This window comes from Ciconia boyciana, chromosome 7, assembly GCF_034638445.1.
Source record: "Ciconia boyciana chromosome 7, ASM3463844v1, whole genome shotgun sequence".
Lineage (NCBI taxonomy): Eukaryota > Metazoa > Chordata > Aves > Ciconiiformes > Ciconiidae > Ciconia > Ciconia boyciana.
This window is the reverse complement of record NC_132940.1, coordinates 1,510,362-1,798,719: the sequence shown is the minus strand read 5'-3', so window position 1 is coordinate 1,798,719 and position 288,358 is coordinate 1,510,362. Positions and strand designations below refer to the sequence as shown.

The window sequence follows — 288,358 nt, the reverse complement described above, 5'->3', positions numbered from 1 at the left end:
GCCTGTCTCCAGCCCCACAAAGAATAAACTCTTTAATCATACGCTTTAGCAAAACCTAACCCTTCCAGCCTACTTGACCTTACCTCTGGTGACCTGACCAGTGGGGACTTGGCACAATGGCACAGCCAGGTGATCTCCTGTGGGCAGAGCCCCACCACAGCCTCCATGCGCTCTGCCCACCTTTGTCCTGCAGCCGGCCAGAGGTTTCCTCTTCTGTAGCTCATGCACGTGTTGAAGGAAAGCACACTCCTCCTGCAGCAGTCCTGGTTTCTTATCGTGCATGTATGGAGGAAACTTACAGGACCAAATTATATTTCTCTTAAATCTGAGCTCCTTGGACTTTAGATTCCAAACTGTAACCCTGAGACAGGAGCAAAACTTACACAAACTCTGTTCTGAGTGCAGCTCTCACATCTTCTGAATAAGAAGGGATGGGTATGTGGCTTTGTGGTTTCAATGGGAATCACCCCTACCTAATCTACTGCTTTAAATTTCTTGTTTGAAAAGCCCAGAAACTGAGAAAACAAACTGATGCTTGAGTTCCCACGGTTTTACTGGCAGAATGTCAACGTTGTATTTTAAGCAGTGTACATGCTGCTAAGGTACTGAGATAAGCAAAAACACTGCGATTTCCCTGCCTAGCAGCTCTCTGATGCTCTTGATTTTGTAAATCTCTTTATTCTATAATATGTGATTGGAAAAGCCCACCTCGCTGATGAGAAGCCACAGCAGGAAACAACAATAATGTGTGCCTACTATCCAGCTTTATCTAAAGCTCTTTTGTGCTTGGATTTAAAAAAAGCTGCTTTTATTATTTTTGTGAGTTTTATCTCTTCAGCTGGCCTGGAGACAGTATATTAGATGTGTGGGTAGTGAATTAGCCATGATGTCAAACTCTGTGTTGTTAATTAGAAATACATGCTTTTGACATACTAAGCATCCATTAAAAACACCATCCTTTGTCTGGAGAGGCACTGTGCATTGCACTTTAGAAATGGGATGAGCTGACAAGACATGAGGGCTAGCTTGCAGAGAGCAAAACTGGGTAGATTAAATGTAAAGAATGGAACTGTTGCTTTGGATTATGTGTTTGCTTTTGCTTATCTCCGAAGGAATAGATCTCGAGGGCTTAGCTGGCTGGCTGGGTGCGAACTAGCAGGTGAGGTACTGCCATTTTTTCACTCACTGGTGAAATTGTTTTTCTGATTTGATCAGCATAGTGCAGCACGGTGTCTGTTGGTTAGCATATCCTTATAGCTGGTGGGTTTTCAGGGAGATGAGAAATTGTATTTTTTAAACTTCATGTGACACCCTGCTAAAATGAGCAATATTTATTTTCCCACAGGCTATATTTTCAGAGATGCATTTGAATGGAGACTTGCAGTGCTGTAGTATTTCCTTAGAACTGAAGGTTAGGTTTCATTTATTTAAGAAGCAGGTATTAAGCATACCTTAATTCCTGCAAAATATGTCAAGCTGTTATTCCTTAACACCAAAAGAGAAGTGGTAACAACGTCCTTGGCCTCGGTTTAGGACCACAGTGTGCATCTGAAAGCCTGGCTCAGGTGCAATGGGTGGCTGGTGCCTGAACTGGAGGAATCCGTGTCCTGGGAAGGGCATCTCTCTGCTTTCTATGTGGCTTTCGAAACGTTTAGCTGCTTTTCTTGCTGGAAGTGCCGCAGTCATGGTTCAGGGTCCCCAGCAGTGGGGGTTTGGGTGCTGGGCCCCCACCCCCTGCACCCTCCCTAGCAGGGGGCATGTCCCCAGGCTGTGCTCATGGAGGCTGGATTAACCAGGGCATCTGGGCTGGGCACAGTCTATAATGGAGGTGTGTTTTTATTTACTTATTTTTTCAGAGAAAAATCATGAAGTAAAAGGAAGTCTTAAAAAAAAAAAAGAAACACTGAATTGTAATTATCCAGGAAAAGGGTTATCTTGTTCCCCATCAATCAAACTCAAGCACAAATGAAAGGGGCTTCTCCATTCCAAGCAGTTATACCAAAGAAAATGGTAGAACTGTGAAAGCAAGAGTGCTGCTGACAGGCTGGGGCTCTGCTATACAGCTGGCTTTTACTGGGAGGATTATGGGCAAGCATAGATTTCTTTAGTTTTGAAATAGAATAGAAAATAGGCAAAAATTGTTATTATATGGGTAAATTTGAGTTGGCTGTGACATTTCCTTTAAAACTGGTTTTAGTTTCAATGGGAAGTTGCTGAGTCTTTTTTTCAGCCCGTGAGGTAGTGCACATAGAGCTTTACATTGGTATGCGGGAAGGAGCTGCAGGTCTGCATTTGTGACAGTCTATTTAAAACCCACAAGAGAAGGAGCCTCCCGAAACAAGGTTATGCTCTTCATTTGCCATTTAAGTATTGAGAAATTGTATCTGCTGCCTCCAAAAAGGAAATGGAAACCCAACCATGTTTTGAGTTTGCTCATAATGATTCTGAACAAAACTTGTTGTTGAATTTTGATACTGCATTTAAATTGATGTGTTAATAAAATATGAAGACTTAATATGTGTAACATTTAATTCAAAATGAACTATGATTATCCACTAAGACTATGCCATGTTGTATAGATATGGCCATTGTGTTTTATAGTTAATACTTAATGTACCTGGGGTGAATTTTGGAAAGAGATGCTTTTTGAGTTGCAAAACTTTATATTACTTGAATGGACATACATTTATGTGGGAGCTCTGAAAATTTACTTGCATCTCATTAAATATATTAGAATGAGAAGATATTTTTTGTAGTTTTAAAGATAATACTAGCACTGTTCAGGGTCAGTAATATTGGTAGTAGTAGGTTGAACATGGTGGCATGCTGGATGTGGGGTTGCCTGATGTTTCATGTCATAGTCCCAGATTTTAGAAAGAGTTCTCAAAAATAGCATTAAAGTAGGGCAGCTCGTTGCCATCTCCTTCCCTGCTCTGTCCTGCTCTTCCTAGCTTTGCTTCACTCTTGTACAAGCGGGTGCTGCTGTAAATGTGATACCGTTGTGATGTGAGAAGCAGCCTCATACCCGACCGGGCTTTGCGAGAGATTTTGGGCAGTTTGTATGTGCTCGTCGGGGAATGGCCACAGCAATCCTTGCTTTGGAGAGCAAGGGCAGCCCTGGGCTCCACAGAGAGATTCTCTAACAGTCCAGGAGGCCGAGAGCAGGTATAGCAAAGTCCTGCTGTCTTCTCACTGCCTGTAACCAGATCAGGAAATCTTTCTTGTTTCTAAAGAGCTTTCTATAACTTTCAGTAATATCCACGGCATTCACTGACATCTCTTGCCTGAGGAATGCCTAGAGTCACGGTCTTTGTTAAAATGTCCTGTGCAGGGAATGTTTTCTTGCTGGTCACGGAGGAACATGAGGCTGTCCTGTAGCGTTTCAGATTTCTCTGCATTTTTAAAGGCGCGGGTTCCTTGCAGCTCAGAGTCATTTACTTAAGTATCTCGCTGGAAAGATTGGTGTGGTTGGAGCCTGAAGACTTGGATCTCAAGTGTTTTCACCTGGTTCTCAGTGTCTTGAAGCTCACCACAAAGGCTGAAGCCCGAGATGCTGTCCCCTTCCCTGTCCTGTGCTGCGGTGAAATATTTCCTGTAGCGTTTGCAGAAAGGCTGCACAGGGACATCCCGCATGGTTGCCTGTCCCATGCTTCACCCTGCATTTTGCATGATCAAGTCCACTATGAGACTTCTGTAAATGTGTAAACCTGTGGACGGTGTGAACCAAAGAGGTCTCTGAAGTCTGTGTAAAGGGCCAGGTGTGAAAGCCTGGTCGTACAAATACCACGACTCCTGAAGGGAACAGGTACTGGGTGCCAGAATGATGTGACACTTTTATTAGACAGAATTTAAGAAAGGAAGTGGGAACAATATTAAACTTATCAATGCACTAGAAGAATAAGAGCCCAAGGAAAAAAAGATGACATTTGGCTGTGGTGTTGGACAGCAGTGAGTGTGAGCAATGCCTGATAAGGCGGACAGCTCTGAAGTGCAATTCCGGTCTGAAAAATTGCCTTGTGATAGCGATGGAGTGAGGTTTGAGGTGGCATGTATCAGTGGTTTTCAGCATAAATGTTTTTCTAACTACCATCCCTGGAAATGCAGGCTGAACTCTCAGAGCAAGCTCTAGCTCAAGCCATTAACAAAACCTGTGACACTTCTTAATTTCAGTAGCAGTGGCTTAGTGGTGACCTCTGGGTAGAGCAGACCTCCTTTCAGTCTCAGCTGTGTGAAAACCCCAGAGTTTGTGGAAATAAAACTTAGTAGAAACTTATTTTTGTCACTGATGTCAGCAGATAGCCCTTTGAATGCATGCAGGGAGCAGACCTGCTGAGTCAGGTAGAGCCTTTTTACAAAATCGCTTTTCAGAGGAAAAAGTGCGTTTTGAGAAGATGTAAGAATTCTGTGAAGATCCAAACTTCAGTGTGTGATTCAACCAGAAGAAAATATGCAGTAAAAAGAAGATAGATAGATATGAAATGTAATGGGACTCACAGCATGACTAGAGGCAAAAAAAACAAGAGCCAGAATGATCTTGGAAGCTTGTTTCTGCACGCAGGGGAGACCTGTTACCGTACAAACTGCTACACTCATTGGGAAAAGCCCCTCTTGTATGTGATGCGAGGAGGTGCATGCTACTAAAACTGTTAGTGTTATCCATTTTTCTATAGTTGATTTTAGAGTGTAATGAGTGAGGAGTGAGACACCGATAAGGAAATGTGAAATGTTGGAAGCCGCAGCCATAAGCCACCTCAGACACTTGCACCAGCATGGTAAAATGAAGCTGTAAAGCGTTTGAGTGAGTGGGCTACGGGGTCATATGGACTGAAATGGGCTGGTTACAAGTTCAGTAACAAAAGAGAATGTCAGAACAGGTTCAGATAAAAGAAGGTGAAGGGGAGCAGCATCAAAGGGCTCCCCGAATCCAATATGTTAATAGTACTGCAGTAACATTTAAGCTCTCTGGAAGGAGCACAGAGCAGTTGATGGAGTCAACAGAGCAGTTGATGGAGTCCTGCAGCCCTAATGGGCAAAGGAGTCCAGGAAGGCTGGACACTCTTTAAGGAGGAAGTCCTAAAGGCACAAGAGCGGGCTGTTCCCAGGTGCTGAAAGACAAGCTGGCGGGGAAGAAGACCGGCCTGGCTGACTAGAGAGCTCTGGCTCGAACTCAGGAAAGAGAGGAGAGTCTATGACCTCTGGAAGAAGGGGCAGGCAACTCAGGAGGACTACAAAGGTGTGGTGAGGCTGTGCAGGGAGAAAATTAGAAGGGCCAAAGGTGAGCTAGAGCTCAATCTGGCTGCTGCTGTAAAAGACAACAAAAAATACTTCTTCAAATACATTAGCAGCAAAAGGAGAGCTAAGGAGAATCTCCAGCCCCTAGTAGATGGGGGAGGGAACACAGTGACCAAGGATGAGGCAAAGGCTGAGGTACTTAATGCCTTCTTTGCCTCAGTCTTTAATAGCAGGGCCAATTGTTCTCTGGGTACCCAGCCCCTGGAATTGGAAGATAGGGACGGGGACCAGAATGGAGCCCCCATAATCCAGGGGGAAATGGTTAGTGACCTGCTGCACCACTTAGACACTCACAAGTCTGTGGGGCCTGATGAGATCCACCCAAGAGTACTGAAAGAACTGGCAGATGTGCTCACCAAGCCCCTTTCCATCATTTACCAGCAGTCCTGGCTAACTGGGGAGGTCCCTGCAGACTGGAGATTAGCTAATGTGACGCCCATCTTCAAGAAGGGCCGGAAAGAGGACCCGGGGAACTGCAGGCCTGTCAGCCTGACCTTGGTTCCGGGGAAGCTGATGGAGCAGATCATCCTGAGTGCCATCACACGGCATGTAGAGGATAACCAAGGGATCAAGCCCAGCCAGCATGCGTTCAGGAAAGGCAGGTCCTGCTTGACCAACCTGATCTCCTTCTATGACAAGGTGACCTGCCTAGTAGATGAGGGAAAGGCTGTGGATGTTGTCTACTAGACTTCAGTAAAGCCTTTGACATGGTTTCCCACCCATTCTCCTGGAGAAACTGGCTGCTCGTGGCTTGGATGGGTGTACTCTTTGCTGGGTAAAGAACTGGCTGGATGGCCTGACCCAAAGAGTGGTGGTGGATGGAGTTAAATCCAGTTGGTGGCCGGTCACCAGTGGTGTTCCCCAAGGCTCTGTGTTGGGGCCAATCCTGTTTAATGTCTTTATCAATGATCTGGATGAGGGGATCGAGTGCACCCTCAGTCAGCTTGCAGATGACACCAAGTTGTGTGGGAGTGTTGGTCTGCTGGAGGGCAGGAAGGCTCTGCAGAGGGACCTGGACAGGCTGGATCCATGGGCCGAGGTCAATTGTATGGGGTTCAACAAGGCCAAGTGCAAGGTCCTGCACTTGAGCCCCAGCAACCCCACGCAATGCTGCAGGCTTGGGGAAGAGTGGCTGGAAAGCTGCCTGGCAGAGAAGGACCTGGGGGTGCTGGTTGACAGCTGGCTGAACATGAGCCAGCAGTGTGCCCAGGTGGCCAAGAAAGCCAATGGCATCCTGGCTTGTATCAGCAATAGCGTGGCCAGCAGGACGAGGGCAGTGATTGTGCCCCTGTACTGGGCACTGGTGAGGCCGCACCTCGAATGCTGTGTTCAGTGTTGGGCCCCTCACTCCAAGAGAGACCTTGAGGGGCTGGAGCGTGTCCAGAGAAGGGCAACGGAGCTGGGGAAGGGTCTGGAGCACAAGGCTGATGGGGAGCGGCTGAGGGACCTGGGGTTGTTCAGCCTGGAGAAAAGGAGGCTGAGGAGAGACCTCATCGCTCTCTACAACTGCCTGAGAGGAGGGTGTAGAGAGGTGGGGTCGGTCTCTTCTCCCAGGTAACAAGCCATAGGACAAGAGGAAATGGCCTCAAGTTGTGCCAGGGGAGGTTTAGACTGGATATTAGGAAATTTTACTTCACTGAAAGGTTATCAAGCACTGGACCAGGCTGCCCAGGGAAAGGGTTGAGTCCCCATCCCTGGAGGTATTTAAAAGATGTTTGGATGAGGTGCTTAGGGACATGGTGTAGTGGTGGTCTTGGTAGTGTTAGGTTAACGGTTGGACTGGATGATCTTAAAGGTCTTTTCCAACCTATACGATTCTGTGATTCTGAGTCTGGCTGGTGTTTGATATGGCAGGTAACTGCTGTGCCTCGTACTTGGGAATTTCATTGAGCCCGGGGCTGTGTGCTGCAGACTACTTGGCAGTCCTGGCTTGGGGCACTCCTGGCCCTTCCCTGCTTGTTCCTGTGCTCCTCCAGCCTCAAACCGGCCAGCACAACCGCTCGTACAGCTGTGCTGTGGGGCAGCAGATGGATTCAGCTTAAAGAACAAACAACCCCCACACCCCCTGAAGAAACCAAAACCCAAAAATGCTAGGCGGAGGCCAGCTCCAGGGGGTCCCCCGAGAGAAGCTCCCTGGCAAGCTGGTGGGTCAGGAGGTGGTAGCAGGAGAAGCTGTGGAGGTCCACTGCAGTGAGAAGAAAAATGGGGAGCTTGAGATGCAGGAGTGAAACTGCAGCATCCCAAGGAGGCAGCACGGGGAATGGAGAAGGAAAGTAGGTGCCAGTGCTTACAGCGTCAGCGTGGCTGTGCCGTGAGGCAGGGTTGCTTAGCAATGAGATTAGGCCTGTGTAGAGCAGCAGAATAAATAACGTTCTCATAGTGACAACCTTAAAAACTTCCCTTCTTTCATATGCTTTTGCTTCATCTGAAGTTAGCACGTTGCTCTTGAAATGTGAGGGCCATCCTGAGCTCAGCCAGTGCAACCCTCTGGCAGAGCGTCCGGGGGGGACCCTGCCTGCAGCACCTTCCCAAACGCCCCTGCGCTGGCCCCCCCCAAGCCCGGGGGCTCGCACCCCTCATAGGGCTGCTTTCTGGAGGGAGCTTCTCTTAAACGGAGCAGCTCTTGAGGTGCCGGTGGGCATCCGAGCTCCCCTGCAAGTGCCCGTTTCTGTCTCTTTCAGGTTTTTGGTGTTTCTGCTTCTCTGGTGGCTGCAGCTTGATTTCTGCTTTTTTTCACTGAATACATCTCGGACAACAGCAGTGCCCGTTTCAAGTGTCCTTAAATATTTGTGTGTTGAAAAGCCGTTGCCTGGATGCTCATACACTGTGGCATTTCCGTGGAGCTTTGAAGCGTCTGAAATTGGGGCAATTTAGGAATACCAATATCCTTTCTGCCTTAACAGCCCGTTTATCCAATGTATCACGACAGAGGCTGTATGAATTGTGTTTAGGTAAATTGCTGTTTTGTAAGCCACTCTGTTTGTCTTATTCAGATGTTGTAAGTGTGGAACTGCAAGCTTTGTTTTCTCGCATCGTAGCGGAGATCGTAATGGTCCCCCAGCGTCCTCTGAGCTGTAGAAAAATCTAATTAAAAGAAAAATACTTTGCCGTGCATGTACAAGACTCACAACAGAACTGCTTAATGTCTTTGGTGTTTGGCTTTTTCTTTCCTGATGCTTGGCAGAGTCTGTGCTCCCCGGGGAGACCCTTCACCCCCCTGTCCCAGGGGCAGGGCAGGGCTGCTGCCTCCCCTGTGCAGGCTGGTCTGCAAGGCAGAGAGCCTCCAAGCAAAGAGCCACTGCTCTTTCCATCCCTAATCCCAATTAACTTCCTTGGGAGGGTTTCTTTGTTATGTGTGCTGAGGCGTAATATTTAGAAAGATGTAATTAAAAAAACATCTCAACTGATAACGTACTTAAATCAAAGCATATTATCCACAGTGCCGCCTTCTCCCAGAGATGATCAGGGCGATAGGGTGTTATCTGCGGCTGCCCTGGGCTTGAAGAGGGGGATCACCCATGTGATGGTTTAGTCGCTTGGCCTCAGCTACTAATAGCCTTCACCCCAATGCTGTCCTGTAGGAAAACCAGCTAATGGCAAAATAGCTGGGGGCAGGAGCATTTTGTTGGTAATTACATTGTAAGTCTGTGTAGATCTGGAAAAGGAGAAAGAATAATAATCACGTAAACCCCTCAAACCTAGAGGTTATGAAAAAGTAAAAAGGAAAGCCCAGAGGTGGTGGAGCAGGGGCTGAGAACAAGTTTTTGGCTGAATGTGGGCTGAGCCTGTGGGTAATAATGTGTTCAGGGGAAAAAAGTTGTGACTCGAAAACATTCTCAAAGCTGCCTCTGCCCAGTGACCCTCCCTGGCTGCAGCAGCACCCCGCTGGCTCATGGCAAGGAGCAAATGTGAGACAAGCAGGTTTTGGTGTATAAATCTGTCCTGAGTATGTTGTTCAGATATAATCAGTGTCTCTACAGAATATATTGAGTACATACCAGACACATGCACTGTACGCTGTGTGTATTGTCACCTTGGCTGTAGGCTGTGCAGCGTGCCCAGAACTACTTCCTCTCAGGTCTCCAGCAGAAGGACCAAGTCTTTTCCTGCAGGGACAGGGGCACCTGTGCAAGGCCTGTGGCTTTCATTTCCCAGTAAAACAGCTAGCTAGTCTTAGGAAGAGGTCTGGTAGAGGTGATGTCCAAGAAACAGTACCTTATGTCGGTGGGAAGAGGTGGGTCAGGACAACTAAATGTTTTCCGCTCCTGATGAGAAAGGCTTAGATGTGGGTGGTAGCCGTCAGGTGCCCCTCTTGATGGCGTAGCGGTGTCATTGCTTTCACTGCAATAATGTGCCTCTTCCACGCCACTGTCAGGGCCTTCCTAGCCCAAATCTACCTGTTTATGTTGGGCTGGCTGGAGCATGGCATTTGCTGGCCACTGCTGAGACATAAGTAGTGAAGACCTGCTGGCCATGCAGGTGCTGTTATTCACCGATGGAGGAAAAGTGCTCATCCCTGCAGCTGTGGCTGCTGTTAACTGCCAGCACCCTTTGTGATGTGTGATTTAATGCAGCCTTGCAGTAGGTTTTGTTGGGATTATCTTGTCCTGTACCGATTAACAGTAACAAAAATCTTTGCTACCGTGAAAATGCCTGCGAAGCAGAACCAGCGCCAGCTTTGCTGGAGGTTTCTGGACTGCCCTTCCACCTCTCCCCTCATGAGATTGCTGTCATCCAGAATCGGCAGCAAACCCTGCAACGTGCGTCCCTCCCGATGCAAGGCAGGGACTGGATTCCTGAGCAGGGTAGAATAGGTGGAGCAATTGCTTCTGTAGTCTATTTTTAATAGAATTATTTTTATTTAAATTTAAGTCCTTAAAACATGGAAACTTAATAAGGCAGAAACATAAAGACATAGAAGATATGTTTGCATTTACAGATATGGTATTTTGAAGGTGTTTTTAAACTATTGTTTATTAGTACATATTGGTCTGAACCTATCTTTGATGTTTAAATAATTAAAAATTCAGAGTGGTGGAATTTGAATTTAATATTTTACTTGCTCAGCATGTGTGAGGGCTCTTGGATCTCTTATGATGGCGGTCAGGAGTGTCTCTGAAGTCTGGGGCTTGCAGAGTGGAGTAGTGCCGCCATCTGGGGCTAACTTGGATTTGTTTGACATGAGTCCATGCCCAAATAAATCTTTGCTGGGAGAGCACCTTCTGCACCTTCAGAAGTGGCATATCAGCTGTTGGGGTGTTTGTAGTTCTGCTGCTTTATTTTGTGCATATATTCTGCCTGGTGGAGATTTCCTGGGGTCAGGCAATTTTCTGTTCTTGAGTTCTGTAAACAGCTTGCTGTGCAATTTACCTTTTTTTTTTCTCTTCTGTTTTTTGGAAGAATGATTGCTATGCCTGGATATTTCTTTGTTGTAGCTGTTTTCTCATCACTAACATTCATTTGCTGTGTGCAGGGATTCATTTTCTGTGTTTCCTTTAACTGATGTACCACAAATGAACTTTGTCCTTTATTGACAAAAATCTGTGAAACCGTTTTAGGTGAAACAATGGAAAGAATATGTTCACATGGATGCAGAGCACCAGCAAGTGCAATGTTTTGGCCTGTCTCTTTAGCACATCTGTATCTGTTGGCACTCAGGGAGGAGGTAGAAGGATGGACGCCTAATTGAAAAATTAAATGGCTTGTACAGACTTCATTGTGTAGACTGATCTGTATTCACTGAAAATCGGATGCTGTTTTGTTTTACTAGCTGGATGAGGTGTTAAATCCTGATCTTTTTTGCATGAAAATGTCCCCAGAATTTTCCCTTCATTCAGGTAGTTTAAAAAAAAAAAGAAGTTGAATTTATTAAGTTTGAACTTGTGGTTTAAACTGCAAGAACTGGATTTCATAGCTAATTAGGATTATTATTATTGATAAATGAAGAGCGTAGAAGCATAACCATGGATTGAGTAAGAGGAGTAATATGTTTGTTTGTGTAAATGAGGCTGATACTGCAATGTGCTTAATAACTACAGCTCAGCCGAGCTGATTTAATAGCTGATCATTAAAGTCCGTGGTGCCACAGAGCAACCCCATGGGACTGCAGTATTTTCTCATACCGTGACCTGATTCAGCCACAAAATGTTCAGAAGAATTTAAGTCATGGCGAATGCTTGTCTTTAAACTGTGGCTTGTTGTGAGGTGCCTACAGAGAGAACTTGAGATGCCTTGTTGGGAAGCCCGTTGGTACCTACCTGTCTCGATGGCTGTTGCAGATGTGAGAACTGTAGATTATGGCTTGGGACATCTCTTGATCTCTAGAGACATACCTATCTGTATCTATATCAGTAGAACCAGCGATGTATAGCTCGAAGAGTTCATCTCTCATTTTAGAATGCTTTGCTGCATGCCTCCCACCAGGCAGCCGTTTGGGAGAGCTCGCATTCTGCCACCCTGTCCCCTGGGGCTGGGGACACGGCCACGCTCTCCCCAGCATCAGCCCAAGCGTTTCGGACTCGCTTTGGGTCTCAGTGTGAGTAAAACATGTGCGATGGGTAATTACAAGGAAACAAAGAGCTGGAGTGAGGTTGACTCTGGGAAGAGCTCTGCCACACACGGGGTTTTAAAATGAGCTAAATTTAAGAATGAAGTGTGAAGCTAAACTTCTGCTCGTGTGGTGCTTTGAAGATATGTTAAGCCCTGACTAGTACTATGTCTCCGGAAAATGGATGTGGATATTTCCTTTCTGTAAGTAGAATGCTCTCTGCAATTCAGTTTTCTGCTGTATACTATATATCATCCCTAATTCCTTTCCTTACAAGATGGCACTATTTTTAAATGAGGCTTTTCTTTTCCTAATTAACCATGTAATCATTGCTTTTCTGTTTCTCAGTTTTGTTGATACATTTGAAGGCATCTCATTCAAGTTTTGTTTCTGCTCTGGCTTTCCTACAGCTTCTAGAATTACAGCCAACGTTTCACAGCCAATATAAAGTTTCACTGCTGAAGACTTCTCCTTGAAAATAAGTCAGTTAAAATTTACCTGTGCAGCATATGTATGGAAGGTAGTTGGCATGTCTCATAGCTTCAGAGCAGCTCCTGGTCTGGTTGATCAGCAGGATTATTATCCTTGGAATAAAATGAGTTTTCTTAAATTCTCCTCCTCTCTTCCTGCTGGTCTGGAAGCCACCCAGAGACCTTTCCATGTTAGCTATGGGTTTGCTGCAGACAAGAAGCGGCTCATCTCTTGACTTTCTCTTTTCATTTACTCAGGAGTTATCCCAGCCACATGGTGATCCAGGCAAAATCTTCTCAACACCAGTATCACTTACCCACGAGTCCATCCTAATTAGCCCATGCCTTTTAATACTAAACACTACTTACAACAAGTAACCCTCAACTCTTCACTGATTTTTAAAAAAATATTTCTTTTGTTTGTTCAGGAAAAGGACCTCAGCCCATGGGTTTGGTGCTGCTGTGTATTTTCACTCATTTCCAGCTGTGCACGATATTGTGGATAACTCATAGCAGGCAGTGCCCAGAAGCGGTGAAGCTGCTCGGCAGAACAATGGGGTCAGAATGGAAAAAGGAGATCCCTAAACAAGAGAAGACATAGCAATATCCTTAAAGCCTCAGAAGTGTTGTGTAGGTGCATGGACTTCAGGTGGTTAAAAGGAAGGTAAAGATGTTGGAGCAGAAGGATGCTGGAACAGCAGAGGTTAGGAACAGCACGAGGAAGTTGATTGCAAGCCGGAGTGCCTTGGACCATTGATGGAGAGACCTTGTATGGGTGTTTGGAGGGTGCTGTGAGGAAAAGGAGATTTTGCATGTTAAGAAATTTGCTACAGGGAGAACTGATCTTCCTTTGGGAAAATTTAAGGAGGCTATTAATAGATCTCTCTTTTTTTGTACTGGGGTTTGGTATTGACTTCTAACAACTGTAGAGTGCTTTGCAAAAATTATTTTCAAAAATTTGACTGCCTTCTTGACCTATCCTTTCTGCTGCTTTATCGTGTTGCTATATGTGAATAACGTATGTGACAAAAGCTGTTAAAATAAGAATGAAGTTTATTCATAAACTTCATAACTTTGCTGTGAGCAATATTTTTCTTCCTAACTGAAATTATCACTTGTCTGAGCATCCCTGATTTCATGTTTGTAGTAATATCACTATCTGCTGAGTTATTTAATGCAGTGCTCCAGAGCTTAGTCCAGAGCTCTGGCTCGGGCGCTGGCTTTGGGAAGGCTGCCAACAGAGAGATGCACCTTGCTGAGAAACGTCTTGGGAATCAATCAAACCATAGAAGAATCTCCTCCTTAACAAAAAGAAGTATAAAGGCATGAAATGGGTTGGTTTTCCCTCCCTGCTTTTAATGGTGTTCTCCTGCCTATTGTACCTATCTCCCCTGCCATCAGGAAGACTGTTTTCCCCCAGTCCACCTGGTTCGTTGGCAATGAACCTCCCTTTCTCTGAGCACTCAGTAGCTGTTAAGATGTCCTGCTCCAGGCGTGCTCGGGCAAGCAGGCTCGTGTCTGTTTGGGTACGTTTTGTTTCATGTCTTCTTTCGTGCCCTGGGGAGCACTGCGCTCTCCGGTCCTCCATCAACCCAGCCACCAGCATTGCCTTGAGAAAAAGCCAACTGGCTAATGGAAAGGCCAGTTAGGTAGCAATTGTTAAGAGACGCTTACTCCACCTATACTTGCAAGGTAACTATTTGTCTTCAGGAATCAGATGTGCCCCGTATGTGTGTTCTACCCAGAAATGATTGGAAGTGTCTGGTGCCTTCCCAGGAGAAAGGTGTGTTTGGTGAAACAGAACCCAAAATCTTGGCATGCGGGAACTGCTGCAGGTCATGCACAGCATCTCCCAGAGGATACAGAACGCGATCTGTTTCTTCAGACAGATATATATATATATTATTTTTTTTTCCTTTGAAAAATATCTAAATTATAATGGCTGTTTCTGCTGTGGAAATTCAGAGTGAGCTGGGCTGACGCTCTATGGGATAACCTGCAGCTGTTTGGGGAAGGTTTTCCTTGCCCCGTTAGTGCATTGGGTGGAGTCAGAGCAATGACACCATATGTGCTTCAGTATGATGTGCATGTACCTTGGAGAGACAGAGAAAATGCTCTAAAAAGTAGGTATTAGGAGAAGTCTTGGTTGCCTTATGTTCATAAAGTCATTAGTCTAACTGGTAACATTTCAATAAAAAGAGCAGAATTGGGATAGGATTTTTAAGGTTGGATGTTGGAAGAATGGACCGGGAAGGGTGGTGGTGAGGCTCCTTGCCAGCAGTACCAGGTGAAATTAGCTGTGGGCAGCTTCTTCCCACCTTGGCTTGCTGGAGGGGCACTTGGTGCTGTCCTCCCCTCTGGATCTGGTTCCTTCAGAAGTGACATCCAAGCAGCAGGGTGACACAATGCTGCCCTGTTACATCTGGTGGGCTGGTCTGCCTAACGGCGTAAAGGGGCCATTTTCTGTCTCCTTGCTGACAGATCCTTGGCATTTTATTTGACAAGAAATTGGGTTTTTACTCTCCCTTAGGCACGAACGGATGTATAGCTGGAGGAGAAGTCTATGAAACCCTCTGTATTTTAACTTTCAAATACCAAACACAACAAACCACTTGCAGACACTGCGATGCTGCTGTTCAGACATGGTGAAATCGGGCCCCGCACGAGGGCTGGTGAGGATGCGGGGTGGAGCAAAATTGTGCAAACCGTCGTCTGCAGGACAGCATCGCTCCTTGGGTCCTTGGCAAACGCACACAGACAACACAGGCATGTGAGAACTGCTCTGTGTGCTGTGACAACATGGAAATTAAAACCGGTGACACTTGTTGAACAAGGTGTTCACTAGGATCTGGTCCTCAGCACAGTTCGTCACTGCTGCTTGGCAGCGCGTCGAGGAGGAGCTTGGAGTACCAAAAATAGTGTGAATTCATAAAGACGTGTTTTAAAAATACAGAGCAGCTAGGCAACAAAAAGTACACAGTCCATACTAGGCTTCAGCTGTTTGTTTGATGCTTCAGCCAAAAACGGCTTCGTTAGGCAAAATGAAATACTGTAGGCGGTTAATCCTAAACCCACCAGGGATCCTGAGCAAAATGGCAGCACGAGGCAGACACAGCAGTGTGGGAGCATCTGTTGCCATGCCAACCTCTTAATTTAAAGCTATCGCAGAGCAGATGCTATCGCATCATAAATATAGGTTTACCTTGTAGTAACGATGCTGTTCTAGACATTAAGTTTGCTCGTGTGTAGGAATGCTTGGGACCTGAAGTACACAGAATAAATCAAAGTACTGTGATTAGCTGCATTTATCTTTCATGAAATAAGAATAAGGCTTCCTTGGCCTTACTGCTTTGCATGAAACATAGTGAGTTTCAGTTGTTTTCTAGAACACACCTTTGGACATTGCTCACCTGGGTGCACCCCATCCCCACAGCAGCATGCTCTGTGCCACCCATCTCTGCTGCCCGTTACTCTGGCACTCAGCTCCTTGGTAGCATCAATTGCATTTTTTTTTTGTTGTTGTTTGAAAGATTTTTCTGTAAGTCAAGCTGACAGCCTGCGTATGATGTATATTTGCGAGTTAGAGCTGCAAATAGACAACCTGACGGTGTGAGAGGTAGAGCGTGGGAAAAGGCTCAGAGCTCCTGCTGGCAGGGGTTTGGATAGCTCCAGACACATTCTGGGAAACCGGTGCTGTTTATTCTGGCTTCAATTTTATTGTTTCTCATCCTGAGATGGTATTTTGGATGTGAAAAGACACGAGCACATTTTAGATTTAAAAAAATAAATAAATACAAATCTCTGTCTTGAGAGGAGTGGCAGTGACTGGAAGGCCTGTGAAGGACAGCTGAAATAGTTTTCCAGCTCCTTCTAGGAAGTATATAGTGGTATGGATTTATACCATGTCCTTGCTACTGCGGTTCAATTTACCTAATGCCACAGAAACTGGTTATGTTTTCCAGTTTTACATCGGTATCCTCAGATAATAATGATTTTTTTCCTGTTGTATGTCCAAAAACTTTGAATGCTATGTGAGTACTTGTGGCAATGAGTGCCTTGCCTTTTCTGCTAATGTGCTTTTTCATTCTTGCAGTGAAGTGAGCAGCTGAGCAGCTCACACCTCTCAGGTAGAGGGATTTCCATTGCAGGCAGCTGTGTCCATCAGGAATGGAGGTGTTCTTACCAGGGATCATGTGGCAACCTCTTTGTAGAAGCTGTGTTAAACTTAGCGAGAAGAGTTCAACTGCAGCATTTGTTTTTCTGAGGACACAAAGCAGAGATGCACAGAAACTTCATGCCCCAGAGGCAGGCTGGTGCTTTTAATTTCTGGAGTATCAGTAGAGGGTTGCTGAGTGCGTCAGGTCTAACCGGTATGAGTCGTAACTGGAAGTGGTATAGAAAATTGCAGTATGTGTGTATTTGGGGGAAGTGTATATACAGAAGATGCTCTGGAGTGAATATATGCTTGCAGTGTCTGAAACAATCTGAAGGATGGATGTATCCTGCTCGAAGCACTGTTTTCACCGGTATCCCAAATATAACTAGGAAAACATTTTTCAGCTTCTGTGTGCTTGTGGTAGAACAAGTGCTCCAGCAATGAGTTGTCTGAAGTGAGAAACGAATAGAGGTTTCATCCTAAAATTGAGGCTGTATCGCAAATGCTGGTGTCTTGCCCAGGTTTCTTCCCCAACAGCAGTGCCACGGCCGCTGAGAGCAAATCCTGCTGCACTTGCCTCCGTACCATGGTGCCAGTGGGTCGCTGTCAGTGTTTAATATTATATGGACACTTTGCATAGGGCATGTGAAAAGCATTGAAGACACTAATTGCAGGACCATAAATAACTTCCTAAACATGATTCTCACAGGGATACTTGGGGGGAAAAAAAAAGGCCAAATCCTTTTGCAGGAACAATGCAATAAACCCTGTTTTGGTGAATTTTTCTGCCAGTGAATTCAACAGCAAGACTGTCCATGGAAAGTGAACAAGTTTAACTGAATTAATGAGTACTGTAAAGCATTTTAATTTTTTTCCTGTTTATTTTGCTTTTGTGCTTGTGTGACAAGTGTATGAGTATCAACGACTCCAGTTAGCTGAAAATTAGTTCCTAAATTCCCTTTTCTGATATTAGTTTGAGTCAATACCCCGCCTGTTCTCATTTATGCCAGTCTGGTTGGTCCGTATGCTTGTTAACAAGCTGTTGTTATGCCCCCATATAAATATGGTACTCTTCTTTGAGTTGCTTTTGCAGTCCACAGATGGAGTCATGCATAAAAATATTGTGGAAAAATGTTGCCCAACTGCAACAATGATACTTGGACGAGGTCTAAAAGGTCTTATTTAGGAAAAGCTAATGAAAGTGTCAATTTTTACCATACGTAGTGCGTGAGCAGTAGTACAGCTTCTGAGACAGGGCATGTGGCGTGGCTCTGCTCTGGGAATGCTCTGTCACAATCCAGCACTTCTTCAGAAGTTCTCTATTAGTAATTAATCATTCATTAATAACCTGCAAATGATAGATGCCCTGGAAACCCAGAACCCTTCCCACGGACCCTGTCTCACTGGCGAGTGTTGGAAATCAGCCATTTTAGCTAGAAATGTGCTGTTTTGTCAGGAAGTTTGTCCCTCACTGCGAGATGTTCCAGATTTTTACGACTGCTGGTATTTAAAAGCTGTATTTTAAAAAATTGTATGGAATATTGAAGTGCCAAAAGGTATTCTTTAAGAAACAGCAAGTTTGTTTTTTAAAAATGCTGGGTTGGATATGGAGAGCATCTCCTCTGCCAGCCGTAGGCACTCATTCATTTGATGAATCATTATGGTTTGCCCTGAATTAGCCACTTAGCAGAAAATTGCTGCCGTCTTTACAAGCCTCAGAGCCTGGTATATGTGTTTAAAGAGAGGGACAAAAGGCATTCATTTTTCAAAAAACCATGTTGCTCAGAAGTGCATGAGTCCGTGTGCCAAAGCAGCTCAGTACTTTTGGCAGCTGAAATGGGTAGAAACACAAATCAACAGAACCCAAAGTGGAAAAAATCCGTGCACGTACAAAAAGGTAAAGAGGAAGATGCAATGAAAGAAGCACTCCTCGTTTTGGCAAGACCCAGCTCTGGGCTACCTACCTTGGCTTGCTTATATGACCAGGTACATGTAACTGTATTTTATTTGCTTTTTAATCTGCATCTGGTTTATGCCTATCTGTACTATACCCATGAAGTTATCCTCATAGTCTGTGGCGGGACCTCATACTCTGTTAGGAAGGCAAATAACGCTCTCTGAATTTTAGCATCATTTACATTCCTGCCATGCCAAGGAGGTGCAGCGTGGGCACAGACATAGAGGCAGCACGTTGAAGACAGAGCCAAGAGGGGCCACCTGCATCTCTGTTGCAAATGCCTGCTTGCAAATTTATCATGCTCCGCTGTAGATGTGTTTGTGCTCTTTTGCCCCGCTACTCTTTCCAGGGACCGTCCCAGAGTTTCCCCTTGGGTGGCTGGGGAAGGGGGGAGAACACAGGGCATGTGTGTTTGGGAGTCCAGCTCATGCTGGTGGGCTACGGGTTAGGAGGAGACACTAAGCAAAAGTAGTTTTCTTTGGGACATGTAATTTCCAGTCTTTTACCTAAATGCTCGATGCTTTGTCTAACTCATTCTGTTTTACTACAAAACTTGTTTGGTGTTTTGTAGGGGAAAGAGGGAAAGTGTGGTTTTGTAAGCCCTGTGGATGCTTATGGTGTTGTCTCTGGGTTGTGCATGTGGACACAACAGTGGGCACCTCTGACGGCTGTACCCCAGCCCGTGCTGGGGTGCAAAGGATGCAAATACTTCTGGCCAGTCTGGGGAAGGTCAGTATGGGGCTGGCCGGGGGTCATGGCGCACAGCCTCAGCAGGCGCAGCATGCAGAGGCACGCTGAGCTGTGTGGGTGCCTCTCTCCGGGCTCCCAGTCCTTTTGGTGGGGATGTTTTCTGCGTTATCCACAAGGAATAGGTGACCTCTTCAGGGTCCCGCCACTGCTTGGGACGCTGCAGCTGTGCAAGGGCTCTCGGGCCAGTGTCGGCAGCGTGGCCGGGTGAGCCCTGCTCCCTGGTGCTTGGGTGTGCGCTGCCCCGCAGAGCTGGGGCGTGTGCTGGAGGGCTCCAGGACGTGGCTGTCGAAGGGAGCTCCCCATCTGCAGGGCTGCTCCCCGGGGCAAACAGGACCTGCCTGCTCGGTCCGCTGCGTCACCACACGGAAAGGCTTCCTTTAGCAAAGGCATTGTGAGTCTTTGGTACCACTTGTTAAATGGTCATCGTGCTACAGCTGTCGTGCAGCACTTAGGGGGCAAGAGCTTCATCTGAAAGCAGCCAAGGGAGGAAGCATAGAAGCAAGTGGGGAGGAAGGGGATCTGCCCATTTGCCATCCTGGCAGTGCCCTGGCAGAAAAAGAAGCACCGAAGCAGTTTGGTATTTCCCTCATCATGTCTAAATTTGTCCTGTAGCAAGGTTGACCTGTAACATATACACTTTAAAAAAAAAAAAAAAAAATTGCTTAAGTTTGTTTCCCAGATTTGAAGTAGCATCCATTCCAAGGGCTCTAACGCGCTGTGAAGTGTCTTACCAGAGCACCATGCTCCCATTTCTGAACCTTTACTTTCACCTTCCTTTAGCTTCAGTCTGGCTGATGTCTGTTTTCACAGCTGCTTTCCCATTTTCATCCCCCACAGTTTCCTTTTACTACCTTATTTTAGCCATTTAAAGTGATTTGTTTCCTAAGACTCCTCTAAGTAGGAGGAAATAATTAATTTGCAAATAGTATATACTGTATCAAGGTAAGCCCACTGTGATTTACCTGTTTGACTCAATGGACATCCACATAAGAGCATCTGTCAGCAGGTGTTGCTCCAAGATGAAATATAATGCTAAAATAGGAAGGGAAAGAGCAGGAAGAACACAGTAACCCCTTACGAGATGGATTTTTCCTTTTTCTTTCATGGATAGGGTAAGGTTTGCACAAGGGATATTTTTTCCCTTTTTAGGGGGATCACTGTGCTAACCTTTTAATAGCTGACCCCCTTGCTATTATCTGCTGGAGCACATTTCCTCGGTGGCTGACATCCCCGCACAGGGGGTGACGCTGCTGGAGGAGCTCTGGAAGGCAGCAGCTCCTCACGCTGCCCCGGGTGTTTTCTGGCAGCTGAATTTTTATGGAGGCCTGGTGGGGCAGCGGCTGCGGAGCGAGAGATGTGCAGCGGCTCAGCAGGCACCAGGCAGGACCTCGCTGCTTGAGTTGCTTCCAGCAGACTGTGTCTTTTTCCAGCACCTCTGTCTCCATGTTCCCCACAAACTCCACGTGCGGAAGAGGTGGGAACTCGGGGCGTGTTTGACCGTGGCTGGGCTCATCAAGAGCATCTTCTTATTTCCCTTGTACTTCTGCAGGTCTGGGTGTTTTTGCATTCAGGAGCAAAGCAGAGTGCTGCTTGCCACCCATGCGATGCACCCGTGTGGGACATCCAGACCTGCCCAGGAAAGGGGGCCTTGTCACTGCTCGCCCAGCAGACTGGCTGGGAGCTGTGCCTGTCCCACCAAAAGCCCTGGTGGGACTCTGCCTTGCTGGGCTGCAGCCCCTGTTACAGCCTCTGCTGACCAGGAATTAAAATCTGCCTCTGCTGTGCTATCATACAGTCTACTTTGGAGTTGTGTTGAGGCACCAGCTCATTTCAAGCAGCAGATACAACCACTCCTATTCACCCAGAAACATACTGAACATCTTTTGTTTCTCATACTATTGCAAATGTATATATTTATCATGCTGTCATATTTCATTTTGCCAGCTGTTTTAAAAAATGCACAATTTAAAAATCCTCGCAGCCAGCATAGGTAGGTGAGGAGGGAGTGTTTAAAAATTCAGCTCATTTAGAGTAATTTTTAATCTCTCTCACTAATTATTTAATCACTGAAATAGCACTGAGGACGTGTCATAAATAATGCTACGTTTCTATCTGTTTCCCCCAGCTAGCTGCTTTCTTCTCAGCTGAGGCACAATACAGCGAGGCAGAGCTCCGTCATCTTTTATTCTGATTGATCTGAATTCATATTACCCAGTAACACTAAAGCAATCTGGAAAGGAAACCAAAGGTAACTTTGAATTTTCACTTGCTTTAACAAACAATATTTTATTAAAAGTCATGTACACGTGGGCATTCACCTTGCATGTGTACACACGCTCACACATGCACTCTTGGTGCCTTTGGTGGTGGCACTGCTCACCTCAATACAGGTTGTTCTCTGCAGCACTCCTGTTATAAATTAAGAAAAGAATCTGTCAGTAGAATAAAATGAAGCAGAATTACACCAGGGTGTAACGTATGAGATGGAAATGTGCTGTTTGTTTAGCAGACGCACAGGTGCATGCATGCAAGACGCTTGCGTCCTACAGCACTTTCTGTCTGCAAAGGGCTTTCAATGCCTTCTTGATTCCTCCCAGCGCCCTCGTGAGAGGGACGAGCCCTTGTGTCTGCCCCTTCCGTGTCTAGCAAAATGTGGTTAGAAAGGGAATGGAAAATATGGTCAGTTCTGGAGCATGAACTGAAGTTAGTCATTCTCCAACTCTGATCTGGATCACTACTTGTGATGCAGAACCGTGTCCACATCCCTGGAGATACTGAAAACCCTCCTGAAGTGGTCCCTGGGTGAGCTGGTGGGATGTCGCAGGATTCCCCACCCACAGCAGGGAGCCCACGCATGCTGCTGGGGCCGTCTGATCCCCATTGCATCTCAGGTGGATTTTGTGCATTGCAGTGCTCCTCTGGCCGGGGCTGAGCCTGGACCCCATGCTTGGTGTAGGCGGTCTTGAACATGCCAAGAGCTGGGCCCGAGGCTGGGGTTTGCTCAGGGCTTGGAGAACAAAAAGGAAAAAAGTTTTCCCTGCACAGTGTTTTGAAAATGTGCCCTTGAAAGTGCTGAGGGATAATAATTACATGCTTTTAAGATTGCTTCCGATTTGCTTTATGGAAATGGGTTTTCCCCATTCCCTGCTTGCCTGCGTCTGGCTCTGTGCTTGTGCTTTGCTGCTCCGACCCAGCACCTACCAGGATCCCAGCTGCCGGCCACGGGGAAGGGCTGTGGCACAGCGGCTGCCCCTCATCTCACAGGGCACAGGCAGGGATTACAGCTCCAAATCACCGCAATGCCTAGGGAGCACTGGGAAAAGCCAACCAAGGCACATGGAAGCCGTCGGGATCCTCCTGCGCGTGTTCCCGCAGGGACCAAGACCGCATGTGGGAGCTGTGCCATTCGCAGTGCCCCTTTGCTGCGGGTGACTCTTGCCTGCTGTGGCTCTTACCCCAGGGCCGCTTCTGCTGCTGACTGGTCACTGGGGCAGAATAGTTTGCATCTGCCTGCATTGAACCCAGACAGGCATGATGAGAAAAACTTCAAGTTACGCCCGAGGTGCTTTGGGTACAGAAAAGCTCAATTCTTTCACTCGTAAACTTTTTGCAATGCATGTTTGTGATGCTTGGCACAAGACAAACATGGTTACAGCTGGGATCTCTGGGCAAAGATGAAGCAATAGCGCATGCAATTACACTGACATAAATTAATTTTTCTTAGAAATTTTAATGAATGCTTTAAATTTTGTATTAAATGCTCAGGCATCAGTGGACTCTTCACAAATTTTCTTTGTATTTCTGTGTAAGGTGTACATGGACTGGATTCTTAAATGCAGATTAAAATTTTGTCTCAAATGTCATAACCTCTAGTAAAAAAAAGCTGCCACATAAAAAACTGGGGATATGGGGAGTGCCATCCAGCATCTGAGTGCAGGATCAAGGGAATGAGCTACAAAATACTGGTATTTTGAAATATTTCCTCCTTATGTGTAACAGAGGTGGCTGGAGAGGGCAGCCGCCAGGATGCTGTGCTCAGATGCCCCCATGGCCACCTCCCAGTGCAGGCATGGCACAGCCAGGCCAGGCGGTGTTGCACACTCACACACTTGTGTGCACACACGAATAACCATCAGATGAAGAAAATGGCTCTTCCACCAAATGTGGCGGAGGTGCAGCGTGGCTCCGGCAGCAGGGCTGCTGCACAGGCAAGGTATTACCAAATAGCCTATAGAGAAAAAGCGATGAGAAGATGAACGTGTAGATATATCCCCCTATACCGGACTGCCTGTCTCCAAGCTCCTAGCAAGGAACCAGAGAGCAATCATTTTCTCTCTCCTGGCTCTCTCGGAGGTGCTTTGACACCCAGGTATCTGCTTTCCAGGAATGCAATTTCATCTGCAGAAAGGCAAGTGTGTCAGATTAATGGGAAGAGCGCGTGGCACGGATCCAATCTTTTTTATATGAGCCATAATTCCCTTATAAAATGCAGTGGCCATCCTGAGTTAAGGTTGCACATCCATTTTGTCACCTCAGGCTGTGGTGTACTTTGACGTGTGTATAGGGGGCATTTATGCCGTATCTCGGCTCTCTCTCTGGAGACCATGCTGTCTCAGAGGAAAAGGCAAATGCTGCTGTGGGGAACTGCCCTGCCAAAGAGGGAGACTCTGTTTTTCTTTATTAATCATTTCTTTCTGAAAATTAATTAGCTGGCAGAGGCACCTAGCAAGTCTCTTGGTAGCTATGGAGACAGACTGAGGAGCCGGGGGAGAAAAGTACAGTTTATTCATGAAAAGTCCAAATTTTGTGTTCTAGTATTTTTAACCTCTTAGAATTATCAACTATTTTAATTAGAAATGTTTATTGCCAGCTGTAAAACAGTGCTGGCTGCTGTCTGGACAGCAAAAGCTGTACATGCCTTTCCTCAGCTCCCCCAGACCTGTTCGGTGTCCGCCCCGGCAGGTTTCAGCAGCCGGTCCCCTGGCAGGCCGGTGAGGGGGGAGTGTTGTGCCTGGTCTTGCTCTGAGCCCAGTCTCCAGTGTTGAAACCAGCCAGGTTGAGCAGAGACCCCAAGACAAAACACGCGTATAAAAAGACGAAGCCTGAAGTGGCTTTGTGGGGCATCCCTGGGATTCATGCAGGTACTCATCCTCCTGCTTTGGTGCTGCTTTTTGGTGCAAAACAGGCTGGGATTTATGTATGAAATGTGCCAAGTACTTTCCTATTAAAATAATAATTTTGCACTGGAAGCCAAATGAGAAAAGCTGATGATTTAAGAATGGAGTATGATAATTAGTGCACAGGCTGGTGGTGTGTTTCACGAGGACTCCTTGCAGCCCCCGAGTCTCACTCCAGCACCTGTAACCCACTGTGCTGGGGCTGATGTGCAGGTTTTGCAAGGCAGCACTGCCTTTACTTCAGGTTCACTGATTCTTCCCATTTTCCAGCTGTTAGGCTGGGATGTAAGAGACGACACCATGCCGATGCCCCAGCCCCGGGGTGAGACGGGGATGGTTTATTCAGGTTGTCTTTAAGAAAACTGGAAGTAGTGTTCCCCAGCGTGATGCTGCATCACTTTTGGAGTGGAGGAGAATGTTATACCCCACGTACACCCCTGGTGTGGGCACATGCTTTGCAATATTGCGGGGCTGCCCAAACCTGCTTCTTGAGGTGGGGCATTGGAGGGGTTCCTCGGGGAAAGAGTGTTTTTGCTTCTGGCAGCAGCGCTGCAGCCCTGGCACTGAAGGGTCTGTGTCTGCTCCATCTCGGCGACTGTCCCACAGACATCCAGGCCAGAGGAGATCATGCCTCCTTTGGCCAGGGGTTGTGATCTGAGCATCTCAAATTTTTTCTGGCACTTTCCAAAAGGAAATTGATCTAATATCTGAGACAATGTTTTGTTTTGAACATGGCAAAAATCTTTGCAAAATCTTCCATGCAAAAGAAATTTGAAAGAAAGCTGCTTTGCTTTGAAAACTCCCCTGTAAAGAACTTCAAAATTTTGCTTTTAAAGGTCTGTATTTTATTCTCTGATGCATTGACTGTAATGCATGGCATGGCAATAGGGCCTTGGTCCTTTGGGCCGTCCGTCTGCAGCACAACTGTGAACCTCATCCTCGCATCCACGGGAAGGTTCGCAGGGCAGAGGCTGTGTATGGGGTGCTGGGGAGAAGCCCAGGAGGGGAGGGGTGGCGGCCGGCCCTCACCCAGGGGATAAGGTGTAATTTCTTGGAACGTGTCGCTGACAAAAGGTGCGTCTGGGTTGCACTTTGAAAGGACCTTGGAATGAGCGATGGTGGAGCTGGCTGCTCTAAGGGGTGCTTGGATCGCTTGGTCTGCTGTGTGGAGGAGGCTGTGGCTGCTGGCTTGTAAATCAACATGGAGAGGACCTGGGGGACATGCTGGACCCGTAGATCTGTTAGCACGTCCCTGCGGCTCAAAGCCTGAGCTGCAGCAGGTAGGAAACCAGCAGTAGGTCCAGGAGATCTGAAGGTGCTTGAACTCTCCCAACTGCCCCATGCACACCAGCGGCTCCAGCAACCCAGCACCCGCCGTGCTGTGGGAGGGATGAAGCAGAGACGTGATCCCCCCAGGGTCCTGGACCCCTGGGACTGCTGCTGTGCGGGTGGGAGGGCACACGGAGCAGATGGAGCTCCTGCCTCTGAGTAGCAAATATAAAAAATCCAGTTCAAATCCATAAATACCATGAAAATCAAACTGCTGCCTGACTGAAGCTGTAGCAAAGAAGTGATGGTAAAGGTGACATCTCAGGGTCCTGTAATTATTCAGCCGGTAGTTTCCACATCCAATCTGACTGCTTTGCAAGGCAAAGCATATTTTTCTAGCAGTTCGCTTTCTGCATTTTAACCTGGCCATGAAAAATCAAGATATCTTATTCACACTTACACCTCTTCACCAGTCAGATACGTGGTAGGAGCCAGCATAAGTGACAATTTTGTTGTGAATGCAAGAAAGCCCCAGCATGGAGTTCATTTTACAGATACAGGTCCTGAATCTGTTCCCAGTCACATAGCAGTGTCAATCAGGAATAACAGCCTCAGTCAGTGTAACGCAGCCCCCAGAGATTTTTTTCAGCAGTGAGCAAGGTCAAAACTTAAAGCCTTATTTGTCTCTGTGGAACTAAAAGTGGCAGATTTTTCCTTGTGAAAAGAAGCGATCCAGATCCCTGGGAAGCAGTTTTATGTGCATGTCCAAGAGGATAGCCAGAGACCTATTTTCTAGCAGGTAATCGCCCAGATTTACTCCTGAAGACCTCCTTAAAAATTTAAATCTTAACTAGTATGTGCTGCAATGCATTGCCATAGGGGAGACCTCATTTTAATCAGGATAAAATAAAAAAGGGGGAAAGATGTTCAGCCCCCCCAGGCTTGCAGTGTGCCCCTGCCACGGATGCTGGAGGGGCTCTGCTCAGGCTTTGGGCTGCTCAGAGGAAAACCTTTTGGATTGCTCGGCTCCAGAAATATCAGTGAGGTCCCCTGGGTAACAGTGTACACAGTGTTTGAAGAAAATTCTTCTTATAATTTTGTTTCCTTTTTTCCCAGTTTTGTACAGCCTCCTTTGCTATTTCTGTAGTGACTGATGCCAAAGGAGGCCAGCGCACGCCCTTCTCCCGCCGAGGCGGTGCGATGCTTTGCAGGCTCTGGGCTCGCCTCGCATTGTCTCTCAATCCACTGCCGGTTTCAGCCTCCTCTGGTGCGCAGTGTCCTTGTGCCCTTAGTCCTGCTCCCGCCTGCGCCGGGCTGCTCCAGCTCTGCTGCCGGTGTCCCAGGGGGGAGAGTAAAAATACTTGTGGATGTCTGGGGGAGGACAAGTTGCCGCAGAGTGACAAACCTATGACATTTTGTATAAAATCTGCAATTTCATCCTTTTTTTTTTTAAGCCATTAATGAGTACATTCATGTGAAATCCTGTGCCGTTTCCTGGTTAACCCGTTGTTATTTCTCCTCTGTCATTCCCAGCACGTTGTTTTCTGTGTCTGCTTCTGCCCCATCTGCTGTCTGCACGATGCTTCGTCCTGCGACATGGAGCCGTGTTTGGGTGTGGGTCTGGGGAGACCTCTCCGTGTTGGAGATGATTAATGCTTTTTGGGCAGAGCCTTTGCCTGAACGTCAGCGCAAATGCAAGTTATACAGCGAGAGCAAGAGTGGTGGGGTAGCAAGGGCTGTGGCCAAAAATGAGCAGAACTTAATGCCCCTGTGTCAGCTTTGATTTCAAGGCCAGTGATGAAAGAAAACCACCGTCCCCTTCCTGCCTTGTTCTGCTGATTGCTTTTGGCAAGAACTGAAGATAGGGGAGACCTCATCGCTCTCTACAACTGCCTGAAAGGAGGTTGTGGCGAGGTGGGGTCGGTCTCTTCTCCCAAGTAACAAGTGATAGGACAAGAGGAAATGGCCTCAAGTTGCACCAGGAGAGGTTTAGACTGGATATTAGGAAAAATCTCTTCACCGAAAGGGTTGTCCAGCACTGGAACAGGCTGCCCAAGGAAGGGGTCGAGTCCTCATCCCTGGAGGTATTGCAAAGCCGTGTAGATGTGGTGCTGAGGGACATGGTGCAGTGGTGGACTTGGCCATGCTGGGTTAACGGTTGGACTGGATGATCTTAAAGGTCTTTTCCAACCTAAATTATTCTGTGATTCTATGATTAAAAAAATTTGGTTCAGCTGAGGTGTGAGGTGTCCCACTGCCTGTGCGCTGCATGGCATCCCACCCGTGCCAGCAGCCACTGCAGAAAACCTTTTTTAGTTTCAGGATGTGCGCTTCAGATGTTAAAAGGCTGAAGTGGTAATTGGCAGCTTGTGGGAGGGACGATACTCTTGCACTAGAAATGCTCGGAAAGACACTTGTGCCCCGATCTGGACTGCCAGTGAGATCAGAAGCTCGAACCCAGATTTTGATTCTCAAGCCGGGAGCGGTGGGGTCTGAGACCTGCTGGGTGTTACACCACATGTCCTGCAGACCAGCTTCCCCATGAAATAGTTTTGTTCTGAAGGCCTCAGTTTTGTCCCTGTCCTGCTGTTGGTTCTCTGAGCCTACCCTAAGTATCCCAAGTCCTGGCCTTCCTCTGCTGAGCTCTTGGGTTGATGTTTTTTGCCTCCCTCCTATCTTCCATGTTTTTAATGTCTCTGTTCAAATACTTTCTGTCTACACTGTGCCTTTATATATGGTTGGGAATATTAGAAACCTTTGTTGTTAATGTGTTAGGGACCAGACAGTGGCTTCCCAGGAGGAGGTCTGGTGCCTTACAAACTTTGCTTTATGCTGCCAAGTCATTTTTTTGTTTGCTGCACCTGAACACACCTTGTATTATACATTGCACAGATAGTGGGTGGCAATGGCCCCAGAGCCGTGCGTGCCAGTGACATGTGCAAACTCTCGCCTGGTCCTGGGATGGAAGAAATATCCGTATCCTCTACTGCGAAGGAGCACACTCACTGCGTCAGAGGCGTTCAGCAGAAATGTCAACGAGCCAAATTTAGATGTGCTGCCAGAGGGCAAGAAGAGGAGACAAACTCCTCCTGTTTACACTGGGTGCCCATTTGGCCTCCTGCTTCTGGCATTTATTTTTTGTGTGTGAGACCTGGGAGCGGGGCTCGGCAGGGACGTGCTCCGAGTGCCAGGGTAACACCGGCACCGAGTTACTGCTGTGGCTGTGCAAAGCGCCCTCGCCAAGGAGCAAACGTGCTGCACCAAACCCCACGAGTGACTGCTCTGTGGTCTCTGCTTGTTGCGTATGGTTACCAAGTGGTGTAAGATCCTGTGGCTGCGGACGTTGGTAGCACTTTGGGGCTGCTCAGCCCCCGGGAAAGCCCGGGTACAACCAGGAGCAGGACAGCCTATGGACGAACCCCAGGGAGACCTGAGTTCATTTAGAGCAGCATCTGCTCAAGGCTGTCAAGGAGCTGTTAATCTTAACTCCCTTGGTGTCATAGGAGATAGGGAAAAGCTCCACTTTCCTAGCAAAAAAGGAAAATGCATAATTCTCTGTCCTAACTTGAATATTTTTGCTGCAACTCAGTATTTGTGCCCATTGCAGCAGTGCTTTGCCCTGGTGCCCTCCCAGCCGTGGTGCTCCCTACCTCTCCCTAGCTGAAATCTGGATGCTGCAGCCATTGTGTGCAAGGTGGGAAGAGCTTTACTGAGCTTGGAATTGCAAAATCAAAGGAGTGAATAATTCTGTGTAAATAAACAGAAAATATTTATGATGGTTTTGCATTTGGAAGGTAAGGTGGTGATTTGGATTAGCACTCTTGGCTGTCTCACAGTGCTGGTGGCCAGAAATAGTCCTATATTATGGGCAAAAGAAAGAACATGTAAAACAGCTTAGTACAATTTTGGAGAGAATCCTTTAAAAATTAATTGCGTGTGTCCCAGAGAAGATGCCCGTTAGAAAGAGTTGCTCTGGAGCATCTTGTGCTCTTTCTTTTCCTTGCCATTAGCGATCTATTTAAATATTCTTGCAGCATTTGGGGCATTGTGGATGGGGCAGGTACAGCTATTGCACGCTAACCGTATTTTGGTATACTCCTATATAATCCACCTGCGGGCCCCGCAGGTGAGGGGTCCCTCCCTCCCTGCAGCCCCTGGGAGGATAAACACGGCAATTTGAGTGATCCCAGGGCATTGTTCCCCGGGCCAGGGGAGAGGGGAGCTGTGCTCAGCTGCTTTGTGACGCCAGGGTGGCCTTAAAAAATGAAATGAAATCTGGACTTTGGGAGTTGCTTTTAAAATAAGTGGACATCCCAGGCACACGTGCAATTTCAAGCCGTGTCTACTGCGTTTAGGTTTTTGTGCATCCAGGTGGCTAGTCGTGTTTGTTTATTGGGATGGCTGTAAAAGCGAGCACAAGCTTGATGGTAAGTTGGACAGAAAAATGAAGGCAGGGATTGCTGCCCTTGTCACTGTTGGACAATTCGTTTTGACTGTAATCCCAATATTCACTTTTTGCTCCCTGGCTGCTGGCATCTCCCTGCCTGCGTGGGAGGCAGGAGGGGCTGGCTGAGCCTGGCGTGCTCCATCCAGCACAGGGCAAAATGGTTTCCCCTGCTGTGCGATTCCCACGGGGAAGGCAGTGTTGGAGCGATGGGGCTCCATCCGTGCTCCAGGATGCAGGCACTGCAAGTTTGGTTTGCGGTTTGCTGTGCTGAGGCCCAGTCTGAGCCCTGCTCCAACCTCATGCAGAGGCACCGGTAGCACTTTCCATGGAGGGCTGAGTTTGCTGGAAGTCCTTTTGATGGATTTGTCCCGCTGTGGATAGTCTCCCCCCCACAGAGGTGTCTTATCCCAGCAGAGGTGATTTTGATTCTGGAAATGAGCCTGGCTGGGTGGCAGCGAGCACCCTGCTCTGGGGCACGGGGATGCCAAAGCTGCGCATCCTCTTCTTCATGAGCCAGCTGGAGCTGCTGCCTGGGGAGCAGAGACCTGGTACAGCTGGACTTTACATGACGTCCTGTTGCTGAGGGGCATGGGTTTTCAATTTCTCTAAGGGGCTCAGCTTGCAGATACTCCAAAAATATTCCCTTGAGTAATATTATTTAGCACCGTATGTCTAAAACTGTGTTCTGAGTTTCCACTTGCTCTCCGGTCTGTTGGGCTGCAGGTAAGAAAACAAATAATCTTGAAGGCAGGCTAAGGGAAAAAAGCGTATATGGCAGCTTTTGCTCACAAGGTATTACCGGCCTCTGCTCTGCTTCCTGCGCAGGGCCGTGTCGCTGTGCCTCGGCAGTGCCCGTGCCCTGGGCAGCAGCATTTGCTCCCTGCCAGCCATTGGAGAGGGGCTGTGCTCTGGCCCATCGCCCCTCTCTTCCTCCTCATTTCTCCAGAGACCTCGAGAAGAAAACTAATATAGTTTCCTCTATCTATAGTAGCTTATTGCTTAAGGGTAATGTTTACCCTTCAGTGCTGTCATGGGGGAAAAGGATATAAATAAGACTATCTGAAGCAAAGAAATACCGAAGAGGAATATCAGGTTCCTAGGCAAGTCTTTATAGTTGATATTTTTAACCTAAAATATGATATAGATTGGAATTTTCTGAACAACCCCATCTGAATAATTGGCTCTACCAAAATGTTACCCTAAATACTCCACCTCCACCCCTCCCTTGGCTTTCCTTTATGGGGGTTCAGAGCATTTTGACTCGTCTCTGTGCAGCTGCAGGTGGGGCTTTCAGGCAGAGTGTATGAACATCCCTGCAGTGAAACCATTCCAGTGATGGGAAGAATAAAATGCTTTGGAAACCCTTTGCAGGGAGCTGAGGCCTTGGAGGGGAGCGCAGCAGGAGCGCAGCCCTGGGGGCTCCGAGGGTTTGGTTGAATTTGGGCAGTGAGGACAGGAGGATCCCCTGCAATGAGGTCCACGGGTGTGTGAGCTTTTTGCAGAGGGTTGGGCAGGCACAGATACTATGCATTTTGTTCAACCTTCTGCAGAGAGGAGAAATTCAATTATTTCAATTAATCAAGCAGACATCACCCTGCTTCTTCAGCGCACTAGATGGTAGTGTTATAAATTAATGAATACTACTTTAGCATGAGCAGCTCAAAAAGTTCTTCCTCTGTAGCAGTCCAGAGCCTGGGTAGATAATAACATAACGACGATGCTGAAGTTATCCCCACTCGCATGAGAGGACATCCTTTCTCCTTTGAGAAACAAGAGGGAAATGACCCTGGAAATTAGTTTGCAATCGAAGCTGTCGGCAAGTGAGCAAACCTTGCCAGTGAGCGGTGCTGGTGCCGTCCAGGGAACCCAGCCATCTGATGCCTTTCAACTCTCAGCTGGGTGCGCTGCGGGTGGACATAAGCCGGTCCCACCAGCATCATATCAGCCTGGTTATCTGCTCGAACGCTGGAAGTGATGCTGTGTGAAATACGGAGATGCAACTGCACTCAGCTTGGCTCTGCCCAGGCTTCGCTCTAGGGGCGAATTGCAGCAAAATCGTCTCTTCCTCACGTATTTCCTTTATTAGTGGGAACTTTGGCAGTCACTGATAGGAATTAGGAAACCTCCACTGGTGAGGAGGATTTTTTTAGGCTGGCTGTGTCATCTTTGTTAAGCAGCCGCATCCAGGAGCCCCAGCTTCGCAAAGCGAACCTGTGCCGTCTTGGGTAGCATGGCACAGATTTTAGTTCTGCTTAAAATAATACAGAAAGCTGTTACCATGCGTCTTCGTCAGGTGCATCATCACACCTGGCAATTTGGGTGTTTATTATATTCGATTACTTTTTGTTTGCTCCTGTGGTAAATGAGAGAGGTTTATTTTGCAGCTGCAAACAAACCCAAACCAGCTGCTTCTCTGGTGACATCGAGGAAGCCTGAGGGATGGCTGCTCCCTGTAGGGTCTGCAGCACATTCCCACTGTAGAAGAATGTTACTTCTCTATAATCTATGTTTAAAGTACACAACTTATAAAAGCTTTCAACAGCATCATGCAATGCAGTGCTGCTCGGCTGGGCATGGAAAACCACGGGCCTCGGGAGCAGACTGGGGTCCCAGGTAGGAGAGCCCTCCTTGCGCTCACTGCATGCTCGGCTCCTCACGCTCCAGGCACAGCCTCGGCAGCTGCTTCCGTCTCAGAGGGTGAATTGCCCCACCAGCTCTTCTCTTTCATGTCATTCAGTTGAGTATTTTCAGGATGCTGAGGATGTTTTGGTTCCTCTCCCCCATACCTCACAAGCCAGAGAAGAGAAGGTAATAGACAGCTTTAAGCAAAGCTCTTCTTCCAGAAGCTTTTAAATATAACCTGGTCATGGCACGAGGCTGCTCAATACAGTGCTCGGTATTACTGCATGCAAGTGCAATATATTCCACTATATTTTCCTTATTTCCACCTGTGTTTTCTCTAGGTGACTAACTTATAAAATGTGCCCAGTAACAAACCGGACAGTTTTAAGTATTTACAGAATCAAATACACACATTTGAATTCAGTGCTTGGTATATTTTGAGACAGCAGAAGAGGTGCCCTGGCGATGCTGGTGGGCTGGCCTGGCATCGCCCGCTGCCTGCGCAGGGCAGGTGGAGATGCCAGCAGCCTCTCCTCACCACCTTCTGCCAGGGGTTTGTGTCCAGAAGTTGGGAGAGCCCCTCGGGGCGGTGGGTCCCCTTCTACTCGTGCACAGCGTGTGACGGGCAGGAGATGGTTCATCTGGCATGAAACACAACCCTGCTCTGCTTGAAGAGTGCTCAGTGCTATAATAAAGTGCAGTTCTTACTACTTCTTAACAACTGGTGGGGTATCGGTTGCAGTGGGGTATCAGCTGCAGGGGTACTGGGTTACAATACTGTAAAACTGGGCTACACGGGGACACTGTAATTGGAGTTTCAATTCAATAAAAATATCTCTAGGAAGAAGTAATCTTGTTTAGCTCAACAGTAGCAAACCGATGTCTAATTAAAATTAGACATTCTCGATTACTTTCTAAATGGATCTGATGATTTTTTTTAATCTGAGGCAACGAGGCAACTCTATCTTTGTCAGCATATTAAATATTACACGCCATGCTCTGGATGCCATGCAAAAGGGTGAATGGTGGCTGCTGCTCCAAGTCCACATGCCGTGGGACGTGACTGGGGCCCTGTGCCCCTTGCTGTGGTCCACCTTCCCCAAAATATTTTGAGTGGAGGTTGTTTGGACAGTCATCTCTCCTCGCATGTCCACCTGCAGAGAGCAGGTGCCTAGGAAATCCTGGAGAAGAAAAGCATCGTGGGTGATTAAGTGCCTTTTCATATAGGATTAGCTTCTGGAAGCTGGAAAAAAGAGCCACTACCTCTTGATCCATCATCCCACAGCTATCGGTCGCCTTCAGACCCATCTCCAGCCAGCTGCTCTTTCATCATGTGGTATTTAACTACCAGTCCCAGCATTTTGGTGCCTCAGAGACTTATCTGAGCATGAAGAGTGGGACCAGAATCCACGGCAGAAGACACCCCCAGCTCATCACGGAGCCCTGTGGCACGGTAATAGTCCTCATTTTGCCTGGGCTTGCTGAAAAATGTGTTTAAGGACTTCATGCAAAGGCAGTCAGGGATTTAGAATACACTTATTCCCTTTAAAAACAGCCTTTGAGTCCTGGAAAAATATAGAGGAGGAAAGAGCATCCATGGACAGTGACTTTGGGCACGTCTCTGAGGCAGGGACCTGTCTGACCCACCGCTGGGTTGGTAAGCTCATCTCCTAAAAACCTCCCTAAAAATCCTGCCCCTCTTTCACAGTCCTGTGAATAAAAACCCTGTGAATAAACTGCAGTGGGATAATAGCAGCCTTGAGAAGGGAGAAAGAAAAGAAAAAAACCTTCTCAGGTGTAATTACTCTGTGCTAAAAGCAATTAAATGCTGAATTTGTCCCAGAAACTGAATCCTTGTGGGATAGATGCTTCACGCTTCAGTCTGGCAGCTCTTGCCCAGTCTTGCTCCACGTCACACCCCTGTTTTGCAGCTCTGCCTGCTCTGCGCCTGCTGCCCGACACAGATCTTTCCTACGTTAAATGTGTCATGCATGAGACAATTTATTAAGTGAAAGGAGGGTGAATTGGAAGCGTCTTCCTCCCTTTGTAAATAAAAGGGTTTGCTACGAAGTTGTGAATTGTTGCACCATGATTTTGCTCATGTATCCACTTTTGTGTGAGGCTTCAGTTGATTTTGGGGAGAGCAGGAGCTCTGGCCATCACTGTCCAATTTCTGTCTTTGGTCTCTTATTGTTTTTTCTTCTAGCTTAAATAAAATTCTATTTTTCTCTGACTGTCTTTTAATGTTTTCTCTCGGTGTGGCAGCCAAAGGTCTGCTGTGCAGGTACAGGGCTGATGATTGTTTAAAAAACAAAAAGAAGATGCCTTTTTACCATCTTTGTAGCAAGCGGATTTTTCTGTGGAAAAATTGTTGCTATTTCCTGGCAAGGAGAGGGAGGAAACTCTTGACTTTTTGTTGAAATATTCCATTTTATGATTAGAAAAATGTTTTGAATTGCAGAATGCCGTGTTCAAGTGTTAAATATTTGAACGCTTTTTTTCCTGAATGCCCCTCTGAGTGTGCTGCAGATCTGGCCCTGCTGTGGGGCAGGATTCTGTAGCTCATTCGTAACTTAGAGTTATATGACATGAAGCTTTTACCTCTCGGTAAGGCTCAGGGTCTAGGAGGAGATTGGCATGTACTTCTGTTGAAACACCTCATTACCGGCTCAGGAGAGCGGGAGCGTAGCGGTTATCCCAGCCCGGGGACGCAGCGTGTCACGGGGAAGAAAGAGGCAGCCTAGACCAATAACAGCGACAATTGTCATCTCGCGTGGCAAAGCTGGCCTTGTGTTTGCCAAGTTGAAGAGCTAGTAAGAAAAGAAGCCAAAGTTGTTGTTTATGTTCTCTGACTTGGTGATAAATATCTAAGTCAGGGCACGTGGCATCCTCGCATGGGTTTCGTGTTTGTAGTTTCCCCCTTTGCAGTCCTGTTCTTCCCATATGTGGTAGCACCAGTCTTCAACTTCAGCTCCTTTTCAGGAGCTTTCTTCCGTGTGTGTTATTTTATACTTATCTGCATTGAATTTAATCTAATATTTTGTTATTAGCAGTCTGGAAACAAGAGACTACGAATAGGATGCCTATAAAATGTAGTTCCTAATCATAAGGTGCTTTCCCAGCTGTTTCAGTGTCTTTCCTTAGAATAAAATGCTCTGGAGCTGACCGTCTTGGTTCTTCACACACAGCCTCTGATCTCTGAATGAGTTATTCCTCTTCCCCTCTTTCTTCAGTGCTTTCTGGTCTGCTTCTCCGAGGGCTCATCCGGCTCCGCTGCCGTGCCAGCCCTGCGCCCTGCCCCACTGTGGGCTCTGTCAGCCGCAGCCCCGCTCACCTTCACAGTATTGCACATCTATGTAGTGAAAAGCACTCGTTTTGCCTGCAATCTGTTAAGCGTATCATCTCCCCAGCATTTTCAGTAGTTGATATAAACCACGTGTGGCATCTGCACATGACAGCTGGAGAAGATGGCTCTCAGGCAATGTGCTTCATTCAGATGCTTTTTGGATATCAAAATTGCTCCCTATTCTCTGTCTACTGTCAGTGTAATAGTTCTTGTGTCGTAACTAAATCCTGACATCTGGTTTTTGCAAAGGGCGTTGAAAAGGGTGCAGATAATAAGTCCAGAAATTGTTTGATTATCCCCCTTCATAGATGATGCTCAGTCTGCAAAGCGTCTCCGAGCTGCCTGCATGGTGAAGTCCCTGGAAACACCGGCCAGTGGCTTTTAATCCTAATAGAGGGCATTTTGATTGTAGCTTGAGACCAAAGAGAAGTGTCATCTGTATTTTAGATTTCTTCCAGTTGTACAAAGGCTTTCATTTCCCCTACAGGTTTATAAAAATAAAAGTACGGGGGTTTCTGTCTCCCCAGCGGTAATTATCCACGCCTGGTCTTTTTTCTACAGCAGGTCTGTGCAGAAGTATTGTTTTCCCTTCCAGTAGATCCCACTGACGGATGCAAAGCACGTTTGCATGCACAGTCTGGTTTCACTTGAATGTGCAAATTCCGTCATCTCTGTTTACTTTTAATACTGCAAGTTGAAGTAATTCCTAGCACAAATTTAGGATCTAGCTCTGACCTCTTAGAAAATGTAGCTCTTAGAATAGCATAAGCTGTTGTATTTGCTGACTTGCACGTGTTCATAATGTTCAGCAATACTGTTTTATGAGAAATATATATAATCTATCTGCACTTCGCCACTCAGGGAAATACAAACGCAAGCAGTGAGAATTACGATTTCTGACGATGGCTTTCCATCAGGATGCAGTGCTACGTTGTATTCTCTGTCTCTTCTCAGCACAGGAAGAAGCAACGTGAACCAGTGAGGTGTTTGCTCCCACACTCAGTTACGTTTCGAAGGGAGAAGATGCTAGGCAGTGTCTTCAAACCTTCTAGCTGACCTGTTTCGTAATTCCATCACATCACAAATTTATAAGCAAATAGGATTTTATTCTCAGAAACTCCAAGCAGAGAGGATCTGACAGCATCACGGGAAATATTTTACCAAATCCGTGTAGTCCTGAAATATTAATGCTAAATGAATACTGAGGACAGGCTCACTGTTGTACCACGGGCAGTGCTGGGAATCTCAGCCGACATGTAACTCCTGTTATGGGTTTTGCTGATAAATTTGGGAAATGGTTTCCTTCCTTGAGCGGACCCTGTAACATTTGCCTCGCAGCAGTTGGCCTCAGCGGGTTGCAGAGCCATGCATGGCCGAATGCCACTGCAAGTGACTGCAGTGGGACAAGTTTTTTGTCCTGTCAGGTCGAGGTCTCCCAGTTCCTGCCCCTGGTAGCGTTTTACAGCTTGCCATCGGCCCTGACCGCTCTCCTGCTTGGAGTCTCCTCAGGAGATTCCCTACTTGGCACCCAGCAGGGAGAACTGGTGGATCTGATCCTGCCTTTCATAACCTTCCCTGCCCAAAGCCGTCACTCCCTGTGTGTGCTCTTGATTACAGAACAGGCAGGAAAAAAAGCAAACAGAAATGTTTCTGTCTTAGCTCTAAAAGGCTTTTTTTGGGGGGGACGGGAAGTGTTTCTATTTGCACTCTGTGGCTCTGGTGCTGTTTTCTTGTCTCCTTCACCCCTTGCTTTGTTCTTACTTAGCTTTAAGGATGGCGATGCTGGGCTGGTACCAGGCTCCAGCGCGGCAGATATGGGTAGAAATCTGCCTTCCCACTGCTCAGCTGTGTTTAGCCTTTGACTTGGATACCAAATGCATGGGCAGTGCAGGGCGTGCGGGAGCCTTGCGTCCACCAATGGGGAATTGCTTAGTGCAGGAAAACAAACTCCAAGCCCCACGGTTTTCTGCCGATCGCCCTTGGCAGCTGGGCTTGCACGGCTGAGTTGTGGAGGTGTAGTTGAAGCTGCTAAGTGGGAATTCAGTGGAGGAGTGGAGGAAGCGTTATTTGTATCCGGGGGGTCTGTCCTTTACACAAATATCCAGATGCAATAATGCAAATCTGCTCTTTATACAAGGACGCAGATTGCAGATGGGGCTGTGGTTTTCCTTTGTGCGTTAAGTTGCTGTATCACGCGCTATGCTGCTGCCGTGGCTTTTGTGGTCTCCTCCTCCGTTCATGGCTCACAGCTCTGCGCCAACGAGGCTCCAAGGTACTTGGGGAGATTAAAAGGATGATTAAAAAATAAGAACAAAACCAGCTCCGGCAGTCTTTTAAAAGGGGATTTATTTGTAATCACAGAAAGAGGAAAATGAGGTCCCAACCTGCTGCGCCGCAAAGCAGGAGAGTTGCGTTAAGGACTTGAGCTGGATCCTGGCTCGTTTATGATCTTCACCATCTGCAATTAAATGTAAGTTTATCCGGGTAGAATGTATCTGCCTGCTTATACTGCATTGAAATATGATACTATGTTTTTAGCAAATAAAACTAAAGTGTCTGTATTTTATTATTTCTCGTGTTTGTTTAACTTCACAACTGTGTGAGGCGCTGCGGGAGCACGGCGCAGCAAGAGCATCCCTGAGTGCTGCTCTGGGGTCTCGAGGCACACCGGGGACGGGCCCTGGGAAGTCATTGAACTCCCTAGGTAAGGTCAAGCTTTGGCATAAGCCCTATACAACAGCAATGAATTGAAAGACTTAATTTTTCTTTAAAAAAATATTTTTCCATTAGAATTTTGACCTGCCTTAATAAAAATATTAGAAAAAAATAGAAACCTTGCATTAGGAACATGGAAATATCCTTGTCTCTCCGTACCATAACTTTCAGGCTTGTCTCATGCTTGTCCTTCTTGCCTTTGTACAAGAGGAACACCTTTTTATTCTGTTTTTGGCATTTTGGTTGGAAAATGATTTCTAAAGGGAGTAATCATGTAATACATCTACTTTTTTTCTCACAAGTCTTTGAAGCAAATGAAGGCAGAATAATTTTTTCCTCTGAAAGCGTTATTGTCCTAACTGAAGCCTGAGCCCGTGCCCTGTCCCACAGCACACGGGGACTGCTGGAGGCCTTTGCTTGCTATACATTTGTAGATAGAAGAATTATGTAAACAGGTGTAATTATAGCACACCAGTCAATACTTTTGTCTGTAGTGCCCAAGTTATGAGCAAATTCTTGCAGTCCTTCCTGAGTTCAGACGCTTGTCCAAAACCTGAAGGATGCTGTTGGAGCAAAGGGCCGTTCGTGCGATGCTCTGCAAAGCGCAGGCAGCCACAGCCGCCTGCAAGGATTTGTAGGGCTGCAGGAGAGTGGTCAAGGAGCTATCGGCGTTGTGTGCTCAAATTTACTAGTATGCAGCCTCTGTCCTGATTTTATCTTCAGCATTTCATGCTCATATATTCTGTTCAGTCTATTAAATAATTTCTTGTTAAGAATAATTTATCGATGGGCATTGGGTGAGAATCTTCAGGCGCAACGAGGCTGCGGTGAAGCAAGCAGAGAGATGTGGTGCTTTTTGCCGTGTCCCATTTGCAGGCAGAGATTTAGCTCCCTGTCCCCTTTTTGTGCTGCCTCTCCTTAACAATACAGATCGCTTTTCTAATGAAGACCAGTCAAGTATGTAATTTCTAATTATTACAACTGCCAAGAAAATAGGAACTTGTACTGATATCAGAGGGAGAGGTGCAGGAAGAGTCTGGCTTTCTGCCTTGTAACCTATAGGAAGGGATGAGAGGTGGCTCCAGCTCATCATCGTGCTGGTCCGCAGCTGCGGGAGTGCGGGAGCAGGACTGGGCAGAGGCAGCACCCGTTTGGATGCAGCCGGGTGCGTTACTGCCCGACCCTCTGCCTGTGAAATGCCTTTGAACCCATCTTCAGTTGTTGCCTTCCTGCATTGTTATGAGAGCCCAACTGAGGGAATTACGATGAGATACGGCAGCAGTCAGAACCGAACGCTTTGTTGTCTGTCAGGTGGCTTACGGACCTGGACACCTTTTTCCCCCCTGGAAGCAGAACATGCTGATTTAAGACTTCATCAATTCAAAATGCTCGGTGTTGGGGTGCAGATTCAGCTACCAGCAGTGAGGCTGGCATTTCGTACGCCGCCAGCAAGAAGGGCAGCGATGGGTGGTAGGAAGCTGGGAGTCTGCCTGTTTACAGCTGCATTTCTCTGGGCTTTCTGGAGTGTTTGGGTCGCTTTTGTTGCAATGGCAGAGCGTACCGGCCCTGAACTGCGGAGCGGTCCTGGCCTCGCTTTGCAGCCTCCCCCAGGACGTGTCCAACTCATTTGCTGTGTTTGGGCTTTCTGGACCCCTCTGACACACGTGCCTGCAGGAGGATGGACAGAAACTTAACGAAAACAGGAATTGGGTGGATGCAGAGCTGAGGAGGTGCTGGTGGGTGCTGGCAGTCCCCAGGGTGCCCGATGCCCTTGGGTGGTGTGGGGCTAGGAGCCACGTGAGGGTCATTGCTGCTTTCCAAGCTTGTACAGAGGGTTTATTTTTTTGGTCAAGCCTATTTCTGGTTCTCTTATATCTCTGAGAGAGAGAGAAATTTCTGTGCCGAGCATAGCACAAATGCCCTCTCAGGGCAACGCCTGTGTGACGCAGGGCTGGGGCTCGGGCAGGGGGAGGCTGCATGGGATGGACGGCTGTGCTGTACAGGCTGTGAAAAACAAAAGGCCCAGAAAAAGCAAAAGGCAAAGAACCTGGCATAAGTTTTTCCTACCCATCTTGATGATTAAATGTCTTTGAGTTGGGACTTTATCAAACTCGGTGCAGTTTCATGGCAGTTCTGGTCTCTAATTGGAGCCTTTGGGGAAAAATATTTTGAATATTCAAAACCATCTTTGTGTTTGATAATGGTATGCACATCTTCCTCTTCTCTTTCTCTCTCACATTTCTGCATGAAGAAGTTCAAAGGTCTTGCTTACCCAGAATATTACTTTTGGTTTTATTCCTTTTGTATTGGGGGATGCTGTGAGGCCACCCCACAGCCCAGGGATGGGGAAAGCAGCCTTTTCCCTGAAAAACAGATCTTTGGGGCTGCAGAGACCAGCTCCGTAGCAGCAGGTTGGATGAGAGTAAATCGCTTAACAGGCCCTTGCTAATATCTATAAATCATGTGAAGAGTCCAAAAATTTCACTGATCTCATATATAGTAGCTTGGCGCAAATGCTGTAATACATCATTACGTTGTCTGAATAGCATAATATAACTCAACAAAGAACTAAAGGCAGGACACATCTGGCACGTCTAGACTGGGAAAATAGGTTACGTTTGAAAATGTTAGCTCTTCCCCAGAGTCACTCATGACCAGTTAACATATTTTTGAAAGTATTAAATTGCATTTACACCAGGAGCAAAATCATGTTGAAATTGCTATTAACTAACACATTTTCAAGTGTGGCCTATTTTTCCTCATTTAGAAGTGGCTGTTATCAGCTGAGCTGTCACCAACATGAGAGGGGATGTATGAAATGTGAAGAGGTAGGAAATGTTAAAGGAGGCTTTTTTATTATCCCCAATATTTGCTTTGGGTTAATTTCAGCTTTTGGCTGCAGATTCCTATAACCCATTTTACTGAAACCAGTTTGTGTCTCCATTAAAGAAAGGGGTAAGTAGGTTGAGGAACGTGGGGTTTCTTGCTAAGTGCATCCCTAACACGTTTTGCCGAGCAGGTAGGTCTAGGACATCTCCGGCATTGCATCTCTCTGTCCTTCGTTGCATCACCCTGTCCTTCCTTCATTGCATCTCCCTGTTTTGATGAGAAACTTTTTGTGTTCTTTTGCTGAAAAATCTGCTAGGTGTGAATTACTCAAACTCTTTGCCTGTCCATCCGTTGTCTGAATGTGTTCAAGATGTTCAGCCTTGTCGTTGCACCCAAGGGGTGGGTGCTGACCCTGGGGGACCCATTGCGGGCGAGCAGGAGCTGCCCTGGCCGGATCCTGGCACACTGGGGTTCCCTGAGTGCTCTTACGGACTCCATGGAGGGGTCAAAAGCCCTGTGGGAAATCAAAAGCTCTTACACCAACATTTGCAGAGCGGGCTGGAAGTCTGATATGTCCAGCCAAAAGTCTTTGCCAGTCAAACCTGGGAAGTGCTTCTCTCGGAAGTCTCAGGTTTGGGAGCCGGGCACCCGCAGGCTGCTGGGGCACTCGCTGCCTCGTGGCATTGGGTTGAGACGGAGTCTGTGGTGTTAGCTGAGAACAACATACTGCCTAAACCCAGCCTTTACTAGGGTTGAGTGTTCATTTTTTTGTCACAAACTGAATTCAGCCCCTGGTTTTACCACCTGATACACGATAAAATTACGGCTTACCTGCTCTGTGAAGAGAGCACGGTCATCTCAGCTGACACAGCAATATTGTTTTTTCATGTGGATTTTAAATAATTGTTTGATGTACAAACTGATACTTTCTTATTTTTGCCTTTTTTCTTTCGTTATCCATGAGAATTACTTTTCCATTAATTACTTTTCTGTTAATTACTCACATTAGACTAACAAATAATTTATATGACTGAGATCGCCAGCGAGGTTCAGGGGCAGAGCCCACTGCAGTGTGCTCCTGGCATCGCAGCTCACGTGCAGCCCCTGCCCTTGGAGCAGATTATCCGCAACCTGCTGAGGGAATGCGAGCTCCAACAAGGAGCTCCTGAGTCGGAAATCAGAGGGCAAAGAGCCTCCAGACAACGGCTTGGTCAGACGTGCTGGCACACATGAAGGTCATTCTCTGCGGAGAGTGGAAAGTGCAGGCAGGGCGGGCAGCACTGCCCCAACTCCTGGCAGGGATGTCCCGGGGAATCAGCCTGGTGCTGCCACGGACGTGATTTTCTCTCCAGCGTCTCATCGTGTCTCCTCTTTCAACATGCATATCATGTTCAGGAATTGTCCAAGGGGTTAATTTTGCTGTGGGAACTAGAGATGGGAAATCTGGGAAGAGAATGACCTAAATCGGCATTGAAGAGTTCACTAGCTCAGTTTGACCTCATCGGGTAAAGGATAAAAACCCTTTCGGTTATCTTAACAGGAATTGAGAGCTGTCAGAGGATGAAGGATTGTAGGCCTCGCGCATTGCTCCATTGCTCAAATAAACTGAGCAAACTCATCTCATCAAGGGACTAAAGCTGTCCTGGCCCCATCCATGGGCTCCGCAGCCACGCAGTGCTGCGCGTGTCCTGCAGAGCAAACCGCAGGGCATCTCGGCTCTGCTGCATTTGAGACGTTGCACGTTAAATAACCCTTTTTTAATTCCTGTTTCAAAATCAGGGTGAAAATTAGTTAAGAATGGATACATGAGCATTAATAAATCTCGGTCTATTCAATTCTGTTTAAGCAGCAAGTATTTATAGCTGCTGCTCACGGTGATAGTTTTGTGAGTTTATTAATAGTTGGACTGAATTTTTGGGCTCCTCTGCTCAGGAGCAGACTGCTGGTGGTGGACGAGCCATGGGCTGCTGCGGGGAAGGTTCAGGTGATCTTCTCCCCAGAAAGTGGCAAGAGCCTGTGGAGGTAACAAGATATGAAAATAAAAACAAAACTAAGAGGATTTTGTGGTTGGAGGGGATGAGACAGCTGACATTTTCAAGTGCTTTCATGAAGACTGGGTTTTGCTCACAGCTGAGGTACAAATGGTGAGGGCTTTGTGGAAGGAGGCAGCGAAAAGCCAAGAAGTAAAAAAATTTCCTTGGTGCAAACCCCACGGGATCTGGAAGAGGCCAGTGCACGGGCTGGGACGGCTGCACCGGGGAGACAGCCCAGGTGAGGCTTTTGGGGTGACGCATCGAGCGGCAGCGTCATACGAATGTCCAAGTGAAGCTGGGAAGAGCTGAATAAAGGCACCAGCCGGTGCAGTTTGGGGTGGGAGCGGCTGTTAGGCTTGCGGAGCTGTACAGCCTGGCAGCTCTGCGGGTTCAGGCAGCCTGAGAGTCCACAGAAAGAGGCGGTGTGAAAGGCTCTGCATGAGCAGAGTTGCTGGCTCTGGGTTTATTACGTCTTGGCATTTCGGATTCTTTCTGGAAATCTGCTTCTAAGGGGTATGTTTCAGGGATTTCTTTTGGCTTTGTTTCTTGCACTTGTGGCTGCCCAGTAAATCCTGACAATTTCTGGAACAGCACCGGTGTCTGGTCCAGAGGGTCGTTGCTGGTGCTTGCGCACAGCTCTGTGAAAGCTCTGCAGAGAAGCTCACCAGCTCTCACCTACTGTTGCATTTCTGCCAGTTTTTCCAACTGCAGTAGCCCCGATATGTTATACAACTCCAGTCATAGAATTTCAATAGTTTTAAAGTTTACACAATGTTATTTGTATAGAAGGGTGGCTGCCGTTCTTCATGGCGTTAGGACTTGGACTTGCAGGGTGAGTGGTCGGTTGGCTGCAAAGCAGAGTGGAGGAGCAAGGCTTGGAGCGGTGGCGAGGAGAGGACGGCTGTCCCACCACGGGGTGTCTTGTGCTTCAAAACACAGGAGAAGGCTCGTCAGACCCGGCAGGTTTTGGTGCAAAGACATTTTCTCATTTCGGGGCTGGCTGTGATGTACTTGGGCAGGCCTGGGCTGCTGGTGGGAGTCTCAGCAATGCAGATTGCCAAAGAAGGTTCCTCCCACGTGTGCTTATAAATGATCCTCCAGTGCTGGGTATCACGGGCGGGCAGGCAGGAGAGTTTAGTGATTGAACTTGCTGGCATCTCCCTGCGGCATGGGTATGTTTGAGACCCGCATGCACAGCGCTCTCGAGCTGCGCTGCTGCGAGCTCTGCCGCGTGTGCTGCCACGTGCACTGCCGCGTCCCCGCCAAGCCGTTGCCGGTAGGACTGCATCCATCTGCATGTTGCCGTTGCACGCTTTCCCAAACAGGCGCACGTGTGCCACAGCTGAGATCGTTTTGCAAGGTTGCGGCAACCCAGTTGCGATGGTGTGTTTATTAAAGACAAATTACTTACGCAGCTCACAGGAATTGGATGTATTTGACTTCGCACATATCAAATACATCACTGTCTTGTGAAAAATAAAAAATTGTTACTCTTCATCCATTTAGCCAAGCAGAATCTGACCCAAAACTCCCCTTGTAAACCTTAAAGATTTCCTTGACCCACCCCTTCCAAAGAACGCGAGGGACCACCTGGGCCTGATCTGTGACCAATGGCCCCACATCGATGAAGTATGGAAAGCCCCCCACTGCAGAGTTAAGTGACCCTTTCTGAGAACTGGCCGATGGCTTTGGTTGATGCAGGGGGCAGGGGTTGCAATTTTGGCAACTTTATGCACCAACGGTGTAGCCAGGAGGACAAGTGCACGTGTCAGCACCATCATTTGGGGCTGGAAAATGAAAATGTGGGGAAATTAGGGAACAGGACCTGCAGCGGAGCTGGGGCTTGTGCCTTGGGCAGGGGTTGGCCAAGGGCGGTTGGGGACACCTGTGGTTCGGCATTGGCGGGGTCAATGCTTGTTGCCATTGTAAGACCAGGGCCCTCTGGCACGTCTGTGCTAATGGTGCTCAGGTCAGTGAGGCTCAAGCGCTCCAGATATTGATTGCATTATTTTAATTTCAGTTTTTTCTCTCACAAGGCACAGGGCCTCGAGCAGCCTGCGGCAGGAGGGGGTCATGCACGGTGGCCCCTGTGCCTCACAAAGCCCTTCTGCAGAGGGTGACCTGCTCCCCCCGCTTGCTTTGCCTCTGGAAGAGGGCAGAGGCGAGCAGCTGCCCGGATTAGCACTGCCTCTTCCCCAGCGCTGCTCCAGCTCTCCTCTGCTCAAAACCTGCAGCAAAGCCTGGAAATACAACAGTAGATGTGTACAGTGCACTACGCTTCTGAAATCCATTGCCTGGAGGTGTTGGCAGCCAAAGACATCCATCTCCTAGTTAGCAAAAGATTTAAATATTGTTGAAAATCTTGGAGAAATCAATAGACACGTTTAATGACCTTCTGTTGAAGGATGGCTTGAGCTATAGCAACTATTGACTGGGCTGTAGCACTAATAAATGAATGCAAACTGGCACCCCGTGCACCTTCTGCAGTTCTGCTTGGAGATGCCGGTGGGACGTAATAGCTCTCGGTCATGGAACAGCACGCGTTTAGAATCATAGAATCATACTTGCGGCTTCCTACACATCCACTGTCCTGAGCTGGCTGCAAGCGTCTGGCCGTGGTGGGTGGCATCCTCCCTCCAGCAAAGCTTCGAGGAGTTTTATCTCCAGCTTTGGTCCAAGGCCAGGGCAGGGGGTGCCGGGGCTGACGCGCAGGGTCTGCCGAGCGTGTGGGACACAGCTTTCGGGAGCACCAAGGAAAGTCTTTGCTCTGTGTTTTGTCACAAACATCAGCAAACATCAGCCTGGGATGTATAAACAAGAAGCTGCAGTCTCATTCGGGCCAGCGCCGGCGAGGCAGGACAGAGGCGGGTGTCCTGTCTGAAGGCAGAGGGATGGAGCCTGTCCTCACATTATGTGATGCTGCTTCTGCGGGGAAAGCACACAGGAACATCTTTGCGTGTCCAGATTTGCGAACTTCTGTTTGCAGTACGATGTCAAGTCTGCAAAATCCAATAACTATAGATTTCATCTGTCTTCACTGAAATACCACTTTCCTGGATTCCAGATATTTGATTAAGTTTGATTTGATTTGATTCTTTTTATTATTGATTTGATTCTTTTGAAAGTCAGGCAATGATCGTCAGAGAAGAAAAACAAATATTTGTGTAAGACTAATATGAACTTGTTAGGCAGAATGCAAGTGAAGTCAGCCACAGTTCCTTTTTTAGCTCTTTTATTCCTCATTCCGTGTTGTGACAGTGCTGTTCCTTCCGCTTAGCTAAGAATAGCCGAAAGTCTCCCAGGAGCAGGCTCAGACATGTGCTTCCTGGGGCTTCATAAGAAGAGCCAACTTTGCAGGAGTGTGTGAAGGGGAAAAACACCTCCTGCAACTTGTCTTTGTGTCTTTACTGACCATGACTGTTGTGCTTGTCTGTTACTCTTTCCACTGTATAAAATAGCTGTGGACTTTAGCTGCAGTTAGGGCGTGAACTAAGGCTAAATCCGAAGCTTTCTGTAGCTGATGCAGAGATCCGTTGTATCAGTCTGGCTGGCTTTTAATACAGGAGCTGATATGCGCTGCTCCCAGAGGAGCTTTTCCTTGTGTTTCCTTCTCCCATGCAGACTCCCTGGGAGCGGCGGGGCAGGTGGAGGCACGTCCCTGTCCCCGGCTGAGACCCCTTCCCCACGGGGCTGGGGCTGGGGCAGGGGCTGGCTGCAGGCGAGCCCTGGTGCTGCAGGCTCCAACACTGTATGCAGCAGTTGTTGTATCAAGGAATAGCGATAGATTCACAGCAAAGATGTAGCTGATAGCAGGGAAAGCAGCGACACGGAGGGACACAGATGTCCCCGTCTGTGCCCTGTGCCACAACATGGAGATTGCATGGAGATTGCATCCTCACCTTTCCCTGGCTGAGAGCTGAGTCCCGCTGACTCGTGACATCCCCGGTGAGGTGTCCCGACCAAGCAAACCGCCTCGGCCACCCCTGGGTCCCCCACCTCCGGCAGCGTGTTGGCTTCTGGCAGGAGCAGCCGAGGCACCCCCACGTTTAGCTGACACCGGCGGTGAGCGTGGGTGTGCGGAGACAGGGCCTTCAGTCGGGGTCATCTGCTTCTGTACGTTTGCCACGACTCTGCTCAAAGCTGGTGGCAAACCGATGGTGCTAACATGGCAATATTTTTTCTTAAGAGACAATACGTATGTTTTATGCATACAGTAGTAAATATAACGCAGTGATTTCTATCTTGCCCAGTTCCTCTGAGTCCCTTTTCAAAGAGGTCTGTGTTCACCAGCTCCGTTGGGAAGCTGTCTCCACGCTGGGGTGATATCTCTGACCAGGAATCGCTGTGCTGCAGCTCCTAAAGGGGTTTTGAATTCAGCGAGTCACTCACTATTGCAATTACACAGGGCCAGATAACTCCAGACTGACTTGATCAGAAAATTGCTCTTATTTATTCTTTTATTTGTATTCAACCCTTAGCTGTGCAAAGAGATTTGCATTTGCTGCAATAGAATGAGGAGCGGGCTCCTTGTCATAGCTCCTTGTGAGGACTTCACCACAATCATGAGTGTTCCACCCCACACATTTCAGATGGATTGGAAAAGCAGCAATTTCATTACAGGAAATTCAACTCATTCTTGACACAACTATTATATTGATTAGATGAAAAAATTTTGCATAAGTGTGGTGGCAGCAAATGGCAACTTACGCAAGAGAGGTTAAAATAATCTAATAGGTTTTTTTCCCACAACTATATTTTGAGCAAACTTACAAAGATGTCATCTTCATGAACAATAACCCGAGCTGCTAAGTGCTGCGTGCTTACAGCCGTACCTGCACTTTATAGCAGAGCACCAGTTATGGGATGCCACCACTTGTAAATTAATTAACCCTGAGTGCACAGCCATTTGCAATGGGAAACAATATATAGCAGCAGCTATAAAACCAGTTTTATGCCTTTGTGAGTATTTGTGAACCAAAGAGGAGAAGAGTCATTAATACTTATTTTCTGCCAGCTTTTAGAGCTTAGAATTATCTCATTAAGCGCTGAAGGAGAGATGAGCTCACAGTAAGAAACCTCGGCTCTAAATTTGCAAATAATTGCTGAAAGCAAGGTGAATATTCTTAATGCTTTCTAAGGTCTTAATATGCAGGACTTTGAAACAAAGACATCTTTTCCCCTGAGTTGTTTTTATTGTAACTCGTCCTGTCTCAGGTTTTTGTTCTTTTTTAGACTATCAGTTTTTGTTTCGAGACTTTACATTTTAATAATTGGTTTTATACCTTTGCATATCTGTCTTCTGCTTCTGGCTACCGATGCCTGCATTCCTCCGCCTAGCCGGTGTACATGCTGAGATGCACCAAGTTGTACCACACATCCGGGCGTTTCTTTTGCCCTTGTGCTAACTCTAAATCATTTCAGTTGATGTAGTTTTCATATCTGTGCTGGCAACAGTTAGAGGGGGCTCAATGAAAAATGTCAGCAACGGTAGGAGCGTAGGAGGGGCAAACGCTGCAGCCCTTATTTGACCACGATCTAATGGTAGCTTCATCTTTTGGGTGAAAAGAATCCTTGGATAAAACCCGACCTGTGCGTAACAGAGATGCCACCAAGGAACAGCTTTGCTCTTGGCGGAACACTGGCATCTTCTGGAGATGAACATGGTGAAAAGTTTGATGACGAGCATTTGGCTGTAGGTACCGGGGTGCCGCAGCGGGGAGGGCGGGAGGCCGTATCCTGCACACCCGAGCATCGCCCTCTCTGGGCAGCTGAAAAATGAATCGTGCTGCAGATTCAGCCGCTGAGCCCAGAGGTACCTTGTCGTTAACCCTCAGGAGCAGCAGCAGAAGCTGCGGTGACACTAGTGGCTGTTGTCCCTAGGTCAGCTTCCTGAGAGTCGCTGGCAATATTTTGCATTGAAAATGCATTTCTGCAGCCTGCTCTTTAACAGCTGAAGCTGCTGATGTTTGCTAGGGCATGCAATGCAGAACGTGCCAGGAGAGGCGCACGGAGCACGGCTTTCTTATAAAAAAGCAAACAAAAGCAAGTTTAAAAACAGTTGCAAGTTTGAGATTTTGCTCAATTATTTTTAAAGGTTCTTTCCTGAAACACCCCCTCAGGAGTCAATTCTTGTTCAATATTCACGGACCTTTCCAGCCGCTGGCCCTCCGTTCCCAACCGCTGTGAGATTGCTGGAAGGAAAGAAGAAGCGCTGTTAGCTGCTGGATACGTCCCCCCTTGCCGAGTGAGAGCCAGCACCCCGGCGGCTTTCCAGGCCATTTCCCAGAGGAGGTGGGAGGGAGGCACCTGCCTGACTTGCAGGAGGAATTGCAATCCTTTCCGTTCCCCAACTCAACCCAGCACGTATCCCCCAAGAATGTGATCTTCTGCGAAGAGCACAGCAGCTTTCTGCAGATGTCTGCTCTCCCCCCGCTCCATAACGCATCGTTAAATCAGCAAGTACTTGACATAATTGGATCCCAGTACATAGCTGAAGTTTGTAGTGCCACTGCAGTACAAATAAACATCTTCACCACAGCTGTGGAGCTTACAGGACAACAACGCGCTCGTCTCCTAAGAAAAACATGGGAGAGCTTGTGCACTGGCAGGTGATTCCTGCTACAACGGTATCTGGAAGCAAGCATCCTTTTTCACTGCTGATTCACTGCTTTTTTTAAAAAAAGCAAAATAAAACCAAAGCTGGCTGGTGTTGGTACAACGGCGGTGCTGCTAGGAGGAGGGCTGGGACTCAGTATTGCTGAGTCAGCGTTTGCCCGTTGCGGGTGATGACTGGTAGCAGGTACCGGTCAACGTGGGGTGGGTGCGGCTGCTGCATCCCCAGGCGCTGGTGCTGGCAATGCATGGCAGGGAGCAACCTGCAGCAGTGAAGAGATAGCCGGTCGGTCAAAGAGAGTGCAGAAGTAAAACATACAAATTGGGAAAGAAAACCGCAAGGTATTAATTAGCAGTTGGTCTGGAAAACTTGTATTTCGGAAATACTGTTTTCTCTTATTAATCTTGACACAGCTGTTTGAAGCTTATCTGGAAAGGAGATAAGAATTTTCCTGAAAGCAGGTTTTGTGTTTCATAATTTCTTTAAAGCATGTTATTGCAATTACCATTTACCTAATGAACTCTTCAAATTTAATTAGCATAATCGGTGCCAATTTTGTGAAGAAAGATTCATCCTGCTGTAATAAAAGTTTAGATGAAATTCACCCTTACTCTGCGGAGGCCTGGTCTGGCAAACGGCTTCTGGGGACGCTCCCCAGCAGGACCAAAGCTGGTTTTTGCACTAGCTCTTCCCATCGCATTGCCGATGGTTTGCTGGGGCGGCAGCCGAGGTCTCGGGTGCTTGAGCTGCCCTGGACACGCGGACCAGCCCAGCTAAGTTGCTTCGGTATGAGCGAAGCACCGTATTGTGTTGGCTTGGTCACTGGCACTGAAAATACAAAGGAGAATGAGTTTGAAACATAAATATCTATGTGGAGAGAGGCCTGTCCTTGTGACACTGTGATCGGGCAAGGACACACATCCACCACTGTGTGACAGTCACGGAGAGGTGATGTGATATGGTCCTGCTCTGTGTTGGTCTATGTTGGAGTCAAGCGTGAAATGCAAACGCTCTTGCCTCCGTCTGTGTCCTGATCACAGGAGCTTTCCTCTTCAATTCAGCCACCTGGAGAATTTGCAATGATTTAAGTTTTGAGCCCTTCCCTCCCTAAAAGTGGCATGTTATCTACTCATAAAAATGTCATCGAGGTTCTGGCCAACATACAGATGGAGAAATTAAATGTATGACAAACATCCTTTACATCTGGCATATAGGAGCTGATAAGTATTTCCAGCTGGATTTGAAATGAAAGGTTTGAAAGTTGCTGGGTGAGGAGTCGCCCGGCAGGATCAGTCAGTGACAGCAGCAAAATCAGTTTTTCCAGGAGGAGGTTGGGATGCAGAGGCTGGCCCCCTTGCAGTCCTGCCCTGCTCCTCGCGGGTGCTCTGGGGGACCCAAAATGGATTTGCCAACATTTTTTCCCCCAAAAGTATTTTTTTCCCCAAAAGTGTTCCAGAGTTTGAGGGAAGTTTTGCTAGAACAGATGCCTGACTGCAGCCGCTCTGCGAGCAGCGAGGCTTTCTGTGATACTGCTTTAATGAGAAAAGCTGTTTTGCAGCCAAAGCCTCACTTCAAAGCACCAGTATTTTGAGTATTTCTCTTAAATGAATTTGACTTTGTTCATTTTACTAATATAATACAACGCAGAAGAGCATATGTTGCTGCAAAACAAGCTGCGTCCCAGAGGGCTGCCCGTAGGTGCTGCAGAGCGCCAACGTGCTTTGGCATGCCTTACCCACATTGCAGAAGCATTCCTTCTCCATTGAATAAATTCTTCTTGGTATTTGCTTAAACAGTCGTAGAGATGACACCCTTCTGCTAAAGAAGTCATTCATTTAGTGGAAAGCATTGAGAGCCTGGCTCTGGCATCCGGTGGGAAAGGTGGGAGGGGGTTGCAGAGCCAGGCCAGGAGGATGCTCATTTACACCCAGGCGCCGGTGCAGCACACGTGGGAATAGTTATGCTCCATAAATGTGGGTCAGGTCTGTTTGTCCTCTCTCTTCCCAACAAGAGTGATAACTGGAGTCCATTATAAAAACTGAATTATCAGTCTTGGGCTTTACTAACTGTAGTGTTCACGTCTCCTGCTATTTGAGTAGTCAGCTCCTGAGCCGCTTTTCTTCTTCTCAGCCTCTTTGCATGAGTGGTTTAAATTTATGGGAAGCAAAACAGGAAAATGTGAGAGTCCAGACATTGCACCGACAAATTAAGAGGAGACTGTCTTGCTTCTGCTGTACAATGGTCTCTTCGTTCCCCAAGTTCAACGTCTCCCTTTCACGCGCTCCTCAACAGGAGATGTGCTGTGGGAAGACGAGGCTTCCTCTGCAGCAAGCCAACCGCCTTTATGTAGGAGTCTCCCTTCCATCAGGAACCATGTGTCAGGAGATGTAATATCCTATGTGGATTGTTTTTCACTATTATTGAATAAAGAGGCACAGTGTTACGTGGAATATCAGCCCAAATCTTGGGAGTCATTACATGTTCCTGTGCCCTTCATATAACCCATGCAAACATGGTAAACACATCCTTACAGTTCCCGGTGACGTTCCCAGCAGCGGTGGCCCAGAGTCCCCGGTCCCCTCCCCAGGTCTGGGGATCTCCACACAGGTTTCAGCCCCGTGGTCCCCCTGGTACCAGCCAGTCTGTCCGCGGAGAAGGATCCCTCCCAACATGAACAGCATTAGGAAAACGGACGCCTCTATTTTTATCCGTTGGATTTTGCTCCTCGCTCCTCCCCGTAACCTCTGCACTGTCCCACGGCTGGGAAGGGACGCGCTCGCCCCGGTGCATCTGTCCGGCACGTCGCACCCCCCTGCCTGCCCCCCCGGTGAAGCTCCCCCAGGGCAGAGCAGTGTGGGGGAAACCAAATCCCCTCCCATCAGCCTCGGGTACCAAACCCTCGGTGCCGGCTGTGCTCAGACTCTGCCTCTGGGAGTATCAGCCTGGCTCCCAGGTGCCAGCAGATGTTGCTTTACCCCCATGTTTCATTAAATCTATCGGGCCCCAATTTTCCTTGGCACCTCTGGAGAGAGCTGCCGTCCTAACGAAGCGGGAAGGATGAGTTCCCTCGTCCCTTGGCTCCGGCACGGCTGTTCTCCCTGTGGCTCACAGAGTGGGTTTGTTTCTGTTTGGCAGCGCAGAAAGCCAAGTGTCAGAGTTGAACACGTGTGTAATCAGTGTAACGATGGGGCTGGCTGGGATTTGATGTTTTGGTTAACCTCGGCAGGCCCTATTATAAAAATCTTTACGTCTGTCTAAAAATTTCATTCTCATTCCAGAGCCCTGATGAAACTCTTAATTTGTGTAATTACATTGCCGAGAAGCAGTTAACTTGTTAGGAGCTATCGATGGCTTGTGTGGCCGGTGCTGGTGTGGGTGCTGCGGGAGGCGGTGGTGCAGGATGCGGCCCCCGGTCGGCTGTAATGCCTCCTGGGTGGGCAGTCGTTCACTAAGCATCGTCGCGCTGTCAGAGGGCCGTGCCACGTCGGGTGTTTGGCAGGCGGGCTGTGCCGTGGCCGCGGCCGTACCGGTCCTGGTTAATCCGGCCTGAGGGGTGAGGAGGGTGGTGGGTGTGCGGGTGACACCTTCACGGCTTTTCCAGGAATGCATTGGGAATGCATCGGCATCTTCTCTTGGAAGCCATCACTTCCCAGCTCCTGCAGGATTCAAACGGGTACTTGCCCTAGAGAAATGTAATCGACCCTTGTCCTGAGGTGCTTCAGCTCTTGGGTTTTTAAAATTAGTCTTCTTTTGTCTCTTTGCATGCAATTACAATAGAATAAACCCCTTGTGCTGTAGGTTATAAAACAGAGGCTTGTAGCTTCCAAAATCGTTAGTAAAACTTAACATTCCAGGAATGTGGAAGATCTGTGGATGGCAATCAATATTTCATGTTTTTCCTTCAGTATATACGTGCTGAGTGATGTTGTTTGGGAGGGAATGGAGGGCAGCAGCCTGGTCCTGCTCCTGCCTTTCCCTCTGCTGCGTTCCCACCCCAGCAGCGGGGCTCCCTCGGCGGGTTTTGGGGAGAGCCCTGCCTCCCCTGGGGCAGCAGAGCCGCAGATCACCTCTGTCCATCTTTCCTTAAACAATCTGGAAATAACGGAGATGAGAACCATTTAAAAACAAAAAATGGTACAAGTGTGGCCAGAGCTGAGCGTTGAAAATGAGATTGTCTCTGCTCTGTACAAAATTAAATTCCTGGTGGAAGTGATTAGCAATATTGCTAATAATTTACTGTGCTGTATTTCAATATACCAGGCGGCTCCAGAAGTGCATTTCCTGAATAAATTAATGCCCAAGGGCTAATTCTCCTGTCCTTTGTAATGCTTTCACACCCATCTCTCCCCTGCAGCGGCCATCCTTGTCTCGCTGCTGGGGAGAGCACAGACGCCAGCCCAGCAGTGCCAGGCTCCTGCTCTTCGTCCCCTCTCTTTGGTGACCACAGCAGCGCGTTCTTCTGGGGAGAAGAGCTCCTTCATGCGGATACGTGCAGCTTCCCCAAACTCTTCGGCACCCTGAGATGCCGCACCTCTCGTGCCGTTCGGGGGGAGGGTGCCAGAAGGGAAAGCAGCCAGGCATCGCCTTAGAGCTGCAGATCTCCATCTACCCGGTCCCAGCCCCAGGAAACTGCTGCTGCTCATCTTCATGGGGTTTATACATACGCGTAGAAATAAGCGTGAAGCACAGAACAGCTAAAGCGTTAAAAATGAAATTATTAAGATGCTTATCCTCACAAACAGACAATAGTACCTGCTGTTTCCATCTGGTACGCTCACGTGTTCGCTCCCTTAGCATCCTTGCTGGAGGTGACTGCCTCGCCCTGCCTTTTGAAGTATTTGCAGACTACGGAGACTGGGAGCTGCTTGAATCCAATACACTGGGGATTGCGCAGCTGGACGATGAAAAGCAAAACAAGACCACGATATCTCGGAAAAATTTAAAAACTTTTTATTGTGCTTCATGTCATAGATCTGAAGCACTTCTTGAGATCTATAAGAATGGCAATAGGAGAGGAGGGAAAAGCTGGACCATGCCCCCGGCCCCCCAAGGATGGGGGTCGCGGCACCCCATCCTTCTCATCCCTCCGACCACCGGCCGGGGAGTGGGTTTGCTTTCCCAGCAGTGCATTTGCGTGCAGCTCCATAGCTGTTGCTGACACCAGCTGCAGCCCACAGGTATCACCCTTTTTCAGACTAGAGGTGCTGGAAGCTGTAATCTCTGTGTTTAAGCACACTTAAGAACACTTAAGGCTCTTTTTGGTGTAGGTAGCATTTAATTCCGCCTTCTTCACCTCCCTGTTTTGACTGATAATAATTTATTTTTGTTTATTAATATAAAAGGTAAAGGTAGGTTGCTTTTAGGCCAGCTTGTCATCTCAGGTCTCTCAGCAAAGCTGCCTGAGGTCGTGCCTGTGCTCGGGAGAATCCCACCTCCACCCCTGCCAGTGCCTCCAGTTTCTGTGGTAACAGCACGTCTCCACGGTTTCCACTTCAATATGCTAAAAAAGTTATTAATAACAGCGGAACTTCTTTCATATGATTTTTCATTTGAATGATGCCAGGTTTAGAGTTAAATTGGACAGGTATTTTGCTTGCCCTGAATTCAAGCTGGTGTTAATAGCAGACGAAGTTGCCAGTAATTAGGAGTGGTGCCGCTGGGAGCTGCCATGGCCGGGGGCAGTTCCGGGGCTCTGCCCGTGTCTGGGGGGAGGCCACAGAAATCTTTGCTTGCTGCTACTCATAATTGTTCTGATTTCTGATGTTTGTGCGCCGGTGGATTGCAATGCCTGCAGGCTGGTCAGCGCAGGTTTGCTGCTCTTCATGGAAATATTTGTAGGCTTTGGGGCTGTACCGGATTCTTGCAAATTGCTGTAGCTGACTGCAGAGCCCGGCGCTGCCTGCGACCTTCGGATTCTGCTCTCCACGGCCCGTTGTTTGAACCAGTGTTACAGAAAAGCAACAAAATTAGTTCATTCATCCTAATACCCCTTTATTGTGTTGGCTAGGTACAGCTAGAAAAGCTGAATTTTTCTTTGTGATCTGCTTTTTCCGTGATCTGGTTTTATTTCTGCTGTAAGTGGTTTATAATTGGTAATGGACAGCTTTGCTTTTCCCATCACGTGAGGCTGAAAGCTTTCTTTACAGACCGGCATGCATCTACTGTTCAGCTCTCTTCCCTTCCAATTCTCTCATTTTAAGGAGACAATTCGTCTCAGGAGTGAGGAACTCCGGCAGGCAGCAGGCCAGCTGAAAATGGCCTCCACGGAAATCCATCCCACTTCAGTTTGGACGTCGCTGTGCCGAGCGGCTCGGCTGAAGCATCCCACCCAGCTCTGCATGCTCGGCCGCTTGCTGCATGAACGGTGCAGATATTTTATTAGTCTTTGAGGAACAAACTCGGAAAAGCTTTGCTGCTCAAGCGGGATGATGTGTGTTGCTAGAGCGGGGCGTTTGGTGCGCGGGCAGAGGAGGCTTGGCAGAAGGTAGACTGAGAAGCCAGCGTGAGCATAACCATGAACTGACGCTATCCAACTGTGAAATATGTTAAATTAAGCTTATGGGGTGAAGAAGTTCGATTTTTTTCCTAGAGCAATAGTTCCTTTAAGATTCACGAGAAATACTTATCTGCAGCAGTGACACCTTTCACACGCCGTGTGCGAGCACTAAAGCCTTCATGGATTTTCAGAGCAGGGACAGCAGGAGCGTGCACTGTGATTTCAGACCGGTAGAAGCAAACTCCAGCAAGCCCAGGCAGCCAGTGCCAGCGTCTCCCAGCCAGCGGCACGGCCGGCTGGTTCATTCGCTGGGCCGCCAGCAGCCACCACTGCCTGGCCGTGGATTTGCTACTTCATGCTTGGTCTCAGGGATGCAAAACTGGTAAGAGATCAAGTTGACGTTGAACACGCCCTGTATGCCGGGTGGGTTCAAGTTGGGCTGTCTGGTCTACGGGATGCTCGGCTTCCAGCTAGCGAGTCTGATTTTAGAGGTTATGCTGGTTTTGCCATCTGAGAACATGAGACAGCAGGATGAGGTATTCAGTGCATTTGTTTAGTTTAGGTCATCACTGAATTTAGAGAGATCTCAATATCACTTTTAGGAATAAAGTAATTTTTAGGACGAATCTATAATGGTTTATACTGCAGCCTCATATGTTCCAATTGATTTCAAGTGAAACCCACATAATTTGGTTTCTACTTAATGAAGTTATAAAGTCTTATTGCAAATTAGTAAAATATCCATTTATTCTGTTTTGGAGTTTACTAGGAAAAAAGCAGCTGCAGTCAAAGGGTGCAGTAGAGCAGCCTTTAGACGGAAAAGCAGAACTCATGGGGCATCAATGGGAGAGGTACCAGGGCAGGGGGCCTGGAAGGCTGCAGGGACAGGCCCTGTTCTTGACTTTTGTCTTTCCTGCAGCCCAGCCGTGGCCGCTGGGGACGCGTGCTGCGGCCGCTGTACCTGCTCACCAGTTCCTCCTCCTGAAATGGAGAAGGTGGGATTTGGCCCATTGCCGGCCCCAGGGGTGTACATCAGAAATGCTGAGGGCCCCGGCTAGACGGTGGCAGGGCGTCTGGGTGGGCTGCAGCGGGGGGCTGTGTCCTCCAGCACAGGCGGTATCAGCCTGGGAGCGAGGAAGGGAGAAAAATGCATTTCAGTTGTGCGGTGTGCTGGGAACCAGCAGCTCCAACGGTGCTGGGACTTGGCTGTCCTGGCAGAAAGTAAGGCAAACCCCGCCCTGAGGTATGCTTATAAATACAGATATAAACATTGTACAATATATATATACAAGAAATATTACAGAAATGCGGTGAGGCCATGTGCCTTATGTGCCAACCCCAGGGAGCCTGCGCAGCGCTGCCCATGCCCTGGGGACTGCCCAGAGAGCGTTCGTGTCTGAAAACTCATGTGCATAAATAAATGGGCCGAGTGATGAATTATCTGCGATGCTCCAACCATATTCCCTGATATCAAAAGCTCCTTTAAACCCTCAGCAGCAGCAGCAGCAGCAGAGCCATGGGTGCCTCTGCAGCCCTGTGTGTTTCTCGTGCGCTTTGGGGTCTCGATGGCCACAGGGACCCGGCACGTACGGCTCCGGTGTACTCTCCCTTTGCACCATTTCACCATGAATATTCACTATTTCTCTGATCACCGTTTCAGCACCCTGCAGCCAAAGGGCTGAGGGGGGTCGCAGGTGAGCAGAGCCACGCGCAGGTGCTGCGAGGTGGCTGTCTGGGAGGACTGCTTTCCCGTCCCCATCCCCGGCAGGGAAAATCAACCTGCAAAGCCTTGGGGGTTTCGCTGAAAAAACCATTGAGCCTCTGTGCCACAGTGAGAAAAACAGTACAGAAAAACAGAAGAATGCAGCGCAGGGGCTTATATCTTTGCTGTCAGGTGCAAGGTCAGACCGGGCTTGGTATTTCCTCCAACTTGCTCCACGTACCCAGGCACCCCACATCGGGACGCTGCCTCACGCAGCTGCCCTCGCTAGCCGAGGTAATTAGTTTTAAAGTGAAAATAACTTAGGACCTCGATTGTCTCAGCCTTATTGCTTGAAAGGTCTGCTTTCAAATGCAATAGCTGTATTCCCATCTTCTTCTTTTTTTTTTTTTTAAGAAAAAGATTGTTAGCTCGAAGTTCATATAGTCTACTGTTAAACAATCTGTTTAAAATAAGCAGTAGACCTGACTGCTACGCTTCAACCCTCCGACATGGCAGTGGCCTTTATAAGGTGCCAAGTTTGCTCAGGAGAGAAAGCTGGCAGTACCGTCCACCCGAAATGATCCACTGGCTTCTCGGGATTACTTATATATTCAGATTAAGGGAGGGAGGCTGAAGTCTGTCTATATAAATGTCATCTAAAGCCTGCCTAATGGAATTAGCAGGAGCAAGTCAGTGGAACTCCACTGAAGTCAATTGAGTTGCTCCCACTTAACTGGTGAATTTGTCATCAAATACTTAATTTGCTCTATAGAGGGGTGCAAACATACTATATATTCTGTACGCTAAAAATAGTCTACGTGTTGGTCTTTCATCATTAATAAAACTCAAAAAAGGAATTGTATGCAACCCAAAAAGCCCATAGTGAAGATAGTTAATAAGTATTAATTGGTGAAGAAGGTGCTCCGCCGCTCATGTTGTGCCGGATGCTCCGGTCCCGCCGCGGAGGAGCCTTGTGGATCCCCGTCCGCCTGCCGGTTTCTGTGGGAACCGAGAGCGGGCTCAGGGCCGTGTAGTCAGAACCTGCCTGATTTTGCTTGTCTCCCTGGCAGCGGGATGTGGTTGGGCACCCACCTGGCTCGTTTCTCTGCTGCAACAGCTGGTGCCAATATGAATTTTCACGTGAGCGTACAAAGCCGGTGTCAGAGCGTGCGGAACTGTGCCCGCCCATTGTGCTAAACGGCAAGTTTGGTTCCGATGGCGGCTGGGAGACCCGCGTGCCATGAGACGCTGGTGCCGAGGGCTGTGCGCAGAGCTGCTGCTGGCAGCGCCGGGCGCTGCAGCAGCCCCAGGCAGAGCAGGGCAGGGGCAGGACGCCTGCGGCTGCTCCTCTGCCAGCACCATGCAGGGACAGAAATGACCCTGCCACCAGCAGTCCTCTAACAGCGACACCGAGGCAGCGAGTCCATGTCACACAGGGCTGCGAGTGTTCTGCCTTGAGTGTGGGGGGCTGTATATGATACTGGTTGTTATATATGATACATGGCTATATATGATACAGTGCCCTCTTACCATGCTGCCTGTGGGCCTTTCTGATTTTCTTTTTCTTACCTGGACAAACGTATCGAGGAAGACATGGATTATTTTGTTTTTATGAGTTTCTTGAAAGAGAAGCTGTTTCAGGGACTCTGAAGAAGCAGCTGCAGAGGGGTCCCCCATCGCGCCAGGCTCCAGTGGAGCTGCAGCTCGGTTTGTGTGGGACCAGCGCAGGGGAAACCAGGCGTCATTCCTTCTGCCCAGAGAACTCCTTGTTTGGGTTTCTTCCTTTATTTGTTTATTTGGATTTGTATTTTTACTTGTGTAAGCAGTCGTATTGTGAATGGACTGGAGTCAATGCTTTAATGCTAAGGTTGCTCTTTCTTATTGCAGATTCAGTTCTGAGGAACGGAGGGGCCAGCAACATTGAGGCACGCGTGGACATCAAGCCGAGGTGGTCGAGGTGCCATGAACCACTGTGGAAAGCAGCAGGTATGAGAGACGTGAGAAGCACCTTTTATTTGTACAGACAGGGAAGATTAGAAACTCTCGTTGGAGCCAGAGAGGCCAAGGGATAGCATAGGTGAAGGGCCTGACGGTGCTTTCCCGGCACGACAGCAGTCGTGGGAGGAGAGCTGCTGCCCTCTGCGACCCTCCTCCCGAGCCTCACCACTGCTGAAACCACAGCTCAAATGCTCCCAATGAAGCGGCTCGTTGGCAAGACTGTGGGGCAGAGAAAATCAGGGCAAGAAATGGAGACATAATTAAAAAATAGGAGCTGGACTTCAGAAAAGAAGATTAAGGTATTAGACTAAGGCAAGAGCTGCAGTGACTACACAACAGCACTTAATTTTCTCCCCCGGGGCAGACTGAACGCCTGACTTCTGGCCGTTTGATGATGTTTTTGAGATTGCTGTGTGGGTCGGTACAAAGCATCTGCCTGCTTTCCCCTGTTCAGCCTGGTATTATCATCTCACAGTAATTACATTGTCACAAAATGAGACAGAATAAATATGTGCTTTTTTTGCAAGCATCAATATTTCCATGGGGTTAAATTGGCAGTTCCCTTATTTTGAAGCAAGAACATCAATGTTTCTAAGCCTGACTTGTCAGCCTTCCCCATGGCCAGATAATAATAGACTTATTGATTGTTACTCAGAAGAATGGAGTAAAGGAACTTTGTCTTTCTATGGAAAGCCAGAATTTGACCTGGTGGGTTGTGAGAGGAAGACTCTGTGCTCCCTCTCTTAGCTAATACATGTTAGGCGTTAAGACCTATTTAATTATTTCAGGCCTCCACAGCAAGATATTTATATTTTAATGTTCTGCTCTGTGCAAGTCCAGCTGCTCTGTTTTACAGCAGGGTTCACGTTGAAACCATTGTTTAAAATAAACCACGGTGCAGGCTGGACCGTCATTTGGGAGCGTGCAGCCTGGCTGTCCTTGCTTTGCCCTGGCCCAGGAATGAAGGGCTTGTGGGCATCTTTGGGACCCACTCAAGGCGAGCGGCTGCTTCAGCTCCATCGCTCTGGAGGTCGGTCAGGTCTGGGCTTGCAGGTCAGCCCATCTTGGGATGGCGATCACGGCGTGTGAGGCTGACGTCGCATAGATGGGCTGAGCCGGTAGCTGATGGGCACGGTGCTTCTCCGGGCTGGATGCTGAAGCTCTCAGTTCAGGACAGACTTGAGCAGCCTCTCACCTCCCAGACAAACAGCTTGACTGCTGAGCGGCTGCTGGTGAGTCATCGGTCTTAGTTTTAAAGTGTTAGTAGTTTTAAAGTGTTTTGAATTCTTTGTAATAAGAAACGGCGTCAGAAACTCAGGATTCTGGTTTCTGGAGTTATTTCTTGATGTACTTTGAGTACCAGAGTGGGCTTTGCAGGGAAATACTGCAGGTCCACATTTGTCCCAAATCACTGCTGCACGCCTTTGTTTAGTTCACCAGTTAAAAAGGCATTTATTTCTAGCTGCCAGCCATGGAAACTCCCCTTGCTCCCTAGAAGAGGCTGATGTGACTCATGCACCACAAGTGCAGAGGCACAGGAGCTGCATCTTTCCTGCCTTTCCACCTTCCCACCCCCAGCCTCTGCTGGGGCTCTGCAGGCTGCGTAATGAAGGACAGCACATGCAGCCCCTTGGCAAGGCGTGAACCACAACACTCTGATCTGCTTTCCACCAGCCCCAAAAGCTAGTGCCAAGCGTCATGTCCTCACAGTCATGAGGTCCGACGTGCACCAGGAAACGATGTGTTAAGTGCAAAGCTGTCGCTTATGCATTGTCTTTTTCACTTGCGCTGTAAAGATACCAAGGCTACGCAGCCAGATATCAGCAACATTGGCAAGTGGAGCTGGCTGATATGAAGCTGCCCACTGCAGAGGTGCTTGCGGGAGAGCTGAGGAGCCCTCAAAGCTCCTGGTGACCCCAACACTTCTTGAAGTGCCAGCACCTTCCTTGCTGCTTCTGCTCAGCAGGTCAAGAGCAGAAAGGGAGAAAGAAACTTGTGCTCTTTTATCCTCTTTTCTTTGTGTCCCTGCTACTGACGTAAAAACTATCACTGAGCTGTTCTGGGTGCTCGTGTTGTAGGTATGTGTTTAGAGCAAGGAGATCAGATCCTCTGTTATATGTAACCAAGTCCTCTGCTAATGGGTTATTTTCTAAGTTGTCTTAGAGTTTACTCACTACAAGCCAGATATAATGAGTGAAGTATGGCTTTGTTTGGTTTAGTTTGTTTATGAAGTTGGGAAAGAGGGTATGCTTTGTGCTTGCTAGAAAATTCCCTGAAGAAGCGTATGACTGTGAAGCGAGTCGCCCAGCAGCGTGCAGCACGTCGGGTCAGGGCCATGCATCGTCCCGTGGCCTGGGGTCCCTGCTCACCTGGGGCTTTTCTGAGCCACCCGTGGGAGCGGCAATGGTGCCCCTGGAAGAGAAACCTCCTCCAGATCCCGGGTGCCCAGCAAAAGGTAGTGAAAATTCAAGATTAATGTGGATAGCTTGCAAGGTGTTTTGAGGACCATGATAAAACTATGGATTGGTTTAGGTAGGAGCTTAACAAATACTTTCCTTATAACATGTTCACAACATAGATCCATAGAAGATTTTCCTAGGGCTAAAGCAGTGTTTGAAAACTGCGATTCCAGCTATAAAGCCCCAGAGAACTCAGATGATGCCTGTGGAGGAGAGCTGACTTCCAAAAAGCTGGGTGACCAGTGACTTCCCTTGGCAGTAACAAATAGAGGAAGGTGCTGCAGAGGGAGCGGGTTTTGGCAGGGAGCGAGAGCTGTGGACCTCGCCAGAGAGATCATCGCCCATTAAACATTTCAGGTCTGTGGAAGAAAGGCATTAAGCCTTTCACTTCTTGTTTTTTCCAGATATGTGATGTAATCAGAAAGAAGCAATGGCTGTTGACATAGCAGCGTTAGCGAACAAAGTTAGAAACTTCTTAATTTCAGGTTTAAATTGTCTGAGCGCTTGAACATCACAGATTGCATGTGCTGGCTGCAGCCTGACAGTGCACCCAACGTTTTGATAACAGGATCCTCCAGCAGTTATAGCATCATAAATGAAAGAGATACCTACCCCAAAAATCCCACTTTCCTTTCATTGGGCATGCGGCTGAGCTGGGCTCGGGGCTGGGGGTGCTGGTGCTGGTGCCCCCGGCCAGGGCGAAACACCAGGAGCACGCAGACGGCTTCAGTCTTTGTGTGACACCAGATACATCCCTCGCACCGCTGCCGCGGCGGGGCTGCCGCAGCACGCCGTGCAGCGCCGTGCACCAAAGTGGCTGCGTGCCCCGGGCAGAGAGCACCGGCCGCACCAAGCGTGCACCCAGGGGAGTTCAAAAAGACACCGATTTCAGATAGTTTCTTACAGCAGAAATCTGCGAGTTGGTAACCAACAGTATTAAAGGGCAATAACAATTTTGGTCTGCAAGGTCTGCCATTTCTCACTTGCTGAAACCTCTGCTTTTCACCAAATTAGCTACAAAGGTTTCCAGGTGGATTTTCAGCTGGCTTGCTGCAACTTCTCTGAAGTCCGTGGAGGTTTGTGATCCTATGTCAACTGATAATTTGGCCCCTAGTCTTCAAAAAGGAGTCGAGGCTTATGTCCATGACAGGGAAAATTTATTAGTAAGTGAAAATGGTTTCCTTTACTTTTTCTGCTTCTCCTCGTGACAGTAAATAAGATCACAGAAGAGCACTCGTAGAGCTATGAGAGCAGGAGCTGATAAAAGCAGAAAAAGAAATAGCCAAAAATACAACTGCAAAGAAGCAAGCACCAGAGTGGATCAATATTTTACCTTCCGCTGCTAGGGCACACGGCCGTGGGTGCCAAGGCTCTGGGCAGGTGCTGCAGTGGTGGGACCGAGCTGGAGGAAGAAACAAATAGGAGAAAATATAATTCCAGCTGGGACACTCAGTGTCATGAAATACAGAGGAGAGATGAGAACTTGAGGCAAAGCCCGGCAGCAACGCAGAGTATCCATGTGACTGCTGAAGATGCTAACGGCGTACCAGCTGGAGCACTCGCACTCAGTTGGGTTCAATATCTCCCACAGTTCAGTTCAGGGTTAATTACACGTAGACTGCTCAGACGCTGCCCAGAAGCCTCTAAGGTGTTGCTTTTAATTTATCTGATTGGACTATTAGGATCTTCTGCTTGGTAATTTTGGGACACAAAGAGCCAATCAGAAACTGTGCTGCAACAAGTGGATTCCCTTCTGCTGAAAGTAGTTCGTTGCTTTAGCCCCAAGACATGGACCAAATCCTGTGTTTGCAGGGGAAAAAACCCTTGATAAGCAGACGTAAACCATGGGGGAACTATCAGGTGGCGATGACTGCTGATTGCTTTACGAGGCTGGCAGAGCGCGGCAGCCCACCACCCCAGGCTTGTGGACCCAAACCTGGCTTCTAAGCCCACGAAACGAGTAACGTGCTCCCAAAGGTGCCACGATATTTTATGGGATGGATTTGGCTCCAGGTAGTGTGGATAACTGGAACCAGTGCTGCCAGGTATTTTCGTATGTCAGAATTAGGGAACACGATGTGCACGTACAAATGCAGGTGTCTAGCTTCAGATTCCTCGGGGAGGGAGGTGAAAGAAAAAGGCATAATGTTAATGAAAGCACATCACAGGGCAGAGATGGGGTAGGAGGTTACAGGCAGGAGACCCCAAGATTTAGAGTTCTCCAACCTTTTCTGTGTCCAGATGCACAAGCGCACGCGTGTGTGTGTGTGTGTGCGCGCACATGCATTTCCCCAACCCGGAGTTGTACGTGTCTGTGGAGAATTATATTCTAAAATTGTGTATAAGAGGCTGAGGCTGCATTAGGGCACTGGGGGCCAGAAGATCTCACCCTGAGTCGTGCCAGGGGGAGGATCTCAGGTGTGTTTCATAAACCCCAGTTAAATGCTGGAGCTCCCTGGTTTTGTTTACACAAGTCAGGATCCAGTATCTCTGATTTCCCAGGGAAAAGGAAGAGCTGTGTCAGAGCAAGAGATAAGGAAAAAGCTTCTGGATTTCCTGTAGCTCTTGTGTTTGCTGGGTACAGGAAAATCACGTAGATGCCTTCAGGTTGCACGCAGCAGCCGGGCAGGAGCGAGCCCCTCCGCCGGGCTGACACCATCACTCCTTCAAGCTTTGCCAGTGCCTTTGCTATGAGCGTCTGAGAATTTTCCAAAAGCAGAGCCAAGCGGCATAGACCAAAGCATGGTCTAAAAATGGGATGCTGAATAAATCCTTGGGTCTGACTTCAGTGCTGTTAACTAATGCACAGAGCATCGTCCTGGGAGGGAGTAGCTGGCATGAAGAGTGCAGCGAGGGCACGTGCTGCCGTCCTTCAAGGCTCCCTAAGCAAAGGGTAAGACAGGAAACAACAAATCTGTTTTCCAAGCTTCAAAGCATATAGGCAGCGCAGGTAATATAACAGTGAGTGATTAAAAAAGGAATGCTTCTCCCTAAACCCTACAGTTTTCCTGGAAGCCAGTGAAAATCTCTCTGGATAGAGCTCGTATAGTCAAAATGGATTTTCTTTCCAGGAAACCTGAAGACAAATAGCAGCGGTACGTGGGGCTCCCCTCACACCAAACCTGCTGCCCCTGCCGGGCTCCAGGTTTGGCTTCAACGATTGAACTGTGAGCGCTGCTCTTCACAACTCCTCTTATTGAGGGGGGGCCGGAGCCGGCTCTCCTTGAAGGAGAAGGAAAGGCTCTCTTTGACGTCAGCGAGAATTAAATCAAACCCCTGGAAAGGATCCAAGATGAAAGTGAGTGAATAATTCACAACCAATAATTTATGCAGAAAATGTAGTTTCTTTTCCTACTCGAGGCTTGTCTGTAAAATGGAAAAGATTACTTCAGCTGTGTTTGTTGTTTGAATTTGTTCAATTAAGCTGAGTGAGGCTTTGAATCTCAGGTTTATTTTATGGATTGATTGTATATAGCTATTGATTGTATATCTGATACTTAATTTTCAGAAAACCTTGCCTGCTTTGGTTAGGGACGAATTAGCTGAACTGTGTTGCGATGCTGATTTTTGTGCTCTGATTGAATGAACATAATACTTGCAGGGCTTGACCCAAATCTCTTTTTCATCTCTTGCTCTTGGATTAAGCTCACGATCGAGAAGAGGCTTGAAGAAATATTTGTTGTAGATGCTTAAGACGTTCAAGAAAAGGGAGAGACAAGAAGAACTGGGAAACTTTAGTAAACACTGAACATTTTTTGCATCACTTCAGAGTCATTTGAAGCATCTGAGGTTTCTTGAGAATGAGCCTTCTGCAACAGGTCCTGCCTTGCTGTCAAATGAGGAAGCGGGTCTGCCTGGTGAGCTGCGGGGGAGAGGGGCTGCAGAGGATGCCCAGCCCCACCTTGACTCAAACATCCTTTCTTAAAGAAATAAATAACAGCAACCCCCGTACATTCAAGTCAGCCTTGCACCTACGCTACAGTCTTATTAAATTTGGGTAGGTAATAAGCAAAGGGTCTAATTCTGTTGAGACAGCTCAGTGTCCTCAAACGAGGGCACACGACGCCCCAAAGGAATGATGAGTTGGTTTAAGCAGGCAACGAATAATTAGAGATGTGAGACTTGAAAAGACTTTAAAGAAATTATAATTATTCTTTATAAATTTTAATAAATGATTTCTTTTAAAAAAAGAGAACTTACTTGTAATAAAAAAAATATTTGCATATTTAGAGAGCAGCCTGGTTGCGTAAGGGCAGGGGGAGAAGGAAGCAGCTTCGATTGCTAGTGGTGACAGCTCGCCCTGAGCAGGGAACACTGACGGCTTCGAACTGCTGGCAGCAGCTCGCTCTGTCCAGAGCGGGGAGCCAGCAATTGCAGCTGCATTCCATCGTCCTGTCCTGAAAGATCTGAGTTGCTGCCAGTTTTAAATGATGAATTTAAAAGGTTGTTCCCGGCATTGCATGTACCAGCACAGGTAACCTCTGTCCTTACTGCCTGGCTCTGGTGAAGGCTGGAAGTGGCTGTTCCCGGTCTCGGGGTGCAGGGGATGGTGGAGCTGGGAGGCATCCCTCCTGCATTTCCAAATGCAAAATTCAGTGCGAACAGCAGAATTACTTCTTTTTGGGTTTTGTTGTTGTTGGTTTCGTTTTTTAGGGGTTTTTTAATCCTGAAGTGCATGCTTTACCAGTCCTTAATGGCAGCCCAATTCTTCCATCTTTGCGTTGGGTGCAGCCTGCCAGGGTTCAGCCATCCGCATGCTCTTCTTTCTGTGCCAGGGCCATAAATTGCAATGCTGAGTTAAATGGAAGCCAAGACCAGAGCTCTTTGAGGAGCTCCATTCGAGATCCCTCTGCAGCCAACCATCCCTCTGCTACAACGCTGCTTTTTCATCCTCGAAGTCCGTGTCCACCCTACCAGCCCTGCACTGATCCTGCGCGCCCTGGGGAAATACTGGTGACTGTGGGGCTTGGTTACATGTCACGATCTGTCCGTTCTCTGCTCCACGTTTGTTGGGCCTTTCTGAGCACTTAGGGGACTTAGTGTTCATACACCTTTATTTTTAGTGTGGAAGATGATGTGGTATCTCGCGGTGGGGCCATTCATGCTGAGAGCTAGAGATGGGGTAGCAATCACTGGCATTTCAGGAGGGACTTCCAAATTCTGCTTCTGCGAATTGCCTACTTATTCTCAGCTCTGACTCTTCAAAGTATTTTCTCTTTTCCTTTTGTCAGGGAAATAAATGTAATCACCAAGGTGCTGTTCTAAAATGTACCGCTCATTTTACGTAACCTATCGCATTAATTAACATTCATCTGAGCAGGCATAGGTGTGGTGGGGAGAATAATAGAGTTCTTATGATCAGTCTTCTGGGAAAAAGATATCATAATTCCAGTGTGTGAGTACTGTTTTATCCATTGAAAAATATTCCCCTGTTCCCTCATCAAGAGCAGAGTGAAAAAGAGAAAGAAGAAGGATGGTCAGATTACAGTTGTTTCTAATTCAAATGCAAAGACTCTTCATGGCACTGAATATTTTGAACAGAAAGTGCCTACAGTATTGGGCTGCACCAGACGTAGGAACTTCTTATCTCCGAGGAATACATTCCTTTGGTTTAGCGTAGCTGGTGTTTCAGTAATGTGGCAGATTTAAAAATTCTCCACTGCAAACATCTGTTGGACTCTGACAAGTGATTAACAGAAAAAGGAGCGTTTCATTAGGACATTCACATTTTTATGCCGAGCTATCAGTTTTGGTCTATCTAGAAATGAATAAGGAGTTGGTGTTTGGGGCACTGCTGGTATTAATTATACACCACTCAAAACTGCACAGGAGTGAAAATGGGCAGGAATAGACATCTGCACTGTACAAACCCACTTCTGTTGCACTGGATCCTCTGACGCTGGAACTTGTCCCGTAAATGCTTTACGTCCTGAGTAAAGGCGGTTTGGGGGAGACGTTGTGCAACCGTGAAAGAGTTCAGAACCGCAGCTTGGGCTGCTGGGACCCTCCCTGCAGCCCCTCGAGTCCCAGTTGACCACTGTGCAAGGAATAACAGGAGATGCAGTAAAAGCCTCCAGTAGAAGGAGGCAGAAACTAAGTGTTTGAGCAGGAACAGGAGGAAAAAGCCTGGCGGGTGCTGGAGCGGTGCCTCTCCTTCAGCACGGAGCCAAGGGCAGGAGCCAAGGGGCTCTGCCAGCCCCTCTGCAGCCCCCAGATTCAAGAGTTTTCTGTTCGTTCAGGCAGATGCACCAAACTGCTCAGTGGTACTGGGGGAATCTGAGAGGTATTGCACTCCAGTTGGGTATGAGACCCGAGGAGCTGAAAGGAAAATGAACCCGTAGCAATCCCAGCTAAAAGCATCTCTGCCATCCCGAGGGGCTGATGGAGCCTCAGGTAGGAGAACACGTTGTAACAGCCACATTGGGGACAGACCCTGGGGGGATCCAGAAGAACAATCCTGATGGCAACTACCGTGCGCCAGGCAATGGGAGCTGTGGAGTTTTGGGAGGCACACGGTGCTTTGGACATGACTTGGAATAAAAAATGTTAAAACAAGACAGGCAGAGAAGGATGGGGAGTTACATCAAAAAGAACCACGTGCTGTGAGAAGCCAGTCAAACCAGAGAAATGCCCAGGATCTGGAAGAAAGCGCAAGAACTGTGATGGATTATGTCACCTGAAATCAGAGGATAAATACTAAGCTGGAATGAAATGAGGGCAGCACTAAGGGTTCAGGTGAATTACTCAGGGAAATGTGGGCATAACTGCAAGGGATAATGGACATGGTCATTTATTAAACCCAGTCTGGGTGCCAGTGCGAGAACCTGCGTGGGATGTGCCACAGTGCTCCATCGGCCGCAAGAGAAAAGCAAGGAGGGTCCATGGGTGGCAAACTGGGAAAACTCAATGCCAGTCGTGGTGACTTCTCTATATTAAAGAAAGAGACAGAAAATGAAGTAGCGAACAGAGTCTGTAATAATCCCCGTGAAGAGTATGCTTGGCAAGTTTGTAAGGTCTGGGGAAAGGAACCGAAGTGGAGCAGTGAGAGAGCAATAGGAAACGGTTTATTTATCAGGAATGTTTCCTACACAAAGCAAACTTTATAAAATGCCCCACAGGTGGTTTCTCTCTCCATCTTGACCAAATAAATATTGTCTGTGGAGAGACGTCGTGCTGAAGAGGCTCCTTTTAACATAGCTCATTTTGCGCATGGTGAGGGACGCGATGATGCCCGCCTTGCTGGCTGCAGGCTGCCTCTTGCAGAAGGACTCACCCCTCCTCTCCTTCCCCACAAGCAGGACGGGTGCTCAGGCACCGGCCAGCCTCAGTTCCCAAACCTGGTCTCTGACCATCACTGGCTATTGCGTGAGATAAGGAACTTCCACATACAGACAGTCATGCGTACGTAGGATCATAAGTGATTGCTGCTTTTGAGGACTGACCATGGCTTCCTTCATAAAGCTCCACAGCTTGAAGTGTACGTGATTTCTCCATGGGCTGCAGTTGCTGGCAGCTTTTTTCAGTGCCTGAATGTATTCATCACATTTGCCAGTGCATCCATCTTTCACATTTCCAGGAAAAAAGCATGATGTATTTGATGCTGTAGAAGGTATTGAGCTCTACATAGAGCCTGGGAACCAGAGCAGCTGAGCAGACAAAACCTTCTTTCTAGTTTCGGGAAGAGCTGTAGTGCAGGCGCCTGCAGCTAACGAACCGCAGCTCAGCAAGAGCCTGATTAAAGTTGCACCTAGACTAACAACACACAGTGTGAGACCTCGGAGCAGGGAAAGCTGATTTCCCTCATTCTTGCTCACCCGTTCTTTGCACTCACAAGCATCGAGATGTGCGTGACCAGCTGGGTTGGCCAAGATCACGTGTGGGGACACATAGGACGGGGGTACCAGCTATGGAGACCTCACCGAGGGTCCGCTCTTGCTCCTGGGTTCTGCCTGCCTGGAGACACCGGGCTGCTCTTCGGGTGGGTCTTCTGTATCCTTCAAGAGTTGTGATCATTTGTGTTTCATCCTGCTGCCATCCTGCAGAAAGTGGGCGGGCACAGACAGCCAGGGCACTGCTCAGATCTCGGTGTCAAGCACATTCATCTGTGTACAGAGGAGAGCTATTCAAGTGCTGGAAAGAGACCAGAAGCACAATGTAAATCAAAATATATCAATAATCACTGCTAAGTCCCAACTAAAGGAGTTCAGGGGTAAGGCTGGGGAGCGGCTCTGATGTGCACTGTGTCGGGCTGCGAGGGGACTGGTGAGCATTGTGGTGGAAGCCGGGTGCTCCGGCCGGCGCTGGAGAGGCAGCCGGGGAGCCCTGCCCGGAGGCTGGGACATGCCGGAGAGGACACCAGTCCTTGCTGCCTCTGCATTTTGACGCTGACAGCGATGCTCATGCGTCTGCTCCCATTTCTCTCCTGCAGCTTCTGCCTCACCCGACTCAAGTCCCCGCAGCGTGCACAGGCAGCACGCGTGTTCTCCGTGGCACGGCTGTGCTGCAAGCCTTGTCCCGGCGAGTGGCAGCAGACGGTACCGTTGCTGTACGGATTGGGCACACCGCGCTCTATCCCAACTTCCAAATGGTTTTTTGCTGCTCAGCCCCCCAGCTCCGTGCTCCCCACAGAGGGGGATGTGAGAGCTGGCCGTCAGGTGAAAAAAAATAGGCAATCCAGGAGAAAGCACAAGGGTTTTGGAGCCGACATCCGGGATTTCCCCAGCTTTCCACGGCTGTCCGTGCTGCAGCTCAGGGCTCGTACAGGGCCCAGCACCGTTCGGTCCTGGGGCTCCTGGGGCTGGAACAGAAATAATGTGAAGAAGGACAATGTGGCTGCCGTTGTTATTTTTGCAATCTGTATTTTTGTCTGCGAATTCATGAGCACTTTCAAGGTAAAAAAGGGAAAGATTTTTATCAAAGAGTGTTCCTTGGTAGTTTTTTAAATGGTAATGCTTGCAGAAGGTTCAATATTTCACATAAATTAAAGAAAATACATCTTGTTCCAGAAATGCTATATAACATCCTAAGGAGGGAAGCAGGGAAAAATATTGCCTAGTAAGTGATAATATATCAAGGTTTCTCTGCTCATTATCAGCATAAGAGACATAATATACATAAAATGTAGGTCATAGCATCCCATTTAACACGGTATTTATCCTTGGTGTGAGAGGCAGTTGTGTGCTAGTGCAAAACAAGACATGTTCTGATAAGAAATTTCAATGGCAAAAAGCCTCCTTATCTTTCAGATAAGCAAATGTGCTTTCTTTCTCCATGGATGCTCTTTTACAGCGTGTCGTCTCCTCCCCCTTCTCCCTGCCCCGCTCTTGCTGCTGCAGGGTGGGTAAGGCTGGGCGAAACTCCCTGTTTGCAGGGTTTGGCCATCGGTGGGCAGAGGGGCTGAAGGCACCGAGGAGCATCTCCAAAAGTGCGTGGGCAGGAGGGCGTATCGGCCGGCTTGGGGATGGCAGAGCAGGCAGGAGGACACAGGCAGAGGAGACCAGCGTGTCCTCCCTGCGCTGGCGTGCGGGACGGGCAGCAGAGCCGTGCCGGCCCCAGGAAGAGCTGTCCCACCAGCGGGACCCAAACGGGTGCAACTACAGCGATTTCAGTAATGGAGGCAGATGCAAGAGAAATCCGGTGACATTTAGGACTCCGGGCGTTGTGCTGTGGATTGCAATTAGGGAGAAAGAGCTGTTGATACAGTTCAATGTGGGATGCTATGATAAAGGAAACTTTACCTTCTAAAAATGTTCTCCCAAAAGATTTTCAAGCAGCTTGGTAACCTGGCCTGAGGGCCCTGCCCAGAGCCACTGAGCTCCTCTTTGAGCGAGAGGAGACGTTTCAGTGGTGGTGGCATAGAAATGAGGCGTAGGAACTGCTTTTGGAGATGAGGAGGAGACGACCGTGCACTGCCGTGTGCTAGAGGAGGTCAGCTCACCCTGCAAGCGGGGACGAAGTACGCCCGTGTAACCCTAATCAATGCTGCCACTTGAGTTTTATTATTTTGGTGATTTTACTTTCCTCTTTAGCAGAATAGTTTCCCTGCTGGTCACCTGGCCCTGCAATCGCCATCGCTGCCTCACAGCCAGGCAGGAGGCTGGGGGGCGTGGGAAGGCTGGGGCACGCAGGGCCGGGGACACCAGGAACGTGTGACCTGGGGTGCAGATGGGTGTCAGTGCCACCGCTCAGTCCCAGCCTCAGCTCTCCTCTTCCACGGCTGAACAACTGCATTTTGTGACTTTTTGGGGGCGGATGCTGCGGGCGATTTGCTGAAAACCAGTGCAATCAGGAGCACAAGCAAAAAAGATGCAATTAGTGTCCGGTCTGTTCCCTTGGCATTTCTCGGATGAACTGTATATGGTGTTCTGCATAATAAGAAAATTAGAGACAAGAGCTACCACCATTAAACATCTCCAAAATAATTAAGCAATAAAGAGTAGCGCAGGAGGGTGCAGAAGATGCTGATAGATAATCAGAAAGTTGCTGCAGGTGAAGGCTGACCAGAAATGATAAATGGGAAGGCGGGGGTGAGGAGGGGAATGCAGGAGAAATACTGTTAGCATAGAAAAAACGAAATAATCAGATAGGGAAGCTGCTGCTTGCCCTCCTTTGCCAAGGCAGGATGGATAAGCAGCAGGGTGTCAGGAGTGCAGAGATGGATCATCGAGCAGCTGAAATTTGTCTAAATCATGATGATGAGTGAGACACCGAAGTGCTGGGCTGAAGCCCATAAAGGAGACAGTCCACGAGGTGGGAGGAGTCGGTACAATATGGATGAGGAATAATATTACATGTGAAGCCAGGAATAGCCTAAAATACTGGCTTTAGCAGGCAGGGAGGATTGGACTAATGTATAACACACACACCCCCCCCCCCCAACAACAAACAAAAAGAAACTTAAAAGCAAGGGGAGCGGCAGGCCATGGGCTGATGGTCAGGAGCCTGTCAGACTGGGGTTACCGGTGCCCGTCAGACAGCCCCGTGCTGCCAGCGGTGCCCAGGGCAGGCACGAAGCGGGGGAGTCGCACCCACAGCATCCCCCCCTCTGCATCCCAACCGGGCTGCTCGCAGCTGGGGCACGGCTCAACCTGGGAAACCACCGCTCGTCGTCATATTGTGCTACAGCAAGTTGCTTTGCATAAATGTGCAAAATGAACATAAAGATAACGTCAGGCATTCAGAATAAGCAAATATGTATTTATTCACAATGTGCAAGACGAGATGGTGAACAAAATCTTCCCTTTGAAAGAGCAGCTGTAATGGCAGGGGTTGGGAAAAAAAAAAATTAACAGTATTAAACAGAAAGCGTGGACCTGGATCAAAACACAATGTTATGGACAGAAATGGAGAAACTGCTGCGGAAGGCTGTAGAGCTAAAAAATACCTATACAGAGCTATGTATAGATATAGAAACATGTGAAGGAGGCAAGAGAGCAAAGGCCACGGTGTCACTGACCCCCCGGGGCCGAGTTCGGGGCGTTTCTGCAGTCTCTGCTGCGAGCAAGATATTAGCAAAGGGGGACGGAGAGATTGCGGGATGTTTCAGATGGTGTGGCTGAACTTTTGATGTGTGGAAGTTTTTGGAAGTAGGTTAAGAAATCAAATAATAAAACGCCCAGGCAAGCAGACGTGAGCCACCCATGGAGGCACGGCCCCCGGCCTCCCTGGGCCCCCATGCCCCCGCGCTTCTGAAGCAAATAGGCAAAAAAATAAGAAAAATCAGTTAACTAGTCTAAAATCAGCTAAAATGCAGAAAGCTGCATAAGACAGTTATCTAGTTTTTTATTAGGCATAAGGAATATGTTACGCTAGAATTGCATAGCTTTCAGAGCGCCTTGCAGGCTCTTTCTACACCCACAAAATTGACTGTAATAGCAAGATTTCAACATTTCCAGTGGAAGATGAGCTGGAAATAATGAAGATACCACTGGCAAGGCAGGGAAGTCCTAACACAGGATCATTTCAAAACATGAACTGGGAAAGCGCGGTGTCTTTCTGGGTAGCTCAAAGGAGAATCATCAGGCCCTGGGAGGTTAATAAGATGCAAGGGGACCCCCAAACTGAGTGTCCTGCGCTGCGCCTGCAAAAGGTCCCGCAGCCCCCCCTCTGCCCGCAGCCCGGTTTCCCTGCCTTTCCCCCGGAGTGTGAAAACCGAGCAGTGTTCCCGGGTGCCTCGGATGCAGTTACGCTAACATACAGAATCTCACCCTTTAGTCCGCCCTTTTAGAGATCCTTTTTACTGACATATTCTGATTTTTTACCCCTTTTTTACACTAAATATATTTGCCAGGCTTTATTTTTAAAACTGTGGAAACCACATAACTTGAATTTTTTGTAATATATATATTTTTTCCTCTCTCCATCTGGAAAGCCCCTTGGAACTCATTTCATGATCTGCATTCCCTATTAGAGGGATTGAGGCTAGTTCCTTACTCAATTCAATAAAAGTTAAATTAAGCTGAAAAAATTTGGAGGAAAACAGCTTCTATATTTATACAGAAACTAGAAGTGAAAACACAAGGCTGAAGCTTTGATGGTGTAAAACTGAGAAATATTTCTAATTTTATGAATAGTGCAGTGGGTTTCCACAGGAATGTTTCCTGTATGTGACTTATGCCTAAAAGCATCTCTGCGAGCATTGCGGGGGGCCAGACTTCCAGCCCCGGCAAGCCCGTGCCCGCAGCCCGGGGCAGCAGAGGTGGGGTCGGACGGCACTCTGCGTACAGGCAGATAGAGGCAACCTGGTGCATGTATATCTGAAAATTTGCTACATACTTACACGCTTTCAGTGTCCTCATTTTTCTCCAGCTCAAAGCTGCACTCATACGAATAAGTTGTATTTTGATTCTTTTTGCATTTCTGAGTTGAAACTGGCTGATGCTGAGCCTGCGTTTCTAAATGTGCCAGCTTTTGTTGGTTTCCTTTCTCCCGTTAATGGTTCCCATAAAAAACTGTACGAGCTGAAGCCCGGGAGCAAGCACTCGACGCCTGTGGGCCCTGCCCAGCAGAAGTTAATGCCACGTGGATGCTGCCTTTGGAAACCCAAAGGATTTTTGCAGCGCGGCAGGGAGCCCAGGGCTGAGCTACGTGTGGCCGGCAGCCTCGCTGCCGCGGGCTGGGACCTCCAGCCTTTTTTCTGCCCACCTCCGCATGCTCTGGGACGTGGGGGGTGATGGATAACGGGTAAGATTTGAGATTACATCTCTGTGTCTACATGGATGAGCGCTATCCGAAGCCGACTCAGCACATCTTTGCAGCTGAGCAAACATGTCTCATACCGGCTTGAGTCTATTCAGAAAGTCAAAACCTAGGATGGCCAGGCTGGATCGCGGCGTGAGCAGGGGAAGCGCAATGGGAACTGAACGTAGGTGCTGCTGGTGTCACAAATAACCTCACTTCTCTGCAGCCGAAGGACAGCAGTGGTTTCCCATCTGGTGATGAATAGGTGGGCAGCGAGCCTTTGGTGTAGCCTCAGCCCTGCTGAGGCTTTGGTGGTGGCACGCAGTCCCCGTGCACATCCCCAGGTGTGCTCACTGCATCCAGCACCGAAAAATTTTAGCAACATTTTCAGTTGTGACAAGCCTGTCGGGTGCTGGGGATTGCCAAGCACACATGAAGCCTGAACGTGACCGAAAACGTATTCATTTAATATTCGTATTACGTGTCCATCGTGGATTCCTGCAAAATAGGCTGTGTTCCTGCAGCCCCACGGAAGCAGGGATTTACCGGAGCCGGACCGGCACGAGGGAGGACAGCTCCATAGCAAGTCCTTAGCAAAGCGCTGTTCACTGATGAATGGATTTCCATGTTTTTATTATCATAGACTGGCAGAAAAGTAAATAGATGTGCTAACATGAAAAATCAAGTTTCATTTTAATGAAATGTTTATTCACAGCAAGTTTAATATTAATGTTAAATTGATCTGTGGAATTTTTCCCCATCAAAAATTAATGTGATACAGTCTTTGCTTTTCTGCACTGAAAGCATCTTCCAATTAGTTGGCAGATAACGCACGGTAAATCCAACACCGCCACTCAGACAGTCCCGGGCCATTATTTTTTTTAAGTGCTCAGCCACTCAATGAATAATTAATAATGATTTATAGTGGTATTCAACTATTACTAGTGTATCAGTACTGTAGAGCAGGTAACATTTTTTTATTTATAGTTGGGAAAGAACGAAAATTAAGAATGAATATATATATATATAAGCTGGTTAGTGCACATACCGTGCGTGCATTAAAAGTCTGACCTAGCACCTAGACGGCAAGATACAGCTGCTTTATCAAACTTTGCCAGCGATCTAAACCAACTCCACACAACTTGGTCTAATCTGGAAGCAAACGCGCTGGCTTCTCTCTCCTCTCTTGCGAGTCCAGGGGCCGGCAGCGAGAGCAGCTCCACGTCGAGAGGATGGCTCAGCACCTTGCAGCGCGTGGCAACAATTAATGTAGAAACAACTCATTCTGCAATTGAAATTAAAAAAAGGAGCTCTTACCATGGCAACTAACGCAACGTACAGCACTGCATGTCCTCCACCCCACAGCAGGTACCCACCAAGAGCTGCATTCCCTGTGTAGAATACGTCCATGCTTTGCGTCTGCACAAGGCAGAAACGTGCCCGGGTTTATAACATTAATATTGATTAAAAGAATTTAGTGACTAAGTGTGAGGAGGAAGCAAAATCCTGTTCAGCGCTCTGAATAATTTCAAATGCTTATTTTTAGGCCAGCATGAGATAATTGATTTACACCGAGCCGTTAACATCGCGATGGAGCCAAGGGCCGGGTACTTAATCCTATTCCTGGCCCTTAATGGCTTCGGGTTGCAAAGCCCACGTCGTCACCGATGGGTACCTGGACCGCGCTCCCTGGGGCTTCGTCCTTGTTCGTTACAGGAAGAAACAACAAGAGCTTGTATACTTTCCGCTGCTCCTTTCTCAAGGCTTTCTGCTTCATCAGCATCCTTTTGAATTCGTAATGAAACCAGATAGGCTGTAAAGTAAAACTAGTAAATATAATTTAACATGAAAAACCTCTCCAAAACCTTCTTTATGTATGTTTGTTTGCTAATCCATGGCTTTTCTTTAAATGTTCACACACAAACAAAACCAGCTGAAATTAAAAAACCCTTCATATATTCAACTCTGAAAATGTGAAACATTCCAGCCCCCAAAATAATTACTTTGGGAAGCTGTAAGAAACTGAAAATAGGGCTTAGAGTGAAAGTGCAGTAATAATAATAGTAATAATAGTAATAATAATAATAATAATAAGTCTAAGCAAGAAGAGCAGCCTAGCGAGGGCAGGCAGAGCCTGCGAGGTAGCTAGTGCAGAATGCAAGGAGGGGCAAGCAGGAGGACATCCGAGGAGGCTGGGCCCCACCGGTGGGGAGCTCGCGCCAGGGGGTTATGGAGTCGGAGGCCCCTGCGCCGGAGCAGACCCACGTAACCAAGGGCAGGGATACCTTTTTATCCCTGTTTGTGTGTGCATCGTGTCCTTTCCACCTCTGACCTGCCCATGCACCTCATCCATGGTCTGTTGAAGGAAATGAGCGTTGCAATTAATTCTGTGGGGTTTGGAGCCAAGCCCGTGCACTTGGCCTCTCCTAGCACCGAGCACCTTCCGAAATGGGAGGAAACCTGTGCAGCCGCATGCCTTTAATGGGACCTATAAAGGGAAAAGTACGAGTTCGTGCCTTTCTCCTGTTGTTATGACATTCATTACAAAGGATGCCAGGGAGTTTTTTCTGCTTGTTCTCTGCTCATTTAAAGGAAAGACATTTCTCCTGCAGGAGAGCCCCTTCTGCGATGCAGGGAGGCGAATGATTCAGTGGCGTGGAGGTTTTCCAGCCTAACTTTTCTCCCTCAGTTGTCAGGGAGGATGGTCTGAGCTGAATTTTAACAAACCTACTTTCATGCCAGCTCCTTCAGTATCAGTGGCAAAAAATAAATGGAGAGTTTGAAACAGCCTGAACACAAATCACACCCCGCTGCACGTAGTCGTGTCTTGTGAAGAAGATGCTGCTGCTGTCGTGGACCTCCTGGTCTTCAGCTACTGACAGAGATCATCTGCAGGTCCAACAGAGTGGACAACTCCTGCTCTCTCAATGTAAAAAAAGATGTAAAAAAGGCATATTTTGCACTTTCATGTGTTTGGAAACACTCCCCCTCCCATCCGAATGCGTCCTGGATCCCTTCGTTTTGAGGCGTTTTTGTTCTTTGGGAACCTTGAAGGTCTGACTCTGCTCCAGGAAGGCAGTGGCTGTCATTCGGCAGCCTAAGAGGGAACCAAGTAGGATTTAAAGAAAAAAAACCCAAATGGAGGGGTTCAAATGCGATTAGATGTCGGCCCCCACGGTTTCCTGAGGCAGCAGCGTGGTAGGGAGCAAGTTTTGAAGGACACGGTCATCTCTCCAGCTGTGCGGTTTCTAAGGAATACATTTGCTACACCTTGTATCTGAGCTGACATCTCTCATTTTTCAGCAATACCAAGGTGAAGAGCTGGTTTTTGAGGCAGTACCCCCATTTGTTGTGAACAAGTAGACTTCTCTCCATAGGACGTGAATTCTACACCCAGAGCTTTCTGACTCTCGAGCACAAGCATTCACCAGCTGGTAGACAGTCTCAGGGGAAACTGCACCAAGCTTGCTCATCAAAATAACAAATTAAGGCTCTGTTGGGGCCACTTAGTGCTTTTAAAACTTGCAGCCAAATTTAGGTAGAGGTGAAGAAAATATTCCTTTCCTTGCAGGGAACTTTTTTGCAATGATAATCACCTGCGGACGGTGACCCCAGGGTCGGGGAGAGCTGCCTGCCCCGTCCCGTCCCGTCCTGTCCCGTCCCGTCCCACTCCCACCCCTGTGCAGGGCTGGGGTGGTGTCTCCAAAGGCCCTTTCATTAGGAGACGTAAAGATCTGTTTGACTTAGCAGGGACTCATCCTATAAAAGAGCTTTTCTGTGTCCCTGGGAAGACCAAAGCCCCGTCCCTGCAGGGCAACGGCCCGTGCAGCACTGGGTGCTGCTCAGAACTGATGCCTTTGCAGAGGTCATCTGTGCTTGGCTGAGTTTAGCAGTGATAAAGCTCCAGGACATCCCGTGGTGAAGGATACTGTCCAGAAACCATAAACCAGCTCCCTCAAGAGTTTCTAGGTAGACCTTAGTTATCAACTCCTGTGTCCCCTCAGGCATCCTGGCTGCACAACATTGCCATAGCTACTTCTCCTTTTTTCTTTCCCTGTGCTTTCCTTTTCCCCTCCTCTGGCTTTTTCCTTCTCTCACCCTGTCTTCATGCTAGCACTTCTGCTGTTGGACCCCATTAAAGCACCAAAGGTGCGTCAAGCAGCATGTCCCGGCGGTTCCAGCTCTGCTAGGAGATGCTAGGCAGTTCAGGCTCTGCTAGGGTGCTATGTTTTCAGCCTTAGTCCATCTGCTTTCCTCTCTACCGGTCTTCCCCGTTCCCTCGGGGACCCTCCCTCGGCCAGAGCCAAGGGACCTCAGGACATCAGCTCCCTGCTGGCCAAAGGCTTGGAGGTCGTATGATCCCAAGGGTTGGTGAAGGTGGTTACAGGCAGTGGGCGTGATGGGTGCGCAGACAGAGGATTTGGGCTTTGCGTGTCCATCCCACCGTGTCTGCCTGTCCATCCTGTTGTGTCTGTGTGTCCATCCCGCCACGCAGGGCTACAGCATCCTCCCGCCCGACATTTCGCTGAGAGCGTGATGAGCCGCTTGAAGCAGGGAAGAGCGGTTCCTCGAGCGGCAGCGGAGGACCAGGGTGGTAATAAAGCAAAGCCCAGCTGCGTTCCCATGGCTACCGCGTTCCCCACAGCAACCGGGACAGCGCAACCCAGCGCATCCCCGTCTGCGGCACGCAGCCACCCCCAGCCCCGCTGCCGGGCCAGGGTGCCCCCCGCGCCCCCCGCCCCAGCCATCCCGCTGGGACACGGCAGCACCAGCCCCGGGACGTGCCTCCTCGGGCCCTTGCGAATGCATCCTCGCAGGGCGCCTCGATGTGAGCCCAACGATGGGCACCCCGGCACGGGGCACTGGTGTAGGTGCAGTCCCTGGCTTTGGGGCTGCAGAGGGGGGGCAAAACGCTCCCTGAAAACCTCGTGGTTCTGGCTATGGGGCAAAAGCAATCCTGGAGGAGCGGGAACGTGTCACCATTGGCACGAAGGCAAAGCAAATACAGGAACGTGTGAAAGCTGTCAATAAATGGCTAAGTGCAGTAAACTAAGAGAGCATTTTGCTTTGTTCTCCACTTTTGATGTTATGTTTAAATCAAGCATGAGCTCAATGTCCACTTGATTTTACCTTTATAACTGTAATTAAGGGAGACTAGAGATCTCTGGAGTGTTGTCGTCTGCTTATTTTTGTATGCTAGTTTATGTTAAAATCTGTCATGCATTCCCGGTGGAGGGCAGGAGATACAGCGCCAGGCTTTCACAGCCCTTATTGAAATGTTTTGTGTACCACAATCATTTCCAGGCAGCTTTTCAAGCCGCTCTCGCTTCTGGGCGGCTGGAGGAGTTTGCTTGTCACAGGCACTCCTTGCAAACCCCGCTCCCCAGCCCAGCCGGCAGCGGGGGCCGTCTCCGCTCCCCAAAAGCCGGGCTGCATGCCGAAACGGGGGTGTGACGGCTCACCGTCGCCGGATCCTGCGCTGGGGGAGCTGCTGCCTGAAGGATGTTCTGCTGCCCGGCATCAAGGAGCTGCCGTTAAGAGAGGAGGTGGACGGGGCTTCTCCTTGGGAGGGAAGAGATGCGCTGTCTGCCCGTGGTAAGCCAGACGCCGGTGCCAGGGTGCCTTGAAGGGCACAAGAGGTTTGGGGAGCCCTAGTTTTGCTGCAGCTCTTGCCAGGGCGTGCGAGGGGACAGAGGTGCGATCGTGGGCACCAGCCCTGGGGGAAGGGGCGAGGGAGCAGCTCCTCACCCTGGTTTGGTACTGCGGGTACAGGAGCGGGGTGGTAGGGGCTGGGTCCTCTCTGTCCCCCCGAAATTGTCCCAAAGGGGCCAGCAAGTCATGAGAGGTGCTGGCAGGAGCTCGGTCTGCGAATGCTGTGCCGTGATGCTCTGCTGATGGGACCAGCCCCCGCGCATGGGGTGTAAGAGGCAGAAACTGATGCAGGGCCTTTGCTGTGCAAGATTTTGGGTCTGGGTTTTGGGGTTGTCTTGTTTTGTTGGGGCATTTTGATTTTCATGTGATCTGAGGCTGTTGGGAGCTGCCCGGGAAGCCTGGAAATGGCATGTCGGCAACGCCGCACAGCGAGCTGCGGAGGTGGGGAGAGAGGCGTTCCATCCGCTCCCCCTGAAATTGGGCTTTGTTTTACTTTTCAATTAAAGACTTAGAGCTTGCAAAAGCATACGGCTCCCCAGAGGCCCTAACGCAAAGCCAGGAACAAACAGATTGAGGTCCCTGATGCTAAGCAGAGTATTTTCAAGATCTTCCTTCCTTGATCAGAAATATAAGAAGTTTGGTACAAGCCCAGCTTGGAAAAAAAAAAAAAAAGATTATGCAAGGTGCTTCAGGAAACTCGCTGTCACTAAGTGAGAGAAGAAGCCCCTGAGCTTCCTTGGTGGGGAGCGGAGCGTAACTCTGGTCGTGTGTGCATGGAAGTGCCCTCAGGCTGTTTCACTGTGAAACATGACTCTAGTGTTGCTTTCCGAGTACTCTGGCCGTACGTTGCATTTTTTAATTATTTGCACGCTTCTGCTTTTAAGGAGTGCAACTCCTTACGTAGCCCTCCAGCTGTCCGAGGTCCAGGAGCTGTAAAACCTCCCGGGAAGCGCGGGGCCGCTTGCGGCCCCTGCACGGGTGTGCTCCGGCTCGGCTCAGCGCCTGTTTCCGTCGCTGACTTCACTGTCCTGCGGCTTGCAAACAGTTCATTTCAAATGTGAATAAACAGAGTTACGGAGTGCACTGGTGCTTGCCTGGCTCTACTGCTGAAACCTTTGTGCTCTTGTTTACTGCCTTCATGGCTGTTATTTTGCTGCTGGTCGTATGCTACCGACGACGAGGTTATTTGGCAATATTAAATACAATAAATATCACATACTGTAAGTACAGTCCAATACAATCCAGTACGATTTTGCTGCTGTTACTCTACATTGATTATATTTTTCATTTTATTTTTCACATTCTGATCGTAATGCTTTTGCCCTGCTACAGAATACGCAGTTTATGATTTCAGAGTCTCCAGTGGCTTCACGTTATTTGTACAAACAGGCTACAGAGAGGTGATGCTGACGTGCAGTGGCATTGTACAAACTAGGGGTAACTCCACTGGAGCCCAGGAAACCCTGCACAGCTGGTGTGAGGGGGGAGCCAACACTGTAGTGCTTCAGCAAGAAGCAAAACATATTTTTACTTCTTAATGGGTGGTGCTTTTCTTAGTCTGGCCTTCTAAGCTTAGCTTTCTGTCCTGGTTGTTGTGAGTGCCAGCCCCTATAGCGATCCCGCTCTCCGAGGGAGTCTCATCTGCTCTCTTGACACCAATGTTTGCCTTCGCAGGAGCTTGACTTCAAGCTGTTTCATTTGCTGCTTCAAGTCTGAGCATCAGAAGGCGTATGGTTAATTCACTGCCATTGCAAAGATTATGCTAAACATGAAAATACCTTTGCCAGGTCACCAAAAGCTGTTCTCTGGGAAAAGAAAGGGGAGGAGAAAAGGAGCCTGCCTGCTCCTGGGTGCTCCCTGGGGCTGTGGGGTTGGGAGTTTGTCTGCTCCGAAACCCGGTATGGGTTTTTCCCTCCAAGTATTTATGTCATGCAAAAGCAAACGTAAGTTGGAAATAGTTGACCATTTGGTCCCTCTGCTCCATGAGCCGGCAGGGCGAGTGCTGGCACAGGCACCTGCAGACCCGGGGACGTCCCCAGGTCTCACAGCCCCGCGAGCACACACACCACCCACGTCAGCTCCCCGGCCGCCGGCGTGCCCTGCTTTCCATCGACCACCTTCCTGTGAGCTCTGTGCTCAGAGCCTGGCTGCTTCCTCTGGGTCTACCTTACGCTTTAGTATAGCAATGAAGCCCCTATTAATTTACCAAAGAACTGAAGTAGTATATTGAATTTAACTTTCCAGATACTGGAAACAACATTATAAGGAAAAAGTAAGACTTAATACAGCAAAATACCTTGCTAGTTGCGCCCATCTAGCTCGGCCAAAGATATCACAGCGTGCATTAGGTGAGAAGGTAATTGCCCTGTTCCCACGGCACAGCCCTGCTGTGGCTGTTCTGGAGGCTCTTTCTCCTGCAGGTGTGTGGGGATGCTGCTTTGATGTGATGAAAACGTAGGATCAGTGATGTCCTATTCATAGGTTCATTCTGGGAGATACAGCCGAGTTCTAGCCAAAACCTTGCTGCTCACTCTGATTCCACGTAAGACCTGGAAAAGTCCTAGGAGCAGGCTCTTAGATTGTGTGCATACAAAAGCATGAAGTGTGCGTGATCTCTCCCTCTGCGGGCTTGTCATCAAAATAAGTGCCAGGTCCAGGAGCAATATGTTTTGCTTAGACATTTTTGTGAGTGTTTCTCCTTCCTACTGCTTGTGCCGGCCCCGAGCGCTGCCCGTGCTGCCGTGGACGGCTGTGAGCACCTCCTCCAGCTCCACAGCGCACGCTCACAGCACGTCCACCATAGATCTCCAGAACTTCACTGAGGAGAACCCTTGCTTGGAGGGGGTCTCATGGAGTCATCCTTTCACTGTGCAGCTATAGGTGTCTCTTTTGGGGGATCTGTCCGCGTTCTCCTGCCATGAAATTTAATCCATCCCAGCTGCTGTCCCAGCCTGGCTGAAGCTGTGCAGAGGAGCACCAGGCGAACAGCTAGGAGGGGAGAAGAGTTACCAGGGCTCTTCCACAGATGCTGATGGATATGAAACCAGGTGACAAGTAAACATTCTGAGCTGCTAGAGTTACTGCCTTACGTATGTGCTGGTTGCATTATTTTGCTCTATAAACAGCAGTAGGATTTTAGGTTACCCCTTGTGTAAGAAAGCTCAGATTTATAACAGGGGAACGTTCTAGGCTGTCCTCATATGGGCAGGGAGGGAAAGAGACCACCTTGATCATTTGGAGATGAAGAACAAGTGTTCTGTGTCAAAAATTAAGGGGGAAAATGGAATTGGAAGACATCCAGGAACGGTTCTGGAGCTACAGATGGCATTTCTCTTGCCAAGGCTGACCAGAAACACGATCACCAAAGCCAGTGTAATCAGGAGAGGTTCTAGAGATACGCCTCTCCAAACAGCCCTTCAACGTTTTCCCCACCTGAGGGGAAGGCGTTGTACGTGGGGGTGTTCACAGGAGCACCGAAGAGCTGCCACCGCTCCCACCTCCGCCGAGAAGAGGACAGCGAAGGGCTGCTCAACATGACGCATTGCACTAACAGGACTTGTGGCTTCTCACCTGCAGGTGACACGGGATCTTACATCTGCTTGCAATGGCCCGTGGAGACATTGCTAACATCCTCCAGGCAAGACACGTGTCTGACGGCACCAGCAGTTCCCCACCAAAGAGTCATGATCTCAAGGGTCCAAAATACACTGAAAGGCTCACGTCAGCTGCCTGGCCTGGGGGTACAAGCTTGTACTTGTTTTGCCTCATGAAATGAAGCTGAGTTTGGGAAAGCTGTGGAAGTGATGACTACCTGCAGTACTCGGCACTGCAGTGGAGCTACCTGTCACATCTAGGGTGGGAATGAAATTTTAGGAGCCCACCCTCGCTGTTGGTGAAGGTTATGCTCTACACAGTGCCCCAGCTGATGGAGTGGGAGGGCGGGAGAGCACGGGAGGAGCTGGGGGGCAGGAAGGAGATGGAAAACTCGGTGCCATTCAACTAAAAGCTGTTGGCAGGGAGCACAAAATCTGCTGCAGGTGTAGGCAGCTTTACACCTGAGACCTTCTGGCAGAAGCTTGGTCTTCAGAAATCACCCACACGTCCTGATGGGTGGGGGTACCTGGAGCCTGGTGTTTGGACATGCTGTGAGCCACCAGGACCTTCTCTTTGAACCACCAGGACCTTCTGTGTGAACTCCGAGTCTCGCAGATGGGCTCCACAGGTGAGCACAGATCAACCCTCCTGAAAACACCGTTTCACTCTCACGATGGAGGCGTCACCCCAAGGGACCAGGCTTGAGCCTCCCTCCTTCCCAAGGCAGGATGGGGAGAGCTTTGCCGGAGCACCGGAGGATTTGGTCCCTTACAGAGGTTGCAGTGCCCCAAGATGGAACCATGTCAAAAGGACTGTATAAATGTAAAAGGAGATTAAAAATGAGGCTTCACATTCTTTGTACTCCCCGGCCACGTCCCCCCCTTGGCTAGGATACGTGCATAGCGCGTCCCCTGTGACGGGTTGGGAACACGGAGCAGCTAATGCAAGAGACGATCTCTTCATATTCACTTGCTATTTTTTCCTGAAGAAAATAAATTTTTTAAGTTAAATTTTTCACTGTGCCTGTCCTAGAGCATGGACAAGAAAGGTTAGTTATAAATAATGTAGAGCTGTGTCCCCTGTTGAGAGGAATGAAAATACAGGGGGCCTCATGAAGAGAAACACAGCAGCACCCTTGATGGATGGGGATGAACCAAGGGAGATGGGGATCCCACCAGGCCACCAAAGCCCTTCTCCTGCCCGTGGGGAGAGCTGCCCGTTAGCCTCCGGCCAGGCAGCGAGCAGCCGTGTCTGCACGAGCCGGCCCCGACAGCAGCTCCAGAGGCTTGCTGGGGCAATGAAAAATGCAGCAAAGGCGGTTGGATCAAAGCAGCATCTGAGCACAGAAACACTTAATTGAGCTGTGCTCTGGAAACTACTGGAAGATGAGTCCAAAGAGGAAGGCGTCATCTTCCACCCAGCTTTTTAATCAATTCAGCCAATTTTTGGGTGCATGACAGAGAGCTGGCATAGCTGCTGTCCAGCCAGCGCGGTGCATCACCCCCACATCCTCACCGTGTGCACGTGCTGCCTGCGTGCTCGCTCCCACCCCTGCATCCACACACTGGGAAAGCTCTGCCCAGGGATGAACCATCACTCCACTGCGCTCCCACCTCAGGACGGCCCGCCGACACAACGCCCTCACTTTGGGGAGGTGGCCAGCTGAGCACTTGGTAGTTCATCCTTGGGCACCCGAGTAGTGCAAGCCACAGGAGCCCTGGAGCTGTAGCCTTCCACCCCTGCCCGGGTTTCCTTGCTCTCTCTTGTCCTTTCGTCCCCCTGTGCAGAAGGTCGGTCACTCCTCAGGCAACGTGAGAGGGACGACGACACATTGATGGGGAAAATGAGCTTTTGGTGATGGGCTGTGCGATGACCTTCATGCAGGAAAGAGGGCAGGGGAGGAAGAAAACTGCTGCAGAGGTTGCATGAGTACGGGCTTCGAAAGGACTGTGGCGAAACAGTAAGATAGAAAATTAGGAAGTGGTGGTGCCTTGGCAGCCTGGTCAGCGCCTGCCTCCCGCTTCGGGCACAAGCGCGGCCGCAGCCTGGAAAGCCGCTCTCCGGCAGGACCGGCGGTGTGCAGGGCTGCCGGCTCTCGGCACAGAGTGGCTGCTCGTCGGGAATGTCACCTGCCCTGGGATGGGGAGCTGAAATGCGACACGTGTATTTGAGATCCAGCACCAACAGTTTCATTGATGGGAACTGTTGTTCAGTTAATTATATACTGAGGATTATGCTGATGATCGTGAAGTTACTCAGAAAATGAACATGGAACTCCTGAATAATTTGTCAAAGGCAGCAACAATTCATTGGAGGACACTTTGGTCAGCGAGAAGATGGCAGTAGTTCCTTGCTGCACATGTTTAATGCTGGGGAGCCGGTGCAGAAGGCCTGGCAGGGGCTTCTTGAGATACCCGCGCTCTTCCATCTCACTCCCCATGTAGGCTCGGCTCTCTGCAATCCTCCCATTGCCCACACCATATCCTCCTTTCTGCCAGGACACCACAGCTTGGCGGGGTTTTAGGTCCCAAGTAAAGCATCTTCCAGGACTTTTTGGACTGTGGGATGATTGTGTCGGGCTGTTGGTTTCCATACAGATAAACACTAGAGCAATGCGTTGGTGGTGGTTTGGATATTGTAATGATGCACAATGCTTTGCAACAAAAGACGTGCATTGCACTCTGCTTACTTTTAAGTTAATAACTTTTTGATATCTCTGCCTGACATAGCATCCAGTACCAGGGCATTTAACTTCCCCGAGTTGTCCTTCATGGCTATATCACAACATTATTCTTCCTTTAAGGAAGACTAGAACGTGTTTGTCTCCTAGCAGCTAATGTGTTCTTCAGCATGTGGTTTCTCATGCACAGTTGACTTTTTAGCCTTGTGTCATACAGCATTGGGAAAAATCCAACTGTTTTTAAAGATTTTTTTTTTTTCTATTTAAGTGGCAAGGTTTTCAGTGAAAAGGCCTGTTTGGGAGAAAGACACTCCCCTGCCTACTCTTCCTATGGCTTTGTCACAAGAAACGTGCTGTGAGCCGTGTTGCAGCAATCACAGCATCGCTGGATGGCTGAGGGGCAGGGACCTCTGTGGATGGTCCAGCCCAAGCCCCTGCTTGAAGCAGGGTCACATGCAGCAGGCTGCCCAGGACCTTGGAAAGACAGAAAATTAGGATATAAAAATAAACACAGAAAATCAGGATATAAAAATAAACACAGAAAATCAGGGAGTCCTGATACACTGCTGGGGCAGGGCTGACTGCAGCAAAGTCACCCTCATCATCCTCTTCCCTATCATGGGCAGCGTAAAGGCTGTCTGCCGTTAAAGTCTCGTTCGGAAAGCAGGGGATGCGCGTTGGGCTGGGCTTGCTGCCTTTCAGCTGTTTCACACTGAATCCATAATTCAGAGCAGCGACCTGAATCCCAAACAAGTGTGAACTCCTCATGGGTGCTGGGATTAAAGGAGGATGTGCGGTCCATCAGCGGACATTAGTGGTCCCAGGGACAGACGGACACTCTGCGATCTTCAGGTATTTTGGCACTTCGGGGTCAGCTTTGTGACAAATTTAACCTGTCATGGGGAAACTGTGGTTTGGGAGGAGGAAGGTCTGCTTTGTAGGGGCATGTTAAATCCACCGTGGGCGTGTGTGCACCCTGCGAGCCGGTGTGCTAAATTATGTATCCAGAAGCAAACTTTAATGGAAGTTTTGAATTCTTTTATTGCTCGGTGTTTTACTTGAAGAGAAAATCATCAAACGGGGACTGCTAGGAGAGCAGAGCACAGTGCAACTTTTCAAAAAAATAGGTCTGCTTTAAAGACATCACTTGTTTCAACTCTACTCTTTACATAGGCCATGGCTGGCAGTCTCCAGCCAGGAACTGGTTTTTCTGATGGTTGCCAGTGGGACACCATCCTCGCACTCTGACGACCCCTCCCTGCGAGGCAGCAGACCCTTTCCCTGCTTGGCTGGCCGTGAAGCCCCCCCGTGACTCCTGAGCTCCCGTGCCACCCTCGGGCTGGAGGTGGCGGTGGCTCTGGCTCTCATCCCAGGGCCATTTCTTAGGAAGCAACGTGGTTTTGACAAAGTCACCCCCACGTTCCTCTGCCATGTCTTGAGCCTGTTGCCTTTTCTCACATTATGAACTTCTTCGTAATGAAGCAGAAGGGGTTAAGAGTGTTCATGAATTAGCATCATCCTATCTAACTTTTGCAGCCCGTAAGTTGAACACAGGGACTTTTTAGATGCCAAAAAGACCCGTCTGGTTTGCAAAAAAAGGAGATGGAAGAATCCGAGAGGTGAATCATTTGCTCATCCCTCCATTTTTCTTTACCCCTTTACCTGCACTGAAACAGTTCAGTATACTATATTTAACAATTTAGTAACCTAATACAAGTCATATATTGCTCTTTCAGAACAGTAAAGCGATTACGTTTAGCTGGCATATAGCCTTGCACATATGGTTCCTGAAGTTACCTAATTATGGTTGCAAATCTGAATACCTCAATTTAACCGAGTGCCAGAAATCCTGCTGTAAAAATGAAAAGAGACCGAGGTGTTATTCCCTTCGAAAGAGCCATTAAGATCGGCTGAGCTGCACCATTTTATACCACCGAGGCTGTGGCTGCGCGTGGCTGTTTCACTATAGGAAGCTATACGTGTTAGGGAAAGCGCCTGCTTTTCTACTTCTACGCGTGATCATTTTGACACAAAAGAGCAGGGAGTATGGGCAAATCTATCATTCCTTTTGATAATTTTAATGTATGACTTTTATTTTTAATACCTCAGCTTCTCCAGCTGCATCTTACAATTTTTATTACCACGAGCTGCACTTTTTTCCCATTTTCTCTAGCAGACCTATCAATTCTAAGCTGCTTTCTTCCTCTGCAAAGTCTTGGTTAATTGAAAATGTCAGTTATTGTATTTGATGATATTTTCTCCCCTATTCTAACTCTGGCTGTGATAGTGATTGTTGTGAGAAGAGACTTTATCCTAAATCTAGTCATAAAGACACAGTGCAAAAGTCTGAGCTGCCATAAATCAATAAGGGATTCAGGAGAGCTACTTCAGCTAACAAGGATTTAAACCCCAGTCCTCATGTATCTAATACTTTGTAGGAAAAGTACAGGTGTTTTTCCAATTTCTCTTAGTCTTGTTTTTAGTTTCATATATTCTACATCTATACCAGTGCTGCTCCTGGCTTCTTACAGAGATATTGAGACCCATGAAATTAAAGAAGTCTGATGAAACAGCACATGCGCTGCTTGCAGCAGCTGCATTAAAGCACCGAGTGCTGGGGATCCGCACTCAAAGGGATCAGGGGTGCCTGGAAAGGGCCGGGGAGAAGGCTCGGCTCCACTCAGCGTGGCTGTCGAAGCCAGGCAGGTTGTCCAGGAAGGAACGGGGCCCCGAGGAGACAACAGACACTTGTTCCGGGTCGGGATGGATTCCCTGGAGATGTTCGCTCCTCTGTGGTAGAGGGTAGTTTGTTAGATGTTTGGCTTCTAGATGGTTAAAGTCTGGGGAGGTCTGTCCCTTCCCAGCTTCCTCAGAAATCCAAACACAAGTCAAAGATGAAAAAAACCACTTCAGACTTTTCATTTTAACGGCTAAGTTTCAGAAAATGAGTCAAACGTTGCGAAGCACCAGCGCGGTGGGAGCAGACTGTAGCAACGGGGGAAGCAACTGAAGAGCTGTCTGGGTCAATTATCCAGGCTGTTCTGATTAAGAATTAAAATCTGATCCTCTTGGAAAGTCTGATGTGGGAGATTGTATGGAGAAACTCTTTGTAGAAAAAAAACCAAAGCTACAATTGCGCCTTACTTCCTTTAAGATCTGAAGACTCTAAAATTGCTGCTTCCACTGCTGCGTTGGGAAGATGGGGGAGTTACTGGGAAGTGTAAGACTCTCTCTGTTATTCCAGACTTTCAGGCAATGTTCAGCTTAATCAGTAGCAGAAAATTAAGGCAGAAGAAAATGTGCAATTGAATTTGAGCAACGACCCATGAACCACGCTTTCCTGGAAGAACAATGACCCTCTCATCCTCATCGCAAGAAAAGTCTACCTGCGGTATCATTTTTATTCTCTGGCTGCAGACATAACTCACTCTGCATCTTGTCCAAACCTCCTTCCTAATCATCATGAAAGAGGTTGACAAGGCACAAGATTATCCTCAAATATGTGCTTTTTCTTACATTTATCTGACTGTCCTTCACCATCCGATTAGCAGCGAATGGGCATAGAAAAGAAAAATGAGTAAGGGGGAGAAGTGAGCATGGGAGAACAGCTCTGCACCCAGACAGAAATTGTTATTCCACTTTGGTTGTGGAATGGGAATCCTTCAAGTCTCAGCACCTTTTGGTGCCGACCTGTGATATTTAATATTCTCTAAAATCCGTTCACAGCTGACATCCCTTCATTAGCTGGTACTCCTCTTTACTGTCTACAGCCATGAGTTTCCAAAAGTACTTCAGTAACTTAAACCCAGACAATTCCCAGGAAATGTATGTGCTTACGGTGCCCCAAAAATGCCACCCACTGCAGAATTGGGGGGTTCCCGTTCAGAGCTGCCTGGCTCTCGGTGGCAGCTGACTGCGGGGCCGGCCGTGGGTGGGCTGTACGGCACGTGGCTGAGGCAGGAGTCTGCAGCCAGTACAGCGGTTTATGGCTTATAAAAAATGACACTATTAAATGAAGTGAGACTTTGATTTTATGGGGTATGAAATGCTGCTTACATACTGCAGCCTTCAATGGAGATGATCATTAAGCAGTTATTTGCACAAGAAGCTTGGGTGAAAACTGGATGTATGGTTATTTCCCCAGTCTGGGGACGTGCTGCCGGCAGGCGGCACCCGCTCTGCTCCCCGGGAGCACCCGGCCGGCTCCGGACCTGCGAAGAGGGAACTGTGTTCAGTTTACTGTGTTACTCGAATGCTGTGTTCAGTGCTGGGCCCCTCACTCCAAGAGAGACCTTGAGGGGCTGGAGCGTGGCCAGAGAAGGGCAGCGGAGCTGGGGAAGGGTCTGGAGCACAAGGCTGATGGGGAGCGGCTGGGGGACCTGGGGTTGTTCAGCCTGGAGAAAAGGAGGCTGAGGGGAGACCTCATCGCTCTCTACAGCTGCCTGAAAGGAGGGTGTAGAGAGGTGGGGTCGGTCTCTTCTCCCAGGTAACAAGCCATAGGACAAGAGGAAATGGCCTCAAGTTGCGTCAGGAGAGGTTTAGATTGGCTGTTAGGAAAAATGTCTTCACCGAAAGGGTTGTCCAGCACTGGAACAGGCTGCCCAGGGAAGGGGTTGAGTCCCCATCCCTGGAGGTATTGCAAAGCTGTGTAGATGTGGTGCTGAGGGACATGGTGTCGTGGTGGGCTTGGCAGTGCCAGGTTAACGGCTGGACTCGATGATCTTAAAGGTCTTTTCCAACCTAAACAATTCTGTGATTCTGTGATTCTGTAACTGCTGAAAACGCAGTTGGAAGCAAAGAGCTCCTACTTCTCTGTGTCGCTGGAGAGGAAAAGCATCCTCATGTCTGCCTGGGCTCCTCCAGCAGATTTGTGCAGGCTTTGGAGATGCTCTGTGATTATGTTCAATATTATGAACAATCTCTGTGTTCATGCGGTGTTCAGAAACCCACCCTGCATTGCCTCAGCTGCTGTACAAGCGAGACCCGATGTGGTGGGTCCTGCCCGGCGGCTGCACGGTCAGACGGACACGGGGCAGCAAGGGACAGGCAGGACGGCGCAGGGAAAGCGGTCAGGGGGAAGGCGGGTGGTCTCGGGGTACGGGGGCAACAGAGCTCCTCTGAAATCGCTCCCCAATAGCGCAGCAAAAAGGTTTCAGGAGGGGCTTTGAGGGAAGAAAATAAAACGGCTTGGCCACTGGCTATGGCAGGTTCTTGCTGAGCACGAAGTATTTCACGAAAGAAATGGAAATTCTGGTTCGGGCTGTATCCAACAGGCCCAGGCGGCGATGCCAGGCTCGGTTCAGAGGCGGGACTGGGCTGTGTGCCGGGGGAGAGGAGCCGGGGGGTGGTCTGCGCAGCCACAGGCCGACCACGTGTGAAGAAATACTGTATTTATTACAAGCAGAGGAAAAAAAGCTGCCGTGCTCCTGGGGCACCATGCTGAGAGCCGGGAGGGCAGGAGGGGAGCTCGCGCTGCCCGGCGGGCATGGGCAGGGAGCGGCCGTGCTGCTGCCCGCGGGGACAGGGACGGGGCGGCACACGGGGACGCAGGGTTTGTGGAGCTTGCACAGAAACGTCGTTAAGTAAACTCTGAATATCCGATGTTGGCAAGAGATTTGATCCAATGAGAGACTTCATTTTATTATGAATATATTCTGTACCCAGGCGGCTGCTTTTCCTGTAACAAACATTATAACTTACTCTAATGTAGCAGAGAAATATCGCTCCGGTTTGCAGTGCCTTTATTAAAGCAAACTCCATTCCTGCGGGGTTTCCCCTCGGCTCTGACCAAGGGGCCGGGTCGGGCTGGGCATGCCGAGCCCCAGGCTTTGCAGGGCGAAGGCTGGTTTTCTCTCCATCAGCTTTTACTTGAGTTATTTAGAAATTCGCAGTGACACTTGAAATATGTGATTAAATTCCCAAAGTGAGCAGGTCACCGTACCGGCGCAAAAGCTTTATTTTAATGTATTGCCAAGAGAAGTACGAGGAGACGAGAATTAGGGGAACCTGTAGGACATAAGGAAGAACAAAGTAAGTAACCGCTTTTGTCTCTTGCCTTACTCTCTGCCATTGCAACCAAGCTGGCCTCTTGCTTTTCATTTAACAGTCACTTACCGATTTCAACAATTTTACTTGTTGAAAGGCAAAGAGAAGCAAAGGAGACGCAAAGGCGTCGCTTCCACTCGCTGCTACTGTGGTTGCCTCTGCCCCCGGCCCCCCACACGGCTCCAGCGGAGCCTGGGCAGGCGGCCGGGGGCTCAGCCCCTCGGCTGCGGGCACGGCCGCATCCTGCATCCAGCCTGCCGCAGCTCCAGCTGCGCTCTCCTGGGCTCTGGGTGTTATTATCGTATTAATTCGTACGTGGTAACCTGACAGTAACATGATTCACAGAGCCAATAACAGTTTTTGATAACAATAATGCAATTGTTAAGCCTGAGTCCTTAACCAGTACAGCTCAGTGGGGAAACATTGACTTCAGATATGTTGTGCTGCTTCAGCTCCTAATAGTCAAAATACTTAATATTGATTTCTTCTTCTTTTTTTTTAAAAAATGAATTTGTCATGGCGTACTCTTTCCTGGCAATTAATGTCTTTAATATATGAAAACACAGCATTACATTGTGCCGGTTTGACACTTAACCAAAGTAATTAGTGTATGCAATAATGAATCTTACAATTTTTCCCCACCGTAAGAAATAAAATAACTGTAAACAATTTGTTAAAACCTGGACATCTCACCAAGCTTTTAATGCTTTGTTCAGCACTGTGAGTAAATCAAGTTCTGCCCCATCCTGCTGCTCGTCCCACCCGACAAGGAGGAGCTGCCGGTCCCCAGCCCCGCACGGGGAGCTCCCTGCCCGCCCCTGCGTGCTGAGCCGTGCTCTGTGCGGGCGAAGCAGTGCCAGCAGTGCCCGTGCCACCAACGGGCTGAAACCATTGGTTTTTCCAGTCCCTGGAAACAGAGAAGAGGTTATTTCTTTGCAACAGCCTCCGAGGTCAGGGCTGCTAGCTGGCACACCAGCAGGAGGCACGGCCGAAAGTCGCACTGTGTCCTCGACGTGGGCACGGCCAGCACGTGGGGCACGTCCCCACTGGCCGAGTCGTGGTGGCCCCGGGCACTGCCCCTCTGCAGCGAGAGCAGGGACACACCAAGCACCCGGCATCTGGTGCCGAACGAGCCTGTCCCAGCCCGGCGGCACAGACACCATAGTCCCCCTCCCAGGGCAGGCACCGTCTGTGGCTCAGTGCCATGAAGCTGGTGTTGAAACAGGATGAAAGCACTCGGCATAGTAACCATGGGCCTTTCGTTTGTTTAATCTGCCATTCTCCTTTTGAGAAAATCGGGGGGGATTGCGTCCCCTCTGAGTGCAGGTATTGATGGATTCACATCAAAGAGCCCCTAGCAGTAAATAGGTATGAGAACTGCAAAAGCTGGACAGAAATGCTTGCCACCTTCGAATGCCTGTAAAAGCACAAACACAATTCCAGCATGGGACACTGCCAGAAGGAACTGCAGCTCCCAGCAGCGGAGCGATGCTGGGAAGCGCTTCAAGCATCTGTCTGCGGGCAACAGCTTTAAAGTCCCCGTCCAGGACAGACACTCTGCTCACAGTTCAACTCCAATGCTGGAGGTCACGCGTTTTCATTTCGAAGCGGTTTTTACAGCAGTTCGTGTAGCATTAAAATAGTATTTGTAATACGCAAAAAGTTTTAGTGTCAGGAGAAATCCTGGTGTTAACAGTATTTGAGAAAAGTGTTACAATCGCATTGAGTTTTCGAAGGGGCGTTGGAACAGCTGGCAGCAGCGTGGGCACGACTGCGGGGAGCTCACCAGGGTGGACGCTGTGTGAGGCTGAAATACGTGTGACTCCTGCTTGCGAGGAGATCCCCGTCCACGGGCAGTGGTCCCATGTAGCTAGCTCACGCACATGCTGTCCAGGATTTTCCTGCTTCTCACAGCAAGTCACTACTTCAGCGGCCACAGTAATTATAAAGATTTTGTTTAAAATTTCGCTTTCGGTATGTCGAGTTGGGCTTTTTCTGTTCAGATACTACCTGAACGCTTCTGCTTTATTTAGCCATCACTGTTAGTCATTAAATACCCTTGATTGCAATGTTACATAGCAAGAGAAAGGTCACCGAGGCGCCAGCGTGTGACCAGAGCTGTGCCAACACTGTTCCTCCTCCCCATCCCCACTGCAGCCGGGGCGCTGCAAAAGAAAGTTCAGTTCACTCAGTTGCAGGCACTGGTGCCTTTCCATTACCAGTTCTTGTCTTAAGATGATTTTTCCCTTTCATCCTTATTTTTCTTATTCAATGCCATCGTCTGAATGACGGATATTTAGATTGATTTCATACACGCAAACAATTGGGCTGAAAAAGCTGCCTTTTCCTTGCCCGTTCTGCAACTGCAGCGAGAAAATGCCGCGCGTGCTCTCCTGAATAGCGAAGGGGATCGCACAGGGTGGGTCTGGCAGCGGGGGGCACCTGTGCCTCCGTGGGCTGGGGCACGGGGGTCCCACCACGCTGGGTGCTGCGGGTTGCGCAGCCCTCCCCGTCGCTCGCATGGGCTGGGGGCTGCAGCAGCCCCCGTGGTGCGGCAGCGGGGCTCCAGGCTTTCGGGCGGTGGTTGCGTAGGAGCACGCAGCCGTAAAGGGGAGCGGAGCTGCTCCTTGGCTGATGCTCATCTTTGGGTGCCTGAGCAAAAGAGCGTCACGGATGCATTTTGTTGATGCAGTACACACACGATTTGTCTGGGTTTTCGATCACAAACGACTGTCTCTCATTTTTAGAGGTCCTGCAAGCCGAGCTGCTGCTGGGAGCAGGTGTCTGAGCGAACGCCCCAGCGGGGCTGGGCAGCGGGTGGGTGGGTGGCCGTAGTGGTGCCCCGGACCACCGGCACGTCGGGCTTCCCTCCGTCCGAGCCCGACACAAACGTCTGCCGACAGCGAGTACCCTCCGGCATGTTGGGAAAGTTAAGCCAGTAAGCACTGCCCTGAATTAGAGCTTGCGACTGAAGTAGCCCTGCTGAGATCCGTAAGGGTAATTTTGGTCTCCACGATTAAAGCTGAGAGCAGAATCTATCCCCAGGAGATACATCTCTGAACACATCCCACCGGAGGCAAAGCATCACCGTGACTGGTTTTGGATGCAGCACACTTATCAGGGGCGGGAGCTGCCCGCAGCCACCCTGCCGCCGTCAAAGGTGGATCCAGTCTCACTGAACTTCTCATAAAGCAGGTTCTGAAAGAAATCCGGTCTCTTGAGCAAATAACCACAGGACAGTAATGAGGTAAGTAATCTTAAGGATTAAAACATTCAGTTTTCATCCTGAAGTTAGTTTTGGGTCCACATGGGACAGTAAGTGCTGCAAAGGTGCAGCCCGTGCAGCAGTTCCTGAGCGCTGCTCACCTCCCGCTGCATCTTCTTCTGCCTGGATATCCCCACCTGGCTCATCTCCTTAAAGCGGGAATAGAAAGGGCAGCTGGAAAAAAAGAGATCAAACAGCAATGTAAAATATTCAGCTGAGTCTGTGAAACTCCTGGCAGTAATGGACTTCTCTTCTGCAACTCATGACGTGATTTCTCTCCCTGCCCTGCTGCTGGGTGCTGGGTTTAACGTCAGTCCGTGTCCTCCTGCACGCTGAGCTGCATCCTGGTGAGCTCACCCCGAGAAACTGGGATTCTCGCTCTTCTCCTCAACCCATAACTGTAATGCGGACTGTAAAATTTCTGCAGGAATGCCGACACCAAGCTGGAGTCACCTCCCGGCTCCTACCTGCTGTCATCTAGGAGGGGTCCCACCCCAGACGATGAGGTGGGGCTGCCAGGACGCACGGACATGCTTGGGGCGGCAGACGGTGGGCGCACAGAGGTGGCTCCTCAGGGCTGCACTTTGCTTTCAAACCTGAGGACCATGGATGTTTCTCCAGCTCTTGCCCCCCCGTGGTGACACCACTATATGGTAATATCATCCCACTTTTTCTTCTTTTGTTTAAAGATGTTAAAATGTGTGGAAAGAAAAATCTGACCTGCAAACCAAGACATTCAAAGCCAGAGTGGAAATAAACAGCTCCTGATGGTTGCTGCTATTGTTCTCGGGGATAATGGGAGAGAGGCAGCGCGGGCTGGGGAGGGAGGGCTCTGATTCATAATTTGTCAACCCACAATGTTTACAGTACTTAGGCTGGGAAAAATACCTGTTCACAGAAATGACACAAGCGATCCTCAATAGGCTTTGCTTTCTACTTACTGCCATTGCTTAGTAACAGCTCTATTTTTACATGCTAAGAGGGTATTAGACCAAAAAAATGAAAGTTTACCCAATCTCCCATCTAACGCATGTTAAACTCAACGGGACGCGGCCGTTGGCCTCGGGGGAGCTGGCCTGAGCACGGGCTGGCTGCGGACGCGGTGAGCCCTGTGCTGGCGGGCCGGGGGGCTGTTGGTGCCAAGAGCTGCTCCAACCAACCTTCAACTCTTCCAGCAGAGTTTTAAAAAAAAACCCCAATAAGATCTGTGCACTCGTCAGTGTCATTAGCTCATGGTGACCTCCCGGAGCAGTCAGATAAAACCTGTGGAAATGAGTGATGGGACTTTCCTAGTGCAGCTACAGGTGAGCTGATGAGGAAGGAGAGCGTGGATGCAGATAGTTGAGCTTGGGAAGCAGGAGCAGGGGCTCTTTGGGGGCACCCGCCGGCTGCCCTCCTTCCCTGGGTGATCTGCCTCCACCCCAGCGTCACCTCGGAAAGAAATCTCTTACAGCTTCTGCTAAAATATATTTCCAGGAGTATCCAAATCTCCTGAAATACCGTCCTGAGCATCTGATTTGGGAAACTGCTTTTGCAAGTCCCGTGGATTTGGGAGCGCAGCCCGTCCGTCCCGCTGCCCCGGCCCCCCGCGCTGCCCCACAGCAGTACCGGGGTAGCACCAGCCACGTCCCGCCCGTGTGATCTTCCCTTGTTAAAAATATCGAGATACACAGGATGAGTTGTTTTGGACTAACGCCTGTGCCTGATCCACCGGAGGTCATGGAAAGTTAATTCACTTCACTGGGATTTGCAGCGGGCAGCGTATTTCCCTCCGTCCAGGTCTAATGATCGGTGTTTATTAGTTCTTTTCCTTTCTTGAGCATACGGCAGATGAACCCATTGCAATCCCTTGGGGACGTAAGTGTGCTTGGCCAAGGGAGAGCCCAGTGCCAGCAAAGAGCTGGTATTTCTGCTAACAGGTTGTCCCTAAAGACTCGTGCCACCATCACCTATTGTTATGGTTTTAATATATTTATATAAGGGATATGGTATTAAATGTGTGCAAAAAATCAATTGCTTTATGGTTGATTAAATGCCAAAATAAGGCTCAGGGTTTTGGTAACTGCAAGGCCATTTACTGTGTATACATTTGATTGCCACAAATATCATTCCTGCTGCAAAATGATCATAATAAGAAAGTAATAAACCAGAACATGAGTGGCTGCTTTATTTTTTGCGATATCCCAGTGACGCTGTCTTGGGAGCCCTGCCAGGCTGCAGCTGCCTTCTGCCGCCGGCTCCTGGCCTCCCTGCCCACGCAGGGTCCCTGCAAGAGCGGAGCCCTGCTGGGAGGGGGAAACCTGTGCACAGCAGCTACTCAAAAACCATCTCCGGAGAGAAAAGTAGGGTGAGTTACCAAATAGCCAGAATCCCAGAACTGATTTAGAGCGTTTCTGACAGCTGTGAATAATAAGAGCATGTCAGGCAAATAGGTGTTTTTTAAAAAACGATGAAAGGTATGTTATGAACAGAGTCCTCAGTGTGAAAATCGCCGTTTCCTGGGACATTTAAAGCCAGAGTGATCATAACGGCGAACCTTTATGGAGGAGTGAACTGGATCACCTGGTAGATGGTTTACATTGCTCGTGTCTATGAACAAATATTTGCTCTTGGACGCGTTCTGCAACTCGTGGTGGTCTTACCATCAAGTCCCCCTTTGCAGCATTCCATTGAGTCCTCCTTTTATGAGTCCTCCTTCCACACACGTGCACACATGCTGTTTTGCACACCAGCACGTGGCTGTGCATCGCCAGGTACTCGCCTGTGAGCAGCACGAAACACTCGGCATCCCGAAGCAGAGCGTGCCGCAGGGTCTGCAAGCGAGCCGCGCTCCCATCGGTCGGCCGATGTGGCTCCACACCGCATCCTCTGGACAGCTGGTGCCGTCTCCCCTCCTATTGCCTCGTCAGTCCGTATCTGGCACAGGATTATTATTTACCACTAATTTTGTCTTGCCCGTTGGGATCCGCAGCATTTCGGGGCGGGAAGCCCGTCCGCAGCAGGGGCAGCTGCTGCTGGGGGTCTCGGCGCAGGCGCCTGCTGGCAGCTCTCCCTCCCGAGCACCTCGCCTACACGGCGTATATTTTAATTTTAGAGGTAGAAAGAATTCAAGTATCTTAAAGGTCAGAAGGATATGAAACAGGGAATAAACACAGACTGTTTCTGTGAAAATATAATGGAGCACATGGTGAGTATTTGTTACTGCTGCAGTATCTGCAATGTATTTTTGACACACGCTTGCTGCAGAGTGCAGCCCACTGCAGCAGAGGAGGGAAGTCGAATTTTCTTCCCTCTGCGCTCGGCGGAAAGCGCTGTGTGTGTGCTTTGATGAGAGGTACAGCAAAAATGTAATAGCCAACAACTTTGCCAGCACTGACAGAAAACACTGGTGGGAAGCCTCTGCATCAAAGCAATTCTAATTTCCCCGTGTTAGCAGCGGAGTTAGGAATGACCTTCATCTGCTCTTCATACAGGCGGCTCTGACAGGGAAAGTCATGCATGAATTGTGGCAAATTTAGATGAAATTATGGATTTGAGAGACAGCTGTGATTGGCTTTGAAGCAGACATTTAAATACTTTTTGCTGGATCAACCTAGAGAGCTCAGCCTTCTCTGGGGTGGAATTTAAACAGTAGTGAAGGCTTTTGTGCACCACCTGAACATCAGATCTTGGGAGGCAGGTACACAGTTCGGAGGAAAACAAAATGGAAGTGAGAGGATCGGTGATTCTTCTGACCACAGCCCTGACCCCGTGGCCAGCGCTGAACGCCTCAGTGGCCCCCGCGCGCCGCCTGCGATATTAACGTTTTAAAAAAGACATAGTCTGAAAGCGATTGCGACATCGGGGAATTAGTAAGTATCTGGGCTCACCTCGGCACTGTTCTGGCCTGACCTGCTTCGGGGTGGCTGCGAGCCAGGCTGAGCGGGGCTTTGCCCCAGCCCCGTCGTAGCAGCCTCTGCAGCCCCTTCTGCTGGAGGGGTGCAGCCCTGGGTCCCCCAAGCCCCCCGAGCCCCCCGAGCCCCCCGAGCCCCAAGGCACGGCTGCTGCCAGCTCCTGCGGGGAGAGGTGCGGAGCAGGAGATGCGGGCTTGCCCCAGCTCCTCTCCTGGCTTCGTTCTTCTGATGAGAAAACCCACGTGAACTTTGTTGCTTTGTTGTTAATACGCAACCGTGCCTCCTCTCCTAACGAATACCAAGTGGGGTGGAGGTTCAGCTGCTCGCGGTGAAAATAACCTGGGGGGTGACCCAGGGCGCGGGGGAGCAGCTAATTCCGGCGGGGAGCGGCCCTTGGCTGTCCCCCCGCCCCGGCAGCCGCTGCGGCTCTGCTGGCGCTGCACCAGCCGGCTCTGCCCCGCGGTGTCCCCCCGGGCGGCAAACGCCTTGGAGAGGGCGGCGGGCTGAATCCAGCGGCACGATCCTCCAGGGACCCGCCGAGGTGTTTTAATTCTCCCGGTAGGGAAGATGGGCAGTTTAAGATGCCTGGTCGTTATATTTTATAACAGGTTTCTAAAGTGCTTCCAGATAATATCGATTAAATAATTTCACTACTAAGGAGAAGAAAGGAGTTGTTCCATTTTGAAAAAGGGTTATAACTTTTGACATTATAACCTGCTGATGTCATACACTTCAGCGAACTTAACTTCTCCCCTTACCTGATCCAATGTAATTTCAATTTTTTGACTTACTACAGGCTGCAGGGATGCAAATATCCAAAGCTATTCCAGCGAGTTCCCCAGCCCCTCAGCACCGATCGTCCCTCACTCCTTCTCTCCACTTGCAACCCATTTTTAACATCATCCCTTGCCCAAGTCTCACCTAAGCCACGAGGCTGTCATACCCGCGGCCTGCCCTTGGAGCCCACTGCAGGAGAGGAAAGCTCACAAAGTGTTGACACAGCTCTTGGCGTCCTTCTGATGCAAGAGCTTTCGCAATATCCCATTGATAATGCTAAAACCCGGCCGCATACTGGAGATGAGGAGTGAGGGTGGTACCCGGCTGGCAGCTGCTCTTCGGAGGGAGGAGCTGCACGGGGCAAGGCAAACTTGGGATGGACTCTGGTAGTAGGCTGCTTTCTGGGTTTCCATTAAGATTTTTTTTCCTTTCGTTCATACTTTTTCACACCTCTACACAGTCTCCTCAATTCTGCGACAACAGGAGGGTGCAAAGGACAGTTCAGGTGAAGTCCCTTCCCATGACCCGCTCCTTCTTCCGACTATCCCCGGTGCCTCGGCCCCGTCACTCTGCCCGCTAGTTTCTTCCACGGACAGAGAGATCTCAGAGCCTTTTTCTTCAAAATGCCAGAAAGTGGGCAAGCACCTGCTGCCTCCCAGCCGCACACGTCTGCCTTCTCTTTCCCGGGCAGGCCAGGAGTGGCGGTGGCAGTGGTGGTGACAGTGGTGGTGGCAGTGGCAGTGGCGGTGGCAGTGGTGGTGGCAGTGGTGGTGGCAGTGGCGGTGGCGGTGACAGTGGTGGTGGCAGTGGTGGTGGCAGTGGTGGTGGTGGTGACAGTGGTGGTGGCGGTGGCAGTGGTGGTGGCAGTGGTGGTGGCAGTGGCAGTGGTGGTGACAGTGGTGGTGGCAGTGGTGGTGGCAGTGGTGGTGGTGGTGACAGTGGTGGTGGCGGTGGCAGTGGTGGTGGCAGTGGTGGTGGTGGTGGCAGTGGTGGTGACAGTGGTGGTGGCGGTGGCAGTGGCGGTGGTAGTGGCAGTGGTGGTGGCAGTGGTGGTGACAGTGGCAGTGGCCGTGGTGGCGGCAGTGGAGCAATGCGCTGACTCTTGACCCAGGCAGGGATGCTCCCACCCATCCCATCCCACCCCATTCCATCCCATCCCATCCCATCCCACCCCATTCCATCCCATCCCATCCCATCCCATCCCATCCCATCCCATCCCATCCCTCCCAGTTTTGCTTTCTCCCCCAAGGCTCCCAAGGAGAAGGTCCATTACTGATAGTTCACGCTGTTTCCAAAGTTGCTGACATGTTTTGCAGATGCTGCACTGACAGGTCCCTTACACACCCAACCTGGAACCCCCGCTACCACCTCGCAGCACCCCACTGGACTTTGAGTCACCGTCTGCCGTGGCCTACTTAGAAGGCGACCTAAAAATCAGCATCCATCTACCACAACAGCCCATGACTCATCCGCTCTTCTCAATCTTAAAATTAAAGCTTCCAGAAATGGAGATAGTCATTGTCTGGGAATATAGAAACTAGCACTTGAGAGGACTTAGTACAACCAGAAGGAAAAAGAAGTCCGTTGGGACTTCTACAGGGAAAATTTTCAAAGCTCTGTAGCATCCCCATTTATTAAATATAAGGAATTGTGTCCTTAATAACTGTTCCTTCTCTATATATGACAGACTTTTTAAAAATGAGAAGAAAAAAATAACTTTCTTTCAGGGTTATTAGTCTTAAGGATGTGCTCTCACTTACCACGCCGTCTTCCCCGCTAGTGTGACTCCAACAGACACCAGTGAGCCTAAACCTGCAGAACCCCCTCAAGGAATGCATCCGGCTTTCCTATAAAATTTGCTGAAGGAATTTCATGATTTTAAAACTTTCCTTAGCCAGGTCTACAAATGAATAGAAACCAGTCTGGAGGGGGGTTATCTATATGTGCATGTCAGTGAAAATACATGTAAGTTCACATGGTGAAGCCCAGGCTATGGACTTGTTCAACTGACCAACTTTAGTTTTGCACTAAGCAGCGTTTAGGGTTATGCCCGGGATCCACGTTTTTTCAGAAAGCGAGTCTTTTGGCCTGCTCTTTATTTGCCTCGGTTTTCAGTCTCCACTGGAGTCAGTGGAAGGGAAACCACTATGAAACTGTGTAAGACTGAGGGAGTCAGGGGTCTAAGTCCAGCAGTGATTCAGAATCCCTGGTGCTCTTTGTACGATATTCAACCGCTTCAATGTTATCCACAAAGGGGAGCAATGACACGTACACACCAACAACCGGGTGACACCAACAGGCTCTCTCCCACACCCCTGTCCCCACAGAGGGACGCAGAGCCCAGCCTGACCAGACGCTGCTTCCCTCGCCATTGCCCGATTCCGGAGGAGGTTTCACCGCTCACGCGGCCGCTTCGCCCCGCAGCACCGGGCAGTGCAGCGGTGCTGGCACGCAGCAAAGCTTTGCAAAAATACAAGACTACAGTAAATCGGCTCTTGCTTGTTTGGATGCGGCTACCCGTAGCGGCTGGTTGTGCCAGCGACAGCAATGCAGGGAGGTGCGGAGAGCAACTCCCGCCGTCTTGTGGAGCAAACCACGCCACGAGCCGTCCCCAGCCATTTGAAAGCGTCTGCATTTTTTTTCTCTCTGAGGAGCACACAGGGACGGCTGGAGTTACAGGTACTGCTGCCATTCGGGAACCGTCGCTCCCGCGCTGCTCCTGGGCCATCTCGCTGTGGGGAGGAATAAGCAGGTCCCACGCCGCAGCCCCAGGCTTCTGAAACAGAGCTGCCCCCCACCCCGCTGCCACAGGCAGGGGTGGGCTGGGTCCCTCCTCTCACTGCACACCCCGGGGTCCCACGCTGCTGCCACCTCTGCAGCACCTCCCCCGAGCGGTCCCACCTCTACATCCACAAAACCAACCCAGTAGCCCATTTCAACGATTAGTCACAGAGAAGGTTGAAGCCAGAAGAGAAAACCCTCTGTACTCCTAATTCCACCATTGCCACACGCACGGGAGGCGCAGGAAGATCTCCAACACACGCTGCCATGTCTGTAAGGGGACAGGCTGGGGACACGGGTGGGAATCTCAGTAACGTTAAGCAGGAAACAAAGCCCAGCCCGGAGCTGAACCTCCCTCCCATGCTGTGCCCCGGCCATCCCCTTCCTGGGCCCCGGCTTGCGGGGTTTTTGCCCCCCGGAGAAGGTTCCCAGCTAGCCCTGTCCTTCTGCAGCTCCCCCATGGCCCAGCTGTGTGTTTCTCCCACTCCACACTTGTCTTTACTGGGGAGAAAGATCTGTCTGTATTCTGTAGGTAAGGACTAGACTCTTGCAGCGTTTTTCCAGTTGCAAGTCTTTCTGCCCTGCAAAATCTTGGAAATGTTTATCAGGAACATACAGGAAGGGCCAAGAACTCCCCGTTATAACAAAAAACCCCGTATCTCATGCTACGGTGGATCTCCTGGGAGACAAATTTCCATCACCTGCCTACCTGAAGCCGTCCCTGCCCTACCCATCGCTCCTGGGCAGACTGCAGTTTGCCTTCTCCGGTGTGCACAGCACCCGATGCGTACCTGCGTTCGGCTGGCACCGGTTTTATGTGCAACTGGTTGTAACAGCAAAGGCTTCTTCTCTTCTTTGATGTGTTTCTACTGAAAGAGTATTTTATTTCACGGTCATTCCCTGCTGGAGGCAGGTAACCCCAAGGGTGCCGCAGGCAGGACTCGGGCTGGTGCCGTGCCAGAAGCCGAGGAGGCTGCGGGTGCTCTCTGGCCGGCTGCGGCAAGCGGGGAGATGCCAACATTGAAGACCCCTCCCCATTTCACTGCTGAAATCAAACCAGTGAACACCCACTTCAAGCAGTACAAAAATGTTGGTGGAACAAAACTCGTCTGGGCCAAATTTCGGTTCCCACTCCGGAGACGGCGAGGGTGGGAAGGTCGGGGAGCCGCCCGGGCCGGCCCGTCCCCAGAGCAGGCGTTCCTGCATCAGCGGTGGGGAGAGGTTATCTGCACCGAGGCATGAGCCACGTGGAACAGGGATGGAGAACTCCCTGCTGGTATAAACCCCCCTGTGATCCTCTTCCAGCTCCTACTAGACGCTTTCCCTCTCTGATGCCGGGCAGATCCCGCGGTGCTGGAAGAGCAAGGTGACGACCTTACGCAGCACAGAGCAGGCAGGCTGTCAAGCCACCCTGTCACCGAGGAAATCACATGCCACCGCCACGGCCTGCCCAGGAGCCGTGCTCGGCAGCTGGCCCAGCAGGCACAGCTCTGCGCCGGGCAGAGGCAGAGGTGGCCAGCAACCGGGACACGCCAGGGGCCACGGCTGCCGCCGAGAGTTCTGCTGCATTTGGGAGCAAGGAGCGAAACCAAACCAGCAGAGCAGCGCCCGCACTTGCCGGCTGCAACACCCGCTCTGCAGAACACCGGGAGAAGCTGCAGAGAACCCAACAGCCGCCAGGTCCTCAGCATCGCTCCCAGGTAGCACGCAGATGCAGCGGCAGGCTAGCTAACGGGAGCGGAGGTCTGGCACCCACGCGCTGGGCCCTTCCTCTCCCACCGGAGATGCCTGGATGCTCCGGGGAGGGAGGACAGCCTCCAGCCCCGGGCAGGATGCCCCCGCAGGGTCTTCCCCATCGCCCACGCTGTTTCAGCCCGTGGCCTGCGACATCCCCGTCCCGGGGCGGGGATGCTGAGCCACCTCCCCTCGCTTGCCCAGGCGGCTGCCAGCCCTGCCCCGCCGGCGCCGGCAACTTCTCAAAAGTGAAGAAAATGGCTCCTGCCCGGCGGAAAGGCGGGAGGGCGCGGGCGGGCAGGGCGGGAGGGCGCCCTGAGGCAGCCGGGGAGGCCGGGGGGACGGGAGCGCTGGCCCTGCGGCGTCTCCCCCGCCCCCGCCGCGCGGGGATGCCGCGGCCCCGCCGGGGACGCTGCGGCCGCGGGGCGCCCCGTCGGGGCGGGAAGGGGCGGCACCGCCTGCGCGCACCGCTCCGCTCCCCACCGCACCGCTCCGCGGGGAGGGGAGGGGAGAGGAGGGGAGGGGAGGGGAGGGGAGGGCGCGCCGCGGCACGGCCCCGCCGCCCCGCCCGCCCGGAGCCCCGCCCCGCCCCTGCGCCGCCGCGGAGCGCAGCGCGGGCGCGCAGCGGGACGGGACCCGCCCCGCCGCTGCCGCCGCTGCCGCCGCCGCTCCCGCTGCCGCCGCCGCCTTTGTGTCTGGGCGCCGCCCCGCGCGGGGAGGCGGGCCCTGCGCGGCGGGGCCGGCGGGCGGCGAGCCGCGGGCGCGGGCAGCCCTCGGCGGCGCCCCCGCAGGCTCCGCGCCCCCGGACCGCGGCTCGGCCGCGCATGGACGCGCGCTCCCGCCTGCACCGTGAGTACCGCCGAGCCGCGGCCGGGGGCGGGGGGACACGGACACCCGGGGGGGTGACAGCGGCTCCCCCCGCGCAGGGCTCCCCCCGCGCAGGGCTCCCCCCGCGCAGGGCTCCCCCCGCGCCGGGCTGCGCGGCCGCGGAGCGCGGTGGAGGGAGCGCCCGGGCGCCGCGGAGCCCCCGCCGAGGACAAAGGGCCGGCCGGGAGAGCGGCGGGGCGGCGCGGCCCGGCGCCGGGGCTCCCCTCGGCGCGCAGCCCTCGGAGCCCGGTGCCGCCGCGGCCCCCGGCTCCCGCGGGGGCTCCCGCGCCGAGGCGGCGTTTCGGGTGTCTGCGCCGTCCCTCCCTTCAGCCTGCCTGGAGTCCGGCACCGCGCTGGGCTCGGCTCCCGGGGAGTTCCGCGCCCGTTCCCGTTCCTGAACCTTCCTGCCGAAGCCCCGGTGCCCCGGGGGGGCGCGGGGAGACGCAGCGGTGCCCCCGAGGCGGGGAAACCGCTGCCGCTCCCGAACCCGCGGCTTCGCAGGGTCCCGTGTGGCTGAGATGCTGGCATCCCTCTGCTAACACGAACCGACTGGTAAATCGCGGCCACTTTGGAAGAAGGCTAGCGTGTGCTGCAAGTTGGTTGCCCCGGGTTCGGGGAGCCTGGGGCGGTAGGTACGAGCTCGTACCTGTGCCCGGGGAACCGAGGAGAGCCGCCCCGACCCCCGGCAGGGGCTGGGCCGGCGTCGCGGGCCTGCGTCTCCCCCGGCCCCGTCTCCGGCCGCAGCGGCCCCGTCGCCCTGCCCAGGGCGGAGGGGACGGCGCGGGCCGGGGGCACCGGGGGCACGGCCGGGCTCGCTCCTGGCTTCTGCCAGGCTGGACCGGGGAGGGGCCGTGTCCGTGGAAGCGCTGCTGAAAGTTCCTTGGTTTGGGGGGCATAAAAATGATCCGTATCCCGGGAGCTGTGGTATGCCCATCACTCCAGCTAAATCCCTTCATTTTGCTTTTGTACGGCCGTGGGTTTCAGCTAAAAACGCCGGCCACGTGCCGTTCTGGGTTTTAACCTCAGGTGTTCTGAGGAACGCTGGCCCTCGGAACAGGCGAAATAGGAAGCATCGTCCTCCTCCTTACGTGACAAGAGAAGTGACTTAATGCGGGGGGTTTTGCCGTTACGCGTCTGCTCGCTCGGCTACTCGGCAGAGGATGGATGCTTGCCATGGCAACCTCCACGTCGCATCGTGCAGCCACTTTTTTGGAAGTGGCGAGACTCGTTAAAGAAATAGGAACTGCCGATTTCAGTATCTCCATAATTATAATTAAATTGTGCATCTTGGAAAACGTGACCTCTTTTGCCGGAATATTAATGTTGCTTCGGTGCGTAGGTGGGGGGAAGGAAAGGGAATCGGCCCCCTGAGGAGGTCACGTATTTTTCTTTTAATGCAACTGCAGTGGAAGAAGGTTTCTTCATTTTTCAAACAGTACTAATTACTGTAATTTATTTCAAAACCGTGTTAATTTAATGATCTTACAGTCGAACAACTTGATGTGTCGTGGTAGCTTGATGCCCACGTGAACTTCAACCTTTGCCAATATTTGATGTGTAAAACTTCTTCTTTGATAAAACAGCATTTTTTAATTTTCTTTTTTAATCATCTCGCACAGGAGGAGCTTTTCTGTGCGTTTCTGTTACACAAATAATATGAAATACATAGAAAACCAGGTTTACATTAATCCAGTTTTTGCAGTTGCTGAAGTACCAGCAATCCTCGCGCACTGCCCGCTGTGCACCGGATGCCGGACGAGCAGGGAGCAGCGGCTCGGGAGCAAGCGCTGCTCGCCGCGGAGAGCCTGGCTGGAGGCGGCCGCTCGGACACGGCGTGGCCGGTGCTTGCTGTGCTTGTGGGAGTCCGTGGAAGGGAGGAGTGGTGCGCGGTCGTGAGCAAATTCTTCACTCCTCGGTCCCACGGGAATTGATAAATGCTTCTTAATCATTCATAAAAATTTGTTGAAGTCGTAGTTGCTTACAAAACGGGATTTTAAAAGGAAGGTTGTCCATTATCTCTGGAATATTTCAAGACGGCAGCGTGTGCACGCTGTTAAAGCCACAGAACTTCAGATTAGTGAGGAATTAATAGCCTCTGAGGTATTTGCATCTGTACAAAGCTTCGGCTGTGCGCACTGATCTTAAAGCAGAGACGCCAGTGATGCAAAATACAGCAGAGCATCGAACTTCATCGCAGGCGCAGAAAACGGGGATTAACCCACATCTGAACGTGGCCAGCAGATGCTCCTGAGGGAGAGCAGGCTGCGGCGGCGTGGTGGCAGCCCCCGAGCCCCGCGCCCGCTGAGCCAGCCCCGGGCTCCGCACCGTCCCCTCTGCCCGCACCCAGTCACCGCCGTGCCGCTGGGTCCTCCGGCAAGCGCCGGGAGCTGCGGCCCAGGAGGGGCCGTTCGGTGCCTGGGATCACGGATAAGAGGGGGGACAATGCGCAGCAAAGGCTTCCTAGTGCTTCAGAAATGGGGAATTTTAGCCTAGGAGACGTCCAACTGAACAGCCCCTACCCTGACCTGCTGGAGGGCGATGTGCGAGCGGTGGCTCCGTCCCTGGGGCTGCGCAGAAGCCCCGGCCCTGGTCCTGGGCGGCCGGCCCTGGGTGGCTGCGCTTGGGCAGGGCTGGGACTGGTGACCCGAGAGCCAGACCTTCTGTAAGCGGGTGTAGGAGGAAATGCTGCCCTTTAGGGAAGGGTGTATGAATCCATCAGGCCGATCCCAGGCACTTTGAAATTAGGCTGGTCCACTAGGTCAGTGTCTGAAAGCCCACACCGATTACCCTGTGAAGTGCAGTGCGGAAAACTGTCCTAGAAGCAGTCAGTGCTACCTTATAATGTAAATTAACGATCTCGGTAGATCTAAGCTGAGCACAGACCAAGCACCTAACCGCTGTATTAAGCCCTATTTAAAGACTGGGATTTGGAAGAGCCACCATGTGTCTTTGGTTTTCATCTCGGCTCTCTAATTTCAGCGTGGTTTCTGTAGGCTTTAATTTGCCAGCACGGCAGATTACCATCAAATCCTAGGACATGTCTTTCAGAACTGTTAGCTTTTTGTCAGATCTTTTTTTTTCTGGGAATGCAGCAATTTGTTGGTGGCAGAGAAATCCTACGTGTTTTACTGTGCATCTTCCCTGGGCAGATAGGCACCTTCTAGTGCGACCTGCTTAGAAGTTATGGAAGAGTCGAGGGTGGCAAGATGTCATGGTCAGGAGGAAGAACGCGTGGAAGGAGCTGTGAATTAGGCTGGGTGCAACTTCGTGTAAGAGGTCTGACAGCCCAGAGGAGAGGCTGCCACCGGCAGCTTTGAAGCTAAGTGCGAAATTAGGGAAGTAAAGGAGCATAAAATCCGTACAGCTTGAGAGGTGCTCTGGTGAGGTGGAGCAAGTAAGATGTTAATGGATCAAGGTACGGTGAATAAAGGAGGAAAGGGAGCCCTAAGCTCAGGAAGGCTGCTCTCTTTGTTATAAGGAGAAGAACATTCTTCATCCTTTAGTTCACTCGTATCCACAGTGAACGAATATGTAGCTACAGGAATTTAAGCCTATTGGAGGAAAATACTTCCCCCCCCCCCCCCCCCCCCCCAAATATTTTGCTGGGGAAAAGAAATGAAAATGAGAGCTGGCGCAAAGAAAATCTGAGGAGAGCAAGTTTAACCTTTTATAAGCGTAGGAGACAGTGGGCAGAAAAAATCTGAATCTGTCTCGATTGGGTGAAGGACAGCAATACTGTTTATTCAGATCCAATAATCAAGATGTGTGAAACAGTCGGGGGGACTCCTGTGGGTCTGTGCTTGCTGTGCAAGTCCCCGTGGATGGGAAGCAAACGCTTGGCTTTACGTCATGTAAATTGTCAGTCGTTACTCTTTTTTCAATGATGCGCTTAAGATGCAAAGACATACTTGTGAAATCTTTGATGCTTAGTTTATCACCGAAGTTTGATGCTTGGAAGATGTGCCATGGACTATAAATAGAGCAATCAATAGAGCAATCTTCCAGGTATAAAAAAACGTACTTAAAGAGCATTTTGATAAACAGAAATCCATGCGAGCTTGGAAGTTCACGTTGTGTGTCATGGCGAGCAGCGCAGCAGAGCGGAGCGAGCCCGTCTGCTCGTTGATGGTAGGAGCCGGCGGGCTGCGGGCGCTGACCTCCAGTCACGTAGCTGATGCTCCGTTCCCCGGAAGGTGCTGCTCTGAAGTGGAGGATCGAGCGGAGTTTAAAGCTTTGGTTGACTTGGATTGTTTTTCAACTGCTGATTTCAAAATACTGCTTTGTTGTTGTCTTTCTTTGCACTTTTAAAATTTTTACTGCAATTGACTTAGGGAAAACTGTGGAAGAAAGATGATGGCATGCCAGGAGAAAGATGGCATGCCAGAAACGGCTCCGAGAGGAACCCACTGTCGTAATGGATTTATACCCTACTTGTGTTGTGTCGGGAGTTAGGTGAGAGGCCGCCGTCGCTGCTGTCTTCCCTTCCGTCAGCGCGCACTGTTTCATCTGCAGTAGGTGCTGGGCCTCGGTTGCGGTCGGAGGTGAGCGAGCCCTGGAGGGAGCTGGGCCGAGAGGCTGAGGAAGCGCTGTGAGGAGATGAGAGGAGCTGGCAGCGGGAGCCCTTGGTGCCTTTGGGGGCCAGGAGCGGAGCTTGGCGGGCAGGACCTGGTGGCAGAGCAAGGGGTGGCAGCAGCGGCTGCTCCGGCAGGGCCGGGAGCTCTGTCTCCAGCTCTTCCCAGGTCAAACCCCACCAGTCCCTCCCACTGCCTGCTTCTCTTGCATCACTTTATCCTCAAATATATTAAAACACCTCCATTGGCACGCCATATGTTCCGTTTTCAACACCACATGCCCATCTTCTCTTCGCTGTTGCCGTTCTCGGTGTTTGACCGTTGAAGAGTCTTTTGGGCAGAGGCTCTTTGTCCCTGGTAGACGCTTCGTGAGATGTTTATGGTCCTCATTACTCCTAAAAAAGGGCTGGAGCACCACCCTGACAGAGGGAAGCGTGGGGATGGCTACGGGGCGATGCCTGGGAGCTGGCGGTGAAATGGAGGAGGCTGGGAGGGGAACGCGTCACCCGGGAGAAGGGGCCTCTTGGTACCTGGTGGGCAGCTTCGCTTCATCGTTAGCGTAAAATCTGCTAAAGGTGTTGTTCGAGTGGTGTCGAAATCTCTTTGTACCTTGTGTTTAATTTTGCCTCAGGTATTTGATACACTGATCAAACCGTATGGTGCATGTGTTGGGCATTTCCACCTCTAGGCATACTGAAGCTTTAGCTGTTGTTACAATAAAAATTCTTAAATTTTGAAGCCTGAGTACTAAATTGGTAGCTTTCAGCAGTTCTCTAATTATGTGAGACATTTTTTGTACTTAACAAATGGTTCTTATTCTTGCCAGCACTTCAGCCCAGTGTTCTGGGACTGTGGGTGTCAGGGAACAGAACATATTTCTGTGTCTGTGAATATGATCCCACACGTTGTCTTAAGTGGGAAAATGTTCACAGCCCTTATATGGCGAGGGATTTTTTCCTAAATCCATCAGTGCTTTCTCCTGCAGTAATAACGCAGTTTTATCTTCCTGGCGCTTTGTAGGCTGGATATTGATTATGAACCAGAAATATGAAATGGTCTTTCTTTTTTTACTGGCAAAAGCATCCTGCGGTGTAACCTGCTCTGTCTTGTAAACCATTCAGAAATTGTTTCTAGAAATGGCTGATGGTTTTCAACGGCTGATCAACGGATAGATGCCAAACTAATAGATAAGTACCTGAGAGCAGCGAGGGTGCTAGTATTTATTTCTGCCTGGCATTGTGCATCTCTTCTTCATCCTCGCCCTGAGTTTACGTGCTCCTCCTCGTGTTCAGCCATTTTGACAGCGGAGTTGCAGTCTCCTACAGCCAAGCGCTGCAGAAGAAGCTGAGATTTCTGTGTGTCGTGGCACAGTGACATACTGCACAGAGATGTGCCATGCTTTTCAGTCGTGTGCCAGGAGGTATCTTGCCATGTTATGTGGTGAGATTTGTGAAATACATGAGTTACCAGAGTACCTCGTGATGTTCTCAATGAACGTTGGTGAGAGGCTGGTTACAAATTCATGAACAAATGAAATAAAGGGTGAAGAGTTCGTTAGGGTGACGGAAGAGCAGAATTACCCTCAAATGGATTTTGTTAAGGAATACTCATTTTTGCATTAGATATTCCTGCCCAGTGGCATAACACCCCAAAATCCTTTTCGTTTGTAACAGGAAGGCTTTGTAATGCTCATGGTCACATGCAGGAGGAGGAGGTGTGAGGCTTCGTCCATGCTGGTTTTTGGGAGAGCCGGAGGTTGAGGCTGGAGGGGAGGCTGGACGTGCTGCAGCTGGAGCTGGCGGGAGCCCTGCCGTGGGAGCTCAGCGGCGTGGCTCGGTGCCACTGGCGCTTGGAGGCTCCTTGCTGTACGGATGTTTTGGTGCAAGGCCTGTGTGGGCACCCATAAAGGGCCCCCAGCTAGTGGGCACGGGAGAGAGGGAAGAGTAATGACGTGAGCATGGATGCTGTTATCCGTGGGTAAGCAATGTCATCTCCTGAGCTTTCGTGACCGCCCTTGTTTTGAGGAGCTATGCATGTTGGTCCTCTCCTGCATGGGTGCATGGCAAGAAGGGAAGGAAATGTCCTTGTGTGGAGGCATGGAGGAGTGGGGATCTGTGGGGATCCATGGAGGTCTGCAGGGATCCGTGGGGAGAGGAGAGGGTCAGGCAGGTGCTGGGAAGCAGCTGGAGGTGCAGCCTGAACAGGGGATCCAGGATCCTCTTGGACTCCTGGGCTGATGGTCACAGTCTGCATTTCCTTGGTGGTCCTTGGGTACCTTCTTCCTTTTCTCATCCATGCTTTGTCCTGTGATGGATTAGAAAGTATTGCTTCAAAGGCTTGCCTTGCAGAATGACCTGTGCCTCTGCATCCTTGTAGGATAGCACCGGGCACCTGGGGTGGCTTGTGTCGCAGGGCTGGAGGGTCCACCAGATCCCATCTGCTGCTCCATGGGAAGGACGTGCTTGTGTCTGGTGCCCAGCGTCAGGTACCTGCCTCTGGTGCCCGAGGGAGCCGTGCCGTGACACCTGTGTGGAAGCGCGTCGTCCCCACTTGCGTCTGAGCATAGCAGAGATGCTGCTGTTGATTCATAGATACTTTCGTTGTCTCACGAATTAAGAAAATGGTGTGATCCTGTATATGAGCAGGAAGATGAGTCATTACAGTACAGAAATGTAGTTATGATCGATATTAATAACATTCCAAGGTTTAATAATTTTCTTGAAGGTTCTACAGCTAAGCAAAACTTATTTATTTGCACATGTGACTGTTTTCATTTTTGAGGTAGGGTTTAAGTATCAGAACAAATTGGGTCAGAAATGCCATGGAAGCCTGTATGATTGTTAGTATCTTCTTGGAGTGACGGTTAAGTAGAACCACCTCTTGCTTTCTGAAAGGAAGAAGCAATGGGAGTTTTGAGACAAAATTTAATGGTTTTGAACAATATTTTTACCAAATACTTAACAGAATAACAGTTTATGTGAGAAATGCTAGAACATAGATATATTGTATTTGTAGCCACATATTGATACGATCTAGATCACAACGTGGTTCGTGGTTTATAAAAGTCACCTAGAATGGAGGATTTGACTCGGCGCTATCTCCAGGGCAAAGACAATCTGCATGGACTGTCACAGGCTTGGACCCCACCAGGGGCTTCTGCCTGATGTGCCATTTCGGGGAACAGCGGTCTTCATGAGATTTGAGAACAAACCTCAGTTAATATGCATGTATTTGTAGGAAATATTCTTAGTACCATAAAATATGATTTTCTTTATTTCTTGTTCCATGGTTGCAGATGCTGCAGTATTTTCCTAAGGGTTTTTTTCCTAGTAAAGCCACATTTCAGGATTCCTGCAGAAGTATCTGTGAAAGAGGCTGCACTAAAAAATATACACTGACATGCTTGCCTCTGCTAGGACATCATTTTCAAATCTGTGCACAGAAACTCCTTTAAAGTAAATATTTCTGTGCATTTTCCAAGGCCAACCAGTGTCTGTGTCTTCATTCTGCCAGGGAAAGGCACTGTTTGTAATGGGATGTCTCTAACACTCTGCTGCTGAATGATTATTTCCATTTATAATAGCAACAATATGTTAACTTCGACAGGTTAAAAATTAAGATCCTGCAACTGCCAGTCAGAGTGCAAGGGCTGCTGGCATTCTTTAATCATCCCTGCTATTTTTGCGTGGACAGATTTAGCATAAATAGGTGTGATGCAAAGTGTCACACCACATTTAGTCCTTGTCCAAGACATCTTAGTTTTGGAATGGTTCTCTTTGTATACAATTAATCAAGAAAGTCAATCTTTATCCATGGGGAGCAGTGGGGGGGGGGAACCAAAGAAACAAAACCTAGTTGTATAACTTGCACCCCCCCATTTTTCTTCAGTTTAACTGACTTTGTGTGAAATACAACAAAGAAGATAGTTTCCAATAGAGTGAAGTGATGACCCTCCTTGAGAGGTGTATGTTCAAGGAGCAATGGTTTTAAACTAAGGGAGGGAAGATTTAGTCTGGATTTAAGAAAGAAATTTTTTTACAATGAAGGTGGTGAGGCACTGGCACAGGTTGCCCAGAGAGGTGGTGGAGGCCCCATCCCTGGAGACATTCAAGGTCAGGTTGGAGGGGGCTCTGAGCAACCTGCTCGAGTTGAAGATGTCCCTGCTCTTGCAGGGGGTTGGACTGGATGACCTGTAAAGGTCCCTTCCAGTCCAAACCGTTCTATGAGTCTATGGTTCTATGTTTTGTGCAGTGACTTAAAGGGCTGCTTAATTTGTGGCAAATTCAAAGCACATGGAGCTGAATGGGATTACATCAGTTGTCGTTGGGTTTGGCTCTGGTCCATAGCTGTCTTTGGAAACGCTGATGTCTACATCCCTTATTCAGCATATGGTACTTTAACATCCTCCTAAGGTTTCTTTATTCCCTTATACAGTGGTGGTTTGGTGGTTTGGGTTGGTGGTGTTAATTTTCCCCCCTTTCAGTATGGCATACTGTGTCTCAGCAGAAGGACTCTTCCATGGTCATCTTTGTTGCCACTCCAATGCCCCCCAGCCCCTGCCTCGCCCCAGGGAGCGAGATTAGGCCGAGTAAGGAGGCAGGAGACTGGTATTTCTCCGGATTTGCCTCTCCTCTAGGCAGCTCCTGCAGCTGGGATATCATCTGTAAATTCGGTTAAAGCAGGAAAAAACTCATCAGTGTTGGCTGTCAGATTAGCCTCAGATTAGATAAATCTTAATTACTTTTGCTAGATTTGATTCTGACTAGTCACACTAAACTCATTATAATAAGTTACGGGGTCACTTAGGGAGAAACTGAGAGGTAGGATTAACGTACCGTGTTATCGGAAATTATTCTCTGATACCAGATTTATTTGGAGCTCTCGTTTTTGCACCAGAGATGCTGACGAGCTGCTCCCCATCCATCTTCTCTGTGCCACCCGGGATTTGGGAGGTATCTGTCATGTTTCCCCCAACTCATCTCTTTTATAAACTGACCTACTTAGTGACTCTTCCCAGAGAAGCCTACACCTTTGCCCGTCCTTTTCATCCTATTTTGAGCATTTTCCATCTCTAGTATGTCCTTCCCTTTCATTTCAGTGAGGGGACCATTTTTTTTATAGCTTTAGAATAGCTCTGGGAAACCTTAAAGCAAAAGAAATTGTGTCCTTTCTGAAATACTTTGCATTTTTCTAGCCCATTAGTCTGGATGCACTGCCTTTGGCAGCATGGGGTGAACAGCGTGAAAAAACATAACTGGCATTAACAGAAATATAAGATTAACAGAATACAATAAGTTAGTTCTTAATAAATGGTTACCTAAAATACAATGCCTTTTAAGAGGAACGTTCATAGTTGACAAGAAAGAAAAAAGAGCGATCATTATCTTTCTAATGAACTGATAAGTCTGAGTATTAAATCATCTCGAGAAGCTACCTCTTAGCTTCTGTCCGGCCTCTTTCTGCATCTACTTCACAATAGAGAACTTGGCTGCTTCTTTCTTTGGGGTTAAGAAAAAGCACTTCAGCATTGAGTACCAAACATATTATCGACCCTTGTCTCTAACACACAATTTGTGTGGATGCATGTATAAATGTATATGTGTATGTGTGTGTATGTATAGATTTAAGTTAATACATGCATAAAAATTTGGATTCACACTGGTCACAGAGATTGCTCCATCCTCACAATAGTAGAGGACCTGGAAGCTTTCCGCAAGGACAACGCAAAGCGTTGAGGAGTGCTGTGACTTCTCAGCACCTTCAGCACGTGGTGGTGCCAGGGCTTCATTTTTACCTCCTGTGGCTTCTGCATTCCCTCTGAAGGATGTGTAGTGGAATAATTTGTGCCGGGACAGATTAAACTGGAAATGGGGTGAGCAGAGCATGTTTCAGGTGATGTGTGTGTTTAGGAAGTGTCACGATACTCGCACGTATTTGGCAGGAGGCAACAAGTGACGGCAGGGACTCCATGAAGCAGCGTGAAAGCAAACGGCACAATAAAGAAATCTTGGAGCTGAATTGTTTTCTCCTCAAAGTCTGAAGAGCTTTAGTATTCCTTGTTATCTTATTGTAGAAAAGAAGGGCAAACTGCTTGCGTGTGGGCCTTCTCGGGGCTGGGTTCAGCAGCTAGTGCCCTCAGACTCCCCACGAAAGGGAGAGGTTGCACCGAAATCCTGCACGTCCTAATGACCCCATTGAGTCACGTTTTCATAGCAGCTTTGTTGCCGTTTCAGGATTTTTTAATAAGCGGCTTGATTTTTCCCGGAAGCCCTTAGCGCGCAGAGGCTGCTGCGGAGCCGTGCTGCTCCTGCTGTCCCCGGAGCACAGCAGCCGGGTGACAGCCCCGGGCAGCTCTTGGTCAGGCTCCCATCCCACATGCCACCGCAGCAGAAACCCGCGGCAGCCCCCAGCTCGGGCAAGCTGCGCTCTGAACAGCGGCGTACTCTGTGAGCGGTGCGGTTCCTCCCCAGCTGTGCTGGACTGGCCTCTTCACCTTGAACCGCTGATGGGCGCCGAGCACCGGGAGCTTTCCCTAGAGACAAAAGGGGGATGACTGCTGGTCCAGCCCTCGGCTCGCCCTGGCAGAGGGGTCGGCGTGCGGAGCGCGGGGTGGGCGTTCGGGGCAGTGCCTGCAGCCCCGCGGGCCCAGAGCAGCCCCAGCGCCATCTCAGCGGGGCCGGTCCCGCAGCTGGGATCTCCGAGTCCGACTGGGACGCGCCATTGTGCCGAGGTACCGACCCCGTGCCTTAGGGGTGAGCTTCGCAAAGACCGAAGGGCAAAGCTGTTACCTGTGAAGAGCTGCACGGATGGATACTGGCTCTTTGGAAGGCTGCTTAGGGGTGGTTTTTTGCTTTTTCAGGTTTACCCAGAATCAAAATATGAAACATCAGTGTAAAGAAATAGATCTCTTCAGGCACACAAGGACTTTTCCAGACCTGCTCTTTGCTTCTTCAGTTTCATGAAAAAGCTTGCACATTGAACTGAATTTTTCCGGTTCACATTGCTTCCCTGATAAATATTTTCTTCTCGAGACTGTTAAGACTAGAGGGAGAAAACCACAGTTCTCCGCCTGGGATAGTAACTTTTGATGGCCTTCCGTTTTGAAACCTTCTTGCCCTTTTAGAAGAAGAGCACGCTGTGGTTTGGTGCGGGGTGGCCATTCTTTCACCAGGGAGGCTTTTTCCACCCTCTTGAGAATCCAGGTGGATTTGACCAACCCGTCTGCCTCTGGGAGAGTGCAGCCCATCCTGTAGTGGGGAATGCCCTCGGCTTTTGGGAGCCACATCACCCTGAGCGGCTGGGGTGCTCATCATGGGGCTGCTCAGTGTCCCAGGGGTGAGAACAAACAGTTTTGGGCAGGAGAGCAAGGGCTGGCACAGCACCTGCAAGAGGAGGGTCTGCAGCAGCTGTGTGGTACCTGTAGAAACATGGAGAGTCATCAGGAGCGTCCTTCTGGTTTCTGAGCCTTTAAACAGTGTTCAGTAAATAAAACCGTTCTTTGAGCAAGGATGAGAAAACGAAGATAAGACTAGCGGTCCGTACAGGATCATCCCTGCATGCACAGCAACAGCTGTTCTGTGGAAAAATTAGTGTGAGACCGTGTGGTTAAAGGTGACGTTGTGAAAACACGCAGCAAAACCGCCTTAATGCTGAAGGAGCATTAATTCTGTGCTATCGGAAAGCTTGCCTTGCCTTTCTCATCCTGTAATACAGACTTTTCACGTGGGGAACTGTAGAACATTAGTATGATTTTTTCATATATAGCATCTGTTGCTGTCTTCTAAAAACACATAGAGTTCTGTAATGCATTTAATACTTCATGTATTTAATTTTAGTTGTGTGGCCCTTAGTTGTAAACTACACAGTTGAGCATTAATGGGCAAACCAGATTTGCTGTAAGATCTTTTAATATTTCTTTTCTGCTTTTATTGTGGCTTAATTTCAACCAACTCTGCTCCAAGTAAACACAGAGAAAAATTGAAACATCCCCCCCCTTTTTTTTTTCCGCTATGACTTTGAAGACAGCCTCTGCATTATTTCCTGACCATTGAGGACGACATATGTATAGCTGAGAGCAGAGATCAACCAGGACCTTGCAGTGGACCTGGGTGCCGATGTTTATGCGGCACCGTAGGTTTGTGGAGCCCGTTGCCCAAGTGAAGTAGCAAGCTCTTGCCAAGCAACAGCAGGAGGGACCAAGCTCCTCCACCGTCCCAGGTACATGCCTGTGGTGCAGAAGGCTTTTTGAGATGAACCGCATACAAAAGCGAGGCAGCCTGCCACGAGTGTCGGGAGGTGAAGCAGATTTCTGCTGTGGTGAGGCTGCTGCAGTAACACACTGCATTTCACTGCTGGAGCCAGAGAGGAACAGAAAGAGTACTTGGAAATTGTATGGTGGAAAAAGCCATTAATATTAAGGCACTTTCTCTTGTTTTCAACTGTGAACTGTAATTTACTATGATTATTTGTTTCCTAATAAATTGTGTGTAGCTCATCTCAACATCAAAACACATTAAGCTTTTTGCTCTGATGTCTGTTACGCAGGCTAATTTAATTCATCTTTGGAAAGGAGTTTATGACCAGATGCATGAGATTTGACTCCGAGATATCATGCAGCTTGTTCTTTCTATCTGGATATACCCAGAAGGTCAAATTCTGCTCCTTTCTATCCTCATAATTTAACTGAAGTCAGGAGAGCTCCATAGGTATAAATGAAAGTACACTCATTAGATACCAGTGCAGTATGGGAGGCTACTGAATTTGAAGCAAAGGTGGTAGCGCATGAATGAATTGGCTGCTAGTCTGTTGAGAAAGTCAGCCGACGATGTTTGTTTTACAAAAGCTTCCAACATTTCAGCTGGAGCGGCTACTACTGAGCTAATGGAATTCAAATAGGGATTTTAAATTTAAATAGAATTAAAATACAGAGTAGTGACTACTGACACCGTTTAACTGGGGATATAACATGAATGCTTATTATTAATTAGTGAGTGAAAACAGCTTATTACCAAGCTACATCATGACATTGTTCTGGGGATGAGTGTTTTGTTATTAAAATTACTTTGAAAGCAAAGATAGTCCACAGCTAAACATAACTTAAAGTTGTTCTCCCACATTTTGTCTCTCTAGTTCTCTGCTCTTTTTGCTTATCTTTCCAAATTGTGATGGGACAAATTCTGCTTTGACTTATTATCGTTGTAAGTTGGTGCTAAGTTTGTGTGTGCAAAACGGAGGTTTGTCCTGTGCCAGCCTGGGCATCGGCTGTGCTGGTGTTCAGCTCTCCGTGGGAGGCCGTGGCTGCCGCCTTGCCCAGCTTACCGTGTCTTGCTAGCCAAAGCAGAGGATTTTTACACTTTCTTTTCTCCTTTTAGAAGATGTTCTTGTGTGTTTTGTGTGGATATGCCATCTTGTCCATTTTACTCTTTATTTTATATGTACTGTGTTACGTTACGACTTCACGAGTGTGCAGGGAGGAGGGAGCTGATGGGACGCGCTGACCTTCAGGACTGCACAAGTTTAAAACCCCACCTGAGAATTGCTGGTTCGGAAAATTGGCATCGCTGTGGGCACTGCTGGGAGCGGAGTGGGAGCCCCACGAGGGTCCAGCAGACCCCGGACAAGTACGTCGGTGTGAGATGAGGGAGTCAGCTCACGTACTGTGGTCAAACCATCCCTGGTTTTGCCTGCGTTGCGCCCGCTCTGGCCTGGCAGCACTCGAGGAGTCACTGTGGCTGGTTTGACACCCATCCTACAAAAATATCCTGTGTCAGTGTCTGTGTCGCGTTCTTCTCAGGGAGGAAAATAGAGCCGAAGGGTGCTGTGCTGCATCCTCACAGCTTCTCCTACACACACTAACGGCAGCCAAGCAGGGACAGAATGAGACGGTAACCCCGGTGGTTACACGGTACAATAATCTATAAACACCAATCCTTAAAGAAAAGCATGCCAAGAAAGAAATCCAGGTCTTTTGCAATATCAATAGTTATTTTGTAATTGATTTCCTGGAGCAAAATTTTTAATTTTATCATATTTTGGTGTCCTGTACATTTGTGATGTATTTGTCAACAAGATGACAAGAGCCATATTTGTTTGTAGTAGTTGTGTTTGAGCTGTATTTGAGTCCTGTCACAAGGTATATTTAATGAAGTGTAATGGATAGAAAGCCAACTTCGGCCGCGGTTTATACTGCACAACATTAGTGGAATTATATAGGGGGCTCAGGTAGGTTGCTGAAATGTCTTCTACAGACTCTGTATTGTAAGGGCATATTACTGAATATATTTATTTTTATATTTTGTACTGAACATTACTGGATTCATTGCATCTAGGAACTGCTGTGTCGCTCCTTTACCTTTCCCTTTCACTGGCGTAAATCCAATTATTTCTTTGGAGTTACCACTTAATTGCAGCTCTGTAACTCACGATGAAGGGGGTGTAGGGGAACCCATAGTGAGCACAAAGCAACGTGCAGGCAGCCCATGGGTTGCACAGAATGAGGAGCCTGCTCTGCTCTCCTCAACGGTAACGTAAACCAGGAATCACTCACTCGACGTGGCCCAGAAAGCGGAGCTGAGTTCTCTGCTTTCGCGTGTGTTAAGCTGTTGAGCATTCGGGTCTTAGGCGCAGACGTTGTGGTGAAAGTCCCGGGATCAGACAGAGGTTCGGCTCTGAGAAGCACCAGAAAAGGACCTGCAGGCCCGGATGTGTTATAGTCCGTTCTTTCTTAGCTTGAGCAAACTTGGTGTCCCCCGTATGGTGACAAGACTGGAACACCCATCTCGCAGAAGGTCAGGCTATTATGCAGGCACACGGATGACCCAGCAATACAGGACAGGCAGCGGTCCTGTATGATTTGATCTGAGCTGGTGCCTGTAGCAGTGCCTGTAACATACAGGCAGTGGAATAAATACGGTGCCCCAAGCCATTGTAAAGCCTTGAAGATCAAGAGTCATTTAAGGCGTTGAGATGTGCTTTGTGAAGAATGCGTAGGTGACTTTCTAATCACTGATTCCTCTGTCAAGTTTTTATTAGCTGTGTGCAGTATGTTAATACAAGATAAATAACGTCTTCCATTTTGTTATTGCTGGTTTTCTGGGCTTTTTGTTTTGTTTTTGCAAGCCTTTATGTCGTCTCAATTCCTGAAGGTTGTAAAAGAACTTCCAAATAACTTAATTATTTTTCTAAAACCATTGAGGAAAAGGTAGGAAATTATGAGTCACTTCATGCTTTCAGAATCACGGGCACAAACTGGATCCTGATCCAAAGGTTCCCTGAGATCATTAAAACTTGCATTAACTTGCATGAGATATGAATCAGGCTGCCAAAACTTATGTGTTTAGCACAGCTTTATCAGAGGTTTTATTCTGCACGGAGCTAAATACAGTTTTTTAACAAAGCTGGTATTTGTACTTGAAATAGTGCATAGTGTAATGAAAGTATAAAAATACTGGTAAGAGATCACTCTGAGGTGCCTTTCACTGTTTCAGAAACTATTCTGCACAGTGTCATGCCCTGATAATATTTCATTTTTTGCTGCAAAATTTTGTTTGGAAACACCAGTTAGAACAGCTCAGTGTGATTAAATCAAGTGCCTATTACAGGAAAATCCAGTCTGGTTTGCAGGTTGTGTGTGGTGAAAGGGAAGGCTGTGTTTTCTTAACCGGAGATCAGCTAGATTATATTGATCTTCAGCAAAAATGGCAGCAAAAGGGAGAAAAAAGTCAAACCAAAACCCCGAGTGCTCTCATTCTGGCGAGGCGAGGCAACCAGGGGCGGGTGACTGAAGGGGCAGGCCAGCTCTGCTGCTGGGATGGAGCTCCCTGGCAAGCATCCCTGCAGGTGGGAAGAGTCTGCGCCCATGGTGCTTGCAAAGAGTTTCCGCACCATTCAGGTTAGGTACAGTACTCGCCCGCTGTCTTTGCATTGGGTTTGCATAGATTAGCTTGTTTGGTAGGGCTTACTGGTATAGAACAGACCTAAAAGCTTCGTCATTGGATTTTTTTTGTGTGGTCTATGAATAGCAACAGGAGTGACTTTATGTGCCAAATACAGAGTTGTGTTACTTGCAAGCACTGACCAGAACTGATCAAAATAGTCACAGGCCAATTAAATGTAGATGGTAAAGTGTCCATAGTCACAGGCCAATTAAATGTAGATGGTAAAGTGTCCCCAAGCGTCGTCCCATAGCACGTGGCTGCTCGAGTGCTGTGCGCTCAGTCCGTGGCCTTCCCATCACTCGCTTTTGAGTGTAGCTTCAAAGACCAGTTTACGTGCCTGCTGGCTGCTCTTTAGCATGCAGGCTTGCAAGTTTTTGCTGGCATAACTAGATTTTCATAGAAGAAAAAATACTGGCTGAGATCTTTAGGTACATTAAAATAAAGAAGTTTTCAGCTATCATCTTAAACTATAAAGGGCTGTGTGGCAATGTTAAACATTTTTGCCAGAAGTGGCATTAATGTGGTTGATCCATAATGTGGCTGATCCATAACATATCCATAAATACGGGGTGGGCTGCAGGACCTTTTTGTCCCTGCTTTTTGTTTATATTCTATGAATGTCAGCCTGGCTTTTCCCATTCTCCTTGCAGAATACGGTTGGCAAAGGCGCGTTGTGGAGGCTGGGAGAAGAGCCAGGTGGAGGCATGCCCCATCCGTAAGGCAGATGCACTGGGATCTAGCTAAGAGTGCTGTAGGGCTGTGGTGGGTTTTACTGCGTGGTGTCTGTCTGTCGCAGGTCGGCATCGGTAATAACTGACTGGCACTGCTGCGTCAGGGAGAACTGTGAGAGAGAGCATTATAATTGCTTGTTTTCTTAACTTGTAACCTAAAATACTCACTTTTGGTGAGTATCTTCCATGGTGTGTCTGAAGAGGAATTTGTTTGCTTTCAGTATTTTCAAATTTTATTTTTTGTTTGTTTGTTTTTTTTTTTTTAATTGTGAGAGTGAAAAGCACTTTAACTGTATATCTTGCTAAAAGATTAGCAGTGAAAGCATCCGAAATGTATTGGGAAGGACCTTAGCTTTGATAAACTAGTTCCAGTGGTCTGGCTTTAGCTATGCTTAGTCTCACAGCCAGTGTCACAGTTCCTGTCTCTGAAACGCCACAAAGTCTATGTAACGGGGTGGGGGGGGAGAGCGTGACTTTTGAAAGGAAAAATCTAGAATTAAAAAAAAAAAAGATTGAAAGCAATTAACATTTCCCACCCAAACAAAAATAACATTAGTTACTGTTAGCACGGTATACCCTAATTAGATTCTTAGAGTATGACCCACAGTGAGTCATGGAATTAGGCGTAGTAGTTTTGTAATAAATACCCTGGAACAGCAGCATTGCCTTACCTACCAAAAGAGGTATGTGCTAAATCTGTCATTGTAAAGAAATGTCTTAAAACATGTGTGAGACTTTGAAAATCTTAAATTTTAGACAGGTAAATGTTCATATAAGTTAGTAATAATCTCATCATTTTACTGTATGGCATCCTTAGAAGCTGAAAATTAAAAGCACCCATTTACATAGGAATACTTGGATTAGATGCTGTCCAGGAGAATCGGGAGCCAGCTGTGATATCGGTCCTCGGTTTGAGTAGTCTCTGGCTATAAGACCATGCCTGGAAAATAGGCGTCTACTCAATTGCATACCTTAACACCATGCCATGTCCTAGCCGTCATCGCTCTTCCCTTTGGGTGAGAAATGTTGGCCCTCTGTGGGAGATGACAAACGTTTCTGGCTTGGTGGCCGTAAGCCTGTCTGCGTAAGGTGACCCGTCTCCTCCTCTCGAGTTCCCTTTCAATGCTAATTATGAGCCAGGCTGTTCACTGGTGGTCGGAGCCAGGCCCCTCGGCAGGCGCCGTCGCAGCTCGGGCCCAGCCCAGGTTCCCGCTGCTCTGATTTGCAGCTCCATTTCAGCTGGGCCAGCGCCTAGATCAGCCCCGTCGGGTTCCGGGGCCGTGGAGACTCGGGGATAGGAGATAAGAAGTGACTTATGGAAATGATTAAATACAGGTGGCATCTCTTGGCCAAGAAAGCAGGCATTATGATGTGATCGTTCATCTTTACCGTTTGCCAGTCTTGGATAGATAATTTTAGTGGTTTCAGAAGACTTTCCTGACTGGGAACAGCAGGCAGACCAAACAGCCCAGGAATCCCATCGCCTGTCGAAGACCGGCACTCAGTTTGCAAGCTGCCAGGGCTATGGATCCAGTACAAATATTTCAGTTTTTACTCTAGTGGGTTTTTTGAGGGTTTGTTTTTGTTTTTTTTTCTTCCTGCTTCTTCTGTTCCATTGATGCAGCATTCTATAAAGAAAACGGTGGGAGAGACCATGGCAGAGAACAAATATTGGTATTTTTCCTCTATGTTGTATATTCCCTGTCTCCCCCGAAGATGTGTATCTAACAGTCAAATTGCTTCCTTTGAACTTCATGCAAAGTAGCAAGTTTTTGTTTTCATTGCCGTTTATAACCCTCTCACAGAGGTTATCAACTTTGTGACTGCAGCTTGTGACTGCATAGTTTGCACAATATAATCGCTATTCTGCATGAGCCCAAATTTGTTTGTGTTAGGGTAACTATACATTTCTATTACTAAATACTTTATTGCCTATGTGTATATATTATTTATTTATAGACAGTCTTCTCTATATACTTTGCCTTATAGATAATAATCCTTGAAAAGCTTAAAGATAAATTTTCATTTAAAACAAATCTGTCTTTTTCCTTTTGGACAAATACAGATTTTAAAATTAACATCATCAGTGATGTCATCACTAATGCCTGTAAAGTTCTTCAAAGAGTCCTCTAACACGTTTACCCTCAGCTAGCTGGTTCATTTTACTGTGGGAATAAAAATTCATCTATCTTCAGAAACACTGGGATCTTAAAAAATAACATTAGTTTAGACATTAATGGCATTTAAGAAAATAGGAGACCTCACCTTGGTATTTCACCGTGGGTTGTAGCAGCATTAAAACACAAAACGGTAGGCGTCGCAGCCCGATGTGCCCTGCGTGGCTTGTGAAGGTTTCCACGCAGTGGGTGCAGAGCGGCCCGGAAGGATAGCTGCCTGCTGGCTTGGGCGACGCCGTGGTGCCGGGCCACGCGCCAGGTGGGCACTGTCTGCGCTTGCTCCTCTTCGGAGACAGGCAAGGTAAGGCAGAGCTGGTGTGTTCCATCAGCCCCTGCAGAATGCAGCGTGGAGTGGCGGCTGTCAGCTTGCCCGCACCGCTGTGCAGTCATACGCGTTTCCCTGACCTTTTATCTCGTCCTTCTTCAACGGGGATGTGCTGTGAGCCATGAGAAACCCGGCAGTTGTGGGAAACCCTTGAAGTTTTGCCAATAAATTTTAATAGATGATAGTTAAATCTTCTCAGTATTTTTAAACGTTGTATTCGTTTCTTGATTAGCAATTCAGACCTGCATTCCACTGTTCTTCATCCGGATACATGCTCATTTATATAACTCGTCTGAGGCTGGCACTCTGGTCTGTCTTGTCTGAGTTGTTGGTGGAGAAGCATTAAGACACGCTTTTCAAAAGCACGCCTTAAGCTCTTGCGTAAGTCAGAGCTTATTTCAAAACTGGGAGTGCAGTGACTAAATATTTTAGAAATCTGAGCCCATGTGCCTTCAGCAGTTGGGTTTTGGTGGTTGTTTTTTGGGGGGGGTTGAATATGCATTGGCATTAGCAGGCGCTTTCCTATAAAATTATTTGGGATTCTTTCCCCCAGCCGGAGCCTTTCCAGTTTGGTCAGAATGACCTTGGTTTACTGTAAGTTGAGCCTATGTTTCTTTGCGCTTGACAGTTGAATGAGAGTTTCATTAGTCCTTCTAAGTGGATGGTGCTGTACGGGTAAGATTAAACCTAAGGCCAGTCATTTTACATATTCTGAGATGTTTCACCCTAAAATGACTGTTGTACCTTCCACTGCAACTCAGCAGGCAAGAGGGTGGGGGGAGTGATCCAAAATTAACAGTAATATATTTAAGCACACTTGAAATGCCAGCTTGTGGGCTAATATAGCTTACTCTTGGAATAAAGATACCTGTAGCGTTCTTCATAGTGGACTTCTTACGAACGTAAACATTTGTTAATGTAAGCATTTAAACAACTTCAGAAGTAGCCCTCAGCCATTGTAATTGTCCCTGAAAGGCTGTGTTGGTTTTGGTAATTTACAAAGTCACTTCCAGTTTCACAGTTTTTAAAAATATACTTCCCAGTTTTGGTAGACGGAAACTTTCTTGTAGGAAAGGTGAAATCACCATAAAAAGCATGTTATTAAGTATTACGAGTTAAATGTTTTTATTTTAACTTGTTACATTTGTTACTCATAGGAGTGTGAATTAATTAAATTTCCTATTCACATATGTAGGATTTGTTTTAGCTGATGAATCGCTAAGAAAAAGGTTGGAGATGTGTCAGCATCTCCTGGCTCTGTGAAAGGGAAATATATGCGGTTAAAAAGAATTATAGAAGGGAAGACATCAATAACTGTGTCCTTCATCCTTCTGGACAAAAAGCACACTGAAAGGGAAACTCTTCTTCAGGGGAAAGACTGTGATCATCAGCCTGGGGTGATGTTGAAGCTTCTTTGAATATTCTTATTCATTTTCCTCTCAAGCTAAGTGGATGCGTCTTATCCTCTGTATAGTCACAATTAATGAAAAACCTATAGCCCTGTTCAGCACATCTGAGCGTTTTTCACTGCTCTTAATTGACTTACCCATCATCTAGTGTGACTTGATGGACTTGGATGGCTTTCCTTTAGTCCCTGCCCTTTGAACATTTCTTTTTCTGCTAACATTTCACATTCGAGGTTTAATCTCTTGCAGCTTTATTAGGAAGAAATTAGCTTCTACAAGAAGTGAGCTGTGGAAAATGGATATTTGGATCTTATCCTAATTCAGAAGAACATTGCTGTTGCGGCTGGCGCTTTGGAGTGTGGGTCTCATTAATACACCCTGCGCAGTCTGGTTCACGAGAGCAGCCTCTTCCGCAGAAGATGTATCAGCTGCAGGGTGCGCAGACAGAACAGGCTGATGGTTTTACTCTTAATTTTATATTATATTTTTATTCCAAACGTTATAATACCCCAAACAAATATTGCTTCCTGCTGTCCCAGAATCGTACTGCAACACAGTGGTCCAGACAGCAGCTGGGACTCCTCCCTTGGACTTTCTCTTGTGTCTTTGACTATGTTGGCCCATTCCTTCATGTTGCTTGTGCTGTACCCAGCAGTTCTGCGTAGTCCGCAGTTCTTTACCACTGCTTCCCATCCTGGAGTCCTTTACTCTGCCGGGTCCAGTTGGATACTGGTATTTTTTTGCCCACTGATAAGACAGTGTTTGGCCGTGTTGGGATGCGTGTTGTTTGCTTGTTCCCTCTTGGCCAACCAAGGGTTGTTGCCTGCTCTCTCCGTTGTTTTTAATTCACTTGCACAGAAATGATTTCATGTCTTCTTAAGTCACTGGAGAAGACGTAAAGTAACAAAAGCCCCAACTGGGACCTGGATTAAAAATGCACTCCTTCTGTGGTGGTTCCTCATTTACAATGAAGCTTCTTTTCTAAATTTTTCTTTTGTGAGTTTCAAGTCTATTTAGTGTAATGTACTGATTTATAACATTCTGATTTCTCAGTCAGAAGTTGTACAGTAGTAAATCCAGTGCCTGCTGGATTATGTTGCTTTACCACTGGTACTGTTATCCCCCATACCTGTAATCCCATCAGAAGAAATTTGTTAGGCTAGTTTGACACTGCATTTTTTTTATACACACATGTTCTGGCATTAACTTTGTTAAGCTGCTGTAATTCGTTATAAATAATGTTGTGTATTGCCTATTCCATTACTTTGTGCAGGATCAGTGTCAGGCTGACAGGCCTGTAACTATTCAGATTATCCCGTTTTCTCTGTTAATCATTTGGTACAGCAGCTGCCTGGTCCATTCTAATTCTCCCTGCCAAGGACGTGCAATATGCCACACAAGAGGTTATTGTAATTATACCTGGGCCAACGTATCGGAACACAAGTCAAAGGCTACAGATGGCAAAATCTGTAAAGACAATGCTTTTAGAAAAGAAGGCCCAACATAAAGGAGAAATGTGCAGAGAAGATTGGCCTGTGCCGTCCTGGTGGTTCTTGCTGAAATAAACCCCCAGAGGTGAATTCTCGTTAAGCCAATGCTGGAACCGCCTACAAGAGGCATCAATATATTCACTGCTCCAGTAAGTGGTCAGTTTATTTTACTTCTAGATTTCTTCCTAAAATATTGGCAGTGAGCAGCAGGACAACCATTTGGCCTGACCACTTTTGAATCCTATTTGGAACGCAAGCTAATTCCTGGGATGTGTGGAAAACTGCACTTATCTAGTGTGTAATCACAGCCAGAACGGCTTTTGCCAGGCGTGCTGGAAACCACCCCGGGCTCCGGCTGTCTGCTCACCTGCTGCGTGGCCATCGCTCATTGCTGAGGCTTAGATTTCAGTGCGGAAGGCTGCTTTTCTTGGGATGATTTAACACACCTCAGATCACTTGCAATATACATACGAGTAGTAAAAGGACAATATTTCATGGCAACATATAAAAAAATGCAATGTTATTTAGAAATTTAGACAGGCAATGTCATTCTGTTTGCTTATTTATAAGAAAAGTAATTCATCAAAACTCAGCAGTAAAGGAAGGGGTAATAGCTATTGAGCTACCATTTGATTCTTAGTATTTTTGGTTGGTAATTTATTTGTCAGGAAAATATTACCGTAAAATATAATTTTTCTGAATATGAACTACTGGGCAATAAAATGGCTTTTTTGGCTGATTGTATATGCTGGCCTTTTACTGTAGGGAAATTCATACTTTCTCAGCTGTTTATGGCTCTCTTTCTTATCCACTGAGCCATTGCCAGATTTGCAAAATAAGAAAATCTATTTTAAGAAAGGAAGAGAAATCCCCACTGCTGTTTAGAGGCTAGGAAAATGTCTTCCAGCTAATGCTAGACTGTGCTGAGGTGTTCTTGATTCTCCAGAGCAAGACTTTCTACCTTTCTTCAGACGTCTGGTGAAACTCAGAAGGAAAATGATGTAAAGCTGACGCTCTGGGTTGGTCCACTGGAATAATTTAATTTTGGACTCTTCTCTTATGCCAACCGCTCTTGTTCAAAAAAGCCTTTCAAGCAGTTGGAGACTACCATAGCAAAGAACTGTCTTATTTGGGAATGAATCTGAAACAGGAGTTCAACAAAGCCATCCTCCGCCTCCCCTGACCTGGGTGCCAGCCCTATGACGGGCTCAGAAAATGCAGACACACGGAGGCCCTTCTGCTTTCAGCGGTGGAGAATGCTTTATAGTTGCCTTACAGTTCTGGATCAGTAGACTTCCATTTAGCATACAGATGTTGCTGGGTCTGAATGCTGCCATGAGAGCTGCAGTGTGGCTTGTTCTGAGCAGCAGTGAAAAGGTCTGGGGCTGAGCGTGGGCTGTGCGGGCTGGTGGCTCGTAGCACATCGCCTCTCCGCTGCAGCCTCGGAAGGGAAGGACTTGCGGTGCTGTGCCTCTGCTCTCGCTTTGCCGAAGGCCATGGGTGGTACCACGGTGCGGGCTTGATAAATGGGATGCCTCCAAAAGAGGGATGTTTCTCAGCAGGCTTTTTGTGGCAGAATGAACCACTGAACTGAGAAAAGCTGGTGGTGTAGGGGCTGGTGCAGGGAATGCGGAGGCAGAGAAATCACTCTGAATTCCAAAGCTGTCATCTGCCAGTCATCACGGGTGATGTCTTTGAAGGACTAGAGATGCGAAGTTTAGGTTAACGGTTGGACTTGATGATCTTAAAGGTCTATTCCAACCTAAATGATTCTATGATTCTGTGAAGTTTATTAAGCTGTGCATTCGGGGGTTCTTCTCATGGCGTATCTCTTTAGTGCTCTGAGAGTCTTGCAGGGCTGAGGGGAGCAAGAACACCGTTTAAGCTACAGAGAAGTTTGCTAATTAAAGACTATGATAGGAATGTAATCTTAGAGAAGCTCCAGGGAAAGGGAAAGGTGTTCTTTTTACCTTTGCGTTTTGTAACTGTGTAGCTGAGAACAAAGGAAGAGGGGAAGAAACTCAATCTCAGACAGCACACGAGAGAAAACCCGTCTCTTATTGCCATCATGTTTGGAAATGAAAGCTCATTGCTGGCATTTGTGTAAGATGAAAGAGGGAAGAGATTCCTAGAGGAAGCAAAGTAAGAGAGAATAAAAAGATTTATTTATTTCTTTATTCCCTTGCCCAAAGAGAAGCTAACCTCAGAATGCCCCTACAAGTTACATAGCCCTGGGGGAAGGGCCGGGCCCTTGGTTTCCAGATCCCCAGAGGTGATTAATTGGAATAATTAAGGATAAATATTTGGGTTAAATATAATCTATATGGACATTTTGTCTGGCTTATTTTAATCTTCTTATCCTTTGCATCCAGTTTTGCTATTCAACTCTGCTTAAATAAAAATTAATCAAGCTGACAATGTGAACTAAGTTTGAAGTGGAATTTTGATTTATCAAACAAATCTGGGATACTCAGATGCTGGTTTTGCGCTAGGCACTCTCTGAGGTGTGAGGATGAACTGGTAAGTGGTTAAATCATTCCTGGATGTCCTCTGATAGAAGGCCCAGCTGCAAAGTGTTGCAAAAGCAAAAAAAACCAACCAAACAAAAAGTTGTGATATCCATGTGATGTCTTTCATCTAAAAGACCAAATTTCTATTCCAAACTTCCTAATGCCTCTAAAATTCAGATTTGTTTGTGATCTTTTATGCTGTTGTGTTAATGATTTTTCAAACATTCAGAAAGTCTGCCATCCTTTGGATTCTGCTAATGAAGTGACTTGGCGTTATTCATTGGACAGCGATTTAAAAGTGAGACTGCAATGATAACAGCGCGGGAAAAGGCAATTGCACAAACCTGTGTGGCAGACAGGAAACAAAGAAGTTGCTCAAGGCCAGTGAGTTGTGTCTCCAATGAGGTAACTTACAGGTATGTTAAATACCAGCATTGTACTAGTGGTCTGCGTCCACCTCCGCCTGGCTCAGCGTGTGCTCACAGAGCACGTGGTCAGCACCGCTCCACTGCCTGCCGGGAGAAGGGCAGGTGTTCTTCATACCTGTAACTTCTGCATTTTGATTTCTTCTTAGAAGCTCTGGTTCCTCCTCAGGAACAGGTTAGAGTCCTCTGGTTTTGTTTCTGGATCGCCAGAAACAAAGTCTGTTTCTTTTTCTGCCAGGCGGAGGGTAATCCGCAAACCGCAGGGGTCCTGCAGCAGTCCTTTCTGCAGTAGTATTTCTACAGGTGCCAGGTAGCACAAGTTAACTCACAGTAAACAAATCTGTATGTAAGCACGTAGTGTAGGAATGTCTTCATGCTGCAGAGAGAGAATGTGAGGTGGCACAAGGAAGGGGATGATCTGGGAGCTGCCTTAGGTCGCTCCAAGACGGCACCCATGCCAGCCGCCCTGGATTGCGGGCAGCCGCGTCGTGCCAGACAGCCGCTGGCACGCGCAGCCCTTCTCTGCGGGGCCTGGAGAGCTCCCTGGTGTGCATCAGCAGGCGAGGCGTGCGGGTCAGTGCTGCGTGCCGTGGAGACTGCAGGCAATGCACTCTCTAGTAAACGTGCTTGAGATGGGAAGCAGAGAGGAGCTCTTTCAAAGAAGTCCTGGTTCTTCAGACTGATTGAGGACAGCCAGCCCTGAGCTGGTCACCCGTCCCTTTCTCCATCTCTTTTTCATGCCCTGTCCTCTTCTTTCAGTATCAGGAACATCCTTTACAGGTCCACTGAGTGTGTGTTTATTGCTAGCAGCCATGAATGTTAAATAACACTAGAAACCATGTGCGTCTGGGAGAGTAAAGTAATTCTGTTTTTGGATCTGACCCAAAAATTCTAGTTGGTGCCTTGTACTATACGTAAGAAGAGTGTCAGTAAGTTGGAGCAAAATCACTTGTGACAGATACACATGCACATCCACAGCCTTAGCGTGTTTAAAGTTATGGAGCCCTCTTAAACAGTCTTGAACTGCTGCCTTTTAGCTGTCCTGTAATGGAAACAAAATGAATCATTAATATTTAACATTGAGCCCAATCTTTTTTTTTGGCTGACTGTTGGAATAAAAAAAAAAGTTACTTTTTTTTAAATTGTCAGTTGGAGAATACTGGCCAATGGTTTTGTAATAAAGAAAAAATATTTGCAGTTTTTCAGTTTTGTGATCTGTTGCTGGGATGGAAGGAGAAAGGAGAAACCAAAGGCGAGCACTTACAGAATGAACTTGCCATTATTCCGTGTCAGAGTAGTGACTGAATGAAGCTGATGAGCAGAAGCAGCGATGCAGAGATGCATAGCCCTAGGCAGTGACTGATGTTCAGTTGGTATTTTGCGTCAGTGAGTAAGAATGGACTGTGCAGGGTTGATGTGATACTCAGGAACTTCCTTTAGAAATTTGGAGTATACCACGGTATGCTGAAAACCTCTCTGCTGCACGTGTTGGGGTGACTTGTTCAGTCGGTGGAATTGACCATACTGTCTATCTCACTCCTGTAAAAGTTTGCCTTGAGTAGCCAGCCTGGAAGAGAGACAGCAAGACCTGACAGTGCCGCTCAGAAGAGGAAAGCTGAGGACATGCTGCAACACTTCTAAGATCAAATCTCTCCTGATGGCTGTTGATCATGACATACATTTTTAATATAATTTAAATAGATGACAAGCAAATTGCATATTGAATTGGCCTCGTATTTCTCACATTAAAATATCCTTCTCTGCTGTAACAATTAAAAGGTAGTTAGGTTAAAGCCTGTATTATCTTACCGTAATTTTCCCCATCTTTCTGTATGCAAATAAGATACTCAGTAGGTTGGAAGTAGACAGGAAAAAGCCACAGTAGTTTTCAGGAATACTTTGTGTAATACACTGCAATGCTGCCACGCCCCATCGTGTATTTTGCCTTGATTGTATTTGATACACCACAAAACATTTTGTAGAGTTTGAGCGTAGAAGGTAGAATGGCGGACCTCAACACAAGCAGCCAAATCCCCACCTGCTGTGAACCGGACTAACTCTGTCCCAGTGGAAGGACTAACCTGGCTTCCACCGAGTGAGGTCTGACCTTCAGTACGGAAGATTACTGCCTCGTGGCAGCCGACCTTTCTTTCCCTGCATTTTGTAAAATACAGACCTCCTTTTCGACGTGAGAGCTGTTATCTTCAGGTATCACCAGGGGCTAAAAACCACCAAATAAACCTAAAGGTTTAACAGCTAAGAGGTTCAATCTATTCTTTAAAAAGGGCTCGTATAATTCCCATTACTGTCACTTGGAGTTATGTATAGAGGATGCACAGGAAAGAAGTTCTAGAACTTAAGAAAAATAACATTTTTGATATGAAAATGAATATAAAGTTATCGATGTCTTTTAATTCTTAAGAAACAGCTATCGGACATAGTTACAAAATAATTTTTGTTCTTTCCAATGTTTCTCTAGTTACAATGTTAATTCTTTTAAATATTTATATTTAAGTATGTAAATATAACTAGATAATATACAAGTATATAAATATAAACATTTATAAATAGAAATACAGACATATGTAAACATCCAAACCATTCATAAATATATAAAATATAGAGACATTTAAATATGTAAATATGCAAACATACATATATAAAACAAAGAGAAATATAAAAATGTAAACATGCAAACATATACATATAAAATATAAATATGTAAACCTGCAAACATACATATATAAAATATAAACAGGGAAATACATTTATGTTTGCAGGTTTACATATTTATAAGTCTTTAGCTTATATTTTGTAGCGTGCTTTCTTTTCAGATACCTGCCTACCTCCTGGCAGTGTGATGCACCGGCTTTCTCTCTGCTCCGGGGAAGGGGGCGGCGGTGGCGAGGATGGCGGCATTCTCTTGCCCCGGGAGTGAGCTCTCTGTGGCGGCTGCGGGCTGCAGCTCAGCGTGGGAGGGGAGGGCAGGGCAGGGCAGGGGAGTCCATTGCAGCACTGTGGTCTGGATGTGACAAACTCACGGGCCTGTATAGAGACCTGTTTCCACGAGAATTCGCCGCACAAAGCTAAATTCCTCCTTTCCCCCGGTGCGTTTTATTTTACACCTCTCCTGAAGTACTCCTTGCAGCGTTCCTAGTTACTGCACTAAGACACCGTGGGCTGGATTATGTGATGCGTAGTCAGTGTTGAGGGGCTTTGTCCTTCCAGCAGGCTTTAATTTTGTAGAGCAGTGCTGTTGCCTGTATGGGAAGCTTGCACGTGAGGAAGGCGTGCGTGGCCTCTCTCTCCACAGCCAGTTGTGTTTGCTCCGAGCGCGGAGCCAGGCCTGTCTTCCAGCAGTAGCGCTACCTGCGCGAGGGGGAAGTAACGTTTATTCTGTATTGTCATGTGGCGAAAAGTCTCAGCTTGGCCAGTTATTCCTTACTGTCGATTCACACAAACTTCTGGCCCCCATCTCCAGCCCCTTTTGGCGGGAAGTGGCTGTGTCGGAGCCGGCTGGATCCGGTTTGGGCTGGCCCCGGGCGGTGCGTGGCCCCTCACAGCCCGGCTGCGCTGCCTCCCCTGAGGAGGTGCTGAGTCCTCACTGCCCCACGCTGGATTAAAACGCCAGAGCCGTAAGAGCCGTTTTCTTCTGCAAAGTGAGTTACCTTTATTGTTGAAGAGAACAGCTTATGGGGTGGTCCATAAGGACTCAAATGTCAGACTTGAATGAAAAAAGAGTGCAAAAATCTAGTACTTTTATCAACATTTTTAAAGCAGTTGTGTTGTGGTGGAGCTGACTCACGACTTTTTTCAGTTCTTTTTTCAGTTCACTTTTTAGAGTTTACTTTTTATGAGCCAGCTAGCCTGACTATCCAGAGCTCCTCCCAGTCAGTAGCATGAGAAAAGCTCCCTTTGAAAGGAAAATATATTACTTGGAATTTTATTGAAAACCAGGTCATTATGAGGGTGAATTTAGGCTTCTGTTTACTCTCTGTAAGGAGAGCCGGTTAGTCCTGGAGAGTTAATTAGGAGCTGTCTTTGAGGGTCCTCATGGTCTTGCCTCCCTGGGCGTCCCACTCTTGGCACTTAGTGGGTTTGCCGGTAACCGTGGTCATTTGGAATTGCTCCAGCCCTCTGTGGGCAATGCACGAGTAATCTCAGCTAAGGAAATCAGTCAGAGACCAAAACAGCCTGTTTCCAAATGCCACGTACCCATACAAAATAGAAAATAAATATGTATCAGATTAATTAGTGGTACGATTCCAGTAGCAAGAGCAGAATTTGATCATGGGTGAACCCGGCAGTATGCTCACATTGGTATTTCCCTGATGCGAAGGCTTAGGGATCAGCCCCCAATTTTTCTTCCCTTGAGCAGTTCTCTCTAGTCAGGCTGTCCCATGGCCTCAGCCAGCCCGGGGCGAGCGAGGCTGTGAGCAGGGCAGGCGGTGAGGCACACCTCTGCAGGAGCTGCACTGACGGGCAGAGAACAGCATGAGCGAAGGGGGAAGCCATCTGTGCGTGCCGTGAGTGGGGCGCGCGGGGGGTGCGCTGGGCGGCCGCGCTGGAGCGAGCTTCTCGGGGAACATCAGCTGCCCGCTGTCGTGTGTCAGCTGCGGCAGAGCCAAAAAATGATGCACATCTCCAGACGCTCAACCAGATGCTTTGGCCATGAGATTGTGTTTCCTCTCCTAATATGATTTAAGCTGTTCAGGTGTGTTTTGCTACAATAAATAACCTCTTGATATAAAAGGATTGCTATTTTGTCATTGTGCCAGAGATGAAAAGGGCCAGAAGATAATTATATAAACAAATAAAAAAGAAGAAAAAAAAAGAAAAAAAGTAAGGCCGGCTATGTGATTAGGAAGCTAGGTAGCTTATTCTACTAAAAACTAATGTACTTCTGATAAAAATGAAGCTATGGATAGATTATTTCAGTCATTTCATGACTGAAGTTTAGTGACAGCTGTGTACTACAAATGAACTGTGTTTTCCTCATCTGTGATCATCTGACATGATCGTACCAGCTATAAGGGAACCCACCCAAGCCTTCAGGGTCACCTCACTGGTGTCTGGAAGGTTGGAGGTGGGAAGCCGGTGGGACGCTCTGTTGTAGAAGTCCTCCTCAGCAATGCACGACTGCTGATGAGATGCAGCAGTGTAGCAGTAGCTTTTACAATCCCTTTCCTCTTCTGGTCTGACCCAGTTTGTGAGGGCAGTGTGTGGTCAGGTACATGCACAATCCTGTAAACACTGGAATCTCAGCAAATATATTCACATAATGCATATAAACACGAGGCTGTTCTGTTGCTGGACACTTGTGATGTTGCTGCATTTGCTCTTGAGTGAAGGTAGTAGGGGCATGGGCATTTCTGGCAAAGAAAGTATTGGAATCAACATCTAATGGGCAAAACTGGAAGAATAAATCTGTCCTTGGTTTGCTTCCAGCACAGATACCCACAGGACTTATTTGAATGTGTAAATATGACTGCCTGAATGCGTCTGTGTGTCTGTATTTTTCTTCTAAATTGCTGTTATATTTTGAGGAGAGGAAGAACATCTGGTGCATCAGAAGGACAGTGCTGTACGGAACTTTAGAGCTGTAGGCTGTGAGTTACGTCCCTCGCTGTGGGAGTCCACAGATTGTCCCTCCCTTGGTTGGGAACTCTTGAGTTGCAGACCCATGTTTGCATCTTGGTACCAGACAGGACTCATGGGCCAGCCCTGGAATAAAAAAGCACAAATGAATTCCAGAGCTTCTCACTGGGAAGTCGCAACTGGGCTCAGAAATAGCTTCTTCAAAGGAAAGCACAGTTTATTCATTGTTTTTCTGGGCGCTAGCATGTGAAATTTAGGGTTAAAATGGGAGTCAACTGATTTCATGCACCTAACGTGTGGTCGGTTTATAAGTCCCGTTCAGGCTAATTACCCTCATTTTTGGCGTGCACAAGGAAGGCAAATGTTATTAAATATATTTTTCTTAGACGACTTCTCTCTATGCTTTTGAAACCTAAGCTGTAAGTTTTAGCTATATACACAAGTGGTTTCATAAGGTTTCATTAGCCCATAGGAGGGCTTGGTGGCAGAAACAGTGGAGCACTGTTAAACTTCGAGTGATGTATTACCTATGTCAGTATGAACATCTGTACAATGGGAAAAAATGTATGCGCTTTGGAAATGGAAGCTAATGAAATGAAATTACCAAGATGAAACATGAGCGATTCCAGCGAAAGCCCCATCCGTCTATGCAGTGATGAATGCCTCCCCGCAGGTCCAAGCGGAAAACATGGCAGAGCAGCAGCGTGTTGCTCACTGCTGCTGAGCTACGGGTTGAACGCTCCCTGGAGAGCCGCTGAGCTGCTGCCTTCGGAGCAACACCTGAATGATGGAAGAAAGGGAGCTGGTCATAGCAAAGGTGCGTGTTTCTTGCTTTCCAGCAAGAAAGAAGAAGAAGAAAAAAAAGAGTGGGGGAAAAAAGAGAGAAGTGGAGTAACTGTGTAGTAAGAACTCAAGGTCTGTATTTTCCCCTTTCCTTCACTTCAGTGAGATTTGGTAAGTTACGGTTTTCTACAGACAATTGTACTTTGAAGGTTTTTCAATTAAGTTAGTTAACACGGAATAAGCCCTGAGAGTATCTTGAGGTGAAGACGAAGAGAAATGTAGCATGCTGATATGCCAATATAAAATAACTAGAAAACTATTTCTACAATGATTTGGGACTCTTTTAACATTATATGTACTTATTCTTTTCTTTCTATTCACCCCATATGTAAAATAAAAAAAAAAAAGCTAACTGGATGTGGAATAAAAAGGCCAATGAGATTTCCTTCCCATGTTCCTGCCCTCACCCAGTCCCAGAGTGCTGCAGGGGATCACTGATCCAGTCAGGCAGATTTGCAAAGCAGTGAGCGTGTTTAGTAGAGTTAATTCTTGGATTTCAAAGTTGAGCATGAATGGTAAAAGCATGCCTACATATTCTTACTGCTGCTAAGATGGTAGTCTGAAACCCGGGAATTCCTTTGTGGCTCTTTCTTGTTAACACAGTAAATACAGTAGCAGGCAGAATTTCTGCTAGCGGGCTGCCAAGTGGTTATCTGCAGTTTCCCAGTATATTTCCATGAGCTTCAGAGGAACTTACTTTATAGTCCCAAACCCATTTTGTCATCTGTTCCTTTCACTTTCTTATCTCTTGCTTTTACTTTTTTAATCTTTTTTTTCTTAAAAAAATGATTAAAAAATGCGCAGAATTTAAAAAGCACACTTCCTTGCAATATGTACTCTTAACATACTTACATTTACACCTTGTTGCAGCAACTAGAATCTTAATTTATGTTACTTTCAAATTTAAGAAATGTGAAAATAACTCCCCAAAAGTGCTTTTGAATTTTTTAATATTCTGAAACACGCAGCTGAAGCCCAAGACTAGGTAATGGGTGTGGTAAAAGCTTGAACTGTGTCCTATGTTAAGCTCTAGCTAGATTTGATTCATTTTTCAAGTTACTGAAGCAATGAGGCATGAGTATTTCTGAGGATGGAGTTTGCCGGTCTGCTTTACTGGCACATATTCCTATAGCTATATAGGCAGCCGTACAGCTGACACCATCGTTTATTGCACGTTACGGCTTTGATATTTACCACTGTCCCAGTACCTCTTCCCGTTTTATTTTTGGCCTTGGGAACATTGTAACCAATAGACTGGTTTGTCACCTCTTGGCTCACATCATTACAGTCCTTCGAAACTCTGTCATTCTAAGCACCTCCTCCAGGTATCACGCCTAGTTTTTCCTAATTTGGAAATCATTACTTACGGCCGTAAAACATAAATACGAATTCCTGATGTACATAATCAGTGATTTAGGAAAAGGCCGATAGCCACATAGTTAAGGGTTTAGACTTTTGTTTTTGCAAACTAGATGTTACCAACACATTTCCTCAGAACTTCTCAGCGTAAAACTAGAAGACTGTTTGAAGAAAATGTATAAAATATAATGGGTGAAGTGAAAATTTAATGTCGTCCGTTGTGTCAGTATCTTCTTTTTTAATCCAGAGTCTCTCAAACTTGTTTTGTCTCTGCATTGTTTTTCTTGTTTTGTTTAGAACTTTTGTTACACCTTTTGCTTTGCTGTATTCTCACAAAACACAGTGCTTATTGTGGTGTTCTGGCCTGCGGACTTTTGTGGGAGACATTTAGGGCATTCTGGGATTCTTTACTGTTGGCACATTGCTGGATGCTAAACTCAATTTCTTTAACAGAAAGTTTGAAAATCCAAGGCAGGCAGGGTGCCATTTTATTACAGGAACGTGAGATTTTTCTGGTTCACTTTGGGGTACTTGCCAAGACCATATAAGCTTTGTTTAGGTACCATTTAGTCTTTAAAATAACTAGTTGTTGTTTCTTTGTTTTACATCATCATCATCTGTTTACATTGTCATCATGTATACAAAAGAAGATGTCGTTTCCACATTATCTTCTCAGGAATTATCATAATTTTCTGTGACTTTCTCCATTTCTAAAATTTATTGATGAATGTTATGACGTCATGATAAATGGTATATTTGTCAATAATCATGAAATGTGTTTTTCTGACTTCTGTGCTTTGTCTTTAATCACTATTCAGATTCGCAGCCACAAGAAATTTTCCTTTTGTTCATGCTTCTTTCCTCTCTCATGCCTTTTTTGTACTCTTCTTATCAGACAGCTTAGGTATCATCTATCATCTGGAAAAACTGCTGATTAATTTTGCTCAATACACATTTCTCTAAGTTCTCTGATTTTGCAGAGTAAGAGCCCTTCCTAGGCATTTGGGCTGGGTTTTTTTTCCTCGTCATCTCTCCTCTCTCCCTTTAATGTGGAGTGAATCATTAGTGGGTATAATCTTTTCCATCTCGTTTTTCTGCAGTAATTTTCTCTCATATTAGACTTGTGCTTAACTGTTAATTTTTGGAGGAAGCTTGTTTCCCTCATTTCTGATTTCCCTCATGACCACTGAAGAAAAATGCAATGCTCCACCTCACGTTTCCCCTTGCTTAAGTCCCTTTCACTCTTTCTTCAATGTTTTACATGAATGATTCCCAACTCTTTTAGAGCCAATTTTTGCTGCTACTGTCTTCATCTTTCTGCAAGTTGATGGGAAGCGAAGCAGAAGAAAGCAAGGTCCTGACTCTCCTCACTCATTTCGTGGCAGTAAAGACGCTTACATGTGTACGCAGACCTGGGCCGCAGTATTTTCTGCAGGAAGTTCATTTCTTCCTCCCACGAGCAAAGCTGCTAGAATAGATACTGAGCTGTGGAGTTAGTTACAGTCTCTATAATGTGTTGCTCCAGGGACAACAGAAAAGGTTGCCTTCCCTTGCTCAAGGCAAATAATTTATTTCATGACGTAGCTTATCTCCCTACTCCCCAGGCACTTATCTATCCTTATTACCCTTGTGGTATTTTCATATGTATGGTGGGCAGTTGTCCCATTGTCATTTTTAGCTTTCCTTTCTATCTTTCACGTGCACTTCATCTTTCTTTCATAAGGCGTTCTGTCTTTTTTTATAGCCTTACACGTTTGGGAAGTATTTGCTCCCTTTTCCACTTGGATTTAGGATTCCCCTAATCAACTGCTTTTGTCAGTAGACATTTGTGTGTACTCCTTTTTCATTAAAAAAGAAAAGTCATTCCTGACTCTGCACATAAATGTCTGATTTACCTTCTTTTGTCCTCTCCATGCAGTGCCATGAAGGAACCTCCTAGATATACTTTTATAACCTATTTAAACAAATCCTTTAAAATTTATTTTTCTCTCCTTGCTGTAGCACTAATCTCAGGGGTTTTTGTGGTTTTGGGGAGGGTTTTGGTTTGTTGTTTTGTTTTGGTTTGTTTTTTTGTTGTAATCTTTGAGGACCTAAGTCTTCAAATGTTTATTATTGGATAGTATTAGTTAAAGGCTGTTCCTCCCCTGAATGCCTCACAGAGGATATTTGCAGCACTGGACTCTGCTGTCCCCATCCTGTAGCATGTTTCTTGCTCTCTTTATGAGCAGACCTCAGTACCTGAACAAAATTGTATTGATTTCAGTAGAACTCACATGTATCGCGTAAACAGCGTAATGGGTTGTAGCTAACCTCACTGGTAGTGAAATCACAACTGAAGAGCTGGGCAGGACATCGAATAAGGGCAAGTATGTCTGTGCCATTCCTTGGAGGGGGCTGCTGCTGCTCGCTGTAGGGCATGTCTATAGTCAAGCGAGCAAGAGGCTGTGGGTGGCAACAACCCGGGGAAGGAACGTGCAGGGAGAGGAGAAGTCCAGGTCTCCAAAAGCCAGAGTGTTTTACAAGCTCTCAGGAAAGCTTTATTTGTCTCTGATCGTACAAATGGTACAAGTAAATCACTTCCTACCGTGAGTTCTTACAGCCTTGCCCCTTCCTGGCCTATTATTTTTCTGAAAAGGTTTGATGGCAGTGCGTATTTCCCGTGATGTGTGGTGGTTAGTTTGCCTGGAGACTGTTAATGGCAGGGAGAAGTAGGAACCGGGGTGGGTATACTGGCATTTAAGTCTCTCTTATTATAAACATATGATGTTTGTAGTAATACTACATAAGGTCATGCTTCCCTGGTATACATTCCTAAATCCTAAATATGAAGGCCCTTAAGGACTTCCTGAACCAGGCATTATGTCTGTGTATTACTTGGTCTTGGTTGGCTTTTCTCCCTCACGTGTGTCTGAATGCTTTTTAAAACCCATGTTTAACTTTGGCATGTATACAATTCTGCTGCAAGGAGTTAAAGAAAAATTACTCATCTCGATTTCTCTTCCATGTTGCCCTCATGCACAGGATAAAATCAGTGTTATCTCTGTGTAGTTTTTGCACACTTGAAATTAGCTGTACTGAGAAATAGATCTTTGAATGAGATACTAAATTATAGAAATTATATGACACTGACTAATATTTATTATTCAAGAAGTGGCCATCTTTAACCATTAAATTTTATTATTAGCCATATATTCAGCTTTCTTACAGTTCTCAAAGAAGTGCATCCAAATATTTTTTTCTAGCTTACTCAAAGTTTGTGGTTAAAATGTAATTGAATGTCTTATGGGGGTATCCACCGCATATTGCACAAGCATCCTTTGACAGTAAATACTGTGCCAATGAACTATCTCACATGAAAATCCTTTTTTTAAATTCCTTTTAGGAGAGGCACCACAATATAATTAGAATGTTACAGAGTACAATTGCATTTACACTCGCTAAAATTGTTTTCCTAAGTTAAATTAAAGCTATTTTAAGTCTTATCTTTACAGTGCACATAAATATGCCTCTCACACCAGCAGAACTCCCTGATTTTCACCAGGGGCTGAGGCCTGGTTGCAGGGTGCGTACTCCTTGCTGCGTTCTGACTGCAGTGTAGAGATGTTCTGTATTTGCCAGCAAATGATGTGAGGTGTGGTGCACCTCACTGGATGTCCAGAGGGAGTCTCTGACATTATTTAAGTATGTATGTGCACTTTTCCAAGTTTTTAGCGGATTGGTAGTTACTGAATAGACACCAAGGGACATATTTTCAAACTGGGCTTTAACCTCTATCTATAAAAAAGACATTTACTTCCACTGAAAGACATTTTTATGTGCAAGTTGGGTAATTAAGAATTTAATCACCCTTTCTCAAGTGAAAATAATGTTTTCTGCACAGAAAAAGAAGCAAAGTTTAGAGGCTTCATTCTAGAGAGCTATTTGCAAGCTTGATATAGAGTCTGAAATGACTTGTTTGCCGTAAAAATAACTGGGTGGTAAATCCCTTGAAAATATGTTTTGCCAGGTATCCAGGAGAGAAGGAGCCAAGCCAGGGCACTCCATGAACTGCAGAAATGACCTTGGTTTATCCACTAGCGTACAGATCTGCCTGGCGTTTGATAGGCACATCCCAGCTAATCCATTTCTGTGGAAATGATGTGCTGTTTTTAAGCTCTCAAAATTATAAATGAATTCTTTAAATTGCTGGAAATATCACTGATAAAAAGCCCCGATTTTCTGATCTTTTTAGGGAAAGACACTCACAGATTTGGGGTGAATGGGAGTGATTCCAGGACTTAGACAACGGGCTTATCTCTTTACCAGGGACTCGTGAGCAACTTGGTTTCTTGACAGCTCATGGCAATATTAATCAGCTGGATATATAGATGACTTGTCTTAACTCATTGTTCATTGCTTCCAACCAACGACATGTGGGACTTTCAAAGATGTTGAAAGTTTTGCCTAAAAAGTGGCAGCATTGTTTTGTTTATAGAATCGTACATAAAACTTATACTGATCTGATACTTGTAAAAGATCAGTCTAAATAAAAGCAACTTCATCTTAGTGATTTCAGAAATATGTCAGGTGAATAAAGCCAGACGTACTAACCTATGAATGGGAAGGTTCTGATTTTCAGCTATCCCTCACATTCCCTGCAGAGATTCTGTGGCAAGCTAAGACAATGAGAGAAGCTTCATTTTAATCTAAAATGTATTTCAACCCTGGGATATATAGTCTCTGGCTTTTTGTGCTGTTGGCAGTTTCCCCTGTCCTTAACTGTGTCACTGCATTCCCCCAACTGGTGGTCGTATGCCTAGCTGCCCTTAAAGACAGCGACTCCTACATTTAAGGAAACCTTTATTCCTTTTTGTCACCACAATGCTAACACTGAAAGCCAGCTGAAAAAAATGGAACATGTACTGCTAAGGGAGAGGTGTGCTCTGGAGGATTTTTCTATTGAAAAGAAAGGCTGCAAGAGTCAGTTGAGTTAGCTGTAAAGCTGATTTACAGCATAGTGGATGACAAAATATAGCCCAGAATTATGCATGTATCATTCATGTTGCATTCATTTTTTTCAAAACTGCCTGCTGTGACTCAGAAGATGATGGATATTGCCAGGTGCTTATATAATTCAGACTCTATGAAAATTAATTTGGTATCGTGCTCTGACATTTGAGACCACTTTGGTATTACACATGCTTATGGTTACTTTACCTTTGTTGATGCCTGCATGTAAGTCAGTACACCAAGATGTATTATTATTTGCCTTAATTAAGAACAGTTTAAAATTTTGTGGCTTGCTACATTTCTGCTTGTTTTATTTTTTTGATAAACACTTCTATTGCATGAGAAGATCTGCTGAAAGCACGGCATAGGCAAGGTGTGTAACATCTGGAAAATAAGTACTTTTTCTATTATTGCTACTTCAGTGAGATACACAGAGAGTGCTACAGAAGGTGCCATCCTGGGTTCCTTCTCATGGGGCTTAAGCTCCTGCTAATAGTGAATGAGACTGGCTGGATGAGCTGGCTTCCAGTCCTCTTTTTAAGGATGTATAGCACTTGCTTATGTTTGCTTGAAATAAACTCATGCTGGGATGATTCATATGAAAAAAATATATATATTTAGATTAGTTACCATGATTCTGATTTTCTAGTGCAAACCTAGTAGGGCCGTAAATTAGTTTTAGGAAGACAATCTCAGGGACATCCAGTTTGAAGGTTGTGGTGAAAATACCTGAGGTTTTTGAAATGTACCTCCAGACATGGCACTGGCTCTTGTGTGAGTTTTCATGTGGGTTCTAGTTTTGCAACCTTTTCTTTTTAAGTACCTTGAAGTAAGATATGGGTCAAAAGAGCCTGGAGACCCAGAGCTCTGCGTGGGGCCGGTAGCGACCTCGTGGGATTCAGTTAGCTCTCGATCAGAGCTCTGACGACAGTGGCACTGGGCAAGGTGTGGCTTCGGATTAGCTAACTTCATTGCTCAACTGACCTTAGAGTCATCAAGTCACACTTTGTGAGTGTATGTGTATATATTTATTTCTGTCTTGCTCTGTGAACTTTTGATCCTGTTGACTGATTTCAGTCAAATTTGACAGAGCAGAGTTCTCCAGTATACTGAAGTATTTACACATTTGGGGACAGAAGGGAAAGAGAACTTGTAAGTGGCCTCACAGGTGTCCCACTGAAGAGGAACTCATATAGGAGAGAACCCCAAAGCAAACAGGCTTTGTAAATGTCCTGCTGCAGCAGAAGCTTCAGCTGACCAGAAAAAAGGATATATCCATTGGAAAGCAGGCTTTGCTACTACTAAGAATAAGGGAATTACTTGTTTTTCCAAGTCTGAATCCTGTGAAGAATGGGGCATGCACATTGACAGGAAACTTGGTTTCACTTGCTCATTTTAAAGTTTGTCTTTTCTTTAATTAGAAGATTCCACTTGAAATTTTAGAAAATAATTGCCGTTTTAAGCCTTTTTTTTTAATGTGACAAGGAAAGCTGTTCATCTGAAAAAGTGGAATTGATTCTGCTGAACTGCGGTATTGATTGTTTTCAGATAAATTCCGTTCTGTGTGTGCCATTATTAGTTTCCAAACTCGTGTAGAAATTGCAAATAAACTTTCTTGTATTGGAAGATAGCAGGTTCTGATTTTCAGGGATAAGCTAGGTACTCTTCCCCAGGCTAGAGTCCTCTCTTGGGTGCTCTTTATAGGTGTATCTGATTTTTCATCTTTGAGATTAAATGATATATTAAACAAATACCATCTCTTGTATACAGAATGGTGTTTGGTAGTGCTTCGTTCTCTATTTATTGTTTCCATGGTCATCTGAGATCCTAATGCTTTGCTACAGTTCTTCACATTTCCCCCAACTTTTTGAATGTTCATATCAGAAATGAAGTGTGATATATCCATTTTGAGAATGGCTTTCCAATAGTTTGTATTTGATTTACTAGGAAACCCAAAGTATCAGACTGTTTTTTGAAATCCATTATATTACGTTATATACAGTTTTCTGTCTCCCTTTGGAAAGTCACAGTGCCTAAAATAGAACATTCATCTTATTGATGCTTGTAGGAAATAACGTTCTGTTCCTCTAATAGGATTGGCTGTCTTTGATACAAAGTTTCTTTCCTAAAACAGCAGCGAAATAATGAAAAATGGGTTTGATACTTTCTAAAACCATATTCAACCTTGTAATTGTTGTAGTGCGTTGGTAAGTATGAACCCTTGGTTCCAGAAGGCCATTGTCATGAAGGTGGTTTTCTAGAACAGGAGACAGGATGGAGAAAAAGAGAGGGACGCTGTTGATAGCAAAAATATTCAAGGAGAAAGAACAGAAATATTACACACTCTACACGTGGAAGTCAGACCCTTACCTGATTTAAGACATGAGTCTTGTGAACTCCAGTATCTGGGGCCTGAACGCATATCCAGACTCTTCTCTAGTTTGTACAGGAATGTTTTGACAGTTTGATTGATAATTAGGGATAATAACGCTATGGTATGAGTTGCCCTTCACTGTATACATGGGAGTTCCTGGCAAGTCATTTGGGCTTAGCTACTGGCAGCTAGTCAGGAATATACGTTTCCTCTGTGCTGCTCGCCAGTTACATATAGGTGCGTACATAAGGTGGCTGTAGCTGAAGCTTTTCTGGTCAGCCCATTCAGGTCGTGAGATCCAGCCATGAAAGGCTGCCGAAAGGCTGCCTCTGGGAGTGCTTAGTGCAGCAATCTCTCGTTTTATTTCTTACTGTACTACTGTTCGGCGGGGAGGGGGGAGAAATTATTTACAAGTTGTGAGTGAGCCATATCAAGAAGTGAGAAAAAAAGTGTTTCACAATTATTAGTAATCCAACTAGGTAATAAGTAGTTGGTTATGAAAGAATGAGGCCCTGCCACATTTACAAATCTGAAGCAATTTATACCCATCACTCAAGTGATAGCCATCTGTATTTCTCACCTAATCCCTGAGAGGTGTTTTTGCAGTATAAAACATTTTGTCAGTGCATTGGAAATCTTTGTGTTCTAACCAGTAATGCGCAAACAGAGCTACTCCTCTTACATGCTGTTTGGGAAGGGCACAGCACCATGGGAGGATTGCTGTCATGCTCATAGTCTGCCTCTCTTTTTATTTTAAAGGCTGTAAATCAAGGTTAGACATTAAAAAGCAAACAATTTATTCTGGAGGAAGAATGTTTTTAGGTGGGTGAAGAATTTGGCCCTTCGGAATAGCTTTTCTAACAAAATACATGCTTTTCGTAAGAAACTGGTTGTGATGTACTGTGTTTTCAGGTTGTACGTGCCTCCAGGTATTATATGTTCTGAAGAAGAGAAAAGATTTACTTATGATGCCATTGGGATTATTTTCCCCAAATATGCATTTATGATATACGGAGGGTGGAGTCTGCCTAAATAAGAGTGGCCTTAATAAGTTCAGCTCTATGCAAAGTTTTAAAGTGGACATCAGTGAAGTACTTGTGTTTAGCTGGGTGCAGGCTGAACTGGGTAAGAGGGATAAAAATAATATATTTGGAAGGCAATACTGATATGTCATAGACCATGTTCAGACATATTTATAGCTGAGAATATCTAGAAATCAGGCTTTTATGTTTAAATATAGTTGCTACTTGTAGAAACAGGTTCTCAGTCATTTATCCCACTATACCACCTTTAGTGGACAAATTTATTAGGCTGTTTTGTTTCTTGTTTTATCCTTTTCCTCATTAAAATTTAATGAAAAGTTAAATGCAAACGAGAACTACTTTACTGTTATATTGAAACTGGTGTTTACTCGTCTGAGGCTGAATTTCTAATGCTACATCTGTTCCTCTCGGGTTTATAGACAGCACAGTATCAATATGCATAATTAAGCAGGCTGAATAGTTTCCAGGATATCCACACATTTTTAGTTGCTTGTAAGTTGGCTGCATGAAGTATTTGATTTATATTCTCCCCCCCCCCACTTGTTTCTGGCTAAAATTTTTTTGTTCTTGATTTGTTTTTTTTCTTTAAAGTTTCAAGTTTTAGTAACTATCAGAGGAGCTTCTGAGGACCAATGAAAAATAGCTTACTTATTGTTCTTAAACATTGTCATAGTAGTTTTGGACATTCTGGCACTTCAGGTATCCGGTGCAGAATGTGGAAATTTGGCAGTGAGTAATTCTGAAATGAAATTGTTCCTCTGTCCATGTTTATGTGAGAGAATTCATAACTGTAACATCCAGCTCTTTTGTATACTTGGTAGACTTCATTACACGCTCACCTTGATTTTCAGAGTACTCCCACCTCAGAGAGAGCCCAGACCGAGTTGATAATACCATACAATTAAAGACTGGGTCACATCGTAGTCATAAAAATGGGTAAAATTAAGGTTGTAAGGGCACCCTATTTTGGGCATTTCTTAACTTTGAAGAGCTTGATTTTCCAGCTTCTTTTGAAATAGTTTTTGTGGGGGACCTTATAGAAGTACAATCACATGCTGCCATTTTGCTGTGCACAATGGGAAAATAATGAAGGAGACTAGCCAAGAGCTATAAGGCTGGTTTTCAAAGGCTTTCAAATATGATTGTTACTGGACCTAGAAATATTGTTTAAAAGCCTTTATGAAAGCAGTTTTCCCCTGGGGGTGCTGTACAAAGAAACAATGTTTTGTAGTAGAATGCAGACAGCCTTAATACAAGGCTTTTAAATATTGTTACTTTCCTTGCTGTCTTTATTCTAAAAATACTGAATAAAAACATTTCTGACGTGTGCTTTTTTTCCCCTCTGAGATATTTTCTTGTCCTGGATCATGTCTAACTGTGGATGTGGGTGACTGCTACTGGCTAGCTGTATGTCATGCAGCTGCCAAGTGATAAGATTAAATCATGCAAGACAATAAATGAACAGGCCTCAGTATTTAGTGAGTAGCTTAGTTTGATGGGGAGATTTCCATATTTTTCTTTCAAGTCCATCTGTATTTTCAGTGTCAGAGCTGTCCAGACTGTGTTTGTGGCTGCTTGAGACACCTTCTCATTCCCATATGCCTCTTTTTCCTGCAAAGGAGTGTAGGTACTCGTCAGAGGTACAGCTAAGTATACTGTGTTTCGCTGGGGAGGTTGCATTCAAGCCACAGCCTACTTTAAGCATCCTACTTTGAGAAGAGATTTGGTTGCCTGGAAACTACAGCTGGGCAAACTGTGGAGTTTCAGTTCCAGAGGAATTTTGGTTTTGAGTTGGAACAAAGACTGCAGAATTTCTTACAAAATCACCAAGAAGTGGTCAATTGAGACATTTCGTTGCAATATAATCCAGATGCTTAATTTAGAGTCTGGTAGAGGGTATAGAACATTTATATGAAGAGTTATTTTGGTATTCTGCTCTAGAAAGGCTAAAATGGATCATCGTGAGTTTATCAAAACACATTTACACCTCCTACTTAGAAAACAAACTCTTGTAGGAAAATGTTTGTATGGCAAGCTTCATTTTTGGCAAGATATTATTCTCAATTGAAAAAATGTTCAGCTAGAAATTTTTAGGAGGTTGTACTTGTTTGTCTAAGTCCAACTTTTGGCTTTCTGTTCATGCTTAAGCCGGTCCAGTGACTTTTTAATCCTTGCCCATTATTTTTTCAAGTCAGGAGCATTGCATATTTCTCCCCTCTTTCTTTAATGTCTTAAATTTGGGAAATACTCTTTTCTGTCAGCTGCCACATGGAGAAGATGAGAACAAGCATTTAAGAGAGAGGAATGCGTTATGTGGTGGTATCAGACACAGCCTGCTGCTGTGGCCTGGAGAAGGCTTCTCTCCACCCTCCATTCCTTGCGAATGCTCCAGGATATCCCTGGAAGTTGCAGGTGCCGGGGTGTGGTAGGGAGCTCCCAAGCCTGTCACTGTCACAGTGACACAAAGCACTGCGGTGTAGCATTAAACAGACTTTTCAGCTGGTTTAGGAAGTCTTACTGCTCTGGTGGCATGTCTGCTGCACGCGGACTGTCTGCCCTGCTTTCAGGCCGGTCACAAGGCGGCACGGAGGCAGTGCTTTCAGTCTGGGGTGATGTATATACCGGCGTATTTGATAGTAGTTGGAGCAAAACTTGAGAAATTGTGCTCTGTTGAGCTCAGGATGGACCTGATGCAAAGGAGATTTACTTTTATTTCTTGAGCTTCGTGATCTGCTTTTTTCATATCTGCTTACAAGCTTGAGTGAAGGGGATGTAGACTGATGTTTGGCACTTCTTTGACGTTGTACTGGTACTAATATTAAATTGTGATGAAGAGTATATATAGAGTTTCTGAAAATTAATTACTGGAGAACTTCTTATAAGATGCAGAATGACTTATTTTCCTCCCCTTTCTCAGTCATTTAGTTTCTTCCTAAGTTGTGTTATTGGAAAATTTGTGTATGGCAGTTTTTTTATTTTTATGTTTCTATTGCACCACTAAAAGGAAATCAATAAAATTTATCTTTCAGTCTCAAATGTCTGTTATAATAACTTCTCCCCATTGTGATCCATGGTAAGTGTCAAGCTATCAGAACTGGCCTACTATAAAGATAAATTTGATTTTATGAGATTATCAACCTTTCATAAAAAGGGTACGATTGTGTTAGCTGACTGACAGCAGAAAGCTCCCATTCTGGAGACCCAACTTAGCCCTTCTTTTTTTCGTTTTTAAGTTACTCCCATTTTGCTTCATGCATTTTAAGGTTAACTGCTTAGGCTGGGCCTATGTTAAGGGTAGCAAGTGTGAATTAAAAGGTACGCAGCTCTCAGCACAAGCATTGCTGGAATGACTTCATTCAAAGCAGTCTTTTCAAAGCAGGTGCTGACCTACTTGCTTTAAATTGGGTCCTCTTTAACCATAGTTAATTAAAATTCATTCTTTTTTGTTTTTTTTTTAAGGAACCCAGTACATGAAAAACTGTTGTGAATCAAAATGGTCACTACCTAGAAATCTACAGCTACGGGAATAACTAGCAAATAGATACTCCATTTTTTCCTGAATAAATATTTATTTTCTTGTAAGCAGAGCTGTTTAGTTGATGCACGTGCGTACATTTGTGATCCTGAAAGGGTGCTCAGCAGCACTCACTAGATTTTCATTCTAATGTCTAAACAAAAAGGAGAAAAACATTAAAGAAGCTTTGACTGAATTAACTGACAGCATAACACTTAGTAGCGTATAGAGTGTGTGTAGTCTGGAGAGTGCTAAATTTCAAGTACTTTTAAGACTTCCCCATTCATTTTGAAGCAGATGTTGCTCTTAGTTATGTCAGATAAAACCCACTGAAATAAATGGCATTATTACAGATTTCCGCAAGTGCAGCTGCAAGTAGGTTCCAGCTACCCGCTGGTTATCATCTAATAGCTCAGATATCACGAGGCACGCTCTGTTGATGAGGGAGAAATACCAGTGTCTTTAAGGTCGTAAAAGTGTACTGGATCAGCTTTGAAATGTCAGTGAAAACGTACCTTTACCTGAATTGTTCCCATCTTGAAATTGAAGGTTTTGTCTTGTTTAATAGGCTTTAAATCTACTGGAAAAGGTTATATTGCCATCAATTAAAATGCAAGCAAACAGTGAACAGCAATCTAAATCTGTCAAAAGGGTTTACTGCATTTTTCTTGTTACAGCATTTTGAAGTGAAGTAAAAGAGATTATTTGCAAAGCAGGCATTCAAATGAAAGTGAATTAGGAATGTACAAAACGGACAATAAGCAGTATGCAGCAGTGGTGGAACAACTGTTCAGTAGTCTCTGTTGCTTCTTTCTAGTAAGAAACTTTTTTCTTTAAAAACATAATTTATTTACTGGTAGGGTTATATCCATAGAAACTGGAGGCTTTCTTTGATTTTTTTTTTTAACTTTGTTTTGAAAGATTTTCTATTTTCCCGATTTTTACTGTTTGTGAAATTCAGCCCAAACGAGTGTGGTGAATGTCTCTAAATTGCTTGACAAAGGGATTGATTTGAGAAAATCCAGTTTGATTTTATACTTGTGTAAAAGCTTGATAAAGGAAAAGAACCAGGAACAGATGTCAAAATATGGCAAGGCGAGTACAGTGGGAGTAGCACTTGGAACAGTCTGAACTTCTGCCGGTGCTTTGGCGTGTGGGCAAGGAATGAATGAAAATACCATGACGACATGCAGGTCTGGCATGTCTGTTTTACAACGTCATTTTGCTCATTGGGAACATGTAATTGTTTTGCTGCAAACTTTTCTTCAAGATTCAAACACTGTTTCCTGATGATAATATACCATTTTTTTAATATAAAATAATCTTTTTAGCATAGATGTATAAATGGATATACCCTATGTATATATTAAAGCAGCGGAGTAGCTTCTCCAGTAGTGGAAATTAATCCATCGCCTTCAGTTAAGGCATTTTTGCTGTTTTACAGAAGGGAGGAAGCTTGTGTTATGACCAGGAGACTTAACTAAGGCTGTCAAATCCTTGCAGAATGAGGCATTTGCTGTAATATTTTAAGAGTAAAAAAAGTTCTTAGACTGCCATGGTTGGACTTTTTTCCTTGGATCATGCTGAGGAAGCAGATTTTTGCAAGAAGCAGAATGGGATATAAAAATCTCCTCCTCTGAGGGAATGTGTTGCATTAATCAGGTTTTCCCTGAGTGCTGCTTCCATGTTAGGAGGAATTCGGTGGCAAAACTCTAGGTGAATTCAGCAAAAGGAGGATTTAATCCATACTACAAAGCTCACTTAAAATGTGACGAAAATTTTTTCGTGTGTTTTGGTTTTTTTCTACCAGCTCTAGTGAGTTCGGAGAAGTGAGCGAATAGCCTTCTGCTTACTCCTGTTGCACTTCTCCAAGTGGGAAGGGAATCTGAGCAGGCTTGGCACTGACACAGGCTTGTGCTCTCAGGACGGGGCTGGGCTCTTCCAGTGGCATCAAGACAGTGAGCGTGTTTGGCACTGCCCTGTGTCTGGGGCTTGGTAGATCAGTGCTTTGTTCCACCTTGGGGTCACTGTGACCCTAATACTTGAGCAGTGCAGTGGTGAATCAGGCTGTGAGCTGTCTTTTGTAGCTATGCCAAGTGAACGTAAAAAACCCCTTCGCTCCTCTGTGGTGTTCTACTCCCTTTGCATCATTTTTCACAAGGAAAAAGTGATTAATGCAAAAAGTTCAAAGCTGTTCAAAACAAGTATTACACTCTAATTCACGACCACAGAGCCTGATAAAATACTATACCTATACGTACTTTATCAAAATGGTATCATGATATCAGTACATCTGTCAAGTTGATCCAGCTTGTAAGAGTTTTGGTATAAAGTTATTCTCTGATGTATATATTATAACTGAAAACAAAATCAAATTGCAACAATATATTTAATAGTTAACTATGTATCTATGATTACTTTTAACAGTACAGCATATATTTTATTTGATGGGTTGAGATTAACTCATTTATAATTTGGAGAACAAAAAGGGGGGAAATTGCATTACAGATCCCAAACAGCTACAAAACACGTATCCCTGAAGGGGATTCTCTCTACTACAAAATCTTTCTTGTATTATAATTATGAGGAATTTGAACTGAAGATCAAGAGGTTGGGTTTTTTTAGCAACTACCTCTTACTCAGCATTGGTAATGCTATTTAATTAGCATAAACTTTTACCACTGGATAGATAATACTTAGCTTTACTGTGAATATTTTAATGTTTACTCCTACCATCACATTGGTCGCCTTTACTATTCTTAAATGGCGCCATCTCCTATCTAAAGAGATCTAAGGTCCCACTGAAATCAATATAGCGATGCCAATTTAGGCCAGCTAAGAGCCTGGTCATTTTTATTGCATAGACACTGACTGAATGTAGAAACTTACTGGAGCGAGTCTGGTGAAGGGCCACTAAGATGATTAAGAGCCTGGAGCAGCTTTCATGTGAGGAGGGGCTGAGAGAGCTGGGGCTGTTCAGCCTGGATAAGAGAAGGCTCAGGGGGGATCTAAATAAATGTATAAACACCTGATGGGAATGAAGAAGTTGGACACAGACCCTTTTCAGTGGTGCCCAGAGATGGGACCAGAGGCAAAGAGCACAAACTGAAACGCATGAAATTTCATCTGAACATAAGACAACAATTTTTTACTGTGAGGGTAGCTGAACACTGGAACAGGTTGCCCAGAGAGGTTGTGAAGTCTCATCTGTGCAGATCTCTAAACCCGACTGGATGCGGTCCTGGGTAACCTCCTCCAGCTGTCCCTGCTTGATGCCCTGCAGCAGGTTGGACCAGATCATCCTGAGAGGTCCCTACAACCTCAATCCAGTGATTCTGACTTGTCAGCTTTTCCCCTCCTTTGGATTTGGCTATGAAAGCAGGAATGACAGTTTTACTTTCCTAGGTTAAAAATACATAGTAAAGAAACTTATAATCAGGAAGCATGAAACCGCTAAGGAATAAGATAATATTCTGGCATGAACTGCCAATGGTAATTTAAATCTAAGGGCTTCTATGTGGGCTGATTTGAAAAATAGTCTAAAGGTATTGAAGAGCTCATGGCATTTTTGAGCCAGCCCCCTTGGTTCATCTTGTCTAGTTTTCACAGTGCTAGATGTACGAAAAAACAGAGGTATGTTCCTTTAAAAAAATGTTGTTCTATATTATTTGTTAGGAGATTAGTCACAAATTTCAATTATATTTTTGATGTAGATTCATATAGATTATCTGTCTCCGTATGACTGATAATGCCTTTTAAATTGTGGCATTAATTGGTGAGGTGATTTTGAGGTGTTTCCTACAAAAGTAATTTTCTCTCCAAGGAGCATTGTCTGTCTCTCATACAATACATGCAGAGGAAAAATCACAGAACTATATCACAAATTTGATACAGAGTAATGCTGAAAAGCTAAAAACTTGGTGTTTGTTGAGTTTCCCAAAGCTGGAGCATTTTGGATTGGATTTCAGTGATGTGTTTTGCCATTGTTAGCAGACTGAGTGATCACTATTGGAAAGTCCATCTTTGATGCGCCAGTGACACTAAGCCATACATTTGCTGGTTCATCCTCGTGATGAAACACGGTAAAAGCAGAAGACCTCATCTTCTGATCTGTTGTGCTTGATTTCATGGCACCACCTGGTACGGTAGATCCTGGTTTAGGTTCCAACTCCTTTATTCTTGCTATTGTAGAGACGCAAGAAAATCTTGCTAGGACAAGAAAGATTTGTCATCACAGAAATTAATGTGTAGATACTGAAGATTATGAAAGCTGTCAGTCAGGGCTGCTTAAAAATGCTCATACATCTTTCTGGAAAGTGTTAAGTGATTTCAGCTCTGTGCCTTTAGATGAACATGCGTAGAGTCCATCTCCTAAAGCGTTAATGAGAGCATTTCCACCATATGAAAGTGAACTAATCAAGACCACTTTCACGGTCTCCCAGTTAGTAGTACTTGGATCCCTTCCTGACCATGATCTCTCAGTCTGTTTCAAAGAGAGCAGAATTGCATACACACTTTTGAGGAAATTCCTGAAATTGTCAATGTTTGAAGTTGGACAGCTAATTCTGAAATGAAGGTATTTTCCTAAGTTATTTGGAAAATGTCAGAATGTAATTTAAATTTGTTTTCTGTGAAATATCTTGATTTTTGTTTCAGTTAGTCCATTACTTGTCACTAAAAGTTCATACTAACATCTGATGTCATCTGAGATTATTCAACATGGCATATGGATGTCATAGATACGAGAGTCAAAATACTGTCTTTGTTTCATTTTATTTTATTTTTAAACCAGTACAGACAAATTGATACATTTTGCCTTATTTTCTTGGTCAAAGTTTCTCCTGTTTGTGTTATAATGCAACATCTTGACAGTGTGAATCAAAAAATATTAGACACCTTGTGAGTAAATTGGAGGAGCAGCTATTTTCAGTAGTCTAGAAATGTGATCACCGTCTAACACATGGGTGTTAAAAACAGCTGCTCCTCTAATTAGTTCACTGAGTATTTCATTTTTCTACATGACTTGAAATGATAAGACATGCCATACTGTGCACTGTTATAACTGAAACAACGTGAAGTAATATACAGTGTACTAAACGCATTTTTAAACAATGGCTTGATTCTGACATTGGTCTTGAAACTTTGAAATTTTATTTGGAAACAGAAGTGCTGAGTTTCAGTGACCTCAAACAATGTCTGCGAAGCATTCAAACAAGAATTTTTTCAGCTGGTATAAATCTAATGTTCTGTGTGTTGACTTTCATGAAACTCAATGGCATCCGAGATACTGATTTATGCTTAGTCTTACTTTTTTTTTTTTTTGTGCACAGTATTATATTTATGACAGTTGTCTGTATTTGGGAACACAGATACATGCCCATCACTATTTTCTGTAAAATGCAAAATGTTTAAAACACCATTGTCGGAATATTAAGTTCAGGTTAGATTATGGGAAGTTTTCCTTTCCCTTTTTCCTTAATAGTAAATGATCAATTGCTTTTAACCAGAAATGGAGCCTGCCGTGACAGGTAGCTTTGTCTTAGATTCTTCTTTGCTTTTACTCATGAAAGAAAGACTCAGGTTTTGTGTAACTTTTCTCTTCTGTTTCTCTAAAGACGAGAGTTTCTGCACCTCTTTACGTTGGAAATTCACATATAACGCGTTTTAACTAGAAAAGTTCATAGACGTGTAGGCTCACAGGACGGTTGAGGTTGGCAGGACCTCTTGAGATCATCTAGTCCAACACCCTGCTGAAGCAGCGTCACCTAGAGTGGGTGGCCCAGGACTGTGTCCACCCAGGTTTGAATGTCTCCACGGACGGAGACTCCACAACCTCCCGGGGCAACCTGTGCCAGTGTTCCATTACAGTCACACTAGAAAAGTGTTTCCTTACGTTCAGATGGCATTTCGTGTGCAGTATCTCAGATGCTGCAGTCCCTTAATCACCTTGCTGGCCCTTCACTACGTACTTTTGAAAGTAAATATTTACATGCAAAATTCCAACCTTGATTTCATTTGAGTGTTAAGAACTGAGATTTTGCTTGTGAGTCATCTTTAGTCATAGCAGAGTCTGACATTTCTATTTGGAAAGGGCAAACACTGTACACTCAGGTGGAGGAATTTGGCCAATTTAAATTTTGTATTGACTGATGGAGCATTTCAGAAGTGGAGGAGAGGAAGAAGTGAACATCTTCTGTTTACCTCCTCCTTTATCTCTGTTTAATATCACAATCTCATGAAGTAACATAAAATACCATGCTGGCATGTTTTTTCTTGAAATAAAGGCCAGACCAGCCTTTTTTCCCGGTCTATCAACTTCACTTGTAAAACGTGCTCTCTGCGTTTGAATGGGCTACTTGTGTACAAATGCAACAGCTTAAAAGATGATAAAACTGTGCGTTAAAATTTGGCTGCTGCCTGTGTACATAAAACAGGAAAAATATTTGGTACCTTTTTCTTTATGAAAATGCAAGGGAACCATAGTACATTAGTTACGCCATGCTGCAGGTCTTTCAACAAGCTTTCAAATTTCAGATGTGTGTCTGTAAACTGACGGTTCTTTTTAAGAAAAATTTCCTGAAAGAAAAAAAGTAACTCAATAAAATTTCAAGAAAAAACTTGTTCTAAACCAATAGCAACTTCTTTCTCCAGCAGACTGACATCTATTATAATCATCTTCTAAATCCAGAAGACAGGTTCTTTGTCAGCTAAATAATACCTTTTTTTCTATCATAGAAAGTGACAAAATGAAATCCTTTTCTTAGAACTCTGTCTGTTATAAATTTATGTTCACAAATCTCACAGTACTAGTTCAGCAACTTCCATCCTCATCTCTCTAGAAATTTTCAGTCTTCACAGGCTTCTCTCTTTTTCTGGTATGTGTTCAAGCGTACATGTTCTTGAATCAGCTTGCAACTGATCTGAACTAGAAATAAACAGTAAACCCTACATAAAAATTTAATAGCCCTGATTCACCACTGTGCTGCTCTAGTACCTACACCAAGGAGCTTCGCCCGGCTCCGTCGTGCTGGCGGAGCACTGACGGAGTGCTGTCGGGTCCCTCTGCCTCACAAGCACGTTGCCTTCGGCATGGGGAGAAACGGTGCTTAAAATACTGTGGGTAAGGAGCTCCTGAGATTTCATTTTACAGGGTCTGTTCCCCACTTTTCACTTAGTATTTTTATCCATTCTTACAGACTAGCCCTTTACCCAGAATGATTGCTGCACCCTGTTTGTAAAACTGTTTTCATGTCATTTTTCCCCAAATCCCTTCCAATCTATTGTATCCACAGTAAATAGCCAACTAAGTTTGACTTGTCTGGTTTAAATAATTAAGGCGGTTCTTTTTAAACCTTCCAAACTGTTTGTTTAAAGCCAGGAAGCGGTCAGAGATGTAAGGCATGGTACATTTCTGCTAATGGAAATAAATGTACCAGTATGTTACTGGGCTATCTTGTTTACACCAGCCCCTTCATTTGTATTTCTCCTATTTGTTTGCCTGTGCTATGAGATGAGGTTGCAGAACTTCTAGAATGGGACAGCACAAGTTGCCGGAGACCTCTGAGTGTTACCCAGAGGCACAGGGCAGTCATAACAGTTATGCAGGCTTTGATAGAATGCTTGTCTTCTTCCTGAATTTTTGAACATCAGGATATAAAGTTAGGGAAGCAAGTGACTTGTCTCCATTTTTATCAGAAACTGATGGCACAGCTGTGAACTTTCTCCCGTTATTTTTTGTTAGTTTTTTAGATAGCTCCATCTGCAGCAAACAAATTAGGAAAAAAAACCCTTCGTTTTTAATTTTTATTTTAATGATAAATAAAGAAATAAGGCCAGGTGCATAAGCAGAAATGTCTGTTTTGTAGAATTTGGCAAAAGATTTCAGAATATTAGCATTAGCATACTTATACTTGCTCTTTCCTTAATACCAATGCCAATTAAAGGTAACTTAAGGAACTTAACTGGAATTGTTCCTGTGATATACAGAACATTTAGACCTGGATGTGGTCAGTATAGCAGAGAGATAATAAAGGGAAGGACTTGTTGAATTTTATTGTTGATCTGTAGTTTCAGCACAGTAGATAGCTTCAACCTGCAAACAGGACTCCTGTGATTGGTGTCTGATTTGGTCGGATTGAAACAAATGGAGAAATGGGTCAGAGATTACTTTGAACAAAAAGAGGCAAGAATTTAATTAAAAATTACTGTCTTACTTTAAATTTTATTTAAATTTAGCTTTCGTCAAAATATCTCTCTACTGATATGAAGAAGTTTTGCTGAGAACAGAGTTGAATGTACACTTGAAGGCTTTATTATATTTAGGATCAACGGTATTTGCTGAAGGCATTTCTTGAAGTGAATGTCACTAAATATGTTGAAGAGGCACAGATCTCAGATTCTTACTAAACTGCCTTACTAAATTTACTGCCTTACTGCCTTACTAAACTTACTGCCTTACTAAATACTTAAGGTTTGAACTGTGGAATATCAGCATACTTACCAAACATTCCTACTCTTACCAAACTTCCTATTTTCAGAAGATTTCTAAAATTAAAAAAGTTTTAAAGTAAAAGCAGTTCCAGCCTGATTTTGGCAGCTGTCAATAACCAACAGTTTGAATCTCAAAATGTTGTCTTAAAAAATTAACTGGCAGATGAGCAGGATGAAACCTGTGAGCATCTGAACCACAGAATAGGACCAATTTCAGAACTAATAGGACTAAATTTCATAACCAATAGGACTAGATTTCATAACTAGGAAGGAAATAAATGTCAAATATGCATACAGCTTTTCAATTTTTTTTCTTTGTTTGTTTCAGAGCCTTAATTTGGAGAGTAAAGAGCGTAACTACATAATGTGTTGTGAATAACTGTCTACAAATATGGTTTAAACCAACCAACCATTCAAAATTCCAAAGGTAGAAGTTGTCAGGTTTCTGACAGCGAACAGGCAACAAGCCTGTTAAAGTATTGTTTATATATAGTCAATATTCTACAGGACACCATGACCATGATTGCTAATGTCTTTCTGTTCCATTTCTGAGGAGCATAATAATGCAGGTATTTTTTACATCTTTTGGAAAAAGTGGAATATGTTTTTACTCCAAGAAAACTTTTCCTGTGCTGCTCCATTATGTAATGAAAGCAGACACCTGATAAAAAGGAGAGCTTAACATGACCTTCATCTAAATTCTTTTTCCCAGTCTGAGATGTTTTCAGTGTATGAACTGAACTTCTGAAAGAAAACCTGTGAATAAACCAAATCATAGAACCTTAGAGTTACTGAAGTTGAGAAGTAGAGAGCCTGTGGTCCAACTCTTGCTCAAAACAGGGCTAGCTTTGATGCTGGATGAGGCTGCTCATCCTCTTGAGTATCTCTGGGGTGAATATTCCTCAAACTCTCTGGCCCCACTGTTCTAGTACTTGACCACATTCATTGTGGAGACTTTTTTTCCTGATACTTATTCAGAATTTTCTGTGCTGCTACTTGTGCCTGTTACCGTGGCCTTTTCCTGTGCACCTCTGAGAAGAGTCTTGGTCTGTCCTCTCTGCAGTCCCCCAGTATGTAGATGAGGAGAGCAGCTGAACCACTCTGTGCCTCCTCATCTTGGGGCTAAGCAAACCCATCTCTCTCAGCTTCTCCTATATGTCGTGCTCCAGACCCCTGACCACACTGTCTTTCTAGCTTGGGGGAGCCCAAGAATGCTTTATATGACGACATTTTGCTGATAGAGAAGCCGTGTCATGCATCACTTTTTATTGCTGTATTTCCCTTTCATTTACAGTAAAAGAAACAAAAAAGTTAGTTTAAATAACAGTATTTTAGAACATTTGTTTTGTTTATACCTTACATAGCCAGATAAGATCAAAAAAGATTCTACAAGGATGCATCTGGTTTTGATGACTTTGTAGGAGTTTCTATGGCTTCTTCCGAATTTCCTTATTCTGTTCGACCTGTGTCTGTTCTATCAAGTTCATACCTGTAAGTGAGCATGTTGGCGAAGGAGTAAGTAGGTATAAATAGCCTCTGAATGAATTTAGGCCAGCTATTAATAGTAGTATGAAACTCAGAAAAAGTGGAGTTCCACAAGAACATTCCAGTAGGACTAGCCAGGAGCAAGAAGACGTTTGCCTGGAGGTGGAGTTAGAAGAGTTTAAGTAAGAGGTTAAATGGCGTGGTTGTAAGCCGTAGTAGGGTGTCATAATTTGCCAGAAAAGTTCCTTCCCGTCCTATACTCCTCTGCCTCTCTGTTTTTATTCTTTAAGAACAGTAGCATAGACTGTTAGGATGTTGTTCATCTTTCTGATACCATCTGTTTTCCTTGGTGGGAGGGAGAAATGGGATTCATTCCAAGCTGTTCCAAATGTTTTTTCCTCATTCAGGCTGAAATTCAGATGTTCATGTTCAGTTTCTAATGCGGTTCAGTGGCACTTAGAGTACTGTACTCTGGGCAGTCCTGATCCATATGTCACTTGACCCAACAAAGCTGTAATCACCTCTTTATGGAGATAAAAAGGTCTGAGGCAGTTGCTACGAAATCAAAGGACAGTGGTTCATCGGTGAAGCTATCATTGCATTCCTTTGCTGGATTTACAATTTACTCTTTCTTGTGTATTGACTAAAAGCTTTCTCCTAAGCTTTTGTTCAGCTTTTATTCCAGTTCCGTACTACCGCTATCTGTTCCTACATGTCTTCTCTGTAATTTTCTTGACTACTGGTGATTTTTCATGCATTTCCAGATTCTTTCATGTCCCACTCCAAATTCTCTTTCTTTTTCCCTCCATTAAAATAATGGACAGTGTCCTGCTCTTGTTCACAGAGCCATCATCTTGCCTGTCCTCATTTTTAGATCAATGCATTTTTTTTCAACAGGCAGCTGACAGTCTGAGCACAGTGGTATTCTTTTTTGTTGTTGTTTTTTGTCTCAGTCTGCAGTTACATGCCTTCAAATCAGTCAACCTCACCAAAAGGCTGATGCCGAGAAACTGGCTCTGAAGCTGCAGCCTAGAAAGTACTCTGCAGAACTTCTTCCTGGCTTTTGCAACGTCTTCTGCAGCAGAGTTTTCTGCAAGTCCCTCTCTTGCATGACAACACTGTGTAAAACTGTCAAAACCAATATAGCTGAGAGTTAGAAATATTGTATATGGAAAGTCCTCGCAGCAGTTACAGTTAAATGCTGTTCTTCATGTGCGCAGCCACTCAAGCCATAAGCAGTATCAACCCTGTTGGTGGTGTCTCATTCCTTCATGTCTTCTGATGGTGGTTTAAAGATATCCTTGCTTACCAGTCAACAGAAGGAATTAAATACCTAGATTGTTATCAAAATTATTTTGTTTCTTTTAAGTCCTGATAGGATGTTTCTTGCGTTTTTTAGGCTATGGAGCGACTGAATTTTTATTTTGCTGTTCTAGAACTCAAAGATTGTGTATAATCAGATGTTAGCAGAATCATCTCCAAGTTGTAAGAGCTGACTACCTGTAGTACATTAGTAAATGCATGATTTCTGATTTCGTTTGGACACTGTATGGGCAGTGTTGTTTGGCAGTCGCCCAGAACTAAGGACTTTAATGTACATAATTGAAGCGTATGGGGTTTGGTTTTGTTTTGTTTTTTTGATGTGGACATCCACATCTGTACAGCAGCCCTTTCCATTGCCTTCTCTGGGTCTCACAAAGAGAATCCATACAGACAGAGACTGAAAAGTGACAAAGCATCTTTCAGCTGTTGAATTACAAATACGTTATAAATATTTCAATATAAATTAGCATTAAAGTGTTTTGATGAGTCAGGCAATAGCAAGAGAAATATGTCAAATGCAAAAGAACACTTGAGTAGGCATCGTGGGCCATGTTCTGCTATGCTGCTTATGTGGAGAAATGTATCAATACATGATTTTCATAATTATCAGTAGAAATGTAGCTGGAATAATTTAATTTGCAATAAACTGATGAAATCGTAAACTATGTGGATAGATTTATAAAACCTTCAGGAAGATCCTTGGTTCTTTTGCTTACTCTGTAAGAATGAAAAAATAGGGATTATTCGCTTTGAATTTGGGAAAAGATACATCAAATACTACATTGATGCAGCTCATCAGTAGAGGAATATAGGACGGGAAGGAACTTTTCTGGCGAATTATGACGCCCTACTATGGCTTACAACCACGCCATTTAACCTCTTGCCTAAACTCTTCCGTAGTTAAATCTCTATGAAATGCATCTGCTTGAGTGTCGTATTCTGAAGCAGATGAAATTCTATTACTGACAGCTCCTGTGAGAATTAACCTGAACACTTTAAAATGGGATAAGGAGTATATTTTAAACACCTTTACAAATATGAGTGTGAATATTAGGGCATAACTGTAATTCAGTCAGATCTGGGTATATCTTTTCAGTTTATTTGGCATTAGCTTAGTACGTACTTCAGTGGACTTTTTGCTTTGGCTTGTAGTTGCCCAAATGATTATAATACTTGATTCCTGGTCCATTAAAATACCATAGTTTTGCTAATTCAGTCAAGGACAGGAAATTCTGTATTTCAATTCTCTCTCGCTTACAACAACATGCCTCGAGGCCAAGCTTGCACTCCTTTTTAGCCTTCTTGTTACCAGAGCAGATTGTACAATGGAAGTTGTATGTCTATGTATAAGTTGCTGCCAAAAGGCTATCGCTGTTTATATACAGCTAGGACTTAATTTAGCAGGTGGGTGGATGCCAAGATATTGCTTAGTTCTTTGTCCACATTTTTTTAATCTTGTTTCAGGCTGTGAGAAATTACGTTGGACATTTAGCATTCATTGTGCTTGCTCAGGGGGAGTATCTTAGCCCTCGAAGAATGTCTGCTACGCTAAATGAGCTGAGACAAGGAAAGACCTTATGTTTTGTAAGAGTGAACAGTTAGCAATTTAATTATGACCACCAGACAAAAGCATGCATAAGCAAGGGAAATAGTAAAAAAAACTCGAAGAAAATCATAGTTGCTGAATGGAAAGAATGTGCCAAAGCGCTTGAATCTTCCAGAGCTCTCATATCCACACCTGCGGTTTCCGATGGTCTGATGAACCCCTCCATTAAGAATCAAGCCCTTGTATTTCTTGAGTGGAACAATCTGGTACAGTTCTGGCTGATGATCCCAGTTTACAATGAAAGTGATAAAATTCTCTTCAGAAAGTCATTGCTAACATTGCATAATTGGGCATTAAAGTTCTGATTATACTTTACAAACTCCAGGACTTTGTTAAAAACCTGACATTCCAATGTACTGAATTTCAGTGTTTGACAGCTCAGCTGTGAGAATTTTTTTAGAGAACATTTGTACCATAAGAACAGCATGTTAATTGACTAAAAAAAACTGGGACAGATTAATCATGGGAGGGAACACGGTACTTAAGAGAATGTAGTTCTAGAGCCCTCTGCTGATGAAAACCTTTAGAAATACAGTTCTTTTCAAATGCCCTTTTTTGAATGGCCTGGGTTATTCATCCCATCCATTTCAGACCCCGAAGTTGTGGAATAGATCCGCACACTAAAGTGGCTTTCTTGTGGTGCTGACCAAGAAGGAGCCTCCAGGACTAGCTTGCTCCGGGCCCTGAACTTCCATGTGGCCAAAGATGAGGTGAGGTGCATCTGCTTCTCGCTGGTAGCAGGTGCGTCTCCAGGTGTATTATTAGCACGTGGGTTTTGCAAGGATGGCAATTCTCGTTCAGTAGTGGCTGTGATGGTAATGAAAGTTAAGTATTCTGCAAAAAATGATCAGAAAATGGCTGAGTACTATTGATTTATGTGTTGAAAGAGTAGAGAGAATAGACGTGAGCTAGAAAATTAACCAGCAGAGAATATATACTAAGAGCTTATACCTTCCCCACCGACATCGAAGCGGTGTTTTGCAGCCTGCCTTTCTTTTTTTGTTTTTCAATGTTATTGGTTAAACACAAGTCCCTCACAGCACAGCATGCCTTATTGCTGGGAGTGGTTTTAGTGGCTAATAGGAAGGTGGAACAAACCAAATAGGCATCTTTATTTTCCATGATGTCCCTAAACATATTTCTTATCCCTACTGCATAGCAAACCTGGCTTTTGAGGTGTTCCAGTATCTAAAATATTAGACTGACCATTGTCTGCAGCATTTTGAGAGTGGCTGATCTAAGCTGATGAGACTCCCTGGACTTTGATATGGAGTTTACATCCACAAACTTGAATGAATTTATTTTTTTTTTAATTTATTGTTAAAAACAGGAGCTGGGTTTGTGTCAGGCAATCAAAGGCCTTGTTTCTTGTTCTTTGGGAACATCTGTAGCAAAAAGAGGTCTGGTAGGGCTTTTTTCAGATTTATAAAGCCAAGGCCTTCTGGCACAATCATTTACTTGGAAAAGAGAGGAGCTGCCCTGAAGTTGCCCTTCACCTGCCGTTCTCCTGTACGCGTGGCAGGTGCTGTCAGCCTTGCCAAACCGGCAGACCCAGAGCAAGCACGGCCAGGGCCGTGGCGGTTCTGCAGCCTTGCTCCGGGGCTGAAGCCGAGATCACTGGGGGCTGGGCTGGTCCCGCTGGTTCTGCAGTGGGTTGGTAACTGCAGTACTGGCAGAGAAGGGACCCCCCCGCTTTCCGCAAAGGCAGAAGATGATTTCATTTCTGCCGGTGAGGATGTTCTGAATTCATCTTGAGATGATGGGGCAACTGACACTGGCAAAACATGTTTAAACCACAAATGGAGAAAACTGCAAAATGCATTTAAGTGTAAAAAAACCCTGGGCTACTGAAGGAAAGTGAGAATATGCCACCCACGAATTTCCTTAGGGAAGTGAAATCAAATTGTAAGAAACCATTTACCAGTAATACATTATATGATGATAAAGTTAACAAAAAGATCATTCTTGTGATCTCTGACGGCTGTGTAGACAGCCACAATGATGGAATTCTCCCTCTTCCAGTTACTAGTGGTGTCCTTTCCGAGTCTTCAATGTTCTTTGTAAGTGTTTAATAAACTGTGATATTTACTCATGAAAATCAGTAAAGAACTGGGCTCGTTTGCCATGGCATAATTAACTTTTTCCAAGAGTGATACATAATTTTTGTAGTGGTCTGCATCTTTTCTTCTCTTGCGGTATTTCTTGTTATACCTGCCTTTAGTTTCCCAAGATTGCCTCCTGCCATAGAATTGCAACTTTGTAAGATTTTAGGGAGAAGTCAGTATGTTTGGACAGAAAGAGAATACTCTGCAGATCTTTCCTGTGAATTCATATAAAAGATTCATAGTTCTGCAGTTATATAATATAGTCTTTACTGAAATGAAATTAACTTTTTCTAGTATAAATGTATTTTAAACTCTGAAGATGAAATACGCAATCCCCCTGAGTTCTGGAGGGTTTTAATCAAGGGTGTCTGTGTGCTTAAATCTTCACAGCTCAAGGCTAGTGATGGGACTAGTTGGTGTTGAGGGGAAAGGGCAAAATTCAGATTTTATTACTTGATTCTGGCTAAAAATACGCAAGAGAGAAACGTGGCAGCTACTATATACATTGAAATGCAGAGATGTACTCAGGTATTCATGGGTAGTGAGGTATTTCTAGAGATAAATGTCTGTTTAGATGTAAAATTGTGTTCTCATATTCAAGCAACCAATTTTCATGGATACTTGTGGGAATTATGTTTTTAAGATTTCATTTGTGCTGACATTTTGGTATGCAGACATAGGCTTTTGCATTTTGATAATCCGATTTATGAACATATATGCAAGCATATTACAGCACAGATGCATAGCATTAACAGGTATGGTGAAACAAATGGGGAGCACTGAAAAAAATTGCATCTGTAGCCAGGAAGGAGGATAGAATAACAGAAGAAAGAGGAACTGATGGACAATAAAAGGGTTTGTCTTTTTCTTGGCAAAATCTAAGATCTTCTATAGGGAGAAGGGAGAGTAAGCAGGGGGGAAAGGTTCTTAGTTGTGAGTGAACAATGGTAATAACTAAGTTACGTGTTTGTGCAATTCAGTTGGAGAATTTGAATGTTTATGTAGGAACTCACAAAAGAGAGAATAATTATGCAGTAAAGAAAGCCAGCCTGGTTATTGGAAATTGTTGCGGTAGTGCATAACTTAAAAGCCGAGTGCAGGGGGTTGGGGAGGCGAAGGAAGAGGATGTGAGCCGGACGAGGGGTCTGGAGGTACGACCTGTGGTTGGGATGTGAAGGGCAAAAGGGGATGTATGGAGAGTGAATCAAGAAATGTATTAAAATCAGGAAGGAAGGAGAGGATGGGGCAGATGGGAAGTTATTGCTGGTGGACGATTGGAAGGCCAGAAAAGGCTAAAGAAGGTAAGTGACTTCTGGGGATCAGGTAATGCAAAATACAGAAGGATACCAGGAGATGTTGAGAGAAGGGAGAAGATAAGCAACAGAGATCAGAGAGTAAGCAGTACTTCTGACTCTTTGATCACTTGGGAAGTGGAAGAGCTGAACTAGGTGATGATGAGCTGAAGTCAAAACACTTCCTGTACAAAGAGAGTGTGGTGAAGATGACAATCAGGGATCAAAAAAGGCTTTGGATGGACTATACCTGGCAATAATGTGGAGGGTGATAGGAAAAAAAGTGTCTGTTACAGGGCTGTTCAAAGAGGAACAGTTTGACAAAAGGTCAAGAGGAGGCGTCTGGGAGCATCGCGAATAGGAAGGGAGGGGGCCAGAGCTGCCTGCCAGTGCTGTAAGGTGACACGGAGTGCGTGCTGAACTGGTCCCTGTAACAACCATCAAGGACTGTTTAAGTGAAGGGATCCACATTATTGTGGCAGTGCCAAATTACTCAGCTTCTGTCTGGCCTGCATGGCCCAGTTTTCTTTGATGCAAGGAAAGAAGCCGCAGAGGGGAAGGGGTGGAGCAGTGCACAAGCAGATTTCATTCTGGTGTGGAACTAGGACATAGTCTGCATCCCGAAGCATAGGCACAGTCCTACGGGCTGTGGGCTAGGCTGGGCCTCATGACAAATAAAAGGAATAGTAGGAATATTCACAGGAGTGGTGACCTTAAGGGTCAGAAACTGTCCCAAGGTAGAGTTTGAGTGGTGGAGAAGGTTGGCAAAAACCTCACATGGAATCAGAACTGTATTCTTTTAATGATTAAAAAAGTTCTATTTTTCAAAAAGGAAAAGGTTTTTGGAAAAGGCTTGTGACTGGAGGTGAACACTGACCGTGGTGAGCAAGCAACATGCATTTTCTAGGTAGTTTGTTATACGTATTTCAAATGTAACCGTGTTTTGGAAATACAGATGTCTAAACAAGTAAGTGTTATGACGTTGAAAATGAACTTGATCTCCTTCTATTTTGCACTTCAGTAATATCTGCTCCAATGGGCCTGTATCATACCCATGCTGAGCAGCGTAGCAGTAACAAGAAGGAAGAGGATGGTCCCTTGTCCCAGCACATCTCTGCCTGGGTTCTTTCAGAAGAGCGGCTTTCATTGTGAGACATAGTTGTCACTTTTAATGAAAACTTTCTTTTCTAGCTGCAGTTTGTAGTTGCACATTGTTATCTCTGGAACTTTCATTGTGCAAACGCAGCAAAATGCATACCATTTTCCTGTAGTAAGCTCCTGCTAAGCTGATTAATATGTCAGGAATAATGCAGACGGATTGTGATGTAAACCGCTGAAAAGTAATTGGGTATTCTGTGTGATCCTTTTCCTCTATGAGGAAGAAACCCAGACTTAGTGGAAGTTATATAGCTCATCTTTAAATACCAATTTGTTTAGTTGATGTATTTAGCAGGTAAATTATGTTTTCTATACTGTTCCTTTGGATAGCAGTTCTAGCCATCATATGGGCAGCAAAATCCATTACACCATGAAGCAAGCAAGAAAGCATATTTCATACTAAATTTCATACCAGATAATCTTTTAAACCAAAGGATTACTTCAAGTAAAAGCTGGAACACATCAAAGATCTAAGTTTAAATGTAAATTTCCCAGTTTCCAGAAAGCACACTTTCCGAAGAAGGCTATTTCTTGTCTTAGTTTATTGGGATTCTCTCCTACTTAAATGTCTGCAGGGTGGGCCATCAAACTGATTGTAATTTCTAGCAATTAAGAACATAATTATTAATTTTCAGCATGTGCTACTAATATGCAACAAATTACTGAAATTCTGTCAGCTCTTGTATAAAAAGAAACTGAACAAAACTGGGGTTTTCCTTAAGGTTATGCAAAAACTGTCTTAAGGAAAAACAGGATACAGATTTTTTTTTTTAAAAAAAAACCTACTTCTTTTGCTGTCACTAAACTGTCTTTGTTCTTGGAGTCATCATCGTCTATGATTAAGATCATCCAAAAAACATTTACTCCGAAAATCTCACTTAGGAATTTGAAGGCAAGATCAATAGTAAACTTTAATTGAAATAAACAGGCATCATCTCAGAAAAGGTGAAGATTGGGTCCTGTGTCACAGAGGGGGGTTAAAGGTCTGGTAATTCAAAACGGACTGATATTTTGTAGAAATAGTTCTGTCTTAAATTTTACTTTACTCTTTTTGCAAGTTTCCAAGATCTCATGATGGTCAAGTCACAAGTGACATCCCAGATCTTGTAGCAAAGATAGAGAAACTTTCTGTCATTAATATTCTCAGGAGACAAAAGGTAAAGTTTAGCAAAATCTAAAGGTTAGCAAATAATTTCTAAATATGAACCTGAATGCAGAATATTACAATGGCAATACAATGCAGAGAATTCAATTATCATGCATTAAATGGCATTTCTGGGTAAGATATGCTGGTTATCATGGTATTTCTGTGCAAGAAAACAATTCAGATAATATTTCACATCCCTCTCTTTGATATTCCCCTTTGGAAGCATTCTAATAATTCTGCTATTGTGACTTTGCCTTTGGAACCATAGTTTCTTTATCTTTTCAGGAAGATTAATGAAAACTATTACAGATGGCTTATACAAACAGAATATCTAAATTCCTAAATTTGAGTTACCAATTAGAACATAAAAGCCACACGCCTGACTCCTTCACCTGGCTCAAGTGTGAAATCTCAGTAGAATATGCTTCTTGCTTCTAAACAGGATATGCAAAACTATAACTTCAAAAAAATATATAGTGACTTCTGATGGAGAAAATGAGCTAAAAAGGAAGGAGATCTGGTCAAACCAAGCAGTGCGCTTTCTCCTTTTTAAAATATACTAATTGGAACCTTGCAAAAAGTTTGACCTTAATTGAAAGGCACTGAAGTTTTACACTGTTTTTCTGGAATTGTGTTCTCCCTGGCCAGCCATGGTTAGAGTCAGGTGTCTGCAGAGTGGAGCCTTTCTCCGAAATTCCATGGCACGCTCCCTCAGAGCCTTGCTTGCAGCTATTTCCTCCTGTAAGTCTTCTAATATTGCCGCACTTTTTCCTTTCCTTCCTGCATAGGTCTTATCACTGATTTATTAAAATACAGAGACTAAATTGCCTTTTTTTCCTTTTTCTTTCTTTTTTCTTTCCCTACGTGGAAAGATACTTTCAGTCCACAATTGTATTTACTTTAGCAGAAATGTTGGAAAAAGAATCCCCCATAGAGTTTCATTTGGTGTCTCTTCAGCAGCTTATAGTAACTAAGAGCAAAGATGGATTTGAAGTCCATCCTATATTCAGAAGAGTATATTCAAACAAAGCTGGTGGATGTTTTTGAATGTGACGGGGAGGATGGCTGGCCAGCCAGGCCTTGGCTGTGGATGACATGACTAGCCTGTTCACGCACATTCTCTGCCCTGTCTCCCGAACACTCACGTGTCTGTACGTATGGATGAGAACATATGTGGCTGGGACTCCAGTGCTGTGAAGTCCAGTCCTGTTCACCAGACATCTGTGTTGTGCAGTGCCATGCAGGTATCAGACAGACAGGTACAGTCAGAAATGAATTGGTCTGGTTTTAGAGGTACCCAGGGCTTTTTACCTCGTACTCTTACTGAAAGCAGGGTAGCAAAAGACTCATTGCTTTGACTCTCAAAAATTTTCTAGTCTCCAGCCTTCAAGACCAACTCAAGAACACTGATTCTTGTGCGAGCATCTTCCTTAGACGTACGCAGCTCTCCTTTGCTGGAATGTGTGGGGAAAGCACTCTGCCCTTCCGTAAGGGAGGCTGAACAGGACTGATGTGTCTGCAGTCCATCACTAGAGAAATCCCCAACTTCAGCAGCTGGGGGACAGGAGCAGTCGAGCCGCAGCAAGGGGTTTGGTAGGCAGAGGTGCTCCGAGCTGCGGCAGCGGCTCCTGCCAGCCATGTCCCGGTGCCCCTCACTGCCCCTTGGCAGCCTGCGTGGCAGTGGGCTATGTGAACGGGCTGTCTGTTTCCTGCCGTCATCCACTCTTTATATTTGTTCTATAGTCCCTCCTTGTATCTCTTCTAATTTAAGTTAATTTTTTCTAGACATGGATAAGCAAAGTTGTGTATTTGTTTCCAAAGAGATATTGTAATGTCTTCTGCAAACGCATTAATACACCTTCCTGTTTCGATATCTTCAGGGGAAAAAAGGCAAATGTTATAGGTGATGTACAGTTTTAAGGAAGAGGGATGCTGATTTTCAGGCAAAGAATAAGCAGATTACATTTCATCAGAACTTCTTTTTGAATTGGAAAATTGTGAGAATATGAAAAATAGCAGTGACTACTGATGTAAGAGGTTACTTAACTGTAATTCTCCTGTTGCAAGTATGGTATTATGGCTAGAGACAAAAAGTCTTGACTAGAATAAAACCTACAAAATGGAGGTATTAAGAGTTATACATCTGACTAAGCAAAGAAATACATGAGTAAGAACTCACACAGTTTCATACAAGACAGCGCTAAGATGGTGCCTGCAAAGATGCATATAATAGAAAGGTGAGCAGCATATTTAAACACTAAAAGCTGGATGAAGAGGGCACAGCTCGTATATGCAGATATAATCTTTCTACATTTAAAAAAAAATACCTGAATTATTAATAGTGCTGTGTTTCTAATTGAAAACTTGTACTGAAAATTAAGATGGCTCTGAGAGCTTTGAAGGTCCTTAATTATTTCAGTGATCCAGACTGAAAGTGGACACAATGTAAATCATATAAACAGCACACATAATTAATTAAAAGAGAAGAAAGAAAACAAAAGTGGATGTCTGGCCAGTGCTAGGAGAATATCAGTGAGGAAAAGGGTTTTGGCTGAAGGAAATTTGAGGGTTGTTTTATGGTTGGGTTTTTTTTTTAATTACAACCTTATGCTCAGCTTTGTTCCATTTCGTATGCGTAGTCCCTATTATCAAATCTCTTTCACAAGAGAAAATACAACATAAATTCTAGGCTATTGGAATGAACTGGAAAACTCCCGATGCCTTCCTACAGTCGGAGGAGGGATGCCTTCTGTACCTTCAGCACTCGTAGAATCACAAATCATGCTAAATGCTTCAGAAAAGGCTTCTGTTGCACAGAACAAGCGTTCTATGGGAGTTGAAGAAAAAAGCGGTGCTACCATCAACAAGATGAGGTTTGAAGAAGGGTGTGGTATGAGGAAAAGAAATAGTAGCTGAAGAGTTTGGTCTCCAACCTCCTCTTGTGATCAGTCACGTGTGCCGTGCCCATGTTCGGCTACCGCTGTGCCCCGGGAGTGCCGGGCCGCGGCAAGGGGAGTTGTTGGTGATGAGTGGCCTCAGCTGGCTTGCGGGGGCAGGCTGAGGGTGTCCGCTTCGGGGGCTCCGGCTGGGATGGGGCTCTGGGCGCTGGCTGGCTGGGTCCCTCGAGGAACTGCTCTCCGCTTTCATCACTTCTGGAGTGATGGCAGACCTCTGGGAGAACTAGAAGGGGATGATGGAAACTGTGATTGGTGTCGATTGATACATTTGTGATTTCTAAGCTTTATAGTATAACTCACTCCAAAGAGCCAACATATTAGCATATTAATGTTGTTGATTATGCTGATAATAAGAGAAAGAAAAACGGAACAGAGAAATCATCACTTATCTGTGATGTATGACAAAGAAGTCAGTGAAGCGAATTGCCTGCTGCTTTGACTATAATTCATATTTTCTGAATGCTCTGGCAAATGTTACCATTATGACTCATTTCAGCCTTGGAATGCTCTCGTTCAGACTTCTAAGTTCTTTATTTTCAGGATTTCTCGGTAACTTTCTAGCACTACCAGATCACTTAAACTTTGCAATTTCTTGCAATTTTCTGAGTGAAATTTCAAGAGTATGAACAATTTTATGTTTGACACCTTGTCAGACCACACAGGCTGGTCCTACAGTACTTACTACCTGTTGTTTTTCTTCCCTTTTGAATTTTGACTCAGGCCATTGACTATGGCAGTGCCTCGGGGAACTAAGACCTTCCTGAGATAAGAATACTTAAATCAAGTGTCACATCAAAAACTTGTTTGGTAGAAAAATTAAATCCATAATTAATCTGTACTGAAAAACAGAAAATGAAAAGCTGATTTATACTACCAGTTATACAGAGGCAGATTCTGGAGTTTTTTACAGTAGCATTGTAACTACCTCTTTTCTTCATATATCTACTTGATGCTTTAGAAAAAGATGTCAGAAGACTATTGTTTGCTTCTAGAAATAAAATTGCCTACAATGATTTAAAATTGCTTTTAGTGAAGACTTTAAAGGGCTTGAAGAACACGTATATATGGAGCAGCTGCTCCATGGTGCTAGTCATGTTATCACACAGCAATCCCGTGGAATCGTAACAGGAGGGGAGGCTTGACGCGGCGTGAAGACAATCAGTCCGGGCTGCATAGTGCAATAAAAATGTATAATGGTAGTGTCACCATTACTTCTCATCTGTTTTCACTCAGATTGTTCTTTCAGCAGAATATGCTGGAAAAATTACACCTGGTACTTCTTTGTCAGGGCAAATCTCTATCTTCTACAGGCAACCATTTTTAAAAATTACGTTTGATTTGATTACTGCAAAGTCTAGACTATTTTTTAAATGAAGGGTTATATAGCATTCGTTTAGAGAATGAGCTGCATAGAATTCAGTAGAACCCATCTTTTTAGGAGCTGGTTTCCTTATGGAAACAATGATTCTTGTCATGCTTGATGTAAGCCAGTGAGCCTGATATAAGCCAAAGCTTCTATGAATCACAAAGCTTTTTTTAATACTTTTACAATGCTTTCTAGCCTGGTTTTTTGGTGGTTTTTTGGTTTATTTGTTTTAATTTTTTTTAGCATGTGTATAAATACATTCATTCGAAGTTTTGCAGGTCCAAGATGATCAAGAGAGTTGACCTCATAATTACAGTCAGATCTTTCAAATACAGTATTTGGGAATTCTTGTTTTAAATGCACCATCAACAAGAAATCAAGTGGATTCGCAAGGCAGTTTGAAACTAGTTTTTATGCTACAACTCTTTCAAATTGCTTGCCCAATAATTGCCACTTGCTGCTTGTTGTTACTGGTTATTTCATACTGGTACTGGAAAAGTAAAGCACATTGAAGATGATACTTTGCACATTTTAGGATAAAACTAAACTGATTAGATAAAAATATTTTCAGAGAGATATGGCTTTTTTTAGTTGTGTTTTTTAAGCAAATTTTTAATTACTTTGTGAGGGGAAGAAAAGAAAATGGCTGTATCTGATGATGTGTAGGCCCATTGCAGAGGAAAAAGCTTCTGAGATGAAAAAATAAATTATTCTATCTTGTTTTTTTGAAAAAAATTGCTGCCTCTCCTGTTCTTTCAAGAAGTTTTGAAGTTTGTTGAGCTATTTTGTTCCATCTTTAAGTCAGAGTTTTGTGAGCCATACAGCAATTTTCTTTGCCTCTGTCTTTCAAAGAGGCAAGGAGAACATCTTCTCCGTGATTACTGAGAAACAGGGATTAGTGGTTTTACTGCACAAAAGATCCATTAATTGAGAAGAGATTAGATTGTATTGTAATTAATTTCCATAAAACTACTGTTTTTCTTAGATTAAGAATTTTCTTTGTAAGAGAATAAACTGCAGATAATGATAATGAGATGCTTGCATGAAGCTGATAAATAGCAGTTTATATTTATGTTTCTTTCATAGTTTCTTTAATTCAAGAAAGAATATATTTTTAAAAAGCATTCAGAAAACAGGTCATAACATTTTTAAGCTTTTGTGGAGAAAAATGTGTTTGCGTTTCATTTTGTTTTTCTGAATTGTTGAAAAATGGTACATTACAATTTGTTATGAATGCAGTTGTGTAGAATTAATTATTAGTAATGATGTTAGTAAATTTCCTTAAGCAGAATCGCAAAAAAAAAAAGGATGTACGTTTCATCCTAGTTCTTTTGCATTTGAAAAAATCCACTCTTGCCCCTGCCTTTGCAGGACAGCCTTTATAGCTTTCCAAGTTGCTGGGCATTTCTGTGTGTGGTCTGATGAATTTTGAAAATGGAGTGTTCTTCCATGTGAGACTGAATAGACAACCTGAAATTTCTTACTTTTGACTGTGATAGAAAGCTTTTAGAGTGTATAGTCTTCAACGTATAGCATGTGACATATAGCACATAGAGCAATAGCCTCTAATACTCAGCTATGGAGAAATAGATTGCTTTCTCTAGTTTAAATGGGGAAAAGTACTAAGCATGGTGTTCCTGTGAGGAAGGAGGGAGACGTTCTGTATCCCTTACAGGGATTAAGGAATTTTATAAAGCAGCAATGTGTATGGTGACTCCACCTCCCAAAGTGGGAGCCTGGCTTTCTGTTGACTCTATGGGACTTACTTAAATCTTGTTCCCCAGCATCTCAAGTAGCAATCCTCTTGCAGTAAGTAACCATCAGACCAAAAGAAAAGCTTCATGAAAATTATGAAGGAATAAAATGTAGGTAAGAAAAGTGTAATTACCAAAGCTGGTATTAGGCCAGGGTAGGAGTTAATAATACTGAATTAATAAAGGGTTTAATTACCATTAGTCCAGAGGGCATGAAATTTTACTCCTTTCAGTTGCACCACAGGTCCTTTAATTCTGTACTTTCTGAAATGAGTGCAAAGAACAATATAAATCCCAGGGGATTTTTTTTTTACAGGTTTTTCAGCATTTTTATTTGTTTTCTTTTTAATTACAAAGACTATGGACACACGCAAACCCACTTCTTATCAAAATACATTTAAGTTCATGCTTTCCCATGGCCATTCTTCCAGCAAATATTCTATAAGCAGTAGTTTCTGTAGCGGAGTTACTTCATACTAATTTTTCTCACAAAATCTTAGCAATGCACCATAATTCAGGTTCAAGTACCTTTCTTATTCCAGTGTTGATCTTTTCTTAAATACAGATTGCTCATCTCTCCAAATCACATTCTGGTTTGGTTTTGGTTCTTTTTCCTGAAGAGGACAGTTCCAGTAGGTAACCAATTAATCCCACCAACCTAATTTATCATGACCATTGGGTCTTACCGTAGCTTTTTGAGGAAGGCAGAGTAGCGGAATCACCTTTGTTTATCCTCTGCATTTTTTTCTTTCTGATTTGTAAAATGATTTTCTATTGAATAGAAACTTACAGATGTTTTTCTGAACTGCCATAATGGAAACACTTTTGTTTACATAAGCAAAAGAAAAAACTATTTTCTAAAATGTTTTTGCTATTGTAATTGCTATTTTTAGTACAGCTCTATCACTTCACTATTTGTACACTTTCTAGCTGTTCTGTTATACTGTTATTGTTCTGGGTTTCTATTAAAATGAAACGCGGGGTTTGTTTTATGCGTATGCCTACAGTAGAGGAGAATAATGCAAAGCTAAGTGCTTCATAATGCCTATGGGAAGAATGTTTTTCTGAGTAGTTTTTGAAGTACATGTCACTGTTCAATTGTTCATTATCTTCTAACGGCTTGAAAAGCTACAAATAATTTGGTATTCCAAGGGCATTTATTTTTATTGTGTCAAGGTTTGAAATACGCAGTCGCAAATGCTGCTTCTATGCTTGAATACAAAGAGGCTGTGCAGCTTGATAGCTAATTTCATTTTTCTTGTGAAATACGTATTCTGTGACCAGTGCTTTTACAGTTTTCATCTGTTTCGATGTTGTACGCTCAAATGAGCGATTGGGGTAGATTTCTGGAACTCAAGATGCAGCGCAGCTTGGTGTCAGTGGTCGTGCTACGCCCCTTCTCTAGCCCGCGCTCGCGTTCTGGACGTAGTGGCAAGGCAGAGGGGCTGGGAGGCCGCAAGGTGTTTGTGCTGCCTGCCCTGTGCCGGGCCCTGCAGCTGGCCGGGCCCTGCAGCTGGCTGGGCCCTGCAGCTGGCTGGGCCCTGCAGCTGGCCGGGCCCTGCAGCTGGCCGGGCCCAGCAGGGACGGCCGCCCCGCTGCGTGCCGGGGACGCTCCTTCAGGAGGGGTGGGAGAGGAGAGGCTGCCTCAGCTGGGTGTCCCAGGCGGGGAACAGGACTGGAGGCTGCCTGGTTCACATCCTTTCCCCTCGGCCCCTGCCGCAGCCCTGCTGCTGTTGACAGCTTTCCCTCTCCTCGTTGCTCTGCCTTTTTTCCTTGCCGCGTCCCTGGTGTGAAGGCTCGCTGACGTCAGCAGTTGCTGCAACTGCAGGTGATGCTAAAGGCAGGTAGAACATGGCGCAAGGTGACTAACTTTAAGTAGCGATGGCCAAAGCCGCTTTCAACATCCAAGTACAGACTTTCTGAGACCAGACAAGCTGACTGCTTGTCATGTGCTGTGGTGGTGGGAGCAGCTAGAGTGAAAAAGATTTGGAGGGAGCAGGTAACACGGCAATTAGAAAAAACCCTGATCTGAGAGAGCACTGGGAGAACTTCTGGTGTGATGGGCCATTCTCCTACCGGCCTCGCTTTGGAGCAGAGCTTTGGGACTTTTCCCACCTTGAATAAAAAGTGACAAATGCAAAATTTTTTTAAGTAGAGAAAACTATAAAAGTAATTTCTTCCCAAATGGGTTGAAACTGACCAACGGATTGGAAGCTGCAAAGGCAATCGCCTTATTTCCAGAGGAAAATGAGGGGTGAGATTAAAATAAACATATCTTTATCACATGGAAATTTCCTGACTTTATCACAGCAAATTTTGGGAGCCAATCAAGAAGCCAGGTCCAGCCACAGAGTTGGGTATGAACTCTGACTGGGGATCTAGTGTTCCTGGTGTAAGGAATTGAAATGAAGAACCTTGAAAATCAAAGTTCACAGAGTAAATTTGAGTGGCATGTGGCATCCTTAAATTTTAGCGGTGTGGCTGTTTGTATTCTGCAGTGGGCTGTAGTGTTGAACTGAAGTAAAACTTTTAGATTTTGTGATTTATTAGCTTGTAAATGAATTGCTTCTTTTTTCATACCTATAACTGTTCTATTTTTACATTTTCAGAAGTTTATGTACACTGTATTATGCAGATGTTTTCATTGCAACAGCTGACTGTAATTAAGACACAACTTTTATGTTATACCCACAAACTTGGCATCTGGTCAAGCTGAATTACAAAATTACTATACCCTTTTCTCTGTTTTAAGCTTTACCCTTAAGCTGGAATCAGCCAATAGAAAGCCTGTCATTGGCACTGCCAAATGAATAACCAGCTGCACTCTGGTTTCACTGTTGTTCCTTTCAACATCTCGGTGGTCTTGAGAACATGAAAAACAAATATTTGTTCTGACAGTGTTCATGTGCTCATCTCATTGGGATGGCTAGAGGCAGATTAGGTGCTAATAAAATTTAAACAACGAAGTAAAACATTTGAGTATTTAATTTATCTCCAAAATATCAATGTATTACATGATAAAAAAAGTCACAGAGATCCATGAATGGAGCATTAGCTGACCAATTAAATTATTTTTTTATCTTACATTTCAGATAAGTAATGGCTTAAGCAATATGAATTACTTCCACTGATATTTTGCTTTAATATACAGTTGCTTTTTCACTGGCATCCTGTGAAAGAGGATCCTGATGAGCTTTATTTTGCTTTACTTGGACTACTTTTGTGTATTTTTTTCATAAATGTAACTCCAAACCTTGTAAGTGGTTTAGAAAATGGGAGTTGGAGGTTTAGCCCTTCTTGGCTTTGTGGTAATATGTTTCAGAACAGCCCGATTTACCTATAATCATGTTAAAATGACTTCTAAAAATGTCAATATCTATTCGAGATTTAGAGACTGCTTGACATGTATAAAATCTGCTTATTGAGTGTTCTCTCAGTTCAAGAGCAGTGAGTTAAAGTATTTTTATTCCACTGAAAAATAGTAAGATACAATTGTGTGACCTGTTACTCATATGAGCTAGAGGCGCTCATGCAAACTGTGTGTGCAAGGAAGAGCTGCAGAGCTTGGCGTCTAGATTAGAAGTTAGGGAACAGACGGTGCTGAAATTTCCCAGGCGTTTTATTTTACTGCAGAAAAATTAATGGCATTTCTGCTAAGTCCCTTATCTGAGTTTTCAGCAGACCAAGGTAAGGTAAGAGAAGCAGGAATGACAGGTAAAGAAACTGTCTAGTTTTGGGTTACTTTTGTTCTAGTTTTGTAACCAATTAAGTTTACATATCCTTTCTTTATTCATATGGTTTAAAAGACAGCGAATATACTCCAGCAGTAACTGTGGAAAGCTAAGGAACTCTGATTTCAGAGAAATCAGGTATAATGCAAGGGGGCATTTGTCGGGGAGAATCAGAACCAGATGACTCTGATTCACTTCAGTGACTCGCAGTCCAAGCTGAGCAAGGGACTAAAACACGGCGTACAAACGTCATTTTGTACTTTGTCTGATGAACGTGTTGATACATGTAGTATTTGCACAGCTAATTTTCATCATTAAAGAAAGCAACAGTTGTGGATGGTCTTGGCATGTTTTCTTCTGTCCCAGTGTAGGGGAACAGGTGATGTATTGAGACTGCTTTTTGTGATTACGCTGGCAAATCTCACTTTTTCACGTTGTGTAGAAAGGTAGAATAAGAAATACAGAATGCAGACTACAGATATCCCTCGGGAAAAACTGTATTTAATGGACTGCAATCTTGATAATAATTCTGAAGAAATAGTCCCCAAAACGTTGATAGTTTCAGAAAACTGTTTTTTCCCCTTTTCCTTCAGTATGCTGTTTGGAGATGACAACCAAAAGGAAAATTATCGGCCGCTTGGTGCCCTGCCGGTGTTTTCGTGGTGAAGAAGAAATCGTCTCAGTGTTAGATTACTCCCACTGTGGCCTACAGCAGGTGCCAAAGGAGGTTTTTAACTTTGAACGGACATTAGAGGAGCTTTACCTAGATGCCAATCAAATTGAAGAGCTACCTAAGGTAATCAGTGTTCTGCCTGTAATACAGATGTCAAAGTTGTGTTCTTAAATGTGTATTCGACATGCGCTTCAACTCTGAAATAGGGCTTGCTCTTGACCAGGAGACCTGCTTGCTGTGGGAAGAGTCATGGCTATTAACTCCAGAGATTCAATTGCATTTTTTCTGCGCTCTCTGAAGAGCCCAAACAGCTGAGACGCTGTTCTTGCAGTTGGTACTGCGTGGGGAGGAGCAGGGCCACCTCCTTCTCCCTGCTTCATAGCACAAGAACAGGGGGCAGCCAATGAAGTCTTAAGTGGGGAAATGAACAATTGTTCGAAAGAAGTACTTCTTGCACAACAAGTAACTGATATGGCATTTGATACCTTGACCAGGAGGACGCTAATATATGGGGTAGATGAGCTCACATTTGGATCCTCTGTAGCACTGCTTTTAAAAGCAGGCTCTTTGTCAGGATAAGCCGTTTATCCTTGTGGGAGAGATGCCAGTACTATCTGACTAATATTTTTATAACTGCAAATGACGTCCTGCAATAAGATTACTTAAGTTATCCTTCCTGTGTAAAGCTGCTTTTATAGAATCTTTAAATCTGTTCTCCTGATGATTAATGTTTACTATAAGGAATTAAAAGTTACCCTATCTTAAGTGTTCTGGAAACAGAAGAGGGCAAGGTAGTGGAAAAACCAATTAACAGTAGGTGCTAGCTACATAGTGAAGCATGAAGTAATGTAATCCATTCCTTAATTGAATTTTTCTCAACAATAATGAAAGATGCTTACAAGTCTTTAATTAAACATTGTTCCACTGTAATCCATTCTTCATCATCTCTCAACATATTTCTTACTTACACTGCATAGAGACTTTATATAAATTCTATTTACAAATGTAGAAAACGTACTTTTTCCATTACATGGGGTTCCCTTATTCAGAAATAAGGTGGTTCATTGCTTAAGATTGCTCACTCCGTCAAGAAATTCTTTAGAGATGGTAAGACAGGGTAGCTACAATCTTTTAAGTGTCACAGAAAGATGATATGGAGAACTGCCTTATCTCTCCTGGTACTGGAAAGGACAGCAGAGAAACAGGTATTTTTTCTGTCCCCATAAGTATGAAATGGATTGTGGCGGAGGCCATTTTACTGCTAATGACTACCTTCAGGACTGTTTCTCTTTTAATAATAATATATGGTTAACCTTGTATATTTTAATTACGCTACTGAAGAATCATAGTGAAGAATATATAAAGCATCTAATTTAGCTATGGATTTTTGGAGTATTTGTTTTGGGTCTCTTGAAAGTATGCATTACCATGGTATTCAAACTAAATTGCAGTGTATAACAGAAGACAAATATATCAGGGCATAGAACAAGAGCAATATGCCATAATTCTGTATGGAAAAACTGAGGGCCAAAGGTAAGGGGTCCGAAATGACAAAATTGGGATGAAGGTGATAGTTGTCAGTGTCAGTCACAATTGAAACGTGCACGCTGAGGAAACCTTTGCATTGTGTTGTGGTGTCACCTATTTTGTATGTATTATTTGTGAAACGAAACAGCAGATAAATACATACCTTGGAGAGATTTAAATGTATAGGACTCTATTTTTGCACCTCTCTCTTCTCATTTTTCTTTGTGATAAATAATATTTTGGAGCAAATACTAGGTATTGAAGAAATCCTTTTAACCGGTCTTAAATTTGGGTAAATGCATTGTTTAACATAGTCTTGGCCCTGTATAAGAGAAGATTAATTTGCTTGCTTTATACCATTCATAATTTTTTGTCTTAAGCCTTTATTAATCATTACCATAAATTAAACAGTCCAAATAATTTCTTTATCAAATTTTCTGCTTCAGATATTTTTTGCTGCATGTGTCTGAACTTTTTTTCACTATTGAATTAATATTCTAGGAGAGAAAATGCCATTTTTTCCTTAAAATGGCACCATATTACTTAACTTTTGTATTACACGTTGTGATCTACCATAGGCAGGACTTTCCTCTCTCTGTAAATGTGAATTCCAATAACTTCTTCCAGAGAAAATGTGGTTTGTCAATTTTCTGTTATTTACCAAATGTTATGTGCCTCTGAAGTTACAATATTCTTTTGAAATTTTCTCTCATCAGAACACTTTATCATGTTTAAAAATTTAATGAAAAAGCATAGGTAAAAGCTCTGTTAAGTCCTTATCTACCTAGATACATGATACACTAGAGACCAATAAATTATTTTGCATTGAACTGATGTATTAAACTCATTCTGCCGGTTTTTTAAAAATTTTTACCTTACATTTTATGCATCATAATTATGCTTTTTTTCTGCTGTCTTCATTAGAAATGGATTTCTAGTTCCTACTTTCTAATATTTTTCTTTTAAGGATTTGTAGGATTGTTGTATCATTCTTATTCTCAATTTTCGCCTAATTCTAGCCCAGTCTTTTATTTTATTTGCCTTTGACTTCATTATCATGAGCTGGTTCTGCAAGTATGTCCTTATTTGTATGAGTCAAAAGAATCAATGACTAATAAAAAAGAATATCGATTTTAATGAAGGTGGAGTCACTGGCAATCAGTATCCAGAAAAACATGACTGAGATGAAAATTCTCCCCAGCAGCTTTCCCTTATAAATATGAAGTCCAGACTAATTTGTAATGGACAAAATTAGTTTACTTGTTAATGACATAGGAAAAATTCGTCTGTCTCTAACAACAAATTCTAGAAATTGCCACCGCTGTGTTTCGCCATCTCACTTGTTGGTAAAATAGATACCAGTAACGCTAAATAGTGCTACAGAAGTGAGAGGCTACATCTTAACGCCTGATTGTCTCACTGAGGACAAACAGTACAACCAATACATAATCGGTGCTGAGGTAATCACTAACATATAGCTCACATAGATGGGTAGGTATTATAAATGAACTATATTTTGCTTTTGCATTGCATTTGCTATCTCAGTTACAGTTTCCATTAAAGGCATTGAATACTTTGTCTAGATCTGCCAATAAGAAATCCTGTGTCCGTTCTGCAAAGCTAGCAAGTGTTATCGCTTTGGAATCCTGGCATCAAATTCCCCCGATATGTCAGCCAATTGATTTCACAGTTATGCCTATGGAAAGTAAAGAGCAGACATTTCATGTTGCTCTCTGATGGCCCGGGAAGCCAACAGCCTCTGTTGCTGGGTAGTCAAGAGCTTGAGATATGCAGGATAATAGCCCATTGTTATGAGGCAAATCACAGCGCTGTTAGCACCACTTGGTTTCCAGTCTGAAAGGAATAAAAGTAGGACATGGACGTACAGTGTGATGATCACATCAAGATCGTGATGGCGAGGCCGTAAAGCACTAGAAATTGAGATGGACAATTTTTGAAAATACAGTGGGTTAAAAAAAAGTGGGCAATTTTGGGCCTACATACCTGTAGTCACACTCTTGTGTTATTTCTGATACAACAGTACGTCATAAAATTACTCTGGAGGGAATGTTTTTTATTACACTTCTTCATTCACCAGTTCAAAAGCCTTCTATCTGTTCAGATATTGTCAAAAGTTTAAGTTCCAAACCTTCCTTGGCTTTTCAAAGAAGAATTCTCCAGGGGAATGGCTGGGACCACGCACTGGGAATTTCATTTTCCAGGTATAATAGCATGGTATAGTTTGTGTATGTACCAAAATTCTGCAGGTTCCCTGTGCTGAACATTACTGATGTCAACAGCTGTTCCCACACAGCTAGAAATTTCAAGAGCCAACCCTAGAGCCTATTCATTTCATTACTTTCCAGTCTTGTCCAAAACGATGTGCTTCCTTCAAAAAGAGAAGAAGTAGGTGCTCTCAGATGCATTGCAAAGGAATTCCTCGTGCTCTGGAGAGATACTTCCCTTTAGTAGCATTGTCTGCAAGCAGAAATGCGTAACCCAGTTTGGCTTCCAGGCGTACAGTAAATGTTCTGGCTGTTCCTATCCGTTGGCTCGGGAACCGCAGGCCGCAGCCCGGAAGCGGTTCTCTCTGTCGCTCCTGCGGGGCTGCAGCAGTGCGTGGTGCTTCTCCGCCTGCCGCTGGCCTTAGCCGGGAACGGGCGGGAGGAGGCTGTTGTGCAATCGTGAGAATGAGCAAGTACGTTTTGTGTAAGAGGAAACCTGAAAAAACCTGTCAATACACAGGCATGTGGAAAAGTGTCTTTCAGTAAAAAGGCCCTCTCATATTTGGTGCCAGTTGATGGTGATTGTGCTGTGGTGCTTCTCATTCTGAGCATTTTTTATTCATGTGATTCCCTCTCAGTTTTCTGAGAACAGCTTATCTTGAAGAAGAAGCAGGATTTTTCTAAAGGATTATGAGTTACGGCAGAAAAATGCAGTTTCAAAATGATCTAAAATTTACTTCAGGTGAAGTACCAGGTTGGCATTTGCATGCCATTTGTGTGCTAATTTTCTCCTCTCTGCATACTTGGCTGAGTTTTTCATCTCAGCAATCAAATTATTACACATTCTCAAATAGCCTGTAGGTGAGACTTTACTCTGATGTAGAAGTCTGAAAGAAAGACTAAATCTGTTGTAGACACAGCACTAATATTTGAAGAGGGCTTTTGAGATGCCAGCAAAGAGGAGAAGTTCTTCTCTGGAACCCACTGAATTTTCTGATGCCATCTGGTGAGCTCATATTCGCAGAAAGTTCTACGGGGTTTGGTAGCTTTTAGCTCTTGAAAAGAGCCATGTTTTTAGAGCCTGCAGCCGCAGAGCGGGTAGTGGGAAGCAGGTCTTCGCTGCAGTCCGGTGCGGTGGGCAGCGCAGGAGCGGTTGGCACCAGGGGTTGGAGGCCAGCTGCACCGACGCTGTGCTGGGTGCGCAGAGCAGGGTGCGTACCGCCGAGACGGGCGGCCACGCGTGGCCCTGCCCTGCTCCTCTTAACAGTCAGTTTTCCACAGTGCTGTCTCTGGGGAGTGTGGAGCAGGGCAAGAAATAAGGCAAGCAATTATATTGCATTCTCCTCTTATACCTGCTAGCACGCTGGGCTCGAAGAAGCTGTAAGCTACTCTGTCTAAAAAATGCACCTGCTTGTTGGTCATATACAGCACCTCCAACCTGGCAATGCAGCGTACCTAGACGTGACATCGCTTTCATGGCTGCTTTCTCCAAGTGTGGTGCTTTTACTGATTTCTACATCTGTAAGGTGGTGTATGAGAGAGTGATATTTCTTGAGGAAAGCAGCCATGTTAAATAGGTGCTTTCGACACGATTTATTGGTTACTGCAGGTTGAAAGGAGGATTGTTTTTGCAGTGGAAATTCTGACATTTTATAAAATCTGCATTTGAATTAAAAATTAGAATCAAGTCCTGAATTTTGGGGGGACTTAAGGAACATATCATTTTGATAATGTCAAAGCATTTTGTGTCTTGAAGATAGCAAATTTGTTCTGCATGCAGTCAAAATATTTTAAAATCTGTCACAAAATTCAATTATAAAATCAAATATTTTAATTTACCACAAGCCACAAAAAATTTCAATTGATATGACACATATGAAATATCATGTACCTACAAAATGTTGATTGCAATGAGTATGCAGTTTTTGACAGAAAGCTCTTTTTGAACATTCCTGCTACCAATCAACTGTTCTGATTATTCTTGCCAACTATGTGTAAGCTGTGTTCATGATACGGAGCAGCCTGTAAGAATGTCTTCTCAAACAATGGCTTTTCAAAATATTTTTTGATTATTGTATTCTTAAGTAGCAAATGTACTTTTGTGGTATTTGTTGCTTCTGTGTATAAATAATGATCCCAAACTGATCTTTTTCCTGAAACACTGTAAAGTATCTTTTTATGTTACAGCAACTGTTCAACTGTCAAGCTTTACGCAAACTGAGTATACCAGACAATGACCTTTCAAGTCTGCCAACCACTATTGCTAGCTTAGTTAATCTCAAAGAACTTGATATCAGTAAAAATGGTAAGAGATCAAAAGTATAAGTATTTTAAAGAATTGTAATAAATATGAACAATAATGAAGTTGTAATTCCTAATGATTAGCAAATTTGTGTTCTAGAAAACTTGCTCTTTTTCTAGATTATGTACTATTTTCCTGTCTGGCACTGCTGAGAAGTCTGGGTAGATATCTGCTGCATTTACTTGTCTGTAAAAAAAAAAAAATAGAGCTTTAGCATAGTATCCCGTGATGACTCGTGACCGATAAACATTAGAAATAGGAGTGGGAGACCATTTTTCAGTGCCCTTATGAACTATTCCACTTCCCAAAGTGGCTTAGTACTTACTGGGCTCTTGTGTAACGTATGTAAGCATGTAAGGCTGCAGCTGAACAACCACCAGGAATTACATAGCCAGTGACTAATTTGCTGATGTGCATTTCCAAATTGTGCATTTACATATTTATGTGCCTAAAAACCTTTGCATGTCTGAACTTAAGTGTCTTTGTTTTGAAAACGAGGCTTAGGCATTCTTGAAAATTTTGAAAAATTTATTATCAGTATAGGCCTAGAGACTCTCAGGATTATATGTATGTTCTCCCGAGAAGAGGAGGAGGCAAAGGAGAAAAAGATAAGCAGTTCGGAAAGAAATGAAAGGCACAAATATCAGTACAAATGATGTCACTGTTTAACTCTAGAAGATTATATAAATCAAGCATTAGCATAATAGTTTTAGTACAAGGCATATTATCTGTTCTGGTGTATTTATTTAGCACTTCAGTATCATCTTTTAGACTGTAATACTAAAATAGATGTATTCTTCCTGTTGTAGCTTAAGTCTGATCTGAAAATGCCAAATGAACTAATTTATGAACAAAACAAGATGAACAGGTTTTTTATGTGTGTATAATAATTCTTTCAATATTTTTTTAGGAATTCAAGATTTTCCAGAAAATATTAAATGTTGTAAGTGTTTAACAATTATTGAAGCCAGTGTCAATCCAGTCTCTAAGTGAGTATCAGTAGCTCGTGTTTGTTTACTGCAAGTGCAGAAAATTTACGCAAAGTGAACTAAAATTTAAAGGCATTGTATCAACTTCATTTGCAGGATTAATCTAAATTTCTTTTTCATTGTTTGAAGTCCGGGCTTCAGGTATCTATTAAAAGATCTGTGTACTATGTAACAAACGTGGTGTCTTTCCACATAGTAAAGGCGGTGTTGGGAAAGCAGTCCGTGTGGTGCAGCCTTTTAAACGCGGGGGGCTGGTGCTTTGTGTATTTGGGAAGTAAGCCATGCTACGTCCTCGCATACTGTAATCTCTTGGGACTTTGGCAACTCTTATTCCTTCCAAAAACTTGCAATAATAGTCACAAAAAAATCTGTGGTGTAATCCCGTGATTTATAAAATGGAGTGAAGGAGATGAAGGGATAAAATTTTACTATTTCAGTTAAAAAAAAAAAAAAAGAGCTAGAAAGAAAGAAAACACCTTTGGCTTAAAACACTCAGCTAGGAAGGGAGAAAAGGCTGATGTAACTTGAATGTGCCAGGCATTTGAATTTCATATGGTTATAGCAACGTGGAAAAGATGAGAATGGGCAAAACTGTTGTCTGTAACGTGTAAGTTCTTCTTGAGAATTTGGGTAGAAAAAGAAGGTGAGAGAGAAAGTCATCTTTCTCTTTCTAAATATACATTGTTATTATTTCCATAGCAACTTCGGGGTGAGCATTAAGCTTTTAACTGTTTTTTTTAGGCTGCCAGATGGCTTCACACAACTTCTAAATTTGACCCAGCTCTATCTAAATGATGCCTTTTTGGAGTTTCTTCCAGCTAACTTTGGAAGGTAAGAATTAGTCATCAAAGCACATTGCTCTTTCATATGAACCCAGTTTAGGCTTTAAGGGACCATTTTAAAGCTGTATTCTTTTTAAAAACAAAACAAGGCAAAATAAAAAAAACCAAAGAGATTTTGGCTTTCCAGCCCTGTTTTGAGGAATGATTGTTGTTAGAGAGAATGTCATGTCAGCAAGAACTTTATGATGAAGTGATGCAGTTTGGTGGTTTAGGGAAAAGGTGAGAAGAAATAGAAATTGAAGAAGAGGCCTGTCCTTGATCAAATGTGTTATTAAATTGTGGCAAGGGCAGAAAATAACAATAAGGTGTATTCCTGTTGGAAAATGAACAGAAAGAAAAAGTGTTGTGAGTCAGGAAGGAAGAAAGAAATGACTGAGCGTGGTGGAGTAACCAACGGAAAAATGTGAAAGCAAGAACAAGAGAGAAGATTCAAAAGACAGCAGAGCAGAAGGGATGTAGAATGAGAGTAAAAATAAATGCAGCAGAAACTGAGGCAAAAAGTGTTAGATAAGGACAAAGCAGAAGGGAGGGGGAATCAAAGCTAGCACAATTTGCCATGGCCGTTTAAGAGGGCAGTAGACACCAGTGGATCCTTACGCTGCACAGGTCTGGCAGAAGTGTCAAGTTTATTCCACCTCTGTTACACTGGTGAGGGAGTGGTCAGCCTTTCTGCCCTCCGATTGTCCAGCTGGGCAAACAGCTCAGAAGACAAAGGATTAACAGAGAAAAGATACGGGGCTGCTACACAATTCACCTAGTATTAATTTTTTCCTGCTCCATCCAGCTACCCGAATGTGTGTTTTATTGTTCAACTGGGAACATCAACTCAGCACTCCAAAATTCATACTGAGGTGGCATAATGTGTGTTGGAAATGACATTGGTATGCTCAGGCACTGAGAAATAGAAACTGCTGCTTTATCAGCATTCACTTGATGGGCCTGTCACTGACGCAGAGCTGAGTCTGGGCTTTATGCTGGAATACCTTTTAGAAAATGCCTAGTTGAAGAAAGAGGAAGAGAAATTGTCATTGTTTGCATTTGATGAGTGTTTGAAATATCAGAGTAAATCCTAAGACAGCCTGCTTCTGCAGTTTGGAATCAGACATTATGTTCAAACGTCAAGGAAAAATAAATATATTAAATACCCTGCAATTTATCGGATGTGTAGTGTTTATATTCATTATGCTCTTCTAAAGCCTTGCTGGCACTTTGTCTAATAATCGTTGTCGCTTAAGGACATGTCTAGTATTCTAAATCTTTTAGCAGAAAGCACTAACTTTTTTTTCTTTTTCTTTTACAAATGCCTATCTTATCTAAATGAAATTACGCTAGTTCCAGTTGTGATTATTATTCCTTCATTATTATTCTGCTCCTATATTATCTATTTGGTGTCTTGCATTTAGAAATCCTTGTCATGTTTCCAAAGCTTCCCACATTAGCATACAGACATTGCTCTTTTTGGTTTTTAAGTAGCTACGTGTAGCTCTTTAACTGTATGTCCCCTATTGCTCTTCTCCAAATTTTAGTGCTTTCTTTATATCTTCTGGTACAGTAATATTCAGTTAATCTGTTATGGTCTCATTTAGCCATGTCAGTAAAGTCAGGAATGGAGTCTACCTGAGCATCATGTAAATATCTCTACACATTTCTTGTTTAAGGTTGTTCTTTTTAGTCCTGGTTGAGCACAACTGTAAGACTTGAAAAGTCTTCTGCTTTATTTGGTAGATGAAACAGATAAAATCATAGTTTTCTAGAAGAGCATGATATTGGGAAGCCTGAGGTTCCATGAAACTGAAAACTGGTGGTGTGCTGGACAGAGAACTATTTAAAGCTTTGTTGTATTTTCTTTGAACTTTTCCCACACATTTACACGTATGGCACTAAAGGACCTGGACTGTAGAGACAGAGTAATACGAAAAGCAGTATTAATGAAATCGCTGAAACTCACCATAAAGTTCCTCAATAAACTGTCTTCGGATATCATAGAAACTGTGGTATCAGCCTGAAAGCTTTCACAGTGTGACTCTGGGCTGACGTCTCTGTTTAGCAGTGATACAATTACAGGTTAGTTATGCAGAACTGCTCAGTGTCACACAGGCCTTGAGCACTCCTGGGCACGGTCAGCTCAGGCATTGAACGGACCTCTAAAAAATAGTTGATTTGATCCTCCAGATTTTCTGTGAGTGCAGTTGTACAATTTGAGATGAAGAGGAAAGGACCTTGTTCATCCTTTTGGTTGTATATCCTCTTCCTTTTCCTCCCCTCATTGATTATAATTTGGGATTAAAGAACCAGCAAAAGGGTGACATGAATCAAAATCCTTTCATGTTTATCAAATTATCTTCCTAGACAATATGGGTAATTAGACAATACTGCCCCAACTTCTGGAACTCCAATATATTAGTTTCTTCATCTCTTATCTGATGTGTCCTCCTTCCTTCCCATTATTCTACTTCATGAAAATTATTGCTGTGGCTTAAATAAAACTGCTGGTTAGAGTTTGCGCAACGATAGGGAATTACGAAGCACTGTTGTGTACAGGTTCTAATTTATGCCAACACTTAAGCACATGTCCTACTTCTGTTTAAAATACAGTAAAGTCAGTGGAGATCTGTTCTGTGGTATTGGTCTGCCTGGGTGGAGTTGTAGTATTCAGTGCTCAAAAAATGCAAAAGAAAGCTGTGAATTAAATAGCAGTTGCTTTTTATCCTTTAATAGGTCTGGAAATGTTTGAGAGAAATTAACTTTTACTATGTTTGCCTTGTTTGAATAATTAACAAACATAGTTTAGAATTACTGTGAAAAACTGATAGATGCCGAAGTTTTTCAGAAGAGTTCACGTAAGGACAGGTATGTCCTTATCCGACGCTATCTGTCCTTGCGTGAAGCTGTTTGGTTCTGAATGCATTTTGTGTCGTTCAGCCCCACACTATCTGGACATCTGACTATTGTGCATTAAGCAGACCCTTTTTTTGTTGAAATAAGTAGTTTCAAATCATTCTTCTGAATTCCTGAACTAATTCATTGAATGAACTAATTATTTTTTATCATATTTCTAGACTTGTCAAATTGCGAATTTTGGAATTAAGAGAAAATCACTTGAAAACTCTACCAAAGTAAGTGATTGACTATTTACATAAGTCTCTTTCACCTGAAATTTCCAAAAGTGCAAAATATTTTTATTGTCAGCAATGCAATGGTGTCTTTTCTGTTAAGAGTTATTTTTTCCATGGTTTAAAGAAATTCTACTGAAGGTTTTTAGCAAAAAGTGAACATACAATGGAAGATGGAGACTGGTACATTAGCTGACTGTAACTCAATATCCAAAATCTATAATGTGACATTTTAAAATACCAGATGTAAACAAAATTGGAAAACAACATATGAGAGAACCCTGGTCAGTGATCATGTGACAGTATTTTCCTCATGAAGAAGTGGTCTGATGTATTGCAAACATACTCGTTGTAACCTCAGTAGAACAATCTCCCCATATGATCTGTGCAGAAGTTAAATGTATTTGGGGGTTTACAATACTCTTTAGAAACCTGTACCATCAGAATATTGAAGAAATGTCAATTTGGTAGTGTTTCTTGGTACTATTTACCAAAAAATAAAGTTGCCGTAATTTGTTGCTATAATTTGACCAACATTTAAATGATATTTTGAAAAGGAAACAGTAAAGAAATGAAAAATAAATCTATACGCTTCCCATGCTAAATATAGGAAGTTGCACTGCATAAAGCAATGCGTATGTTTTTGTATTCGGACCAGCATTATACAATTGTTTTCTGTAACAGGGATCCTAACCAATGAAAAAATATCCATGGATTTGGGATTGTTAGAAGCGGGGGTTGTCTGTCCCCATTATAAGTGATGGGGACAACTTATCGTGGTGGCAGTAGACTGTGTTTACCAAACGTTGCTGATACTGAATTGCATATTATTTAGCTCATTTAAAAAGGGCACCCTTTTTAGCAAGCATGCATTTATCAAAATCTCCTACGCAGGCATTTCGCCTATAATGAGATATAGTGACATTTTCGCTACTTCCTGTGGGCTTTTCTCCACGGTGCTTTCCTTTTTTAAAGCAAAGCTGGTTTTGTTTTAAAGGCAATATTCTTTATATCAGTTGAAAACACTTTTTTGTCTAAACTTTCTATTTCCTCTATTCTGAGTCACATTTACTATTTTGAAAAACAACAACAAAAAAGCCTTAATCTGCTACCGAAGTGTTTATCTGCATTTAAAAATGAGACCTGTTCAGGACAGCAGATTTGGAGCCTTTGAGGTCTTTATCATCTGAAAGGCTATATACATGCTGTAGTATATACGTGCTATCTAACTACCTCTTAAACATCAGTCTCTTTTAGAAGGGAGTCGTATAGTCTTTGCATGCAGAAGGTGCTTGTCGGAATAAATGGATGTGTGCGTGCTAGGATTGAAGAATCAGAATTCCACAACAGAATAATTTTGATCAAACGGAATTTTTTTTATTTCTGGTCTAATTCTAATCCCACTGAAGATGATAACAGACTTGTTACTGAATTCAGTGGGAGCAAGATTGGGATTGTGTGTCATTGTTAGTAATAAAAGTATTTATTTTTTTTCTTCTGTGATACATGGTGTTTAACAGGCAAATTTTGTCACGTTTGGCAAGTGTTTGGAAGATTCATACCTAAGCGTAGCAGCCTCTGGTTTCGGTAGCACTGAGTTTAAGGTGGCTGAGTGGGACTTTTCCCACGGTATGGTTCTGGAAGTAAGGAAGTTCTTTGATTCTTGTAACCAAGGGAATCGTTATTTGTAGGCGTGTTTGTTCTCTGCTCCTCGCTATGGCAGAAGGCTTTGCTATACACTACTGAGATGACCTGGAAGTAAAAGGTTTTGCTTATGCAAATGCTGTCCTTAAAACTGCTAGATAAAAGGGACAGCTGTGTTATGAAATAAAGTAAGAGGAAGAGAAGAAAGTTGACAAGGTCATTTTTGCATCAACTGGGACAAAGATGGGAGATCTATGCATTTCTGGGCTTTTTTTGTCCTCTAGAGAAGTTTTCTCTGCAAGCAAAAAAAGATGCCCAGTGTAATGGATGGACAGGAGTTGACAGATATTACAGAGTGTTAATTTAGAGGTTATATGTCCTGCTTCCTAATTAGGGTGAATTTGACCTCTTTTATAAGAAGACGGTGACTACTCGTGTAAAGCAGCATCTCTTTGCCTGCTGGCGTGGGCCTGGGAAGATGGGGGCTGAGCCTGGGAGGTTGGAGGAGGAGAGCGGTGAGGCCATGGGCGAATGGAGCCACGGTAGCGTGGCAGGGAGAGCTAAAGCAGTATTGGTAGGTCGTTTAGGATTTAAGGGAAACAGGAAAACCTTAAATACCAGGCTGCTTTATTTTCTCAGCCAATAAGAGAAGGAAAACTGTGACAAGAAAACTGTGTCTACAGTACAACCATCTGCAGTTAGGAAAACAAAAGCACTAATATAAATCAGAATATATTTTACAATCTAGTTGCAAAAAAGGTGATGCAGGTCTTTCAGATATATACTTAAAGGCTTTCTTTCTTATTCTACAATTTATTAGATATATCATGAGTAAGATTAACCTGATTATGTTGGTAGTTTGTCCAGAAGTTCTAATGTGAGAAAAGGCATGAAAAGGAAGGCAAATAAATAATTTTAATATTGTAATTTGGCTTTTAAATAGATGTGAAATGTACTCTATGACTGTTTTAAGTAACTTCTGCTCAGTACTATTACCATGCTAAGTGCAACTTGATGTTATAAAAAAGCAGGTCATATTCTTTCACCAGTTCTATGCTGTAAAATATATGTATAAAGATTTTTTAAAGGAAACATTTAGCATTTTGGCATAAACAGGAACTAAATGTGCTTAGTGTTTACTATAACTCTAATTTTGCTATATTTCATACTAGCTCAACAGTCAAGATTGTTGTAAAATGTGTCCATAGTAACTGAATGCAAAATGTTCTAAAATTATCTACGAAAATATCAGATTAAGTAAATACTAACTATAGTTGGCTGAAAAGTAGCTCTCTCACCAGAGCAGAGGTCTCCAAAGTGTCCCTCTTTAATACCTCTTGCATTAAAAAATGAGATCTTCCCTTTGCTGAATTTGTTGACATAATTTTACGGCATCTAAAACATGTCCAAACATATCACTGTATTCCCAGGCACTTTCCTGATAGAAAATTAGTGAAGCATTGTTCATAAAATGCTTTGCAGATTCTTCTGATGAGCATACCAAGCATTTAAAATAACACTGTCTTGCTCTGTCCTACTGGGCTGGAGACATAAGTTGCTCTTCAAATGAAAATGTGGCAGGATACTCCTGTTTTCTGTCAGCAGAACTTTTACTTCAGAAAATACTACTAGGCTTACAAATATTTTTAATATAGTGAAAATACTTGTATGTTTAGTCTATAGATCTTCACAATACTGTTTTATAAAATCAGTAATTTGTTTTCTCTCTCATGGTTTGATTAAAGATTATTATTGATACTGGTTTCCAGGATCTTTTGAGCATTTAGAAATACTTGGAAATCTCTGGCCAATATTGCAAATAATTTCTAATATTTTATTAAAGCTTTAATTTGTGCAATAAAAATAGAAAAATCTGTTTTTTTCTCTTGAATTTCTGTTAAACGTTTCAGAGCATCTGTGAGATTCTGACCAAGTTTCTTACGTGTGAACAATTTTGCCGCCTAGATCACAGGGTTGTCTGTTGGCATGAAGAACCAGCTAAGATAATTTTTATTATTCTGTTTGGATAAAAGTGTACTTGATCTTTACTCACTGTAACAACATGCAATATTACTGTGTAATAGCTTGGGATGGTGTTTTATAGACGGTGGCTCCGTGATATGACCCTACTGAACGTCTATTTGAAGCTACGGGCGAGGCTTTCCAAGTGCCAGTGATGTTTTCAGTCATTTTGCACCCAAACTGAAGCAATTAAAATCAGTGGACAGATTCCCATTAGCTTCAATGGGTTTTGAATGAGGCAGTTTGTGCTTCAGTGTTTAATTAGTCTGTGTTTGAGTAACTTGTCAGAGTGGAGAGATGTAATTCCCAGTTTTCTATCCTGCTGAATAAGGCCGTAGTTCAACCTGGATGGGAAGACAGGGGAAGAGAGGAGGCTGCCAAGGGAGGAACCACTTAGAGAAGTGCGTAGGTGACTCCAGTTCCACGGGTCCCACCAAGGGCCCGTCCCGCCCTCAGTCCTGTTTGTGGCAGTGATCAACACTTACCCAGCAGGAGCTGAGTAACTTGGTGACTGTAACCCGCTTTTCCTTAACGTCCTTTTCTGTGTCGTTCATGAACTAACCAGCACGTGCCCCAGCCTGGAGCCTGACTATTGGCAGCTCCTCCTCCTCCACCCACTCCTTTGAAATTGGTGGTTTTTTCCAATCTTTGGTCATTTATTTATCCATGTGAAGACCCTCTCTGGTCACATAGCTGCTTAGGTTAAGAACTTTCAGTGAAGGACCTTTGCACATATCTCTTGGAAATGAGGGTAGACTTTATTGTCCAGCTCTTTTGTACTCTTGCCTCTTTCAAAAGACTCCAGAAGTATTTTGAGTCATCCATACTCATCACAAAAACTATGTTGAATTTCCCCAGTGTGTCATATTTGTCTGCATATCCCCTTATTCTATTGTTTAAAAGAGTTTCTGTTAATTTGTCTGGTATAGTTGTCAAAGTCACTGGTCTGTAGTTTCCTAGGCTTATCCTGGAATTATTTAAAAGTTGTCGTGACATTAGTTACACCCTTCCCAGTCATCTAGCGCTGAAGCACTGGGTGAGGGGTTTTGTGTGTCATACACACATGTTGTCTGAGCTCTCAGCTGTGGGTGAGCATGGGAGGCTGCCCAAGCTCTGAATACAAATACAGAAAATTAATTTAGTTTTTCTTCTCTGACCTTTTTTTCCGAGCATTCCTTTTATATCTTTTCCAGAGACTCTGGCAGGCTTCCTGCTTCTGAGGGGCCCGAGGAGAGATTCGTTATTACTTTTTATGCCTTTTCTCAAATATTTCTGAAGATATTTTCTGGCCTTCTATAGTTAACCATTCTGTTCTATTTTCCTTATTTGGACATGTTTTCATCTTTTTAAAGGATGTCTTCTAGGTCTCTTATATTTTCTTTTTTGCCATGTCGGCTTTGGATTTTCTCAAGTCCTTTTGACAGGTGATTTTGTATTCCTTTAAGTGTCTTGATCTTCTCCCGGCAGCGATTTAGCTTGCTTAGCTGATGTGGAGGACTTCTCACTGTGATTATTTTCCTCTTATCTGTCCAGAGCTATCCTGAGAAAGGCTGGAGCTACTAAACTCAGAGGCCAGCCATTACTCCTGAAGGTCTCCTCCTGTGGGTCCCGACCTTTCCCCCTGCGTGGGTCCATTACTCGCTGTTTGATGCAGAGAGGGACAGGCTGTCTGCCATAGCATATTGCAGTCCCGGGACTGTACGTCCACATTGCATCTTCAATGACAGCGAAGTCCGTGCAGGTCAGTGGCCTCAACGTGTGCCCAGCACGTGTAGGAGGCTGGCCGGTGAGGAGCACGGTGCAACTCCTACCGTGGCTTCGGAAGGAGACTGCCGTGAGAGCACCAGTGACATGCTGGACTTTGCACACGTATAGATGGCACAAGGCAAAGTTGCACCAAAAAGAAATTGTCCTGTGCATAAAATCAGGCAGGTAGATGCACCCAGTGAGTACCTCCACCTTTCCTTCCCCATCAGTACGAGGTCTGCTTGCTTGTCAGAGGTGTTCAGTATTATCCACGTGGGTTGTTCGGTATTATCTGTGTAGGTGTTGCCAATGCATGTCAGTGGATGTGTCAGCATCTCTGGGTTCAGCGCTGTGACAACCTGTGATTACAGTTGCACTTTTCATCTGTTGTGTCTAGTGAAACAGAAAACACCCCACTTAAAGTTTTTTCTCAAGTTTATAAGAAAAAATGCATTTAAGTTAGTTGCACATTTCAGTTGTGTATCAGAGCACATATGTATTTACATACATACATATATGGATGCATGCACACACATACGAGTGGTTAGTGAAGAGATGTAGTAACACACCCGGTTTCTGGAGGTGCTGTGTCTGTACCAGCTCGCAATAGAAGGGTTAGCATGCATGCTTCCCCGTGCAATGATCCTTTTCTGTCGCCCACCGATTTGGAGGCCTCCACATCAATCAGGGCGGTGGGAACTGCGTGGACTGGTTCTGCTGGTCCCCTGGTGCGGCGTGGGAATGCTGTGCTGGGTGCACCTCTCCTCCCCCAAAATGCCTCTGCCTAGCACGTGGCTGCTGTTGGGAGCTAGTGTTTCTGCCGGCACTGTTCTTGTTCCTCAAGCTGTCACAGACCTAAAATTTAAGAAGAGAGAGGAGGCTGTTATTGAGAGCATAGCTACTTACCAAATACATTTTGCTGCTTTAAAATCATGACGGTGAACCAGGAGTTAATGAGTTTTCTGATAAATGTTCTGAAGTTGTGTGAGTGTGTGTGCATGCATGTGTGGATGCCCCTGGCTTGGTGAATGAGGTGCTCACATTACTGTCTCAGTATTCCCCTTTCAGTCCAGATAAACAGCTTTCATACCACAGTTACCGTCTTCTCTGTTTCCCGCTCTCTTAATTGTAGCTTCAGCTTATATGGCTTTGTCTCACCTCTGATACAAATTGGAGTGCTGTTTTCCTGTACGATTGCACAATGAGGCTTTTTTTTTACCTAGTGGTTAAATAATTATTAGGCTAGCAGCATCTGTGTTGATGTTATTGAAGCCATTTACCGAACACCTTTTTTGTTGGAGCTGTGAACTCCAAGGCCTATATTTCATTATAAGGCTACCCTTTATGAATGGCTGTAAATATTGGACACCCCTGTGAGAACCACAGAATGGTCTGACAGTGACTTTCTAATTTGTATGATTAATCCAGCTGCTCTGATGCACAGGATATTTAATAATTTTCTTTGAGGAGTTACGTAAACGATATAAAGTACCACTGTGTTTTCCCACTGTTTGGTAAGTGGATTTTCCTGAATTTGCGAGAGTTCAGGCACTAAGTACTTCTCTGTGTTAACGTATATTGGTATAGAAAGTAAACTTTTTCCAACCATTAGCTGTTTCTTGAAAGTTATTTCAAACTAGTTGAATGAAAGTTCACAGTGGATACAAATACAGAAGTCACGTTTGTGCTGCCTACACTGTAGGAAACAACTTTTACGTTATGATGAGTCAACCTTAAATCATGCAGCAGCAGCGTTCTGCAGGGTTTGATTGCTTCAGTTCTGACTGCAGGTCGACGCCTTGTGCCCTTTTTCTGGATGTTTAGTTGTAATAAATGTACTGTTAGGCAGTAGATCTTCCAAGTACAGTCTAATATTCTCCCAAAATAAGGAAAAATAGTGTGGCCAGCAGGACTAGGGCAGTGATCGTGCCCCTGCACTCGGCACTGGTGAGGCCGCACCTCGAATGCTGTGTTCAGTGTTGGGCCCCTCACTCCAAGAGAGACCTTGAGGGGCTGGAGCGTGTCCAGAGAAGGGCAATGGAGCTAGGGAAGGGTCTGGAGCACAAGGCTGATGGGGAGCGGCTGAGGGACCTGGGGTTGTTCAGCCTGGAGAAAAGGAAGCTGAGGGGAGACCTCATCGCTCTCTACAACTGCCTGAAAGGAGGGTGTAGAGAGGTGGGGTCGGTCTCTTCTCCCAGGTAACAAGTGATAGGACAAGAGGAAATGGCCTCAAGTTGCGTCAGGAGAGGTTTAGATTGGCTATTAGGAAAAATGTCTTCACCGAAAGGGTTGTCCAGCACTGGAACAGGCTGCCCAGGGAAGGGGTTGAGTCCCCATCCCTGGAGGTATTGCAAAGCCGTGTAGATGTGGTGCTGAGGGACATGGTGTAGTGGTGGTCTTGGCAGTGTTAGGTTAACAGTTGGACTCGATGATCTTAAAGGTCTTTTCCAACCTATACGATTCTGTGATTCTGTGTTCAAATTGGATGTAAATCCAGAATATTGAAAACGATACATTGTCATTGCCCTTCTACCAAAGGGCAGCTGGTTAAATCCTAGCATTGCTTTCCTAGGGGTTTTTTCCCCTTGTAAGTGATAAGGCGGCTGTATTAGGCAGACTTCACATTAGTACAGACTCTGTTTTCGGTTCCATCTTGACTGTTTTCTGGGAGTTTGAGTATAACTTGGTTTGTGTATTAGTAATAAAGACCTGTGCCATCGTATTGCTGTTCAACGGAACCAGGATATTCAGGCTGATGAAAGAACCCTCATAGGAGAGAAGAGGGAATCAGGAAAGCCTAAAATATCTTAGAGCGTAATTACACCAGCACATTTAGGAAGCAGAGGTATGAAGAGGCTATATATAACTATGCATTTTATGTGTGTGTGTATTTATGTAGACAGATATAGATATATGGTATATATGTGTGCATATATGTACACTGACATGTACACACATATATATGCTATATGCACATATGCGATATATTTCTAGTCGGTCATTTCATAGACTGGGAACCAACCTAGCAAACACAAAAGCAAACCAAAAAAGGAGCAGTAGGTAGTAGGACATCCTGAGTGTCAGTGCTAGAAGAGAAGATGGGGAATGTGCTGAGTGTCAGGGGGAGAAAAGAATGAGGGGGGCATTGGGATCAAGGTGTAGGTGATACTGGCTGCCGAGGACTTCCACCCCGTGAGCAATGTGACTGCTGGTGTCAGAGAGCAGTTACTTGTCCTGCCCTAGGAAGAGTGCATTCTGGCTTTCTGCTCTTAAAAATAGTCTGGCCTAGACTAGCTAGTACACCATTTAACCCAACCCCAAATCTAAATTACCAATTTTCCTAATTTTTTTGACCAAGCACTCTAGGAACTGTGGCACACACAAAGCTCAGAGGTGGTTCCTCTCACTAATGGTCATCACTTTGCTGGTTTGCATGCTGAGGATCTGTGGTTGTGTCAGGACAGCGCAGAGTTATTACAGTAATTGAAGTAAATCACCAATTCTTCAAACAAATCTAGTAGCTAAATTTACAACTTAGTTGGGAAAGCAATGTTCGGAGCACATTTCAAATGTAACAACAAAAGCTTTTAATTTATCTGACAGTCGTATTTCAGCCTGGTCTGGTTACTACTCCAATGGAAGTTCATTAATTGGCGTTGAATTTTATATTTTCTGAGATAAGGCTGTGTCATAAGTATTCATTGCTCTTCATAGCAACAGATGTCAGCAGACCTGCCACTCCTAAACTGAACGTTTTGGGACATTAACATCCTGTTGAATTCCTGAGAGCAATGAAGAATATTTCAGGTCTCTGGAAAGAATCTGGAAAGTATACCCGTGCTGCTGCTCACACAGGCAGCCTGCCTACATTTTTTCAAAAATCTTAGAGTAAATTTAAGTAATTAGTATGATCTTTGCTCTCAGAGCTGTTTGGGCTGAGGAAAACACCTTTTCAGGGTTTTGTGGGATTTCTTTCAGTAGAGATTTGTAGAATTGAAAAATTGTAGAAACTGCATTTGTAAATGGTGAGTCACTAGTGTCTGAGAAACTGTAGGTGCTGGTAATTGATGAGAAAATGCTTGTATTTGTTGTACTCATCCTAATGACTCACTGTTTCCCAGCTGAAGCTGTGGCTTCTCATCTCTTCTTTGGTTTTCTGGACAATAAGTATTACAGCTATTGTTTTTCTGCAATACTGTGCCGTTAGGAAATAATGTGCAATGGCGACGTTACCAAAGGGGTGGGCCCCTAGCAGCTAATGTTAGGGAAGACCAGGATTTCTCTTGGTCTTCAGCTATTGCTCAGAATTAATTTGCTTTGTGAAAAGTAAAAATTGTAGATCAAGCTCTCAAGTACAGCCTCTAAAATTGGAAGAACTATGTAATTCTGAAGGTGAGAGCAATTAAAAACTGGGTGAAATTTAATAGTACAGTGTGCAAGGTCATGTACTGAGGGACTAACAGGAGTTTATATTATAAATTGGGAGTTCTTCAATCAGAAATCATATTGGAAAAAAAAGACAGGAGTGTATTAGTAGGATGTAAAATGTCTATGAGTCATCGATCTAATAGAGCCATGACAATGCCAAATGTTCTGTGTCAAAGTATTTTTGCTGAAGACAAAGAGGTGTTTATGACATTGTATAAAAAATGAGGGAGACCTCCCTCATTTGGAAAAGCTCCAAATGAAACAATGAGGAAGAGCTAAACAAGGTCCTAATCTGACAGGAAAAATAATGAATGCAGAGTGTATTATATGAAAGGGCCCTAAAAATAAGGTGTTATTTAATCTAAGAAAACAGAAGTTGAGGGAAGAGATGTTAGTGTTTGTTTCTACACACAGAGTCAAGGTAGGCAGCTTGGAAGAGAACCCTCTCTTCTGCCTGGGCAAGGGACAGAGTTGTGCGTGGTTAGCAGAGGGACAAATAGGGATAAGCTGGCCGTGAGAGGTAGGAATGACAAGTTCCCAAAGTATTGGAGTCATCAGTACCTTCTGCCTTCTCCTTTTAAGAATGAGAAACATCACTCTGCATTTTGCTGAAAGACAAAAGCAGCACTTTTGGCTTGGGGATAGGTCTCCTCAGCGCAGACCAGTGGAGGCAGGCGGTGGGGGAAGCGCCTGGGCTGGTCCCTGTCCCAGCTGCCGGAGGAACTGGCTGAGGGTGTCCTGACAGGCAGGATGCGCTGGGATGGGCGTTCAGCCTCCCCTGGCTGGCCCGGCTGGCCTCCTACTGTCACCAGCTTTTGGTTCTCACCAGAATATTGTGGAAGGGTTAAACTTCAATGGCACGCATTGCAGTTCGGTTCGAACTTGTTGGTGTATTGCAACATCAGGTCTGCTCTCTGCATAAGGCGAATTTTGGTGGTTATTAAGCAAACTGGCTGAAATCAACCAGAAGCGGTAAGTTTCTATCACAATGATATAACTACATTGTAAGATTCTTTATGTTGATCAGCACTTTGGTATTCCTTTGAAGATGTTTGCATGCATTGCTCTGTTGTTCTTTGTTGTGTTAAATCCGTACATTTCTGAAAGATACTTATTTTCCAATTATCTCTGTCCCCTCGGTTTGCAGTTGTTTAGTGCAATCTTCCTGCATTGCCAAAATACTTCATACCTGTAATTTTACTCCTGGTTTGAGTCAGGAATAAAAGGACTTTATGGATATGGTGATGATGATGATAGGGTTTGGATTTTTTCCTTTTGTTAAAATTAGCCATTTTATATTGATGTGCTTTCAGTCTTAACATGTAAACAAATGTGTTTTATTCTTGCTTGCACATTTTTAGGCTTTGGTTGTAATAAAATATAACCATGCGAAAATACAGGTAATATGTTTTAGCCACACAGTCTTCTTTCTGAGAATTGCTGCTAATGAGTTTGTGTGTTGTCAAAATTCAGACTCTACTTGAAAAATCATTGTTTAGACTTGCCTGTTGTAGGCAATATAATGTCAAGTCGATAATCTTCTGTTTGGCTTTTTTCTGCAAATGTCTCAAATTGTAAAGAATCTCTGGGTTTTAACTGCCACTGTTTACATTACAACAGTACTTCTGTGCATTCTAGTTCCACAAAAGAGTGGTTCTAAAAAATTCTACGAAAAATAAACCTTCCTATTTCTGTATAATATTTGACTGTCAATGCTTGAGTATCTTCCTTGATAAAGGGCAATGGATAAGTTTTCTTCCAATAATTCGAAAGCACAGAAGTTCAGTCTCATCTAAAGTTTTCCATGAAAAATATTTCAAAGAGAAATGGAAGCAAGAAGGCTGCCATCTATTAAGTTTTTCCATCTGGATAATGACTGAAGGTGTGAAAACAATCTTTTTGTGCATATATAATGAAAGTATCTGTTGCGGCTTCACAATTAAATATATATTGTAACAAAAACTTAAGGGGGGGGGGGGGCAGAGAATCACATTTTCACCCAGAACAATTCACTCTTATGAAATTTCATAAAATGGATTTTTTTTCTTCCTTTGAATTCCAAATGTACTTTTTTTTCTGTAAATATAATGTGAAAAATCAACATTTTTCTCTAACATTCTTTCTTTCCATTTCTTTCTTTCCCCCAAAATTTAGAGATAGAACCATAAAAAGTAGAAGCTCTATAAAGTGGGGGTGGGAAGTATACGTGTTCCTTCCCCCTCTCCCCGGGTAATTAATTAATTAATTTTATTTTACAGAATGATTAAATCAAAAATTTTGTAAGTCTTGGGTTGTTATTTCTTTTATTCCCTGGCCAATCACCTAGAAATACTATAACTCTTTCACACTTGAAAAATAAGCCAGAATATTAAATGCTGCATTGGGAATGCCACACTTTTAATTAATTCCACTACCAAGCTACCATCTGCACCAAATTAATGTGCCAGTTATCCACAGCTACAAAACATCTAACAAACAAATCAGATGGAAACAAGGCAAAGTGGTGGAGGTTGTCCTGTTCCTGTTCCAATGATCATAAATACATATTTGTTGAAATTCCTTGTAACTCTTATTTATGGTGCTTATTTCTTAAAAATGGTGAGACTGTGCATAGGGAGACTCAAAGGATCAAGGTTTCTAAGCAGCATGATAAAAACTGTATAAAAAGCACATAGTAATTTGTTTTTAAAACAATATAAAGTGAAGTAGACTAGATTCTTTCTTGGCAGAATACATATAAAATAATAGTAGGTGTTTTGCAGAGGTTAAGTTTGCAAATTGGTAGTATCTAAACCTGTAGAGAGTTACAGCTCTTATGCCCTTCTGTAGCTAAGACTTTATTCCAAACTGAGAAAGTAAGCAGAATAATACCAATGAATCACTTCTGGTGTAGATGCAGTGTGTGTGTGGAACTCTGACATTCCTCTTCAATAACCATTGTAGGATACAAACTGGCATATATCACTTAGAAGCACCTTTGGTGATTTATCAAAATATTGTTTGAAACACTGTTAGGTAAAGTTACTTTGTTCTTGTTCCCTATTTCAATACCACTTTGCTTTGACTTTTAAAGATAAGTATAAACATTTCTCAGCTTTTGCAGCGTTGAAAGACTGTAGACATGGCCTTGCTTGCTTCTTTAGTTTCAGCTCAGCAGGAATGAGCCAATAAAGATTCAGAAAGATATTCAGACATTGAAAATGTCACAAACCGTTACCTTTTTTCAGATGTGAAATTTGCTGAATAAAAGTGATTATTATTTCCATTAACCTGAAAATGGAGTTGTAAAAAGCATCCTTGTGACTTAAGGCCATTAGTCCCACTGGCTTCAATAACATTTATATTCCTAACATCCTCACCACTTCCAAAATCCCGTTTTAGGAAGTAGATTTGCAAAAATCACAGGTTGTCTGAAACGTGTTGAAGTCAGTGGAACAGACAATTTATATCAGCTGAGTATCTGTCCAGCGGCATCTAAATATAGGTTTAAAAGCTTAGCTTTAGCCTGCTATTTTTTGAAATGCTGTTCCACTTTCTTCTAGTGTATTATGAAGACGTAAACTGTTTCCCACACTTTGAGATTACAAATATTTTCATCATTCATGATGACCTGTTTTCTTCAAATAGTAACTCTGGCTGAGTTTAATAAATCATATTCCAGAAGACTTACTACTTTGGCACTCATTATTAAAATACTGCCAATATTTTAATAAACAACTACTACTACATATCTTCCCTTTAGGCTATTTTAAGCTAAATATATTTGCTGCTCAGAGAAGATGCAGAAAAATGTATTGTATTGTTTTCTTACTGTAAGAATGCTTTTCCAACATATATAGCGGGTCAAACTTGTCTGAAAAATTGCATTAATTGTTCTTGTCTGAAGGCGGTAGTGGCATTTTTTTTGCCATATCTCCTGAAAGGGACACTCTGGCAGAAGATACAGCTAGAACTTCTTGTACTGCATTGAACATACTTGGTACTGCTTCTGCCATCTAGGATAATCCTGATATTACTTAAACTGTAATTAGTGGTTCGTACCTGGTGGTGTTCATGCTGTAGAATTTTAATGTGTCACATGGGCAAAGGAAAGACAGAGCAGAAGTTAGAGCCCTGGATGTAGGCCTGTTCCATACACCAATTTTATTTTATTTATTTATCACTTATTTGCTTCTTTAAAACTTCCATTTAACAGATGCAAAAATTATTTTATTTTTTTCAGAAGAGCTTATATCTGATTAGTAGGGCTAAATTTCAGATAAAGACTTCATAGCACAACGTGGTAGGAGGGGAGAACACGTATAACCATGGAGAATCACCCTAGCCCACCTTACACTCATTTGGTTCTTAATTATACCAGACCCCTGAGCTCCTCCCAGAACAAGTGGGAGCTCAACACACACAGAGTTCACTCTGACTGTTATTAATGAGATCTAATTTGGTTATGCTTAGACTCTGTGCTCTGCTTTCTCAAGTATGGTTGTGTTATGGTATGCAAGGAAATTGCTCGTTACACTTGGAACACCTTAAGTCACTATCCTTTTAATTTTACTTGATCAAAAAAAAAAAAACCTACGGAGTAAAAATGCCTGCACACAATTCAAACTGCAAGAGGAGTTAAATGAGAGAAGATGACTGCTGGAACGCATTGAGAACAGGATGGGGTTTTTGCCTGCCATGACCATCGGAGACCTTTTCTTTTTCCCAGCTGGAATAGGAGACTACTAGAAGCGCATGGTTCTCAGCTGCAGTACTGATGCAGCGTTGACTTGCAGGTAACACACCCCTCCTCCGAGTGTCTGTATGCACTGCACTGTGTGTCACTCTCCTGTGTTATCTCTGAGTAACGGCTCAACCTGATGTCCTGGAACAGTGTGTTTCTGTCATTTAATAGGTTGTTGGATTAAGGATGGGTGGTTCTGAGCTAATCACATGTAGAATGACATTTTTAGTTGATGCCATCCTTAGCCGTGTCAAAGTGTAGAAACTGTGCCTGCAGATGCTGTGGCCTGTGAACTTCAGCAGTGGCCATTTGTCCTCCAGATGAGAGGGAAGGGATATCCTGTGACCTGTGTTCTTGCAGCGCATCGGAAGTTCCCTAAAGGCCAGCAAGCAGACAGCGCCTAACCTGTGGTCAGCTCTGTGGTGTGCAGAGGCGCTTACCGTGTGCAACCGCTTCCCTCAGGCCTTGAAAAATTCCCTGTACTGCAAGGCATTTTATTTATGTAACCAGGAAAATAAAAATAATCATGCAAAACTTGATGACTCTCAACTGCTTGTGTTCTAGCACATATAAAACATGATTGACGATTACTTTTGAAAAACTGCAGAATATGTATGTCTGAATAAATTACAGTGGTCATTATTCTTTATCACAACTACAATTTCCTGTAGCTGGTCAATGAGTTCTATGAACGGTTAATATTTGTATTTCCTATTGAAATACATTTGTAGGTTATATTCACCAGTTATACCCAGTATTTGTGCCTTGTAGCCATCCTTTTAGCACGTATGGCTCTTCCATGCTTCTCCCATTTCAGTGCCTCCGATGGACTGGTTCCATTGAAGCTCACAAGCTCTGTGTTGCAGCTTGCTTCCTGTCCTTGGATTATGAAACAAATCTTGCCCGTATTTGCCATACTTCGCAATGGAGTATCATCTTTCCGCCAGCCTTTAACCGTTCTCTAATAACTGAATACAAAGATCACATTATGGCCTGCAGTTTCTTTGTTTTGTTCCTTTTAAAGCTATGTCTCTTAGACAGAAGTCTCACACCAGCCTCCTCTTTGGCACCCGTTCCCCAGAGTGCAGTGTGTATCAGATGGGGTTCATTTGCTTGTGACGTTCTCTCTAGCCCAGCTGGCAAACAGCCGCTGCAGCCAAACACGTTATTAATAGTGTGGTAAAGTAACTATCTTGGTGAGGCGGTCAGCAGAGATCTTCCAGATCTTATAAACTATACTTCTACAGTTAAAACTACCGGAGATCACCTATGAAGAAATCAACCGTAACTATATACAGATATTGCATGGGTGACAACAGGGGTTGCCCCTCTGCACTTTCATTTTCTGAGGTGCTCCTTGCCATCTCTGACTCCTTCCATCCTTCTTCCTCAATTAATACGTAGATCGTTATTGAGCCGTGACGTTTTTCATCTCAAATTCATCCTTGTCTTTTTCTAGCGCATCCCCATTTTATTTTTCTGGCTTTCCCTTTAGAAATAATCCCGGGGTTTGTATGTGTTCATGCTGTCTTTAGGCCATATTTCAGGAGAAATAGGAATCAAAAGGACTACTAAATAAGAAACCTGTGTTGAGAGTAAAATTCTTTTACTCTTGTTTTTTGGGTTAGCTGCTTCGGTTAACTTTTAGCCATCAGATATTCATTAACACCCTTTGAACTTGGTTCATTCCTGTTAATTATTCAGCATCTTAAGTTAGGGTTTCTTCCTGCTCTTTGGCAAAGTAAATGGGAAAACAGGGCCAAAACTGCCTTTTCAGTCTTCAGGCTAAAACTAGGTCTCTCTTTAATTTATGTTCATTCATTCCATGCAAAACTCATACATAAGAGTATAAAGCATGTGCTGAATTCTTTAGAGATTTGAATAATATATTGTATATCCTGATGAAACAGGGGTTGGTTTTAGTCAACTTTTAGTAGTGGAAACTTAGAGCCTGCTTCTCCTCTGTCTTCAGGATGGTGGAGACCCAGATCCCAAGTACTAGTCATTTTATATTAATTTAGTAGTATGTTCAAGCTGGTCAGTGCTGCAGTGTTTACAAATCAGTTGTTTACTTTCCACTGTATTATTACACTGTGAACAAAACTGAAGTTGTCATTATTTACCAAATACCGAGTCTTTTAAGCAAAAAGAGTGAGGTGACCTTTGTGGCAGGGAGTGCTACGGTCGGTCCTGCTCAGTTCAGTGGGTTTGCTTTGAGCTAACGGCAGTGGGTCCTGGGCTCATAGCTGTTAGACCCGTGTATTTGTCCTGGAACATGGCGCGATTTTTATTGTCATTATGTCACCTGTGTTAACGATATCTTGTGTTTCTTTGTCCAAATGCAGACATTTGTAGCAAAATCATGGATTAAATTGATTAAAAAATCATTTACTAGGTGTGAATTTGGCTCCAAGGTTTAGTGACTGTTAGGGTGTATTTGCCCTGTGGCTCTAACGTGCCGAAGCTCATACTTCCCTCAGGGAATGTTAATTCTCAAATTCACTCACAGAATCGCTGTATGTTTGCCGTCACTTGTATTTTGAGTGGTTTTAACTAGGTATACTTTGAAACTAGGTATACTTTGAAATTTTGCAAACATGAACTTCATCTGTTCAGGTTGTCCATTGACATCGGCATTTTAAGATAGATATGAGGTTAAGAAACACACATTACTGTCTGGAAAAGGGACAATAGTTTAATGGAGTCCATTTAATCCTGAAGGTGGGCACATATTTTCTTGCATCTTCTGGGTAGCATTCCTCCAGATTTTTCTGAGATAAACAGCATGAAGTAGAAAATACCAAATGTTAAGTTAAATTTTCAGTTTTCTATATCAAAGGATCCTTCAAGTAGTGGTGGTCCTTAAGCACAATGGGACATTTCATGGTCATGCAGTGAATGTATACATGAGGGATTATTTGGCTCTGACTTTCAGGAAAGCAGTCGTAAGATACTGTATAGAAGTACCACACGTGTCCTTTCCTTGTAGTCACACCACGGACCCCGTCCCAGCCCGTTTTCCTGCTGTTACAGGGCAGGAAGTCGCAGCTGCGGACTCGGCCAGTCGGTCCTGTTCAGGCAGTTCTGACAGAGCAGCTGCTGCTCCAGACTGCAGCATGGTCCCCAAGTGTGGTGAGCAAGCACCCGCAGGCAGGGCTCTACGAGGAGTATCTGATTGTGTGCCACGGGGCGTATCGTAAGAAAATCTGTGCGCCAGGTAAGGCGGACTTCCATGTAATTTAGTCCAGAAAGTGGAAACGTGCATTAACATTTTTAACCGCGCAAAGCCAGTTATCAGTAAGAAGGTAGAGGAATCCAGAAAGCGGATGCAAAATAAAAAGAGAAAAAAAGGAGTTTAAGAAAAAAAAAAAGGCATAAAAAGTGTATTCATGAAGTCTTGATGTTGCCAGGAGCTTTGCACTGGCTAATGACATTTACTCTGCATTCTGTTAGTTTATGTAATCAGTGGCGCAGAAGTGGGTCTGAACTGAAATTTAGAACGCCCTTCCCCAACGATTTGAAAGCTGTGCTGGGGACAAAATTTGTGTGTGAACGAAGGTCAAAACTGTGAAGGTTTCACCTTTCTCTACGATCAGTGGAGCAAACCTTTCCAGTTGTAGGGTTATTCATAACTGGGTCCTGAACTAAGGGATTAATTTGAGAGATCTGATCCGTTTCCACCATAAACAAAACCGATGGGAATTTAGGACCCTATGTGGAAGGCAGTGTTTGAAGTGAGTAGTGTGTTTTTAAAATCCTTACCTTTTGCACGCAAACATTTTTCCTGAAATGAATCATCCATGTGCTTTGATTATGACTGAATCATGAAAGAGCTTGATTTCCAGTTTCTGTATGTAGGACTTTTGTCTTTGTGGTGCTTTGTATTTTAGGCCCTTGATACCGAATTAGGTATCTCACAAGTCTTCAGTGCCATAGATGCATTGGTTGTGTTTAGACACCTTCTGCACCAGCAGTTCCATCCTTTGGGCATTGAAATTGATTTTTCTCATCTTAGCATTTGAAGATGGAGAGTGCCCTTGCCCATCGCCTGAGAGTGTACAGTGGCTCGAACAGCAGAGGATGTGGAGTCAGCAGATTTTCGGGCACCAGAAATGGCAGCATCAGGAGCATCAGCACGAGTAGACTGTGTTGAGGTAGTTCTCCCACACTATATTATGAAACCAAACAATTCTGGTATACAAAGGCTGATGGAGGCTGCCTCTTAGTCCAGAATGTTTCATCCAGAGGAATATGTTGGCTGGTTTTCCCATGTGCTTAGCCCAAGTAACGTTGTATACAGCCCTGCGTTGTGCACAGCAGTATTTTTGGTAGCCATGCAGCCAAGGCAACAGCATGCCTTGTGGATTGTCTGCTCCTAACTTCTCTTTGCGCTAATGAGGAGACCATCTAAAAGTAACAAAGCAGCACAGTCCCCTGACTGACTGAGCTGCTGGAGGTCCTTAGTCTTCAGAGACGTAATTGCTTTAGGCATCATCCCATGGTCTCTGCTGTGTTCTCTGATCTGTGGATTGACTTGTGGATTGTAAAATCCTTAAGTTCTTCAGTATAATTACAAATTGAAATGGGTATTATTTCTTATAGTTAAGTTAAAATAGACATTATTGTTGATATTATATACATTATTTTAGATACTTTCTCTGTTACATATTTCAGTCCATGTGTAACAATATTTTGTATCCTCAAAATCAATTTTTAAACATACTCTGTTATTTTGAAGCCTGGATAATATATAGATTCAATACTTTATGACAGATTAATTTATACTTGTGGTCCTTTGCTTTACACCGTACATGTTTTATATTCTGGAAATGATATAAATTATCTTGAGATTCACTGAAAACTAAGACTGAGTTTTCTTTGTAATCCATTAAGTGATGTATAATTAAATAGCTCTTTGTGATTGTGTCATGTAATGCTTTAGCTCTGGTTAAGATTTAACTACTCTGCAACAGGTAAACTATTAACATTAAGTATTAATTTTATAGTGTAAATTCCAAACTGATTCATTAATGAATTTAAAGTTGCATTGCAAGGTTTAAAATACTGAAACTGGAAGAGACTCGGGAATGTGACATTTTAACAACTTTGAAATAAAGGTTACTGTGGACAACAAAAGTGTGAGAAAATATTATTTGAAATGAATACAGCAGATAATCCAGTAATGGCAACATATATGCCCTTCCTTGCTTTTTATTTCTTCAGAAAATAATGGTATCCGTTTATCACAGTCGTATGAAAATATAATTCTGTATGCTGTCACACAAGGAAATAGAGTGTGTAACCATTATAACTTTCTCTGTTCTATCTTGGTAGAAGTGTGACCATCGAAAAGCAGGCGTTAATTCTGTAGCAGTTTTATGTTGCATCTGTCATTGTATTTATCATTGTGTAAATGTGGTTGGGTGTCTGACACAATTGCTTTTCACTCATGGATTTTTACCCATTAGAGATACTTTTGTTATTTATGAATACAGTTCTTCATATGTGGGGATAATTCAGATGTGATTAGAAGTTTCTAATTGGAGGTTTGAATAAACCTTCACGTAATCACCATCTCCTATCCGTCAGAAAGCTGACCAGGATTTTGATGAGAATACCGTGATTTCATTAAAGTATTTTATGGCAGTTGACTCATTTCTTTTGCCAGAAACTGTAAATGCAAGGCATTTTCCTGGTTATTTGAAGCGTTTACAGTGTGTAGATAAGTATCTTCTAAATAAGGCAGCAAAAACAAACATGCAAGAACATGAGAAAGTTATGTCAGGCAACGTATGTGATTACCATGAATTATAATTAATGCCACTGAATTGTATAATGTGAGTTATAATTTATGGAGTGTGAATGTTCTAAGACTATTGCGAGTGATGTTAGTTTTTCACCAAGTATTCAGTAATCTCTCTAAGCTACTCTCTATGCTGGTTTTCACGCATTTGTAGTTTTTTGAGAACCATGTTCTGTTATTGTGTTTAAAAATAACAAAAAAAAAAAGATTCACCTTATTCTGAACCTACTGTGAGGTCCATTTCCATAGCCGCCCATCAGATCTTCTCCATGTAGCTCCTGCAGTTACTTACTAATGGAAGAATAGATCCAAATGCGATATGGATAAAGATTTATGTGAAATTTTTGGCTGCAAGTTTTATTAGCACATTAATTATATTACATTACATCATTTAAGCAATGACTATTTAACTGAGCATTACTCATAATTGCACCTTTCCTGTTCTACCTTTATGAAATGACCCCACATAAAAAATATAATGAATCTTTTCATAAGAAAAATATAAGTAATTACATGAAAGAGATAAAAATATCACAAGCTAATGAAAAATCCATATTCCATTGGGTACATTTGGCAGTGTGCTTTATCTTTTGATACAGTACCAGCTGACTGAAATTAATCTGCCCCCATATAAATGTTACAGTTTCTGAAACTATGTATCTGACTGCAGAAGTTACACAAAGTAATGTTTAAATGTTGCCTTTTATGACGAATCTACAGTAATACAAGCCAAACCTTTTAAAGTAAAAGTTCTGTTCAAAGGTAGAATCCAGTATGAAATACACAAGTTTTTACCAACTTGATTGTAACTTAGGTTACCATTCATTTCATCTTTGAAGAGTTTCAGAGTTTCACATTTCAAGATACGTAAGTCTGTATATGTATGAACAGTATTTGTATATGTGAGTAACAAAGGAATACTGCTCTTCGGTTTCCAGTTCCCGTTAGCAGGTATTTGCAGGCTTGTGGCTGGGGTTTTCTGAGCACTTTAACATGGGCATGGGGAATCGTAATCACTAGAAGCTTTTATCGACTTTAATGCAGAATTATAAAGTCACAAGTAATACTGCCTGTGAGAGAAAACTTTGTACAATCTACGGAAGATGTATGTCACGTTTCCTGTTTTTTCAGTTGTGAAAGCATTGTACTACATAGTGCTTGTGTGTATACAGTTAATATTATAACTGAAAAACTTGTAACATCTGCAAGTGTAAAGGACTGTACACTTGCAGTGCTGACATGTGTTTCCTGTGGTGTAAAACCCTGGTGTGGTACTAAGGAGGGAAACCTGCCGTCAGGATTTGTTAAAGGAACTCTGGTAATATGTAAGTGCTTTTCACGACTTTATCATTCCGGCTGAGAGGGTGTGCACTGCCTGACTGTCTAACGAGTGCCTAGTCTTCAGAGGGGTCCATGTGATTCGTTTTAAGAAAAAATAGTTTGATTTCCAAAACAGCAACTGGTAAATTGTGGATAAGTAAGCGCAGTCTTACTCCGTGTATTTTTAAAAGTTTGCCTGTGATCACAATTGATAGATTTTAAATGCTTTTAACAGTCAGTCCACATATGCTGTGATCTGTGCTTTTGTCAGTTTAAGCTATACTTGAGATAACCGGTTTTTCCCACAGCACCAATTCAGAGATAAACTTGGGAGATTTATCCCACTGACTTCAGTAAATGAAGAATTTAATCATGTAATTTTTAGCAATTTCTCACTTTCCCTCTTATTTCACTGTTTCACTCACCTGAGCCCGAGCAGTAAAAATGCCTTTTGTGCTGTTATGTAGTGATCAGCCACAGACATAAATCCAGATTATTCCTCATTTAAAGCCCTTTACTGCATAAAGCATGGTTGATAGTAACTTTTGGTTCACTTCCTTATTGTATGTTCTTATTTGACTCTCTTTTGTAATGCTGTGAAGAAGGATAAGCTGCTTTGGTTGATTTTGCAGTCATTTGCACACGGTCTTTTGCAGCAGAGGCTGTGTGAAGCCTTTCTTGCCCTCAGAGGAGCTGCTGCCCAAAAAGGGGCTCTCAGGGAGACACCCACCAGCGAAGTCTGAGACACGGCTCCCATGCGCACACGGTGTCGTGGATCGCACCATCTCCCTGCCGTGCTCCTGTGCCATGAACTGCACAGGGAGAGGAATACTTGCCTAGATGTGCTTTGCAGCAGATCAAAGGATTGAATCTCAGATTGGTCATTAAATAAAAATCTGTATTCTGTTGTTTACCTGCTTACAATGATAGAGTTTTCATAAGCTACTGGCAGACAGCAAGCGTCACTAAATACCACCGCTTATCGGCGTGACAGTTTGTTTGCTTATTCCTGAAAAGGAAGCCATGTTTCAGGTCACCTTACTACAACCCAAAGAGGGGGGGACCCCATCAGCTCAGTGCATTCTGTTAAACCAACACAAGTACTCAAAGCAAGCCTCATCTAAGCTTAACTCATTTAGCACGCAAGCTTTGTGCTGATCCTTGACACAAAAGTGCTTTTGCACTGTGACTGTAGTTAGGCACAGTTTTAGGGAGGTAGCAACCATACTTTGTACTTCGGCTGTGAAAAGCCAAAATGCTTTCCAGTTGTTTATAAAGAAGTTGATAAAAAATTTATAAATCTGTATCAAAAATATCACAATTTATATTACTTTCAGATGCTTGTAAGTATAACATTAGGTCATTTTCCTTGAGCAACTATGCAAAATTATACTAAGATTATTAAAGTAATTGTTGCTAGCTTTTTAGTTCAAGAACTTTAGCTCATGTCTGAAAGGTGGAGTGTATTGTTCTCATTTGCATCAGTATTGGCCTAATTCTTTTTGCAATAACAGTATCATTTGAGCTTTATTGTTATCTAAACAAAATTTGACCGACATTTTGCAAGTAAAAAATTCATCTTGGCTATCTCCTAATCTGTTACAGGTCAATGCACAAACTGACTCAACTGGAGAGACTTGATCTGGGCAATAATGAATTCTCTGAACTGGTAAGACATGCACCATTTTTTAATAAAAAGCCTGTGTGTTTTGGATGCTCTGTCTATGGGGCATTAAACTTTTACTTAAAAGGCATTATTGTATTGTGGTCGCATACGATGGTCACATTTCCATGTGGAATAGAAGATTTATCATCGTTCATGAGGTGAATGTTGATAAAACTACATGCTTCATCTACATCAGGCTTCTGCGGTTCAGATCAAGGTCACAGATGACTCTCACTCTGAGCTGCTTGCTACTGCTGCAGTACTTCAATGTGGGATGAATTGGTGATCTCAGGATAAATACTTGTGTCAATTATGTATTCATTTCTTAATATCTATCATTATATTCTGAAAATATTCGAAATTGCTATTAGCAGATGTAAATTTTCTACTCCAAAAGCATTTTCTGTCCCCAAGATGAGAATTAGGTTCCCTGAGATTTAATAGCTTTCGGGAATTTTCTCTAGCCTCAGTATAGAAAATAATCAAGTTGCTGTTCCCTTTAGGTATGTTTCTGCTACATCTATAGGAATTGACATTTCTCAGAAACAGTATGAGGGTGTTTAAACTGTGTTTAAAAATGGGCCTACTTTTAAGGAGAGCTCACTGACTTCATCCTGCAGGAACCGTAAATATGTTAAGAGAAGCAAAACTTAGAAAAACTGCTGCCTCATCCTTTTTGAGACCTATCACTGCTAGGGCTACTCGGGCGGGCCTCTGCTTTTGTAGGACAACAAATTGATACTGTGGCACTCACTGTTGCACTGATGGCGAAATAAATGTCTGCGTGTGCCTTATCCACCAGCAGCCGGTCCCGTGACTGTTAAACCCTGAGAGCGGAACCGTCTTTCCTCCAGAGTCATAGAAGAACCATCTGTAAAAATAGTGCTGCTGAATCAGGGCTTACAATTTTATGAGGATGATGTTTCCTGTAGCTTTAATTAAAATTAAGATAATTTCACTTTAAACACATTTTGAATTGTCATCTAGTAGTAGAAAGATGTAGCAAAGAGTCTACAGCTGGTTTGTAGATGGTGCACTATCTTCTACCATTATGGTTATAACCCTGATAATGTTTACTAATTTATACTGCTACGTAGGAGAAAACAGATGGTTTTAACTCAGATTTTTAATTAAAACTAGAAATCTTTTCATAGATAAACAGAATAAAATTTTCAGAAGGGGTATTTGGAATTTTGATCAAAAGAAATATATATATATGCTTCCTGAATTCAGAGTGTGTCTTTTTTTGGGGTGGGTTGGTTTTCTAGTCTTTGTTTTTAAATGACTTCAACATCATTCTGCGTTTTTGCATTGTAGCATCCTGTCCCCTAAGAACGATACATCAGGAGTTTGGTGGCCCCAAACTGCTATTAGGACCAGACTCCCCAAGGTGACCCATTTTTCAGGAAGCTGGTCCAAAAATGTATGAACTAGAATCAAATGCCAGAAGTAAAACGGGCCAAGAGGCAAGGGAACGGCATGCATCTGCAGAAATGTCATAGGAAAAGTGGTACTAGTTTAAATCAAGAACACCTGGAAAAAAGGACAGAAAGGTCCTGTTTTCATGGATTCTGAAAATCTGATTTGGGTTTCAATAGAAACTTCCTTCTTATTGGAGAAAAATACTACCTAGAACTGTGGTGGTGTGGAAGAGCTTAATTTCTTCGACAGTCCGTCCCTGGACTATTGAAGTCCCTCCCTTTGCACTGTAAGACTTTGCTCCTCGTACAGACACACTGGAGCAATAGGCATGGTGTTAAGAATAAAGGTAGTTGCAAAAATGAAGTAATTCTGTTCGTTCATTTTCTGGAAACAAGGTTATACAAATCATGAGATAGGCGTGCGTTCCTAAAATAGAAATTGCCATTTCCTAAACAGCAGCCGTATTCAAGTGACTGAATGTAATCACGGAAAGGAATAGGTAACGTGTGCCACAGGTCTCTGGGAAAACTGAGGCATGAAGTCGCAAGGTATGGGTCCAGGGTTTGAAATCTCCCAGTCTTTGAAGTGTCAAAAAATGGCACTGGGCAAAGGATAGACAGCAATTGTAGTGCCTCTGCCTGAAAGGAGGGGGAAGGCTGGTGTGGTTCTTCCCAGAGTTTCAGGAGTCTGCTGTCAGCAGCAAGGCTTTGGAAGAAATTTTGAAAGAAAATAATTAAAGGTAGAGAGAAAAGGAAAGAGGATAAAATGTAATGTACTTTTACCGAAGGTTAATGTCAGTCTTCAGTTCAGACTTGACACTAGGAAGCATTTCTTTACTGAGAGGGTGGTCAGACCCTGGAACAGGCTTCTTCGAGAGGCGGTCGATGCCCCAAGCCTGGCAGTGTTTAAGGGGCATTTGGAGAATGCCCTTAATAATGTCCTTTAACTTTTGGTCAGCCCTGAAGTTGTCAGGCAGTTGGACTGAATTATTGTTGTAGGTCCCTTTCAACCGCAGTAGTCTAGTCTGTCTTCTAGCCTAGCCTAGCCTAGCCTAGCCTAGCCTATCCTAATTGTGGCAATCTACGTGGAAAATGGAAATATTCTCCAAAAATGTGTCAGTAGAAGCATTTCTAACAGAGACAAATAAGTTTTTAATACCACTTATCAAAACATTAGTGAGATCTCATCTGGACTACAATGCTATACCATAATCCATGTTATACCATAATAATAGTACCCATAATCCATGCTCAAGAAATTTCAAATCAAACTGTAATATGTACAACATAAGAGTAGTCTGTTGCCTTTGAGAAGAGTGTCTGTCTAATGAGAGGAATTTAAAAGAAAATTAAAGTTGAGAGGGGAAATTATGATTATCTATAATAACCTCAGTCCGTCAACACTCTGGAGGAATAAAGAAACATTAATCATCACAGGAACAAATAGTGTAAAATGACCATTAATCAATTTGGCCTGGAAATTGGAAGTGGTTTTAACCATTGAAGGACAACAGAATTTCAATAGAATTAGCCAAGGCAAAATAAATGATCTTTAAAATATCGACTAATCATTTTTCAATAGAAACGCATTACGTGACAACGTGGAAAACCGAGGGATTGAGCTCTCCAGATTAGCAGGTTCTTTCTTATCTGATGGTGCATCGGGAGCTTCTCCCACAATGTACCATGTGAGCTGGTCAGCTGGAAAATCATATTTCTTACGGGAGTTACAACATTCCAAAGAACTGAGACCACAGGAGATAATTCGAGCTCTCTCTTAAGGTCCTGTGATGCTAGACAGATACATTTGTTTCTAGCTGTGTTGAAATAATTCCAGTGAAATAGTACTACAGACTTTTAAGATGCTGGAATCTGATTGAGTCAGAAGCAAGTGAAATACTCAATACTGGTTTCTGGCAGACTTTGAAAAAAGCCTCTACAACTTTCTAGAGCTAAGGCAAATTGAAAGTCGTCTTCGGCCTGTGAAAATAGCGTTTTATGAAAAAGAAAAATACTGCTTAGGCTGAAACATGGAAATGTTTGTGACCTGATAATTCTTGATTGTCACAGCTGTAATGGATGAGAAATGATTTGGGGAATTGCCTTTTGCAGGTTCTCTCACTAATATCCTATAATGTTGACAAGAATAGAAGATCTTAGATTAAAGTTTAATATTGTAATTTTAAGGCTTTATTATTGCATACTGCTATTTTAACTACTGAATGTGACAATTGCAGACATGAAATCATACATAAATGCAGTATATCCAGAAAAGAGTTTGGCAATGTGACTCTGTTAAGCTATTTTTAAGACTATAAATCATGCAAAAAGCAGTTTTGCATGTGCTGCAAGATGAGATTTGGCCTTTCTTTTCAGTGCATTGTTTCTGAAGCTCCACAGTTCTCACTCCTCTTATTTGCCTTCTTCATAAATTGCATACTGCCAATAGACTGTTTAGAACAAGGACTTCTAAGTAGTTCTTTGTATTCATTTCTTTTCCAAAGGGTTCTTAAATTGTACAAGTTTTGAAAAAGAACAACAGTGGTTAAATTAAATGAAATGAGCATACTGTTCATGTCATTAATCCTCTGAAAGTCTGATGTGGGTTATAAAAAGAAAAAAAAAGGAAGGTGAAGAGGGAATCTTTTTTTTTTTTAAGAAAATACTGATTTATATTTAACTAAAAAAAAATACTGATTTATTTAACTGTCCGTAACACTATATTCTTTTCCTCAGCCTGAGGTTCTCGAACAAATACAGAATCTAAAGGAATTGTGGATGGACAATAATTCTTTGCAAATACTACCTGGGGTATGAACATTTATTTTATGTAATTAAATTTTTGTGCGATATAGTGAAGTATTTACCTTGCAGTAGCTAAATGCATGTGCGTTTTCTTGAATGGGTACATATTCCTAGTTCATACAGTCATTAATTATTATCAAGAAATAAAAGTCTCAGCACAGCCATTCATATGAAAACCTTTTAAATGTTGTGTTATTACATGATAGTGTCTAACTGGGGCTGCCCCTGTTTTATTTAAGCCTTGCGTAGTTTTCATTGTGAGGGGAAGTTGTTTCCTATTGTCTTCTCGGTCACCATGCACTAACTAGCAGTTTTATGAAAACCCGCAAGTTTTAAAAAGGAAGAGGAAATACTAAGTAATCTTAATAAACTTAAAAGCAACAGATGGTATGTACAGATTCAGCTATACTAAAAGCAGTTCTGAGGCAGTGGAATGAAAGTGTATTTCTCTAGAAAGCACTCCATTTAGAAATGGAACAAAAAATATTTTACAATCTAAACATTAGGGTCACGGTTATATATTAGTGCTGTTTCTGAGTTGTTGCTGCCCCACAGTAGAACTTTGATTTTCACTTGTTATTGCCATAAACCATTTGAGATTATCACTCTAAAATACCTGCACTGATTACGACTGGAGAAAGGGGTCCTCGTCATTAGCATTTTGTCACACAGGTACCAGCTCATATGTTTCACACAATAATGCTCTGCAGTGCTGCAGGGAAAATGTAGGACTAGATGTGGCACAAACATGTCCAGGTGTTGGGAGAAGAGGAAGAGGTACTTCCTCTTTCAGCTTTGAACATTTGTTAATCAAAATTCATTTTTTTGCATTGAGCAACAACTGGTTTTTGACTTAAATAGATTACACTCATTTTTTATTTTGTGTTAAGCAGGATGTTTGCACAGAAAATGATGATTTCCAGTCACTGTCCAAATATCCGCTTTTTGAATGCTTTGTTAGTGAAAAGAAAAGCTGATGTTGAAACCACTTCTTGATACTGAGACCAGCCGGAGAACAGAAATATTGCCGCATTGTTGCTGCAGTGTAGCTGAGTGGAAGAAATACCAGATATCCAAGAGAGTGTGGGCACAAACATTTTAACCATTGTTCTGTCTCTTTTCTGTTCACAATGAAATTGGTTAATGTATCCAATGCTAAAATGTGTTCCAAACACAGTCCTGCTCATAATCCCTGGAGAAGGTGTTTAGAGCTGAAGATGTTCAGTGGATCGTGGAACTGAATCCCAAGGAGCGTAATTATTTTCAGTGAATAATTCATGTTTCCTAAATCTGATTCTGGTAGGCCCTAGATGATGTTTTATGAAAGCCTTCTCCAAAACAAGAGGTTTAAAACAGTTTAATATTAGCTTTAAATTTTGACTTTTAAAAATAGAAAGGAAATACCAACAGGTAATTGATTTTAAGATTTAGAGATTTGCCAGGTTTCCAGCGTTAATAATTCAGTTTTTACAAAAGTAGTCTGTGCTAGAAACAAAGACTGTATTCAACTATTAATATGGGTAGAATAGCGAAGGTTGGGGTGAAAGGGAGATTTTCCCTTTATACAACAACCCGGATATGATTAAAGACAACATGAAACTGCCTCTTTAGAAGCAGAGAGCAGGTCTCAGCAAGGTAAGAGATGAGAAGCAAGCTACATTCATACTGTTTCGAAAGTACCTGTAGATGAAGCTGTCTAAAACTATTTTCCTTTTTCATGTGTACAGTAAATAACCACTAAAAGTATATGTCAATTACTAAAAAACCCACTCCCATGAACTTTTATAGGATCCATACACTTCACAAGCGATTCCCATGGCTTTCCCAAAATCCATAAAGGAAGTTCCCGCATAGGCCGTGGATGTTTACTGATCTGGTTTGAAACAGTGCTCCTGTGGATGCAGGGCACTGCAGCCGCACGGCAGCTCTCGGCGACAGCGGTGTGCTGCCTCGGCTCCCGCCCGCTGGTGACCCTCCAGTCTGTGTCGTAGCTCTGCCCCTGGGCCACGGATCCAGCTCCTTTGCTCTAGGCCCAGCCGTCATGCTTCTTTGCTGTTCCACTTGTAGGTTTTAGTTTAAGGGAACTAACAACTTCTTTTTTGTTGATTTTCTTGGTGAAATTTCACGTCTAGAATGAAGTGACCATCTTGTGGTAACGGATCAAGAAGCAGGTTGCTTCTGCAGGCTTCAAACTCTTACATGCTACACAGATTTTCAAAGAAATTAGGGAAGAATTCCTGTCATGTTGCTCATTGATGTTATAGCTGTGGTTAAGCACTGTATTCACAAAAGTGTACTATTGGGGTTAACCGCTCATAACTGAACTATGAATATCTGAAGTCTAATTTTAGATTTTATAAAATTCAGAGAATCAGTTTGACACAGAAAAGCTTTACCTGCGTGTCTAGCCTCTGACCTTAAGGACTGCCGTTATGAGTAGATGTGAACTGTGAGTAAATGTCCCTTGGATCTGTGTCCGAATGAGGGAATAATACAGCCGTACGGCTGAGAGCTCAAACTTCCAGCAGATTTAATTATTCTGGAACACATTAATTAGTTTGGTATGTGTCATTTAGCTTGGTACAGTTCCTTTTGCAGTTATCTGAACAGGAAGGCTGTTAGACCGCCACTGATAGTGCTTCAGTGAAATAAATCTTGTAAAAAGGATGCTGAGATAACAATTACTATTGTTTGTCTTTAATTAAACTTAGAAACTGGCATGCAGTGCGTATCTGTTCAAGTAACCCTTTGTAACATGCTATTAAGTCTATAGGGAAGTTAAAACAGCTCGTGTACCTGGATGTGTCAAAAAACAGGATAGAAACTGTTGATTTGGACATATCAGGATGTGAAGGACTGGAAGATCTCCTGTTGTCATCCAATATGTTGCAGCAACTGCCAGACTCCATAGGTGAGAAAAGCTTAGGATTTCTTGTAATCTTTTAAGTTGAGGATTTCATGTATATCTTTTTTTGGTAATGAGGAGACTTTATAATAGCTGGAACAAGAACTGCCATTAAATTCCAAAGGGGTTTGTAACATCTGTGTCTGCATAGTCCGTGAAGACCATTTTGTAAAGTCAGGAAAAAAATCCACAGTTAGAAGGTATTGATTATTCTGATTTGCTATTTTAAAGAAAATAAGCAAAGAAAGATGTAACTGATGTGATCTAAATTTGAAAGTAGGTATAATAGTGATGACATTAACAGTGGGAAACTCTTGAAGAAAGTTGCTACTCTTAGTTACAGTAGTGCAATTCCACATGAGAGCATTAAACAAAGAAATAGTTCAAACTATTCATTTTCTTTTTTGACTATATTGCATGCATAGAATTTCTGAATTACACAGAAAATCTGGAAGCTGAGTGGTTGTAGGTATATCACGCTGTACGTCTGGATATTTCATTTCAGTCTCGATCCCTTATGTTTTCTTTGGAAACTCTTGATGTCTTCCCTCTCTTCTACTGTTGCCGGCTGATGAGCCCACTATATCATCGTCATCTTTTTCACTTTCCTAAGTGTGTCCCTTTGAACATGGAACTGTTAAATTCCCAATTTTAAATCAACTTAGTCAAGATTCCAACATGTATTGCTAATTAATAATACTGTGCTACATGAATGTTACTAGATGTCTTTTACAGCTATTTTCCATTTTGGTCTTCTGCATCTCACCATAAGTTCTAGAATTTTTGCTTTATGTGGTTTTCTGATATGCATATGCAGATTGATTTTTAGAGGGCATTTAGCTCCCGTACAAAAGGACTAAATGTTTACATTTTGAATTATACATTCTTGCAATTAGGTATATTCAGTTCTCATTTCCCAATTCCTATTACTGAATGGTAATAGATTTAACAGCAGCAAAGCAAAAAGAGTAATTTTAATACTGCATTTTCAGATGAGAGCTTGCTGAAACTCATTTTGGTCAAACTTTTTCCTCTTAAAATAAAATTTTGTTGAAATCTAGGTGTTTCTTGGAACACATTGATTTTGAAAAAGTTTTCAACAAACATGTTCTGCAATTGAAATGAGTAGTGTTTCTAGTATCCCTTTTAATTATACTTTTCATTTGCTTCAGCTTTCATATTATGGCACGCTCAGTTTAACATTTTTCTCTGTATTAGTGATCAATTTATATTATTCCCAAGATTAATTACAAATAATAATTTTAAAAATGCTATTTCAGTATATCCAGAATTCTTTCAGGGGACAAACAGATTTGGAAATGTTAATAACTTCCAGAAGGTGGGAATCTGTTTCAAGCTCTGTTTCTAGCACTGTACTGCAAAATTTTTGCCATTTTTTCTCTCTTTACTTTTTTATTGTTTTCTGCTGTTACACACTGGTAAAGCAGAAGTTTCATTCCCTTCTTGGTAAATGTTACCCAGTTATGCATCTGCTTACACTTAGATATATAGTAATTCTTTTAACGATAAGAATTAACCGCATATACAAATGCATCCAGGATTGATTCTGGTTTTCAGTCTGATTCTGGTTTTCTGTCTATGCCTACATATTGTGAAGCTTTATAAATGTAGCATTTACTTTAGATAATTCGCCTAATGTCCTGTTATGACCTGAGCACCTTTTAATCAAGGCAACAGGACATGAATTCGATTGAAACGTTAATAGATAAGTCGAAATACTGCTCTTCCTACACAGATAGGATACTATTCTTTTTTTTTACGGTTTTTTTTCAAGACTCCAGAAATACACTTAAATATTTTACTTGCAGTTCAGCTTAACATTTAATCAGTGCTTCATTTTGATGAAACGTATTTTCAGTGGGACAAGAATGTGTCTGTGTACTGTCCTATATACAGATGTTTTCCAAAATCTAGATCAAAGGTATTCAGTGTTAGAAATCATTATTTGTTTAAGGGTATGGGAGATTACAGAAAGTAAAAAAGATTAATGTGAAATATTTTTCTCTTACTTCTTCCTTACCTGTTTTGTAGGACTGTTGAAAAGGCTTACAACTTTAAAAGTAGATGACAATCAGCTTACAATTCTGCCAAATGCAATTGGAAAGTGAGTATAAGTCTCGTGATTTTCAACGTTAAGTAAAATGTGTTTTCCCTTCTGCTTGTGGAATGTGGGTTTTTTGAAATAAAAAATAAGACAAAGATGTACTGAATTATAAAATAATTTCAAATTGTGTGCCTAACACCCAGCTTATAACATTTAAATTTGAAGCAATGCTATTACTTCTGTGGACTTATACTGGCGTAAGTGATAAGAAGATGAAATGTATCACATTTTCCAAGAAAAAGAACAAAGATATTTTTCTGTATGAATCACTTGCAATTTAGATGATTAGAGCAGCAAAAGTAGAAGAAATAGAAGTATTTGGGGGAATACGTCTGTTTCCATAGCAACAGCCAGTACTTGATGCTGAAAAGAAGATGGCTGTAAAGCTCATACATATGAAGATTGCTTAAAATATTGAAGTAGCATAAATGAAAAGTCATGACAATTTCATAGGTGCATACATCAAAATGTGAAAGTATCGTATAAGTAATCTTATTATGAAAAGCACTAATGACGCCCTTTAGCTATCGTTTTGTCAGATATTACATGATCACTGGTGCAAAATTCTGTCTGTGTGTCTTGAGCTTATTGCTAAATGAAGTCTGCGATTTATTGTAAAATTCAAGGCAGATGCAAGCCTGTCTCCAAGTATGGAAACAGGTGATTCTTTATGTTGTTTCACACTACACATATCCCTTTCTAGCAGAACATATCTTTAACATTGATATTTTTGTAGGATGCCTCTTCCTCTACATATTTTACTTCTGAAATGCTATATAAACTGATAGTTGGAAAAAATTTGAGAGTACGTGGTCCCTGGCTGCCTTCTCCAGCTATAGCTCTAGTGTTTTCATCATCCTCCTTGCACCAGCAGTAGTATTCACGCAGAAGAAACAGAGTTCAGCCTAAGTAAAGATTGTCTGGCTGGTGTGACGGAACACATGCTTACACCCTTTACACCAATTCTGTGCTGCCAGCGTGAACGTTGGGGATGGGGCATCCGTGAGCAGAGTTGCGCTCAGACTCTGTGCCCTCACTCTCAGTGCAAAAGCCATTCTCTCTTCAGGAGGTTGTAGCTCAACAGCTATTTCATTAGAAGTAGTTTTCTTAAGCCAGAGCTGTTCTGAGACTTCCAGAATTAAAGCCTAGAAGGCTTCATTTAGACTTGTCCACAAATATGATAGCATAGTGAGGTCTCTAGAATAGAAATAATCTCTAACCTGCACAGCCAGTGCTTTACTGCACCCATTTTATAGTAATAACTTCAATAATAATTTAGTTGTTGGTATGCCAGTCAGGAAAAAAAAAATCCAAATTTGTGAACTATTACAACTGTAGCAACTGAAAGCTCAGGTTTGGCTTGCCATGCTGTACTTCTTGCAGTATCTTTAGATTTATGTGATATTGATGGAAACTATTAAAAGTTGGTTATACGAACCGCAAAAGGGGAAATCTTATAAACATTGTGTAGCAATAAATTCTGATAGGCAGTGAAAGCTCGGAAGGCTCAAAGCTGTACTGGACACTGCAGAAAGGTTGATATAATGTCCAATGTTATCTTTAACAGTTTTGGGGGTCAATTTTTAAAGCCCGTCACGAAGTTGTTTTCTTATTTATTGAATTGTTCAAATTGAAGGGGAACCCCTCTTTCTTTTTAACCTAGTCTCTGTTCAGTGTTGTTTGTCATGGAGCCTTAATTACATTTTTAAAGATGGATGCTGCTGCTCTAAATGGCGTATAAGCAGAGCAGTAGGCTAATCACCTAATATTATCACATTATTTTTGAGTGATGATTGGTTGTGCTTTTTAAATGAAGTACTTTCTCTCATTTAATGAGGACGATGTCTCCCACATCAAAATGAACTTCCTTTCTCTGACTCATCCATTTGGATAGTTTCCTACTGGGTCTCTTTCTCCTAAATGATAGTCGTAGTACCCGCTGCAGAGTATATTATTGTCACACAAAGATTAGCAATGTGGAGGAGGGAACTCTCCCTCCGGGGACCAATTTCACCATGAGGCACAGAGCACTTCAACGCTGCCTGAGTCGATGTTGCTGATAGTGAACCACCACCCTCATTTTTGGCAGTCTTGTTCAAAGGACAAGCCTGTAGTGGCATTTAGAGTTTGACCCTGCAAGGTGCTGTGCACAGTAGACCCAGCTTAATAAAAAGTTCCTCATAAGATCAGTGGATTCACATTGATTAAGTACCAAATCGGACCCAAAGACTGGGGATTGTGTCTGTAGGACCTGAGCGAATGACCATGCTCCCACTTTGTGGGTAGGAAGGTGTCACGAGGGAGGTCGTGACCCATAGGTAGGTGATGGTGCAGTAGCTCAAGGGCCAGTGTTCTGGGTTAGATGAGTGTTTTGTGCATGTGTCTAGTCTCTACCATATCTGACAGTACCGGATGCTGCGCAGGAAAGTGTAAACTTGTATTCCTGGGTCTGCAAAATTCCTTTTGCCTGATGTTGGACAAATAGTGGCTGTAGCTAACTCTTAGGCTTTAGGCTGCTTTGGCAGTTATCTGGGTGCTGTGGCTGCAGGAAATGGGGCTGAGATGGGTTGGAACTACTCTTTTATTCATGGCGGTCTTCATTCTCCATGAATATCTCTCTACTAATCTGTCTAAAAATACTCCTCATCTACCTTAGGACGCGTACTGTGAACGGCCTCATTTCAGTGGGTGCTAAACTGAACAGCAGGTGCATATCTGATTTTTGTCTGCCTTTCTTTAAACCTATCAAGAATGATCTGAATTTAGCCCAAGAAGACAGTAAGGTTAATATTTTACCTAAATTAGCATTGTTGGAATTATAGCTGTTATTGTCAACTTACTTTCATGCACAATCCATGATGAATGAAAAATCTCTTTCTGAAGTACATATTTTTTTAACTGTGGAAGTTATAGACATAAAATATAGTTTCACACTGACTTTGTTGGTTTTATTGTGGCCATCTTCATTTGTCTGCTGCTGATGTCACCAGGAAGGAAAGAAGCTGAGAATGTCTGTGCCAGGCAATACCTTTCAAATAAAATTCTGTTGTCTGATAAAGTCATTCTTCACTGTCAGGGAAACTTCCACAGTTACAGTTCAGAGTATCAGATTTTCTGATTGCCATTGGAAACATAGTAGTTCTCAATTAGCTTATCTATTTTCAAGCTTTTCTGGTTGTGTTATCATCAGTAAAAGGAAGAACGTGTGCATCTTGCAATTTAACAAGCTTTCCAGTTGGACTTCGCTCTGTCAGGCACATATTCTGTATGAAGTAGGTAAACATGATGGAATTTTGCCTTTACTGAAATTGTTTTGTATCTCGTTTGAAATAACTTGTGGTGGATACAAAGCTTGTATTAAAGAAAAGCTATAACCAAACCTGGCAGAGCTTTTGGATATATTCCATGCATCTCTCTAATCAGTGTATGACTCACTTTGGCTTTTCAGTCTACTGAAATACAGCAATTAGAGGAAAGTTCTGAGAATTCCATGTTAGGAATAGCTATTTCTGGTTTCATGTTTCATAAAATTCGAAGGCTGAAAGACTTTTTTTAACTTAAGAAACTGGAATAAAGGTAAGTTAGACATACAGTGAAGGTCCAGTCCTGCAGCTGTGACTCATGATTACCAAGGAGCAAGAGGTAAACTTTTTATCAGACCTACCAAAACATTTGGAAAAAAAAACCAGACAATCTTCTGGGCATCTAGTCCCTTCGTCAGTGGACAGGGAGACGACAAACATTGGGGAAGAAATAATTGCTTGCCATTTGACCTTGCTATTAATTAAAGCACTTGAGAGAAAAAGGTAGTACACGTGGAGCAAAAAAGGGGCAGCAGAAGCAGGGAACGATGGCATTTGTAATGGGTCACAAAACTTTTATTCCATGAGCTGAATGAGCAGTGCAGTACAGCAGTCATTTCAAGAATTTTTATATCCAGCCTATTTTTTTAAGAGATTCGGTAGATGTTTCTTTAGAATATTATATATATATGTGTGTGTATGTATGTATGTGCATAATATATATGTAATGTGTATATATTTTTATATATCTCTCTATGTAACATGTATTACATATATATTCCTCCTTGTGCTGTTTGCATTAGCAAAGGTCAGACTGTTGATTCTTAATCACCAAAGTAAGATTGATGTTTGAGTGTTGCCTGATACCACCTCCTGTCTTCAGGGAAAAGCAAGCGCTCAAAAGAGTGCTGAGGGTTGTGTGACTGGCTAGGACGGGGTCCTGAGGAGCAGAATGCCTCTGAAGGCCGTCCGTACCGCAGCAGTGGTGGGTGGGGAGGGTCAAGAGCCGACCGGCAGCGCGGTGCATTGGGTCAGCTCTCTTGGCGTTTCCTTGGCTTTCATTCTGCATAGGTGCCAGCTGCTGTCAGAGAAGGCGGTGGCTTTTACCATGTGGGCCCCTTTCGTTTAGGACTTGGTACAACTCCAGCTCATTTCACAGCCTCTTCATGGATCATAACATGCAGGAATATGCTGGATGCCAACTCGTGCACTAGGAAGCTGTGCCTTCTCTACGTCCTGCTCTCGGGCACTGCGGGCTATGGCTAACCCGCACTTCAGTCCAACGGGGAGTTTGTCAGCTGTCTCTATTTCATCCTCTTTCCTGAAAACATGATTATGTGGAGGAAAGGTCAGGTCTCTTTCTTTTCACAATTTGACAGAATACAACAATCTAGGAAAAGAGATGCAAGACAGAAATGGAGATTATTGCATTTTTTTTAAACAGAGAACTGGAGTGTGAGAAGATTACTTAATTTGACCTGCTTTGTTTTGTTCCTTGCCATACCGATACCCTTTCAAGATCACTTTTTAGAAAGCTTTCTCAGCCTGTGAAAGATAGGCACTTTTACAAAAGCTGTGTCTGACCACAACAGGCTGAGATTACTTTGCTGAGTTTGGATCCAAGTTCATCTTTTTTCACTGCTGATCTGTGTTAGAAATGATGTCAAGTGCATCAGTTGGAACATACCCTGGAGGCAATTTCTGCTTCCCTTCCCTTTGCTCTCACCAGCAGTATTTCTTTACCTGTTGTCTGTCTTTGTATGTTAAGATGATAAACTTTCTGGTTTGATTCTTCAGCTTAGTATGAATTGCCCTGGTCACTCTCTTTGAAGTACTTGGAATATTTCCTCACTACAAAAAGTAAGAATGATAATGTGGGGAAACTAAGCGGTCTTTCTTAAACTGCCTTACTGGATGAGATTGATTAAGAGTGTCCCTAATAGTTCCTAAAATCATATTATTACAGGCTCTCCTAGGGAAATCTGCAATAAAGGTTTCCTCTTCAGAGCATGACGTCTGTAGTAGTGTGATGCTTTAAAACTTTCAGAGGTTTTAGATTGTTAATTTTTGTTATCTAGTCCTTGTATAGCATCTAACAAGTGTATTTACAATTTCAGTTTATCTTTATTAGAAGAATTTGACTGCAGCTGTAATGAGTTGGAGTCCTTACCTTCTACCATCGGCTACCTTCATAACCTGAGGACGTTGGCTGTGGATGAGAATTTCCTTCCTGAGCTGCCCAGAGAAGTGAGAAGCTGATTCTGTTTTTAAATAACAAATTGAGATGTTTTGTGGTAGGCCCAAGACTTCATCCCTACTCAGACAAAATATCTGTTAAACCAGTTGTTTCTTTATGATGTGGAAGACCAGATCTTTCTTACATACTCAACAGTAAAACAGTAAAACCAGGAAATTAGTAAAGTCACGTAAAGGTGAGCGTATCACTCAGAAGAGCAGAGAAAGGAGCCTGAGGCATTTCCTTGGTGTTACTGACAAAGGGGGGCCACTATTTTCTGACTCTAGAATCTGTATTTTCTGCTTTTTGTCAGTTATAGTAAAAACACAAGCTGGCCACCTCCCGACATAAAAAGTTAGTGGTAATACATTTATCAAAGTAAGTATCCTCATATCTTTGGTTTTTTCATTCCTATAGATTGGAAGCTGTAAAAACGTAACAGTGATGTCTCTGCGCTCTAACAAGCTAGAATTTCTTCCTGACGAAATTGGTCAGATGCAGAAGCTGAGAGTGTTAAACCTGAGCGATAACAGGTACAGTTCACATAATTTTTCTAACACATTATAAGAATTTATTTAAAAAAAAAATTAAACTATTCTTTTTAGGTGTTTGTAAAAATACATTTATATAAAATATATTTACAAATACAAAAATTATATTCAAAATTACTTTATTTAAACTATAAGGAAAAAATTTTGAGTTTTGTTTTTAATCTTTATGGTTTGGTCTTCGTTCCACTGACATCCAAAGAAAAACGTGAATGGGGCCAAGATCTGGGTCTCAGTGTGTTTTAATAGATTAAAACCTGTTTACTTCTTTTGTCTCCTAGTGTTTCCATGTGAAAGTGTGATATTTGGCTTTAAAATTGTATGTAGCTTTGTAATATTTAATGATTAAAAAATTGTGACAAGCTGATATATAGGAAATCATTAAATGCAAGCACACTAGCATGTTATCCTGACTCCACTGAAATCAAAAGAAAATTTTCTATTTCCTTTGGCAGAACAAAGGTTTTGTCAAAAAAACAGATTCTTCTGTTCTTATGCACATGACTATTCCTCTGAGAAACAGAGTGCTTAAAATGAGCCTTTCTTGATACCCAGCCCGTGCTGCCATAGGCATCAGAAAAGACTGACTTTTCCTTGAAATTTATACATACGTATGTTCCAAGGATATGTTAATTTTCAGTATAACCACAGAAATGCAAGTTTGCTCGGTAGTGCAACAAATGGTGTGTGAGTACCATTTTGTTTCCAGTAATTATTGTCCATATTCAGTAAAAATTAGAGGAAGGACTTTCCACATCTGTGGCTGATTCACTGTCAGCAGTTTCATTGTTGAAATTAAGGTTGACCATAAAGTATAAAATGAAGTAATGTAGAAATCCCTGTAATACATTTGTTTAAAATTATTCGCTTAATTCTGTTAGATGATTTTCTGCATCGCAATTGTGTATCATAAAATACGTTATGTATGGACCAGAACGTAAAGTTAAACTTAACTCCAGTTTGTGTTGAAACTGTCCAAGTCCCAGCATCAAATCTTGGGTCTCTTGATTTTGGGTTTCCGATTCCAGTGCTTTCCCAGGGCCAGGAATACTCTTCCGTCAGTATGTCACCACAGCAGTGTACGTTTGTGCTGTTATCGGTACAGCTAGAGTCTGAAACTGGATTTCAGGCAACACTTTGAACACCCTCGGGCTGGCATTCTTGCCAACAAAGGCAGTCCAGCTTCCCCTCACTGTTCCTGCATCCCTATACCCTGTCCTGTCCCAGTGCCACTTTGTCCAGCCGTATGGCGATCTTGAATATGTAAGTGATATAGACGAAAGCAGCCTATTGGAAATACGGTGAATTTTGGACGTTTTACGGTGAAAGATGGACGTTTCCGGTGGCTGGCCCACCTTGTGCTGCAGAGCCAGCTGTAGTGACGTGCAGGAGGAGGCACGGAGCAGGCACAGGAGTGGGGAGGCAACCGGACAGTGCTGGTTCGGGGCCTCTTGGGAGTCCAAGGAGCTGCAACTGCAGGGTGCCTTCCCTGGCACGTTAAACTAGTCTGAGCTGGATCACGCTATTTGCCCTCTTTTCAAAGCTGTAGTTGTGCCATGAGTGTGCGTTGAGGAAGCAGAAAACTAGTCTTTTTTTTTTTCTTTCCTTTTTTTGCCAAGTTACTTTTCAGCCGGCTCAGCTGCTGATTTCAGGCACGTGACTTCATGTGTAATTACTGATTATGAGTGCTATTGCTGGAGTGAGAGAGGGAGGAGGTGGCTCACTGCTGGGCGGAGGCAGTGGAGGTGGTAAGAGCAGGCAAGGTTTCCCGACCAAGCTGACCTGACGTGGTTGCTGGATGCCATCAGAACAGCAGTCCTGCCCCACCTTCCTTTTTCCCCAGCTGCCCAGGTATAAGAGAGGATTGGGATTTCCATTGTGGAGGAAGGTAATTATGGACTAGCATCCCAATGGTGTGATGTTCCTTGGGGCGGAATGTGTCAGCTGCTGTGCTTCCCACTCCCCCTTCAGTGCTGGCTGGTAGCCCTGCATCTGCCCTTATGCTTGCTCAGGGCTCACTGGAGAAGTCACTGAGCTGATTTATCTCACTGAGAATGGAAGAAGCTGTCGTTCTTCTTGTTGTGTTCATTTTATGACACTCCTCACGGTCCATTTCCTCACCATGGAGTCTGGCAAACACCAAAGGCAGTTAAAGGTAAACAGTGGCTGTGCACCAAAGGAGGTGTGAGGAGGGCAGGAGAACGGGACCTTTGCCTGTGGCGGTGGGAAGCTGTTCTCTCAAGTCCACCTGAAAGACTGTACAGTGAGTTGTAAGCATTGTAGAACTAGTGGGAGAGCACAGTCTAGAGTAGGAGAGATAGGAACTGACTCAGACCATAGACCTTCAACCTTTAAACCTGGTTGAATTGTCTCCTGTACTTTTTTTGAGGGGTTTGGGGAGTAAATTTTTCCTCCTTTGTTGATACCAATTCCGGCTGAGGTTAAATGTTGTCCTGCTGAGACATTGTGATAATGCTTTTGTTATGGAACCTCCCACCTTAATGAAACGAAAAAGTTTCAATGTTTTGGCACCAAAGAGTTTGGACAAAGTTCGGATACCATCTTAATGTTGAATTTATTTATTATTTTTTTTTACTTTTCTGTTTTCCCATTTTTGCATTCATATTAACATTAAGGCAATATCCATTCTTTCTTTGAATGAGTCCACATGTACATGTTAATATGGAGTGTACCTGGGCTCCACTTGTTGCTAGGAACCTTTCCATGTTACCACAACAGTTTTGCCCCTCTACTCTTCCTGCTTCAGATATGACAGAGAAGGTAGTGCACACCAGCTCTTTTCCTGGATACCCTTTTGAGCCATTGGAAGAAGAGACACAGACACGCAAGCAGAGCAGAAGGGTGATTCTAGAGCCAAGGGGTCAGTGCATGTGCTTCACCCTACGGTGGTGGGCTCCTGGGTCCTGGGATGTGGGTCAGCCTTTTCCCTCTCAGCCTGTTACGAGACCTGCAGAGCCCTGGCCTCTGTGGGCTCCGCTGCTGAGGCAGACCCATTCACACCAAACACTGCTGATGCAGCCTTTTTGGCATGAAAGCTCCAACCTCTGCACAAATCTTCTGAAGAGCAGGTGTTACTCCCTGTACTATAGAACGGATGGGGATGGACTGTGCATATGATCGCATATTCTTTCAGAATTTATCTGGTCAGTCCTTGATGACTTTCTCCTCCTGACACCAGAGAGGATTTCATGTCCATTCTGGCAGGTGTCCTGTTGCTCATGCATCTTTGCATGTTATTTTCCTTGCAGAGGGAACAGACTCCGTCGCCATGACTGTCAATCCATGCTGATTATCATGGATGTATAGTTTTACAAAGGGAACAGAGTCTTCCACTGGGGATCTGTCCACCACAGGTTCACCCCAGTGAATGACACCTCAGGGTCATCTTCTTCTACTTTGTCACATGCCAAATTTCACCTCCAGTGTCTGCAACTGTGACTGCAAATGGTGCACTTGTGTATCCATTAGCCTCTTACGTCATTGCCTTTATCCCAGTGACTTTCTCTGCTAGTAGCTGGGCTACTCAAGCGTTTATTGAGAGATGCCCTTTTGCCACCAGAAATGTTCATTCTGGACATGTTCCTCATGGCATGGGGAGTGCACTCTGGCTCAAGGCATGTAGAGTACAGAGATAGTGGTGGCTTTGAACTTGCCTTGCCAGAGCGCATGGAAAATTTGCAGTCTGCTCTCTGAATGGCCACGCACACGTGGAGGGACGGACAACTGTGATGTAGCATGTAAACAGGAAAAGAGGAGCTCTCCCTCTTTGCATTATCTGGAGCTTGGGTATGAAAGTCAGAAACATTTGGGGAGATTTGGTCTAAAATCCTGATTGGATGTCTTTCAGGAAGGAGGCAAACCTGACATAGACCTCTTTGCCACTCAGGCTAGTGGGAATCTCAAATTTTTGTGAGTTGACGCATTTTGCTCAAAGGTGGGTCAGTGTTTGGAGTCCCTCTCTAGTGCATTTTTAATACTATGATTTCAGCTACCACAGGCTTTCGCTCTTATTCCATGTCTCCTGAAGGCCCTCATCGCTGTAAGATGGACCTTGCTGATTGACCAGAAGCTGGTTTAGTTCCAGGACTTTCTTCAAATATTCATGTTAGAATTCCATTTTAACCAGGGAATTAGACTCCAGCTTTTCTTTCCCATGCCATACACTCTAAGACTATATACTTCTCATCTCCATAGTTGGGAGTCCTCTCTCCTTTTATCTTTACAGGTCCAAACCTTTTCAGCCCTGTGACGGGCTCTTCATCCCTGGGAAATGCAGTATTTGGTTGTCTCTACACAATAAAAGGCAATGATGGGTTGAATCCTGACTTGCTATCCGATTGCAAAGGTGGAGTCTAATGAGGGCTAGTGTGCATCTGACCTGAGCTTAGGTGGCTTCACCCTCTGCAGTCAGGACAGTTTTGATTCCGGATACTTGCAATGCAGCTACCTGGAGATTCATCCTTGCCTTTGCCAGGCATAACACTGTCTCCAGTGCTTCAAGAACCAATGCAGCATTTGATAAAGTAGTTGTGCAATTACTACTTGCATGAAAGATACCGAGACCTCCACCACGTAATGAGTCATTGGGGGTAGCTGCTTGGATTCGGTCACTGTTGAGAGTGCACATGGGATTCATTCAAAGAAAAAAAGATGTCTTACCAGTAACCGGTGTTCTTCACAATGTGTAGTCCACATATACATTTGTCTTCCATCTGCTTCTCCTCTCTCCTCAGAGTCCTTCCAGGTATGAGTCCTGTGATTGAGAGGTAGAATTGTTAGAATGTACATTTGGGCTACACTTCTCAAAGAGCATCGGTTACTGGTAAGTAACCTTTCTTTTAGTTTTAGATTGTTCTTAAAGAAGAGCTGAAAGAATCATCACCTTTCTGTATTTGGACTGCTTCTGCTTCTGTCCTGGGGTCAGAACTCAATTACTGCTCTGAATCTCACCCGCAGAAGTTAGATGAAAAAAAGTCCCAAGATTACATGATCCATTAAAAAAAAAAAGACTGTTCCCTGGTGTACCTTTTCTTTTTCTGTTTAGTTATTTAATTATGCAATATTCCTCATTGCCAAAGAGGTAATTACTTCTGGCCATGTATATCCACAAGTGGTTTTGTGAACAGGATGTTGATGGGTTAATGTGAATCATGTTCTTTTAAACTTTCACACTCTGAAAACCCTATTATTATCAATTTGCTGAGAGTTACCTTGGAGAACTGTCACAAATAGCAACTATCTTGGGCTTGACCGACTGACTGGTAACACTGCTTGTTATGATTAACTTTCAACATGTTTTGACATAAATGTTTCGTGTTTGGGTTATTATTTGAAAATTCTTTCTGATTGTCACCAAAGTATAATAAATGCATCGATGAATCTAGAAAGTATTTCCCTAGGTGTTCGGTAAGCTCTTCGTACATTGTATTACTCAAACTAATAATCAGTGGAAACTCTTCCCATACTCTGAGCTTGCTTACTTAGGGCATAACAAAGACAAAATTTAGTGCCTGGTACAAACATGTAGTGGGTTATTTTACAAAACTATGAGAAAAACAATTATCAAGAAAGAAAAGTTAAAATTATGTCTGTCAGTAGGCTTACAATAAAAGCAAAGACTACCTTCACTCCGTAAGACCCCTCAAATATCAACATTTGATATTTTTTATATTTAAACAGTATCAATGACATTTTCTTTGCTCTTCTTGTGTTCCATGAATAATATTCATTAGCCTACTCTTAAAGTATTTAGCCCTTAAGAACTTAACAAATTACACGGAAGATGTAATCTAGGATTAATAAAGGAAGGAATTATTCTGAAGTCCTCACCCCAGAATGGCGTAACACACTGACAAGTAGCTCCTTTGAGGTTGTGCAGTCATATGGTACAACTGTTTAATGTTTAGGGGTGTCATTTCAAAACATGGGCTGGTTTTGGTTTAGTTTGTTTTTATTCACCTGAGGAACTTCAGAGGAAATTTCTTCTCCTTTTCTTCTCATAAGACGATGCTTTCTATGTGAAAATTAAACATTATAAAAAGAACATACACGTTTCATGCTTTTCCAAACTATTACTGTGGATAGTTGTTTTCCTGAAAAATCAGTTGGTGCTTCAGGATTTACCTTAAAAGAAAAATTTTTCTTAATAACTTTTAAACTTTTACATTTACCAATGGCATACATGATTGTACCTGTTTAACCTAATTAATATGAATACAGATAACCTCCATAGCACTAAGAGATTTTTTTAATTTGGCTATCGCATTTTCGCTCTTTTTACAAATCAGTTTAAGAGATTGCAAATTGAAGTTATTAGTGCTTAAAAAAAGGCACAGGCATGAAGCTGTTGCTCACGCAAGAAAGCACGCACAGCGGGTGGCTGCCCAGTGGTAGCACTAGGGTGATTGTTCGGGAGATTCACAGAGGCTGTTTTCCCCCAGGCTTCGTGGCTCTGTTCAGCCGACGCCTGAAGGAATGGGTGCAGGGTCTGTGGCCGTATTTCCATTAGTCCTGTTCCCGGTCCGGACTGCGGGGCTGCAGTTGCTCTGGAACAGTCAAACAGCACCTTCCAGCAGAGAAGGGGCCTCAGGCAAAGGTTATTTATTCAGGCTGAGTAAAATACCATCCATAGTAAGAATAAGTCATTTTGGTACAGCACAGTTTGCCTTTCAATTGTAAGTTAATTTAATTTGGCCATCTTCTTAATTAACTATCTGTGCACCACTTAAAGTTTCATCTAATATTGTGATTATATTTTCCCTTAGATTTATAAAAACAATTACGTATGTAATTTTCCAGACTGTCTAGTGAGAAGTTTCAGCATTTAAGCATAAAAGAAAAGCTCTTTTTTGAATAGCACAGCCATAAACTTCACATTTCTTTGTACTCATATCTGATTGCAGTCATGTATTAGATCAATGGAAGCAGTGCAGATAATCACTTTTTTTCCATTACTGATGAGCAGTTTTCTCTTCAGAGGAGGCCAAATCCTTTACTGAGGATGATGTGAGTTAGCTCTTTGAAATAGGCAGAGCTATGCTGATTTATATCAAATGGGATCTGGCCTGTAGTATGTAGAAAGTAATCAACCTACATCCATGCGTAATGAATATCTGAGAACCTTTGTAGCTGTAGTACACCCTTATTTCAGGATATGCTACAGTAGTACCTAAGTATATATACTACTGTAGTATACGCTTATTTGAGGGTACACTACAATAGTATATAAGTATATATACTTCTATGTAGTATGTATAAGTACCCTTATACCCTTATGTCACATACTGCACTATTCCACGCTGCAATATTCATTTTATGACAAGACAGGAATGAAAACTCCATTTCAGGTAGTTTAGGCACTCCTTACTTTCTTATGGCATTAATTCTAGGTTTAAACATGCACACACATGTAAAACTGCTGTAATCTATACAGGCATTTAATTGGAGATTGTCTCATAGCACACTATGTATGCGTATGCATTCATGTCAATTTATTTCACTGTTATAGATAAGTCATTTTTAGTATAAGGTATTTTTATTAAAATCACAATCTTTAAAATGTGTTACTTGCAGTAAGTGCACACTGCTTTCTGAAATAACACGATTTTTAATGGTAATGACTTTGTGGCAAAAATACATCTAGAGTAATTCCAGAATCATAGAATCACAGAATCGTTTAGGTTGGAAAAGACCTTTAAGATCATCCAGTCCAACCGTTAACCTGGCACTGCCAAGCCCACCACTGCACCATGTCCCTCAGCACCACATCTACATGGCTTTGCAATACCTCCAGGGATGGGGACTCAACCCCTTCCCTGGGCAGCCTGGTCCAGTGCTGGACAACCCTTTCGGTGAAGAGATTTTTCCTAACAGCCAATCTAAACCTCCCCTGGTGCAACTTGAGGCCATTTCCTCTTGTCCTATGGCTTGTTACTTGGGAGAAGAGACCGACCCCACCTCTCTACACCCTCCTCTCAGGCAGTTGTAGAGAGCGATGAGGTCTCCCCTCTTAGCTCCTTTTCTCCAGGCTGAACAACCCCAGGTCCCCCAGCCGCTCCCCATCAGCCTTGTGCTCCAGACCCTTCCCCAGCCCCGTTGCCCTTCTCTGGACACGCTCCAGCCCCTCAAGGTCTCTCTTGGAGTGAGGGGCCCAACACTGAACACAGCATTCGAGGTGCGGCCTCACCAGTGCCCGGTACAGGGGCACGATCACTGCCCTCGTCCTGCTGGCCACGCTATTGCTGATACAAATGGGTACACTTACAAAGCACTGCATAGTAGCAATGGTGAAAAAGCTTGTGAGATGCTTATCTCCCAGAAATACAGATGGATTTTTAATATGAAGAAGACTGTAGGAATATTGTTGGCTATTTACTGGTAGAGGGATGAAGGATTCTCCTGATGATGCCGTGCAGGAGGAGTACCTGGCAGTGGATTGCCTGTCTTAGTCTGAGGTGTGAGTGAGCGTATCTGTAAGAGCCTTTCTTTCCACAGTATGGGGTTGTCTGACTCTCTCAGAAAAGGGCTTTTCCTCTTCTCTTTTTGGTAAATCACATTTAGCTTTTGTCTTTGTGGACAGTCCTTTGGTCGGTCCATTTCTTCCTACAGTCCTCCAGCTCCTTGCCCTTCTGTAACACAGAGATGGGAGAATATCAGTATGTGGGTAGGACAGCCCTCTCGCGTTGGTACAGACCGAAAAGTAAAAATGATATGTTCAGAATTAGTTAGTGGGAAAAACATGAATGAAGTTTCCACAAGTATCTAGTCATCATTTCCCCATTCCCACATTCAGATCACTTTTAGGAAATGTGTTTACATGTATAATTAAAATGCTAATTTTTTTACTGTTTCATTTAATTTTGTCCTTTATATTATTTTAATCTTTATCCTAACGTTTCTACAAAAATGAATTTTCAATATTATTAGAGTATTTCTGTTCCAAAACTTAAATGTCCAATAAAAGGATTTATGTTAGCCGCACTGAAAACGGTTAGGTCTTTCCTGTAAGTCTCCCTGGGACCAAGATTTTTTTCAGTTTACTGTGTTACAAGCTGTAGCTTTGGTTACATTATAGCCAAGGCAAAATATCGGTATCTCCTTAGTACCTTTAGGGTATGATATCAGTAGTTTTAGATTCCAAATGTCACTCTTAATGTGGAATGCCCGTAATAAAATATAATATTTTAGTAAAAAGTGAGAGAAAATAAAGATATGAAATTATAGCAATTTCAGTATGATCAAGATAAACATGCTACATACAAATCTTTAACAGAAACTATTGTGAAAATGAAGGATTCATGTTGTTCCAATATTATCATTTACAGACTGAAGAATTTACCATTCACTTTTACTAAACTTAAAGAACTTGCAGCTTTGTGGCTTTCTGACAACCAGGTAATGACTTTCAATGTTCATATTTCTTTAGTAACTAGGGGTCCTAGCAAGGGCTGTAAATGAAACCTATAATTTAATACATGATTGTAGTGGAATTACAGAAGTGTTTGCTCCCAGTCCAGCTTTATACTTTCATATCAAGGTATAGATTCTTCTGGCTGTCATTTATTAACTTGGAAAGATCACCTTTGCAGGATTTGTTACTTGTGTCTAGCTAAGCTTCTATATCCTTACAAAAGTAGTAAATAAAGGCCAAAAGTATCAAGGAATAATTTGTAAATAGAAATTGAAGAGGTAAGACTTTGTTATCAAACTTGTTATTAGTTTTTCCCATCCTTTACTCCATCTGTGCCTCTGTTCTTGTCGTCTTCCTTTTCCCTCTTCCTGTCCGTGCTTCCATTCCTGCATATTTTAAACTCCATTAAAGTCAGCGGGAGTTTAAACATGTAAAAGGTGCACAAGAACTTTAGTCTTGTTTCGGAGAGAACTCTCATTTAAGTTCCTTTTAAATTTAAGTATGTCTGTCTTTGTTCCAAGGGGTTTGGTTTCACTACTATATATTCCTTAGGGTTCTATTTTAAAACAAATTATGTAACATGAACACTGAGAAATGTAACAGTTCAGCCAGCACCTGAGCACGAAAATAAGTTTCGATCCTTTCCAGCATTGGTGGATAGAATAATTTTGCACTTCCGTAATTCAACTCTAAATGGAGAAAAACTCAATTTGTACAATGTTAGAAATGTTCGACATACCTAACAGTTTTTAATAATCTCAATAAATTCTCATAATCTCATCGTTCTCACTTTGCAATAATGCCCATGGTCAGATATTATACCTCTTTAACTGAAGTTGATGAGGATAATTCTTCAGGGGCCAATTATCGTGCTACTGGAAATTAATCCATCCTTTTATCCGTATGAAAAAGCCACAGGGACCGAGGTCCTGCAGCTGCCTGTGTGCGTACGCTGTGCTGGGCACTGCTGGTTGCAGACGCGCTCAGAGCAGAGCCCGTGCCTGGCCACGGGGCACGGCCCAGCAGACGGGGTCATTTCTTTGTCAGATGTCAGATGAGATTCCTGCTGACTCCTGGCCAGCGTGTACCGTTCGGCCGTGCCCTCAAATCATTGCAAAGCCAAACGCTCCGCAGTCGGTAGATTTTCATTGGTACATGCTTATTGCACTGCGCCTTAAAGGTACTTTTTACTTTTATAGCTAAGCAAAAAATTTTAAAGCTGAAGGGGGGGGAGACTAAGTGGGAGGGATAATAGAAAACGATGAGTAAATTTTCATGTGTTAAATGAGGATTCTCGTTTTTTCACTCTAATTTCCATTAAAAATATAACATTGCATGACTCCTCAGCCCAGCCACAGAACATACACTTCCTTTTAAATATACAATATTTTTTAAGCATTGTGACTTTTCTACGGAATAGCATAGATTAATTTCTATTCTATGAACTATGACAGTCACTCCTAGATGCTACATTAGAGCAAAGCAATAATAAAAAATAATCAACTGAAGTAAAACACAACAGTAACATCTGAATATTCAGAGTACCGCCATGTCAATTCTCCGGTATCTTGCACCAGGTTTACCCTCAGATGAACTAATAACTCTTGTGAATTTAGTCCTTGTTAGCCCTAGCTTAAAATAGATCACAGCCATAATGTAGGTGTTTTAACTGTGTAGTTGCAGCTCTGTTCTGCTGATCCTTTAGCTTCCTCACTGGTATGACTCTGAACATGCAGTCAGTATTTCTGATATTTAGTGTTCTTCTGTTGATCCTGGCAGGAATTACAGAAGTGAGGAATGGGAGAGGAGGCATTTCCACCAGATTAGTACTTGTTTTAGTCCGTAGAGAAGTTTATTTTCATACAGAATTTTAGTTAATCTTGTATTTTCTATTTATCAGATGCTAAAATCCCATCTCAGTTAACACACATGCTCGGAGTTAACAGTTCTTTGTTTTGCCTTCCCTGTACAGTCCAAGGCTCTCATTCCACTGCAAACTGAGGCTCACCCAGAAACAAAGCAGAGAGTACTGACTAACTACATGTTTCCCCAGCAACCCCGCGGTGATGAAGGTAAAACGCCATCAGCACTTCCTACAGAGCAGGAGCAGTGCTTGTTCAGACAGGGGAGAAAAACACAGAGGGAGGGAGAGGAAGGAGTTTCAGACATGGTTCTGTGTGCGAGTGTCTCTTCTGACACACAAAGCCAGTGGTGCACACATAACAGTCTATATTTTGTCATACACAAAGGAATCCTGTTTGCAGATCCATTATTCTCAGGCCATCAGATTTACATTTTCTTAAACACTTTTTTATTTTCAGAAGAATGGCCTTGAATAAACAATTTGAACCTGGGAATTGAGTGTGCATGGGACAGAAATTCTAGGATATGCCTTGCTGCCGTGTGGACAAGCTGTTGGCCAGAGCCAGCTCAACCTGCAGAGACACTGGACCCATCTGAGAGAGCTGGGGGGTGGGCCAGCTCCTAGGCATGGGGGGTTCAGAGCTCTGAGCCTGGCAGAACTGAGGGTTTGGCTCCTGACATACCTATGCTAAGTTAGAGAGTTTGCCCCTCAGCTCCAGATCTGCCCCCAAACCGTGTTGCTTCCCATCACTCTCATTTCGGTTTTAGTACGAAACTGTCTCTAATGGTTTGTCAGTTACGACTCTCATTGCCCCCCTCAACAGTTTTGAAAGAATAACCCAAGATTACAGGATCGACTACGAACATGTCTTTTTAGTTCATTTCCAATCTTCTGCTGGGTGCACTAATGACTTGTTCTTCCACATTACTGTTTGCAATTTAACTGTAGATTTCCAGTCAGACAGTGATAGTTTTAACCCTACTTTATGGGAGGAGCAGAGACAGCAACGTATGACTGTTGCCTTTGAATTTGAAGAAAAAAAGGAAGAGGAGGAAAACGCAGGGAAAGTTAAGGTAAGTTCTGTTTGATTTATTCTTGTATTCGCATATGATGGACAGGGTCCAATTTACAGATCTTGAGTTGAACCATTTTTGTGTTCTAAATACCCAGAAAATACTTGGCACCATGTTTCAAGTACAGCAGTTGAGGAAGAACAGCATATCTGTTCACCCTGAAGTACACATCACCAATTTCTGCTTTTGCTGTTGCTGTCTAGACAGCAAAACTTTGGTTTCATAAGTCAGTTCAGGCCCATAACCCTAATGGCGGGTTCCTAATGTGACAGATGTTTTGTCACAGAGACAAAATTAACACAAAATGTTGGGAGACTTAGAATTAATGTCCAACCACCTAGTTCTTTAGAAATATTTAGATCACATAGGGGATTTCATATTCCTCTCAAAGGGGATGTCAGCGAGAGCTTTGCAACTTCATGGAGTTACACAGGAACGTGCAGTGGAGAGGGTATCTCTCATCAGTTTTGTAACCTACCAAAAATGAAGATCAAAACATGAATATCCTCCCCCATTGCTCTGAAATTAATATAATTCCAGAGCTTTCAATTGAGCCTTTAATCAGTTACATTGTTAGAAGGATCTTGTCAGGACCATCTACATTTCAATGGCATCAAAATTTCTATTTCTTGAATCATATAAAGGAATTACCCCAATCAAACACTTAAACACTGCAAATTTTTAACTGTGGTAGGATACCCAACATAAAATGTATTGCCAGAGACCAAAATCATATGAGGAGATTTAAATCATATTTTAATTTTAAAATTAATACTATTATTAATAGCTATTTAACATGCCATTTAGATCTTCTTGGAAGTTTTGTATTTTTCTTTTTAATATTTTTCCCAATTAGGAATTTTCATCTAACTCTTGTAACCAGAGATAATGGACTCTGCTGCTTTAGTAAAACAGAAAATGAAGTCAAAAAGCAGCCTTTGCCTCACAATAAATAGATTAAACTGAAACTTTACCCCAGCTGAACTGCAGATTTATGGGTCATATATGGAAAACAGAGCATCTTTATATTATTCCACCACTTCTTATCAGAATTTTCACTGTGGGTAATATGGCTGTCCAAATGTGCAAAACAATTGAAATATTAACAGAGAAATAGATATCCATTTCTCAGTTCGTAGGATTTAATTGTATTGTTATTTGCAAGCATTATTTTAAATCTTGAAATGTAATATATGAATTCTATCACTTAGATAGCCATTTTGTTTTTGATATATTTCAGAACACTATGAATGACTGAAACAAACGTTTCCTTTGAGTAAACTGTTCTTGTAGAAAAAATAAATCCTTCATCCACTGAGTGCTGTTCCTGTACTTCAGTTCAAATGCTGCCATCTGCTGTATGGCAACTGGGGAGGCAAACGCAGCCGAGACACAGTACCACATTTGCAGGTTTCCTAGAAACAGCACTTTTAACAAAAATAGCTGGCCCGTGCCCGTGCCCGTGCCCGTGCCGTGAGCAGGTGTCTGTGCGTGGCGTGACCCCGGGCCCGGGTGCGCCGCCCCAGAGCTGTTGAGGATGCAGCGGATGCCCTGGTTGCAGTGCTTTTACCTGGGCTGGTTGCGCGTCCCTGGCAGCTGCTCCAGAGCCGCGCTCTGTGGAGCAGAGCTGGCATTCCCAGAGGCGTGCATTGCTCGGCTGCGGTCGCAGCCCCGCTGCAGCAGAACACGAGAAGGGCAGCCTGCGGCCAGTCGTGCTGCCAGCAGCAGGAGTGGTTTGTACCGTGGGGGTGATCCATGTCCCACAGGGCTGCACCTCTCCGTAACGTTTTGGCTTGGCCATCCGAAGGTCAAGACGGTCTTTATCTCCTTTGTATCACAAACAACAATATTAGTTGTGGAAGAGTCCAAGACTAAAATACATTTCCTGGAGTTCTTTCTTACCTGTTCTCCCTCTCACCCATAGAGAGTGGGTATAAACCAGTGTTGTAGTACGTGAGTCTGTTTCTGTATGAAATTCCTCTGTTCCCATATACAATCCAATGTTCCTCTCCTCCATAATGATCCTAACGTCTTCTCATCAGACCAAACCACTAAATTTTGCAGCTGATGCCATAGTTACTGCTTATATAGAGAAGAATTATTAAGTGAAAAGCTAAGCAGGGAGCTAGGAGCTGATCAGATATTTCCTCCCATCTGTGTACCTTGAAGAGAGCATCTCTCCTCTCTCGTATCTCACTGTGTGTACACCAGATACCCCTAAATACCTGTAGTTTGTAAAAACTGGAAGTAGAGAAATAATACTGTTCAAACCTGGGAAATCTTGCCAGGCTGTGAAAGGAAAAGATTTCCCACTGAAGGTGTGTGGGTTTTTCCCCTATCATGAAAAACAGCCTTTTTGCCCAAGCCGTGAAAAAATGAGCTCAAATTCCATTACTATTAATAAGATAGAAATGCTTGTTTGCATCCTTCTGGTATGTCTGTGCTCTTTCCCAGTGATGCCAATTCATCTCTCTCTAGGAATGACCCTTAAAGTGTTGTAAGGAGTTATTTGACTGAACTGTTCACCAGCCTGTGTTTAGATGCGTGCGCGTGAACTAAAAGCTAATTGCTGGAACCCTTTGAGAACGGAGTGCCTGTCACTCCATCCAGGTGTTGCAGTCGCTCTTAGGGAGGCTTTAACATGTGTGTTTGTAGCAGTTTCACCAGGCCTTTATGGGATGAATTTGAAGGTTAACTTAAATTATCAATAGGCAGTAACCACAAACATTGGTAGCGTTTTCTAAAAGCATACAAAGTTTTCGCTTTTTATCTTTCATAGTTAAAACTGAACTCTCAGCCGCTACATGTTAAAATAGGTTTGGTAATTGAAATTGTTCAATAACTTTGTCCATCAAGAATTTTGAACTTCAAAAATTCTTTTTTCAGGGTCACGCTACTTTTGGTGTAGCATTTAACATGCAAGAATTGTATCGACAGGGAGTACAGATTTCCTCTGTAAGGATAAGTCTAATCAGTGATGAAAATATCTGCATTCTAGTGGATAGCACCTACCACAGCTGCCAGTATTTTTACTGTTTAATATTAATGCTCACAGTGACATGAAACTCTTGCCGAAATCCCTGTCTATGACTTGTCTATCTCATGGAAGTCTTTTGGTTAATTTTTCCCTGACTACTACTTACTGAGGATTTGCTCTGTGACTTGACTTTTAGCTATGTTTGTCTGTAGACCTGGCACTTAAATCGTGGTCTGAATTTTGTGATAAAGCAATTGCCTCATTAGGCCACATCTAAATATGATTTCTTTCAACCGTAAATCAACCAGAGCTTTAGTAATGCTTTACAGACTTAATTTATTTTTTCTGTTGAAATTCTTTATTAACACATGACATCATAGTCATACATTTTAACGTTTTATGTTAAAGTCATGTCAGAATCTATTATCCGTAATGTTTATTCTGTTGTGGTTCAGAATTGTATGCTAGTATTTCATATAGTTTTATTTTCCAAATCGATCATGCTTTTGCTTCTAAAATATTCCTATCAACAGACCATATTCATTTGAGTCCAAGATTATGTTTTTCCTACTCGTTAGGAATTTAAAATCCAACAGCTATAATCGTGAGCAATTAAAAGTAAGTTCCCTTTGCTTGCCTCACGTAGACAATGAGGTAAAAGCTTCTTTGTGGTAAATGCTTCCAAACACTTATCACATGGTAAATGTGGAGTAATTTCAAATTTCACAGCCTCACAATTGGGAACAGTTATCCCGACATGCACAGCTTGCACTGGGAGCTGTAATTTTACTCCATTGAAGGGTTTTATTGCATTTCCACCCCAATTTCAGGCCCAAAGAGAGTGGCAGGCTCAGCCAGCACCTTCTGCATTTCAGCTGGCTGCGTCTGGTGACGGTTACGTGCGCTCAGCAGCGGGCTCGCCACGCCGCAGGGTGTGCTCTCCGGTTCAGCGTGTGAATCCCAAGTTTGGTGCTTAAGCCACAACCATCTTGCACAGCTCGGACAAAGGTGGTGGAGATAGGGCAGGTTTGCAGCGTGAAGGACGGAGCGGGGGGGGGCAGGAGATGCTCTGTGGAGGAGAGGGTCCTGTGCTGAGAGGGAAGCATCTGCCACAGGCGAGGCTCAAGGGACAGACCAGACCTACAAGCTGCCCCCGCTCTCTGCACAGCCCAAGCAGCTTTGCGGAGGTCGTGCTTTGCTTGGATGTATGCTTCAGTTTCCTCAGCACCTCTCCCCATGATGCATGATGTCCAGCAGACAAAATACGTCCGTAACACGGTGGGGGAGGTATAAGGAGAGGTCAGCATCATGTATGGCGTCTTTCCTGCCTGGATCATTCCTGACGTGGTCGTTTGCTGCACCGTCTCCTCGGAGCAATTTGCTGATAGGGTCACGTCTTGCCAGATGACGGGGGGCGATGCCATCCATGAGCCTTCTCAGCCACTCTTCCCCTTCCACTCAAGCCTGAGATTTTGTAGAGTTGTCTTCAAATCAGGATTGCTTTGGACTTGGGAAATACAATGTTTCTCTACTTCTGAGTGATAAAAATTATAAACTTAAAATGTGGAGTTTTCCAGACAATCTGTAGGTCTGTCAGTTGATTAAAGTACTATTCAGTGTCACTTAGGGTGACTTTTCTGTAGTGGTTCTGTACTGTTTTCGGTATAAGAAAAGAGTAAGATACACTTGAGTGCGTGTACATACATTATACATCTCAAAGAGCAAATAGCTCCCGATAGATCAGATTCTGTTCTCAGCTGCCATAGATAATTCAGATTAATTCAGTACACTGAACATAGCTAAATTAATTCTGCATTTACACCAGTATTGTTTTGAAAAAGTGTGATTTAATATGTCAGTACTCTCAAGCAAAGTGTAGAATTAAAATACAATACTCTCACAGGGTAAAAGATAGGCTTATAGGGAACCATTCCCATCCATTATTTTATGTCACTGAAATTCCATTATAGGTTGACATAGTGTAACAGAGAGCAAATTTCAGTCCAAAAATCCATGAGGATAGCTATATGTAACACATTACCTCAAATAGATTAATTAAAAATTTGAGGAATTTGCACTTAGCTGTAGTACTGTAACCATGGTTTTAGTTTGCATGCTGTTTTCATTTTGTATTTGTGTTTTAATTCTTTTTATGAATGTTCAGGTTGAAATAAATCTAAAACGTTATCCCACTCCATACCCGGAGGATTTAAAGAATATGGTAAAATCAGTTCAAAATCTGGTGGGCAAAACAAGCCATGGAGTACGGCCTGAGAACTCAACACCAACTGCGAACAGTGAACAAACTGTGAAAGAAAAGTATGAGCACAAGTGGCCCATGGCACCAAAGGAGATTTCAGTGGAGGTAATGTAAAAGGATCGTTGTTCCTCTCAAGAGTTGGAGATGGGGTTTTAACATAGCTCCATCAAATGATATTCTGCATCTGCTGTGAACTTCATACCTAATAGTTTCTCGTTTCATTCCGTAAAGTTAATTTAGTTTTATATTGAGTTGCTGTTTTTCCCAGTACTACTGCGTTTATCAGACTGAATTTTTGGTTTTAAATCTGCCTAGAGCTGAATTTTGGTATTAATATATACAAGCACTCTCCTAAATTGTAATGATATGAGAGACTTGCATATTAGCAGGAGAATGGACCTGATCACGATTTACATCTCAGACTTAAGTAAGTGTATTTCTGCCTCAAATATGTTAATGAAAAATCAGTTTGTTCTGTCTGACCCTAGTATGCCATGAGGTTCTGCTGCTTCTATTCACATTACAGGTAGTAGCTAGCCAATTAACCTTGTCAAAAGTTAATGAAGTGAGCAGGAGTGCTTCTTCGACTGCAGGGAATGTTAGATCAGGCACGCCCTGCATAGTGACTTACAGTGAGTTGCAGAGTCTAGCCCTTAGTACGTTCGCCGGGAGTGGATCAGTACGCATAGTAACAGTCTTCTATTCTAACCTGAGTACAGTCGCTGAGAGGTAAATTCCTGAATACTGCAGGCTTGTGCAAAGCTGTTACAAATAGCTGAAGCTTGATCTCAGAGGGCATCTCCTTGTTAACATTCACACTAATGACTTACTTTGTGCAGGCACAAATTATAAATAAGGGAAATCTCTTACCCTGGCAGTAGGTACTGGTAGTTTATAAGCTTGGACAGGTCTACAAGAATACCAGCATTCTTGAAAATCTTTATGAAGTCTTAATGTTCAAAAGAAATAAATGAGGAAAAAAATTATCACATTATCTTTTCACTCCTTTGTTATTTAAACATTATGATAAATTCATTGTCCTTGAAATATCCCTGTCTCTGGCTAGTCGTGTACGCATGAATTTTTCTTCCTCAGTTTTCCATATCCCTAACACAGACCGGCTGTTCTTACATATTGAACAGTCACTGTAGCTGCTCTGTCAGTACTGTGTGGGGTTTTTTTACAGTTAAACAGTTTCATTTCTTAAAACCAAAAGTTTTCTCTTAAGATGGCTTCAGAAGACTTTCTTCAAATCTAGGCACAGTTTCGATTAGTACTTCAAACTAAAATATTTAACTTAAAATCATTCATGTTTTTATCTAAATCTGAAATCTTAAATTCCATCATTATTCCTTTTTACTCATTAAATTCTTTCTTACTGTGTAAATCTGGCCTTTGAACCAACTCAGGTCTTGTGGCATGAGTATTGGCATGTTCTGCTGTTGTTGCTGGATACATACCATTTATTTTGTATCAACTAGCTTTTGAACTTGAATATTCTTAATAGCTTTCTGCGGGTTTTGATTATCCTTACTGTGAACACACACATACCTATCTGGAATTTGAATCAATGTTGTCTGACAAAGACATTAGGTGTTGGTCTTGTGGCTGTGTCGGGTGACACAGGCTTCAGAAGTAGGTGGCTGTACTGGTTTAGTTGCTGTTAAACTAAATGTTAAGTTGTTAAACGAAGATGTTAACATCCCAGGGAACTGAGCCACAGCAGAGAGTCCTGTGAGTATGCGGAGCCCAGTGAAGCCTCCGTTATGGAGGTGTAAGGAAAGAGGAAATGGCAGCAACACCATAAAATACTACAGTGACTCTGAAATGCTTGTGTGACCACATACTGTGTTCTAATGTAGAAAAAGATGAAGACAGATTTCATTCTTACGTTTCATTCTTTGGTAAAAATGCATTCACTTTTGCAACAGAAAAACAATCGTATCTAGTTTTTCTGTGAACGTACGTGAACTGTTAATTGCGTGATTATCACAAAAAGCATGCTATAAAAATAGTTGAATTGCTGAAGACCCTGCAGTAATTCCTGAAGTGCAATTAAATAATGTGATTGCAATTTCCTAGTTAATTTTCTACCACAAGCAACTGATGTGAGTGCATGACTATTTCCATCACATCAGTGAAGATGTATTTTTCATCTTCTATTATTATAATAGAGGAGATGGTGGAACTTTTTCAGCTTTTCATTTCCCTAGTACTTCGTCGAGACTAGTAACACAACTATCTCGTCAACTAAAGAGAACAAAAAAAGTGTTCTTGTCATTCATACAAATAATGACACTGGGAAGTTGTTATGGTTGTAAAGCAGAATGATGTATACATTTTCCTCCCTTTGGCTTCCTGCATGAAGATAAAGAAGAGGTATGGGAAACTGCAGAAAAAGCGTGAATGATTTTGTGAATAATATTAGCATGATTTCAGTTGCAACACATTAAATAAAACATAATTAAGCTCCATTTGCTTTTCAGATAATTAGGCGACATGATCTCAAGCCTCAAGTTAAAATACAGTTTGAAAATGCAGGTGTGTTCTGATATAGATTTAGACTGAAGACAGTTTCTAATAACAAGGTAATTTCATTTCAGGTGCAATGCTCACTTTTTCATCTCAGAGGCCAGATAAGCTGGTTTCTTTTCTGATCTCTTTTGGGTTTTCTTGCAATTAATTTACACGTCTCTTCACAAAACTGTTCCTAAATAATTAAAAGGAGCATCTGAAATGAGTAACAAGCTACATTTCAAATCCCCTGTATCATCCTCCACCTTCAGTTATAATAAGCAAACAATTTCTTAATTAATCATCAGTTAAAATAAACCTCTTCATTGTCCTAAGTCATTTTGAAAGATGTGCATTTTGGACAAAGAAGTCTGGGATAACTTAGTGCGTTGCGTAGCCTTTCCATGAGAAACAATGAGAAATACCACAAAACAGCAATTAAGAGCTTTATAGTTAATACTCTTGATATGTATGGATTGGCAAATAAACTGGAAATGCTTCTCTATAACTCTCAGCTTTGGATTTTAAAAAGTCTCTTCTAGTCCAACCTGCAGCATTCCATCCTTTGTGTTAATTCCTAGCGGGTTTGTTAATACTGTGGAGAAAGGAGGGATTGTTATTCTTTGAGTGATCCGATGCAGATGCTAGTGCTAACAGCTAGAAAAATACCGCCTCAGCTGAACTGGGTCTTCTGAGACCTTCATCTCATCTCAGTCAAAATAAGACCTCAATCCTTTTAACTCCTGACTTTGTTACTGTGTAGGTTTGGGTTAGGGGGGGGTTGGGTGGGTGGGGGTGCAGAAGAGTGTTCTTTTTGTTTTGTTTTGTTTTTAGTGAAAGTTTCAGAGACTGTCTTAAAAGATCATCTTGCCTTTCCAGGAAGACTTACACACTTTTATTTCCCCCAGGATGCCTGGCTTCAATTGATTCCGTTGATGTGTCTATTGTGGGAGCTGTTTTCCACTAATGAGATGCACAATGACAGTCTCTCCTGGTTGGGAGAGGAATATATGCTAAAGATTTTTGGTTTCTATCTGCTTTAAGCCCATACCTTGATAAGCTCTTTGCAACAGAATGACCTATATTTTACCAGGAGTCAGAAATATCTTCATTATAGAGTTTTTGCTTTCTCCATGGCACAAAAGATCTTTACTGAGGTTATGACCTTGGTGCCTTCTTGTCAAAGGAGAAAGGAGGTGATGATTTACTCAGCTGGAGGTCTGACTCACAAGAGACCTTTCTTCAGATAGGATGTCAAATGTCTTAAAGTTCATTTTGAGTTACTTTGACTTCTACCTGACCTTATCTAAGTGTCTGGATTGGAGGGGCATTATTCAGGGCTGCCTCCAAGATAAATTCTACCTTCCATAAAATCAGTCCAAGACATCACTTGACCCCCTGAGGGTACTGCTCTGTCTGTCCCCACCTGCACGAGGACTCAGGGGGTGCAGTGTTACATGTCTGGACATGGCACTCTGTACAAAATCGTATACACAGGGCATGTAGGCCTGGTTTATGTTTGATGGACCACGAAGTGGCTTTTTTGCAAAAGGCCTGAGATTCTCTCTATTGGCAGCAACCTCGGTGAGAGGTATGCAATTGGGTGCATCGCCGTCTAGATAGAGGGCAACAGAAGCTTGTTTCCTGCAGAGGTGGGGCAGCACAGGGAGTGCAATTCACATTTCAGGGTGTTGTAACTCAGGGCCGTACTGAGACTTCTGTCCTCACACTGAAGACCACATACAGAGCTGGACAAGAGACTCTCCATGGTGTATAACTGAGGATGGTGTTAGAAGGTCTCCTGTCCTCTGCAGTACATGAGTGACGACTGGTTGGCTAAGCATCTGGAGTTTATCTCTGCAGAATCCTGACCATGTCAGCTAACAGGCTTAGCCATATGAGATTAAACTACTGCAAATGGAAATTTTCATTCTAAAATACATCTTTGTAGACTGGGGATCTCTAACTTCGATTTCTTTGGTGGTAGGTAGTTCTGGTCAGTTCTTGGATGCATCCCCTTGGCTGTATTTCTGATCACCTGAGTAGGCAAGGTTAATGTGTGCATTCTTCTAACTGCTTGCCGGTCCACCAGACTGCAAGGCAGAGACACGTGGCAGAAACGATCATTATGCCCTACCTGCAGATGACAACTTTTTTCCAGGATCTACTATGTCTTTCCATATGGAGTCCCAAAACCTACCTGTGCCCCAGTCTGTTCCTCATGTACTTATGTCTCCTTTTAAAGCTCTATCATATGTCTGAGATTGCCTGCTGGAGCTGAAAAGGTGAGAGCTCATTGCATCAGTGCCGTAACATTGTGCTGGCTGCTGTATCACCTCTGCAGGTAGGAAGTGTGTCGGGGTTCCTTCATTCTCCCTCTTTCAGATTCCATATCCACATTCAGTTTTCCTTCCACCAGTTCAGTTATATCTTGTATTAACATCCCGTTTGGGACAACCTTCAGGTCTAATGGCTACTGAAGCTGGCCTTTCTGGAAGCTGCCACTGCAGCCAGAAAAGTGGGAGAGATTTAGGAGCAGGTGGAAGATCCTCCACTGCTTTCTTCTGGGATAATCCCATGTTTTGGGGTGACTCTCAGTGCATTCCTGGGTTGATGACTGAATTTTATTTAGATCAGTCTGATACCTACTAGCTTAGACAGCAAAACATCCAGAACTGTGACTGCCTTGCACATGCTGAGCTTCAGGCAGGATTTGTTTTGTGGTTTTGTCAAGAGAAGACCATTTAGTGGGACTTTGAAACTATTGACATACAGGACTGAGAGGTGGAAGTTCTGCCATTTTCTGTGCAGAGACTAATGTGTGTAAGTGGCTCGGCAAGGCTTTGTTACAGAACCGCACCACTAACTGTGATTCTCAGGAAAGATGCCTCTGACTCAGCTAGTCTTGCTTGTATCTAGGGATATTCTGATAGCTATCTGGTTGCGTTTGTTCCTACACTTTCTGTGATCTCCTTTATTCTTTCATTAAAGTTTTAGTAAAATCTGGACGGAGTAACATTTGCCTTAATCCGTTTATTTCTTTGCTTCTCCATTTCTTTATAGCCAGCTTGTCATTCTGCAGATTGAACTAGCTTTCTCCAGCTTAGAAGTGCTGCCAGCCCTCTACGTATATTTAGTTGCTCCTCCGGAATAGATCCATCATTAATGGTCCCGCATTCCTCTGCCTTGTGCGTGCTGCGTCTGCCCAGACCCCTGGTCTGCTCTATTTGGAGGCTTTATATTCTTTGCAAGCAGACTCTAAGAGTTAGATTATTTTAAAAATCCCATCATTCCAGATGATAATTTAATGTTCTTGTGTTGTCAGCATGAATAATTGGTGATATTTCTCTTTCCCGGTTACTTTAATGGTTTTTACCATGTATTTTCTCTTGGGGAAACAGCTCACCATATTTTTCTGTCCTTTACCTATATCTTTCTCTGTTTAGTCCTGAGGAATAATTTCTGACACAACACAATTGCATTTATCTTTTCCCTTAGTTCTTGCAATTGGTCCTGTTAATAATACTTTTTTTTTTCTATTAGTGACCTTTTTGTTCTTGGGCTAGTAAGACAAAAGGTCCTCTTAAACAGAGTAGAATTAAATTGAATATGATTTTGGTTTTTTACAAAATATTTCACTTTCATGGCATACTCACAAATGCCAGACTAGTTCTTTCAAAAGTGTATTGATTTTTGTTGGAATAGCTGGACTAGGGGCTAAAAAGAAAAAAGAAATAATATAACATAGAAAACTTCATAAAATCATGCACCTGAAATAAAAACCTGTGTTCATCATTATGTCAAAAATGGAACTGCTGGTTCTTCCTATCTTGCAGCAAGTAGTTTTATTTTAAGCTTATAACTTTCGGAAGTTTCATGGCACAATATTGGGATTCTAGGTTCAAGATAGAGAAAATAAAGAATTCCAAAAGAGTCACCTGTCTGATACAGACAACACTCATAAATCGACTCTGGAAATCCCAGACAGGAAGGAGAAAGAAGAGCATACGAAAAGCTCAGAGGTACAACAAGAAACTTAACATGCACCACGCTTAAAGGTGGAGAATTTCACACTCTGTGAATGCTGTGCGCTTTTTTATTTCTCAGAAGATGGTTTTGCATAAGTTTGTTACTCTGCACTAGAAAATGATTGTGCTGCACTAGAAAAATGCTGTTGCACTGTTGTTAGCTTTACGTTGTACGTACGTCACTACTGTTATGTAAGAAATACCATACACAACGAGGGAACTCTGCATGTGCAGGTAGTTTAAAGTCTTGAATCTATTACACCATGTAAGAATCAGTGTGTAGCTATATTTGCTTAAATGTTAGCACTGAGGGGGTTAATTAAACAGGCTGTGAAGATACCTGTTCTTTGCTGTTTTGGTATGGTTTTACCTCCGGTGGAACACCAAATGCAGAAGGATTAAAATATCTGTTGTGTAAATATAATTATATTCTTCAAGGATAAATCACATGGCAAATGCTTCTACAAATCTCTGTTTCCACTGTTACTACAAAAAGTAGTTAATGGAGAGTAAACCTCTGAAAGTTTTCTCCTTATTAGTAAAAGCAAGTACCTGTTAAAAATAGTGTTGCATTTTACATTCTAATAATGTGGTTTTGGTTTTGGTACTCCATTTTAAATGATTTCTCTAAATATTACATCTCTTTCCTTTATTGACTTCATTCTGCAAAATCACTGGAGTACCTTTAACAACAAAATGTCAGGGTACAGAGAGCCTCATAGTGTCTCCCGTAGTGTAAGTTCCCTCCTAAATATATTTCTCCTAACCATTTCCTTCCTCTTTTATACTACTAATTGTTGATTTTCTCCTAATAGCTCTCCAAAACTTCCTCTTTTTTACTAGATATTCTCCTTCTCCAACTTCCATCCTCTTTACAAAATCCCAGCTCATCCTCTCACTTCCGAGATGATGCATGCTTGTCGTACCCCTCCCCACAAGGGGTTATACGATCTTGATTATACATATCAATCTTGATGGGCATTGGCATATCATACATACCAATCTTGATTGGCATTGGCATGGCTTTCCAGCATTGCCATGCCCATCTCCATCAGTTCCCTTTCCATCACATTTCCCTGAGCCCCTGCACCAACACCCACAAAGTGGGTTTCCCATATTGCTCGCTCTTCCAGCTCCCTTTCCTTACGTCCCCTCCTTACCAGTATCATTCCTCCAGAAAGTGTCATCCCCTACCCTGTCTCCCCAAGCCACCTATCTTCAGGTCAGGGTCTTTCTCATTTCTGAACTTTCTTCCAGGGATAAGAAATGCCACGGATTCCCTGTTTGTGTCTTCATTCCCTTCTAGCCATCCTGTGAGCCTAATTTAAATGTCCTAATTTAAAATACCTCTTTCTAAGACTACATCTCACTTTCTTTCCACTTTTTAACTCATGTTATTTTCAGTATATATCCTGTTGCTGGCTAGAACAGCAAAACAGTTGTGCAGGGCAGCCTTTGAAGGTCAAGATTTGCTGAACTCTCAATGAGAAGTTTATGAAATCCGAATCGGTTTAAGTTAGAAAAAAAATCTTTAGAGACAAAGTCATTTTAATTAAATATAGCTGTAGGGACAGTTGAATCTATGGAATGATTTGTGCCACGAATAAATGAATGAGGAATACTTACTCCTGTAATAAGAAGTAATTGTTTATTCTAAATTTTTATTTATTTCTACTGGCAGCTTGCATTTTTGTGACCTTTACTTCATCAAAAATGTTTACTTGGCCTTGATGTATCTTGCAAGTTCCATCTGTTTGGTCCACATTTTCAGAATGAACACATCACCATAATTTTTACAAGTATTTATGTAGGACTAATTAGAATTTTCAACTGACAAATCAGCATGATTAGACACTACCCGTATGGTGGGGTTTTGGTGTGTTGTCACATTCGTGAAAAGAAGGCTGTGAAATGTTTGTTCATTGCAGTTTGAAGTGGATTCTGTTTCCTATGTTTACTCTACATTATTATATTCCTCAGGATGCCTTTGGACATCCTGCCAGTGAGATGAGGATAGGGGAGCTTCGTCCTTCCATGCCAGAGACTCCATTGTACCCACCCAAACTTGTTCTTCTGGGTAAAGAGAAGAAAGGTACTAACTTGACTTACAACCTTTCAGATGAAAGCATATGTGATGTACACAGATAGACGCATTACGTAAGATGTTCTACACTTCACTCTGATTTTAAAACATATTACATGCATATTTGTGCACATGTAGATGTATATATCCATAGTATCAATTTAAAAATGCATTTTTCTGGAGTTTAGTTTTCAAGTACCACCTCCTGAAAACGTTTGCTGTGTTTTGTTTCAGAGTCGACAGATGAGTCTGAAGCAGATAAGATCCATTGTCTGAATAACAGCGTTTCCTCAGGCACTTACTCAGACTATTCCCCTTCCCAGGCTTCCTCAGGGTCCTCCAACGCGCATGTTAAAATGGGGTCCTTGCAGACAACGGCTAAAGAAGCAGTGAATAACTCTTTGTGGGGGAACAGGTGTGATCATCTTTCTTAACGCAGCTTCTGGTCGCCTTTCGTCTTATGTTGTCACTAGGCATTCAAAGCGATCGTGTGCTATCTGATAAGGCATTCCGTTAAAGAAGTACAACCCAGTTTTGCAGAGGTGTACATAGCTATTCAAAGCCCAGGCTGTGCAGAGTTGGCCACCCGTTCATACTCTGTGAATGTCAGTAATTCTACAGCTGGTTTTTCAACTATGTGCTATAACCGTGCATTAAAAGCGCCTAGTAATTGAGCTGCAATTATTCTGCTCTGTGTGGTCCTGAGCTGCAGCTGGCTGTAGTTTAGCATGGATAGCAGAGTGCATGTCTCATACTATGGCTGTCCTGAGCCTCACTCTGCCCTGGACCTCCAAGAACAACACAGTTCTCTGAAAGTTGTAATTTGCACTGGCCACCAGCAACCTGAAAACACTCTCCTGCCATACCAGGAGCACCCTGCCCTGTCTATTCCTGCCGTAAATCACCTGAAGTAGCTCCGTCCTAAAGGTAGTTCCATCCACAGGCTCTTCCCCATGAAAGAGGGGCTGGAGCCTGCTCACTGGAAATGCATAAAATCTTGGTGGTGAGAACATGCAGAAGCTGAATCTGGTATTTTTGTTTAAAAAAAGAATAATGTAAGTGTAAAAAATCTTCCCCTGCACTCACAGGAGATTATTTTTAAAGCAGGAAAATATGTTCAGCTGGATTTATGGCATTGAGCCACCGAGGACTTTTGACTGACTTCTTAGTTTCTCTGTGTACGTACTTACAGAATCTGTACTCCAGTGCAAAAACTGCTGCAGCCGTTCATGCCAAACCAGTGGCACAAGGTGCGCATCTCACAGTACGATCCCGAAGCCAGAGTATAGATGGGAGAATATTAAATTGCTTTATAATTGCGTCTTTCTGAGGACTACTTATGAGCTATAACAGAGGGCATTTTATCTTGTTTCGTTTTGTTTTGTGTTTGCAGGCTGGCACAGTCATTTCCACAGCCCCTTGAAACAAAGCCATTGCTGAGCCAGCGGGAATCGGCTGCGGCGGGGAACCTGCCCCAGCGCACCGACAGGCGCCCGCTGAGCGACACCTTCGCCGACAGCTGGAATGACAGCTCGCACTACGATAACACAGGGTTCGTTGCGGAGGAGAGCGCGGTGGAGAATCCTAGTGCTAACCCCCTCCTGAGCACGAAATCCAGAAGCACATCTGCACACGGACGCAGGCCGTTGATTAGACAAGACAGGATAGTTGGCATTCCTCTGGAGCTGGAGCAGCCGACGCTCAGAAACACACACGAATCTGAAGTGCCTCCTCCCAATCCTTGGCAAAATTGGACCAGAACCCCTAGTCCTTTTGAAGACAGGACAGCATTTCCTTCCAAACTGGAAAGCACCCCCACCACCAGCCCTTTGCCTGAGCGGAAAAATCATGTCAAAGAGTCTCCTGAAATGACTAGCACTTTCACTCCAGGAATAGCATGGGAATATCACGATTCAAACGCTAACAGAAGTCTCACGAACGTCTTTTCCCATATACACTGTCACCCAGATCCTTCCAAAAGCGTTATTGCAATCAGCAAGAGTACAGAACGGCTTTCTCCGATGATGAGGGATTTAAAAACTAACAAATTTAAGAAGTCACAAAGTATCGATGAGATAGACATTGGTACATACAAAGTGTATAATATACCCTTAGAAAACTATGCATCTGGTAATGATACTGTAGGAACCCACGAGAGGGTGGACAAGCTCCTGGGCCCGGAGCACGGCATGCTGAGCATGTCCCGCAGCCAGTCGGTCCCCATGCTGGACGACGAGCTGCTGACCTACGGCAGCGTCAAGGTCCAGCCGCAGCAGAAGCCGTCCGTCACGAAGAAAGTCTACCAGTTCGACCAAAGCTTCAACCCGCAGGGAGCAGTGGAGGTCACAGCGGAGAAGAGGCTGCCGCCGCCTTTCCAGCTCAACCCCGAGTACATTCCCCAGCAGAGTAAAAACCTGCCCCAGGATCTGGTCAGCCCGAGGGTGTACCGCGGCTACCCCCCCGTGGAGCACATGTTCTCCTTCTCCCAGCCTTCGGTGAACGAGGAGGCGGTCAGTGCCCCCTTTGCGAGCCAGGGGTCTCGGCCAGGGTTCTTGAGGAGGGCCGATTCGTTGGCCAGCTCCACCGAGATGTCCATGTTCAGGAGAGTCAGTGAGCCCCATGCGCTGCCCCCGAGCGATAGGTATGGCAGGCCTCCGTACCGAGGAGCTGTGGAGCGCCAAAGCAGTATCTCGGTCTCTGAGTCTCAGTTCCTCAAGAGGAACGGCAGGTATGAAGACGAGCATCCTTCCTACCAAGAAGTGAAAGCCCAGACTGGAAGCTTTCCAGTTAAAAACCTTACACAAAGGAGGCCATTGTCTGCAAGAAGCTACAGTACAGAGAGTTACGGCACATCCCAAACCAGGCCGGTTTCAGCGAGGCCTACAATGGCAGCTCTGCTGGAAAAGATACCATCAGACTATAACTTGGGTAACTATGGCGACAAGCCTTCCGATAACAGTGATATAAAGACAAGGCCTACCCCTGTGAAGGGAAATGAGAGCTGTGCTAAAATGCCCGCTGACTGGAGACAACAGCTACTTAGACATATAGAAGCTAGAAGGTTAGACAGGGTATGTTTGGCATTTCTCTGCAATTAATGCCTTTAGTTGTGTGTTTCGGTATTTCAAACTATTTGCACGTACAGTGGTAACCACCAGAATTCCCAGTAATGAAATTCTTGCATTGGTGTCAGGGGAACCGGCCCACAAAGGGGTCTGGGGGTGCTCAAAAGCAGCTGGAGTGAGGGGTAAATGAGCCATAAAGAGTCTCTGCACGAGTAAAGCACCACGGTGCACGTTACTAATGTAGTAACTGCTGCAGCACTGTCTGAAATAATAAAAACCATAAAAATCTCTCCTTATCAACAGATGTGAACGTGCTGCTGAAGTCCACCACTTCAGTAATGATCTGAGCGCTTTAAAAGATGCTGGATACATCTTTGCAGTAAAAGGCAATAAAGAAAACCATCACAGATAAAAAGTGAAATAATGTATTTTAGCTTTCATATCACTGTTAGTGGAGGGGATTTAAAGGTACCTCTTAACTCTGAAAAATATCACTGGGTATATGCTGCCACTGATTTGAATAAGGAATATCATTATTACTCCTTTTAGCAGTAGGAAGTTACGCATATTTACCTTCTATACAAAACAGTACAAGTACTATAGTGCATGATTTCGATAATGATCTTGACTATTTAATCACCTACTTCATGAATCGGATTTACTTCGTAATCTGAAGTGGTTGTGAAAAATTGCTGTCATCAAATGCATAAGTTAGTTTCAAAATGTGTCCATATACCTATTTTATGCTAGATACTCATGAGTTTGGTGTTAATATATTCATCACCTTCCAGTTGCTCCGATGTGATGCATATTAAAATACTATTAAGGATCAAATGGGTAAACTTTAAAAACTGGCTTGAAGGCTGAAACTTTTTCCTCACTTCAGCTATTTTCCTTGTGTTGTGTAAAACTGATTGGAAAATACGTAATATCTAGGCAAAATAGTGCACCCCAAGTAGAGACATTTCTGGTGGAAATAAACACTTCCCAGATGTTGTTTGTTTCAGAAATATCTTTACACTTAGTTTACAATGTGTATTTGCTTAAGAAATACTTTATCTCACGGAAGGCTGACGCTGGTGATTTTATCTAGTTAAACTGAGTTCCTAGCAATCCCCGCAGGTGCCAGCGAGCTAGTTGCTAGTTGTTTGCCACGTACGATAAGCAAAGCTCTAAGAAGCTGGGCTGTCTGGTGGAGGTTTTGCCAATGAGAACGCCTGGGCACTGCGATGCAGCAGCTGCTCCGGGAGAAGCCGCTGCCCATCGGCCCACGGCCGGCGCCGTGCCGGTCTGCGCAGGACCTGCGGACCCGTGTGCTGGGCCCAGCCAAAGCTCGTCCCTTGCGGGCAGCTGCCAGGCAGGGAGCAGTCGCAAAGCTCGTAAGATGGTGCAGAGCCTTCCTGTACAGGGCTTTTTCCTCTGCCTTTTGATGCTCTTTTATGCTAGATACCTGTTTTCTGGCCCATCCACCGTTGCGCAGACGTACCAAAATTTGGCCGTATTTGCAAAATAAAGACTTGTACCATGTTATATGCTGCAATTTTCAAACTACAGATAACGACATATTTCATCTGCTGTCAGCGTTGAAGTCTTTTATGGTATCCATTTTATGTATAACTAGCAATGTATTTGCTTCCGTGTGACCCAGTGCATGCATCAAGAAGCTATTTATTTCTTGGTACTGTTTGTTTGCTTAAACTAAAACTTTGTGAAATTAACCATATATGTGTGATACTTAATTCAATGAGCATGTGTGTTCATATCCTGTCACGTGGTTGTTTCCTCTACTCAGACCGCTGCTTACAAACACAACACAGTTAGCCTTGGCATGCTGCACTCTGGAGGTTTTTCAGCAATGCATGCCGGCAGAAGCATGACTTTAAACTTGCAGACTAAATCTAAATTTGAAAACCAAATGCTTCAAGAGCTACCTCTACCGAAAGTAAGTATGGGATAGCCAGCATATACCAGCATTACAAAATAAATTAATAATACTCCTTGCTTTTTCCTGATTTAGCTTTTGCCTATTACTCATGCTTATACTATACACAATCCAAAAAGCAAAGATGATAGTAATAGAGTTTTCCTCCTCAATAATCTTGCTTTTTGGATTAAGTAGCTCACATGGCTGTCATTACTGCTTTCTGCTCTCGTGTTACAGACTGATGCGATCATTTTCTCAATGACTTAATCTGTGCACAGAAATGGAGAACGTTTTGGTTTTGTGACTGTTTGAGCTTAGAAAAATTAATGTAGAAATGTTTAATATGCATTTAAATAGGCTCCAAGAGACAGGGGTTTTAACATACGAACATTAATTGGGTATGCTGTAATAGTTGATGAGTTTTGAGTACATGCCTACCACACCTAAATTAATTTTAAACTGTTGTTGAGTAATGCCTATAGAAAGAAAATAATTTTCTCATTTTTTTACTGTTTATTTTACAGCTATTGGCGATGTATTGTTGATAAGTATACACGATATGTTGTTTGTATACACAATTGTATACAAACAGATGTTTGATGGGAAAAGCGCATACGACAAGCCAGAGAGGGACATTGCTGAAGTGTTTTCAGAGTATCACAGAACCACAGGATGGTTTGGGCTGGAAGGGACCTTAAAGACCCTCCAGTCCCCCCCCCGCCGTGGGCAGGGACACCTTCCACCAGACCAGGTTGCTCAGAGCCCCATCCAGCCTGGCCTTGAGCACTGCCAGGGATGGGGCATCCACGGCTTCTCTGGGCAACCTGGGCCAGTGCCTCACCACCCTCAGAGTGGGGAATCAGCTTCAGACAAGATGCTGAGACCTTACTCTGCGTCACTCATGGCCACACCGGAGTCACAGCGGCAGCCAGTTGCCAGACACTTGCAAGCAGTGGCACTGTTGGGATTGTGTGTAGTGGCAGGGGGCTACTACAGTGCTAGAAGTGACGAGCATCGTTAAGTGTCTTATTGCATTAGCATCAGTAGCTGTTGGTACAAATTAGCAACATCTCTGTGAGTAATTAAAGGGTACCAGGGCACAGATCCAGGCGCTGAAATGTGATCATCTGCACTGTTAATTGCTGGACTGGCCTCAGGCGTGGTTTGGCCCCGGCCAGCTGGCACCCTCCCAGGCAATCCCTGGCCGGGGCTCCGGAGCCAGCACCGGCCAGAAATTCCCAAAGGAGGGTTTCAATGCCCAATTTAAGCGTTTAGATCCCAGCCTGTTGAGAAGAATAAGATAACTTCATGGCAGCGACATGACTAGATTGCGCTGGTTGGCCGGTGGATGGCCTTAGCACTGCTTCGCTTACTAATACAGGCATACGCATTGTACACTGGATTTCCGAGCAAAGCTGCGACAGGTTAACAGCACACACGTGCACACACACACACAAACACGCAGATCATTGTCAGGTTTCTCCTGCTGTAACTTCCTTTCCATACACTGTTAACTTCATTTGCACCTCCCATTCAGCTGTCCCTGGATTTAAACAAGTCCTAACGTTAGTGTGTGCTTCTCTGTTGTTCAGTTGATGACATCTAGGTCAAATCTTACCCGTAGATGTGTGTGTGTTTGGACACAGACAGCTTTCCAGTGTTGGTCATCCTGTTCCTTTCTTTCAAATAATTTGTCTGTCTACTTGGGTATATACTAATTCTTGTCACGAGTCCTTGAAAGAAGTCCATTTGACATCAGCTCCAAATAATGGTAGTATTTTTCTACACACATTTAGGAATAAGGTATTATATATCACTCTAAGAATTTTAGGCTGTAGGTGAATATGGCTACTAATAGATGGATGTCTGAGGAAATTCATGAAACTCTTTAGGGTGACATGTTTGGGGTGTGGTCTTATGTGAATTATTCTGCTTTCTATTTCACCAGCATTTCATTGCTACATACCCATACAAAACACGATGCTGAACTGCATGAAGGGGGTGTATTCTCCTACTGTACTGTTTGGAAAGCAGTGAAAAATTATTGTTGAACAAATAATGTGAATGTTTAGTATTGTTTAATTTTATTCCTTCACATGCTCTAAAGAATTTGCATTTCTTAATGAATCCAGGCCACAGCAGCTTAATATTTACCTCTTCTTCTTCCTCTTTCTTGTGGCCTGGATTCAAGAGAGTAATGAGAGAGGTCTAATTGTCCAGTGGAAGATCAGGAAATCAAGTATAGCAATTACTTATTTTGGGAAAGCTTATTGCATCGATTCTACTCCATGGATAAAATGTTTGAACTGCTGCTTTTCATTTTTTACCTAGACTTAATAGATATGTAGTTTGTTTGCAGTCTGTCCGAGCTCAGTAACTGAATAATATTGCAAATAGGCAAATTCATTTCACTGCAGAAAATGAAAAGAAAAGCCTGTTACCACAGAATTTTCCTATTTATTGAGAAAGCAGAAAGCATCCTCTATATTTTTTCTTTCTCCATTTTGAGTGCGAGCACCTCTGCAGATTAGTCAGTCGGTTATAAAACCGGCACAGCGTTGCCTGCAGTGACAAAAGAAACACTTTTCAGAAGAATGCTTTCAATTTTTGGCATCCACCTCACAGTTCTTTTAAAAGTTTATGGTTTGGTGCACTTCATTCTCCGAAGTGTACAGTACCACCTCCCTTTAGGAGTAATCAGCATATTCATATGCATCACTTGGGAGGAAAACCAGCAGTTCCCTTAGGAAGCTGCCTCACTAATCCCCTCTGTCCCTGCCTGGCGAGGCCACGTCGCATGCGTTAGAAATTCCTCTCACAGGGAGGTGAGCAGATTTCCAGCACAGCCTTGGTCTGCGGGTGACTCTGGAAGGGATGGCTCACATCCCAGAGGTGGTGGCCTTGCTTTGTCATTGTTTTTTACTACTGCTCAGAGCAGAAATTTTTGCAATTGTACTTTTTCATTGTAGAAGTTGTTCACTGCCCCGGTCTCAGGTGATGTACTCCCCGTTTGGATGAGGGTTACGTGGGGACGTGCAGCAAAGGGGGCGGAATGGCTGATTCAGAGAGCCCTACCTGGGCCCAAACTGGGACCCAAATTCCAGTCTATGGCAAACGGGGCTCAGCGTGTCCTGGGCTGGGCAGCTCAGCAGGGGCTGGCCCCTGGCAGTGCCTTCAGCAGGCTGCTCACGGTCCCGGACGCCTGTCCGGACACAAAGGTTTAGCTGTGTGTGTGGGACGTGGAGCCGTACCGTCAGGTTGCATGCGTGTCCGTACACCGGCGTACAGCTCTGGGCCCAAATCTGCCAGCGTTCGAGAGCGTTGTGCTATCTGAGAGAGCAGCAGCACTGCTGCATCGGGCACCGCGACCAGTGTCTGTTGAGCTGTGAGGGATAACCTATGGAAAAAGGGCTGAGGTTGGTCTCAGTTTTCCATTTTTAATATGTGTAAAGAAAGCTCTACAGGGAGGTCTTGTAGTTTCGACAGGGGAAAGGTTTTTCGAGTGGTTTTTAATACAGAAAATCACATCTTTCCTGATTTTTCTGGAAGACTTCTTGAATGATGAGAGAATTATAATGAAAGTTTTCTTTGATTTTAAATAATTAGGGTTGAATTTTTTTACTTAACCTCTGAGGAGTATGATTTAAATCACAATTTGCTTCTATTTACTTTAAAGGACTTCTAAGCTTGCATTAAAAAAAGTTCTTAATTGACCAGTTACCAGCTTTAATATTTCAAAGCAACAGTTTCATTTGTTCCTCAGTCATCTAAAGAAGTGTTTCATGATTTTTTTTAATCTAAGCTGAAGAAGAAATTGCTTAAATGACAGAGGGGAAGAACAGATTTATTTTTTTTTCTTTGCAGATTACCATTAATCAGAACAGAATAAGCAGTTAGCTGAATAAGCACTACATAATGCTAAGTGCTGTCAGTGGTAGTAAAATGTTGGCATTTTGGAAAGTCTGACACAAAAAGCCATAGCCATGTTAGCAAAATTTCCAGCTATGGTGCAGAAATACAGAGACAGATAAGAGAAAATCGGGATGGGACAGAAGAAGTACACATGGCCTCAGAAGTACTGAAAACAGGAGTAAAATAACCAGGGGGAAAAGTGACAAAGAAGAAACACATATAAAAGGAGAGGAAAGTGGGAAATAATGATGACAGTATCAGGCTTATTGAGGAAGCTTGAAATGTGTGTTCTGTCCGTCCATGTTCAGGAAAGCCTTTAGTTAGCGGTTAGTATTCTGCACGTGATACCCTGTTAACTTAGAACAAACCCAGGCGTAGGCTAGGGCGAGGTCGTGAGGAGCACACCACACACAGTGATACCAGGGCACGGCGCGAGGCGAGGGTAGTCACGAGTTCAATATTGCCATTAAGGAATATTTTCTGAAGAAAATATAAGTATATAATTTATCTTGGTGGCAAATACTGAATAAAAAAGTTTTTGATGCTTGAATGACCAGTAAGAAAGTTCTAACCCACATGATTAATGGCAGACTGCATGTTTAAATATGGAACTCCGCCAGAATTTGTTTCTCTGAAAATAATGAGTTACGTTAAATTAATTTTCTCTTTTCTCTCATCATTCATTATTCTCATTATTTCTCTTCTGTATCTTTCAAGATCTCCTGCTTGCAGAGAGTCCCACAGCAAAATGATTACACGTTAACGAAATATTGTAAAAATTTAAGGGGATTTCCATTTTAGCAATAGCGTGTTGCAGTTTAACTGGGTTGATTACTGAAATAACTATGAAGAGAGAATTTTCTGTCGCGGTGTGTCCAGTGACTAAAGGCTGCCCTACCGTTTCTGCAACAGACCCCGTCGCAGCAGAGCAGCATTCTGGACAACGGGCAGGAGGAGGTGTCTGTGAGCAGCCAGTGGAACCCCTACCCGCTGGGGCGGCGGGACGTGCCGCCAGACACCGTCACGAAGAAGGTAAGCAGCACGAGCAAAGCTGCCCACGTAGCTGCGGTTCTCTTCTTTTCCCAGCAGTCACTGGAAGGAGCAGACCAGGTTAATGAGGACCCGTTTGGGAAACGCCTCTTTTTGTTTCAAAGTTTAAAGCAATGATCGTTAGGATTTAAGGATGGTGTTTTGATGCCTACTACCCGTTTTTGTATTTATTTATGCAGATGCTAGTAGTTACATCTGTCGTGTGTGAAAAGGGCACAGCGGGCTTGGCAGCTGTGTTCCTGCACATATCAGAGAGCCATCAACTCCCTCCTGTCCTGAAAAGTCTTCATTCGCATGTTTCATTTCAATTACATTCTTCAGTTCACCACAAAAAATAAATGTGTTGAGATGGCGGCCAGCCCAGCGTCTGGACAGTCACAGCCATTTTCGCAGAGACATCCTAGGCACCCGTCATTTGCTGATAAACTCACTAGAAAGGGGTCTAATTTCTAGCACCTTCGGGTGGTAGATATTGAATTACAGTGCTTGGATCTGGCCTGTGGCTGTGAAACCACTGGCTGCTCTCTCCCGGCCCCAGCTTGGCTCTGCTCATCGACTGAGAAACTGCCATTTGGAGATGCTCTAATCATACAGCTGGAGAACAGAGGATCTTGACAAACGGAGCTGTGTTTGCAATCAGCTTTAGAAGGTGGAGCGGCACATGTAAGCAGTGATAATTACATTGATTGGTATCTATATGGAGATTGGTCCTGCTCATTCCTGCAGTCAAGTCTTATGAGCGAATAAAACTGGTGTGAAAGTCATAATGTGCACACTAATAACTGCTGTAGCGTAATTAACTGTCAGCACTGATGAGGGAAATATCTCCCTACTGGCTTCACATCTTTTTATCCAGGAGAGTTTCGGAAGCAGTAGCCCTTGCCTTCATATGGAGGTAGCAACGAGAGGTACGCGCGTGCAAGAGAATTGCTTGAAGATGGGAGATGAAAGCTGTTGTACCTAGAGCAGCCCCGAGACTCCCTCCCAGGCACGGGAGGGTGAGGAGGATGCCCTGGTGTTGTTTGATGGAGTTGGCTCTGGCAGCCAAGTTATTCGAAGGGTTTCTTTATCCTCTGATACGCAAGAAACTAGGATAAGAAATTTAAGAGGACTCATTGCTTATCTGCACTGGCATATTGGGATAAAACCTGCGTTTATCCGTTCACACAATCTAACACAGTCTATGTCCTGTATTTGTGCGGCATCAGTGTTACTATACTAAGAAACTGCAGATTCTGTTTCGTTCTGAATATTTCAGTATCTCGCTGCTCAGATGTGGTAAGTACGAACATTGCATAACAGTACTGAAATCTGCTTAACTCAGTGGAGCAATCCATTGTTACATCCCTTGTCAGCTACTTTAATTACACTGTAAATATTGGACACTGAGCTGAAAATAATTAACTTTTCTGGTGGATGTTAAATAAAGTACAGAATACAAATGAAATTGGGGAAGCAGTCTGCACAATAGAGATTTTTTTCTGCAGAGTAAATAATTCCGTTTCCAAGAAAGGCAGCTTATCCACCTCCAGCAAGAGCCACAGTGTGAATACACAAGAAGTAGTGATATGATCTCCTCAAAGTCTGTCAACAGGGTGAGAAAATGAATTCTGAAAATTATTTACCCACCGTCCTCAGGAGGTGGTTTGTAATGTGCTGTTATGACAATGCTAATCTCTTCTCCATTGAGAGTGACCTGGAGTGTCTTGGTTTCCAGCATCTGGGGATTAAAATACAGCCATTATTTGAAGTCGGACTCGGAAAATCTTCTATAGAATTGAAGTTCAACACAACAAACAATTAAATGGTGTAAATATAAAGTGTAGTATACGTTTTGTTTTTCCACTGACATAATAGTACTAGTGTGAACGGGCTTGTGCAGAGCAGAGTCGCTGCATGGTAGAGCTGTACTTGGGAAATCACGGGAAGAAAAGTTGGGACTTGTTCTTCCAAGGGGAAGAGCGTGTACTATAGACAGATGGACTGCGTACTCAGGCTGATGTAGTATGTATATAGACACAGTAATATGTGTTCCTAAATTACCCACACGTAGAGGGCTACTATACATGTAGTGATGGCTATGTATGTATGTTAGGTAAGGTGTGAATACTACACGGTAATTGCTACGTAATTATGCGGGGTGTGAGTGCTTGTTTCTGTCCTTTTTGCTGTTCAGAATACTGATTAAATGCTAGTTTTCTTTTAAGTATGATCATATATGTGATCATCCCATCATTTATGGGCTATTTCTCTTATGGAAAAGTTCTGTATTTTAATCTCCAAATTGAATAACCCACTGATGTATTAAATGACTGCAGTATTTATGCTTCCTGGAAGACAACCTTTTCTGTCATGTCAACAAGGCAGAAGTCAGCTACATTCCTGATTACATCAGTTGTATTCTGAATTAGCTGCTCCTCCATAAAAAGGGAGGGAGTAGAAGTGTGGCGGGGGATCACCAAAAGGGAACCTGGAAATCACTCCTTATGAGAAAGAGAGATTGAAGAGTGAGAACGAAGATGGAAAATGAAGAGCCATCAGGCTGGCCAACCCGGCTGCAGGGTGACGGCCCTCTACGATGGGCTGCACAGATCTGGGCATGCATAGGACTGTGTTAGTTGGGCTCTTCTGCTGCAGGATCGCAGCAGCCCACGTGAAAGCTGAGGCCGTGCAAACTCTTGGAGATCCCTGCGTGGACTGTAGTGGTCTCGGTGGATGTGGAAGGAGCATATGCTATGGAACTGGAGCAAGGCAGCTGCCTCAGAACTGGGACATACAAAAGTGTCTGCGCCACCCTTACTCTCCCTTTCTGGCTTGGGACTATTTCTGTTAGCCACGACTGAGAGGCTGGAGGCTTCTTCTGTTTCATTGCCAGCATCTGCTGTTCAATACAGAGGTCTTTTGACCTGATAAAGAAGATTTGAGGCTTTTCAGTGAAGAAGCACAATTTTTTTTTGTATTTGAAATAGACTTCTTCCTCTGAGGCAGACGATGCACCTGCTGTGGACCGCTGCGGTGGATGCGGGATTATATCTGGGGCAAATAGCAGCATTTCTGAGATTCTGCTTTTTTGCGATCCTCTTGTGGTGAGTATGCCACCACCTGCAGTACAGAACTGTGCTGCATGCAGTCACCCGCTCACCTTGCATCTCCGCGGTGCAAGGTGACGTGGGTTCAGCAGTCGGCTGCAGGCATGGCTTGTTGCTGCTAGGGAGTTAACGAATAGCTAAAAGTCTATCTTGGGCATTTTCCTTCCCTTCTGCTCTTGGATGAATTGAAGATCTCTCTGACCTGTAAAGTGGGATGTTCGCAGTACAGACTGACTGCACCAGGCTATTCTTGGAGGAAGTTTGTCAGTGTCTATTAAGCACTTTCATGTACACAGGTGAGCTGTATTTTAAGAAGAGTTTGGGGACTGAAGATTTGGGCACAAGGAGCGAGAGATTTCTCTGTCATTACTCACTTTGAGACTATCCCTCTTGTACTAAAATGAAGAACTGTCAGACATGTATTCTACCTAGTCCCTTTCTTCAAATGTAGTCAGCAAAAAAATAAGACAGAGCAGATCAGTTTTGCTCGCAGTCGCTGCATGTCTTGCTGGGATTCTGCGTTCAGTGACATGAGTAGCTCTAACTGCATCTGTATTAATGTTGTGTTGTGCAGACAAATCTCAGAAATGCGTTGAGATGCATTTTTGCTATGGCAACAAGCAATTAATTCTAATGCCCTGGCTGCTATAACTTCCAAGGCCAGATGATTGGCCAACGCGTAAGAAATGTTTTGATCTTTTGCTGTATTAAATTTAATCTTGTCTAAAATACAGTCTCACAACTGGTGACTCTTCCACCAGGATCATAAAGGTTCAGTAGTACTGAGGATTAGACCTTCATGACGAGACGTGATTGTGCCGTTGGCTGGTGTAAACTTACTGTGAAATGTCATTTAAGTAGGTCTGTTTTGTCCATAGAGACTTGTAGATATTGCAACACGCAATCATAATGCTCTCTCACATTCAGGCTGTTCAAATAATAGCACTGGTTGATGGGTACATATAATCTGAAAACGCTCAGTGGCAACGGTGTGATATTTCAGGGAGGTAATAATATTTGATCACACAACAGAGCACAAATTCTGCTCGTTCCCTTACTGCTAAGTTGCATGCGATTATTTATAAGCAACAACATCTGAATCCTGTAAAAATGAAAAGTATAAAATTGTCTCAACTGAATTTATTTTGCAAAGATTTGCCTCAAATGTTTATGTAATTCATGTGCCTAAATAGACTGTGTATTGAAGAGTAAGCAAGTATGCAACTTCACCGTGTCAAGAACAGAATACAGAAAGCAAACCTCACCTGCAAACATGAAAGGCCATGGGGATGGCGGAGACAGGAGAACGACAGCAGTCATCCTTTTTTTTCTGAAACTATCAAAAGGCCAAGTCAATGTAAATGCAGTATTTCACTTGTATTTACAAAATATTAGAGCTTCAAATCAGTAGATGTTATCACAGAAATTTGATAATTTGATTGGTTACATTTTATAAAAGCCACATTTGTTCCTAGGACAAGGCATAGGATTTAATTGATTATGCTCTCCATACGCAGTGCACAATACTGGCCAATATCTGTGTTTGGGTTATAAATCTTACTCCAAACTATCCTCAGAAAAAAAAAACATTCCGGCATCTTCAGAGTGTGCTGTGACGGGTAATCCACCCTACTTCAATTTATTGAATGTTTTCAGTTCACAAAACATTCGGTGCAGAAGCCTATATCGTGACACGAGGAAAACAATATTTTCTGCTTATAAAACATATTGTATACAGCTAATTTCCCTTAAACCTCCGAGGGTCACTAAATGCAATGGGCATATCCTTGCTGCTTTTCATCACGGTTGTTTCCAACTGTGGTCAAAAGGCAAACCTCTGATATGATTTAAGAGGTTTGCTTTTACTTGGCTCTGTAAGTTGTAATAATTGCTTCTTTTCAGCTTCCTGAATTTCTGGCCTAACGGGTTACGTTACCCACAGGCAGGTAGCCATATCCAGACTTTAATGGGATCGCAAAGCCTACAGCATCGGAGCCGCGAGCAGCAGTATGAAGGAAACATGAACAAAGTCACCATTCAGCAGTTTCAGCCCCCGCTGCCTATTCAGATTCCCTCTTCGCAGAGCTCTCGAGCACCTCAGACAGGGAGATGTTTAATCCAAACCAAGGGGCAGAGAAGTACGGATACGTATCAGGAGCAGGTGAGGAAGCGTGTCTATAAAATAACACTTTGACAAAAACTTTCTGTTTTTTTCTTCCTTGAGCCTAGGGCAATAATGGAGGGCGGCTGAGCCAGACAGCATGGGGGAGGCATGGCTGAGCCAGAGGCCGGCGAGCAGGTCTGTCCTCTTCCCCGGCACCAGGGACTGATACAATTTTTTTCTTGGATTGACCAAGCAACACAATTTGGCACTGAAATTGCTGAACAGAGCTGACATCACTGGGTCATACCGAATTAATTCGCAATTTCTGCCAATTCCCCAGTAACCTCGTTCAGTGCTAACAGTGCAGCATGTTTGGCAAGATGCTGATCTTCTTAGATCTGTATCGGCTGCTCCAGTTTCGCCCTGCGAAAGGCCGGCTGTAGGTCCAGTGCCCCCAGTCTAACAAAACGGGTGCTGATGAGTTTCTTCATTAAGTGGTCCCATCCCCATTATATTTGGCCTTAATGACTGCAATAACTGTTGGAGGCACCTGACTTGCAGAATAAGGTTCCGAATCATCAGTAAACCTTTCTCTGGTGTAAAGTGCTGGACGATCCACGCAAGTAGCTGCCTGTATTAAGTCCCTGAGTATAGCCCTGAGATTCAGCAGCAGTTGCTTGTGCGGCTCACAGTACGTGCTCAGACTGGCTCAATGAACGGTCATTAAGCTACACTGAAGTCATTTTTATTTTATATTCAATTACCCAATGCCATTTAGAGTCATCCTGACTAAAAGATAAGGTTCAGCACTATTTCCTGGAGTAAGGCACTTGGAAAAGCGGTTGGTGCTCGGTGCGGGCTGTCGGGGCTGTGGCCCTGGTACTGACAGTGGTCTGAAGATCTCTGAGCTTCAAGCGTACTTACTCCTTGGGTTTGCCCCAAGCATAGCACCCGGGGATGCTGCATAGCACCCCTGGGACACCTTTTGGAAAAATAAAAGCGCACAGGATGAAGCCTCACTGACAGATTTATCCCAATGTTTAAGTGAAAAATTTGGCCAATGTGAACCGCTCTTTCACAAGTCTACAGGGGTTTTTTTTCTCCATGAAAATAAAATTTTAAAATATATGCAAAAGCACGTGCAGTGCTGTGAATATTATGGTATCATTGCAGCATGCTAAAATCATGAAAATACTTTCAGTTTATAACAATATGCTACTGACTTGTACCGTGTTGTGCAATACAGCTTTTGAGAGGGTCAACTCATCTCATTAATGGTGAAATGGGGTATACGAGAAGAAGATGCCATTGTTTAGATAGGCTTTAATGTTGGCATTAACTCGTCTTGCCGTATCTTTTTAACCTAGTTTTGTGTGAGAATAGAGAAGAATCCTGGCCTTGGTTTTAGTATCAGTGGTGGAATAAGTGGACAAGGAAATCCATTCAAACCTTCTGATAAGGTAAGTTATAAATTTCTCTCTAAATGGTCCTTATTTTAGAGTGCTATATATTGGAGACATAGATAACATGAGTGAAATTTTTATGCACTTCTGTTGTGATAATTGAAAGAATTTTTCCCATACTTGGCTTTTTTTTGTTAGGAGAGTGTTGTTTTCTTTTTTTTTTTTTCTGGTTAATGAAGATGAGAGAATCAAAACAGAAATCACGCGGGTGTCTGCCTTATATTCCATGTATAAGGTAATTTTTGAGACTGTTTCTGGAGAATCGCCTCTCTCACTTTTTTCTTTTAAAAGTCAATATAGGCCCTGATTAAACTTTCACTAAAGTCATTAGAGGGAATACTAAACCAGTAATAACATCACTGGGTAGCTGAAATGCCAGGGTTTATAGGAGCTGTATCAATAAAACCAGCCTGGCCTGCAAGCTGGTTTGGCGCTTACAAACACCGTGGCAAGCAGTCTTCTGTTCCGTAATGCTAATTAAAAATTACACCATTATGGTACGTGATGGTCAGGGACACTCGGTATTCATTCTGGGCATTACACATTGAAGAGGCTGGTAAACCTCTTTACAGTAAAAGGAAGCCTAGTAAAAATACAACATCTGGTGGTTATCAGCTACACAGGGCTTTAGGATTAGGAAATGGACTCTTAGACCTGTGAATTCATCTCTTCTGTGTGGTAAAACTGACTGGAGTTTGTTGAAAAAACAAGTACTATGGGTACCTCTCTGTTAAACATATTCTTATAGTTTATATTCTTTGATAATACTGGATTCAGTTTTAGGAGGCACTCATAACTTCCATAAATATTGAGAATGTTTGGCAAATGATGAAATTAAAACTGTCTCTTCATCTCTCCTCAAAAATTCGAGATCTGTGTGCAAATTAAAAAAATAATTTCCCCACCACTCTGAATTACAACAGAAAGCTAATTGGAAATGTAAAATAGGCTTGGAATATCAATCTAACACCATCTTAATTCCCTTCAGTTTTCTCATTGATAATCCCTGTTTTGAACTTCAAGAATAATTCCATGTAATGTACATAACCATCAGGTATTTTAACGACTCTCCCTTAAAACATACTCATTTTTGGTGTCCTTCTTTGAGACTGCACGCTGGAATTACACTTTATAACATCCCGGTCTTTTTTTCCACAGTTTAATGTATAGTGTTAGAATTAAGCTATACTTCCACTGTCTATCACTTGCCCGAAATTATTAAAGAAGAGTCTATATCCCACTATGAATGTGCCTGCACCAGTAATACATGCAGTGCAATAGCAGCTGTAGAGAGGCTTAATTTTACCAACCACAGGAATGCAAAGCCATGCACTAAGGGAGTGATAGGGTGGTTATACTGAAGGAATTAATAGTTCAAAGTTTTTGATGTGTTGTTACTCTGAAACATCGCTTCCCACACCGTTAAATCAGGTTTATCATGTTTTAAATATCACAGAAGCGGTAAGAGGGTGATATTGTCTCTCATCATACGTGCCAGTCGTTTGTGAGGGTTTAAGTCGCGCAAATGGTACTGTTCTGTCTGTCAGATGGGATCAGTGGGGATGGCAGTGAGCGCTCTTCTGCATAGTGATGTGGCCTCCTCCGGACACGCTGACGGTGCCGTGGTGAGAGGAGAGGACAGTAAAAGCAGCAGAGAGCACAGCAGCAATCAGTCATTTTGAATGGCAGGCTTGTGTCACAAGTCAGTGGCACGTGGATGGAACATAAGCAGCCCATTGCTCTGCTCTCGAGGAGCCCAGGTTTCTATAAGGTTAACAGAAATACTGGAGAGTACCTTGCTCCAGAAGGCTGTAAAATCCCTCAAGGACACACGTGATTTGCATGGTGATACCAAGCAGGGAATTTCTCTGGTGTCTCTGGGAGCAATGTAAATGGCTAAAATTTAGCGTGTGCTCAGTTCGAGAGTCTGCTTAAAGGTATTCCCCCTCGGCAGCAGGGCAAGCACAGCAGAGAAAGGGAGATCGAGGGTACAGAAGTACAGGACTGCATGAGCTGTATGGGAAATATTTCAAATGTGTTCATCATCTAGGAACTCAATCTTTGATTTTGGGGTTTTATTAACGTATTTTACTGACATTCTGAAAGCAAATCTAAAAATACCCTTTATTACTTAATAATTTTTCCCCTTTCAAAGTCATTCACTCCTCAGACGCTGGATTAAGTGACAGTCCTTCAGACCATTATACTGCATATCTCAAGGGCTGAATATCAAGACTGCTTTTTAGAAATTGTTTTAAACCTTTTTTTCCCTAGAGGAAGTAAACCAAGATTACTGTGTAGATTATGGTACGCATTATTCTAATAAATTAATGCTTGCTCCATTTTAATTATCCTCCTGATAACCCAGTTACTGTTGCCCTATTCAAATTAGACATTATTTTGTGATGTGGAATCTTAGTTTCAGATGACCCACAATGATATTTGTATCAGGCGATAACTAGCTGAAGGTCATGGAGGCCTGCTACAAACCCAAACTACTGTTTGATTACAGACAGATTAAAAAAGAGTGTACTGTTTAGACCATTGCCCGAGTATATAAAGCCCCCAGATGCCAGTTAGGGAGACACCTGTATTTTGGGAACTAGTTCTTGGTGATAGCATCCTAACCTCTGTTACTTCTGACTTATAGGGTATCTTTGTTACTAGGGTTCAGCCTGACGGACCAGCATCCAGCCTGCTCCAGCCTGGCGATAAGATCCTCCAGGTATGGATGGATTTAACTGCTTTGTAACTGAACTCAGTCTTTGCATCTGACAAGTACAATGATATTGTTTTCAGTAGAAGTTAACTGCTAGTTTTGTTGTTATGGTACTTTAATATTGGTTGAGAACAGAGTGTTACTCGCGGTGCTTTTGAAAGCTGGTCTCGGAAGGAATAGAGCCGTTTGAAAACGAACCGGGGACTGGGTTCGTCCGAAACGAAAAGAGGCACTGGGGTGTGCTGTCCGACAGCCCCCCGCCACTGGCGGGGAGCGGAGTTAAACCCGGGGAGCACGCTGAGAGCAGGGGGACCACAGCTCAGCCAGGAGCCGGCTGCCCTTCCTTCTGCCCGGCAGCGGCTGCTCCCCAGGGGTCCTCAGTAAGGCACGCTGATGCCAGCACCAGCCTTCTGGGAGGGAATGGCACTGCGGGAAAGGGTTAATGCTTACCATCTGGCACAGGAAGGATCCAGTTGACACAATTTAAACTCTAAAATAAAAATAATCCTTACATCATGTCCAGCTTTTCCACACAAACAGCGCAAGAAGGTGCAGGGAGAAAGGAGCTTGACAAGCAGTTCCACAAGCATAAGTGTATGACAAAGCAAGACACGCTTATAATTTTCACCTTCGCGGCTGATGTGACACTGGTGTAAGGAGCTATATAGTCACATTTTTTGCCAGAATTGTAACTGGCAATATTTTTGCCTGTCTTTGGCTGCCTCAGCATTTTTGAATGCACTCGGATGAAAAACAGCCGCTGCTGGATCCACTGCTGGAGCATGGAAGCATCTGCATAATTTACAGAGAAATCTCAGGGTTTTGTTTTCTTTTTTGTTTCTGTAACAAATATTTTCTGTATTCCAGTGAACTTCTTAAATAGAAAGACAGGCCATTCCTGAACATACCTTTCAAAAATTCCTCATTCACAGCAAATAACGGCTGTCCCTGTAGAAAAGGGTTTTCTACCATGTCCTGCAAGGTTGTTTCTTTTTTTTTGTTAAGCCTGGAAAATGTGTTACCACTGGCAGCGAATCGCATTGCTTTTGACAAAAGGAGGAGAGTCATTGTAGTTGTCTGAAAGGCTTATAACAGTTTTTAAAGCCGTTCACACTGATCAAGGGGAAGAGGTTAACTGTGTTTTAATGGGTTATATGAAGGAAGTCAGCAAACCAAGGATGTTTCAGACCTCTTGGGTAGCCTGTCTCCCCCTGCCTCCCTCTCTCCTTTGCTCCCCCTGCCCCTCCTCCCCGGCACGGGCACTGCGGTAGTTCTCAGCTCCGAAGTCTACAATAGGCAACTCGGGTTTAATTGCTAGTATGTTCAAAAAACAATGAAATAAAGAAAACAGCGAAGCTAAATGAAGTACAAAATTAGCTAGAGATACTTAGAATTATCAAGGCGCTCTATTGAAAGCTGAGCTTAGTAACAGAAACAAAAATAGGTAAAATATGTTAAAACGTGACAGCAAAATAAGGTGAGAAGGATGCCCGCGGGGGCAAGCAGTGGGCATAGGCCATGGGAGTAGTCTTAACGGAGTCGTGCGAGGGCTGTGTTGTGCTGTGCAGGGACAGGTCTGGTGCGTGTGCGTACCTAGCGTGTCTTCAGCAAAGGGGTACGCTTTTGACCTGCACTTATTTTATAGCTATTGCTCTGTCAGATGATTTCTCCGGGTGGGCACAGGCCATCAGGAGCTGGGATTTCTCATGTTTCAGCATGTGTGCCTAAAAGAGGAGCATTTACGTATATTTATATAATTACATTTAAGGTACTGCTGCTTTTTTTTTAGGTAGCAAATTTCACTTTCCAAATTTATTCATCACTTACGTTGATGCCGTTTGTTTGACTTCACACTCTCAGTCATTCTCGTAGGATTGTGGATCAGTCTCAGCAGAGTTTCTCATTTGTCACTGTCAGTACAGCATTTCGAATTCTCTGGCAAGAACATTTTCCTTTTATTTGCAATTACTTCTACCCATGCATAATACCTGTTACCAGGTGTTGATTTATATTGTGGTAAGTAAAAGCACAGTCATTAATCTCATGAAGGAATTAACAGAAAAAACCGGTAACTGTGATGGAGGATATTTTACTTCTCAAATCTAAGCAATGCCTTTAGCTAGAAGTATCCAGATCCCTAGGCAGTAAGAACTTGAAATTATTAATACTCACTGGCATCGCTTCACCTCCACCCCCATTTTCCACTATTACCATCACCTCTGTTTGCATTTATCTGGTGAGACAATCCCCTGCCGGAGACGAGGGCGTTGCAATACCAGTTACTATGCAGAGGGAGGTTCCTCTTCACCCACAGCCTCTCTTCTTCGGCCTCTGTAGCTATCTGCACCACTCGTTGTCTTCCAACGTGTGCTGGTTGTGACACCAGTTTCTGCTGGGACTCCGAGGGAGGAACCATCTTCCTTGTTTCCTCAGTCTTAGCCCACTCTGTCCTCATGCTGTCTGCCCCGTGATCTGCTTTTCATACCATCTAAATCTTCCATGCTACAGGCTCTCCCTCCCGTCTTGTCTGTCCGACGCTTTCCCCCAGCGTTACTGGCTGGTGCCTCTATGTTTTATCATGTCAGGTAACCCCAGTGTCACCGTCGCTGGAGCACCTCGATGCTTGTGCGCCTTGTGTGCTCCCATGCAGTGCATTCAGTTTACTCAAGATGATGCACAAGACCAAGACTCCAAGGGGAAGTTTTTTAAAGATTTACATGGAAGAATTTGCTTAGCAGGATGTTTTCGGGAGAAGCAGTCATGTTTCTGTCATGCACTTCTGTGTCTCCCCAAGCAGTTTTGGTAAAAGAGGGAGGGAAGCTTTAAAAATTAAAAGGCTTGACATTCCCTGGGTGGACTTACCCAACTCACTGAGAAGCTGGCATTCTTAAACATGGTTTTGCCCGTTGCCTGTTTTTGATAGCAGAGTGTGTCAGTGTCTCCTGCGGTGAACAAATTCTGGTCCTTGCAAGTCCAGAGCCCACGGCCCCGCTGGGATCCTGGGGGGACCAAAATGGTTGTATCTTTCCTTTCTGTGTCATAAGCTCTTAAGTTATTTATTTGATAAGTAAGAATGATTTTTCTGTTGTAGAATTAGCAGCAGTTTTAGGAGATGACTTTTAAGGAGGAACACACTTGTGTGGCTGCTAAGTCTGTCAGCAAGGGGAGAGCAGCTCTGCCAGTTGTGTCATACAATTTTGCCACTGTCTGATAAAGGCTGCCCTTCGGTTCTAAGGAATCTTGTTTTGGTGGCTCCGTGATTCAGCTGAAACCCATTCTTTCTGTCTAATAATTAGAACTAAATAATCACTCAATGTGTAAATGCATATGCGGATTTCATAGCATGTTTTGTGGGGAATGTGAGACCGCGGCAGGAATGAAAGAAGTAGATTACGATTATCATTTATTTATAAGTTAAATTACAAATCCCTCTGGGTGTGGCCTGCTTAGGTATTTTTGAATGTGTCTCTCCTACAGCCCTCTTCCACTGAGCAACTTTTCTTGTAGAAAAGAGGTTTCTCCGCTAGCTAGAGCCGAACCTGCACAACATTTTCCTGTCCCCCTCACTGCGCAGCTTGAAAATGAGAAGGGGAGTAGGCAGAGCTGGCCTGCTCTCAGGCTTGTTTGCAGGTTATTTTTTTTTTTCTGAATGAGCAGTACAGAACCCAGTGAGCTATATGGGGAGTAAACCGAAACTTCTTCAGTTTCCCTCTGAATTACATCAGAGTCCGAGCTGACCTCAAACTGAATGCCAAGTGGCTGCCTCATTTGGGCGCATAAGTGAATGTCTTTTTGAAACTTTTCCTGCCTGAAATTTGTATTCCTGTTTCTCACAGCAAATATATTTGGTTGTATTAAGCTGAACAAAAGTGAGGTACTTTTCGCTATTGCTTGGGTGCTGCCTTTTCTCTGTGCTCTGTGCCTGCCCTGTGCAGTTGTCAGCGCTGGAGCTCGCAGCAGCCGATACCTTTGCACAGAAACCTTCCAGTGCCCAGAAAGCACCGCCACGCTCGCGAGCTTCCTGGTCGGAAAGCCTGTAGAGCTGTGTGCCCAGCACTTCTTTTAATTACCATTCTGGGCTGGGCATCCTTTAATACAGCGAGAGGGCGTGGGGTATCCTTCCACCGAGCGGCTGGTCCAGGGGGAGGACCTTAACGTCTGCGAGGAGACGGCCGGCAGTGGGCACGGGCGAGCTGGGGAGATGTGGGCACCCTGCGGTGAGCTGGGGAGATGTGGGCACCCTGCGGGGCTCTGGCAGCCACGTTGTGCTGCTTGTCCAGTGCCTCAGCCGTGCTGGCTGCTGGTAAGGGGTGGATCTTGAAGTCTGGCTTCCGTGTATGATATGGCGTAGTATGGTTTCGTTGTGGCCGAGAAGATCTCCATGTATAATGGTCTGGTTATGTGCAACAGATGTCTGGTAGTTCTTCTACGGGGCTGTAATTTCACAGCTGCGGTAGTTTATTAACCAAAGCATGAAGGCTTCACTAACCTATTTTTAAATGTTAGTTAAAATATATATGCATTGTTAAAGTGCAGCGTGTTTATAGAATGGCTATAAGCTAGAGAGAGCAGATTCTGCCACGGACAGCCCTATAGCCTGCCTCCCGAATACCTTCTCAGCCCCAGCAGCCTCCCTAACCACTGCATAGTGCCGGTCCCAGCTGTACACCCGCACGGTCCCGGACACGGTCTCGCTGTGCCTTTAGCAATGGGCTCCGCGGGCCAAGGACAGTGGAGGGTTCTGCAGGTGACTTTGGGGAGCGCAGGGGGAGCTTTGAAGCAGCTGAGCGGTGACCCCGCTGCGTGCACGCCCTGCAGTGGGGCCACGGCAGTCTGAGGACTTACCTGGCGCCGAGGGAGTAGTCCTGAGGCTTCCGTGGGTGGCTGAAAGGCAGGTGCCTGCAGCGAGCGTTATCTTTGTTCGGTACCGGGTCACCTCCACGGGCTGGCTTTATGCGGTAGAATGGTGGATCTTCTACTTTGGCTTATTGATCACACTCAGTAACTGTTGGTAATTATGTTTAGAATTTGACTATTTTAAATAGCCTTGTAATAGACAAGTTATAGAAAGATTTAATTAGCGCTAAAGCAGAACAGTTTATTCAGTAAATTTTTCCCTTTTTGTATATGCAGTATGTCTGCATCTGATCTGAGCCGGAGCCTCCTCTGTAGTCAGCAATGCATTCTGGCAGCATTAACTCTCTTTGAGCTTCACAGCGTTTGAAACTCTTACATCCCAGAGTTATTGTTTCTTCAGAAAAGATGCAGAATATCAGAGAGTCACAGGATAATTGAAGTCAGAAGGGACCCCCGGAGGTCCTCAAAGCAGGGAGGTGCAGTCTCTGTCCGACGGAGGAAGTGAGAAATGCGTCCTCTCAGTCAAACTCCTGTTTGTGGGAAATCGTGATATGATTATTATTTATTTTAGCCTTGTTTTTAATTTTCATATATCCCTTTGCTCCCCCAAAATGAAGACACTAAATAGAATCTCACTTGATTTCTCTTCTTGTTTTTGTGTTACAGGCAAATGGACACAGTTTTGTACATATGGAACATGAGAAAGCTGTATTACTACTGAAGAGTTTCCAGAATACAGTAGACCTAGTTATTCAACGTGAGCTTACTGTCTAAATATTTTTTTATAAATAGTAAATATATCTAGCCAGATCTAATGTTCAAACAGATTTATACATAGGAAACAAATTTTTTGCCAATTGCTGGACCAATGGCAAACAGTAGTGCCAAATGTATAATACTATATGTTAGTACCAACCATCTTGAAAAAAATATATTAACTATATAAATATATTGTTCATGTGGCTATGTATTAGTTTTAATTGTCAGCCTCTGGCTGTGCATTGGTGCGTTTTTTTAATCAAGTTACTTCTTAAAGTCAATTTCATATGATTTCAAAACACAGAAGCACATACAAATTCTTTAGGAATTCTGCTGTCCATCAGAAACACTGCCTCAAAGTTGTATATGCCTTTATAAAGATAAAATATATTAACCTGTACTTCCCATGAAATATTTCTATCATGTCACATACAAAAATATAGAGAAAAAATATTTTCATAAACACCTCAAAGAAAGTATATATTAAATTAAATTTAATAATGTTCATTTATTTTCAATGCAAAGATATTATATGCCTTATGAAAATACCTGTACATATGCAGTGTGTATAGCTGGCTCCATATTAATTAGTAAAAATGTCACTATACAGGGTGAGATACTTAATAAATTATACTGTCAACTCTGGGACCTAGATATAACTAACCTACATGAAAATTGGTTAACTTCCTTCTGTTTGACACTTTAGTTGATTCCATGGGAACACACTAAATGGACGAACAGTGAGTTTAGACAGGTACGGCTCAGAAATGGAAGAAGGTTGTGATGGGTGGCAGTAAGACTTCTTTTGTTGCTGCTAATTTTACTACTTAGCTTTTTAATTTAAAATGATAGGCCCGTTACGTTCCCCATTCCCCCAGTCTTACACTGTTCTGTATTTTGACTCTGGTCCAGGCTGTGCTAGCCCCTGCTCGCTATATTCACTGTCAGTGAGGCTTTAACCTTTACACAATCCTTCACCTGAGTCATAGTCTCTCTAAAATGAGTGGGAGCAGATTTAGTCTGATACGATACGTCACGGGGAGCAGCGAATGACCCTGAGCGAGCCTGGGAAAAGCTTTCCCGCTGAAGTACGCAGTCTGAGAACCCTTAAGGTAAAAGTCCTGGTGCTGCCAACAGAGCATACTGACAGCAGAGAGCTTTGCAGAACTGCTGTTGGTTCCGCAGTTCAGGTGTCCACCGTGGACGGAAAAACATAAGAAAACCTCCCACGAGATTTTTTCAGGGGATCCAGTTTCCATCGGCCTGAATGACACCGATGGCAACGGACTGCAGGGAGAGCTGGAACCTGCTCCGGGAGGGCCAGGCTCCCTCGCACCTTTTCCAGCTGGATTAGCAACACCCTGAAAAACCCAGCTCCGAGGCGTGTAGCTATAGCACATGGGCACGGCCAGGAACATTTTACTTTTCTGCTTGCAAGAGCCTCTAGAAAGTCTTCAACCTTTCTTCTCTTCCCATCAAGTGCATGCTGACCGAGGTAATTATACTTCAAATTAAACTAAACCTCAACAGACAATAGTGCCGTTATGTATGGCATGCTATGTGGACCTAGTATTCCTCCCACAGAGGAATTCCTCCACTTTGTGGAGTTCTGCTGCAGTCCTGGGTGCAGTAAGCGGAAGGCCTGAGCGACGAAAGGTGCTGTCAGCATTCCTGTTAGCCGATGCGTCCCTGAGGTCCCCAAAACACCCCAGTACTCGGAGCTCCCGCACAGGCGGCTTGGTGTGCGAGGGGCTCACGCCAGGCGCGAGGCAAAGCGGACAAACTCGCGGGAGAGAAATGTGCGGAGGTTACTAAGCACCTAGCAGTGGCGTTGGGTTCGGGTGTTGGGAGAGGGTGGTACTGTGAAGACCACCTGTGCACACAGGAAAGGAGAGATAGAGTACCCCATACATAAAAATTAAATTACAAAGTAGTTCATACAGTAGGGACTATCCCCTAAGGTTATGATGAAGCACCAGCTTTGTAATGGTTTGGATTTTTTTTCCTTTTTTTTTTTTTTCTAACTGCATGGCAACTGCTGGGAAGTAATGGCCGGCCGGCCTGCGGCACTGAAGCCGGCGTGCTGGGTCAGCGCAGAGCTGCAGCCCTGGGCTCGGCTGCGCTAAGGGATTTCTTTAGCAATCATTCGGGAAGTGACATTCTACATTTGCATGCAAGTTCCCTGCTCTCTGATTGTTTGCATCTCCCTTTTTCTCCTCAATCAACAGGAACGATTAAGTTTACTAGTATAAAGATTAATGAAAGATGAATTCCAAGCTGATGGAGCAGGTTCCCACATCACATGCATTTCACTGTATCCACGCAGGCGTTCCTGCTGGCAGAGCTTCTGTACCACCGACGTGGCAACACGCCCCAGGTGCCACAGTGAGCCATAGCTGATGCTAATCCTAAAATTTACGATTTAAATAAGTGATTTTGTGATATTCAGAACATAAATTTAAGTAATTAATACTTGTCAGTAAATTAAAATCTTCTTGATCCCTCAAGCTGAAAAAGCTTGCTGAGTTTGCACGATTTGGTTTTGGATCGTTATTTGCTCAATTTTTTTCAGCTTTCAGTTTTCCATCACATGGATGTAATTTCATAACGTGCCATCAAATCACTCAGGCTTTGGCAGAGCCCATCTAAAAGTTTTCTAACATTCATGGCATTTCAGGGGCCAAAATTTCCATTCTTAAGTCCTCATTGCCCTTTAAAAAAAAAAGAAATAAGGGTTTATTCAACGTCATGTTCAGAAAATTGTAGACACCTACGTAGCCTTTAGTTAATGATGTTAAATGGGAATTAGGTCCCTTAATAGGCATTTATGCGCCTGAATTCCTCTGTGGAGCTGCCTTTGTCTTTCCTGCAGAAAATCCCCTCCTGACGGGGAGCACACAGGGCCCCACCGGGCGATGCGGCCCCCCACGTCTGTTGTCACACGCCCCGTAGGGACTTCACGGGAGCGCAGCTCCCCAGCTCAGAAATCCTTCCTGTGACTCTGCCTCGGGCAGGAAAGTGGAGTAAACGCCTGCAGCAGCTTTGAACCGTGCTGTAACGCTGTCTGATGGTGTCGTACAGAACGCGAGGCACCCATCCGCCCCGCAAGCAAAAGGACAGGGCAGGCTCCTGAGGCGTGTGGCAGCGTTAAATACACGTACCGCGTACGTAGCACCAAAAATGAGATGCAGGTGTAGGAAGGGTGACGTGGGCTCTGCCTTAGGACCTAGAACCAAGATAACAACTTACAGGTAAAAACTGGTAAACTGAAAAAAGCGCCTGAGCTTTAGTGCTCGTTAATGCCATATTTTGTGCTCGGCTCTTTTTCTGCATGCTGAGTTTATTAGATGTAAAGCACAGTGGCATAATCAGTCGGGGCTGTGTGCAGAACTGCATTTCAAGATTGCTGAGTGCTTTCATTAATGGGCTATAATGAAAAGGAAATTACAGTAAAATTAAGTTAGTGCAGTGGAATGTCACATTTAAATCCTTAACTTAGCCAAAACTCCCAGCGACCCTAGAAAGGGGCTTGGGGGGAGCATTTGGATGCCCAGCTAAAACATACTGTAGCGAAGCTTTAACATCAACCCCCCCCCAAATACCAAATATTTTCTTTTTGGCATTATTTTTATTCAAATTGGCTGAAATGATGTTTCTAGCACTAGTATTATGAGCAATTAAAATTACTTTAATGGGACTACTTGGGATTTTTATGTTAGTCCTTCAAAATAACTTGCACCTTTTGTCTTTCCTGGAAGGTCTCCTGTAACCTCACAGACACAGTCACGTACAACCCGGTTTGCAGGTCGGGTACCAGGTTATGTGCATGCTTTGCACATAATTATGATTTTTTTTTTTTTTTTAAACTAAATACGATCATATGGCAAGTGCTGGAGGCGGGTGACGGTCCACCCTGAGATGAATTCCACACGTGGGTTCATTTTCATGTGCGTGAATGAATTTTGATCCAGGCAAGCACGGTCTCAGAGTGCAGAGCGTTTCCTTTCTTCAGGCTGTTCAGCACGCCCGAATACACCGTGTGTTCTCCACGCCGACTATACAAGCACTCGAAGTCAGTATCTTTCCACAGCTACTAAGGGAAGTTTTCACCCTGACCGAAACAGGCTGTGCTGGAAATGCCGGGGAAGCCCAGCCTGCGGCCGGCAGCTCTGCCCCGCCAGGTTTTCACTGTAGTGCCGCGGCGCGCGGTCCCTGGCACTAGGTCTGTTAGCTGGGAACGCGCAGTCCGGCTTTGGGAGATTTTTTCCATGCAATAAACACTTAACTAACGATCCTCAGGGAAGGGCTAGATTCAAAAAGGAAGCCTGCGATGGAATTCTCTTATCCTCATTTTGTAACAAGTTTTAAGGAGCTCAGTGGTCGGTGCCAGAGCTCCCGTTCCTGTGCTGCCCCTCGTACCCTGTAACCCACGGCGGGGCCCCTCCGCCGCGTACGCGGGGTGCCCAAAGCCCAGTGGCCAGACCGGTGGGAGCTCGCTTGCTTTTCTGCAGTCTTCTCACAAGGCAGCTCTTAAGGGGAAAAAAGGGGGGGGGGAGGGGGGCGGGGAAGGGAAAAAAAAAGGTGCTTCCAAAATGCTTTTCTTAGTTTGAGAAAAAAGCTAAGCCCAGACCCCAGGAAGCCTGCAGGACTCTCCAGTCTTAATAATTCACCCGTTTTCCCCTTCACAGCTTGCGGTTTTTATCTGGGTGTTGATAAACGATGACATTTAGAAGCCAGTTTTTTCATACTAGCGATCATTTAACGTCCTCAAAGCTGTTTTGATGTTTGCCAAGGTATTTTTGAACATGTCCATGTCTGCATCTATGTTTCGTGGCACTACGCCAGCTCCTGAGGCGGGGACAGGGTGTGCCAGCCAGGGACGGCCGGGCCTGGCCAGCGCCTCAGCGCGGGTGCCCGGGCCGGACAAAGCTGAGCGGAGGGGACAGCCGAGAGCCGAGGGGTAAGCGCCCAGCGCCGGGTTGGGAGGGGACAGCAAATGCAGCCATTGCCGGGGTTCACTGGGAGCACTCAGCCTGAAGGGCCGCTGAGGCTTTTCCAGGGTGGCCTTCTCCTGACCAGGAAGGAAAAGGCCTTGGAACCGTTGCTGTAATAGCCATATTTTTAGCTCATACAGGAACACCTGAAAAGTGCAACCGCTGATGCTGTAGAACACCACTAAGCTTCACGAGCCAAAAATCCAACTAAAAATTACAGTATGAAACGTTCAGGACATGAGTTCACTGTTGCTAGTAGGCGCTTTGAATGTAAAGCCGTTCCTTGGTTAAACCTCGCTGGCTTGTAATATAGCATTTAATTACCTTATGCAATCAAAAAAAAATGCTTATTTATAGGTGTGTGTGTATATATGTATATATCTGATAGAGATATATGCAACAGGAAATGCAAAGACAGTATTAAATGAAAACCCATACATTTCAGTCTGCTCGCGGGCAGGCTCTGGTCTGGAGCGAAGCGGCAGGGTCCGTACCGGGGGCTGGGCAGCGGGCACCCACCCTGCCGGGACCCGCGGCTCCAGGAGGGCGCGCGCTGGGGCCCGTGCTGCCCAGCCTCCCCGTGGAAGCCGAGCTCGGGGGCGGTGGTTCACCGTAGCGCTGCCCCCCGCCCATGCAGCCAGGCAGGCCCTGTACAGCAGAAATAGGCTTTGGCACAGCAGCCGTTTCCCGAAATCGCGAACAGGCGCAGGCGGTGATAAGCCTCCGTGGCGGGCTGTGGAGTCACCACCTGCCTTAGCAGGCTTTTTAAGTGGGGCGA

The 288,358-nt window shown here is 44.3% G+C and overlaps 1 protein-coding gene across 13 annotated transcripts; it reads left to right on the top strand.

Moving 5' to 3' along the window:
* The first annotated feature begins 107,152 nt into the window (after positions 1-107,152).
* On the top strand, positions 107,153-283,036 carry LRRC7 (leucine rich repeat containing 7). 13 transcript variants are annotated; one of them, XM_072868205.1, is made up of 25 exons: positions 107,153-107,327; positions 181,644-181,846; positions 187,663-187,780; positions 188,688-188,766; positions 189,508-189,597; positions 192,668-192,724; positions 216,013-216,076; positions 220,231-220,305; positions 223,066-223,210; positions 225,257-225,329; positions 230,749-230,878; positions 231,285-231,400; positions 240,760-240,829; positions 242,818-242,917; positions 243,658-243,782; positions 248,924-249,124; positions 257,542-257,653; positions 257,879-258,059; positions 259,038-260,715; positions 262,502-262,651; positions 267,458-267,577; positions 272,627-272,845; positions 274,156-274,248; positions 276,902-276,976; positions 282,494-283,036. In XM_072868205.1, exons 1-25 carry the CDS (start codon positions 107,303-107,305, stop codon positions 282,599-282,601), a joined length of 4,407 nt encoding a protein of 1,468 aa, XP_072724306.1. In that variant the 5' UTR covers positions 107,153-107,302; the 3' UTR covers positions 282,602-283,036. The 13 variants fall into 13 exon arrangements, 10 of the variants coding, with proteins under 10 accessions (XP_072724306.1, XP_072724309.1, XP_072724308.1 ...); XM_072868208.1 differs by having other exon boundaries at positions 276,919-276,976; positions 282,494-282,567; XM_072868207.1 differs by lacking the exon at positions 262,502-262,651.
* The last annotated feature ends 5,322 nt before the right edge of the window (positions 283,037-288,358 follow it).

Coding starts and splice junctions, on each gene's coding strand:
- LRRC7 (XM_072868205.1), top strand. CDS start 107,303: ATGGACGCGCGCTCCCGCCTGCACC. Junction 181,847..187,662: donor AAATTGAAGAGCTACCTAAG/GTAATCAGTGTT, acceptor TTTATGTTACAG/CAACTGTTCAACTGTCAAGC. Junction 249,125..257,541: donor CAAAGGAGATTTCAGTGGAG/GTAATGTAAAAG, acceptor TATATTCCTCAG/GATGCCTTTGGACATCCTGC.